Here is a 241,213-nt window from a genome sequence, read left to right on the forward strand (position 1 = left end):
GGCCAAAAGAAAACATATTGTGTTGTTCAGATGCAATGATGTGAACGGTACGAGGATCTTATCTTCCCTTGATAACTGATTGTCTGCATACTAGTCATTCTGCCCGCCATGCTCATACTATCAAAGATATTAAAAATAATTAGGGATCCTACATATATAAATAGCATTTTCACCTCAGCGTAACCTCAACAGCGTAAACAGCAATTTATATCAGAATCTTTAAAAAAATCAATCTTCAACTCTTTTTTTGAGCTAGAAACAATTGGTTGACCAAATCAAACGCTATGGTAGGCCAACTTTGTCCCACGGGCCCCACTTTGGACAGCCCTGATGTACTTCATGCATTTTTTTGTTGTTGACGCCAATTGTTGTCTTATTTTTAGGGACATTTTTTATTACTTCCGGTTTTACTCTTACTCTCTCTGGCTTTACCCATCCATAGAAATCAGAGCGTTGCAGTCGAAATGCATTGTGGTCCATCAACAGCACCACAGCTGTAATCATCTGCTTTACATACAGTTAATCAGCAGGCTGATACTGTTGGTGCATGAACCTGAGAATTATTCTTAAACTACTCAGGAGTCAAAGTGCTACTGATGGATTTGTACATTGGAAACAGTATTTTATTCTATTTAGCACTTACTTATTTCTAGAAAGGCGTCATTATTTAACCGCCCTTATTTTTTATGTGATTTAAAGGTCTTTCATTGGCCTTTAAATACATTCATAGAGTAGAAAAGTCTATATGTTATCAACTTTCTTGGGGGAAGAAAGCGTGGATTAGATAATATACTCACAAAGGATGGTGCTTGAATGTAATACTGAATATTAAATACAGGAAATTGGAGCAAAGTGAGCTTTACATGTCACTATTAGTCAACCCACTTTTTCAGCATGTGTCCAATTAAGGCCATGCCATTCTATGCCAGAGAGAGGGGGAAAAAATAACTGTCATTGAATCTTACACACTAATCCTGTCACAATGTAGTGTTTTAATTTGTTTCAATGTTCTTTTAATTGAATTAAATGCAAAACGTTTCCCAGAATTAACTCACATTATAGGCAATCATGCTGCAGCTCATGCTTGTACATGTCATGTTATCCGAACAGACCACTGCTTAACAGGTATGTTACAATATCACCACCTGGTGGCACTAAACCCTCACGCTTCACTACACAACAACCTTCTTACATATTTATCAGGAAACCCCAAGTATGAAGGACCTCTACGAATGTTATACTCATTTATGAATCAACTTTGCCACTACAAAAGGCTGTTATACTGTGTTAATAGTTCCCTGCTACAGCATGATTGAACTCTTTACAGATCATTCTCAAAACTCAATCATATTCTGTAAAGATAAATTTAATGATTCAATAAATATTTTAAAAAACATAAACTCGATTAGATAGGACAGGAATTTTGCAATCTGTAAACACTTCATACTGCAATACATCACTGCTCAGTACAAAATAATACTGCTTTCTGAAATGTTACAGAGGGTTTCACAAGTATTATCGCATTACATCTTTCATAGTAGGACAGAAAACAGCAATAATATATCCAATTTGAGTATATGTTCAGTGTGAAGTTTAGAATTAGTTTGGGTTTAAATATTTTTAGCAAATAGAGGGAAAACCCTCCAAGAAGATAATCAAGCTTCTATTTAAATATGGAGACAAAAAATACATCATTAGGACCAGTTTATAGCATTTAACACTTGACCAAATGAAGATGCATTTCCCAAAAGAACAATCGGATGTATAAATGGAGCTCACTCATAAGAACCATAAAAACAACCCAACAGTACTTGAAGTAAAATTATTTCCTGCGAGTAGATCAGCATTAGCATCCTCATACCACTTAAATGTCACATAAGTTGAAGCTTAGGTTGTCACTTCAAATCTGTGTATGAGGAGTTAACAGTCTCACAGCAGTACACAGTGAATCTGCTGATTTATAAGACATTAAAGTAAAAACAGGAAATCTCAAAACGCACCAAACCATCGCCTCTATAAATGTGCAATTTTAAGAGATTAAAGGTGCAATATGTAAGAATTGGCCACCTGTTGAATTTATACTCAAAACAAACAAGTGGCTGCATATCACCAGAGTAAATGCTAATTGCTGCTAACTGTAACTGCAGTTAGCTAGTTAGCTCAGTTAGCTTGCAGCTAGCAGTCCAGACAGGGAGCTCAAGAGTGTTGGTGTTTACACCGCCAGCACGGGAGCTTTGGACCCAGATGGGACGGGCTACCTGGTTAGCATGCCAACCTCAGTTTTTACATTCTCTTGACTATTTTTGAATGTTTTCAACTAAAATTCCTACATATTGCACCTTTAAAGAAAATTCTGTCGAAAAAGTTGCCTGCATTAACATTCACTCACTGCATCAACGTCTCTGGTAACCATCCAGAAAGTTTTTAAGCAATAGCAGTAAGTTAACTTAGCACACAGGCCAAAAACAAAACGACCTAACAACATGTACATGAAAACAAATCGGTAAGCTTTTATAGCCAAGGACATCATTAGCCATTTCAAACAAGTCAAAGAACAGAAAATAACAACATAAATCAGGCATCGTGATACATTTCTCCTGGTGAAGAAGGGAAGCAGTACAAAGAAAGCTAAGGCTTGGATACTTTAGTCCATTGGCAGTCTTTTTGAGGGCACTAGTATGTCATCCATGGTCTCTCCAGTTATACACTGGTCTATCAAACTATAGGATACATAATCTGTATACACAGCAAAAACTGGAGAACCCAGCCTGGATTTTTCTCAAACATATAAGCCAAAATGATTCTGTTTGGCTTTTACTATCTTTTTTGGGTTGCTTGAATCTTACCACACAAAAATCAGTTGTGAGGAAATATTACACCAGCTCAGTCTGTTCGTTACAAGTTACAGTACAAAGATCTGTTTTTAGCAACTAATATGAACAGAAATGGGTAAAAAAAAAAAAAAGGGGGGGGGGGGGGTCAACAAAAGTAGCACTTACTAAGATTGGTCATTACATTGTTTTATTTTCCACAGTTTCATTCTTTCCTTGCACTGCATACGTATGCCAAGGCAAGCACCATGTATCAAAATTTCCTTTTTTAAAAATCCACTTTCAACAGTAGTGTGACAGTTATTGCTGTGGCGGTCTACTTGGTTAGGGTTGACATTAGACACAAGTTAGACACATGTTAAAATAAATATTAAAAAGGGAGTGGAACTTAAAGGTGCTACCAACAGGATGTAGTAACTGATATGCTGCTGTCAAAGAAAATGTAAAAGTTAAAAAAGAGACAAAGATGTTTGCAATACAGTTTCATACAGAAAACAATTTCTTGTGATAGAAAGTAGGCCATATGGAACAACTGGTACCTGCATTTAAAAAAAAAAAATCCAAGTATCAGATTGTTCTACTTCAACATCCTACAAGTAGCACCTTTAATTGTCTGACAAGAATCATACAATAATGAGCAGTGCCTTAAATAAAAACAAAGAATCCAGTTTCTCTTATTTACAAGATGTGCCACATAAACAACATAATCACAGAAACCAAAAAACTTGTGCAGGCAGCGGCCAGTTTATACTTCACTTAACATCAGTAACAACCCACCACTGCATGCATTTTGTGGTCAATGAGTTGCTTGTCTTGCCAGTGATCAGTGATTCTCCCACCAGCAGCTGTGTATGAGACTGAGGCAGAGCAACTTGAGTGACAGCTGCACGTTCCTGAGCCGAGGGGAGGGGACGTCGCGATCAGCCAGCTGATGAGGTGCTGAGGTGTTTAGCGCTTTACTCTAGTTTCTTCTGCAGCTTTTTCTGGAAGCAGACGGGCAAGATGGAGAGCACAGCGAGCACACCGAGCACAGCCAGAGAGTTCCAGGACACGGCCTCGCCGGCTGTGGTCAGTTTGTACAGTGTTGTGCCTGCGTTGATCGCTACGAAGGATGGCGGTGCCACTCCTGTGAAGCAGCCAGGTTGAATGCAGGTGAGTCAGTGAACAACTAAATATACCAAACTAAAATACACCAAAAGGGATAGACAGTCTTACCGAGAAAGGTGCCGATGAAGAAAACTCCCAAAGGCACATTGATGACAGGTGAGGTGATGTTGATGAACCAGTTGGGGAGGAAGGGGGTAATCCTCAGGAAGATGATGTAATTGATTAAATGATCTCTATGTTTGTCAACCTGCCAACAAAATGTCACAAGCAGAATGTTTCTGAAGTCATACACACTGCAACAAAATGCTGCAATCCAATAAAACAGCTCGGCAAGAGTTTATAATCATCAGTTTTTATTTTAAGGACTGTGGATTCAACTCCATGGACATTCTTGAAACACAGACACCCATCTCAATCTAGTACTACAGTCCAGGCCAAGACAGCAGCATAAAATTATTTTTTAATTAAAAAAATAGCAACTTTACAATATTATCTTATTTTTGGTTAAAAAAAAAAAAAACTACTTAAGCCTCCAAGTTTTCTTGCAGTGTCAATAAAAACTTGACAACATAAGCTTCACAAAAATACCCAAGCATCATCAAACAGAAAACTGCTGTTACAAAAATACCTTCAGTTCAATTCACAGTACATTATCGGTGAAGGCTTTTACCTGCTGGGACCATTTCTGTGCCCTCTCCGAGAGATATTTGTAGACCATGGGTCTGCCCACCAGATATGACAGCAAATAGCAGAAGGAAGCACCCAGGCCCGAGCACTGCAGATAACAGACAAAAACACATGGTAACTGACTGACACAGAGACAACCACAATCACACAGCTGGAGAAAAGAAAAGGTTGGTTATTTCCAAACATATATCGGGGACTTGCCCCAGACATTGTCATACTCTGAAAATTAAACTGAAAAAATAAAAGCCCAATAATAAAATATAGGCTTTCTAAATAGAAAAAAAAAACAACACATCCAACCACTGTCTTCATCTTCAACCATCTATATGACTAGTCAGTGGTGTAGTGTTATATGTAGACCACATGGTAAGTCATTTCACAGAAGAGGCTGAAGGCTTTGGTGTTTACACACATTAACCACTTCCCTTCCTGGTTGTCGCAACATAAAGCAGCATTATTATAGTGTTTGCCCCTGCCTTTTCGGGGAGCAAGATCCCTCCTCTGTTGCTCCTCCTAAAGTTTCTTTCATTTTTTCCCATTAAACAAATTTTCCTTATTCCAATTGGAGAGGATAATGTATGTGGTACAGAATTCAAAAGCCCCTTGAGGCAAATTTGCAATATTGGCCGACATAAATATAAACTTACATGACTTTACCATCACAGATAGATGCCAGAATTAAATGTTCAATTTTGATTCCACTGAAATTTGCAAGAAGAAAGGCACATTTACGAGGGATAGACCATTCTTGCAAAATAGGGGATGTGTACCTAAATTCTTACATACCTAAGTGTGTCTGTTGGAAACTATTTCCATGCAAAGTTGTTCACTATACAACCTTTGTTTTCAGTGACACATTTCATACTGGCCTTTATTACTCACCAAGCAGACTAAGAAAAGAGCCAATGGGAAAGGGTAAAGATAACCAGACAGGATGCTGAGGAATATAGATCCAGGAATCGCAAATGTTTGGAGGCTGACAAAAACGTCAAGGTAAACGACAATGCAAAAACACGCAGTTATCACACAGACAGACGCAAGTTAAATCAAATATATTAACAACAGTAACATTACATTAAGAGTGTATTTCTCTTTCTGTAGAAAAGTTGAGACATATTTTCCCCTAAAGGCATATATATATTTTCTCAAAGGATACAAAATATATGTTGCGAAGTAGGCCACCAACACTTGGGTGTAATATGTGTCTTTGTATTTGGACAGCACAGTTCCCAAAGCTTTGGCATCATCCATGTCTTTAGGGATCTTGATTTTCTCCATTTCATCACTGCAGAAAAAGGGAATAAAAAATCTTAAGTCAAATATATTTCACACAAACATTTTCTGTTTTTGTTTTCTTCACAATACATCTTCCAATCTCACTTCTATATTACTATATTTACACATGTTCAGAAGGTGAGCGAGCATGTAGGTTGTACTGGAAACGTATGATTTAATTCTTATGAGTCAAACTAAACATTCAGTATGACTGTGAATGATCCCGTTTCTTAAAGAACCCCTTTGATTGGTGGCACGCCCCAGTGGTTAAATGTATTTATTGTTTCAGCAGTTACACACTGCTTATTCGGTCCCAATTACTGTTCAAAATCGCCTCCACCAGTGCAAGAATAGAGATTTTTAAATTTTCACCAGCTGAACCCTAACTGGTACAGTTACATGCAAATAGCAAAAATTGATTGCTCAACAGAATACACAATACATAGACATAGAAATACCGCCCAACACCAGATGCAACCTAAGGTAATGGGAAATGTCACCTCTCCACTATTGGTACATCTCAGTTTCATTTGGTGCCTTACCTGCCTCAGCCAGTCTGCACTAGCTCGACTCAGACTAAGGCTAGCTTCTTTGTTAGGTGAGCTGTTAACTTTAGGATTTACATAAATGGTTTACTTTTTCCAACAACAAGATATTATATACGTTGTCAGGTCGGCTGGCTATCCACTCACACAACAAGAAAGTACCTCAGTTAGATGATTATAAAGAGACATTACCAGGAGAAGAAAAAACAGCTGATATGTAGGCCAAACAGATGCATACAAACAAGAAAATAAAACAATTCTTCAAGAAAAAACTCCTATGAAAAGATGTGAATTTTAAACATGCTTTCGTAAAAATTCATTCATCAGAAATTTTGAGAAAGGGAGTTGCAAAAGCTTCAAGTTACTCTGTAATTATTGTTTTGCAATGATTATTTACAAACACTGCTTAATTTAAGTAGTGTTAAAGGGTGTTTAAACAGCTATTCTCTTTACCTTGGTCAAAACCACAAACAACATAGTGACAGTTTTGTATAAAACTATAACCAAATCCCACCCTGTGCTGCACTTCATGACCATTTTTTATTTGTCTATGAAAAACTGTTTTCTCTTGTAAATCTGTTTTACCACTTATCTGTCTGTGTACTTTTCTGGTCTTGCAGTTACTAAATATGACAATGAAATATATATTCCACTTTGGACGCAGCGGTACTGAATTAATTTTGGTAGTGAAAATAACAGGTCACAGTTTCGTCACTGTAGCTCATACTAAACCAAACACTCCCTAAAAATGTATTTTGATTTTAAATGTGACCTTTAAAACCAATAAAATGTTTTAAACCGATGTATTTGTGAATACATAATGAAGTGTTAATTTACAGGGATAAACACTGTACCCACCCCTATTAACCAAGTTTAATAATCCATAAAACAACTTACTCAGGAAGCTCTGGGAAGTTCCTGTAGACCAGGTACATGACTGAGGCAGCGCAGGTGAAGATGGACACCAGAATCAGCAGAGACATGCGTGCTGAGCCCCCTGCAGTATGATGAGCCTCTGTGGGGACAGAGAACAATGTAATTACACAACTAATGAAGAGGTTACTACAAAAACAGACAAACCAGCTACCGGGGAGCTTTGTGTAATTTGCTTATGAGTTTTGCATCATTTGCTCAAGCCCCTACAGGGAACTGAGTCTCCCCCCTGAGACACACTCTTGCTGTTTCTGAGATGGGCTGTTAAATCATGCTCTCAATAAGCACTTTGTGGAAAGAGACATCTGCAATGTTGGTTAATTTTAGGTGTCAGCTAAAGAATTTGGGATTTATAGATATTTTTCTATGAGCTACAGCACCTTGGAGATAAAACTTTGAGATCCTTACATTGACTGTCATTGTTTTAAATGAGGTAGACAAAATATTAAAAATGCTTCTCAGTATAAAAACTGATACATAATAGATACAGTCCAAACAAAAGGTCTGCAAATGATAAAAACAATATCTAGCTTAAAATCATCGTCCCTATAAAATTTGCTCATCAGGAACCAATAATGTTAAAGCACATTTGTACACTTTAATGTACAAACAACAGTTGTGCAACTGCAATCAGTGACAGGACAAAAAAACCTTATAAAGTGACAGTGATTCATGTGGATGCAATAAGGCAGCAATTATCATTAGGGCTGCGCAATATGGTAAAAACATTGTGATGATTTTGACATATATATTACAACTGTGATACGATATGAGCATTTTCACTAAAAAGCTAGACATTTGGACAAGAAGAAAGACTTAAGTTATGGGGCAAACAGATAGTTTACAATAAAATAAGACTAATTTCACACTGTGGATTGTATGGAGATATGGTGATTTGAGAGGTCAAGCATTTTGTGTTTCTAATTAATGGACTTAATCTGTCTAGTGACAATTTTGTTAGGGGATTTTGTTTATATATACTCTTTCCTATCCACCTCCTTAGATGAAACAGTCATGTCTGTGCATAAGTACTGTTCATTTCAGTGGTTAAATTAAAAAAGGACCTTTAAAGTTCAATATATCCAATCATTAATGTCTAATCTTGATCAGTTTTGTCAGGCATGTCATCAGCAGTGATGAATGTAATTAATTGGATAGGCTCAAGTATTGTATTAAAGTGCAGTTTGAGGTACTTGGACTTCCTATTCATGACATTTTACACTTGTTTCCCCCCTAAATTTCAGAAGGGAACAGCGTATTTGTACTTGTCTACATTTATCTGACAGCTGTAGTTCCTACTTACCTCACAAATCAATATTGTAGCTACATACATAACATCTTAAACAGATAAATTAAGGAATACTGATGGAAATTGATCGAATTAGCTCAAAATACAACAGTGAAATGTTTCTTAGACATTAATGGATCAACAAAAATAACAAGTAACAGTATAAAAATCAAAAGGCATTTGAGCATTGAGTTAATTAGTTACTTTTCCCTTCATAATCTTAACTAGAGGATCTGATTATCAGTCCTTCCCCACCACTGATCATCTGACAGTCTTTGTTGACTAGCTAAACAGCTAACTTATCCAAAAACAGTCAAAGAAGTGAGATTTTGCTCTCGTTGTAACATTCAGGATATTTTAATCACATTCAGTACTTTACTGTCTCTAACTATAAAGGGTTTGGGGTGTATTTTATCTACCTCAACACGAAAGCGTTACGGTGTCATTAGCGTTACTAAGCTAGTCGGCTAGTTTTTAGCTAGCTGGCTGTATTAAAACAAGCAGCCAGCGGCTAACATGAGCTCCTGTCCTGTCCTCAGCACTGGCTTCACGGCAGAAATGACGCTGCCATGTCGTTATATTGCTTCATCTACCTGTGTCGCCAACAAGTATTTGCTTTCCTCTGCTTTGCGTTTAGACGAACAGTTAGCCACCAGGGTAAAAAAAAAACCCACCTTTCAGCACTTGTGGGTCGCTAGCATTAGCCTTCACCTCCTCCTGAGCAGAGGACAGTCCGTCGGTCTCTCGTCTGTCTCTCCGCTTTTTGGCCATTTTTCTGAGATAACGTCGAGGTCAGCTGAGGTACCGGTGGTGTGTGTGTGTGGATCAGCGACAGCCGGCGGGTGGAGAGTGACACCGGTGTGCTGACAGCCTGCTGACACGTTACACAGGTTGACCTTTTACCTCCACAGGCAGCAGGAAACACTGCGCCATCCACAACAGCGCCCCCAGCAGCCGGACTGACGTCAACCACCAGGAGCTGAGCAGAGACGTGTCTGTGTGAGTCAGCGCGTTACATTTCTGGAGTAAAAGCCCTTAAAGGATCTGATACTACACTTACAAGTGATTTCTTTAAGTACAGTTTCGAGGTACTTGTACTTTACTTGAGTATTTCCATTTTCTGCTACTTTATACTTTCAGTCCAATCAGTCGGAGGCACATTTTGTTATTTGATATATTTAGTTACTAGTTACTTTGTAGATTACATCAGAGCTAAAGTAGCACAGTTTTAAGTTAAATTGTTTTATCTGATTTAGTGAGAGTGCTGATTTTGATACTCAGAAGAATGCTATGTATTGGATCAGATAATCAGTCAGGTGGATAATCAGCTGACCCATAGTGAACAGTATATACAGTACATATATATATGTACTCTTACTTGTACTTTCGATACTTAAGTATATTTGTTGCCAGGGAATTACTTTCGTTACTTGAGTTCATTTGATATCAGATGGGCCCGCTTTAAGGCCTTTACTCAAGTACTATTCGTGAGGGTGACTTTCACTTTTACCAAAGTAATATTTTGGCAAGATATCTCTCCTTTAAGTATGACCACTGGGTACTTTTTTACCAGACTGATGTAATGACAGTGTTGTGAGAAGTACCCAAAACTTGAGTAAAAGTAAAGATATTTGGTAAAAGCATAAGTCAGCTGTACAAATAAGGCTTGAGTAAAAGTCTTGTAGTGTTAGATATTAAATGTACTTAAATCAAATGTAATTTTCTGGGAAAATAAATGTACATAAATATAAAAGTACAAGTAAAAGTAAAGTTATATGTATCTTTACATGTATACTGTATATGGGTTGACCAATTACTGTCCTGGCCAATTATCGGATCCGATCTTTAGCATTTTTTTGATTGTTGGAATTCATGTTTATTTGTTTTTTTTATCCAATTAAAGATTAAAATAAATAAATAATCAAAAAATACTTGTAATTTTATTGAAGTAACTGACAAAGTTGTATTGCTACTTTTCCACTGGTAAAATATCTAAATACTTCTTCTACCCAAAGCCATTTTAAGTATGGGATTCAAAATTTTCAAAGACACTGTTTACCAAATCAAAATGTAAACACCCTCAAATAAAACAAAATAATGTGCCATTGTGAGAGACAAAGTGAGTCCAACTGGATTTTAGTTCACCGTGAAGCTCCCTGGGCCTATTGAGGCAACTATTCAGGGAGTAAAGTGGAGGAACGACCAATAATCTTTAAGTATTTGGACAAAGTCCATCTCTGGAAGCTGGGCATTTCATTTTAATTGGTAAGTTTCAGCCACAAATACTGCATGTTTGTAATTCTTTGACAGAGAGTTACAATAAACCATTTAAATTTAAATATATAGATTCACAGTGCCCTTACCTTAATCTTATTTTGTTACTTATTATGTATTCTAAGTTAATTACAATATAATTAATATGTTATTCTCCATTAAAGGTCAGTAAAGTAAATCCTTTGAAAGGATTCAAACATTCTCCAAACTTCTGAAATCAATCTCTACTCGGAGAACAAATTGTTCAGGTGTTTTTTACGGTGACACCTGTCTGACTGAGATGTAAATCAGAAATACTGCTCTTTTCAAACTCATAAATTACATGTGAGCTTTTGTAAGAAAAATACGGTCATAGTTCCTTTTAAAATGAAGAAGGAGGAACCGTCACTTTACTTATAACAGATGCACAGCTGTCTTTGTCATCAGATTTATAAATGCAAGCCAAACAAAAACCATAATAACCTCAGTGTCCAGTGTGCTTACACAGTGATTAGTGATATGTGTGAGAGTTTATGTAATTATTCCTAATGGCAGATTGTCTTTGCATATTCTGCAACATGAAAGACACACTCCAGGCCCATACCACTGTCCTGTCCTCTGAGGTGCTGACAGCAGAGCTCCACTTTTATGCACTGAGCATTTTATACTACACTTGTTTACTATCTGTTCACTTTTGCTGTTGTTTTCTGATGTTCGGTGTGCTGAGATGGATGCACGGTGGAATGAAACGTGTAAAAACAACAAACTACGCAGGCAACCAAGTAGCCAATGCTTGCCACCTTTATGACATAATCTGCCTTAGTTAATCACCTTTATTCTATTAATATGCATTAATCAACAATGGGCCCAACAACAAGCATGACCTGTGACAAAAGGTGTGTAACCCTCAGCTGCTCAATGGTGACAGAAGTCTAAACACTAATTGGTAAACAAAAAAATAATTATAATGTGTAATATTTTCTGATGTAGCTGAAGGTCAGTTTACATCAATAACATTTGGGAAGCACACAGTAATGCCAGTGTAGCACATCACACACATGAAATACTGTTTGAAGTGTGTGAATGTATCTAAAATGTCTGATTATTATAGCTAAAAATTAAATTAGGGAAAATAAACATTTTTTTTCTGAAATGTAGCTAACCAGTAGTGGGGTCACCTTCCCCACATCTTTGAATCTCGTATGAGCACTTTAGTTCAAGTGATGCAGGAAACTACAACTCCCACGGTGTCCATCTTGTCGCCGGAAGTTCGTGTTGCACAAATTTGGCGCTGATCTATCCGGGTACTTCATTCACTGCTTCCTTTCGCGCCGGGTAACCGGAGAGCCGTGCGTCCATGTGCGCAGTGACTGGGAATTGATAGACCTCTGAAATATTAAAATCCGAGCCGTAAACAGAGTTTTCGTCATGGATCCTGAGTCTTTGGTCGAGGCCCTTCGGGGCACGATGGACCCCAATCTGCGGGAGGCCGCGGAAAGACAGCTGAACGAGGTAAAAGTTGAGATTAGCCATTAATTGCGATGGAGGTTGTGGCGCGGTCTCGGATCGGGCCTCAGCCGTTCACAACATCAAGATGGTGCGATCACGCAGACTGGGCTCTGCTGCCGATACCTTGAGATCAACAGCTAAACCCCGCTGATCGATAAATGTAGTGGTTACACCCTCACTCGTATCTACCGTTAGCTTGTCCGCTAGCATTATCTCAATGGCGTTTTTCTAATTTCGATGACACACTCGTGTGCCAGTAAGCAACGTCAACGTGAGCTTCATCTTGAGCCAGCTGTGTCGCTAATGCTAAACAAGCTAACCCTCATAATTGTTAGCTCGTCGCACACAGTTTCGGCATAGTTTTGGCTTATTTCAGGGCTGACACGACACGACAGTAACAAGGCAGGCGTGTTACACAACAAGCGATGCTTGGTGAACGCGGGGCATATGCTAAATTGGGTATTTAACAGCAGGATAGTGATGTTTAGCCATGAGGCTAATATGTGCTAGCTAACTTGGCTACTTGTTGGTTGAGCTGCCATAGTTCTGCTACATAGCTGCTGCTCACGTGTCACTGTGACAAGCCCTGAAACGATGACAATCTTTAATAAAGGGATAAGATTTACAACAGCCGACTTCTCACCGTAGTTTCCAGTTGCCCTACTTAATATATGACCGGTGACTTTATAGCTACGAAGTGAAAAAATATCATAAAATGGAGTTTTACGTTAGCCGACTTCCATGTGAGCTAACGTTAACTAAGTTAGCAGCCCGGTCCTGTTTGGGGCAGCAGCCCGGCTGCGTAGTTTTAAAAAGTTGTCTCCTCATCCAACACTTATGGGTTACATTTAATTTTTAATGGTGTTATTAATCACTAAACTTTGGAGTGTTTACAACTATTATTTTCTAAGCGATACACGCTGTGGAAATGTAATGTCAGACAGAAACGTAATGGCTACAATTGAAACTGAACTGGGCACATTTGACTATAACTTGAGATTGTGGCTTTTTCAGGCCTTCAATCTGTCATTTGACATACGATCGAGGAGAATGAAGTGCCTTACAAAAAAACCTGAAAGCTTTCCTAACCTCTCACCAAAGATGTTTGTAGCTTGATTGTTGGTTGTGGAGATTAAATGCCAGCAGTAATGAGGCCTTTAATTGTTTTGAAGCCCAACTGGTCTGCGTGTGAGACAAATGACATTAGACAGTCAAATCACAATGCCTTCTTCTACATCTGTGCTCCTTAATGGCCCTGGCAGTATATTTAAAGTGGACAGTTGACAAAAACCAAGGCCTGTTTTGTGTTATATATTCAGATGATAGTTATGCAGTCATAGCACATGTGTTCAGTATGATTTGCCCCCATACAGTAACCCCTCCTCCATGTTTATTTTTTGCCATTGCAAGGGGATTGTGTTTTTTTTTGTTTTTTTTTAACACCCACATATGCATTGATAGTGATGTCTTGCTTGAATGGCAAAGCTGAGAGGGAGAGTGTTCTTGGAGTTGAGTTTAGAGGGAAAAAAATCCTGTCTTCTGGAGGAGGATGGAGTAAATCTGTTTCTAAATACAGTGCTTTGCTTAGTCATAAACTCTGACTTGGTTTTTTATGGAAAATGGCCAGATGAAATTTGACTAAGGCTTAAGAAAATGCTTAAATACATTTAGGGAAATATGTTGACACATACCAGCATGATGTTTGAAATCAGCTGTTTATTTATTACTGACCATCCAGATGCCAACATCGGATTTATCAGTTGGTCATCTCCATAATTTGTCACCATTACAAGTTCACAGGGATCAACCTAATGCAGCTGTAGTCGTGGAGGAGCAATAACCCAGAAATATATGGGTTGTAAACTGCTGATCCAAACATTGGCTTGGATTTGTAATGCCAAGAAGACGGCACTGCTGTGTATCCCAGCTGGTTGATGTGACCATCCGTGTTTATCAGGATATTTAATTGAACACCTCGGTGATGTCGTATCCACTACCTTTGTCCTTTTTTGTTTTGTAAACATAATACAAAAATGCAAGCACGAAATAATTCATCAGTTTTAAAAAGGTGACAATGCAATAACCGATTTTATTGTTAGTCACCTAGCAACTGTGTTTGCATGCCAAACCATGTGTACTCAACTTACCGTGTCAAAAATACAACACCCCCAAGCTCCTTTTGATGGCAGTATATTTACCAAGTAACCTAAAGCCACTGTAATAGTCTCCGTACAATACAAAAGCACATCACAGTAGTGCACCATTAACAGCTTGAAGTAGGTTTTATGCAAAATGGTATGAAACCAACTTCATGCAAGATGGTATGAACCGTCCGAGATGTGAAATGTTTCAGTGTTTATAACCGATTACTTTGTTGTTTTCAATTTTGATTCACAGGGTCACACCCAGGTAAACTTTGTGTCCACTCTGCTGCGTGTCACCATGTCTGATCAGCTGGATTTGCCTGTCAGGCAAGCAGGTGAGTCTACACTCTGACATGTTAATAAAAGATGTTATGTTGAGCGGGACGGAATGTATAACATGTGATTTTTAATATTAAATATTCTATGAAAAAATTACTCGGAAAAAAAAGATGGAGTCCCTGCAGTCTGCTGACAGCCTAAGGAGCCAGACCTGCACGTCCTTACAGTCAAATGATTGGTGTCATCCTGGTTTGGTGAATACAAAAGCTGAGGTGGAGATTAAAAACAAACCGGTTAGGTGTTTATAGGAAAACGTAAACACAGAAAATAGAAGTTATTCTCCTACATGGTCCAAAGGCAATTACACTGATTTGCTCACATTTCAACACATTTAACAGTGGGTTAAAGAGGTAAGTACATTTTTTGCCTTCTTAAAAACTTTTCTGTCTTTGAACCCTTGTAGACGGTGAATAAAAACAAAACAAACAAAAAAATTAAAATCATGTTGTTTTCCTCTGAAACTGCAATAAACATCAACACCAGTGACAACATGTTTGGCTCTTTAGTCTACACTGTGTGGTTCTGCCTAGGTGCAGCAGGTTGGTGCCATGAACACTACTTCTTCTTCTCTGTGTTTATTGGTGGATGAAAAACTGACATTCAAGGTGCAAACAGCCACCGATAAATAGCCGGCAATCTAAATTTCCTTATCACGTATCCATATTTTGGATAAGACATGAATATGCCATCAGGTTTGCTCTCAGATTGAGAATGAGATTCAATCTCCAAATAAAAACCTCAAATTCCTGTGAATTCTTTTTTTTTTTTTAGTACAACACTAACCCTTGAGCGTACAAAAATTAACACTAGCTTAAGAAATTGAATTGTCATCTTCTATTTTCAAAACACGATGTTATGATACACAATCCATGCCTCCCCCTCCCTGTATCAACCAGAGCCACATAAGGATACCAAAACACTCTCTGTGCGACTTACCCCTTCATCCTGCATCTGACTCCAATTTTGTCAGATTGCATTATATGACAAATGGACTAGATATTCTCCATGACCCCAAGTTAAACAGGTCACTTATATAATAGTTTCAAAAAAGATAATGTAGCGATGATACATGATTCACACTAGTGTTTTTGTGAGGCTAAAGTGCCACACTGAAGTGCAGTGGACACGTGGAGTTGGTTAAATATAGCTTGTTTTGCTTTAGTCAAATGCTGCACTGTGAGGAAGGTGCCCATGGTGGGAATAAAAAAATCAATGTTCAAAGTTACAATCTTGACCAGAGTTGTTGGAAAAAGTACACAGATAGCATCTGAATCATTGTGTGTCCACCTCCCCAAGTATTCATCATAACTGTCCCAGCAAATTAAGCCGTTATTGGAGCTGTGCTTTAGTGCAATAAATTACTTTTCCAGCTGTAGGAAAAATGTCTGACAGGGTTAAGAGCAGAATAGAGGAGGAGCAGCTCCTCCAGACTGCACAGAAGCTGTCGGAATAATATCACAAGTGAAGCTCAAACGTAGTACATCGACTGAATTTGTTGTATTGGCACTCAGTCAATCACTCGGGATTGTTATTCATTAAGCTTCTGTCTGGGTTGGTGTTGGTAGGCAGCCCAACATGAAAAAGGCTGTCGCTTTTTGTGGAAACGGTCTCTTTGCTTCTTTTATGATCATTTTATTTGATTGACAGTAATTACATAATTTTCAGTGAATAGATTGATCAAACGCATTAATATTTGTTTTATAACAGACAGTCTCTGGACAGTGTCGTTGAATGTGGGTTTGAGTTGTATTTGATTCAGTATTGGCAGCTTGTTCAGTATGTGGTGAGTTTTTGAGATGTCTCCTTCTGAGATTTCTTGCTGCCAACAGACTCTAAAGACGGTAACTTCAGTTTTGTGTTTGGTGGTCAAAGTGTTGAAAAATGACTCAGCTGCTAGACATCGACACGTTGCTCTTGAGTTTTTTTTTAAAAGTCACGTCATTTTTGCTTTGAGGACCATTAATGAAGTTTCATCTTGGAACAGCATAGTTGTACCTCCTTGGTGTCGCTAGTCATATTTCTAGTATTTAACTCCAGATCATCTTAATTTTGTAAGTGGATCACATAAAAGCTTTCAGATAACATTTACAAAATAATATTTTACTTGACAAAAAATCTTTAGGAAGCAACATTTAATCAAGCACATCCCTACATATGTGTATGCTTATTTCATGATTTAAGCTTGCAGCCTTTTTCATTTACAATAAGTAATTTTCCTCTTCTCCATGAATCAAACTGGTGACAGATTCTTAGTGGCTTTCCAGCGTTAGGCGGTCGTGTAGTTCGGTGGTCATAGGCAGAGGGGAGGGGGGTTTAATGCTCTGTCAGCATTGATAGGCTGGATTATGATTGCCTCGCCAGCGGTGTAGACATTTGTGTCAGCAGTCTGACGTCCGCCTCCCAGCCCTCACTCCTCCGCGCCCTCAGATGCCTCTCCCCTGTGAGCCACAGAACTCAGAACGGGGCCCCACAATGTAGATGTGAACCCAGCTGACACCCTTGTGCCACATTCAAAACTACTGAACTGCAGATGGAAGAATTGATTCCTGCAGCTTCGGCTTTAGGTGGTTCTGAATTTACACCGCTGTGTTGTACACAGTCAGAATGACTTTAATACAGTCTGTACCATGAGTGCACAAACTGAGGGTTGCATGAGGTTGTACACTTTCGTTTTAAAACCATACATAGTGGTTTAGTTACTTTGATACTCCTCTATAAAGCAGCTTGAGGTGAGCTAATTGTTTTCTAATGCGCAACAAAGTTTGTGGAGTTTTTTCAGGGGGTGATTATTATGAATTTAATATGAATGTCACATTTCTAATAAATATAAATGTCACAAACTTGTGTTTTTCATAACTGTCATTTTTGCCAATTAAACATCTCAAACAGAAATTGGCAGTTTTTTTTATCTTGAACAAATCAACTGAATCTCAATTTTGCTTTTATGTGAGATGCACATCACATGGCAGTCACACAAATGGCTGCTCGGTCATGTGACTTTCTCCTCCTATCGCTTGGTGGTTATTTAAAAGCTATTTGACTAAATACTAGTGTTCAGAGGTATGGTCACAAATGCTGAAAGATCCACTTGTTCCCTCTATCTGTCTAGGTGTGATTTACCTTAAGAACATGATAACTCAGCACTGGAGTGATGGAGACGGTTCAGGCACAGAGACACCTGTCAATAACATCCCCGATGAGGACAGGCAGTTCATTCGAGACAACATAGTGGAGGCCATCATCCACTCCCCCGAGCGCATCAGGTAACCACACAGCCTGCTGGCGGAGTTCAGTCAGGAGATTTTTAGACCGCCCAATCTATAACTGCCTTTTTTAAACTCATCAGGGTCCAGTTGACAACGTGTATCCACCACATGATCAAGCACGACTACCCTGGCAAGTGGACGACCATCGTGGACAAGATTGGCTTCTACCTGCAGTCAGACAACAGTGCAGGATGGCTGGGCATCTTGCTCTGCCTTTACCAGCTTGTCAAAAACTATGAGTGAGTCAGAGTTCTCGATCTTCACCTTTATATTGTGTTGAACATTGTGGCTGATGTGTAACCTGTGTGTGTGATACAGATATAAGAAACCAGAAGAGCGTCAGCCTCTGGTGGCCGCCATGCACATCTTCATGCCCATGCTAAAGGAACGCTTCATCCAGCTGCTCCCCGATCACTCCAGTGATTCTGTCCTCATTCAGAAACAGATCTTCAAAATCCTCTACGCCCTCTTCCAGGTAATCTGGCAGCACCTGACATTTTATCTCTTTGGGTTTGAATGGATTCACTTTATTACTTTGTTTTAAGACTAAAAACATGATAATGATAACCTTCACAGTATTTTTAAAACTTTCAAAACAAATTACTCTTAAAGTTTTGCTCAACGAAAGTTGAAAAGGCAAAACTAGTATTGGAAAATAAGTTTTGATTTGCTCACTGAAATCAGTATTTTACTCTAAAATTGATAATAGGGCGGCAGCCAACAACTATTTTCATTATTTTTTAATCTGCAGATTATTTTCCTAATTAATCAGTGAGTCGTTTAGTCTATAAAATATAAAAGTCTCAAAAAATTGTGGACAATGCTCATCACAATTTCCCAGAGCCCAAAGAGACGTCTTCAAATTGCTTCTCTTGTCGAACCAACAGTCCAAAACCCAAAGACTCTTAACATCAAAAATGTTAACAAAGAAAAGCAACAAATCATTATATTTAAGAAGCTGGACCCAGCTAATTTCTGTTGATCAGTTAATCAACTAATCCTCTGCAGCTCTAATCTATAATGCCCATTTTTTGCTACATATGTGCTCAGATTAGAAAAAGGAAAAACTAACTCTTGTGTTTCTCCACAGTACAACCTTCCTCTGGAGCTCATCAACAGACAGAACCTGACAGAATGGATGGAGATCCTGAAGACAGTAGTGGACAGAGATGTTCCTCCAGTAAGGAGATGAATAAATGCATATAACACTAATATGGCCACTCACTGCTTACAAAAGCTCTTGACAAGTGGAGTGTACAAACCTTGTCTTTTGTTTGTTTAGGAGACAATGCAGATAGATGAAGATGAGCGGCCTGAGCTGCCATGGTGGAAGTGCAAGAAGTGGGCCCTTCATATTTTGGCTCGGCTGTTTGAGAGGTAAAAATCTAATAACTGTTTCTTTAACTTCTTCGATAAATCGTATAAACATGTTTAACAAAAACACTCACTATATAAAACTGTCTTTGCAGATATGGAAGCCCAGGCAACACAACCAAAGAGTACACAGAGTTTGCTGACCTTTTCCTCAAGGAATACGCAGTTCCTGCTCAGCAGGTAAGAACTTCACAAGGTGTAATGTCAGCAGCAGCTCTCCAGTCGGTCTGTTTAAAAATAAAAGGTTTTTTTTGTACATTTGTCTACTAGGTGCTGCTGAAAGTCTTATACCAGTACAAGGAAAAGCAATATGTGGCTCCCAGAGTACTCCAACAGACACTGAACTACATCAACCAGGGCATAGCACATGCTCTGACGTGGAGAAACCTCAAACCACACATCCAGGTATAAATACAACACGTCTGAATATCCAGGAAACATTTCACGATATTGTATATGGCAAGTCTCGGATGCAACTTCAGCAAACAGATGAAAGACACAATAATATGTCAGTCTGTTCCCTCCTCCCTGATTGTGACTTCTCGTTTTGTTTTTAAGGGCATCATTCAGGATGTGGTGTTCCCCCTCATGTGTTACACAGACAGTGACGAGGAACTGTGGCAGGAGGATCCATACGAGTATATCCGCATGAAGTTTGGTAAGCAGAGGAAGTTGGTGCCTGTCATCCAAAAGGAATCCCGTGAGTCAGTGATGACTAAACATTAATCTGATCTCTGCTGTCCCCTTTAGACGTGTTTGAGGACTTCATCTCTCCAACAACAGCAGCCCAGACGCTCCTCTTCACTGCCTGCAACAAAAGAAAAGAGGTGGGTTGAAATTATTTGGTGCTTTATTTCCTCAGAACTTGGAAAATATTTTGCATCTGCCCCCACAATTCATATTTAATGAGGCCTAATCCAGTTTGTTGTTCTTGCTCTGTTTAGGTGCTGCAAAAGACTATGGGCTTCTGCTACCAGATTCTCACTGATCCTGCCTCTGACCCCAGGAAAAAGGATGGTGCCCTCCACATGATAGGCTCTTTGGCTGAAATCCTGCTGAAGGTAAACAGCTCTCAGTGAAATAACTCCTTGACAGTTCATCTTTTCTGCATGCAGATTAAAAAACATGATTCCCTCTGAGCAAAATCTGGTGTTGAACTTTTGTGTCATGGTGCACTGAATAGGATTTTCATCACACCTTCCTGTTTTATACCATGACTGCCCTCATGAGCATTTGGTTGTAAATTATGCTGTCTAACTGGGGCAAGAAATGATTTTGCAGAAGTTGGTTTAGCTGTGGGCTTTTAGAGATGGTGAAACTATTGTGCCTACTTGGCTGTTGTTTTGTTGAAATCATTTAAATATTGCATAGCTGTGGACCAAATATTCAGGTGCTGATACTGCAGTGTTGTAATTAACCATATTATCTAGATTCGGTCTGAGCAGCTTCTTGCCAGAAGTTATCAAACAAGTTATAGATTATTTTTTGTTAAACTTAAAGGATAAGTGTTGTGAATTGTGTTTGACTGTCTTGTGAAACTTTTTTTTTTCTCTACACAGAAAAAAATTTATAAGGACCAGATGGAGTTCATGCTGCAGAATCACGTCTTCCCCCTATTCCGCAGTGAACTGGGCTACATGAGAGCCAGGGTAAGTGATAATTTCCAAACAAGCAGACCAATGAGTCGTGTTAACATTACTTTAAATTAACCCAAGCTTGTTGTATTGTCACACTTCTTTGCTTTATAGGTAATTTAATGAGTTCTCTCACATTTTCTCCACCTCTGTTTTCACACAGGCTTGCTGGGTGCTGCATTACTTCTGTGAGGTGAAGTTCAAAAGTGACCAGAACCTGCAGACAGCCCTCGAGCTGACCCGCCTTTGTCTAATCAATGATAACGAGATGCCAGTTAAGGTGGAGGCTGCTATTGCCCTGCAGGTTCTCATCAGCAACCAGGAGAAAGGTGAGCGAGTAAAGTCATTAAGCTCATTGATTTAAAAAAAATAAAATAAAATAAAAATCTCTGTATTTTCTGTGTGTGTCTAAATGATCTTGTGTGTTTTGATCTTTAGCCAAAGAATACATCACCCCCTTCATCCGGCCAGTGATGCAGGCACTCCTGCACATTGTCAGGGAGACAGAGAATGATGACCTCACCAATGTCATACAGAAGATGATCTGTGAATATAGTGAGGAGGTCACTCCAATAGCAGTGGAGATGACACAGCACTTGGTAAGTGCATGTCATCGTTTCACATGATACGATCATCAAGCGGCCAAATACTCCCCCCTAAGGCTGCAGAGCTGCAAAAGAAACATAAATATCTCAGTCATTGATATAAAAAACTAGCCGTTCTACTTGCACAACACCCAGGCTTCATTCAGATGCAGCACAGACAACGAGAGATGAAAGTTACTCACAGATCAATCAAAAAGACCCTAAAGAATATATTTTTTTGAATTTATTCCAAACAAAAGGCAATATTCTTAACTGCTTACATGGCTAATGAAAATGAATATTCATTTTCCATATTTCCATTACATGCAGCTTTGCATACTTGGATTAACAAACACAACCTCCTTCTGTCATTTGTTCAGACACCTTTTTGAAAAACGTCAGCATTGCAGTATTGCATAAATGAGCCTTAATTATGAATATCCAAGCGAAATATTCTGTTTACATGGTACGAATGAAATTCAGATATTGTCATATTTGGAAAAATAGTGCAATTTTAATGTGCATGTAAATGTGTTTGGTGTCAGGATGCATTTGCTTTTCTTCTCTTTAGCCATCAGAATTTAGTAAAAGCTCTTTACAGTTTGGCCGTTTATTTGCCATGTTAAAATACTGATCGCAGACGTCAAATGTTTGCGACTGAGACAGTGATGAGCTCAGTGTACGGAGATGTCACATGTATCACCCCTGTTACTTTTAAGAGGGCTACCATCAAATTTTGTTGATTTGACCTGTTTCCTGTATTTAATGTGGAAAGAAAGAATCAGACTGATGGTTTGAGTACTTGAAGTCCACAGACACAATCATAACAGTGTCTTTGTTCTCTCTTTGGCAGGCTATGACGTTCAACCAGGTGATTCAGACGGGGCCCGATGAGGAGGGAGGAGATGACAAGGCTGTGACAGCTATGGGCATCCTCAACACTATTGACACATTGCTAAGTGTGGTGGAGGACCACAAAGAGGTTAGCAGCATAGCCACTAAGCATGCTTGCCCCACACACATACACACTCACTCTGCCGGCTGATCACTCATCTCGGCGCCACTTCATCTGCAGAAGCAGCTCTGGTCTGCTGTAGCGTTCCTGCCAACACACTTGAGCCACCCACCAACTCCTGGGAACACGCTCTGTTCTCACCATGTTCAAAATGACTCAGAGGCTGAGGCAGACGCTAGAAATAGTGCCGGGGCACGCTGCCACCATGTCTGCCGAAACATAGGACTGCGGGTGCTCGAAGCCAAGAAGCCATTAGATTTGACCGAGCATTGCTTTACACTGAGGGTTTTTGATTGCATAACAGTTCAGTAGCTGAGGATCGTCTGTGTACGTCACCATGCTGCCAAGAATGAGAAATATATTTGTATTTGACCAGGGAACTGTAACCTGTTCAGTTGGTGTAGACGCATTAGAGGACAGGTGACTCATCAGGAACAAGAAAAAAACATTAATGATGAAGAAGTGCTTATCCTCATCACTCGTAATTTGATTAAATAATCATTTGCTAATTATCTAAAATCATAGAAAAAATGGGACATTAGCACAATTTTTCTGACATTTTACTTCTTTAAAATTATATTATTTTGGCTCCATTTTAATTTCTCAGCAACATAGTGTGTATAGAACACCAAGTAAGTACTTGACAAATAGGCAAAATAGGAGACATTGTTATAAGACACATTTCAAATTGTTGCACTTTGCGCCTTGTATTAGATGATACGACACAATATTTGTAGTATTATCACGTTAACACAGCTTTGATCATGACAGCTTTATCACCCAAAAGTCATTATATTGATTAACTCATTACTTTAACCTTCATGTTTCAGATCACCCAGCAGCTGGAGGGCATCTGTCTGCAGGTGATTGGCACCGTGCTGCAGCAACATGTACTGGGTAAGCAGGACAGGTTCTTCCACATTCCACCTGCATGTTGAACTAGAGCAGTCTGCTTGCCTCAGAGGTGACCTATTGATAATAAACATATTATATATACCGCCAATGACTCACCTTTCTCTTTTTTTCTTTTCTCAGAGTTCTATGAGGAGATCCTGTCCTTGGCTCACAGTCTGACCTGCCAGCAGGTGTCACCACAGATGTGGCAGCTCCTTCCACTGGTGTACGAAGTCTTTCAGCAGGATGGATTTGACTACTTCACAGGTATGTGCTTGGACTTACATGAGAATGCTTGGTTGTTTTGATATGCACATGAACTCGAGTCCAGGAAGAAAAAGTGGGGATTTGTTTTGCTTTAAATTCAACTGTGTGAAAGTAAACGTTTTTCTGTTTCAGACATGATGCCTCTTCTCCACAACTACGTCACAGTCGACACAGATACTCTGCTATCTGACACCAAATACCTGGAGATCATCTATAGCATGTGCAAGAAGGTAAAATAATGCAATTAATGATGCATGATGTAAAAGACAAATTATTTGTTGTAACTGGGAGGTTTACCTGACTTTTTCACTTTACACAGGTCCTGACAGGTGATCCAGGCGAGGACCCAGAGTGCCATGCGGCCAAGCTCCTGGAGGTGATCATTCTGCAGTGCAAAGGGCGTGGTATTGACCAGGTCAGTATCCAAAAACAAATGTACATCTCAAAATGGTAGCTCAAGACTACAGAGAAGCTAAACATTGTGAGAAATTACATAGTTTTCCATTCAGTAATCAATGTACTGTACTGTTCAGGGTGTGAGAGGAGGAGGGGAGATTCCCCTTTAAGGTGTAAGGGTCACAAGGTCGTATATTCAGTCCTGAAATTAAAACAATTTAAATGTAATATTCATAATAAACACTTGCTCTATTGAAGATGGATTTGCTGTATGTTGCAGGTTGTGCCGTTGTTTGTGGCTGCTGCGTTGGAGCGTTTGACGCGGGAGGTGAAGACCAGCGAGCTGAGGACTATGTGCCTGCAGGTGGCCATCGCTGCACTTTACTACAGCCCCCCTCTTCTCCTCAACACTTTGGAGAACCTACGCTTCCCAAACAACACTGAGCCTATTACTAACCACTTCATAACCCAGTGGCTCAAAGATGTTGACTGCTTCCTTGGGTAAGAGTGAAATTAGCATTACAGAATACCTGCTCCTGACTGCTATATCTCACAATAAATGCATTGAGCCTGTTTTTAATGTAAGAAAGTGATGCTAACTGTTTGTTCTTGCTCTCAGCCTCCACGACAGGAAGATGTGCATTCTCGGACTCTGTGCTCTCATTGACCTTGAGCACAGGCCTCAGGCTGTCAACCAAGTGGCCGGCCAACTTCTTCCCGCAGCCATCCTACTCTTCAATGGCCTCAAAAGGGCGTACGCCTGTCGGGCAGAGCATGAGAATGACGAAGATGACGATGATGAAGATGGAGAGGAGGACGACGAAAACGGTAAGACACAAGTGTTTGATGTACTGTGTGTTGCATCAGCTGAGGTGTCTATTAAGTGAAGTTAAAATGTAACCTCTGTGTATCAAAGTAGCTGAGCTTGGCAGCGACGAGGACGACATCGACGAGGAGGGCCAGGAGTACCTGGAGATGCTGGCAAAGCAGGCAGGAGAGGACGGAGATGATGAAGACTGGGAGGAGGACGACGCTGAGGAGACGGCACTCGAGGGCTACACTACAGCTGTAGATGATGAAGACAACTTAGTGGACGAGTATCAGATCTTCAAAGCCATACTACAGAGTAAGACGATGAGCTGTCGATCGCTCTCTTGTGAATCAAATTTAAATGGTTCAGTTAAACAAATGTTGTGCAACGGTTGCTAATCTGACTTCATTGTGATGCAGATATCCAGACCCGTGACCCAGCATGGTACCAGGCACTAACACAGGCCCTTGATGAAGACCAGGGCAAACACCTTCAGGACATTGGAACACTTGCAGATCAGAGACGGGCAGCACACGGTGAGCACCAGCTGAGACTCTACCCCAATTTTCCAATTAAACTCTGATGTCGCTCTTCAGACTGACAATAAAGCTATTTTTTTTACATGCTATACCCTGTTTTTTGTTATTAATGACTTTCATTTATGCATTTACTTGGGCTTAAAATACGGCAAGTATTGATAGCCTGTACCCAATTATTGTACATTGAAATCTGCTGCCCTTGTGTCTTCTTCAGGCAACAAAGGATGAGTCTGGGAAGATTAAATGATGATGAAAAAATAACATTTTCACCCCCAAAAGAAAATAAGTAATTGAATAATAAAATTTGGATAAACTATGGAGCTTTTTGACTGGGAACCTTTTTTATGGGTGTAATTGAAGATGGTTGCACACTCGTAGCTACGATGCAAAATAATACCTCAATAAATGACCAAGTTTGTCATGAAAGTCTTCTGTACATGAACAAAACATTGATGTGTGTTCCTCCACCGTCTCATCTTAAGAACCATTTGTTATGGCATGTTGTTTTTGTTTTTTTTTCCCTCCATCGCTGTGCCCTCATTTCCCATTTTCACTTTTATTGTTGACTAAAAATAAAGCTGTAAATGCCTAAAAAGTGTAAATCTCACTGGGGGCACAGTAGACAACTGTGTATCAAAATCTGGTGTGATCTGGACATTGTAGCCAACCATGCAAGCCTTCAACTCCTGAGCTGAGAACAGCAGAGCCGAGGGGGAAAGAACGAGAGAGGAGTGTAGGTTGGTTACACTGTTTTCATTTCTGGTCCATTGATAGGCTAAGAAGTTTTAACAAAAAAAAAACTGTTCTTTTCTTAAAATTGTGTTTTGTTATTTGACCCAAATATTCCACTAAACGGAAAATAGCCCAGCACATCTCACTGGTGGAAAGGTTTGAAAAGAGTTGTTTAAACAATTGTTTGAAAAGAATGAACGAATGAATGAAGCCTGAATCCATCGAACCAGAAATGCAAAAATTGTTCCCAGAACACGATGTGGGTCCATCTTGAAAATTGTATGAACAGGCAAGCATCATTATCCACAACTAATGATGCAGGACAGGGATTTAAAAGCCATTCTTCAAGTAGCATTAATTTTGTTGGTGGTCTTGCACCAGGGATGTAGTGAGTGAAGCTTCAGGAAACAACTTTTATTGAAATTTGTGATTTTTAAAGTACTATTCCTTGTTATCTTATTACAGAATCCAAGATGATCGAGAAACACGGCGGTTACAAGTTCACAGCGCCAGTGGTGCCATCTACTTTCAACTTCGGAGGCACTGCTCCGGGAATGAATTGAGTCATCCGTTCTACTTTTTATTACTCTGTGACTGATTGTAGTGAAGTGAAAAAAAAGCTTGTGTTGTTCCCTTAAGTAGTGGTTCCAGAACTGGTTCTTCTCAGTCATTCTTCAATCTGTCTAATGGGGAAATAGCACCAGAAGATGTGGGAAAGCAACCAAAATGCAACCAATGGCTGGGGAAAACAAACCAAGAACTTGAGCACGATGCAAGAGAAGAAGCTCTGAACAACGTTGTCTCCTGGAGCCCAGTGTGGACGGGATACCATGACGGCAACTCTTTCGTTTTTTTCCCACTTCAACAAAATTGGGGGATTAACAGTTAGAAATTGATAATGGGACTTAATATTTCATTATCACTGTTGTGGCCAAACGGCCGTAATATGGTTATACCTCTGGTAGTGGTGATATCTACGTTATTTTCTGCATAAACAAACACTCATGTTTATGTACATACAAGCCAAGGTTATTGATTTTTCAAGTAGCCTTGAAAAAACAACCAGAGGCATTTGTAAGGTGTTAACAGCTGTATTCATATGTAGCATATTGGATACTTCATAGCACTATGTGATGCCTGATCTCTGTAAATTAATGACTAGCACTTTCATATTGTTCAGGTCTCTAGCCTTCTGTATCAGACTGCAAATTTTTTAAATTGAAGACTATTTAAAAATGAAAACAGCTGTAACTTTGTTACTTTGCAAGCGACTTCTGTAACGGCTGGTTGTCACACATCTGGTTACAGAGTGGATCGGTGGGCAACTCGGAAACATTATTGATTTCAGGAAAAAAGAGAATGCTCTTGGTGTTCAGTATGGCTACAGGACATGTGTTTTTGAGCACTGAAAGTACAATTGAATACATCATTGAAGCATGTACAATTGGACTTGTCGTGAAGGTCTCAAGCTTTTGGTTGGTGTATGGATGAACCATCTATATATACAACAACATATTAAAAAAAAAAAAGCTAAGGGAATTCATGAACTCGACTGCTTCCTTTATAAAGGCACACTTTTCCTGTTTTATGAATTTATTTTAAGTATTTGTTTAATGAGCTCCACTTTTTGATGTTTGTGTGTTTGACATTGTCATATACTGTATTTGTACACACCTGGTCAGAGGACTTGGCCCTGCACACAGCAGCTCTGAAGCAAAAATCAAATCAATGAATTGCTGGGACATCTGGGTGACATTGTCATCAAGTCAGAGACAAGAAGCCTGGATGTGTTGTCCAGTTAACTGTAGAAAGATAAAATCGGTACTTGATACAACAGTGCAGAGGCATTTTAACATTAGGTAAAGCACAGGGCTAAATATTAGAATTGAGTGCCATAGCTTTCCATTAACCTGTGTCAGGGTCCTGGTATTGTACACAGTCTGACTGTGCCATCGTTAATGTTGGTAACACCTGTGCTTTACCTACTACGACAAGTCAAAATGTCTGCTGTGAAAAAATCCTAGTACCAGGCTGTTTGGGGAATATCCACCTCTAACACACAATATCAGCTGACATGATGGCTTAAGTGTTACTTAACGCAAGCTTTAGGCATGGCTCCATGTCATTATATGGTTTTAAAACCTTCCTTGTTTCAGTATTGTTCTTATGTTTTGAACAGCTCTCAGGTAATTTGTTCAATCACTTTTCCACATTATTGTATTATAGAGAAACTGCACACATTGCATAAAGAACGGGAGAAACGTGGTTAAAAGAGGCCTGCCAGTTCACGAGTTTAAGGGGCCCCAAAAAATGCTCAACTGTGGTTAATAAGGGTCAAATTCAGTTTCCTACCTGTCAGATTTACTTGTTAAATTACAATAAGATGTTAAGGGGCTTTTGAAGGGTCAGTGACTAAAAGTCAATGATGAAATGTAACTAAGTTAATTTACTTAAGTACTGTATTAAGTACAGTGGAGTATTTCCATTTTCTGCTTCTTTATACTACACTCTACCACATTTTGTAGGCAAATATTGTACTTTTTACTCATTTATTTGATAAGTTACTTTCTTTGAAGATTGCATTCTGCATCAAAATAACACATTTTCAATTAATGACAACCTATAGTGTATAGTATATAAATAGATGTAAATATACGTATAATTTATTTGTAATTTTGATAATGAAGCCAGATTTTTTAAGATGTAAGGGGTGATTTTTACTTTAACCAAAGTAATGTTTTATTATCATTATTTACTTTTACTTTTTAAAAGTAAATATTGTTCTGCAACACTGGTAATAGTTCTATTTCATCATTGCTGCATGCTACAACTATGCAACTACAAGTAGGATGTACTGAGTACATTTACTCAAGTACTGTACTTAAGTACATATTTGAAGTACTTGTACTTGAGTCTTTTCTTTTCATTCCACTCTACTTCCACTTCATCACATTTCATATGGGAAATGTACTCTTTACTCCACTACATTTATCTGACAGCTTTAGTTACTTTACAGTTGAATATTTTGCATGCAAAACACATTTAAAGCCTATAAAATATGTTTTGTTATATAAAAACAACTACCCAACAGTATGGACAAGTAGCTGAAATCATCAGTCGATTGAGAGAATTTGTTAACTAGTTGTATTAAATGTAAGGATTTACTATAACTTAACTTCATCATCCTTTCATAATTTTGAGGTTTGGACACTGAAGACATTTCTCACCCAAACCAAATAATTGATTAATCCATAATGAAAACAGTCCTGATGTGCAGTCCTCTGCAAATTAGCTCGTTAGTTTAGTACTTAAAGTACATTATCCTGATTACTCTTACACGGGCCTGACTCTAGTGGCTGATGAGAAAACTTTGTGGTTTTGGCAGCCAGTTCAGAAGAGTACAAATAAAGTGAAGTAAACGTTGTGTGGCGCTGTCATCACACTCGTCCCTGCTGCGCCACCGACATCTCGCCTGCACGTCAATGTTTGAGAGGCAGAGAAAGTGACCCACTAACACCCAGCAGACAGACGGACGGACACAGACGGACGGACAGGTCCTCCTGGTGCGGCGGAGACAAGATGTGGCTTCGAGAGGAACTTTTGAAATCCATATGGCACGCATTCACAGCGCTGGACGTGGATCAACGTGGGAAAGTTTCCAAATCTCAGTTAAAGGTGCGTTTCACTTCTCTTTTCTGTGTTGTTGAGGGGTCCAGTCGCCATCGTCAGGACCAAAGTCTCGGTACCGACAGGAACAAAGTCTCGGTACCGACGTGTCGCACGTTCACGTTACTTTTCATCTCTACCGTTACGTTTGTATGTATGGAACGTTGGCGGTTGACGTTCGAAGTAACGGCTACTTACGTACACCTCGTGAAGGTATCTTGTTTTCTTCTCGTCATGTGACATTTTTGTGTACTCGTGTGATTAAAAACACGACTAAACTCCAGTTTACAGGGTTAGTTACCTTTTATAAGTGGTGGAAAGTGGGTACATTTACTCAAGTGCAATGCTGAAGGCACTGGCACTTTACCAAGCTAGCTTATTTCCACTTTGTGCTACTTATGCTCAGTGTGACGTACAGCAATGTGCAGTTTACATACGCATGTAAAGAACATGTACAGGTACATCTAAAAAAAAATGAGAATATCATGGAAAAGTTCATAAGTGAAACATTCATATATTCTAGATTCATTACACATGAAGTGAAATATTTCAAGCCTTTTTTGTGTTAATTTTGATGATTAGTGCTTACAGCTCATGAAAAGTTACTAAACTAAAGGTTTAGGCACTGTGGGCAGCTGCCAAGTCCTGCTGGAAAAGGAAACCAGCATCTCCATACAGTATGGAGATGCTGGTTTCCTTTCCCAGCAGCAGTAGTAACTGGTTTGCTGACCCATGGTATTACTGTGCTTGATTGGCCAACCAACTCGCCTGACCTGAACCCCATACAAAATCTGTGGGGTATGGTCAAGAGGAAGACGAGAGGCAGCAGACCCAACAATACAGCCGAGCTGAAGGCCACTATCAAAGCAACCTGGGCTTCCACAACACCTCAGCAGTGCCACAGGCTGATCGCCTCCACGCCATGCCACATTGATGCACTAATTTCTGCAAAAGGAGCCCCGACCAATTATTGAGTGCATAAATGAACATACTTTTCAGAAGGTCAACATATCTGTGTTACAAAGTCCTTATATAATATTCTAATATTTTGAGATACTGTATTTTTGATTTTCATGAGCTTTAAACCGGGATCATCAAAATTAAAACAAAAAAGGCTTAAACATTTCGCTTTATGTGTAATGAATCTAGAATATATGAAACATCATGGCAGTCTTCAGTTACAATGATTTCTACAGCTCTCATTTTTCTGTGATCGAATAAGTGGAACAAAAGCTACTTTGTCACAAAAATCATTCATGTAGTTTGGTTCAGTAATTAATTTATTATAGGTCTTCTGTAAATATAACCAGATCTGCTGGGTCAAAAATATACATACAGTATTTCTCATATTTGGTTTTGTGTCCCTTGGCCATTATCACCTCAGTTAGGAGCTTTTGATAGCCACCCTCAAGCTTCTGGTAGTACTCTGGCCGAATTTTTAACCACTCCTTTTGACAGAATCAGTGAATTAAACAAACCTTGGACTTGTTTCTTCAGCGCAGTCCACATGTTCTCGATGGGGTTTCAAGTCAGGACTTTGGGAAGGCTATTCCAAAACCTCAATTCTAGCCTGATTGATCCGTTCCTTCACCACTTTTGATGTGTGTTTGGGATCGCTGTCCCATTGGAACACCCAACTGCACCCAAGACCCAATCTTCTGCTGATGATTTTAGGTTTTCATGAAGAATTTGGAGATAATCCTCCTTCTTCATTATTCCATTTACTTTCTTTAGAGAACCAGATCCACTTGCAAAAACAGCCCCACAGCATAATACTACCACCACCATGCTTGACAGTAGGTATGGTGTTCTTGGGGTTAAAGGCCTCCCCTTCTCACCTCCAAACATATTGCTGGTCAGACTACAGATTTGTCCTCCAGAAGGTTTTTTCTTTGTCCATGTGATCAGCAGCAAACTTCTGTCAAGCTTTAAGGTGCTGTGTCTGGAGCAAGGGCTTCTTTCTTGCACAGCAGCCTCTCAGCTCATGTTAATGCAAAACACACTTGACTGTGGACACTGACACCTGTCTTTCAGCATTTTCTAATTCATTGCAGACTTGCTTTTTGGTGGTTTTTGGTTGATTCTTGACCATCCTGACCAATTTTCTCTCAGCAGCAGGTGATAATTTGTGTTTTCTTCCTGATCGTGGCAGTGACACAACTGTGCCATGCACTTTATACTTACAAACAGGTGTTTGTTCAGTTGATCTTGGGACCTGTCACTGCTTTGAAATGCTCCAAGTGACTTTCCTGACTTGTTCAAATCAATAATGGGCTCTTTCAGATCAGTGCTGAGCTCCTTAGACTTTCCTATTGTATCGTTTGTGGTTGAGTCTAGTGGGTGTATCAAGCAAGCCCTATTACAATGGGCCCAGAAAAGTCACAAGCTGTTATCAGTAATAATCACTCAGAAGTTGTTAAGAGGCCATGCTACAAAGAAAATTGGACTGACACGACTTTCTACATCATCAAAATAGATTCTTCAAGTTGATGTATGTATATGTTTGACCCAGCAGATTTGGTCACATTTTCAGAAGGCTTATAATAAGTTAATTACCGAACCAAACATGAATGTTTTTTGTGACATAGTAGTATGTGTTCCACTCATTCCATCACAGAAAAATGAAATAAGAGTTGTAGAAATCATTGTAACTGCAGACTGCCATGAGATACATGCTCTATAAAAGTGTGTGTAAACTTTCCACCATGACTGGAACTGGAGCTAAGTATTTAGCTGGTCAAGTAGGCCTACTGTATTTCAGTACAGATTTGAGGTAAGTAAGTTACTTTACCTGAGTCTTTTCTTTTTTTTACCCCACTTTCTACTTCTACTCCATTACATTTATGAGTGAAATGTACTAACTTAGCTACATTTGTCTGACTGTTTTAGTTACTAGTTAGCTAGTTTACACATTTTGGCACCCAAAGCACATTAAGAGCTTACAAAGTTTTTCCATTTTATGCAGTTTTCTTCTTCTGCTTAACGACATCTCAGAGACAAGGAGCCTATTGTACTTTTTACTCCACTACATTATTAGTTACCTTCCACATTATAATGTTTCTCCCCAGTATTACTCCCCACAGTTCCTAGACCTCCCAGGAGACATAACAACACCCTTCCTACCAGTTAAAACCATGAACCTCTAACTGTGTTGATTGTGAATGTTTGTGACAAACTGATGGATTATGTACTGAGAAAATTCTTCGACTTCTTAAACTAGTTAAATAAACTACTTGGACTCTTGACTTGGATTAGATGGAAAATGTCTGAAACTGAAAACAGGGCTGTGTTTCTAATGTCACGAAAAGATATATGTGGTTCAATGCCACAAACATGGATAATCTCATAGAATATGATGCATTGCTGTGATAAAAACGCTCAACAGTAAATATGGTTTGCTGATAATTCTAATTTATCTTTTCCTAATGTAATATTTGAATGCAGGATGTTTATTGGTTGCGACTATTCGTATATTGTTGTATTGGTACACAAGTATTTACTACAATCATAGCACAATGTACTATGTACTGTAGAGTTGCCAGTATCTTGTATTCCCCATGTCAGATCCTCTGATTTATCCACCATTTATTCATTTATGTTGTTGCTTATTTGTGTTTTCCTGGTATATCAACCCTCATTGTAGGGAGTTTAAAAAGGCAAAAGTTTAGTCCACTTCTGTTGTAGTCACAGATTGAAAAACCTGTTACAGGATGCTTAACTGAGGCAGAGGCGTGAAATAAGTGGTGTTTTTTGTGTTACAGCCTGGGCTTGAGTTTGTTTCCCTGCTGGGTGTGATGTCTGTGTGCCCAGTCTCACAAAGACACAGTCTGACTTCAAGGATCCTGCAGGGTTTTTCATCTCTCACATATGCTCTCTCAATACTGCAGAGTGGCCAGGAAAACACTAAAAGTCCCTATTTTTGGAGATGTATTTATGGTCTTTATGTCACTGCAATGGCCAGTTGAAAGCTAATTGTCCACCATCTACAGTTTCTACAACCATCCTTTGGACTGTTATAGGAAACCGTTTGCGAAGGAAAAAAAGAAAGCTCATCTTCAAGAACAGAAACAATGCTTGGCTAGTGATGCTTGTAAAAGTCAGTGAGAGGACTTTGCATGTGCGGTAAAGAAAAATGAGAACCGTGATAATGATCTTTAGCTTCATCTATAACTGTATAGTAATGTGTCCTGAGTGTCCTTTATCTGCCTTGCTGATGTATTTTAATTAAACATTCATATTGTTGTTCTTTAGGTGCTGTCTCACAGCCTGTGCACAGTGATGAAGGTCCCTCATGACCCTGTGGCCCTTGAAGAGCATTTCAAAGATGACGATAAAGGGCCTCTGTCCGACCAGGGCTACATGCCGTACCTCAACAGGTTCATTCTTGACAAGGTGGGGACAACAGGCTCAAACAGTTGTAGGAGGATGGAAGAGTCTTGTGTCTTGAATCCACTTAATACTCCACTATAATTTGACAAAATAATAACTAGGGCTGGGTATCATTTGACATTTCTTTATGCTAGTGCCAAAATCATGCTGATATTGAATATATTACACTATATTGTGTTCTCAATATCTTTGTTCTGCTCTCACCATGCATGTAAGTTCATAAAGCTATGCACACACAGAGCTGGGCTCAGAGCTCACCTGGGATAACCTTGCCCCCCTTTTCAAACACACACCATTAACCTATGCCCTGGGTTTCACATTGGTATGTTTTAGCCCCGTGTTAAGTCAATTTTCAGGGGATAAACTTGCAATCTTGGACCTAAAATTGGGTTAGCCTACTTTGTAACACTGTGTGAAAGCTTTCTCAGCCTGGGGCTCACAGCTCTCTAAGAATCCTTTTAGCTCTGGGCTAAGTGCAGTGTTCAAAGCCCGATTGTCTCTCACGCCAGAAAGAGTCAATATTGATTTGATTTTTGCATTAGCAACACATTAACCTTTGCCAGCTAGCATAAGGGATGGGTTGGTTAGCAGTGAACTGATTGCAGGGAAACTAAATCACAAGTCAACTGTCGTGAAAACATCTAATAAAAAAGCTCCTATATGTAATCTACAACAATGATATTTTGGGATTAGATGAAAGATACCTGTCTACAGTTGACAAAATGTTCAGCTGAACAAGGGTTCGAGTTTTAATCTGAGCTTTGTGTAGCTCTCTAAATCAGGCTTAATAATGTTCGGGGTCTTCACCAGCAGTTGCATTTGTTTGGCAGCATGGTAGCTAGTTCATACTACTGCTTTCTATTCAATATATTTGATATATATATATAAGATATTATTGGCTGTTGATGCATGTAGTGGCTTTTTCCTTCAGATGGGTTAATTGCACATTTGCAGTTTAGGCAATTTAAACAGGCATAGTTTGTGTAATATTCTACTGGACCCCATGGGTGGCTTTGTGGTGAAGTGCAGTCTTTGTCACTGTGAAATAATGTTTGCTGGAAATGTGTTAGCGAATCCAACAGATATATGATTTTACTGCTTTCATGGGAGCTCAGAGACCTCCTTATGTGTGCTCAGCTCCCACTGGCTCCCACATAACTCGAACCCTGAACTGAACCAAATGCTGTTGTGATACAGTCACAGTTTTCTCCCAAAGCTTTTTTTGTTCTCTAACAAAAGGAGCCGAAATTCTAAATTATTAAATGTTGACCAAACAAAGGCAGCTGTACAAGGACTTTGTATAAATAACTTTCAGTCGGGAGCTGTCTGATCAGAGAATAGCTAAAAAATATTAGAAATCTGACCAGACATTCAATGGCAGTTTTTGGGACTTGACGGCTCTCTATATATGATGTGAGAAAAACATTTGCGTCAGTACAAATATGTAATAACCTTTCAAACCTAGCCTTAGTTATGCCAAAGCTCATGTTTATGCTAAATGCTGCACTTTGCCATAACCAGCTCTCAAAGGCTTATTAAAATTAACAAAAAACAAACTGTTACAGTTACACAAACAACAGAAATAGAACAAACCACCAACACACACTTCTTCTCCTGGAAACTCGATGACACAGATTCGTCTGACCAATCACGACCTGGTCTGGTCTGTAGAAGAGGAAATGGCTCAAACCACTTCTACTCAGAGTAACAGCGTTTTGTCTATTATTTATTCATCGGTTGCGTTATAAAAGTATCGTAACTTGTAGATAAATGAGCTACCTGTTTTTGGTTTTTTTTTTGCATTCTTTGCAAAATAGTGTAAAAAAAAACAGGCAGTTCATACAGCTTAGTGAGCGAAGTGTGATCAGTGCAAACACATCTGTTGAAGTGTTGCAACACTAACTCCTATGTCATTCAGTAAACTGCTTGAGTTTCACTCTTTGCACTTGGAAGCTGTTTTCTTGCCTTTCTCTTGTAGGCTCTGACTTGAATGAAAATTAGGCATTTAATTACATCAGGTTTGTACCTCACATCCTGCAGACTCGAGGTTTTGAAAGGAGACAAACACCAGTATTTGAGTATAAAGGCAGCAGCCACAATGCTTTCATGAAAAACGTGTGTTCTCTGATCACATCCTGGTTTAAAATCTCAAGTTTGGGCAATTTAGGACTTTATTTTCTTGTTTTTCTGCTCAAAACAAATTCAAAAAGGAAAAGTTTGACATTTTGTAAAGCATTTGTAAACACACTGCGCTCACTGGTGCTGACCAGTTTGACTTTGACTCCAACTGAATGCTGCGTTTTTTTCCCAGGTACGGGAGGAGTTTGATGTGCTGGAGTTCAACAAGATGTGCTGGACTCTGTGTTACAGGAAAAATATCTGCACTAAACATCTACTCATCTCAGATGACGATGCGTTCAAAGTCTGGTGCATTTTCAACTTTCTGTCAGAAGAGAAATATCCACTCGTCATCATTACTGAAGAGGTGAGGAAGCTCTCCTACAACTGCAAGTAAAGTAAACTAAACATCCTAACAAAGAGTAGGTATATTTCCTGACATCCCCCCCTAAGCTCCTTTCCCGGTCCTTCTCCCTAGATTGAGTACTTCCTGCGAAAGCTGCTGGAGGCCATGGGAAGCGGATTCAGTGAGGAGAAGTTTGCAGATTACAAGCTGCAGCTAAACAAAAAGAAGAACTGCCTGACTGCCTGGGAGCTGATTGAACTGGTGGGGATGGGTTACTTCAGCAAGGGCATGAACCACCAGACCCTGTCTATGGGCATCACGGAAGTCTTTCAGGAACTCATTCTGGATGTACTCAAGCAGGTTAGACAACACATTAATCTCACATGTAATGTGTATTCCCTTAGTTGAAAGAAAATGGTGCACATTAATCTAAGTCTCCTTCATTTGTTACAGCACACTCACAGCAGTATGCTTAACATCAGCAATCCGTTCTTATTTAACTTTTTGTTGCTTTTCAGTTTGTGGCCTTCATCAGGGTCATCCAAGGCCACGAGCCGAAGCGCGTTGGTCTTGTAATAAAGTTGTTCTATAAAGTGCTGCTGGAGCTTTTTGACCTTTTGTGACTTTTACTTCTCCATACACCTTGGGAGTAGGTGAAGTTGTTTCAGGAACCCCTACAGCTCGACAGCTACTGTATGTACAGCACAGGCTCCCCTAACCCAGATATAAGAACATGTGTCAAACAAGGAAGAAACTATAGAAAAAAGGAACTTTATTATATTGGCTATAAAATAATCATGAGCCCTGATGAAGACCTGGATCATTTTTTTCCATAACTTGTTCTTTTTAGCATATCATGGTGATAAGGTCAATAATTGGGTGTCTCAGGTGTCTTCGTCTATCTCCACACTGTGTTTTGAAGGGCTACATCATGAAAAAAGGCCACAAAAGGAAGAACTGGACCGAGCGCTGGTTTGTCCTTCGACCCAACTCAGTGTCGTACTACGTCAGTGAGGATCTTGTGGAGAAGAAAGGAGACATCATTCTGGACCGGAGCTGCTGTGTGGAGGTTAACAGTCCAGCTGTGTAGATTTATTTATGTTAGGAAATGTTGTTTTCTATGTATAGTGTGTAATATTTAATATTAAAATAATTCTGTTGGGCTGTATTAACTGAATAATTTGAAGTTATTATGAGTAAATGTTCTTGTTTTGTACGTTAAGTATAATGTGAATGAAAATGCCATTTTCTCTCCTGCAGTCTCTGCCCGACAAAGAAGGAAAGAAATGCCTGTTTATTATCAAGTGCACTGATAAAAGCTTTGAGATCAGTGCATCAGATAAAAAGAAGAAGCAGGAATGGATTCAAGGTACTGAGTTAGTAACTTTCCATTGCTCTGTAACTTCCTCATCATCATCGAGAGTCTTGTCATCTTTGTCATATTTTTTGAAGTGTCATAGTTAATGTCTCAACAGTGCAACTATACTCCGATTGTTTTGGAGGTAAATCAGTCTGTGATTCCCCCTCTCACCCCATCTGCAGCTATTCAAACGTGCATCCAACTGCTGAGGTTGGGGCTGCTGTCTCCACACCGTGAGGCTCGGCTGAGGCGCAGGGAGCTCCGGCAGAGGCAGCAGGTGGAGGAGGAGGACCTGGCAGTGAGGATGAAGCAGCTCCAGTTGGCCAATGAAAACAAACAGAGACAGCTGGAGACTATGAGGAGGGTACTGCTCCTTATTTGATACTTAAAACTTAAAAACAGACTTCGAGGAGGAGGCTATTGCACCTTGTTGGGTCGATTTTTTTCCATTTTCTCTGGTATTTTATGATTAATTTTATTAAAAAGAAGGAAGAAGAAACATTTTGAGGGGATATAGTGCTTCGTTTTGGGCCGATCAGTGTCCTAAATGTTCTATTTTATAAAAATAACAATGCAATCTAATAGAACAACACTGCAAACTACTGCTTTATAAATGTACAGAGAGCACATGGAGAGGAAAGAGTTGAATCACTATGACACAGTCTTAAAATCTGAACATATTAAGATGGAAAAGTAGTACTAATTGTTGGGTGGTAGAGAATGTTTCAGCCATCTTTTTTTCCCTTCTAATTGTTTAAAATAATCCTAAAGATGAGCCAGAACGCTGATCTATCTCATTCATGACCTGAGGGTTGGTGTAACTCCATTACAGGAAGGAAAGTCCACTTCCCTACTTTTTCTCAGAGTTAAGGCTTAAAATAACTGTAATACACAACTGATATGAAAACACACTGATGCAGCAGAACACTCACAATAAAAAGGGAAGTAAAACCTACTATGCAAACGGGTGTATTTATCAGTCGGGAGCACCTGCGTCAAGTGCAGGGCTAGACATATGGTGTTGTTTCAGAGCTGTAGCTGAATATTAATGGCTTCTCACTTCCCTTTTACCCTGCCAGATGTTTGTTTTTGTTTTTTTCAAATGTCAAATGGCCAATTATTAATCATGTGGGAAGTAACATTACAATCTTTGAATGCTTCAAAGTTATGCTAAATACACCCTGGTGTTACTCAGTAAAATATTTTATAAAAGATGCAAGAATAGTAAAAAGTTACGACTTTTACTCTTTATTATCTGACCTCATTAACCACCTTAAGTTTCTTTATTAAGACATATTTGTTTTATAAAGGTTTTTTTTCCTCGTAGCCGGATGCGGCCTCCAGTCAAGCAGAAAGGTAACACCTCTTTCCTCTTTTGTGCTTCACAGAAAATGGAAGAGGCTGCGGGCAGAGCAGCGATAGAAGAGCAAAGGAGGAAGAAGACTCAGGAGGACCTGCAGGATCGCTACAGACTGGACCTGGAGAGAGAGAAAATGGTAACCACTGTGTCTCAGTCTGCTTGCCACAACCCTGCTCCTCAGTCCTGATCATGTGGGCTGATGAGTGTTGACATGGCACATGTGGGGACACAAGGTCTTACCAAAAGTTCTTCACAAAAAATTATGAATCTGGACTTTTTCATTTTTCGTTTTTTTGGCTCCGTCCTTCCAGGAAACACAAGTTAAAAAGAAGTTAAAATGATACATCCCATGACGTTGAGTCATCTTTTGTCTAAGTGTGATTTATGAATCATCGCCTTACTTCAGTAAAATGTCTTAAAAGGATGATTTCACCCAAAAATGAATATTCAGTCATTATGTACTCGCCCCCATGCTCATGGAAAGGTGGGTGAAATTTCGTAGTCTAAAAAAACCTTTCTGAAGCTTCACGGCAAAACAGCGTTGCAGCATTCACCTCAACAACTGAAGTAGTTGAGAACTTTTTGAGGAGTCTTTTAAAATGTAAAGAAACAACTGAAAAAAATATAAAATGGCCCCATACAGCTAAGAGAAGAAGAATTTGAATAGATATAATTTGCACCCTCTTTTAAGCACAAATCTTCACTATAGCTGCGAAGCTAAAAGCGTTCATCTCGTCTAAAGTGCTGGCATGAGGGTGAGTAAATAAGGACTAAATTTTCATTTTTGGGGTAAATTGATCCTTTCAGAAAAATATTATTGTTTGCTCAAGTGAGATTGAATCGTTGGCAGCAACACATATGCTAAGTGGTATGTAATTAAAGCTAAAATAGAGCAAATGTTACATTACAGTATGGAATGTAAAGATTTACATTAATTTGTAGATTATTACTGGGTTCAGTTGCCTGGTGCGAAAGAATGTGCATCATTATGTTATGTGTGTGTCTGTGCGGCCTTCTTCAGGTGCGTCAGCAGATGGAGGAGCAGGTGGCTCAGAAGTCCAGTGAACTGGAGCAGTACCTGCAGCGCGTCCGGGAGCTGGAGGACATGTACCACCGGCTGGAGGAGGCCTTAGAGGACGAGAGGCAGGCCAAGCAGGATGAGGAGGCCATGCGCAAGCTGCAGGCCAGGTCTCAGACACACACACACACTGACATATTGCACAGTAGACACAGTCATATGAAGACCTGAATGATATTATGCAAATTAGTTTAACAGATATACAGTCTTTTTTAAGATGTTGATACTTTATATCACCACAGATCTGTTGACTTATCTCATTTTTGGAGCTGCAGTTAGTGCTTGTGATCCACTGGATTTTCTGTAGCAAGAATATTATAGTTAAAGACATTTTAAGCATCATTTCTGTGTTTTTCATCACAGGCTGCTGGAGGAGGAGGCAGCCAAGAGGGCAGAGCTGGAGCAGATCCACCTGCAGCAGCAGAGGGCGCTGTCTCAGACCGAGGCTGAGAAGCAGGAGCTGGTGGCCGAGCGTCTGGCCAAGGAGAGAGACCTTCAGGCAGCCATGCAGCAGCTGGATAGACTGGAGAGGGAGCGGCACGGAGCGCTGGAGCAGTACGAGGTCAGGTCACACATGTGGAGGTTTACACTGAGACTCTAGGAATCTACTGTGAGTGTGGAAACTGTCCTCTCGCATCAGAAAAATACTTCTGATCTTTTCTCCCATTTAGCAGAAGGCACTGTTCTTGTACCTGGTAATCAGACTACTCTTCTCTACCCACAAGCATGTTTGTTTTATGTTTCACATTTCTTTAATCCATTAAAGTCATGACTCGTCAAGTAAGAAGCAATCACTCACAGTTAGTCACATCGGCAGCTGCTCCCCCTGCTGGATGATTTGTGTCAAAATATCCTCCATCTCATTTATCTCCTCTCAGCTGACATCTACTCAGCGTTCATATGATCTCATTCCATCTGTCACTTCCCTCACTCTCTCTTTGTCTTGTTCAGGAGGTGTCCAGGAAGCTTGAACGAGCAGCAAACAAGACAAAGACGTGGAAGGACAAGGTGGCCAAACATGAGGGGCTGGTGCGTCTCATCCAGCCAGGTAGAAAAATTGATTGTTGCTCCTTAATAACTGCTGGTTAATTTTTAAATTAACAACATTTAGGTCGTGGGCGTTGTTTTTTTCTATGTGTTTTTGAAAGATTTTTACAATGTAGTGTTCCCAAATTTGAATTAATGCTGTACTTATAAAGATATCTGCCCTCAAGCAGTTCCTTCCTTGGGTTATAATTCTCCTGTTTTTCCTCAAGATTTAAGAACATTTTTCCACACATTTATTCCCTTTTAGTTTACACAACCTGTTTCTGGCACTGTACCGGCTGTAGTCTACTGTACTGTTGTGCCTCGCCCCCACAGTGAGTGAGAAACGGGCAGAGAAATGAAGAAGAGAAAGTAATACTCAAGCAAATTACAGAAGTCTTGGAAAGAAGAATTCCTGTTTTAAATGCCTCATAACAACCTCTCAACCAGAGAGTAAATCACAGAACCGGGAAAAAAAATCTCTATAAAATATGACGCCAGTTTCACCAAAATCAGTGATAGTGGTAGTCAGTGCTGTTTGTAATATACTGTACCCCTCGGCCCCAGTATGATGAGTGATTAGTCTGTAATCCCTCCCTTCTCTTATAACTGGGTCTTTTAGGTAATAAAGAACCTCAGAGGATCACTAACTGGGGTCCGGCTTCATTCACCGACGCTGAGCTGGATCTGAGGAAGAAGCGGTGGCAGGAGAGGAAGAACCAGGGGGCTCAGGCTCAGTGAACAGATGGATCACACGCTGATGAGGAAGACTCTGATTGTAATTAACGTCGGAGCCCAAACTGTTACATTCAGAGCCGGAAGAGGTCTGATAACATGAACTCACTGAGGCACAAGAAACGGTTTACCTGATTAAACTGATTCTTTTTTGAAAGATCAGCTGAGATTAACTGCATGTCATCAGTTTCTACGATAACAAAATGTAAAGGATTAAAAATTCACAGTAGTTTGACAAAATAATCCTCAGTAAAGTTCTGCTTTCTAGCTTTTTTTTTTTAGCTTCTGGTCTTCAGCAGCAGAAGCCGTTTGCTGAAGATCTGAACTGTCTTTATGACAAGCAAACATGTGGTTAAGAGCACCTTTCAGATAGCCAGTAAGTGGACCTTGAGTTGAGATTACTCTAAAAAACTAATGATTCTCATTTTTTTTGTTTGGTTAAACTTTTTTTGTTTTTTTTATTTCAGTCTGTACTTTCTGTTTTTAAGTTTTAGTTTAACTACTTTGCCGTTTTTTCATGTTTTTTTGACATAAACTTGTTGTGATGTAAACTAGAGAACAATATGGAGCTTTTTACTGACATCCAGCAGGGTCTAACAGTAGAAACATTTTCAACTCTAGCTTGGTTTTCTTCGCTAAAGTTGAGTGAATTGTTAATGTCGTCACTGAGATGATAAAAAGAACAATAAAACATTGTGTATTTTTTATGAATGTGGATGGCTCGTTTCATTTCGGGTGTGCTCTTAACATGTCTGTGTGTGTTCGACTAGTCTGTCTTGTGATCATGATGAAGAGTGTCCACCAGGTGTCACCACAGGAACAGGATCCCCTGTTAGGTGTAAACTGAGCCGGTGCGCTGGTCCTACAGGAGCATGTGGCTGCTTCCAGAAAGACAAACACGGGCAAGAAAAAGTGCATTCTTAGTTCATCTCTAAACACTTTCCAACGCTCCTATCATGTTGGTGCCATTCAACCACAAACCTGTTTGTTCCCCCTGCAGACGTGAATCTCAAACAGGTCAACTATACAGAATTTGACTTATTCAGAAATCTAAAAAATTGTCTAACGTGACTGGACATAGTTGATAGTTCATTTCATGTTTTTCAAAAAGCATTGAAGTACCTGTAGGGATGCACCGATCTGATTTGCCCGATGGATATCGGTGCCGATACTCACCTGGTGAAGCAGATCAGATATCAGCCACGACATGGCCGTTTCACATTTAAATAGGCCTACAGTTTCTTCAAATATGTCATCATAAAATTAAGTGTTTCTACGTGGGCTGCTCATTATTTCAACAACAACAACATTATGACAAAGCTCCAGTTGTCTGAAAAGGCCCTACTGGTTTGAAATCCCATTTGTCCGACGGCCATTTATCATGAAATGCCCCTTTCTCTGAAAATACACGCTCTTACTTGTTTTTCTGCAAATAACTGCCTTACTTGTCTCTTACTGATTCGGCGTCATTGTTTTCATTATAAGCTTCAGGGTTAGAAGGTTAGTTAGATGCTATGTATGTTTTAGCAGAATGCGGGTGGGGAAATAACCAAGAGAGTGTGTGGAGATTTGAAGCAATGTGCATTTTCCAGGAATGGCATGGCAGTGTTTTCACTATTGGTAACATTCATGCAGTAACAGTGTGCTGCTAAATAAAGTTTTCAGTGCCCAGCCTTCCCTGACTTCACGTTACTGTACATAAAAGGTCCCATCCAGTGTGGCATACAGATTTTAAATGTGGGACCACTGGTAATCAGCTTGATACTCGCTATTGACAAACAATCACCAACTGAGTTGAGGTATCAGAATCTGTATCGTGAGAAGAAAAGTTGGATCGTTGCCTTCTTATTTCCCTGCCTGTTTCTCCGACAGGTCTTCATGCGTTGTACGATATTAGTTATGACAAAACAAGGTGATTCACACTTTGTGCAGCATGCGTCTCGGTGTCAAAACATGAGTTGGTGCAACAAAGGACGCCTGTTCTTACACGTACACCTCACCTTTGTCTTCTTCACCTTCACGTTTGAGAGGAAAAACACAAAAAAAACACTGTAACTGGATGAAACTATCAACTGTGGGTACTTGTTTGTCTCGTGTCTGCACAATGAGCCTCTTTGCTGTCTCAACCCACCTGAATCTGTCCCTTCTTTAAGAGCTGAAAGGAAAGAGATAGTTCATGTTGAGTTCAGAGTTGTCAGAGGCGGAGATGAGAACGTGCATTCATACACTGATCCAACAGTCAGCACAGTGCAGATCTCTTTATACCGGCGGGCTGCTGATAAGATCAGATATAGAGACAGATTGCCCAAATCCATGAGCTAATACTGTAACCAGGAATGAGGTTTACCACCAAAACAGATCATGTCATCCACATAGCTTCTCCTTTTATGGACGTCTTTGTTCTTTAAGTGGGGCACCAAGACACTGTGTTAGATGAAATACAGAAATATTCAAAAAGAGAAGAATAAACAGCTCATGAGTTAAAAAAAAAAAATTAAATCAGTTTGTTCTTTAGTCAGTTTGACAAACAATACAAACACAGCTGAGCAAATACGCTAGTGCCTCAATTTAGGGTATAAACATTGTTAAAAAGCTTAGATTCTTGAAAAGCAAACCATTTCAAGAAAGGAAAATGTCATTAAACAGCAATACAGAGTGACCTAAGAAGGCTGCCGACCTGTGAACTATTGACTGACACCTCATTTGACCAGTTAGGAGCTTATATGCCCGCCCCGTGGCCTGCAACAGCCAACATGGGATTTCATAGACGGGAGACCCACTCCTTTTTCCATCCCCTCTCTACTGAGCCACTCACACGCCAGCCTCCGGATGACTGAGGCATCATGTAGCCAATGAGATTTCAAATCTGTCAATATATAATTTAAATGGGTTTTTAAGCACTAAACTAGGAAATTATGCAAGATTATGTAATTTTATGCCATTTTCATATACCCCAATACTTGTTTTTGACTATTTTATACGTATAAAGTGTAAATAAAGAAATAAAGATTCCATAATGAGTTTAATGCTCCTGTTACTGAATAAATAAATAAATAATTTACTGTCTTCAAACTCCTATAGCTCAATGACAGAAGCACTAACAGAGCTTTAACCTTTCAAAAGTGAGTGAGTTCTCCGAATGGTTCAACAACAGCTTCGAATTTACTTTGTGCTGGACTCAGACAGACGTTTTAAGATAATTTTACAAGCATTTCCAGGAATGGTTACAGGTTCAATCTGGTGATAAATAGTTTGATAATTAGATTTGCTTTTCACATTTCTTCCATTAGAGATATTTATATCTCTGAATCTGAGAAAAATGTGAACGCCTTTTTTTCAGACTATTCTCAGAATTGTGAGTCTCTAATCTCTGTGGCTAACTTGCACAAGCCCCTGGCATACCAAAAATAAGGATGTCTCATAGCTGTCTCACCCTCGCCCCCATGTGACCGAAAAGCACTCTAATGCCCAGAACCAATTCATCTGATTCCCATCCAAAATGTCCTCATCGAAACTGATTTGAAACAGGAACATTTTTTGGGATCGTCTGCTGGTGAAAAAATGTCTGGCAGATGCCTGTTTTCTGGGTTAGATGACTTCCCACAGTGACCTCACAGCCCTGAGCGTTTCACATGGTTGAATGGACTCTGGGTTTAGCTGTGCAGAGAAGCTGCGGGTCACTCACACTGGCAAGTGAAAAACATCAGGGCCTCAGACAAATAACTCGAAGCGGGCCGAGGAAACGCCGAACCCCCCCACGACATTCCCTTAAAGCGATAAATCAAGTGTGTAATTGTGCTTTTCTACTCATGGATGATCGGGCGGTATCCGGATAAGATCATCTGGAGCTCCGTTGATTCACACATTTGATGATTTCCCAACTAGACCCCCATGTGCTGCAGGCAGCTGACATCATCCTGATTTCTAGGGTGGGACGGGATGATGTGCGTCGAGTATATGAGATCAGTGTTTGGAGCTGTTGCGATGAATTTTGGAGCAGGTGCCCCCTGAGGGGCCCCAGGTCATGTGGCCCCTCTGCAGTGAATCAGCTTTCACATTGCCCACGTTGCAGAGGCACCCAGGACGTGGAAACTTCTGCACAGCCTGCATTCATACAACCACAGGGCTACATGGATAATAGGATTTGGAGGACCAATAAAGTAAATCAGTATCGTCTGTCACTTGAGTATTTTTGAGGCCTGTGTAAAGGTCGATCAGCTTATCTTTCTGTATTTACTGCAGCTGTGACTCTACATGAAGAGTTCAGGACCCAAAACTAACAGAAACGTGCAATCTTGAATTTACAGACTGCTTCTGATTCATCTCTTTATGTGAGAGCAGCGTGCTTTCAGCCAACTAAGACTTACCACAGTAAACTCAGCAGTTAACCAAGATCCATTGCTGTTCTGAGGGATAATGTGTGCTTTTATCAGTAATTTCAGAGAAGACATCACTCATGGGGGCAGTTATATAGTCCAACTTACGTCAGGGTAACGCAAAACTGAACATCTTTCATCTCAGAACACTTTATCACAGCAAACTTGCATGAATCTGGATCCAGTCAGAGGAATGCAGTTATGATTGAGTGAAATGGCTCTCGAGTAAGACTGCCATTCCTGCCTGAGGAGGAAATTATTCCTATCATGCCATTCCTCACAATCCTGCTGGATAACTTCCGCTTCATCCCTCTGTTCCTGGGCAGGGGTCCTAATCTCCGTACCCAAAGCAAGAGGCTAAATATGGAGAGGACTGCCAGAGGCTCTGCCCAGATGTTTGCCTGCTGCAGCTCTGCACCTGCTGCCAGTACGAGCCAGCTGGGAGATCGAACTGATCGTCCTCCCAACCCCTCCCTCCACTAAAAAGCCCCCTCTGCTCTTCTTCTGACCCTCAGCTTTCTCTCAGAGACAAACCTTTCTGTGACCACAGGAGTCACGTTCAGAGCCGCCACCCAGGCGCCTCAGACTCAGAGCTGGGGCTCCTGCCCAGTCCCATATTCAGTGCTGGCAACCGAGACACCCATCATCATCTTCTCCAGGCCCTGTTGTTGGCTCCAAGCAAAAAAAACACGAGTTGCAGCAGTGTCTGATTACCTTTCATTGACAGAAAATCTTTAATAGAGACGGTGTGTTTGTAAGAGGCCAGAAAAACATGGCAATTACAAATGGTCTAAGTTTCCTTCCTGTATCCTGTGACGAGACGACGAGTCTACAGCGGGGGGCCCAAACTTTTAACCTTGGAGGAACAAAACTGAAAAAGAATGGTGCCAACACCCACTGTTGTACTAACGTTGTATCCAACGTTCCCCTAACTGACTGACATCCTGCGTTGAGTGTCACTCAACCTGCTGGAAATGTAAAATAATTAATGATTAGGAATCAAATATACTGGAAGAGCACTGTTACCTCACAAAAAATAAAAACAAAAAAGCACAAACAGCCATTTCTATGATCATTTTCTTTCACCAGTCACATTGAACTGTATGTCGGGCGAACACGCCATACTAGTGGCAATGGAACAACAGCACTTTGGGCTCAATGCTAATGTCACCATGCTACTCACTTAGCTTAGCTTGTTAGCATATGGCACTGAACACCAAGTACAGCTGAAGCTGATGGGAATGCCATTAGTTTTTTTTGCAGGTATTTGGATGAAACAAATCTAATTTGGACATTCTGATGGCGCCAGATGAAACAATAAAGGATCACCAAATGAATCACAATTCTTCCTTAAAGAACAGGAAATATCTACCACATGTTGTTATTGAGACATGTCACTGATTAACACACTGATAGCTACCATGTTCTGTCAGTTAGCTGACTACCCTCCAAATCAGGTGCCTCAAAGAGGCAGTCATTTACAGAGCAGTATTTTGAAGCGGGGTTCAGGGGTCCTCGTTAGGAAAATCTGAGATTTAGATACTTTAGACTTTTGTATGTATTAAATATCCACAAAATCTACTGAACAGCAAATCAACTTGAGCCGTGTTTGAAAAGACCATCCTGTGATGGGATCACACCAGACAAGTCGCAAATCAACATGTTCATGCTCCGACCCATTTTTTAATGTTCTGGAAAAGAAAAAAAAAGTTCTGTGTGGAACTGAGAGAAAGTTTTTTTTAGTTTTTTTTTTAATTCAGTAGAAACATTTTTTACAGGTCTTTACAGAAGTCATTACCCTAAATAATTACATGAGTATTCAGTACTCATAGGTTGAACTACAGCCACTTTCAAACTCGGTCTAGATTTTGATCTCAGCTACACACCTTTAAAATGTCATGACTGCAGGAAAATTAATTGGGTCAAAAGGGCATGAAGTTGTTGTTGCTGTAGAACAACTACACAACTATGTCAAAACATTTATGCATTGTGATTAAATGAAGAGATCTCGAGTACGTTTCAAGAGTCTTCTTATAGGTTCTCTTACTGTTGGTAATGATTGTAAATAAATAACTGGAATGAGCAACAATAATTACACACTTCTAAATTGCAGTAGCTTAGCTCGCAAATGATCCACTAATGCATCAGTAATAATGTGAAATAATAAAACTATCAATAGGATCAATGGCGTACTTTCACATTCTGGTATTTCTACTTTTACTAAAGAATCGGACAACTTCAGCAGCACAATTAATGAGGAAAACGTTCGATATTCACAGGAAACACAAACAGATAATTTCAAGTATGTTTGGTTTATTTCCAAAAAATTAGTGTCACCACAAAACATGGTACAAAGATACAGTAACAAAAAAAAAAAAAACGCCTCCGACATCTTTGAATAGTTTCATTTGTTTTCTTTTTTAATGAAACTGTATAGGGTTGCACAAACAGAACAGACGAGACGAGGATCTCTGAAAACCACAACGTCCTACACGATATATCCATTTACTTCTTTTTTAAAAGCCCTTAAAAGACACAGAGCCTGCCAGAGCAATGCTTCATCACAAACAGGGAACAGGCCACTCAGGTTTTTTTTTTTTTTGCACCAGTTACGACACATTAAAAAAAATGACTTGTTGGTCACATTAGGCTGAAGGTTAGAAAAGTATACTCATGTTCAGTACATACAGTATATAAAATGAAATGTCACACGGGTATTTACAGAAACACATGAAGCCACCACACAGACACAGTTACACTTTTAATAAAAAATAATAATAATTTACATTACAAGAGACAAACGTGTTATCCAGAAGTCAACAAACATTCAACAAAATAGAGAAAACGTCGCTTATTTAAATAGAAAAAACATGTCAGGTAAATCTTTTGAACTCACTGTGCAAATTCTTCTTATTTAAACTGTCGAGGAAACGTTGTATGTACATTGTAAAGTAATGCCTTTAGCCTCGCCGTCTGCATCTGTTAGAAAATCTATATCTGATAAGGAGTGCATACTTTAGAGCGAAGTGCAAACAAATTGCTTTCTCGTGTTGTGCATTAAATCTCTGAGTTTTTGGCGGTTCATACGTTTCTTTAAGCAGCAATAACCTCTCCTCGTAGTAAAATATCTGATAGAAATTCTTTTATAGGCTATTTTCTAGTTTTAGGCTAAAATTGAACCCACAGTTTGAATGGCCAGTGATATTGCTTTGATCTATTTACAGCTTAAGTAGGATAACATTTCCTTGGTAGTGCAGTCCCCTAGAACATCAGCTTATCTTCGCTTCTTCCCTGTTGGAGGCACGGAGGAGGGAGCTGACAGCAGAGACGAGTGTTCGACTGAAGCAGAGTGACGACAGCCTGATCGGCCGCTAAGTAACAGGCGGAGAGGATTCATCCTCCGACACCAGGCACTTTGTTCACTGTGGTCCACGAATTTAAGACATCTGAAAGCCGAGTCGAGCTCATGTCACGTCTCTGCTCTCAACCACCTGACGCCACCTCTAACGTCCACGCTGTCATCTCAGTCTCTGAGGTTTCGCAGCTCAGGCGTCAGAGATGCAGTTCTGGATCTTGTCTATCCACAGCTGAGCGCTGGGAGCGTCTGAGGCGCAGAAGTTGTAGACTCGCTTGCTGGTCTTCAGCTGGAGAAGATATCAGACAACGAGGGTTAAATGAGGAGGACGGACACACACTTCAATGTGCAACAAAATACAACAACAGGTCACTGTCCTGGGGGGAAAACGTAAGCACGTTAGAAATAAATTGTGGGGCTTTTAATGATGTATTTTATGTCGTAGAACAAAACATTTAAATATCTTAAGCCTGTGGTAACCACAGACATAATTTCAGGCATTTAACCGAAAACCAGTTAAAAAAACTCAGACTTTGAGATGAGGGAACTGAATGTGCAAAAATGCTAAGTGATTTCCCGGTTTTAGGACTACAAACTACACTGCCCCATAGCAGCAGTAAACACCTCAGTAAAACAGGACCAAACATAAAAACATAACCCAAAGTGGTAATGTTGCGGTTTTAAAGGAATTACACCACATTTCACATGCAAGTTAAGAGATATCAGTCACTAAATACATTTTCAGGATGCTTTTTTTAAAAGCAAAACAACTCTTAACAATATTAAAAAATGTGGCAGCAGTTTCACTACTCAAAACTGATTCTGTACTTTCACTCATACATGAGCATGTGAGAGCAGACTGATGTACTCACGTCAAAGAAAGCCTTTTCACTGATGTGTTTGGGAGCTCCTATAGTCGGGGCGGCGATCACCACCGACTCCACCTCGGCCAGATCGATGTGGCCTCTGCAGTTTGTGTCCTCCCCGGTGTCGTAGTACCTCAGCTGTGAAGACATGAACGTTAAACCTGCAGCCTGTCTGTCACTCAGGTGAAGGTTTCAGTGTGTCTTAAACTCGCTCACCTGATGTTTTGTGATGTCCAAGACAAACCAGCGAGGCTTCCAGCCTTTCAGCAGCGCTCCACGTTTGTACAGGATCCCCTCGTAGGACCTGGGAAATAAAGGTGCATTCACACTGGATGTTATGTCTCTGCACCTTTTGAGTTACATGAACAATATTCCTCATCATCTCTATTATTTTTCTACTTTTTATTCTTGATCAGAATCAGGTGGAGCTTATCTCTGCATCTGTTGCAAAGAAAGCAGAAGAACAACACAAAGTCCGACAGGCCTGTTTCACCATATGTACACCATGTACGCTATGTTTGGACATTGTGTTCCAGTTATGTAAAGAGGCCAAAACTGGGTATATATATCTTCCTTCAAGGGTCTCTTGTAGATCCCTGCTCTCATATTTCAGCTTTCTCAAAAGCTGTGGAACCCATTTACATCTAAAGCACCATGTTTGAATGATCAGCCTCGACCCGTCAGCAACTTGTCAAGAAGCTTCAACGCAGACGTGACAAGTTCTGACTTTTTATGTCCACAAAGACAAAAACAGAGCAAATTATGTGAGTTATCAGTAACACTAATATCACTGTATTTAAGGACAATAAAGGAGAGAAATTTAGTGTTACTGACTATTTAGCAGAAACAGTGAGTTTTACAATATGATTTATGGACAACATGACAAGCAGATACAATGGACTAATGGTTGAAAGCTTCACAACACTTTATTGAACATTGAGTGTTTCTGACCCATTTCATCTGTTAAAACTTTCGTCTGTCAAACCATGAAGAGGAAATAAGAAACGATTCGCATAAAAGTCGATTTTATTCATTATTTGTCCATCTCGGAGGAAAATATCCAGATATTGGAGCCAAGAGACTGTACTTTAACCTCGCAGTAATTGTAAAATTACACACCCAGTGTGAGTTTAACAGAGTACAGACAATCCTCACAAACATGACACACAGCATACCACAGCGCTGACTCATCTTCCAAAACTGGACCGGCCCCTCTGCAGCAGCTTTAAGAGAATCATATGTGAATATTTGTTCCGGCGCTCAGGAAGTTCACGACCCACCTGTTCTCCTCGCTCTTGGGGGTGAATTGGTTGTAAAGTGTTGCAGCGCGGCGGTTGATCCCGTTGGCCGTGGTGGTGCTGCGGTCTTCGCCCAGCCCGCCGTCTGGCAGGTGCAGCATGGAGCGACGCTGGAAGGCCTGCAGGCCGGACGTGGGAATGAGGCCTGAGAGTGTCACCGACTGTTTACGGAGCTGCGAACACACAAGATACCATCGTCTGAGTGGGAAAAATACATGCAATAGAACAGTTTTACAACATGAGGTACGTGACATGTCATCACTATTCCTTTGGGACGCACATTTCCTTCTTGCGCGAGGTCTTCCTGAATGCTGATCCGGACTCTATCCAGAGTCGTCTGCCATTTCTCAGGGGCCTGGTGCAGCTCGCCCTCCAGCTTCTCGATGTCCTGCAGCCGACAAAGATGACAAATGTGACACACGACACAAAAACAAACAGGATAAAACTTCAAATCAAAGTAACAAACTTCTTACAGCGAGCAGCTTGGTGATGGCATCAGGCTGGGCGCGGCTCACGCTGCTGTAACACGGCCACACGATCCTCCTTTTACTGTTGGAGAGGGTGTCCACTTCCTCTGAGCTGTCCGACCTCACAGCCATCGTCCTCCAGTCGTAACACGGCCCCGTGGACAGAGTCTCGTCCATGAAGAAGTCCCATTTGTTCAGGCTGGGGATGCTGATAGAGGGCTTCAGGACCGCCTACAATACAGAATCATTTTAATAAGGATCAGATGTAAGCTGATGGTGTCTATTGTGTAAATTACAGTGAAAAAGGGTTAAATATTGTGCAATAATGTGAAATTAAAGTGTGCCAGGTGCATTTCCAACAAGCTTAATCCACCCCAAGGCTCTACAGAGAGCCCCTAGAAGGTCAGCATTGTGGCTGAGGGCAAATGAGTCCTCAAAATACAGAAACAGGATCCTCTCATTGATTTGTACATCGCTGTGATGTGAGAGGAAACATCAGAGATCATCAACATCGAGCAAACAATTCTGAAACCAATAGCAAGGAACTTCACTGTCAGGAAACTGGAAGAACACGGAGGCATTCCTAAACGATCAGAAAATAAAATAACTGTAATCACACGATAAAGGAAAAAACTCCAGAGACTAAACGTGATCCCCTGATTCTTCAACTCTAACTTGATCATACATGAAGTAAAAAATGCCCTTTGGATTCTTTACTGAACAATGAAAAATAGACGAAATCAAAACAGCAGTAATTGTACGACAGCTCCTCTGTCTTATGCCAGATCAGCCAACTGATTTCTCTGAAACACCACCAGACATCTCAGTCTTTAGTCAGCCGCATGGTAGATTTTATCTGCTGTAGCTAATTAATGATAATAAAATAGAAATTATTAATAACCTGGTGTGACAAACGGCAAAACAAAGATTTTGTGTGCCTTCTACACGCCTTTCTACACTCTATCTCACTGGGTCACATGAACCCAGACATGTAGTTCGCACCAACACTCAATATTTGATCAATACTTGAAGATTAATCAGGAGCTGATTTTTGTTCCGTCAATATGTAACAGTAATGTTAGCTATACCCTGGTAACAGCTGTGACAGACACTGACTGGTAATTTGGGTTGAGGTGGAAGAAGTCGTAAGATGTTTAAACTTTAGTACCGTGGTGCAGAAATAATATAAAGTGATGCTTAAATACAAGTGTTTAATTTAAATATAGTTAAAATACCAGAGCAAAAAGTATTTATTATGTAGAATGTTCAATTTCAATATTTACCTCTGAAATATAGTAGTACAAGTTTGTCAAAGCATAAAAATACAACTTCAAAAGTAAAGAACCTCAACATTATACTTAAGTACAGTACTTTTGTAGATGTACTTATTTTCCACCACTGAATTTGTCAGTGATACCTGAAGTAAAAAACACAAGTAGCCATTATAGGTAAAGTTCTGGCTTGACAATGATTGTTCATACCACACATGAACAACGTTCATGTTCATAATCACAGCCAAAAGACTGGTTTCGTACATTAAGAGTTCATTTTTTATCTTTTAGTATAAATAACAGCACAGTAGAAAAATTAGCAGTCAAAACGAGTTCAACCAGACGACCGCTCCTCCGTGTGAGAGCTGCATGAATCAGCTGTAAGCAGTCGGACCGAAACACTCACATCGCTCTCTGAGGGGCTGTACAGGTAGTTGAAGAAGATGGGACTCCTCCTGTGCATCCTGTTGATGCAATCCCAGATACAGATGCCTCTGCGGGCCTGCTTATCACCTTTATCCTCGAACAACAAGCCTGGAAGAAGCAAAGAGGAGAAGCTGTTGAGCTGCACAGAAAAGCTGTAATTCAACAAAAAGCTTTCCTATATTATAGGATTTAAGAGGAGGTTTGGCTGGATAGCTGGGTTCAAATCCAGCATCACTTATCAATAATGAGCCCAAACATAAACAGGAAAATATTTGGTGAGTATTTTTTTTTTGCTGTTGGTTCAGTGAAGGAAACATCGTTTATGAGCTGCATTCAATTTTGGGAACTCTTTACTTTTTGTTACTTAAACTGACATTTTAAAAGAAATGAGATAACTTAGATTAAGTGCTTATTTTGGCACAGTAATCGTTCTAAAATGTGCCTGGTTATATAAACGTAGTGCAGCATTTCCTCAGTATAAAAAGAGGTCATTATATAAAACAATCCCCCCTGGATTAAAGTGGAGGACACTGACCATGCTCCAAGCGCTCATAGTCTGAGTCCAACAGGAAGTTCTTGAAGCGGTTAGAGATGTGATGATAGGCCAGGAACTTCAGATAATACTGATTAAACTCAAACTCCAGAGGATGTTGCTCCAAAATCTGCAGAGACATGAAAAGATGGATGAAGACAGTCGGAGAGAGAGAGAAGGTCAGAGTGTGTGTGGTTGACAGCTGGATCGTGTCCTCATGACCAAATGACTGATCAGAAACAGGAAAGAGCCTCTCCTGTTCTTGTGGGGGCAAAGGTCAGTGGTATCATCACCGCCAGACACAATCCCGACTGAGCCAGCAGGACTGCAGCTCCATTGTTCCCGTCCAGTGGTGTGAGGATCCAACGACAGAGAAGTGTTGAATATTTGAGGCCACCTGGGTCTATTGGCAAAAACAACAGCTGTTTTGGAGATGAGGCACTTCTATTTTCAGCTCTAGTCCGAACCCCCCCACCACCCCTGTTTATAGCTCTCCAGACCCCAGGACCCCCGCCAAACCGTCTTAGCTGCCAGGCCTACAGTTTCAAAAGACAAATGCAGAAACTATGTGTTGATGTAAGTGTATGGGAGTGGATCTGCGGGACCCCAGGGGACACAAAAAAACCCACGAAAATTCTCTGCAGTTAGCATTTCAGAGCGGACACAGCTCTCTGGACCTCAGCTGTACAAGTTTCATTCATGACTCCCCCACCCTCAGTGAAATCCTGAAGCAGACCCAAACCCTTCCCAGAGACTCTCAATCCCCAAAACTGCAATTTTCCACATGCGGCTCTAAACACGCACTGCAATGTGAAGAGATGCTGAAACACGCGAGCACAGGCAGCTCAGCGCTGAGCACTGGGTTCACAGACCATCTGGGCAGCAGCCTCCCTGCAAACTCTCTGGTGCAATACGCTGTCGAAATTACACATCCAGTGTCGGGAAGTGCAAAACTAAACCAAATGTATAGATAATGACAGCTGAATTTCACGCCTTCTTCGCTCTCTCGTCTGTATGCTTTTGAGGAATGTGATGACTTCATGAAGACGGCATGAGAAGTGTTTAGCCATGGAGGGAAAGTGGAGGGAAGTCACGTAGCGGGAGGGCAGAGTTGCTCGACTGCACAGAGCACCTGTGACAGTGTAAAACCTCACCTGGTGCACACAGTCCAGGAACTGCAGGAAGATGGGTGTGAAGCCGCTGCCCTGGCTGCTGGGACTCAGGTTGCTCCGCTGGCTGAACTTGTGGCCGAACGACAGCCACTCTTTCTCCAGCAGCACCTGAAAACCCTCCAGAGTCCGGTAGAAAGGATCGCTCAGCAGCTGCACCAGAGACACCACCTGCAGAGAGAAGAGAAGAAGGAGATTCCTCACAGCTCAATTCAGTCAATTAAAAATACTGTTCCTCCAGGAAAAGAGCACTGGCTCGATATTGTTCAGGAAATGTATTGATGAAAAAGTTGTGACCTACATTTTGAGAATTAAAGAAAAATGTTTTTGTTTTCATTTACATTAAACAAGACAGTGAACAACTAACCTGACCAATGACAACTTCTTGTCTGATGTTGTATTTGTGCTACTGTCACGTTTCTAGATTTGAAAACCCAATTAAAACATTGATATGAAGATTCTTGGAAAACTGATTTTTGGGAAGCAGTTCTGATAATGAGTTTAAACGCACAACAGGTCATTTTTGCCACCCAGTCAAAACAACAACACTAAAGGGATTTCGATAACGTTGTGAAGTAGCGTGGGATCATGGGAGTTGTTCTTTACAATAGTAAACAACAGACTGGCTAGCAGGTTTGCCGACTTCTTTCTTCACTCTCGTAACCCCCTCGCACCGTACAAAAAACCTGCCAACATCTGGCTTTTGTCTTTAATGTGAATTGACACCGCAGTAGTCAGGGGTGTTCATTGGCTCCAGCTCAGATCAGCTGCGGTGGAAGCACAATGCCTCTGGAGGACGCGCTAATTTTCAGGCGCGATGCTATGAATGTACTGCCTTGTTAATACTCTTCAATCCATCTCTGTTCCAGCAGCGTTCGGACATCGTTCAGTCTGTGCTGAATTTGAAAGAAAGACTGAAGTAAAAGATGTTATAAAATTCAGAATGTTATAAAGACTTTTTTTAAAAACGAGATTAATATCTTATCACACACACACATAAAAACAAACAAGCAAACAAGCAAGAAAACGCGAGGCAAAATCGTCTTCTGGAAACAGGAAAGGCGCATATTTTTAGCGGGTTAACCTACGTTTTAAAAAACTGCATATACACACTAATTTTGGTGCTAAAGGGGGTATGCTGCCATTGACAGGCGACAAAATGAAACGCACCCTTATCTTGAATAAAATTACAGATTTCTCTGGGTTTGAACCATTTAAAAAAGACATTTTTGGCAGAAATGTAATACATTTTATCTACGATCTACCACTAAAGGACGAGGACACGTCACCACCACTGTGCAGAGTCGTTTCAGTTTGTCGTGCATGATTATGATTCAGCACACATTGCTTTATAGCCCTTGAAAAGCTGAACATAACGATCCAACGATGACCCATCTTCCAGCAGAACGTTACACTGATCATCTGCTGTCAATTACATTTATATAACATTGCAGAAATTGTCTTCAGGCACACTTGAGCTCACTCTGCAAAACACCAGTTGAGAACCACTTGTCTACACATGCAGATCGCTTGGCCTGCTTCCCTGCCCGTGTCTCCTCCAACACAAGTAATGAGCCCTGACGCGTGTGGAATGGGCGAGAAAAACAGTTCATGGCTTCCCCACAGGGTTTAAAAGAACATCCACCCCTGAGTGGTAGAGAAAGCCCCCTGCAACCCCGGCACTAGAATAAGCTCCACAGATTATTGTGAGACAACAACAGACAGGGGAGTGGATTTAAGAAAGAAGCACGGCATGAGAGAGGAGAGTGGAGGCAGAGACAGAGGATGAGAAACAGAAAACAGGGTTTAGAAAGACAGCCAGGATGGTTCTGCATCCTGTCTGCTGGGTGTCTATGGACCGTGGACAGAGGCAGGAGAGCCGGAGCATATGGAGCCCATTTGCTTGTACGGGCTGAGCACGACCTGGCGTGATGAAGCCGGTGGCCCGTGGAGAGAGATGCTCCGGGCTGAACACGTGCCTGGCATAAGGGATCCACAAAGTGTGCTTTTAAACAGCAGCCCAGGGTTTTACAAATCCTGTAAACACATTTGAAAGACACGCGCTTGCAACACAAACATGTGCGCCTAAAAAAAACAAAAAAAAACAGGTCAACGTGGAAAATATGAGCTCAGAGAGCAAACATGCGATGGAACGCTGAATTCAACTGCAAATGGATACTGACAACTGATCAGGATCTAATCTGATCTTTTGTTTACATGCTTTAAAATCAAAACCATGAAGTTTCGTGACTGAAATCAGAACAAATCAGTGACGTAAGGCGTTTTTATTATCTCGCTCTGCGTGATCGGTTCACCAGTGACAGAACGGATTAGAAGATGAGCAGGGCAGGACCATTCAAAACAGCAGTTCGGGTGTCTGTGGAAAATACATTAAAATGTTGTTGTCAACATCTAAAAATCACATTTAATTACTACATTTAGTTATTTCTACATTCAATCTCAATATTTGACACTGGTCACCTGTTGAGCATGGTCAGGGCTGTCAGTGAGCATCAGTGGCTCGAGTTGGAGGCTTTTTGGCCGATTCAGCATGTAGAATCTGTGGCGGCTCGTTGAGAGAAATCACTCTGATTGGCTGTTCAGGTAAGCGGATCAGTGCATGAGAAGAGAAACGGAAAAAGAAAGGGAAAGCCCCCTGAGCCTGTCGCTGTTTTATCTATGATTTTACCCATTTAGCACGTTTCCCCCTTATTTTTCTCCTCTGCCTCTTCACCAGCGCAACCTTTTATCAGACATATTTTCGATTAGAAGCGGCTATATTACTGAGAGTGGTGTTAAAAATGCTGCAATGCCATATCGACGGTATATATACTGAGGTATTTCCTTTCATGCAGATGCAGAATGTATGAGCTTGTTGGCCGCCGGCTGTGGTCTTTGCGGTATGTTAAAGTGAAGCTTTCTCCGACGATGCAATATAACAGTTGGCCTGACGTAGGTGCAGTCCATCAGTGTGTCTTCACAGCACCTCGATAATGGTGAGAACTATGGTGAGAGATCTCTGCCACGTTTTTCTGTAATCTATGGCTGCGATAAATAGCTACATTTTTATGAACAAGCTAAAGGAAAACCTGTCTGTAGGTAGCCTAATTGTTTATCTTAGTTTGATAGAAATCTTGAAATTTCATTTTAGACAATAAAGGTTATTGTTTAACGGTAAATTAACCGGCTTACAATACGTATCTTTGAGGTATAATTGCAAAGGATGTGTGTATATCAGCAATATATCACATTACTTACTCCCTGATATTGGTATAGACCCCAACAGTCGAGTATCATCCAGGCTCAATGATTTATTTTACTGATATTTTAGATTCGTTTCCAGTGAGATGTTAGTGAATGTTTGCACTTTACTGTGTTGCTCTGGAAACAATATGTAGTTATGTTTAAAGTATGAGTCAATTTAATTTGAATTCATTTTTTTATTATAATTAAAGAAACCCAACTGATGAAAAAGAACCTGTAAGAGTATTGATAAATAACTGGGCCAATAAGATTATGGATTAGACAAAGATAAAATCCTAACAATGTGATGTCTGTCTCTTATTGATCTGAGTATATTTAATATAATTTCCTATTTATTTAAGAATTCAGAGGCCTCTGTCACATGGTTTTCACCATAAATGTGTTTACATCCCTGGGGCAGCTCTCTGAACAGTTTCAGTACAGTGACACCAACAGTCAAACTAAACAGATGTCTATAAACAAAGCACTCTTTATCTGATGTACTCAGGTTGCACCTGGATCCTATTTACATCTTTTTGGTTTTAATAATGTATTTTTTTTTTTTCTTTTTACCTTTGTTGGGCTTTTTAAATGTGTTGGTTTCATTGTGGAGTTGCTCTTGTGTGCTCATTTTTAACATAAAAAATAATGATAAAAAAACGTTGATAAAGGTTAATGGACAAAAACTGATTCTTACAATTCGATCTTGCACCAATGGGCAAGTTATGCTTTCATTAAAATGTGGCACAGGGCTCAAGCTGACTTGTTAAGTTTAGAAAAATGCGAGGTGAATCAGTGCATCCTCCATTACATATATTCAAGAAGATGAGACAGAATCACAAAACTAATTGAGTGCCAGGAACTCTGATACATCATGGAACCCGTCATGCTGCTTCCCACGGGTTGGTACTTTGTTTTAATGAATTAATGTGGTTGTTTTTATTCCCTGTGGTGTGAAATGTAACAAAGACCCCCAGCTGGACTCGTACCAGGAAAGTTGTGGTTTCAAACACTTAACTTCCTCTTTCTTGTTCCTTTGTTTATGGGCTTTCAGGTGCAGAGGCGGCATGATGGGAATTATGCGTCTCCTCCATTCTCCGTCATTTACAGCACCAAGTTGTCTTTTGTCTTTATTAAGATTTTCCACTTCTGCCAAGTGTAAAACCTGAAGTATTTTGTTAGATTTTTTCTTTGTTTTAATTTCCTGTATTACCCTTCAGGCGTTTTTAAACACCTACCTAAATATTGCAGAAAAACAGGCTAATGGAAACTTAAAGAGGTCATCCTGTGCTAATTTTCAGGTTCATACGTTTATTTGGGGGTCCTAGTAGGATAGGTTTACATATTTTAATTTAAAAAAGAAACACATTATTTTTCTCATATGGTGCATTGCTGCAGCATCCCTTTTCACACTGTTTTAGCTACGGAGTGAAACATCTTGCCTCTGTTCAATCTTTGGTGAGAGTTGCACATGTGCATTACTTAACGGGCAGGTTGTAGCCAATCAGAGGCAGAGTAGGGTGGGTCATGCTGAGCAAGGTAGTGTGATCTAAAATAACGCCTCTACAGCAGTAGCAACTGTATGTCTGCTGACTGACTGGAGTGTAAATATTTTATAATAAATATATATAAAAAATATATATTTATATAACGGCTGTTACATAGTGACACACGTAGGTTACGGAAGTAAAGGCTCGACTCCGAACCAGGCATCTCAGGTAGTGCAGAAGCAGTGTTTCTGTGGGAGAGGCTTTTTCACTTTGCAGACCTTTTACATGTACAAAAAATGCTCTGTAACATAATAAAGGAAAGGAAAAACCCAAAAAGCATAATATGACCTCTTTAAAGACCCATGTTTAACCTCTATTCAACCTCATCTTCACATTTGTAATCTGCCATTTATTTACATATGCATTTATGCATTTTTCTCACTTGTGTTGTAATGTCCCAGCCGTCCTCCAGACTGAGGAGAACAGATGAGCCGCTGTCCAGAAGCTCCACCAGAATCAGTGCCAGCTGCAGAATCTTGTGAAGCTGTGGGAGATCAACATATGTGCATGTGAACACATGTACACACATAGGCACACACACACAATTATTCCTCCCTGTAAGTACATTACCATGTTTGGGTTACTGGTAAATTACTTTCTGAGCACTGCTTGTTGGCTGTGAAGGGTTTCCCACAGAGAATACTGTTGGACAGTCTACGATATGTTCAATGTAAGGACAAAGGCTGCAGGGGGTCAATCAGATAACCAGCATGATAAGAGCTCTGCTGCTGTCCCATCGATGTGAATCTGGTTCCCTTGGGAAAATGGCTTCAGAGTGGATTTATTCATTATGTGAATCTGATACACAGGATGAGCAGTAAGAGCTGACTGCTGGGTCGTTCTCACACAGTCTTTAGAGTCTGACTCTGAGATATTTGTAAAAAAAAAAACAGGGTTGTTTGTGTGTTTGTGTACCTGCAGCAGCCATTCAGAGTCCTCCATGGCTTTGAGGAAGGAGTCCTCCGAGTCGGACGAGGTGGCACTGGGAGCGCAGGCTCTCAGCAGCTTTTTAAAAGAGGCTTTTACCTGCCGCGTGTCTGCAAAGTCCACCGGCACCAGTTCACAGTTCAGAGAGGAGTCCACTCTGAGGCCCTGTCAAAAGAAAGAGCAGTGTGAGAAGCTGTGCCATGGCATTGTTTACCAACACCTCATTAGTAAATGACTAAGACTTGTATAACCGCTTATTTTCAAGCCTGTCTTTCATTAATCACTTACATAACTAATCAGTTGAGGGAGCACTGCTGAGATCTCTGATGCTGCTTTGGCAGATAAAAGATCTTCAGTGCAACTTAGTGTTCGTTGTGCTAGACAAGTCTGAGTTGTACAGATGTAAGAACTGTCACTCTGCTCGACACCACTTCAATCAGACAAAAGTGTTTCAGTGACAAAAAAAATGTAATTTTTTGCATTGTGTTTTTATTGAAAACGATATAAAAACTAGAATGGCACTCAGAGTGCATACCTCTGCCAAGGTTTAACATTATAAAAAATAAATGAGAAAAAATTGCTGGTTACATCCCTTTATCTATAACAAACACAACTTCATTTCTGTACATCAGAATGTGCACTTGAAAGTTGAATATACACTCGGCATTGGCAACTATTATGTACAAATGTACGATCTTTTGTAGTTCAATCGAAAATCTGTGCCATTAATCCTACTTTTACAAAGTTTACAATGTTCAACTTTTGGAGAAGTTGTCTGAAATGTGTCAATTAAATGAGGTCAAAGATCAAGGTGGTGTTGTACTGAAATACTTTATATCCAGATGTGTTTCATTTTTTTTTTTTGTCCTTTCCATTTAAAGCACATGGTAGGACGGAATATTAGAAAACACCTCTGAATATAATGCAGATATATTTCACCAAGTATGACCTTGGTGCTAAAACTAATTTAACTAACATTGCTATGACAGTGTCAACAAAAACTCAATACTAAAGGCATCAGAAAAGCAGACTTTATGGCAGTTGTGATGGATTATTTGTACAGGTATACCTGATAAAGTGGCCACTGAGTGTACATTTCAAACAACATGCTCCAATAATTCATACGGTAACAAAATGTCCTCTCAGCTGCCAGAGGGGAGCTTTCATTTCTTTCTCACCCTTAAATGGGACTTTTCTCCAAAGACGTAGAAGGCAGCTTGCTGTTTCAGGAGCTGAGCCTGCAGACTGTTGCTACCTGCAGGGGGCGCCAGATCCTTCCCTGCCAGTCTGGAGCCCACGTCTACTGTCGCTGGGTGATGGCCGAGTCTGCTGCTGGAGCGCAGGCTAGCCCACATGCCTGCAAACACACAGACACAAACAAAAGTCACACACGCAGGAGCTGGCCAGTTCGAAACGCCACTGATGTACACATGCTGTCAAACAAACTAAGACTGAATGATGAAAAAGACACGACATGCGAACAGGGTTTACATGCACAGCAGTACAACAGAGATTATGTAAAAACCTTCATTCTTTCAGTCCACCAACAAAGCAGTGGCCTCGGCGGATCAGATGTGTGGAGATATTAGAAGCAGAAGTTGTCGGAATTTTCTAAGCAAGTCAACAAGTCTAGAAGCCATTTCCCTGAAAACCAACATGCAATACCTTCCAAACAGCATGAATCACTATCAGGAAGGACATGATTTTTCACAGTAATCATTTTCAGTTGCATTTGCATGGCTGTCAAAATGCTACTAATGTCAGCTTCTGAAGTTATACAAGAGCCTTTGTCCAAATAACATTACATTCAGATGTCTAAGAATCCTTGCGGGTCACAACTTAAAGCACAAGTTCATCCAAAAATAAAAATTCAGTCATTGTCTTGCCATGTCGTAGTCCACAAAACATTTCTGGAGCTTCACAGCAAAACAGATGTGCAGTATTTTTATAAACAACTGAAGTGGATGGGGGATTGTTTTAAAAAGTAAAAAACAACAGCAGGAAAATAAACTGGCTCTTTACAGCCCTCATTTACACCCCGAGTGAATATTTCAGCTTTACAAAAAGGGTGTAAATAACATCTTTTCAAATCAATTTGGGATCTTGGGGCGTCTGGAGGCTTGGATGACATGAGACGAGCTGTATGGAGCCGTTTTATGTTTTTCCCCCCCGGTTGTTTATTTACTTTTTAAACAAGTCCCCATCTTCTTCAGTTGTTTAGGAAAAAGCTGCAACACTGTGTTTCTGTGAAGATCCAGAAATGTTTTGTGGACTAAGAAACTTCACCTGACTTTCCATCAGCATGGCGGTGAGTAGATAATGACTGCTTTTCATATTTGGGTGAACATATCCTTTAAGTTTATACTGAAAGTTTGAAAGCTGCTGTTGACGTTTTTCAAAGATACAATCAATAACTGTTTACATCTGATGCTTGCAAGTCCTGTTCAGACCTGATATGAGATATACAGTCATCACACACAATATTATATGATTTTTATTTCATATTAACTGAATCCTTTCCCTTTGAGTCACATTTACAGAATACTCAAGCAGTGTGCATTACTCTACAGGACCAGAGGGGCCTCATTTTTGTGTGATTCATGACTCGTCTGCCATGACAAACAGCTTCCTTTCCTCTTCAGTCTGGACCCGGCTCTTACCGGACCACAATCAGCTCTGCTGAGCCAACACATTAACAATGGATGAGGCCACATTAGAGTCGCCACTTTGGTTTGTGAAAAACCACAGCTCCCAGCAGAGCAGCCACAAAGTCAGCGATGATTAGTACTATGTCTCACAAGGTCTTTGTAAGGGGTTTGAAGCGCAGTGCACTGGCGTACGTGACCTGGTTAGTAAGCAGGTTACAGCGAGGGGAAGAAGGATGAAGCTTTGGAGGATGCGTTAGAAATGGAGCGCTTGGGGTGAAAGAGACAGTTTGACTATACCTTGATGGTTGACTCTCTCCTTACTGGCAGGTTTTTGGTTTGAGTGAGTGAATAGTTTATCTCTGTACTCAAGAACTGGTTTGTACAGGAGGTAGAGAGAGAAGATGAGGGCAGGGAGAGGGGCATGAAAAAAAAAAGTCAACATTATACGGACATCACCACCTCCTACCCTGCTAACCATTTCTGACCACAGAAGATCAGTCATGCAAATGCAGAGTTAGGGTCCATGTCCACATAACGTTTCTGACTCGAGGGCATATGCGGCTGAAAAAAACGTTGCACCCAGTGTCCTTTTACAGAACTCCTCGTCTTTTTTGTGCGGCTTCTCCGAGCGCCTTGTGTTGAAAATCTAACAACTTTTCAGAAAGGGGTCGTCACAATCACTCTTTTTCAGGCAACCAATTACATTTTAGATCAGGCTGGACTCATAAAAGAAACATAAAAGCCCATTTGTTGGAGCAGATCAGCTGGTGAATGTTGTGCTTTTATCACCCTACACATTGTAAGCTTGCAGCGTTTTTTTCTCTTACCCCACAAGCACCTCAAGCCAACTGTCAGCGCTTTTCTGCTGGGAAGAAACGTTATGTGGAGACGGGCCCTCACAGCTGAGGGTCAAAGATTGGACTGGTTCACATGAAGTGACAGAATGAAAAATTTATTTTTTAAATGATCAAAGAGAATGATTGTCACAGCATGCATGAATGTTTGTCCATTGTTATGATTGATGGTGTGAAGACAGAGCCAGATTTACAAAGTGTTTAGTGCCAGTTTATCAGGCACAGATGTGACAAATACAGCTCTGGAAAAATGTGACGTCTGTATCAAACAGGTGCACCAGACTGAGGCCACAGTTTGTCATTTGTTCTCTCTTTAGGCGGAGACATGTTAACAGAGGCTGACAGTGTATTCCAAAGGATTTACGGGGGTCAAGTAGGGTTGTGATGAGAAAAATTCAAAGGTGTTTTAACTTACTTTTACAGAAGAGAGAGCAACACTGAACTAGCTACCTAGAGAGGTCCACTGTATTACCGAACTAACTCAAATAGTTAATGTCTGCACTCTTCTGAGTAGATTTTTTATGACTTCTTTTACCTCAGCAGCAGGCAGAGACAGCGTCAGTACAGCTGATGTTGCAATAGATTACTCTCTCTCTGTTGGGGTATTTGAAGCATCTTATGTCACTTCATCTTTTCATTTCTAACAAAGTTTGTTTAATGTCTCCAACTGAGTTATTAATATGATTCAAAATGAATAAACAATATTTTTCAGATGGAGTGGGACTGCTGTCACTGGCTAAAATAAATGTTTTGGAATCAAAATCAACAATATCACATATTTTCTGACCTTAGTAATCTAGGATAAATAACACATCATTTGCGCCACTTTCCGAGTAAATCTGGCTCAAAATGTAACTCCTGCTTCCAAGGGGGTGAAGGATGTTTCAGTGATAATCCCCCACTCATTCTGACTGGACTGTGTGGATAAAAAATGGGAACAAACTCTCCATGTATTCTAAATAATCATAAGTGATGTGTCTTCCTTTTCAGTTAGCTAGAAAGATGCTGAGTCAGTTTAAGAAATGCTTTTACCTTTCACCTTCATCTGACACAGTGACTTACACTGCTGACATGCACCAACACCAAACACAACAACTGGATGAGACAAGACACTCAGTACTGATGGTACTGAGTTCACATTCCAGTCAACACAGTCATGATGACGTGTCGTCTTAACAGGCAAAACTTTTTTATCTGTGATTTTACATTTACAGTAAAGATCATTGCAGAACACAGCAGGTCACAAGGGAAAGGTTCACATGGAAGCAAGTTACTGAGATAAAAAAAACCCTTCAACTTTAGATAATTAATAGATGTATAACAAAATGTGCAGTACACACATGTACACATTTAACATTACATATAACAAATTCAAACATTCACTTTGGGTACAAAAGCTCAAATTACGTTTACAGTTTATGACTTTTATCTGTCCCACTGCTGTATTTTGTTGTATTTAGTGGCTATTACTTCAGTACTTACAACAAATATTGTATCTCCATGATATCAATATTGTAATATCACAAATATTAGGTTTATGTTTGCTCACATTCAGGCATCACATTCATGGTATTATAACATCAAAAAATAATCTGAAGTCTGCATCTTCAGCTTTTGATTTAGTGTAGATTAAATGTTATTTTTGGATATATATTAACAAATTAATACCACCATTAACATTTAAAACATACTTTGAACATTGAGTATTGTTGGCCTAAAACAGAGATGCCCAAACTTTTTTATTATTTTCTCGCCACTGTCGTCAAGTGCTTGCTCATGGGGGGGATGTTGGGTCTCAAGGAGTATGGTTTAGACCTGCTCAATTTGGAAAGTGTCATGAGATGACTTTTGTTGTGAATTGGCGCTGTACAAATAAAGATTGATTGATTGTATTGGATTGTTAGGATGCATCCCAAGTTAATCCTAAATGATCAAGAATAACTTCACTGACTGACTGAAGGGTCACTTAAAAAAAAAAAAAATAGTGATGCTTAACATGTAAAGAGCATTTGACCTCACAAAAAATAAAACAATATTATCTTTTTTAAATATTTTTTTCACTAGAAACTGGCCAAAACTGGAAATTGGCCAAAGTGAACCTTGTGGCAGACCAGCTTTAGCCCGCAGGCATCACCTTGGACAACCCCCCACCTAAAGGCTATGGCTCACACATTCTCAGAAATACATGCAACATTCACAGTAATATCATGCAATATCCTCTGAATGAAAGACATTCTTGCCCCGGATAGTTGCACACTTTTGCCTTCAGGAGTTCTTATCGAAAAGTGTGTTATTTTAGTGCCTTATCAGGCTGTGATGACACTTTTGCTCGTATTTCTAAAATGTTGGCCAATTTGTTTTATGATAAGATATGATAAGATAAGAATATGTGACCCTGGTGGACAAAGGAGAGAGGGGCAGAGAATCTGGAAAACCAGGTGTTATTATCCAATGTGTGATCAAATGTGTATTTTGATTTTCCTTCAGTGACTCGATGATGCTAAAACACTCACAGGTCTGGTGTTTCATATTTCATCCTGCAGCAGGAAGACACATGAGGAGAAAACAAGAGGAAAACACTCACCTCCTCTGGTAAAGCTGTTTGAGAATGGGATGTCTAAATGGACAGGAGTCATCTTTGGTATCCTGGATGTCCTCCTGTCACTGCCTGAAGACAAAACATTCACATAACACACAGGAAGTTACAACGAGGGTCAGATTAGGAAACAGGTTCAGGAAGGTGTTTTTTCATACAGTTTTGCGCCAAATCATGAACGAAACCAGACGACGTGCACTCCCTACATCTAGAAGTGGAAACAAAACCGATCACAATGATAAGTTCGGCCTTTTGGCTCCATTTTGACTTATTGAAAACTGCAGAATTGAAATCCAAGAGCCCTTAATCTCATTTGAGCACTTTAAACACAAGAAATATGACCCATCTGCATGTGTGTGTATGTATGCGAGCATCCTGGACACAGCTTGAGTCCAGTGCATGTGTATGTTTTCCAGTGTGCTCAGGATACAGGCAGGAGGGGGTGAAGTCGGAGGAGATGGATGAGCTTGGCAGTGACCCCCAGGTTGTCTTGTGATTCTTACATAACCTTTTATTGTAGAAATTTCCTTCCAAATATCAGATAAAGTATTTCTCCCACACAGTCCATTTCTCACACACACACACACTTATACACAAACACACACAAAGATAAGTAGGTGAAAAATAACCGCTGACCAGAGCAAACAGAGAAGGGAAGAGGGATGAGAGAAAAAACAGAGCTGGTCCGAACAAAAATAATTCTGCATAATGCAAATCTGCAGTTTTTCTCTTTATCAGAAGAAATGAACTCTACGTGGCCTCTTGTCCTTACAAACAAACTGAGGTTTTTCCCACGGCGGAGCCCAAGACCATCACACAGCAAATTCAGGTCAGTTGGGAGCACAGGCAGCAAGGTGACGTAGCTTTGGTGTGAGGGAACTCAATGCCCACAGTCAGCCACTGCTTATTGCCTCCCTACATGCTTCTCCAATCAAACAGTTAAGTAATTATAATAAGTTTGGAGAAGATGGCACGCTACTCAGTCACGCATGCTGCTGACCGAACGTCCTCTCTCCTTAAAATTCTTGGCATTAATGTTAAAACGCTTGTAAGTTTGTTTATTTGCTTTATATATTCTTTCTTTCTCGTCTTTTATTCATTGATGCTGCTGCTTGGCTTTTTATTCCTTTTCCTTCTCTAAGTCCAAAAAATAATTATATTAAGTTATGGTCAGGGAAATGCTGTTATCTGATATGAGAGTTATTATATTTTACAACTTTTCACATAAAAGTAAATACTGTTTGTGTCTACATCCTTAAATCCATCGTTTAAGGTAACTGTGTCCAAGCAATCAATGCTACCATAAAATTTGAGCTCAACGTTGAGTATGAGAGGATTTAGAAACTAAAATGCTGATGGTGTTTGGCAGTTTTATTATTTTAGGAACAGTTAGGAACATAGTTTATCTTTTGTCCAACATAATTTGAAGGGGGCTTTTCCTACTTAACCAAATTCGCATTAAATATGTCATTGTCGTTGAAATTTACATGATACAAACTAGTAAATATGGTAACTTCTATATGACGTGAAAACAGCACATGGTCACATGAGTTAGGGGTCAAAGTATGTGTACATACTTGAGAGGCTCATGTGAGGGTAACAAAGCCTTCTGCTCTGTCTTGTTTTAAAAGACCTTTCTCATGCCTGACACTTTGACTTGTAAAATACAGGAGATAACATAGATGGCAGCATTTCATTCAGGTGCTCCAGTTTCAGCTGCTACTGTGAATGCTGGTTCAATGGTATGGTTTAGCTGGACACTCACCCATTATGAGTCCTTCAATAAAATGTGTACTTTACCTGTTTTGATAAGCCAAACTTTCTTGTTGCTTACTGCATTATCTGAGCTCTAAAGACTCACCAAATAAGCATCACCAAATAAATAAAAATAAAATCTGGACATTATGATCAATGTTGCAGCATACCTGGTGAGAGGCCTATGAGGGAGCGGTTGGACAGGGTGTTGTTTCCGTTCATTTTGAAGTAGATGGGGATGGAGTTGAGGATGGCTTGCAGGTACTTCTCTTGTTCAAGACTACTGGATGAATCTGAGGACGAGGCAGGAGCTAAAGGCAGATCACAACATTTAATTAACATGACCGTCATTTAAAAATCAGTTTAAATTGCACGCCACATTTCAAAGGAAAAGCTGCACAAGTGGTTGAGATAAACTTCAAAGCTACAAACAAAATAAGCTAGATAACGTTAGCTAGGTATTCCAGAAATATAGAACGACTGTGCAGCTGTCAAACTAAAACTCCAAGCTGCTGTGAATGCACACCTGTTGAGGAGGGATTCTGCGACTTGAACAGTCCCACCACACTCTTGCCGTGGAAGCCTCCTGAGCGGAGCAGCACTGCTTTCGTGCGAGGATGTTTCCAACACACGACGGGCAGACGGTTGTGCCTGTAGCAGCGGGCCACTTTGTGTAAACTGCTGTCCTGTACTGACTGAGGAACCACCAACAGCCCTGGGTAACTAAGGGAGAGACAACATAAATCATCAAACACAAAAGTATTGAGAAAAAACCATTAAAAAAACACTGCAAAGCAAACTCTTCACACACTTGTAGCAAAATAAAAAGGGCTGCGGCTGAATAAATGGTCTGTTACAGCAAAGATCTGAGTGGGATAACGACTGTATTCGTCACAGCATGTGTGTTTTTGTACAACAGGATGAATTTGAATCGACTTGTCTCCATGAAAAGTCAAATTTCTGTCTGCCAGGTCAGGGAGGACTCCCTACTGGCTTTTTGAGATACTGGGGCTTACAAAGCTTCCGGCAGGGATACAAATCCTGAAAACAAATATCCTCAGTGCTGCTGTGCTGCGATTAGAGGAATCAGCACGGATCAGCAGGTTTCTGGACAACACTGAAAGTATCCAGACTGTGAGGAGTGTACCTGCGGCAGAGGGAGTAGAGTCTGTTCACGGCTGTGATCCTGAACTGCTCGCCTGACTTGGAGCGAGATGAGCTGGCAGTGATGGTGCCCAGGCCCAGACGCTGGTAGTCACGGAAACAGGACTGCTCCACCAGCTGCTCCATGGTGGACTTCTCTGAGGCTCGCAAGGTGCTGCTGGGCGGCGGCTCCCCATCGTCTGATACTGAAACACACACAAACACACACACATATACCAAGGTCAATTAAGTTTTTAACCCGTTGAACTCTGAAAAAGAGAAACGTTCATATCCCTAAAATCTGAAAAACCTGAAATAAAGGATTATTTAGGATTGCATTTACTATGCAAAAACAATTACTGTTGTAGTTATTATATTTTTTAACTCAAATCTTTTTAAAAGGGATCACGTAAACAGCGATCCCCGGTGGCTAGTCGAGAGCTGCCCGCGGAAGGTCAGTTTATGTGTTTTTAAATCTTTTACTTTATCCTTTGTTCCCTTTCTGCCTCATTAATCTCACTTGAAATGTCATCATCTTCGTGCCAGGTCATTCTGCTGCCTCTGTCGTTCTTCTTCAGTGTGGTCTGGCTGCCACGGCCCATGGTGATCTTTCCGGCCCTCTTTGCTCCCTTGACAATAGTTTTGGACAGTGTTCTGTGAGGAATGCAAAGCAGATAGCAGCATAAGTTACTGTGTACAGTTTCAGAATAAAAAAAGAAGGATTTGGAGAAGCAAACTGCAATAACCACAAACCTGAAGCCAGTGTTCCTTTCTTTTTGCTTTGGAAGGATGAGTTGAGGTGCCGTTTGTCCAGCTGCAAAAGCAAAGGAGGTGAAGATGGACTGGGGGTAGCGGATCCTCTGGAGGTGTTTTCTGAAGATCTCCACCATCTCTGAGCTCACCTCCTCATCAAAAGCCACCTTTATCAACTGTAAGAGATAGAAGTGAAACGGATTATTTAAGGACACAAGCAACTAGTCAGATACAACATCTTGAAAAGCAGGAAGAATCTCAATGGGTCAGAGATGTCTGTTTGTCACTGCTCCTGTTTTACCCCCGAACAGTTCTGCAGCTTCTACATCTAAAAGATAGATTGGTAAAACAGCTGACGTAAGGTTTCCAATGCACACACACATTCCAGTAAGGAAGCACAACAAAACTAAAGAGATGTCTACCTAGGCCAAGTGACCTATTCTGCCACAAAATGGCGACTTTCATCATCTGTGTTAGTAAAAAGATAGGAATGAACCATAAAAACTTTTACAGCAGTACATCTAAAGACTAAAAACACATGCTTGGCTGACAATTGCTTTTCTCTTTGATTCTTAGAAACAAGAACATATTATGAAACCAGACAGCAGGGTTTCTAAAATCTGTGCCACACTCATTGTAATGTCAAGTGTTGATGCCAGAATCACACATGATGCTTCATGCTACATCATTACTGCTATGAGTTGGTTACAATAGAGGTTGTTTTGTATTTGATCTAAAGTCTCAGAAGAGCTAAAACACACTGCATCATGCTGCTTTAGTGTTTACCTGGAATGATGCAGAGCGGAGCTGCAGGCCTTCCTGCATGTTCTGCTGCAGCTGGTTCTGGATGCTGATCTTTTTCTCTTTGGTCAGCGTGGACACTGGGAAAGCTCTGATCACTGCCTGCTCCCCCACTGGACACATGCAGGGACAAAGATCAGCATCAGATTACTGAGAAGATACATCAAACATCAGGTGACTGACAAAACACACTGGACCACCTGCTATTAACTTATTTTTGTATTACGTTTTCACCATTTTATGCTTGCGTTAGATAGTTAACAGTAGAGAACAGAATGGGGAGTGACATACAACAAAGATCCCTAGATGGATGCTGACCGGAGATGTTTCAGTTTATGTTGTATGTTAATCCCTTGACCACCAGGTTGCCACACCAGCTAATAACTTAAATGGTTTAGAAAGATCATTACAGTGATGAAGAGTATGGTCTACCAGGGTAAAGTCAGCTGCTTTGAGAAGGCACTCTTAGATTGTTATTGTTAACTTAATTCACAATAACATGTCATTTATTGAATAAAAAAATCAAATTTACTATGACAACACTGAAAAAAAACTGTGGTTTATTTACCCAGAGGATCATGGGGGATGCCTTTGAAAACAATGCGGTATGTGGTGAGGAAAAGGGCTCCCTCTGCTGGCAGGATGTGTGGGCCCCCCAGGAGGCCCCCAGTGGCCTCCTCCCTGCCGTCGGGGTCCAGAAGCACTCGCAACCCCTCTGACACGAACTCCTCTCCGGGAAGCAGCGCTGGACGCAGAATCTTAGGCTGACAGGAAAAGAAAAGAATAACACATTACACTCAAGGACAGACGCACAAACTGTACCTGTCTATGAACACTGCCAGTAAAATGAAAAAAAAAAAAAACAAAACCAAAAGAAAAAACCTTCATGTCAGTGCGTCAGATTTAATAAAAGCCAGGAAATCAATTAATCATTGTAATGTCAAATCACAGCACCACATGACCTCAATGGACATATTTTAGCTTCACATGCACGTCAACATGTCATTAAAAACACACATCTTGCAAGCACATAAAGCGTTTGATGGCATTCTGAAAAACAAACTGGCCTACAAAAACAAATTTGTACTCTCTGTGGAGACCAATCTCAACCGTCCAAGCAAAACTCACGATCTGTTTTTCAAGTAAAAACTGTTTCTGTTTATCTAATTTACATAACTAAGTAATCACTGGTTTTCACTTTATATTTTTAAAATTTATCCATATGGACACCAACTGACATTAATCATTTTTATTTGTAGAAAAAGGCTTACTAACTCAATTCCTTACAGTTTTTTTTCCCATAAGGGCAGAAACTTGAACTTCACTTGAAAGTTACATCCAAAATGAAGCATGTATATGTACTGCCTTTATTGTACTTACTATTTGAAATCATTTTAGAATAATGATATAACAGTAGCCTTTTAATTTGTATTATTGTCTGCAATCACACTGAGATGTTGAGTTCCAAAGAGTTTCTCTCGTCTATGAAGCATTTTGGTACTTTTTATTTTCTGTGTGGGTTTGGAATCAGTTTCTGGTAAAAACCCCCAAAGAAGAAGTTAATGTTGCTTCTAAAGAAAGAAGAACAGAAATACACTACCATGGTGTTGACTGCATTTCGGTGTTTTCTTAATGCAAGTGGTAATTAACAACATCCCAGAAACAAACACCATATGACCACAGTTTCCACCTTATGACCTGTAACTAACAACAGTCAGGTCTGCACCCTGTGTTGCTTCAGCTCCTTCTGGCTTCCACAGCCAGTAAAGAAACACTCAGTTGTTCCACTGTCACAAATATGAACGAGGAGGGACATTAGATCATTCGCAGCATTTCTCATTAAGGCCACAGCCAACCTGGGGGAGTTAAGTCTGGCCAGGAGATTATCAGAATTTCTTGAATTCGTTCTTGAATGGACAGCGAGACCAAGAGAGTCCCTCTGCACCTCATTACTGCTGCGAGCTCTGCTTCTTATTCAAGCTGCACCTTAAAAGTGTTCATTGTTTTTCTTCTTAATGTCATTGCTACCATTACTACTACTACTCTGACTTGTCATGAATCCACAGTCAGTGTTGTTTAGTACTTTTTGGCATGCTGCTTGCAGCTAGAAGTCCAGGATGGAAGCTTTATCCAACACATTAACGTGTGAGAAGTTAGCCTGAAAGTATGGCAGACAATCTGCCGAGACGGCTCACCACGGGCTCCAGGTTGCTCCCCAGGCAGCGCTGGCATGGTGTTTGTCTGTGTGTGTGAGCGTTTGCAAGAGCATGAGCAAAAGAGGAATTACCAAGAGCTGGCAGACATATAGCACAGCAGGGTCCAAAAGACCAACTAATAAAATCTGAAAGCTTGGTGATGACCTGAAAACACTGGATCAGACCGGCACTCTGCATACAAGCTGCAAACCAGACTAAACTGAAAATGTGGCGATAACTTAGAATGGGCATAGCGCTTTGAAATGAGTATACATTCATTATGAAGTATTATGACGTGCAATTCTGTATTTTTCTCAGGTATCACAGTCAAAGTCCTGATGTCACTTCAGGGTAAGCCGCTGTTGCACTAGCTTCAATAATTTAATATAATCTCTTATTAAGTTTCTTTTATCATCACGTTTCAGTAAAAGTGAAAAATGCGCCTTATGTTTAGAATCCATATTCAAAAATAAAATAATATCTATTTTACCTAGCACTTGCTATTCATGAGTTTACAAGCTAACAAGTTAAATAAAAAAAATACTCCTGGGTTATTATTCGATTGTTACTGGAACTATCTGTCATTCATTCAATGCTCTCAATTTTTTCTGTAATAAAATGTTTTCACAAACATCAAGGTCAGGAATGCCCAAACTTTTTTGCTTGGAGGGTCACAGCTGAATATTAATTATGGACCACGGGCCTAAAGCAAAAACCTATTGTATTTGTATTGATAAGATGCAAAATAGTAATACAGTATATTGAAGCCCTGAGAGGCAAATGAGAAAAAAAAAGATTCTGATGATTAATTTGAATTAATTAATTAATTAAAAATAAATTTTAATCTCAGTGTGATCTAAATTGTTTTCTCTCTTGTGTTTATGACTCAAGGACAGGTGAAAAAATGTTTTGCCAGGATAATATTTCACAGTTCTCTAAATTCCTTTTTATTTTATTTGCCTCTCAGGGCTTCCGTAGTACTGGTGATTTAGTTCCCCAAATCAAACTGACTTCCTGCACTGTCTGTCACTCTGACAGCCGTGCTCAGACTATCAAAAATGAAAAATACTTAGAGATCCTACATATTTAAAGATAATTTTTACCCTACAAAAAGACTACGGCAGGTGAGAGCTGGTGACATTTAACTTGTGGCTGTCTCTGGATTTTTAGAAAAGTTGTTGAACAGAAATAAATAATAACATTTTTTGGTTTTTTAGTTATTATCACTGTCTATAGACAATTGGAGTAATCAACAAGACATACAATCAATCAAAGTTAGGTTGTATGACTGAATTTGTAATCATTTTGTATTAAGTGTTAAGTGATATATGTGTTATAAAAAGGAAATGTTGAATTAGGTTGTCTTTTTTCTGGGACAAAATCTGGAAATTGTGTGTTCACTTGAGCTTAAATATTTAGAATAGTATTAGAAGTATATATATATTTAGTTAGAGAGATTTTAAAAAGTCACATAAAAAGCATATTTTACCGTATTGTACTTAAGTTCCAGCAGCCAATTGTAGAGCAACACTCACCTTCTGAATGGGAGGTAACCTCCTGCTCTCCCGGTGAACTGCCTCTAGAGCCTCCATCTGCATAGCTACGATGCCTGTGGGTCACAAGCTGGGGTCAGTTACCATATGTACACACACCAGTGCAGACACAGAGCTGGTACAGAGAAACACATGTTTATCCACACGGTCTTACAACCTGAGTGTGTATTTACAGATTTTAAGGCCATTTAACATGTCAGAAGTTAATCAGCTCAGCGGCCTCTGTTGCTATTGGCCCGAGCTGAGAATACACACATCCAAGGGTTACTCTGTATAAAGCTGAGGGAATTAGGACAGCGGCAGACTGTGAATGAACACTGTGAGCGCTCTACCTGGGATCATGCTGTGCAGGCTCTTGATGTGTTCCTGGGTTACTCCGCTCTCCGTGCACACCTTGTCGATGAAGCGAGCTACGAACCTGACCACAGAGTTGGCCACGTCGCTGTTCTCTGAGTCCTCAAACCCGCTTTCTGTGTCAAAGCTCTCTGCGACACTACCAGCAATGCTGTAAACCACACATGATGACAAAATGAAAATGAGAAAGGTCGATCCACCGTATCCAGGAGGTGATCTGATCTGAGAGCTGAGAGTTGTGTATTGACAGATTTGTATTTGAGGATGCACTGTGATAAAGAGCAGGGAGAGTGAGAGTGATATGCAGCCTGGCATGAGCAAAGTGTTGATGCCTGCATCAATTGCTCAGACTCAATCAGCCAAAACGAATGTTTCACAAGAGACGGTGACGCAACCTCCCTTCTGCAATCTCAAAGAGAGAGTGATCAGATCCAAATGTCCTCTGTGAGAAACAAACAAGTCCGGCGCAAAAACGAAAGAAAAATTTCCACAGACACAAATTCCTGGCTGCAGCAGAATAAAATGGAAACATTGTGTTCTTGTGAATTTTTTTGGGGAATTCAATGTGCAATTTGGCGCAAACAGTGTAATAAAAGCTCAATTACTGCTGATGACAAAAATTTAAATATTGACATTTTGTTTCTTTGTCTAAGCCTGAAATTTGGAACAAGATCTTTTTTGGCTGCTTTCTTTTCAATTCCAAGAAAAGACATACGCGGGGGATCTTCCTAGATTCATCCCACTCTGCACGGGAAATCACTTCCACTGCTATTTTGTTTGGTTTGGGTGAGTACAGTGTAGCCCCATTAAAGACACCCCGAGGGTTTTAAGCTTCCCAACAGAAGTAAATGAGGCTCACTCTGTTTTGTTCAGTAGCAATGTAAGCCCAAAGGATGAATGTGGGCCGGAAATAGGACAGCTTCTCTGTTCCATTTGGCTAAATAGGAAGGTATCATGTAGACTGTGAGTTTCCCCACATCCACCCACATACTTATCATCACCTTATTAAGAGAACTACACATACTCCCAAATCATGAAACCTTAACTTGAGGTTTTCCTCCAGTTAAGAATGATCGTTCTACCTTACAAATACTGAACAAGACAAAAGTGCATTCTGGTATTCTGTGTATGATCTTAGTGGATAGTAAAGACACATACAGTAGAAGACAGTAAACAGCAGTTAATTACATCCTTTCTCTACTCTCCTGACCTGTTGGTGACGATGCTATTGCTGCCGCTCTCCCAGTCAGCGACAGGCTGGTTGCGCAGCAGCTTGTTCTTGCTCGTGTCCAAAGGAACGAGCAAGTAAACCATGAGGCTGGCGTAGTGAATGGCCTGGCTGAAAACAGTGCTCTCCTCATTCTTCACCAGCTCGTGCTGCTTCTCCTTGCTCAGGCTGGGCCATGCACGCAGCTGCTCTGCTGCCAGGTCCATGGCTGTCTGCTCCTCACCTCTTTCCACCTCAGGTGTAGGGACTGCATCCTGGAGAGGTCAGAGCAAACACATGGAGCTTGACAACACGTTTGTATGAATTCAGTGAGAATGGCAGCTATTACAAAGCTGGCATATTTGCTCAAAAAATGACTCATTATTATTAACATTATGTAATTAAATCTTTGAATTCTAATGCAAGTTAAGAACAGTGGGGTTAAACAGACTTTTACATAAATCCTACAACAATGTAAACTTATACTGATCAGTAATCCTGTCTTACCTTTAGTCTGGCAGTGATGGCCCCTTTCTCCTCTGGGGTATTAAGATACAGGGCTCTGATCTGACTCTGGACCTCACTGTAGAAAGTGGCTTCCCAGAACTGCTGGTTGGTCCAGATGGGATGGTCCTGAATGCAGGTGTAGGCAAACTGGTTCACCCCGGCTGCCAGTTTCTGCAAAACAAAATGTAGTTCCATAGAGTAAAGACAATGTACAGAAGCAACATTAAACTATACTTTTGAGTGGAAGTCTGTGTGAGGCTCTTTTTCTTTGCAGGATATCAGACCAACACTGCACACTCGTCAAGATGTGCCAGCTCATATCTGCCAGCAGCGATGACACATGTTGGCCTTGTAACATTTTTAATCTCACAAATCGAGATTTATGAACCACCTTTAGAGAATGTGAACTGAAAATGAGTGTTTGAAATGCCAGTATTAAAAAAAAGCGGGGATGTAAAAGTGGAAAAAACATTGTAATTCGCATCCCTGTTTCTCTGATACTTTATATCATCTCCCATAGCAACAGACAGAAACCAGATGTTGGATTGTCAGTCTCCAGAACAACAGTGACGGTGTTATTGTTTACAGGTCAGATTTCGAATGAACAGCAATTTCTTTCATGTTACTGGCATTAAAATAAAATTTATGTATTGACAACACAAGTAGACTAAACAGAGAGAGTGAATTAAAACTTACACTCGTAACCTCGTCAACTCCGGTCAGTACAAACACATGCTACATGGCCAAACTTGGCTCAATACCACAGAACTTTATTTTAAATCCGAGTGGGAGTCCAAAAGTTTCCTGGAATACCAAATAAGCAGGGCTAAATTTTAGGGAAATATGTATAAATTTTGATTGTGAGTGCCTCTCAAAAAAGGTGGCCAAAATTTTGGTGAGAAGTGGGAAAACAAAAAACAAGTCAGCCATGGGATTTAAAGTGAAATAAATCATTCCTTGTGAGTCGTAACTTTTTATCAGATAACAGCCCCTGATGGAGCAGCAGACCACCCCTCTTAGCGCGGGCTGAAGAGTAAAGCACCTGCTGCTTGCAAAAACATAGACAATGGGGAACATACAGTACTCAGCCAAAAGCTGGTCCATACTGTATAATACCCATGGTTAACACAGAGCAGTGCTGGAGAACAATATCACACCACAAATAACATGCTCTCAACAGAATGACGGCCACAAACCAACATACACCAACCGTCCAACTCCCTGCACGGTCTGAGGGCCACGTGTATGGCTTGAGCCTGTTATTTGATTAGCTTCTGATTTCTCTCCCCTGAGCCTGACACAACACAGTGGTTTCCATTATCACTTCATAGTTTGCCTTTGAAGGGTGAGAACTGAGACCGTAATTACAAGAGACAGAACCAAAACAGCTCCATTCCCAGTGTGATGGGCCAGAAGCCAAGAGAGAGCAGGACAGACGGTGAACAGAGAGCTAATGCCCATACTGCAGTTAACAGGCAGGTCCCTTTTTGAGTCTTGTTTTTGGTTCAAGGGAGGTCTTCATTATGATATCTTTTATATCATATATCTGATTTTGTTATATTTACAACACAATTGATTTACAGTTACAAAGTATTGGTCTTTAACGGGCAAATGTCCGATGATTTTAGTAAAAATGTACCTAAAGAGGAAGAAATGTAAGTAAAACATCTTGAAAAGCAAAAATGCACACTAACATGTTATTACACAACTGCTGAAGGGGTGTCCTGCTGCTCTTCTAATATTAGATTACAAAAATGAAACCACTTTTTTGGGAAATGTGACACCGCTGAGTTCAGCAGATTTTTACGAGTTTTCAGAGTGTTTAAAGATAGAGCCTTGGATATCCTTCTGGCTAATGGCAGAGGCCAACGAGAAACGGATACAAAAGATCTCAATTAAGGAAAAACATGTGAAACAATAGTCTGAGGCTTAAACACAGAACACACAGGGGGGGCACTTTTTTAAATGAATAAACCAGAACTTAATAATTTCTCTTTAAACATATTGTTAGTACTCTCTGGTGGATAAATTATGTGATTGAGATACTCAATCTTAACAGTCACATAATGATAGACTAAGAGCAGAAACGTGTTGTCAATCTATACAGTTTAAACTACTTTGCCTCCAATCCTCCTCTCCTTCTATCTGAATCACTCATAGATTTCACCTGACGCACACAAGTTGTGACCCAGAGTGCAGCCTTGCACTAGATCTTTAAGGCAACATTAGGATAACATTAATGGGAGCTTGTTTAGATTAACTGTTCCCTCCATAAATAGAGACGATTACACAAACTTTGCTATCAGAGGAATCAAGCAGTATATGTGAATTAGGCCAAAGATGAAAGGACGATGACAAATCTGCTGTGGATAGAAATGCTTTGAAGAGAGGCTGCGATGTGACCAACCCTGGCACTGCTCAAGCTAACAGACTTACAGTATGTGAAATACACATACGCAAAAGTGTTGACCTCATTAAAACCGTTTCAAGATGTATTTGCAAAATTTCATTGGTAGAAAAGAAAGGAGATATAATTTAATCTTTTAATTGGTCTTACTGCTAATCTATTTATCCATCCCGTTGCTAATTCCTGCAGCTTTACATTTAAACAATGTGAATTTTACTTTGTCGTAACCATTTATTCCTTCTTTAATGCCAACTCCTAGCTTTCTTCAACGATTTTAATGGTGCCAACTGTATTGTATGTCTGTATCTCGGCACAATTTTGTTTTCCAAGGATTTAAAGCTATAATATGCAGGAATTCTGCATGAAAATGTCTTAAACAACTAGATCGTTGTATATTTTGTTGAGCTGTGTTACTTACATTATCCCAAATGTTTCCCACAATGTTCAAACCCAGATAAATCTACAACTTCACTAAAACGCTAATGGTGCCTTTCTTATGGTCGCCTGTTGATCCTTCCATTGTCTGGAAGTTCGCAACAAGGCAAAACTTAATGTGACTAAAACTTTGAAAACACAACCTTACTCATAAACATTTGTGCCTGAGTCACGTCCGATAGATTTTCATCAGCAATGGTGGTTGTTTTGGTTGTTAATGGTGTGTTCACTACCACCAAAGCCAGTTAAACAGCACGTTTATTTGTGTTTATTCGCGTTACTTGCACCAAACAGCCACATTACTTTACCATAAATAAAGCTAAGGTTAGAGAGCAACAGCACACATTGAGGGTGTGTGTCTGTGCGTTTGAATTCAGCTCAATCAATAAGCTCTGCACTCACCCGTAGGGCTGCACAATTGTTTGCAAAATGATCAAAATCACAATATGACTATGTGCAATATAGAAATCGCAAGAACTGCAATTATTTTATAAAGGAAAAATGTGCCACAAAACAGTGTTTTAATAAAATTTTGTAGTGCTGCAGAGATGCTCTGGCCTATAAAGCTTGTTCTCCAGATGTAATAAAACATGTTTGTTTGGCAGAGACCGAGAGAAATGGCACATCATCATGATTTTTAGGATAGTTTTTCAAAGAATGGTAATATCACTTTTTGACCATATCGTGCAGCCCTACTCACTAGAGACTCTAGTTCTCACTCTCCTTTCTCCCCCCCCATCTCCTCTCTGTAACGTGCACCTGCTGTGCCTGGCCCTCTACACACAACAATCTGCCAATGTCTTTTGTTGGTTTGATAAAGAGCTCCCTAGCAGCAGAAGTGACATGTTGACGTTTAAAGATGGAGGTGAATCAAACACGGCGATAAATAAGTAGCCATGAGTAGCAGAAGTGAAGCCCTTTCGAAAGAAATGTAATACCTCTCTGTCACAGCAGTGTGTTATGCATCTTGCAGCAGATGTTGTGTGTGTGTGCGTGTGTGTTTGTGTAGGAGGGTTGTTGGGGTCTCTCTGTGATTTGTCTATGCTGTCTATACTCAGCCTGGCTGTTCTTTTTTGACTTGTCAGATATGTGTAGGTCATTTTGACCGAGGTCATCTCTTCCTAATATGATGATAACACAAGCGTAAAGAGACATCCTAGACAGATGGCCAAGGAGGAGGACAGGGAAGCAGAGGAGAGAGGAGAGGAAAAGGGAGGAGGAAAGGAGAGTAAGAAGTGAAGATGAAGGGGAAGGGAGGGAGTATACCACTATCAGGCCCATCTGGCCGTGTGACTAGTGAAGAGGAGGAATGTAGACAGGGTTGCGGGAGAAAGGGTGAAAAACAAGCAGACAAACCACAAGGGGAGACAGAAAGGAGAAATGCTGTGTTCAGGTCGGAGGAATGAAGCTATCTGGATTTGGGATCTTGTTTTGAACTCTGGGACATGATCCCTAGGTTCACAATATGATGGACTGTGGCCTCCAAACATCGGCCATACAGCATCACACATGTCAACTGTGTCTCTGAGACTGAGAGATGGTGCATGTGTCACTGAGGGGAGTGTACACTTGTATGCAGACGCTGTGTCTGATATGTCACCAGCCTTGGGGCAGCAATGTTATTTACAAGTGTTTTGGAAGAATTCAGAGCATTCTTGAATTGTAGATACAAAAACAGTCATTATTTCTGGACGAGTCCTCTGTGGGAATGCATTCCTGACCCATACACAATCCATCTCCGCATTTCTGCAAGTCTACATGAGTCAGTGTATGCTGAGGAAGACTACTCGCATCCTGAAACCATAAAAACTCCCTATTCAAGTCGAACAATGTATTTATAGTGTTCAGCCACGTAAAACAAACACTGCAAAACATGCTGAAAGTCAGACTAATAAACAAACCCATCATGGTATCCATAGGCCGTAACTGTGTAAAAACACAACGTACAAATAACATAAATGTTCCTCAACAAAGTAAACACAGATACGGTAAGTGAAGAGCTGTGCAGCTCTGAGATACACAGGGGTCACGCAATACGTCATTTTCCTTGCAGGACATGGTGCAGAGCGGTTTGACGGAGCGAGCTGCCAAATCCCCCCCGTGCATAAACTATGGCTGAAAGAATGCTAACAGTCAAGTGTTCTTGTTGTGCAAGTCATCCAGAACTGGGTTTTTCACTGGCTGCTTTTTCACTCACTCTGGTGACACATTCAAATGTGAGAAGAAACATCATGTTGGACTGCAAAGGGCAGAATAACAACAGACCCAGGCGTCAATGACACCTGTTCATCTCCTGATAAACTCACCACTCACTAGATAATGAATGCCAGAGGAACTGTCTGCAGATTAGAGAATGACAACAAAATATAAAACCTAGCCTCTAACAAAGGCCCACTGTGCAAAGGTTGTGTGGTATTTAGATAAACTTTACCTACACAGGCCTAACGTCACTGTCCGTGCACTATGTAGGCCAAAAACATATTTTGCAAATCAGTTCTACCTTCCTTCTGTCTGGAATATGAACAAACCTCTAGCGAATACAGCCCCATAAGTGCCTCAGTTTGAGCAAAACATTCAAGAAGGGTCATGCTGAGGGCAAGCCAAAAGAATGGGAGAAGTAAAATAACATGAACATAGAATGTGGGTCAATAGCATTAAGCTGTTGTCAAAATATTGCCAGCAATAAAACTAAACACTGTCTGTCTCCATCCAGCCGATTCTGGGAGCAGATGGTTGCAGCGAGAGGGACCTTCCCACGTTCCCTGACCTGGAGACTTCAGGGCTATTGGGATGGTACCACTGTGAGCTTGCCAAAGTTTGGCCAAGAATACCAAACAGGGACTTGACCAACGTCAGACTCCTGAACTTGAGTCTTTTAATGTGTCGTGCCTGAGACAATTTTTTGGCATGCCATACAAGTAAAAAAACACAAAAGCATGGATTACTTATGAAAACTTGCACATTAGGTGCAAAATATGCACTACTGATTAAAATATGTTTTCTGGGAATGCCCTTCTGTATTCAATCTTTGGTCTAAGGCGGCTTAATGTGTTTAAAATATTCTGAACTTCCCAATCCCTTTGGTTCAATGATTATTATAGCAAATCTAACTACCCCCAAAAAGACGATAACACACTCATGGTTCTCCCCCAAGCCTCCATCGATAAAAGAGTGATTGAATGGTTATTGCTCGGGATATTGCTCTCATAGAACGATCATTAGCTGTAATCCCAAAAGCACAGCTTGGGATATCATCAGTTGGTCTCTTTCGAACCCACACTTCCTTGCACAGATATAATGTGTCACTTTGTTAGACTGTACTCCAACTAACAAACATTTAATTTACTCTATAATGTTTGTTTTTATCTTTTATTTTCTTTTGTCCTGTCTGTTCTTTCAAAATGTATTTATTTTCTTTGGCAAGGCAATGGCGGCTTGTATATAGTTTTGTGTCACATGTTTGTATGTACAAGAATCATCGTCTATGTTATATCATGTGACAAAGAGTTCATAAATATGTAGGAGATACTTTAACACTACCACATCTGACTCAAACAAAGAAAAGCAGAAACTAATTTATCTCCAAATTAATTAATATCGAAAAGTTTTGTCGAACATGAAAGAACCTCCTGTGCTTCTTAGACTGGTTCAAGATTTACGTCAACACACCGTTAAAGTGGGTCAGTGCAGGGCGGGTCAATGATTTGATTCACAGTAAAAACAACTTTGGACTTGTAAAAACTACTAGGAAACTGATCTGAAGGTTTTTCCATGTAGCAGAGCTTTCTTTACACAATGGAACAATGGCACTGCAACATCATATTTTAATGCCATCAAACCACTTCTTAAGTAGTACACAACAAAGTATGTGCATTTAGCGTTGTAAACACTACAGGCGTCACTCTCAATATCCTACTGATTTCTTCTGGGGTGAAAAAACACTACTCAGTTACTCATGTATTCTTTTCAATGACTTTCACAGCCTTGTCTGGTTAGTTTCAAGGACTGGTTAATCATCTACTGTATAAAGTATTTCCAACTGTTTGTAGAACACATAGCTACTGTAATGTATATGCAATGGATGAGAGAGCATGCTCACAGTCTCGCAGAGGTCGTTATATAAGTATCATGTTCGTATATCTTCTGAAAGCTGAGACGATACATTGTGGTGTATTTTAAAAGGTCTGTAAAAACAGCTCCAACTCCAACTGTCTGCTGTCTGAACTCATTATGTTATGTATGCTGAAGGCACATATTAGTTTCATTTATGCTGCCAAACGTCTAAGGCCCATTTTGTCATAATCAAATTAGCAAATGGAAGAAAAATGGATCAATTGGGATAATTCAGCGCCATGTATGCCTCTCGATCAACACCCACGATGACAGCTGCTGGGATGCTCCATTACCAGCTTTGTTTTTCTCACATTTTCACTGCATGATCCTCATGCCATTAAACCAGAGATTACAGAATCATTCTGGCAGATTCCCGCCTGACCTCACTTCACTTTTCACCCTTTGGGTGAGGCAGAGCTCAAACATGTCCCCAGTTCCAATCATCTAGAATACCAAGGAAAAATCTGTTGCTTTCTCAAATTATTACTCTTTCTAATTACGCGTCAGCGCCAGACTTGGAATCGTCTGTCATCTTCTAACCTAAAAAGCTGCAAAACACTCCATTGTGTAATAATTAGGACTAAGTCATGAATATTCTTATGAAACAGTATTTCCCTTGAAGTGGTATAATCTTGTCACATGGCTTAAAAAGGACACACAGCTAAGAAACAGTGGTGTTATTAATTAATTTGTGATACTGGTGGCCTTGAAGAGAAACAAGAAAAACATCACACACAGGACTTATCGAGGGAGTTACATCAGCCTGTGGCATGTGAACCGGCTGAGTCATGTGGCGGTAGAGAGCAGGCCAGGTCCCAGTCCAGCCCATTAGGGTATGGCACTGGTACCCGACAAAAAGCCACTGTGAACAGTTGTGTCTGTCCCCATAGCAACGTCCAAGCTGTGGGGACATAGTTGTGGTGCATGATGCGGATCCCCTGTGTTGATAATGTGGTATGGAAGCCAAAGGCTGTGGCATGTCCTCTGGATTTTGCTATGGAGGGGTTTAACATGCTGATCTGTGGATGTACATGCTCAGGGATCAGCAAAGGTCAAAGGTTGAGAAAGATGTCCTTCCTCTGGCTATTCCCTTCAGTTTAGTGTCCATTAAAGCCAGAGGGTGGAACATAAATACATCTCCTTTCTTTCTGCTTGTCTTGAAAGAATTGGGAGAACGATATGTTCTGTGCCAGACATTTCTCAGTTCAAATATACAATTGTGAGAGCCCTTCATTGGACAAACTATGCAATGGTTTATAAATCTATCTTTGGCAATTTTTGTACTGACCTTTCTTGTTACATTTTCGGTCGACATGTACCCCAATACTGACGTATCTACATGACGTTAATGATGGCTGACATTTAGGCACGGCGAGTTTAATTGCTATCAGTCTAATCTCACTTCAAAGTAGATATATTATCAGAAATACTGATAACACTACTTCTGTTGTTTCACTGAAGAAATTCTGAGAAAACCGTCCACTGTGGATTTACGAAACAGAAATTGCTTTGAAGTGATAAATTACTTTGACATGGTTTAACAGGCATGCACAAAGCGAAGAAACACTGACATTATTGATTAATTTTCCGACACTGGTGGCCTTGAAGAGAAAAAACAAAAAACATAACTTCAGACTTATCCAGGGAGTTACATCATGTGGCATGTGAACCGGCTGAGTCACTGAGGCTGTTCAGACCTGATATCAACATGCTTTCTGAGTGATCCGATTGCAAGCGGACAGATCTAAGTACAGGTGTGAACACCTCCAAGACACATTGAGGACACATTTGAGATCCAATCACTCAGACCACATTCGAAGGTGGTCTGGGCCGCATCTGACGACATTCTTTTAGCAGTGTGTACAGACATGTGGCTTGGGCCACACTGAAGGACCACCTACTCAACTGACGTCCTCCACAAAAGAAGCAGCCACAACAATCACAATGGATTCAACTCTGTCTGATTTCTATTTCTATTCCTCTTTCAACTAACCATTGAACTAGTAACCACAATATCACCAGACTTCTTTATAAATCACATGATTTTAAGAGTTGCTGTGTGAGGAGAAACTTAAACTTTGCTAAAATATATTCTAAATTATTGGTGCCCTCTTGTAAATTTGGCATTAAATACAATACATTAAGATGTTTTTTGCTTGTAAAAAGTGTCAGTTTGTCACGCCATCACTGCACCAGCCTGTGTCTTTTCATGTGTAAAGTGCGCCCTGTCTGCTTCCATGTCCAAAGGGTGTCGCTCCTCCCAACAGCTTTTTAAACGCACTATTTCAACTGATTTTACCAGTTACAGAAGATTTATTAAAGAATATAACAAATTGAAGGTAAACATATGTAACTTTACAAATACAATTAACATTTACTTATAAAGGCCACTTATTTTGATGCCTGAGGAGAAAGTCCCCAGACTCCCTTAAGAAAATACAAAATTCTGAGATTTTTTGCGTTAGAAGACACTTTATAAACTTTGTGAAACGCTGTCTACAAAAAATTCTAAACAATTTGAGCGTACTTGTTAATTCGGCAAACGTAACACATCAAGATATTTCATTTTAAACATCGTATCGGTTTGTTCCAGTGATGTACAGGTATATCTGCATATAGAGCGGGGCAGTGAGATCCGATCCGTGTTCACTGTGGATAGTTTTCACTGCGTCCAGCACGGACCAGTCAGTATGAAGTGTGGACTAATAGCTGTTCTCCTCCTGGACACTGCTGGGGTGCCCTTGAGCAAGGCACCAAACCCCTATTTGCTGTGAGGTGCCTGGCTACATGGCATTCCCCTCATTCTGAGGGGATTTATTAATAAATTCATTTATTGGTCCTGTGTGTGCATGTGTGTTCATTTTGGGTCTCAGTGTGTTTATGATGAATAACTAGGATATTGTTACACTTTTTTTTTTTTTTCAATTTTGTTTCAAATGTATTTGTCAAAAATAAAATAAAATCGTATATGCATGGCTAGAAACCACTTAGGATAAAAGAGAGATATCTATATAGATTTTGGGTTTTTTGAAGCTCCACTGACACTGTACACAAAAGAGAAGCCTTACAATGAGCCCACACACATCTTCCTCTGTAATTAGTGTCCTTACCCTGTAAAAGGCTGTTGACAGGGGCAGCAGTGCAGCAGCCACCGTGTACTCCTCGGAGCTGGAGCAGTCCTGTGGGTCAAACAAACATGAGAGAAGTGAGGGCAGGACACAGCAGGAGACATGTTACACAGTTCTGTGAACATCTTTTTTCACTGAGGCACAAGTTTCCAACAGAGAGGTCACACACACCGGGGCAAGAAGGGAAACTCGGCTAAAGAAATTTGACCATGTTGTTAGTGTATTACTGCATCTATTCTGATGGCGTATGCATCGCTAAGAAATGAGACAAAACTTTGTGTCTTTCAGTACATGAGTGATACACGGTTTTAAAATGTGTAATGCAGAGATGTGATATAGGTGGAACAATGGGGGCAAAGATCTCTAACGTAACAGCAAACGTAACTTCCTGTTACATAAAGACACTCTGTCCTATTGAATGTCAGGCAATGCAAACCCCCCCCCACCCCAAAAAAACCCCAAACTCTCATCTATTTGAACATATGCTTTCAATAGCCTTATGTAATCTCTGCTTTGCAACAATAAGTCAGAGCATTCCAGTCTTCAATTTATTGGTAATTTTGATGATTTACATTCTTGAACTAGATTAAAAGTAAATCGCAACATGTTGCACAAAATCAAGTTGTTTCGGCCATAAAATGCTGCATCCATTTATCAAGAAGTAACAGTTAGCCAGTGAGAAAATGTCATTCTCTTTCCTTCTTTGTTTTTTAGATTAGCAAATAGTTGAAAACATTCCCTTTTTGACTTTTACACACCATGCCAGAGTGTCTTTGTATTTGGGATTGTTTTGGGTCAAAGGGGCGGTACTTAATGGGGCTTTCAAGAGCATAGTGTTCAGATGAATAGTACATTAAGAGGCTTACAGAGGGGGACTCAGGGCCACAAAACAAAACTTCTTCTTCTTGCAGAGATCACAGGGAACGATGAGAACAGGAGAATAAGAGAAAAGGATGCGAGTTGGACTCAAAAGTACTTAATTCACAGGAAATTGGTACTTATCTCTAGTAAGCTTTGTTGGGATTTATTTGTTGAACGCTGTAAATGAGAATGGCCAGAGGAAACTTGATTTAAGACCATGTACAAACAACAGGACTGGTTCTGACCTGGTGCCTCACCTCATAACCCTCAGTGGGACTGTGGTTTTTTTTAAACGCATTTAGCTTTAAGTTCATGAATACATTTTCCAACATCCTAACAGAGTCTTTAATTTTGCCAGTATAGATAAGGATAAGAATGCTACACTTTCTGATAGTAGTCTGAAGTGGGGGCCTCTGTTACCACCATCCCTCCAAAAGAAAGAAAAAAAAATAGACACACACACACACACACACACACACACACACACACACACACACACACACACACACACACACACACACACACACACACACACACACACACACAAGAATGTAGAGACAGGAGAAAATGTAAAACACAAGTTTCACAGCCACACATAAAAGGCTGGCCCCCCGTCGACTGAGCAACATTCTTTCTGTTTTATTTTTCTTGTCGCAAGTGTTTTTCTTTGCAGTTACTTGGGCTGCGGTAAAATGTTCCAGCTTGGAGCGGCACCAAAGCATTGTTTACCGTCATTCTTAACAATGCGGCAGTTCACAGGAGTTCATGGACCCCAGTCATAACAGCACAACAAGTGGAAACGCACAGGCAGAGAAGTGCGAATAATTAACAAACCAACATACTTCAGACAAAAAGAACAGAACAGAATCTTATGATGAAAGACATGTTGAGCTCTGAAAAAGCCACGTGCTGTAGATCAGGGGAGCCCAAACAGTTTTTCTTTGGAGGGTTAGGTGGGCAAAAGAAAACACATATTGTATTATACTAAGTATTGTATAATTTAGATGCAATAAGGCAAAAAGCTTCCTCAACTGGCTCACTTCCAGTTTTGTGTCACTGCCCACCGAGCTCAGATTATGAAAAATAATAAATAACTAAAATGGCACTCATTAGAGTGTATACCTTCGCCAAGACCCAACAGTCCCCTTAAATTCAATCAAGCCGAATCCAAAAATCACATAAAACATATTTAAACTGCTACATAAGGATTTTTTATTTTGATCCGCATTTGTCACCTAAATATGCCTGATTTTTTTTCACCAAGATCCATCCATTATTCCGTGGCAAATTAATAAAAATGTTGAAAAATCTTGCAATATTAAAGAAAGTGAGAAAACTTTTCTGGATTCGTCCCTTTATCCAAACAACAACAAATGGTAATGGGGTCTGTTCTGGGCTGAGACCCATCCTCCAGCCAAGTTTCAAGGAAATCTGTACAGTAGTTTTTTTTGTGTAATCCTTCTGACAAACAAACCACTTAACGGACACGAGGAAAACATAGGATAGGAAAAAATAACCCTTGGCAGAGGTAATTAGGAAACCTGAATATTTAAAGAGCATTTTATCCCCCAAAAATAAAACAGCAGAATCAGTCATATTCTATTAATAATTATTATTAAAATTATTCGCTAAAACATCTGGTGGGCCAACTTTGACTCCCAGGCCCCACTTTGGGCAGCCACAGTGAAAACATCACAGTCTTTGTTGCTTCAACACGTCCTATCTTATATAAAGTAGACATTATCAGGTCTACTTAAGCCACACTCATTATCTCCTACAAACCTTCACCTTTATCTCCTGTAAGCAGACACAGAGGCGAAGTGACACAAGGTGAGCAGATAGCAGCGAAATCTACAGCAGGTCTGAGCTCTGACTGATTGAAAAGTGAAACCTGAGGAGGAGCAGCATCATATGAGGAACTTGACAAAGGCAAGGGTATTGCATTTAGGACTAAATCATTGTCATTGAGCTGAATAGATCCACATGGTGCAGGGTGGGGGATTTATGTTTGTTGTTTAATATTTGGTATTTCAGGAATGGACGGGGTTGTGTATACCCACATTTCTGTTTGCAAGGACACCCTGCCGTCTTCCTTTCCTCCTATTATTTACTTTATGTCTCATCATTTTCCCCCTCGAAGCTGCAGGAGCTGTGATAGCTACGATGACTAACACAGCTATTCTGTCTCAGACACGTATACCGCGAGGAAAAACAAGAATGCTGAGCATGTGACAGAAACGCTGGAGGATGTGAACAAACAGCAACTTCCTGTGAGTTCAACAGAAGTTAGCACTTTCCAGGAAAGCTGCGAGATGAACTGACACTTATGGCATGCTTTTATGAGACTTTCGTGCCTACCGACATACAAGACATTCTTAACTCAGAGGCTTTTGTTGTTAATTGTGACTTGAATCATTAATAGTATGAGGAATAAGTTACATAGTTGACCTCTGTGCTGTCCAGATGAGCAACAAACAAAGATTGCATAGCGTAAGCATGAAATCTGATTAATGCAGATGTTTACCTGGCCATACTGGTGAGCATCCTCGAGAAACAGTTATCTGAACATGGGAATGACACCCAGTGCTGATTCCCAGTGACCATGTTAAGCAAGGCAGTCCATCAAGGCCACTAAGGCAGATGGGGGCCATGTTCTCACAGCAAGAGACTAATTTATAATCCAAATAATGTAAAACTGTGATGAAGTCATCTATTTGCTATTAAAGGAGATGTTCAAAGTGATTAAAGTGCAGCAGGCAGCCTTTTTGGCTCCATGTGGGGGACGCAGGGTACAGACTCAGCTGGTAGGCCCTCCAGTTCTTCGGCAGTCTGTGATTCAGACAGGACGTCAGATTAAGTGCCTCGTACTTTCCAACAACATCTGCGTGTAACGTGTGCTCTTGCACGCTGTTCCACATCAGACGGTCAAGCTCACGATCATGCGGAACTCATGGACTCCGTGCGGCTGCGGCCGCTTCCCATGGACCTCCCGTCCTAATCCCCTCTCACAGTAAACTGCCATTCAGAGTGTGTTTTTGAGCACCATCATGAGGCCCTGGGCCATGAGAGAGCAGAGCACAGAGGGCTCATAATCCTATCTGACAGGAAATGGTTGGGATGCCAGGATACATCCACAGCAGGACTCATTCCCCCACATGGCTTGCGCAACGTTCAACTTCTAAAAGCCTTCAGCACTGACTGACCAGTTCACACAAACACTCACAAACAAGTAAATGTGCAATTAACCCAAATACCTGAATGAGGGTCGTTACTGTGTGTGATTCATGGAACAGAAACAGCACAGATAAGGATTACAACAGATGTTTAAACAGGAAAAAGCGTCATTGTAAACTTTTATCGGACGTCGACTCATTCCTGAGGATGTATCAACATTCTTTTTATGCATTACAGCAAAAATGTAAATAAAGAAAAACAAAGAACTGACACGGTACAGCACACCTGATTTGAATGTCTTCACCTTTGACCTACTGTACATTTTTGAATCACACATCGTTCCCCTGCAAATCTTTCAAAGGAAAACACTGATTGCAACCAGGTGAAACAACTGTCATTTAGCCTGAAGTCAACAGTTAAACAATAACTGTTGTTACCGGCCTCATAATGATGATGTCATTGCGAATCAATGTGTCACATCAACATGTATGCCAGCAATCCTAATGAGGCAACATGTTGTCATCGTACAAAGAGCAAGCAACATTTTTTAGAGCACAAGTCACTTTGGTCTTGCTGGGCTCGGAAGGACCTTTAACATGCATGCATACACACACACACACACACACACACACACACACACACACACACACTAAATATCATTTTGGGGTTCTTACGTGGCTGGGCGTTGCAAGAAAGCAGCGTGCAGAATATGAAAGTAATTACTGGCCCGGCAATTTATTATTTATATTCGTTTCACAGCTCATCTGAGACGAATCCCTCACAACCAAGTGGAGACCAAGAAATGAAAGCCAGGAACAAACTCCTGGCCCCCATCTTGAAACCAGAGAAGAAATGACAAACAATTTGCAGTAAAATCTAAACAAACAAACAAACAAACAAACAACAAGCCAGAAGAGAAGGCTTGTGACATCTTATCCCATATTAAAGTTAATAAAACTGAACTACACATCAAATCGCTTGGCCATGTGTGTAATTTTTAGTTGTTTCCCCTTGTGTGTGGCTGTGGAACATTGGCTTTTAAGCAGCATGTCAGAGGGCAGCAAGGGAGACAAATTAGTCTCTAAAACTCACTTAAATATAAATATATAGTTATAACATAGATAATATGATTTTAGATGGATGATATTAGTCTTGATATAAGTTAGGTGAGACATTTATTTTACTGTATATCGTATTATTATGAACAGATTAAATCAAAATAGTGGAAAATGTCCTTGACAAAATAAGGACTGCAGAATTATGACCAGAATCACACATTTTATATTCATTTCAGAGGTTTGTATTGTTCGCTTCTTGTTAAAGCTCATTTTATGTCTAACATTGGATCACTTAAAAAAACAACAACAACAATAAAAAAAAAGATCTCACTCATCTGTGAGACAAAAGCGAACACATCAGGATCTTATTTTAACACACACAAAGAAAAGATGCACAGGCTGTCTGGCTATCAGCTGTGCCCACGATCATGGGACATTGAAACAGTAAACCTTTTCATCAATTTACCCTTAATTATAAGTCAAGTCTCGACTAGAAGAGGGCATGCAAGAGATGGTGGTATTATCTACACATTGTTCCACTTTTTGGCCTTTCAACAAATGTGCGTCACTGACAATATGCTGTGGAAGCGAAGAGTTCATCTCTGCTCCTGGAAATCTGGACATTCATTTGTCAGGATAGAAAGGATTGTGTAACAAGCTTCTCTTTTCACCTCATCCTGTATACGTGGACATACATAACTGAGTAATCAGTATTCTTGCTCATGTAGACACTATTTTTGCCAAATTCATCAATGCTGCACTTGGCCTCATTTTGTTCCGTTGCATAATTGTGGAGCAAATGACACGTCAAATGACCTTGCCTGTCCCTGGGCCCAAGCAGATGGTGGGATTAATTGGCTTTCTATCATTTGTGGGAAAACAAGAATGACTGGAATCTAAAGTCACTCCATAAAAGCTGCACTCTGTGAGGACTGCTTAAAATTATTAAAGTCCCTGTAAAGGCCCGATTCAAGGCAGTAAAACATGAGGAACTACCAATAAAGACCCGGCTGCTCGAGTTGAGTGAAGCCTCACTGACTCTTTATGAGCTGCACAAAAACACATTACTTACTCACTTTGACAAGTAGCCGAGGCATGAGGGCACCAGGAAGAGACAAACATATTATCTGATAAACAATGAGCAGCATCGCCGGGACTCAAAGTTACAACATGCTGCCAGAGTGTTATACACAACGATAAACTTCAAAATACAGAAAGAAGTTGAAGAGGAAGGACTGGCTTGTACTATATATGTGCATGTGTACTGCTGTCCCAAGTACACACTGCTTATACTGAATCTTAACCAATTATATCTCATAAAATAAGGAATTTAGGTTACAGTGCAAAAACATTTACATCTGGCCTGTAACGTTTGACATCAGTTCTAGATATAGAAATTTGAAGAAGAAAAATATTTTTCATAAATACTTTTGTTTATTGTCTCATTGTTTGTTTGTGATTGATAAGGTCAACTCTTAACATCAGTTTTGGTCAAATCTGTTGAGAAGACCGAAGAGAAAAATGACTTTGTTGACATTTACCAGCTAAGAATTTTTCATTGAGTTGATCTTTCAACAATAATCATATTATATTTTTATCTGAGGAACAACACAATAAGTCTGAGATTCACATTCAGTTTTGTTAAGATCACTTCACCACAATGGTTTAGATCAAATACCAGTTTGGAGCAGAATAACAAAAAAAGGTAAAAAATATATAGAAATAGTGCCAGTCAGCCTTCGCTTTCCTTTGAGATTTCACACCCGGTTGAAGACAAAACAGAATTGTGAAAGAAACGTTTATGGGAAACCAGTCAAAATGCTGACAGTGTCATTATTCAGTAGCCATTCAATTGTGCAATCAATATCTACTCCATAATGATATGTAACGCAAAAAATGCAACATCAACAAGAACAAAGAAAGAGGGACAGTATGATTGAACATTTCCCATCAGTTGACTGTACAGATCCTCTAGAGGGGTAAATGGGTGTCTGTGACATGTTAGCATGACAATCTGTTATGTGGCTTACCTGGAGGGCACAGTTCATCATACGAATGATGTAGTCGAACTGTTGGTGGTCCATTATGGCGCGGTTCTGCTGAACGTGTAGACTCAGTTCCTCTGTCAGACATTGACGAGCGGCTTTGCCTTTCAGTGCGCGCAGTGCTGCTGGCAGCGACTGTCAGGACGAAGAGAAACAGAAGAAGTATTTTTATATAAAGTGAGGTTGATTTCAAAGAGAGTTTGTGATTGTTCAAAAAATCTTTGCATCTTGAGATTTTTCAGGCTTTTTGAGAAAGCAGACCCTTGTTTCATGAAATATTTATTACATATAATATGTAATAAGGAGCAATTTGATTTTGTTATGCATTCTGTGCCTACAGCAACACTATGTACCAACACAGTACTTTCACTACTTAATGGTGTTCACAATGACAATTTGGCAGCAAATAATTTACAGCCTCACGGGGGGTTCAGAGGATGCAAGTTATGCATTCTTACATATGCACAGAGATGCAGGCTTGGATTATATAACTCCCATATGAAGCCAGAGGGATACATAAAGTAACTGGCAGCCATCCCATTTGAAACACAGTGATGCATACTGGGCAGAATGTTCACCTACGTCCTCACATACATGGGGCCACAATGAAGGAAAATTAGAACTGACATCTTTGTGTAGTGTGGATGCTTGTAGAGGCAAACACAAGAGGCAGGAACATGGATTATAGTTATTAACATTGATTCAGATAGTATCTGTTACAGGCCCATCTATTTCTGTGTTGGAGTCCCTGTGTGCCAGCTGCGAGACATTAACGTGATGAAGGTGAGGACAGATCTACAGCTCAACAAAGGGCAGATGCCTTCAGTTAATGAGCTCGTCTAAAGGCTGATTAGCTCCCCTGGTGAAAGACATTGTGCAATACCTTTTCAGTCTCCAGGGTCTTGTTGTCAAAGATGAAGGAAATGCAGCCTCGCACCACCTCCAGTCTGCGAGCGCTGTTAAACACGGAGCCACTCTTACCCATAATGGACACTAGAATAGCAGAGAAAGACAGAACAACTGAGGAATCACTGCAGGATACAACAACAGCTGCTGCAAAAGTCAGAACTTTATCACATGTCAAAGATGTGTTCTGCAGATAAGAGTTACTGTATGTTAAATCTGCCACTGTCACAGAGATTTAACATCGACGCAGTATTTTTGTACATTACGGCTGATTAAAGTTGGCCATACCGACGGGTGGTCCGGCAGGTACAACACATTTCCTCTCAAGTCGTGTGGACGGTGGTACACTGCTGTGTTTTGCCACACCCTCTTGCAGCAACTTCTCCACCTTTTCATCATCCAGCAGGGGGAAGGGTACCTGGTGCACCCTCAGGTGGGATCCCTCTGATGGCCGAGGCACTTTCTGGAATGCCATGTGGGGGTTTGGGTTCTCCTACAGAACACACACGAGGGATAATAAGATACTCAGCTGTATATACAGTGGATACACAGCAAAACACATGTGGAGCATGCTAAAATGAGGATGTCTGTGCTATATGGTACAATCACAGTCCAACAAAGATGGAAATATCAGCATGAAGTCTTACATTTCTGTATAGTTGCTCAGAGAGTTCCCTGATGTGCTTCTGCAGCTTGGCAGGGCTGACCTCTTCTTCCTTAAAACTGTCAATGTCTAAGGCCACCAGCTAGAAAACACACAAACACACAACAAGTGAGCTTATTATACAGATCGGGTATCGTCATTTTAGTGTATAAAATGATGGTGTATGAACTTCTCCACTTACAGCTTTAAAGTTAAGGGTAATAAAGTTCAGTTTTAAGTGGAGCGTCATGCTACAGTACCTCATCAAAGAGATCGCAGGCTCGGTAAGGCGGACCCCTCTCTGAGACGAAGCCAGCGAAGGCCATGCCATCCAAAACCTTGGTCAGAAAATCATTCTCGATGAGGCCCCGCTGGCCGAGGAAGGCAGTCTGGATAATGTCAGAATTAGAGCAGTTACAACCCCACACAGATGGGAGCAATGTAATCTTGTACATATGGACATAGTGCGGAATGAAAAACAAGCAGAGCGACCACAGCCATTTTTAGAATAGCATTAAAAAACCTTAAAAAAAAATAAAATAAATCTCTGCAAGGGGCCCTGAGACCAGCATCTTTTATTGTTGAAATCATGGATAAGTCCTTCAGCATGTACAAAAGGGGGAATAAATCTTGTTTTAAATGACTACATGCAAATGAATCTAATTTACTTTACACATAATTATTTGTGCTTGTGGGTAGAAGAGATAAAACACAGTTCAGTCAAGCCTTCCCCACTCAGCAATTCCAGGCAAATAAGCAGAGCGTTTGTTTATAATGTGATCCATGTGGGGTACTTTGAGGATGATGTGCTGAGGGGTTACCACGGAGACACCACAGACACGAACAAACAAAATCCCCGGCGCAAAACAAAAATGTAAACCTAATACGTTTCATATGGCTCATTGCCGGGCTTTGCCCAAGGTTACGGGATTGTGTCCGGAGCTTGCATAAACAAAAGGATAGCATCACGGAAGAGTCATGGAGCCTCTACAACACATTACAACAACACAAATACACACTCTATGAACCCCTGACAGGTTTATCTGTTCTTACATGTAATTCCACCCTCACTGCTGGACTCCAGCTAAAAACAGTTTTGGCAGATTAAAAGAACAAAATGATTGCTGAGGAGTTTAATCTTAGGTTACCATATTGGAAAATAAGGTTTTTTTTGCAAAATTTGAATTCCAGCACTGGAAATTTCCATTATGTCGTTATCTCACCTTGTGAAAATGAATAACGGGTTCAGAATGGATGCGGATGAGCTGCAAGCAAGACCTGTAGCCCTGGAAGAGTTGTGCAAACAGCCTGAGAAAGACAGCTCTCACCTCCTTGTCCTGGAACACACACACACCATCATGACTCATCAAACAGCAATGCCACTAATGCAGCCTGATAAGTTAATTATGCAACACACTTGTTATTTGTCTTTAGGGTAATGGGTTACCGTCAGTTAGTGCCCTCACTCCAACGCTAAACTTTTAGCGATAAGAGATTTTGTCTGATGAGGGCAATCATGTCCTCCTCATGTGGGAGGAGGAGGTCGTCACTCCTTACAATGAGACAGCCTGAGGGTCATGAATGAATGGACGACATGTGATAGTGGGGCTGACTTACCAACAACTTGAGGTTGGAGGGTGCAGTGCGAGGCGGAGGGAACGCGTTGTCTGCTATCTCCAGATCTGGGTGCAAAACCTACAAGGAATACATTTATCTCCAGGTGATTTATTGGTTTTCATGCAGCCGATGCTCTTATCTACATCGACTTTGAATAAGTGCAACAACAACAGAAGTAAACATTCCTCAAGCATGATGAGTAAACAGATAAAACAGCATACCATAAAAAGTGTCACATGATTTAATTAAGTAAAGTAAGAACATAAATTTTACAAGGAAGTTTGTGCACAACAATCCAAAACACACTTAACAAGAACCTTATGTGTGTTTGTCTTTGTGAAAGATGGACTGACAAACAAGGAGGACATGCTGTGATTTGTCCATTTGGTGTTAATTGTCATCATATTATCATTATCTAAATAATCGAGTTGCAGTGTCTGTGGCATCACAGATAGGACACACATCTTGTTTCAGTGAACATTCAATTCAAACTAAATCAAGAAATTATTGTCCTTTATTGAGCAAGACAGCTTTTTCAAGTCATGTTATCCTGAGAGGATTTTAATTGCAATGGCGTGATAAAATCTCATATTGTCCCATCCATAAGTGCATGTGTGTGTGTGTGTGTGTGTGTGTGTGTTCATACTTACAAGAGACAGGGCTGTCTGGGTTTGGTGTAACACCGGTTCAGGGAGCACAGACAAGTGGATACACTCAGGAATCTTTATTGTTCCTCCATCCAGGTCAGCAATAATAACATCCAACTGGTGAACACACATAAAACACACTGACAGGTCAGGTGGTTTGATTGCAGCTGGAGGGAGTACTGTGCGTAACAACAGGCATGTCTGACGAGGTTCAGCCGAAACCAGCTAAACAAACATCATGTTGAAGTGCAGATTACTTAATCTTCATGCGTAAAAACTTCCTGACAACAAAAGGGCCTGTTAAATTTAAACTCTCCAGGTCAGCAGAGAGAACAAATCCTTAAATGCCACAACCATCCTCACTTTGAGGTCATCAAAATAAACTCTAAAAGAGTCCATTATTTGTTACTGATTTACAGGTGTTGGAAAGCTTTTAACAATTTATGATATACAGTATGTTCTGCAAGTAAGTAAGACAGATTACTGGGTGCCACATCTGCACTCACCAGATCCTGGATTTCACTCTGAAACATGGAGTGCACTCCGATGATGAAGGGAGTGGGTGAGCTCAACACCTCCAGCAGCCGCGAGGGCAGAATAGGGATGTATGGGTAACTGAAAACACAAGAGGACATTAAAAGTGAATACACATAATATGTACAATGAAATGGGGATGACAGATGTGGAAGAATTACACAATAAGTGGACATCTGAGAGCCTAAAATACACATCCCTGCAGGGAAGTGATGCGATTGAGTGTAAGCTATTATGAAACTCAAATGAGTAAACTCTCATTAAGTGGTAAAAGAGCAGATAAAAGATAGAAACTGCATGAGGTATTCACGGGATCTTCATAAATTTAGCAACAGCGTCATTTACAAGCCTTGGGATTTTTTTTTACAGCATCATCATGTACCAAAACTCATCTACCAAATCTACCATCTACTGGCATGGACAAAGTGTAAAATGAGACAGACTCAAAAATCAGGAAATGATTGTCAAACAGGAAGATGGATTTCATTTCACTACAACAGTGAAACTATAATCTCATTCTTTTAAGCTACTTGCTGTATCTAAAGCAGCCTTTTAGGACAAGAAAATAATTATTTAATTAACATATGTATGTATCATATCGGCCTCCTGTAACACTCATCAAGACCAGGATTTTGTGCCATTCGTTTGTTACTAATGGAAGGCTTGTTTTGCACATAAAGCACATGAATTTTGAAACTGCAGAGGAATTTTTTGTGAGTTATAGTAATAATATTTCGGTAAGACAGGAAAATGAACCATTAGGGGTATTTACTTATTCTAATTCTTCTCATTATTATTATTATTATTATTATTATTAATAGTATTTGCCTGTGATGTCATTGCACAGCAGATCAAGGAAACAAGAGACACTGTGAGCAAATACTCAAGACACTGGGGCATCTAGATTAGGAGTGGATTTAAGCAATACTACATGAGAGGGTGGGCTTTAACATCTTTTGTGGCATGACAGTGCTGCGGTCAGGACACATTCAGCTACTACATCTGCAAACTTGTCATGAATTAACCTAGCTAGTAACGCTGGCACCCCGTGCACCGGCACATTAAAGACATTAAAGTTGATCATAACAATTATTCTAATAAATGATACTTTAACAGCTGATAGAAATAGCCAATCACACCACTTGGTCGGAAATACTTGTTGTATAATGTACATTAGGTGGAGGGTTGATGGTTCAATCCCCAGCTACATGCCACATAATTTAGTGATTTGGGCAAGATACTGAACATTAGAGGACATAAACAGTTTGCTTCCACTGATGTGTGAATGGGTGAATGAGAGGGGCACTGTACTTTCTCCAGCTCAGTAACAAAGACCCAATTCCAACACATTTCATCAAACTGTTCTCTTTCTATTTCTTGACCTCTCTTCTTTGTCTTTCTTTTCTTCGCTTTTGTTTCAGATGTTCATCACCCCTCAAACAGAATCTGTTATGAAGCTATTATCACACTCATAACAACACATGCATGTTGTCATTGATATATCCTCCTCCTTTTTCAAGGAGGACATTTTGACATATCACAGAAGGGGGATACAAGGTCCTGATAGTATGCATGCAGGCTCACTGTCGCAGATTAAATACAACAGAGCCATTTTTAATGTTATGAGTAACATCTGTGCTCTTTCTACAATGCCAGGCCAAAATGTCTACTGTGAAAAAGGCCTGTCTTCTTCTTGTACGTATGTTACATTTTTCCTGCTTCTGTTTATTCACCTGTTGTGTTGTGTTATCTTTTGCCTCACCAGACACAGGACTTCTGGTCATGTGTGGCTTTGAAGTAATTTCTAAAAAATTCTACACCACAGAAAATAATAACTTCTCCTAAAACTCCCTCTGAGGATAGTTTCACAAGATGGATAATAATGATTGCATGTGTTCTAAAAAGAGAAGTCAGTTACTGCACACGAGAAAGGGAGTTTTATGAGAAGTGAACTCTAAAAGTGAGTGGAAAAATTTAAAGTTACTATATCTGCAAGGTTAAACAAGGTCATTTTGTGCGATCTTAAAGTGGAATCTTATCAGACAGATACGCTTATTCCTACAATGTTAATCATCAGCCGAATCACAAGGTAGGGAAGTCATGACACCAGCCACTGTGTGAGTGGAAAATCACATGAGACTCTGTCCTGCCACTGGCTTCCAACACACACTTACCTGTATTTAAGGGGAAACATGAGGGCTTCCAAGGCGCGACATGCCTCACCGAGCCTCTGGTAACTAGTGGAGTGGAACAAAACCTTGTGTTCTGTCAGAACCGCACAGAACAGGCTCAGAACATTTTGGATTCCTGGATTGAGAAAACAACAGAGGATGAAATGAATGAGGTATTTGTTGGAATGTGACGGCCATATTGTTCCAGATCATTCATCAAACATTCGTGGCTCTTTGTGGACACATATCAGAACACACAATATTCATCTGGGAGTTCTGTTCAGATCCATAACAGCTTCAAGACCGATTACTGCAATTCAAAACATGCAATATTCTGTAGAATGTTGGCAGCGTTATGCAGCAACCATACCAATGCTACTTAAAGACTGGGTGGCAATGTTTGTGCACTTGTGTACTGATCTCACTTTGAAGATCCAGGAGGATGAGCTGTGTCGGTGAGGGAAAAGCCTGCAAGTACTTTGGTAACTCAATTTATTTCAGAAGAGAGCATTACGTTGTCTGCATAGGCTGCTGCTGCCTCACACTGAATAAACTGATTATGTGAATTATGTCTCTACAGTGTGTCTTTGTCATTGCTTGGTGACTTGTCTGTGTTTTCCACTGCATGGGGCAAACACATGTAGGTAGTAGGACTGGAGCATTATGTAATAAATTTAGAGCAAAAAGAGCAGTTTATGTGTTTAAGTAAACTGCTGCAAATTGTTTTTGCTATAAAATTGTTCCGACTTCTTTAAGGGTAATGCTACTTATTTCACACGTACAGTAGTACCCCCCCAAGACCTTTACACACACTTTGATGTGTACCTTTAAATCACAGGTTTTTTTTGTTTTTTGTTTTTTTGTGTATTTACTACTAAGTGCAGTTGCCAAAGGCTGTTGCCAAACAACAACTGCAATAATATCAGTTAGAATCACTTCACATAAACTGCTCTTTGAAGATGTGCAACCTGCCGGCTCGTGAGGACAAAAACAAAACATTTCGAAGGAAATGGTTAAAAGTTGATCTTAAACACGAATACAAAAATCTGTGGAAAAACAAAAGGAAATGACACACTCTCATACAGTATAAATAATATTTCAAATACCGATCTGACAATCAGGAAGAATTCTAAGTTTACAGTTCCTGTTATTGTTTCCTATCGAGCAACTGACAGACCAATTCATCACACATTGTGAGTGATAAAGAGAGAGGAACACTGGCAGACATGTATCCGCGCCACTGGGGGCGCTGAGTCTGGATGTTTGGCTGCCTGAGTCGAGCACTTCAGTGGTAAACAGGAAACTAAACACCAGCCTCAACAAAATCAAACCAAATGGCTCCAGTTTTTTCATCTTTTATAAACATAGTAGGTCCAAATGCTGTGATGTTATTTTTGGTAGCACTGCTTTCTATTAAGAGCATGCCTCCGGTTTTACAATCACACCTCAGATTCAGGTGTTTACTTATCTCATGGATATAGCGACATACTTCCGAGCCCTAAATAAGAAGTGACAGAACAACCCCCGGACAACAGAAGAGACAAAAGCAACAAACAACAAACAACAGGGCTGTTGATGGCCGGTTTTATCTGACCCCGGGAGGGATGTACTTCCTTTGCAGAGTGACATGTTTAACACACATTCCTCCATGGTGACTTCGGTGACCTGTGCACACAGAGCAATGTGCTGCTGATCTTCCTGCCTGAACAGCTACTAGCCAGTCCTCATATGGACATGAGGATGACCTAATGAGGGAGACGATGCACTTGTTCTCTCTGCTTGTGTGTAGCTGATCAGCTGACTTGTGATATTTACCCTCCTGTCAGCATGCAGAGCAGTCAGTTGTAAGGACGGAAGAATGAACCTCTAACTGTGAGTCACTTTCACTCTGTATGCCATGAAGACTCACATTCAGAGGTTCCTGCATACAGTACATCTGTCTTGCTACACAATCAAACACAAATATTATATTAAGAGATAAAGGGGCTCTTTGTATTAATTTGCAGCAATTTACACGTATTAATCACTTTTTTATTTGCCATATGTGAGTGGATGTAACACGACATAGAAAATTAGACCTTCCCCATCTCTCTATTGTTTTTATAAGCATGTTGATGATTTATTCAAGTTGTTTAATGCTGCTGGACTGTCAAATTCTTCGTGAAGCATGCGGCTAAATGCACATTCTCCAAGTGCCTCGTCTCAGTGCCTCTCTCCGCTCCGCTAACAGAGAGCAACAGCAGCTAAATTGAGTTTAGAAATGGAGTCCACTAAGATAAACTAACAACGTGCTTCCAGCTCAACACAGAAGTTCCACAGAGCCTCTTTAATCAAAGCGCGATTAAAGGAAAAGCCAATTGTTTTACAATTTGCTACATATAGCTACAACGGTCCTGCTGGTCCTACTGTACATTAACCTCTGCAGAATGTATAAATGGATGTAAGAATACAATCAATGTAAAAGAAATATAACATTTTGGGGATTAAAATTGCTCACTTTCTTGCCAGTTAAATGTTAAATGAAAAGACTGATATCACCGTCAAGTCCGTACACCCAATATATGGCTTAAAGCCAGAAGGTGGTTAGGGGAACACAGCTAGCCTGGGTCTGTCCAAAGGTAAAATAAAAAAAAATAATAAAGTAAGAAACATCTGCCTAACAGCACAAGTTTATTCATTAACATGGTATGTCTTGTTTGTTTAATCTGTGCACAAGTGTAATAAAGACAGGCTGTTCTGTTTCCCTTCACTTTAAGTCTTAACGCTAAGCTAAGTTAACCACTTCCTGGCTGGAGCCTTATATTTAGCATACAGACATGAGAGTGGTAATGATTGCCTGAGCTAACACCTGGAAAGTGATGGTTGCAGCACTAAAGCACTTTATACTTATTACATGACTTTAAGATTCATAATTTTAACATTTAACAGTGATGTCACATATTGAGCACCTTTCCAACACACTTTACTGTGGCCCTGTGCCTGCTTTAACTGATTCAAGGAAACAGGCTTATAAAGAATGACAGTGGCACTGTCTCGGTATTATATCAAGATTGTTTTGTTTTATGTATCCAGATTGGCTACAAATGCATAAATTCCACATAACCCTGATCACATGTGTATCGTGCAAGTCACCCCCCATGTGCATGTTCATCACTATGTCCAAACAAACAGATGGCGTGAATACACTCAGGAAATAAAATCCACTCTGTTTTCAAGCACATTCTTCTAATCAAATGAGGCCGAATGAGGAAAAACTTTCCATTACAAATCAAATTTCAGGTGAAAGATATTTAATTTCACTCTCAGCTCTTACAGATGTACGCCTAGGGTTACAAAAACTGAACTAATCTGATTCTTCTTCAGTGACTGAAAAGGCTAAAAATATATTGTGCAATAGCTCAGTTCATGATTTATTACAAGCCGTGATTTCTGAAGGCTGACGAAAGTGAAAGGCACACTCCCTTAACACAGTTGAACTACTATATGAGTCATGGTGAATCAGGCATAGAGTATCTTTAACAAAGCACGTATTGCCTGTGTTAATCGTTTTACAATCATTTTGAGCAAACATGGCAACGTGAAACCAGCAAACTGCATCAAATCTTCATCATGTGCTCGTTGTAGCCCACACAAACTTACAGAAACACTGATGGGAAAAAGCAAAAACCACCATAATCTGGCCTCAGACACATTTACTGTAGAATTAACTCAAGTTCTCAATGGTTCATTGCAAAAGTCTTCTGACTGTACAAGTGCTACAGTGCTGTAGTTTACCACCATGTGATTAGCAAAGTAGAACTGAGCCTCTAAAAATCTGAAAAGGATCAGGACTGAATGAATGTAAAATGTGGTTAAGCTGCTAATGATGAATAATGCCAGTAATATGATTAAGACAGATGTTCTTTTAGTGCTCGCTGTCAGATTGTAACAACCAACAATCAAAAACGTTTTAAAACCTAAATGGGATATTTCGTAAACGTGACAACCTGCAGCAGGAAACGGTTGTTCATTCAAAAAATCCTACGGCAGGATGTTAATAACAAATAAATGACACAACACAGAGTCACTAACAAGTCACAATCTGACTCATTATGTCACTTCCTGTCTTATGATTACTAGTTAGTAGTTATCAAAGTAACTGGACCCACCCAGCTGCTGGAAGAGCAGAGCAACACTTTTGCATGTGACAGGCAGCGTGTCATTCAGAGGCGTCTGGATGAGCTGCCGGTCTCCTGCTCCCAGGCTAAACAGCTTCTGTAAAGAAAAACGAAAAGCACTAAAGGTCAGAAAAACAGTCATGGAAAATTTCTACTGCCATCGTGTCTACAGGGCCAAGCAGTGATGCAACTGAAAGTCATCCATTAATATTTATAGCCCAATGTACTGCGACTGTATCGCATAAAGGAGACAAGCTTTTCATTGCAGCTGCAGGGCCACTTGTGTGACTTTGCGTGTCATAAAGCAAGGAAAACCTCAAATTACACATTCCCCAAAATATAACTGGTACAACTGTGTCAATATCCTTTAAAAAGATCCTTTCATTAAAAAAATATGATAAAAACCTTCTACCACAGTGTGGATCTGCTGCTGAAATGTGCATTTAGTCGAGTCAAACTGGTGATATTCTTTAGAATGTTTTGTGATTCACATTATGTGGTACTGAGACATGAAAAAAGGTTTGTAGAGACCTTTAAGATGTCAAAATTGAATCAGTCAAATAAAAAATCAAAGGTATTGCAGGGTCTCCATTCATACAATTCTTGACATACTTGTATGCTTAACTAAGTGTCGTTTTGACAAACGAGTCTGTTCCACTGCCGAGGTTCTGCCTAAAGGCAGACTCAAGGACTCAGGATGTGAAGCGGCGTCTTGCTCGGGAACAGGCCAAATTCTTTCCTTGTATAGCCATCTATTAAAACAAAATCTGATTTGGGATTTGGATTTTGGATCTGATGAGGATTTATCCTCAGTGGCAGTGGTAAACTTAATATATATTTCGAGTATTATTAAGACTTGAGTTGGCACAGTTTCATTTTTTAAGGTGTAAGTCAGTAATCTACATTGCCTGATTCACTGCATTTATAATATATAAGTATCTAAACACATTGACATTCTAAATATATATTCCCCTAAACTGTTATAAACACAGTTTACGAGCTCGGCTGTCTTCTACACTCGTCTGGGCTGAGGCATTTTGCTCAGAGTAACATGATGGAAAAAAAATGACGAATATGTATTAGAAAATTACTGCCTGTGGCTGGACAACAATCTCTGGCACCATCTGAACACGACATTCCTGATTGGCTGCACAGCTGACATAAATCATTTAATTAGCTGCACTATTGAGCCTCAGCGATCACCTCAAGAAACAATCACCGCCAAACGGTAAAAAAAAACACACAAAAAGGATCGACAAGAATCTTTTCCAGTCTGGTCTGAATCTGTAAGGAACAGGCCAGTAGAAGAAAAGCGAGATGTCTTGTAGACTGTGGTACTTTGTGTGTGGTTTGCCTCAGTTAAGACGTACCTGGGATCCACCAGCAACAGGAACCTGGAATGTAAAGAGGTTGGCCACCAGACTTTCTAAAGGGAAACTCAGGCTGTCAATGTACACTGTGTAGATGAGACCCAAGCACCCCTGAAAGGACAAAATGTGAAATTCAAGTAAGACATTACACACAGACACATACAGAGGATAACTACACAGTCATCAATACTGCAGCTCATGGTCAAACAGGCGACCCTTTAGTTTACAAATATCTGAAGGGGCATCATTTCAGTTTAGGATGACATTTAGGATTTTTAGTTTCATAGAAACGTGTTTCCTAAGAATTTAGCTATTACAGAACCATCCGAGAGAATTTCCTTGGTTAAGAAAACCTAAGTTAGGATGGCATAGATCCTATGCTAAATTAAAAATAACCACTGTTGTTAGTTCTGTATAACAATGACAATGAAAATGGAGAACAACATGAACACTTAAATATTATCAAGTTGGATTTAAGGCTACTCAAGCCATAACTGTTGGAGAAAGCTAACGTTGATGTTAGACAGTTGGAGAGGATAACATTGTTGTTAGCCTGCCTGAGAGGCTGATGTTAGCCTGTTAGCTTAAAATTTCCAGGCCCATGTATTACTGGATTTAAATCCTCTCCTCCATGACACGATTAATGCCTCTGACTCATTGTAGGTGAAATTGAACGCCCATGTTTTCTTGTCCATTAAAGCAAGCTAGCTAGCCAGTGACAAGCGAAGTGACACACTTGTTGTCATGGATACAGGCAGCCTTGTGTACATTTTAAACACAGACACAGGCATGAGAGGACAAATGTTGACTGAAGAATTAAGCTTTCAGTTCCATTTAGGATTTCTTAAGATAGAATAGGACGTGTAAGTCAGGATAGGACACAGCCACGAGTTAATGAATTGCTTCTGTAATAGAAATATAAGATTTTTCCCACCTTCAAAATTATTGTTATGATAGGTCAAAAATTTGGGACCTTTTTTGTGTAATGAGGCCACTGGGCTAAAAAGTAATAATGACTTTACTTTCAATTATTCTGACACATATGGTAAAGTATGATAGCACTGTTTATTCTAATAGCACCTGCATACCTGTAGGAACACACAAACCTATTAACAGGAACAGCAAGGCTGACCGTGAGCCTGTAAAAGCTTTGATCAACTCAGTCTGTAATGAAAACATCAGAGGTGCTTGTGCTTCTTTGTCTCATTTACTTAACTTGAGTGTGTGCTTACACTTAAGGGCCTATTTTGCAGACAGTACAAAGTAGATTAACGTCATCTCAGACCTGCAAGATGAAAGCACTGATCTGACAAATATTCTGAGTATTCCATCTGAACAAGACAGAAAATATTTTTTAATCAAGATTTAATCATATGGTGTCTTATTACCCGGAATATTTCGGGATAATCCAGCCTGGACACGAGAATGAGACTTTTTGGTGCAAACACTTGAGCTGGCTGGATCAGGCCATCCTCCTCAGCCTCCTCATCTTCATCTCCATCAGCCTCAATACTCTTTGATCCCTGCAACATAAAAAAAAGAAGCTATTTCAGTCAAAGAGTTCAACACAGTGCCATGGACTACAGATCTTGAACTGTACTGCAGAGCATGCCAACTCTGCTGAGCTCCTTGTTTAGCTTGCAAATACATCATGTGCCTCAAACATTGCACGGGACATGTCTGGCATGTATTATATATCATATGTGTTATTCTCCAAAAATAACTGATGTACCCCAACATAAACAGTGGTAATGTACAGTACAATACTGAGTTATGCATACTGAAATTTAGTTTGTTTATGTAAGTTTATGGATGGACACTCCATTTTCCCATTTTCACTTGAGGGGTGCATCAGAAAAACGGCTTGAAAGTCAAACTAGTTCCTCCTAGGAAACGAAAATAGCCAAGATAAAACTCTTGCATCAGACAAAGTCATCGCTTCAGCCCCCAAAAATCTTAAAAATCCTCCTTTGACTCCAGAGAGGAGATACACTTTAATGAATGTTTGGACTATTAATCATCTCCTTTCCCAATCTGTCCCAATTCAGCACAGCTGCTCATCCCACTGGAGCCATTATATGAACACAACAGATTTACTAAAATTACGACGGTTAATAAAAGATCTCGCCTACAAAGACACAGAATCATATGAGTGGATTCCCTTAGAGAAGAGCCAAAATGAGTTCAGAAGATTAATGTTGTTTTCCTCCCAGAGTCACTGGGAGGTAAAACATCAGAGACAATAGTGACAATACCAGTGCTGTGTGAATTTTTATTGTTGATCACAAGATGTCTTGAACCACGAGAGCCTGATGAATACCGGATTTTTGGGACCACTGCCAATACAGTGATTATGAAAAATCCAGTATCGATATATCTGCCGATAGTCTTCTATACAGAGAATAAATACGTAAACACGCGATTTTTGTAATGATCCCTTGAATTACTTTATCATACATCATACACAAAGTTATTTAATGGAGGCAGGATATTTTACAATTTAACAAAAAAATGTATTTTCCAAAATCAGTTTGCTGAAACAGTAAGCTGCATCTATTGTTGCATTTTATTCTGTAAAAAATAAAGGTTCCATATCAGCACGTATTAGCCAACATATATGCTGCTACCAATATATTTGTGATAGGCCAATGTCAGCCACTATTACTGGCTCTATAAACCACTTCTGACTTTGTTGAATATAGCACAACTGTTGTATGTACACATGACAAAAAAACAAACAAACAAAAGACCATCAAAGAGTTTCCGATTTTTGGTACATTGGTACTCTAAAGCTCGTAATTGTGAACAAAAATACAACCAGAAACAAAGGATGACCTGAAAACCCTAAATAACCACAGAAAAGAATAACAACTGTCCTGTTTCAGTGAACTGAATTAAGACAGTGACAAAAGTCTGACACACTTTACTGAAAGTCAAATAAAATTTATACAATAAAGTGCCACAATCAAACATGTTATCTACCTCTTTCCAAAATCATGACAAGCTTGTTGTACAGGCAGCGGCCTCAATCTGGTTCTAATCGTCTCTATCGTGGATCCACGAGCCCTATCAGGACACTGATACACCAACTTCATTCCTAAGTAAAGCCCTTATCACAATCTGGTATATTTCTCCAGGCAGTAAAAACATGCCATAAGTGCTTCAGTACCTCGGGACCAACGAGTATGGGATCAAATTATCCCATTCAGATGGAGGTCACATTTCACCGTTATTGTAAGGATTTACTTAAATTATTAGACAAAATACATTCCTCTGCCGCCTGTCTGGACTCTCCCTGGAATCCAACTGACTAGATAAGGATGAGAGTAAAGATTGTTAAAACACCCTCACGTTTCAAGAAGATCTTCAGTCCTACACACTGAATCCAGGAATGTGTGTTTATTATGCAGGAACATGATGTCTGGACGGGGCCAAATATAGCCTCAATCTAATAATGAACTGACAAAAAAGGTAAGGCGGTGTTTTGTTTGAGGAGTCTATCAAATTCAAAAGTTTATAGGTTCAGGCTTCACAATACAGTGTGTAATATACACAATGCAGCCATGTGTCTGTTTTCTTGGCATACACACACAAACGTATCAAATGCAGAAAGCTATTTTTGACATGAGTATATAACTAAAATGGAAGGAATTTCTGTCTGCCTTTCCTTCGATTTTCTTGTTAATCTGTCATTCAATCGACTTAACACTTGGCAGGTGCATTGCTGAGGAACCAAGGTAGTCCAGTGTTGAGTGAGAAGAAGTTACATGAGTGGCTCTCAAGAAAGCAGGATATATCGTAGGCCAAGCAATACGCATGTTTCAAGCGGGTACTGCATTACACTGGCTAGAAAGCTATTTCTCAACTTCCACTTCATAAACCATGATATATCTCATTTTCTGAAATTGGGAAGTTCACAAGAAAGTACCTAAAGCAACTGAAACTGAAAGCTTTGTTTAGGGTCAGGTTGTTAATCAGTCTAGCTTTTACAACCTAAATAAACAATGAAGTAAGAAATCGAGACAGTGAGAGCAAAGTTTAAATTCTGACTGTCCAGACATGATTAGATTGTGTTTTTGTCACTGGTCGTATGATTACCCACCTCACAAAATGAATGAGGTGAAATGAAATAAATGTAGGTACATAAATCAGAGTGCACAGTGTACCATGTGGAAGTCACTGTCTAGTAAATATCTGGCACAATTTGTGATTAACCTGATTCAACAAATGCACTTAAAAATAGTTTCTCTACTAGGGACGGGGTGATACAACATTTTATCACGGATTGCGATAAACAACAATCAGTTGATCGTGGTGAATTGTCATGATTGGCACATAAATATCCTCACATAAATGACTTGAAAAAGCTGTCTAGCTCTCTCATGTACAGTCCTATAATGGTTTCATGATTTTTTTTAAATTGCCCATGGCTGAAGACTTGGCTTGTACATTGTATCCCCCACAAAAACAAGTTAAATCGCACATGTGTAAATACTACAGAGAACGATGAACGACAGGGACATACCACCATTTATTTATCCGTTATTTGTACAGGAAGACCTTATGATTTATGAATACTTATTTCATATTCTTTGATCGTTTCTTTTTTTTTTACTGTCCTAACTGTGATGACGAAATGTAAGGTTAAAGTGAAAATGCGCCCAGTTGTTCAAAAAGAGGAACGTTGTGGTGTTATGGTGGGACACACAACAAGCTGAAATGCTAACGTAATGAGAAAAAGATGCACTACTACTACAGTCTTGATGCGAGTGTCCACGAAACATTTCCGTCACATTTCTCGTACACGACTGCATTTCGAATTTAACTCGAAAAATGTTTTGCCGATCGAACTGGAATGTCTGATGACTTCTTTCCACATGGGAAAGGATGTGAAGTCACAGTGGGCAGAGAGACAGGAGTCATTTAAGGCCTCTAACAAAGTGAAGCACAGTGAAACAATTAGTTTGGTATTCTGTGGGCTGTTGGCAGGGGGAAGACATTAACAAGATCATTCATAAGTATAATAATGATGCCGTCCAAACAAATCTATTGCAATCAATAATTTATGAGGGCTTAAACATATGTGCCATGACCACTAATCTGAAATCAAACACAATCTTGTATGCATGAGTAAATCAGATGAAATGTTTTGTAGGAGAGGCACAGGTCCATCCTCTCCTCTATAACAGCATCCCTCAGCCAGCTCACAACTAACTAGGTTGGATCCAGGCTGGCCTTTGTTTTCTACTAATGCCTAAAAGACATCTCGCACACTACTGATATTTCAGTTGGTCTTTGGCACGTTTTTAATTTGCGCCAAATACCACAAAACAAAACAATAAGACTGCAATGGAAAACAGAAACCTAAGAACCTTTGCATCACCCCCGGAGACATCGTGATGACTTCTAACAGTCATGAGAGAGCCACAAAGATGAAGATGACTGTGACGCTTATCACGAGATGCACGAAACTGACTGAGGAGCCAAATAAGGAAGACGTGAAGCCTGTTATAAGGCTGTTATATATATATATATATATATCTATATCTATATCTATATATATATATATATATATATATATATATATATATATATATATAAAATATATATAAATATTGTGGGAGAAATTGTTATTAATTTAATTTTGAGTTCAGACAAGGACAGGATGGGAGACATCAGCTCGTCACACCCCCATGCTTGCAGGATCACATTTGAGCACGTCATTCTTCTTGTTTTATAGTCCAGCAGAGGCAAAGACTCCTCCCTTCCGATACTGATTTTGACATGACTTACAATGGCAAAGGTAGAAGCTTTGAAGCTCCTAAGCATTTGGATCAGTCTCACAAAATAACTCTAGCACAGTGGCTCAGTGGCTCCACTGTTGTTTCCTAGGGCTCAGTCCTGCGCTCAGTTTATTTGTATGTTTTTGTGGGTTTTCACATGGTTCTCCCATTTACTTTGACAGTCCTAAAACAAGTGTAAAGTAGAGGGATTGGAGACTTGTTGACTGTATTTTCTGTGTTATCCCTTTAATAGACACAAATGAATTAATGCCTGGTTGAAAACGACACAAAAAGTGCTAAAAAGTTTGTGTGTGTGCCTGTGTGTTGCAGTCTTACCTGCAGATTGACCTCAGCCTCGAAGAAAGTGAGGCAGGAGCAGTAGTGTCGGTCTGAATCGATATCTGTCAGCACCACGGTGAAGAAGGTGGGTGCTTTCCTGTCCCTGGACAGCCTCCAACCTCCAGGCTGGCAGAACTGAAAAGAAAATCAGTGCAATACGATTTCATGAGAATATCATAGTGGATAATTCACAAAGCATGGACACTGTGTAACAGAGACTGAGGCAACATCATACACTCCAGAGAAGACACACTGAGTGCTAGGGGTGCTCCGATCAGGGTTTTTGGAACCGATCACCGATCACCGATTTTTGAAATCAGTATCGACGATAACGATCCCGATACCGATACCAGAGCCTCTATTTTGAATTTGAAGCTTGCTTTTTATAGTGTAGCATTAATTATCAAGTTATTTAATTAGGTTACCCTTGAACCTGTATACAAAGCATTATTAAATTAAAGACATGAGGGTATCATGAATTGACTCTTTTATTTGCAGGAATTTGCAACATTGTACATAGTTGAGGCTCAGCTCAAGACTGTATGCTCCTAAAAAATGAAACAGCTCTACGTACACCACCATGTGAACATTACACTCTATAGAAACTGTAATACATGTAGTTGCCTTCCAGTAAAAAAATAACACACACATATATATATATTGGTAACAACAACTTTTCTTTCTTTCTTCCTTTCTGGGGAAAACAACTGGGCTTATTAGATAGAACAGGGCATTTATCAGTTTGCTCCTTGTAAATATATAAACATTAAAGGAAATAGCCAAATAAATAAAGTCACACAGTCCTTGTAAAAAAAATAAAAAGAAATAGCCAGATAAATAAATAAAGTCAGACAGCCCTCACAATTCACCTGCAATTAACAAACAGACAACCAAAAAGTGCAGAACAAGTGTAGCAAAATACAGTAACAATTATTGTACCTAATACAATAATGTACCTTTTAATGAGGTAGCTTTTTATGAGCTGAGAGAGAGAAAGAGAGGTGTCTAGAGTTCAGACAGACAATGTTTTATTATTTCCTTTGCTTTCCTTTGCAAGCAGCATCACTGGCAGATTTACTTTGAGAAAGATGAGCATCTCTGCATTTTTTGCAGTGAGCTTATTCCTCTTTTCATCTATAATGTTTCCCGCTGCACTAAATAGTCTTTCACTATCAACACTTGTGCACGGTGCACAGAGATAAGCTCGTGCAGCTTGTGCAAGCGATGGAAAGCGGCTTCTATTGTCCTGCCAAAAAGTAAGTGGTGTTCTGTTTTGTGGGATGACTGCCTCAGTTAAGTAGAGATTCATCTGTGCTGATGATGGGTTGCCCGAGTCAACACCATCATGTTGTTCACTGTCATCCAGTAGTTCTGCATACATAGCATGCAAGGAGCCATCTCTTGGTACCTTTTCTGGTGGCTCAGAACCCTTTGCCTCACCACTGTGCTCCTCTTGTGGTCCAGCAGCATCAGTCAGACTCAGAACATGAGAGAGAAGCCCACGGATCTTTTGCTTAAGTTCATCTGAGAAATATCTGTCCTTGTACCTATTTATTAACAAGAGAAACAAAGAAAAGACAAAAAATTAATTGATCCATTTTATGTATGTTGTCATAGGTTACTATGCTATGCTGACAAGTTGTGACAACCATACTACATTATTGCCATTATAAAGTTTTTCATTCACTTTAGCCAAAGCTAGATATGCATCTGAGTTGGAGAGCCTACTAGTGTTGTCAGAATAGTCTCATTTTTAATTATAAGTCTGAATGTAAAGTTTTAAGTTCAACACGAATGTACCTTCTCTCCCTCCCCCCGTGTCTATCTCAAACGCGCGCACATACTGACCCTGTCCCCCCCCCCCCCCCCCTCCTCCTCCTCCTCCACCCACACACACACCGACAAAATTTATGAATGATGTACTCACCTCGGATCGAGGACTGTAGCAATGGTGTACAGTGGCTCGGATTCAATATCACTGAATCTCCTCTCTAGTGCGTCCAGCAATGTCGCTTTGGAGGTTTTCACTCCTTGATCAGTGTCCGCTGTTTTCCGCAGTAGACGACGTAGAGCCCGGGTGGCTGGTATCACATCTGCTGCAGAGGCAGATGATGAGCTGATTTGATTTGTAAGCTCTTCAAAAGGGGCGAGCAGGGAAATCATGTTTTCAACTAGTTTCCATTGACTAGCGGTTAACATGGCAGGTAAATCGTAATCTGCTCCATAAGTGCAAAGTGCACGTTTCTCTTCTAAAAGGCTTCGCAGCATATACAGAGTACTGTTCCACCGAGTTGGGACATCCTGCTGTAACCTTTTGGGATCCTGGCCCAGCTGTTTCTGGATAGTTTGAAGTCGAGAGTAGGCAAGCTGGCTGTGTTTAAAATGACCAACAATGCGTCGTCCAATTGCAATTATGTCACCAATGCTCCGCTGAGACAAAACCCCCTCTTGTACAACAAGCTGGAGTGTGTGCGACATGCACGGCAGGCTTGGCAAATGTGCATCCTTCATTGCCTTTTCCATGTTTCTGGCATTATCGCGTAGGATAACGTGTACTTTCTCCATCGGTATTCCCCATGCTTGGTACATGTCTCTGAACGCACCTGCAATGGCCTCTGCGGTGTGTGATCCAGCGAATTCTCTGGAGTGAAGCACCACTTTTTTGAGCTCGAAGTCCTCATTTATAAACTGCGCGGTCAGGCTCAGCATGGACATAGGAGAGACACTTGAACTCCAAATGTCACTCGTGAAGCTGACTGATGTCACGTTACTCATGAGTGTTTTAATGTGGTCATACACTGTGTTGTATATTTCTGGCAGGCATACATCTGTAAAATATTTACGTCCTTGATGAACATAACGTGGATCCAGGTGGTTCACCAGGCGCTTAAACCCGACGTCGTCCACAACAGACAGAGGCTGATGGTCCAGGCATATGAACTCCATTATTTTTGAGTTTATTTCCTTTTGTTTCTTGCTGTCTTTTCCATATGGCTCTCCTCGCTGCAAAGTCTGTTCAATTGACAGCTGCGCGAGACTCGACTTGGGCTTGCAGGTAGCTTGCAGTCTGTCCCCTTCTGCCTTTTCAGAGGCCAACATGGTGTACTCGTTATATTCTTTTGCATGGCAGACTTTTAAATGCCGTATTAAGTTTGTAGTGTTGAAATTGCGCGTCTTATCTCCTCCGCGACTGATTCCCTTTGAGCAGACACAGCAAACAGCAAATTTAATGTCCTTTTCTGACACTTTGTAAAACTTCCAAACCGGTGACGCCATCTTAACTCTTCATCTGTAATTGTCTCGCGGTAATTGTGTTGCGCGGGTACTGCGTCACATCGGCTCTTTTGATCGGTGAAAATTAAAAATCCGGTCACTTCCGATACCAGGTATATCGACCGATGCCGATCGGGTTGCCGATCGATCGGAGCACCCCTACTGAGTGCTGTTAGTCATTTAGGCTTGAATCCTTTCAGAAACTACATTCTGAGTGTGTTTAAAGAGAATTTGATATTAACACTGAAGTGTCCCCTGAAACTTTCTTCTGGTAACTCATTCAAACCTTAAATGAACAGGGCATCAGCATATCACTGTAGCCAGTCTAATGCCCCCATAGAGAGCATAGACAGGATGTCCTGCTGCACTGCAGCAATTACATCAGCTCATCAGAGCGGGAAGTGACATGTTCAGTATTTAGTTTCCTGAGAATCATCAGCGAAGGTGCAAGGCCAAACTGCCCGAGTTCATTAACTGTCTGATCATAAACAGCAACATCGTAAATTAGATTAATGGAAAATTCCCATGAATTAAGCAACATACGAAGTGATTGAATTGATCCCAGCGGATTGAATTAAGGCTAAAACAGATTTATTTTCCTGCTTTCAGAATTTTTTTTTTTAATGCGTCACCACTTAAGAAAACAATACATGTTAGAAAGGTTAGAAACAGATCTCTCTCGTAGTAACACTGTTTATATTTTGATTGTCTGGATTAAAGATTCAGTCTAAGATTTGGACATACGTGAGTAAAGCATACTTGAGTTGTGAAGCATTCTGATTCTCCAGGGGGAAGTCCTGTCTTCCAAAAACTTCCTGGAACAACCAATTATTTATATTTCCAAGCGCTCTTGTTTAGCGGGGATTTAAGAATCACACAAATCAACAATTTGTGATGCGTGACAAAACAGAGCCATTTTTAGCAAATTGCAGACTCTGAGCCCCAGAAAGACTGTTACTATAATAAAAAGCATCTCAAACAGGTTTTAGTTCTCAGAACAAGAATGTGAGTAACGACCCAGCCTGACACAAAACATCTGCAAAGTGTGGCAAAAAAACAAGCTTTTTCTTATACAGTGTTTTGTTTGACAGATAATGTTCATCAGTAAACACGATAACAACAAGAAAGATTTGATTAAATTTGATAAGTTATTATTTGAGAGACAAGCCTTGGGGCAAGTAAGAGCGCAGAGGGACAAAATATGGGAGGCAGGAGGGCATTTGGTCAGAGAGACGACTGTTTGTGTCTGCTCTCTCTCTGTTTTTGCTGGAGGCCCAACTGGCTCTGGCCCTGAACACGGTGTTTAGACTGCTCCTCAGGGGTTACGCAGGGGATCACCGGACACATGGAGGAAGAGAGGAGACTGGATAGAGGGAGAGGTGGGTGAGGGCAAAAACAGATGGATTGATGGACAGATGGATCTGTGTACAGCCAAAGACAAATATACTAGCAAAAGAAAAAGATGAGGAGTAGAGACAGAGGAAGAGAGAGGAAGGAGCTGATGAAGAGAAAGAATAAATGGAGAATAAGGAAGGCAGAGAGGAAAAGGGAGGAGGGGGGACTTGGCTTGTTCAACCTGGAGGTTTGGATCAGGATGCTACCATCTACCAGCAGATACAATAGCTTGCAGGAAATCTGTTAAACCTGCTTTGTTGTGAGGTGTGTGTGTGTGTCCAGACAGGACTCAAGGACAGTGCAGATAAGTGTGATCCTGTCCTGAACTATTCCAACTATGCCATTCATTGTTGTCAAAAAGAGATAAACACCTTTGGGACTGCATAGCTCAGAAGATCACAGAAGATAAAACATCCTGTGTGTGTGTGTGCGCGCGCGTGTGTGTGCGTGTGTGTGTGTGTGCATGTACGACTGTATGCATGTGTCAGAGGAACCAACTATAAGGGAGCACGTGGTAAGATGATTAATCGACTTCCCCAATGTTAAATCAGTGTTTCCTCAAAGTCGTTATCTTGCCTGTAGGTCTGCAGAGAGACACTCAAGTGCTGGCGAGGGTTCAGAGACACTTTGGGGAGTTCAGTATTTTGTACACTTCACTTTATTCTGGGACCACTGCGTCCAGACAGACTGCTGACATCATTTACATACCAACTTATAGCTGTCTAACAAAAAGATGAATGATTCGCTAGTTTAAATGATGTAGCTGGATCTAAAAAGGACAAAGGTTCAATCAAATCAACAAAAGTCAGTCAATGCTGATTCCATGTTTCCCATCTGCATTTTTTATTATAACATGTGGTACATTACTGAGGCCTTCAACATATTTTCGTACAACATTATTTGCTCATAATGCTCATTAGGAGTTTTAGTGTCTCCAACAACTGAGCATGCATCCTGCATAAAGATGTTTATATGTGCTGTTTGTTTGTAAACTGACTATCTGAAACAGGTGTCTTGATGATTTCAGAATCGGCCCTGCTTTTCTGCAACTTTTGCTAAAGCAGGGAAACCACTGCAGGGCTGCAACGCTTTGTTGTTTTGTTGCAAATGTTGTTTAACATTTCAGAATGTAACTATGCACCACCGTGTGTAAACAGAGAAAATATGCATACGCTATTTGTTTAAAACGGCCAACTTGAAAAATTATGTCAGCTGCTATTCTGTCAAAAACAGAGTGTAGTGTGGTTATAAACACACAGCTACATTTCTGAGGCTCGTTCTAGTACGCAGAGTAAAGTTAAAGAAAGATTAAGAAAAGACATTTGCGCTGTGTTAAATTACTGCTAATGCAAACCAAACATTTCCTTCTGCCGCAGCTTCACATTAAAAGCATTTAACTGGCAAAACACAAGTTGTCACAGCAAATGCAATTTGCCAGTGAGTTTAGCACTTACAGCTATTGTCCATCAGAAAGGCGGCTACAAAACAATGAACATTTTCAGCACTTTTTGCAGAAAATGACCTTGAACCACAGTGAGCTGTTAAATGAAGATCTGCAGGCAACAGGCTGCACACCTTCTACTTCTCAGCAAGGTAACCAACTCCATTTTCCTCCTCCTATCAGAGTTCCCTATTAGCTTTGTGTTTAAATCAAATAGGTGCTGTAGCATTTCGCTTTGACAACAAATCCTTTGCCATCTTCTTGTCGGTCAACACGTGATGGGTGTGATCTGATTCCTGCTACTCTGTGCTGCGACAATGCTGCTGCTTAAGAGAAGACACCCTCAGTTTGTAATTGTAGCATCCATCGTCCGACTAAGTGAGTGATTGATAACAGTGGTTCGAACAGAATGGCTGTGGACCTCTGCACAGCGTCTCTCTCTCTCTGTAAAGCATGTGAGATTGACAGTAGATGGCAGGGGTAGAGCGAGGGCAGTCTCTCGGACAGAAAAAAAACAAAAAACAAGTATAAAATGCCAAAATGGATCGCCAAATACAATTGTGCAGCCGTTAATATAGATGGGCGCCCTGCCCAAGTAAAGTTTATGTGTGGAAAACACAGGAGAAAAATAAGGCAAAAAGACACTGGGGGCAGTGGGCAAGTAATGTAATGGGTGTATACCCAACCATCATGTAACACCGGTATCACCGACTATCACGGCAAGTCTACTGTGTGTATTTATGTCCTCCTGTGCTACATACTGCAACCAGTGAATGACGCTGGACAGATTTCCAAGTAGCAGCAGAGCCGAGGGAACAAGTGAAAGCACTGACTGACGGGAATCAGATGCAAGCTTTATGGTACATTCAGCAATAGCATGACACAGAAATCCAGTGCAGTGCCAACAGGTGCAAAGGTCAACACGTAGGAAACTTAGCCCTTTTGAAGCACACATACTGTACACCCACGCGCGCACACACACACACACAAACACACATACACAGCAGAGAGAAAGGACATCTCCTATTCCCAAATTAGACCTCAGTCAAGTGACAAAGGGACACACTTCTTGTATTAATGTCAAAGCCGAGTAAACTGCTGCCCTCAGGCTAAACCCTCTGCATCACATCATGTGCTGCAGCCTGGTATGACCGACTCCCACCCAACTGCTCTGTTCACCTATTCAGCCAGTGACACTGGATCTGCAGTCTGACCTGCTAAGCATCGTCACAGCCGAGTGCTTGAAGAGCAGCACCAATAAAGAAAAAAAAAAACACAGACACAGAGGCTTAGCCTGATCAGGACAGGGCCGCATTCTTATACTGTGACGAGGCATTAATGCCTGGCCAGTCTGGCTTGCGAAGGCCAGATATAACCGGGGTGGCAGCCATTACTAAAGATGACTCAAGACAAAGAGATAGAGAAGATGGTGGTCAGCTTTGTCTTTTTCTGGTATGACGCAGCTGAAACATGACCGTAAAAACATGTTTTTTACTGTGTATATAATGACCCCAACATTTGAGAGTCCTGTACTTGCACTTGAGGAAATGCAAACAGACTCTGAAGGGTCATAAAACCTTTAAAGTGGAGTTCCCGTCACCACAAATGAGCTCAATCCCGCAAATCCTTTTGGAGTGGGACTTATTTCATAATTTGGGTGAGTTACAACTCAAATGAATTCAGGCACCGTAGTTTTTTCAATGTTTTCTCTCCACAGCAATAAAATGTGCATAGACCAAGCCCCAAATCTGACCATCAGCAAGAATGACTTAAACTATCCAGCCTCCCCTAACTTCAAGGAACAACATTCTGTTGCATGGAGATAAAATAAGTAAATATGGCTGCCAGACAGTCTCATATCATAGAGCAGGTATTACTGAAAGGAAAACATGAAAAATATTCTAAATCCATCTATAACCATCCAAACTTGTAGAGGGAGTCTGAATATAGTTACTGCCAAGACAATGCGGTCTTGAAAACTTAGCAGCAGATGTGCACTACAGTACACAGTACACTTCCATCATCCTCTTGTTCTTCCCCCTATTCATGAGGAAGAATTGCATGCTAGGAAGACACAATGGCGGAAAGTGAAGTGCAAGGTGTCAGGGGCCAGAGAGGGAGGTCAATGGCGTGCTGCCTGTCCAGAACTCCTGCTTTATCAGGTCTGCAGGATGAGCAACCGACAAAACAACCAGAGACGGCTGCTCCAGCCGAGCGGTTTGGCACACAAACACGCATGACCCCCCGCTTCAACAATCTCCTCAGTGTGATGAACACAAGACGCAAAACTGTCAACAAAATGACCATAATAGCACTGCTATCCAAATACTATTTAGTGGTTGCAGTGAGTAAATGAAACTGCGCCAAAGTTTAACTCCATTTCATAGCACTCCGCTGAGGTGGCATCTCCCTTCCACTTCCATTCCTAAACTCCTCTTCCCTGCTGTCACCAACACTCCTGGTTTCCCTTTGCTGATCTGTTATGCAATACCAGACGCATATGGTTCACTTTAGAGATAGATATTTTTAGATGACCATGATGGACCACAGTAATTCGAAAGAAATGTCTAGTCAGGCAAGACAGGAAGACTCATGTAGCAAATATTGCAACCTATACTGTACACAAAATTTCAAGCTTCATGAATGCCATATGTGTAGGAAACGATACACCAGAAAAGGAACCTACTACAAGATGTATTTTTAGTGCAAATGTAAAGGGTTTTTTTGTTCGCCACAACAAGAACAAGATCATAAGGACAACTCTGCCGAACCCCCATTTCCCTAAAATCCCTTGGGAAGATTTGTTCACTCCAGGGCGAATACTTGGGTTTATTTCAAAACACAGCATAAATTAAAAACATACGGCCAGTTCACCACATGCGACTTGAAAACAGAAATGCATAAAGAGGCAAATAAAAAGGAACCTCAGAGAATCAGACATTGCTAAACTTAAATCAATCCACTGTCAAAATTAATTCATCCCGCTCTCTCAACCTGGTTCCTCAAACTAAACCTGAAGCGTCTGTGTGATGTTCATGGTTGCCATGAGGGTCCCAAACATTGATTTGACTTATTATGTTTCCGTCTTGTCAAAAGTAGGTTAACAAACACCATATCTTCCGAGCATAAATGGGTTGAATCAGAGTTCAGGAACCAATCTGCTGTGAAATATAGTCAACAGTACAAAAATACCCTTTCCGAATCCAAGGACAAGCCATGGATTTTCCCGGCACTGTTTGATAGCAGGCTCTAGTGGTAAAACTGATATGAAAAACACTTGAATAGAATGAAAAACAATCATAATCCAATAAATTCTTCCATTGCTGTGGTGAAATCTGTCAAAACTGAAGGGAGTAGACCGGTAAAATGAACAAAGTAAACCTTACGACATTATAGTTTGAGGAGGACCTCTTCAGTCATGTATCAGCATGCCTGCTTATACAAGTGGGTTAGTTTTTTTTTAACAAGATTAAAGGTATGTCAAACACCTAAAATGACTTGCACAATTCATGTCAGGTGTCTTATATTGAACAGAAATTTGGCTGGACAATACAGTTTGCTTTGCAATGTTAACCATTACGAATTGAACTCAAGTACTGGTTGATAAGTGACAATGATACTGGGCACAGCACATGTTATGTTACACATGGATAAGCAGGCTTCGTAAGCTATTGTACACTTGGTACAAAATAAAGAATTCACATCAGTGGCCAGCGAGGTGTAAAACAGTTACAGGCAGTGTGTGATTTATCTCCACTTCCACATGTGCAAAATCATAACAGACACCAACAGACCATAAAAAACCTTTTCTGATTCTGCCTTTTGGCAGTCATGGTGAAAAACATTAACATGACTGTCCTAGTTGGGTTCTATCTGATCGTCTCCTCAGCACTTTAGATGACGCGGAAGTGAAGGATCACGACTATTAGTGTAGGTAGTTTTACTGAGTATTTACCACAGCTGGCTTCACATAAATGTCTGTGAAACAAACGGTTAGGCTTTATCAGAAAGTGATGGTGTCGGGAAGGATAACTGACTTACCACTGGAATAACTGACTTACACTATGACAGAAGTGACTCTCACTAATATACAGACCTTTTCTCAGTCATTTATGTCGAGAATACAGCAGGCAGATGGAGGTGCTACAGAATCAAGGGGTAGACTGACTATTTTTAGTCCTTGACCTAAGCGCAAACTATAGATTTAACCTGCCGTCAATGATCTCTGTTCTCGTGCCTCTCCTAATAGCTAGTCTCTGGCAAGTAGCTGAGTTGTGTCTGATTTAACTTTGCCCTTTCGCTCTACCAAGAACCATGATGTCTCCCTGGGACCTGCTACAGGGTCACATCTGGCCTCCAAACATCGACCGCCTGCAGCTGGGCATTTGGCTTTCCAGCACTTTACCTACATCTGCTCGACTGTGACCAGGCTGTGGATCTATACTTATGTATCGAGCATAGCACAAGAAGAGGCACCTAAACTTGTGTTCTGGCTGAACACAGTGTCCCAGGTCAGATCTGTGGGGGAATAGCGGAGTGCATTCAGTGTCTGTTTGATAGTACCAGTGGCATCGCCGAAGCTGGACATTTTAAAATCGCACACAGTGGCCTTAAGCTCAGCTATTAAGTGGAAAAATTGGGTAAGGGAAACAAAAATCTGGAAAAACAGGGGTTGACATTCTTCCCTCCACCAGAAGTTTAGTAAATGCAATATTGTTGGGTCAGATTTTTTTTGTGCATGTACTATATGTATGTATTTTTGGGAATTCAATCACCATATCATGTTTTTCGATTTGTTGGTTGGTTTGTCAACAGAAATACAAGAAAAACACTGAACTGATTTCCAGGAAACTTGGATGGGTCTCAGCCCAGAACAGATCCCATTAACTTTTGATGTGGATCGGGATAAAGGGACAATTTCAGGAACTATTTCTCACTTTTATCACTATTGCGAGATAGCGTCTTTTTCAACATTTTTGTTAATTTCATAGGGAAATCTGGCCTATTCAGGTGGCTGGTCTCAATGAGTGAGTGCAAAAGGGGGCTGTTGGGCCTTAGGAGTATTTTTGGGAATTTGTCCATTATTATCAGCAACACATTGCTACAACCTTTGTTTTTACCTACCAGCTGACAATAGGTAAACATGGTTGTTTTTTTTATTTCATCTGTAAAAAGTAAACAAGATACATCAAAACACATGCCTGAGCACATGGAGTGATGAATGAAAGAGCAGGGTAAACAGCTTTGTCCTGAGGTTGTAGATCAGTACAATGGCTGTCCTGCGTCAGACTTCTGAGCCCCGGCCTTTACAGCACAGTAAGATAATGGCTGATAATGACCTGGCTGTGGAACAGGTGCTTCCTCCACTGCCTTGTGGGGGCCTTGGTGAAGCTCCAGTATTCACTATAAGCCTTAATCTCACTTCTGCCCACATAAGCTCAGTTCAAACCACAACAAGTTTTGTTCCTCTCTTATGAAGTTACACAAAGTGAATCTGTGCAGTACGTGTCAGTCAGATGAGAATCTATGAACACTAAGTTGTATCATAGAAGATGTTTGCCAACAAAGGCATTTGTCACATAAAGCCTCAGAAACAAGTTTCTTAAATAGTAAGTAAATGGGGAAAACACTTAACACATAAAATGAAATGAAGCTACAAATGCATAGCTTTTGTAGTGTTATGGATGGAGTGAGGGCAGACTCTAGGAGAATACCTGAGGGTATGACTAAAAACCCAGAAACCAGCCTGTGTAGACCATGCTGTTCCTTTAACCCAAAGACACTAACAGGGTTTGACAAGCGAGCAACACTGCCATCCCCACACTCGTAGTAGTATGGGTAAAAAAGTCAATGAATAACCACAATGTAATGTATTACTGCACCATGTTATTACGCTGTCTGACTATTTTTCAGGACTTTCAAACATCCAGCCCAGTCAACACCAGTGCTTCTTTCCAGGTAAAACTCAGCGAGTTCTGTAACCATGCTTTATGTCCACAATGCAACACAATGGGGAACTATTACAATAAAAGTTGTTGGCAAGTCCTACTGTAGAAGCTCAACACTGAGGAGAACACCAGCAACTGGACATCTGAGAGTACTGAAAGATCTCTCATGGCAAGAGCAAAGGTTCAGGTTTCGAGGTAAATGTCTTCGACAGAGATTTAATATATGAAAGCAATGAGCACGTTGAAGTATGCAGGTGTAAGAATCCAAGTTATGTGCCCTGCCACTGGCCCTGGTGTCAGCAGCAGTCCGTATTTTTACTGGCAACAGTGGCATTCAGTAGCCAGTTAGAGGGGTGTCTGGAACCAGCCAGCTCTTTAGATGGGAGGGAGGAAATTTAGAGGGTGTCACAAAACTTCCTGTGGTCTTGGACCTGTTCACCTGTCTACTGGCACCAGTTCACAACTACATTTTTGTGCCAAGCTCCTGGCTGGCGATAAGTGACAGAGTTGGTCACTTATTATTGTTCCTTTTTGTGTTAATTTGTAAAGCTGAGACTTGGGTCTATCAGGAAATAACATTTCTGTTAAGTGTATAACACAGAATAAAAAGGGAAGAAACACTTCATTACTATACCAACTACATTTATAAACAATAACCGACAGCTTCTACTGTATCTCATCTCGAAGTTTGAATATTTGCACTCTCCAGTGTACTGTGGCTTCATTTCATCCTGTGTATTCCCATTTCCTGATGAACTCATAGTGCTTTTCACCATGGAAAGTCCTGCTTGCTTGATAGCTCCAGCTTTGTTTCCTGATGTGTTTAGCTTCACTGGCACACGAAGCATTGATTACTCATGTGTGGATCTTCCTGACAAACACATGATTCCATCCCCACCCCCACCCCCCGGCTGGAACGGCATCCTGCTATCTGGAATGCACTGTTTAGTTTTTCGCTCATAGTTTCACAAACATCATAAGACCGACGTGCAGCGCGACATGTCAAATTATGGTCACTTGAGTCAATCCATCAAGTCACACAATTAGGCTGCAGTCTTTCATCTGTTTGTGGTTTGGCACAGAGCCTAAAACTGACTAACCAAGGCTGCTGGTTATGAACAATGCAGTTAAGCTTTGTCATGATTCACTTGTCCAACCTGCTGAGAGAACAAGGCCAGATGAATGACTCAATGCTGCAATAAGGGAGGTTCTTTACTCAAGTTAACTAAACCTGAACTGAAGCCCAGATGCTCAGGTCACACTGGAGTCAGTTCAAGAAGTATTCATCAACCTTCATCAACATGCTTCAAGAAGTACTCTTTCTCTGAGACAATAGGTTTAAAAAAAAGGTTCTTATTGAAAATTCTATTATAAATTCACTGTTCGTACGCCAGGCCAGCCGTCAAATCAACTAAACAAATGACACCAGCCGGTTACAACTTTTCAGGATAATTCGAGCATCCTTCAGGGAAGTGCGAGCCACGTTCCTCATTACAGCAGGGAATTGGGGGAAAAGGGAGGAGTTGAAGAAGTCAAAGTTCTACACAAGAGATATGAGACAAATGTTTACAGTCTGGTCAAGTCAGGTCAAATTCCTTCATCGGAGGAAGTTGAGCCCCGGAGGAAATTTTTAAAATGTCATGTCTACACATTTTTGTCAGAGGAAAACAAGTGAGGGTGTAATAGGCATTACGTAAACAGTACCTGTGTCTGTTGTGATGCAGGAAGCCTTTGCAAGTACAGTATATTCAATTTTATGTACTGCAGGCAAACAATGCCTACTACAAACTGAGAAATGTGGAATAACAGAACACAGTGTACAATAATTTTACTCTAAATAATCCTGACTTCTCTCTGTTAACAGCTAGCCTTGGATTAGCCTACTGGAAGAGTATATGTGACTTACTTCTGACTGATGAATGTGAACTCAAAGCCTGACTCATTTAATGGTGCCCCTCCCCGGGTGCCGAAAAACACCTAGTACACTTTCATAACTTGATTAAACTTGTGAACCTGATTAACACATGATAAGTCAAAGGGTTGCAGCCCTTCTTCCAGAGTCAAAAGGTATTCGAACTTGAAAAGAGACATCAAATCCAGTCTTAGCAGCCTAGTCTTTCTACTGATAGCAGTTTCTCCAATGTCAAAATCCATGAAGTATAGTTTTTTGTGGGGTGCCCCAGTAGCTCAGTTGGTAAAGCGTGCGACCGACGTACAGAGGCTCTGTCCTTGCCTGCAGCAGCCCAGGGTTCAAGTCTGACCCATGGCCATTTGCTGCATGTCATCCCCCCTCTCTCTCATCCCATTTCCTGTCATCGCTCAAGCTATCCTGTCGATAAAGCCATGAAAAGGCAAAAAAAGAAGAAGAAAGTAGTTCTTTTAAAAAAAAGTTGTTGTTTTTTTTTGCTTTGCCGTATCAATACTTTTCTTTAATGTATTTTCCATTGCAAGTACAACTTTTTTCACAAAAACTAAAATACCCAATGATGACACCTCTGAATAGCGTAACTTATCCTGAAAAATGTGAGACATCTGAAGAAGATTCATATCATGATTAAAATGATAGATTGTAGAGAAGCATAGTGCCTGTGTTGTCACTCTCATTTAGGAGGACTGTTTTGAAGACTGGTTACTGGTTTACCACTGAACACCATCTTGGCAGTTCAGGGCAATTCAAATCTGGGCAAAGAGCGGAGAAGTCTCAGTGGAGCTGTGGAGGGATGAGAAAGAACCACCCAGTCTTAGTGTGGTTCTCTTGGGTATCTGGCAAACTCACTCAAAACATGTGAAGGGATTGAAGAATCTGGTGACCAGAGTGGAGTTGCATTTTAAGGGACAGTGTCTAAATTAGCAATGGGACAAAAAAACAAATGACCGGCGTGGTATGCGGTCAGAGCAACAAGACTGCTTGCCTAACTGATTGAGTGGAACAGAAAACCCACACCACAAACTGTGTGTTGGACTGGACCAGTACAGGATTACTATTGTTCAGTGCTGCAGCATCTCGCCCACAGCTGCAACATGGGAGACGAGCGATAGAGCAGTCTGAACATCAGGCTAAACCTCCCACTGTTGTTAATGTCAAACACCTAAGGCTAAATGCTACAAGCCTTCAAAGGTGAGGACAGGTCACTTTGAAACTTTGAAAACAAACTAAGAAGTACGTCAAGGAGGGACGACGTGAGACAAATGGACAGTCAAAGTCAAATGTTTCAGCTCAGAGTTTGGAGTTCAAAGAAGTCAATCTCAAAGTGCTGACGAAGGCTTTTCTCAAAAATGTTTGACCGAAAAAAAACACATTAATTCATACGAGCATTCATTAATTGATTAACTCGAGACATTTTAACTAAAACTATAAATCAATTAATTATTCGGATTATTAAAAGTAAAAAATAAAATAAAAAATGCTCATGCCCATGAAATGTTCCCAGAGCCCAAGAAGAGCTTTTGAAGTTTCAGTTTTGGCCCTCCGAGGGAAAAAGTTTGGGCACCGCAGATTTAAATCGTTATGATTGTCAAAACTGATTGGCTAAATGTTTCAGTTAAAGCAAATTCCCAGAAAACCTTTACTTTGACCTTCATGCTGAAATGCACAGCCCTGAACTTGGCTTAAAGCGGTTTCTGACATTAGAATAGTTTCCCCATTTTTAACTCCCAGTATGGACAGAGGTCCTGTATGCCGTGCCTTAGATAGTAGTCATTACCACATTAGCAGAGCTGACCAAGGCTGATTGAGCTGCAGCAACTCAAATCAAATTTTCCAAAAAGTAATGATTCAAAAGCTACGTTATCAGAGGAGACATTTTCTTTTCCTGCTGGGAAACATGACTACAGTGGAGACAGCAGGGGTGATTCTGCTGACAGATAGTTGTCTGCAGGCTACATGTAATGGACTGACCCTCATGTTCAACACTGAACTTTGTGATGCTTTGGAATGTGTTTGACCTCTCGGGCATTGTTGTCAAGACATCTCTCTTCACCCAACACACACACACACACACTATATACAGACCTGAAGGCCAAGCTAAGCATAAACATAAACAGCTATCCATTTCCATTCAGTGTATGTTGTCATGTTCAGTGGATGGTAATTTCCATTTCAGTTTAAGGATTACGTGCTGTTTCAGAAACCTCACAGCCCTCATTTTTCACAATCAAACTAATATTGTGTGGTCAAATTATGTGAACAATGAGGCTATCTTTAAAGGGCTATGCTTTTGACATTATGTAACTGTTAAAATCTAACTTCACTATAGGCCTGCACGATATGAGGAAAATCTGCGATGTGCGATAACACTGTTCAATATTGCGATGACGATATAACTTGCGATAAATAAACAAATATTGAAGTTTGCATATTATTAACTATACAGTTAATAAAAGTGTTTCCGCATTAATAGGTACACTGCTAACATAGACCCCAAACATTGAATAGCCAATGTCCACTGAATAGTGAAGAATTAAATAAATAAATTATTTCGAACATGCTTTTATTGAACAAACTGCACATGAATACCCAACCAATTAAGCAGAACTTTAATTTAAATAAGACATTATAACTATATGAAATTAAAGTTTAATTTCCCCTGCTCCCTTTAAACTATTTTCTTGTAAACTCAACCAAAACATCTCTTACCATGCAGAGTTGAAATAAATAAAACATCCAGGGGGAAACAACTTAAATAATTAGATAAATATAAATTAAACATGGCACTTTAAATTAACTGTAATGTCTCTCATCACAATCATCAAGGCCCCTTGACTCTGCCTAACAAGGTGCAGAGATCTGTAGTATGAGGGACAAAACTGAAATAGAGTAGGGCCAGCCCACTAAATCAAGAGAAAATAAAATCAGGAAAAAATATCTACCCGTTAGGGCAAGTTACAACCTTAGTTATTCCCTTAACACAAGTTCTTGGCCAAGAAAACCAGCATGTTAACTTTGTTAGGTTGTTACCACATTCCCAGATGTGCTGATGTGCTCACACAGTACCTGTCATTGTAACACGTTGTAACAGTCAGTTATTTAATGTAGTGGCACTAGGTGGCGCCTCCTTTTGTTTAGTGGGTAATGTAACCTGTACGATGAAGAAGAGCAGGTGTACTTCCGCTCCTCCTCGGAAACCCCCACATGTTGCCTGCCGTCTCTTGAGTAACCAGAGCAACCGCACTAAAGTGGACCATCACCTTCCCCTTCACCAGCCCACGTTACACCGTCTTCTCTCCTGAATCCAAAATAAGTTCATATAGCAGAAGTGCTGTTTCTTTTCACCACAAGGCCTTCGTCGACCATTTTCATAGCTTTTTTCTCCTCCCTCACCCATCATAACCTGGCAATCACCACCAAACTGATGCCGATTAATTTTGTCAGGGTAGCTAATGGCTAGCTGGGGCTTCATCTGATTGGCCCTTGTAAACAGGGCTCCGTCTGATAGGCTAAATGTTAGCATGCTCATGGCGCATGTAAACAAAATGATTTTTCTTATTCATCGCGTGTCAGGCAGTCTTTTGCGATGTGTTTATCGCACATGTTCATATCGCGATGACGATGAAAATTCGATTTATCGGGCAGCCCTACTTCACTATAAACAATAAGAGACTTATCTGATAGACCCAAGGCAAAAAAATGTTTTGCTAAATATAATGCAATGGAGAACAAAACTTAACAAAAAGTAAAAAAAAAAAATAATTGCATTAATACTGTAGTCTTTGGTTGACTGACTTTACAGTAACATCTGTGCATTTTATGGGGTTTAACAAAGTTTTTGAGGGGATAAAGCCAGCTTGAACACGATCGGGCCAATCTGTTTTAAAATACTAACCTAATTAGTTTTATGTACCTCACTTGTTACATCCAAACAGCATTTAACAAAAACCTTCCTGACATAAATTGAAGGCATATTGCTTCCACTGTGTTAAAATACAAGGCATGAAGGTTTGATTTAGGTGAACGTAGTGGTAAAAATTTATAGCTCAGTTTGCTGGCAAGCATTGTGACCTTCAAAAGCAGGTTTGGATAAGGCCTCTGTTACTCCAAACACTCACCAACAGTTGGATTAGCTAGGCTTAATGTTCATCTGGTTGTCTTACAATGTAGACTTTATACCTGTAATTAATACAGCCCATTAAACACAAAAGAAAACAGTGCCTGCTAGAGGTTGAATTGTCTGAGAGAAACAAGTACACATGAGGGAGAAAGACATAACTAACACATCACACAAATCTACATTTGATGCCAATATGTCACCCACCAGCAGCGGATGTTATGAACATTCGCATACTCCAAGCTTTAAACAAAGGGTGCTTATAATTAAACAAGCAAGCTCACAAGCAATTAAACAGTGAACACCAAAGTAATTCCAGGCATTCTTTTAACATTTGTGAGGCACATTTTCATTTCTTTGCTCTAACAAAATATAGTCACCATCCCAATTTAAAACGTGATTGTTTTTCTAAATTAATCTGAGCATGACAAGCGTGACAGCCACCTCACTCATTGGTGAGCCATTTGCAGTTTGGCTGCAAAGCTAGTGACTCGAGCTTTAAAACTTGCACTGTAAGGTAATGCGGGCAGCTGAGGCAGATGCTACTGACCTTGAAATTAAAAATAAAACTCTACTTATAACAGCAGCAAATGACATTGCCATATTCCTTCTGTATATAATTGGCTAGCATTAGCATGATGGCACACATGAACATGGACAAGTTACAGTCAGTGTGTGTGATAGAAGAGGCACTAGGCGAAGGCTCTTTGCACTTACTGTGCATCGTTTGATCTCAGTTCATGTCAAATTCTGTGAAACTGACATCACAATGCACTGAATAAATTATTCCTTCACTTTGCCTTTTTAGGTATTTAGTCTTCTTCAGTTAGACAGATAACGTGACGTATCATTAGATGATTGTCTTGCAATGTATCGCTTATCACATGGCTGTATCGTGATACTATCATTATCTTGGACAACGTATTGTCAACCGTATCATTTTGTGAGTTACTCTGTGATTCTCACCCAGGTATCTGCATAAATATTGTCCGTGATGTGCCGATATCAAAACTTTTTCTTTTTACAGAGTATAATGCAGAAAAAAGATGCTTGGGGGAATGTTAAATTGTTAAATGGTTAAATTCACGGTGAAGGTCACTGTTTCTGTGCACTGATGTCATCTTTGGACAGTAATGTTTATTATTAATCTGTAAAATATCCTGCATCCAATACATATGAATCTTTGTAATTATTGTTTCAGAACCACATTTGAAGGATGATTGGAAAAAAAATTCTGTGTGTATATATTACAAAAGAATATCAATATAGGCTCATATCAGAATATGTTCAGTCGGTAAGAAGAAAATATTATTCCTGTTTTGTTTGTAATGACTAATACATTTTGAGGAATTCTTTCAGAAAAATGGTGGTGTTTACACGTTAAAAACATTGTATGTGGCCGTACTACTACCTCCAGAACGTCTGTCCGTTTACAGTACACCTAGAGGACTTGATACAGGGGGGCGAGGTGATGGAAATGTACTAGGTGAGCATCGTGCTGACCTCCATCCCCAGAACTGTCTCATCTATAACAGATGAGCGGTTAAGCTGGTTCCTATCATCATCACTTGCCTGAAAAGATTAGAAACACATTTCTCCTAGCACAAGTTGTAAACGCTTTTTCTTGGTGCATTCCTCATCTGTGGTTATTTAGTTTGCTGGGGGCCTGTTGTGACCGCAAAATGCTTTTCGTGCTCAGCTTCATCCACTGCTCTCTACAGATGTGTTTCTTAGTGTTTGTAAATGAGTCATTTTCTTTTTCATGGAGTAGAGAAAATCTGCAAATAATAATGGTTTACATACCAGCCCAAAACACAGCCAAAATGCAAATTGCTTAGTGGGTCTGTTAAAAACTATGGTGTATCTTCATTAAAGCTTCAAAGTTGGAATTTCAGTCATTTGGCTCTTGACCAAAGTTTGTCACACTACATAGTAGGAAACAATCCCCTCTTTCCTGTCCCTGCTGACTCCTCTGAATGCTTTTTCAAAGAGAAAACTGAAGATGTCAACATATGAATCTTATTCAGTACGTTATCCAATATTCTTTACTATATTTGTACATATACTCGTCTCTAAGAAGAACATAATCTGTCTCAGTTTCAGCAAATATGTGGTGTATTTGCCAAAAAGGACTAAAAAAAAAAAGGTCTAGCATTGAATGCATCCTCTTGTTTCAGCTCCAGCTTACTGCCTTCAATGAGAAACATCATGCCTTATGCTTTCTTTGCACACCGGGGACTGCAGTACGTCTCAATTTCAGTCCAGGCTGACACATAATGAAGAAGCATTGGGGGATCACTTCAGCGAGATGGAATACAAAAAATTCACACACACCCACATAGGCACTAAAAAAATGGTATGCAGGTCCTCAATGACATCTGGAAACAGTAAGCTAATAGATTTAGCTAAACTTGTGGCTCTGTTTCTATATTTAAACTCTTTTATAGCATGACAGGGTACTTGAGGGATGATGATGAGAGAATAGACTTACTCTAGTTCATCCCTCAGAGTCACTGGGAGGTTAAAGACCAATGCTAGGGTTTCAGCCTCATATCAACCAAAAATTCAACTTCCAAAATTCTACTTGACCCTTTGTCTGGACAGGACATACCATCATTTTAAATCTTTTTATAGTTTCACCAGTCGTTTGTTGAGCACTATGCTTCGCTGTATGACGCACCACTTCTCGTTTTTAAGCAATAACTCACAGCAAGACACCCGAGATGGCCACCAACAGACTCCATGAGTTACACAGGAAGACGCCTGCATGCCATTTAAACCGCCCACTCACAATATGTCTATTTGTGCTGGAATAACAGCCTCACTTGCCCTCAATTGCCTTATAAATACCATTTGATAAACAAGAGTCATGGTATGATAGCATCTCTTTGACCAGGTCTGCACAGAGCCAAAGATTTCAGCTGCAGCCATGATAACTCTTGGCTATCATTTACATTCACATCGTTTTTGTCATATCAGGCAAACAAAACAATTCACTATTCATCCGGAATGACTTATTTCAAACCCAAGTTCCCAATCTTAAACTTATAAATCTGCAAATACTACCAGATTATATTTGCCTTTCTTCTAAAAGATCCTGTCACAGTGAAAAAAGCATGACCTCATCCAAGATGCTGAAGAAAGCCTCATGTTTAGATTGGCTCTCTCCATTTATCTTGGCTTACTTATCTGACCCATATTATGCAACTTGTTGGTCTCTACACCACTTACTGCAAAGATTCAATTGGCTCAAGTTGTGATCTGTGATCCCATCTGACCTCCACCAAACACAAAACATATTTTCAACTTACAACATGCGACATTTCTTTGGGCACAGCGTTCCCAATCACTGACATCACTGGATCCTTTGAACCTACCATTTAAACATGCCTAACAAAAAGGTGCATAGCTGCTCCCTTCAGTTTTTATTAAATGCACAGAAAGGTAGATATTAACCTAAATAACTAAAGAAAAGAAAAAAGTAGTGGCCACATTCAAACACATGCATATCATAAATGTGCGCAATTGATCAGGCATAATTTTAACAATGATACCAAAATATAAAGTATTTATTTTAATAGTTTTTTACACCTGTGACTATTTATGGTGGCACAGTTAATTAGTAGCAATTTAAAAACTGGACAAGGAAATCTTTCATCTACCCACCCAATGCAGCTGAGTTGCAACAACCAGACCCAGATTGGCTTGCTGACAATGCTTAAACTCATCTTGAGCTTTGAATAGAAAAGAAATACTATCAAGCAACCTTGAACTTGTATGTGCAATTCATAGTCTTGTATCGAAGAGAACAGAAAGTGCTGCGTAGTCCTTTGAAAGGATGAAGTACTGTGTTGTGTTCTTGATTCATTTTGCTGTTTTCTCTCCTTGTTCAACTGCCAAAATCATTCTGCTTAGTCATTAAAAACTTATCTGCATTGGCCAATATAAATGAACAAAAAACAGATATACCCCAGGCACTGATGTCCTGTGCAGTATGATACTGTTGACTGCTAATGTTGCCCTAGAGATTGACAGTTTTTCCCAGTCCTGATAAGCAAATATTTGTCCATCCATTGCATTGTCCATTTAAGGAAAACAGACCCCCTGTCGCAGACCCGTTCAAGGGCCAGAGAGGGAACAGACTAAGAGCAGCAACTAGTCATATTCCTGAAGAGGACTGACAGCAATGGGAACCAGATAACAGGCTGGACATGATGAAAAAAAAGGATTCTGAGGAAAGAGGTTTCCCAATTAGTGAATGTGGAAAGGGTTTTTGAGTAAACAATCATTATGAATTTATCTGAAACAGGAAATGCCAACATCTGCTGCACAAGCTCCAAAGGGCAAATGTGTTTTTTTTAAACATGAAAGTCTCTTGGGGTATTATCTGTCATTTTGTGACACTGAAAATGCTTTCATTTTTATGGGACAAAAACGTCTTACTTTACAGGGAAGAAAATCATTTTTAACCATCAAATCCGGAAGATGGAAGGACGAGGACAATCACTAACAAGAAAAACACTGTACAACTTGTGCCATCACACATTAACTATGCCAGAGATGCTCTCCTGTCATGAACTATGCAATTGTTGGTATGTACAGGCCTCAGTGTGCAAAGGCCTCAGTCACCATAATGATGCAACCATTCAGACACCCTTCTATCAATTATACTCAGAGTTTCATAACTGATTTTTACTGGTCATCAAATCATGCAAACTAAAAGAAGAAGAAAGCAACACTTTACAAGCTGCTTCAATAAATATTTGCATTGTATTGTATGTGTATGCTGAAGCACAACAGATTTTTGACATTATTTGACAATAGTCTCCACGCATTACATTTGTCTCTGTCCAAACACTATTTAAAAAAAACTGAGGACAGTTGCAAATATGTGATTTATTAAAATCTTCTTGGTGGTTACTCAATCATTGATGGATCATTATTTTTTAACAACAATTATTTAATAACAGGAAGTAGTTATATTTGTATTGGATGAAAAAAAAAGCTGCAATACTGTAAGGTAAAGACAGAGTTTGGTGCTCTGAGACAGTCTGAATCCTACTAAAGCATATCCAACATGTTCCAACCATATTTTCATTAAAAAGCATTTTAAGATAAGATTATATTTTATTGATCCCCCAAAGGATGTATTTGGGTTAATGTTTCATGTTAGTCGCTCCCAGCAGACACACTGTTTTTTAGTTTCGGTGCACATTTGTGTTCCTGTGTTTCACTCTGGTGAGTGTGCCAGGTAATACAGCTCTGTTCCATTTGAGTTTATAGGAGGCTGTTATCACTCACCATCTCCACCCCTTGAGGAAAAGCCGTTCCATCCCAATCCTTCTTGGGGAATCTTTGAATGATCTTTCCACATCCCTCCCCTGAACCTGCGGATAAAAAGGCATGAAAATCAGTACAGAGGAATGAGAGAAATATCACCAATCTTAAGTGAGCCAATGGTCGTACACCATGTATGACTGGCTGACATGGTTGAAAAAAATTTCACAATTTCAATATTAAAATAACACATTGGTCAATTTAAACTGTTAAACTAAGTCAATGGTGTTGATTATACTCGAGTTTTGTTTTTCTGTCAGATTAATTCCGATTTGCAGTCAAAGACGTGGCAAAAGAAAGCACGTTATGGTCAAATTTATTAGGTTTGACTCAACATGTCAACATCACAGAAGCAAACAAAGAGAGGAATCAACAGAAAAAAATAAAGATTAATAAAATGTTAGTAGAGTGTATAAAAAATGTCAGAATGAACTCCATGCAGCAAAAATAGAGGTCCTGAGCAACAGCATAACTGTGTATCTCATCCTTTTTCTTTAAACACCCACAAAGCAAACAGGGTGCATGTAGAAACAGCCTGGGTTTTCACCACAGCCTACCTACAGGTTTCCTAATTGCTCCTCCCTTTAAAAAGGTCATCTTTATACTTCCAAGAAGCTGCTTCACTTGGCCTGAGTCTATTTTCAAAAAAGGTACTAGGAAGCAGGAAAGTTCTGAGAAAGCAATAAATTCATATTTAGTTGTAAATAGGAACTGTGAAATAGTTAAAACAGGAAAAAAAAAACCTAAATATGTTGACAGAGCAAAATAAAATTGAAAGTGACACTGGAACTTGAAATAAACTGAACTGAAGCTGAGTGCATCTATTAATGAAGAAGAAGTTACAGTCATCTGAGCTGCTTACTGGAATATTCAATGGAAATTCAACCAGCTGCAGTGTTGTTTGCTTGCTTGCAAGTTTTGAAAAAAACAAACAAAAAAAAGGTAAAAACATGAAGAATGCTTGCTAATTCTTGTAATCCCCGCAGTCACCACTGGTAAGATCCCAGGTGGATTAACATCAAACATCTGACTCAGCAAACCAATTAGACATTACTACATGTATATACACACACATAGTTAAGGTCGTTCAAACCAAATCATTGTGTTTAATTTGACCCTTGTTGCCATTTGCAGCTAATCAACATTAGGAATTTTACAGAGTCAGAGCAAATTCTGTATATTTTGGCCGTAACAATCACATAAAAACTCCTGGTTAGACTCTGGTGGGACTGATTAAATCAAGATGTTTCAGGAGGAATGTAGTACAAAGTGAGAGATATGTAACCTAAACTGCTATCACAACGAAGCTCACAGGAGTGAGAGGGCCAATAATTTTTTAGTGATAACACTGTGGCAAGCAAAATCAAGAAGCACACGGGGAAACGTCTTCGTTCTTCACCGTTCAATCACAAAACCCAGCCTTGACCTGAGCTAAAACTGCAACTTTGACCTCATGCTGCACCTATAACTACTGTTTCTTGATAAAACTTTGATTACTGCAATGTCTGTATCTTAATTGTTTCAATAAGACCAAATGAAAACTCAAACCTGTTCTGTTCACTGGCTCAAGGCAGTGTATTTATAGATATTTTCCATATGTACATTGTCCATTCAAATCTCCATAACAAATGTTCATAATTAATCTGTAATGCACACTAACCAAGTTGCCAAAATACGTCACCAAGCTAGAGTGTGTAACTTTATTAGCTTTTTGAATACAAAGTCTTAAGTGTTGGTGATAGATGTACAACACCACACAAAGACTTATTCACTTACAGTATGTAGTTAGAGCTGAGAGAGACAGCTGGATGCTGATCTATAGCAGGTGTGGTGAACTTTCATTCAGCCACACAGATTTGCGAGGTTGATCATCGAAAGCTTTACAAGTGAAAAAACTCCCTCATAGATTTCCCAAAGGGCCCCATATGGTTAGGTCTTGCAAAACTCTGAGACCTAAATTGCATGTAATAATTCATGTCAACATGAGTGCAAACAAAACACAATATGTATTTAGGAGTTGATGCATGACTGCAACATTCTTATTTAGCAATCTGGAAAGCTAATAAATGGACATTTTATCTAATTTAAGAAAAATTTCCCTCATTTAACGTGCCAAAAACAGCATTTTAAGGTCTGTTTCACAATATGCACTTTGTCACACTGCGTTGTCTGACCCCATGACTTCATCGCAACGTTATTTTAAACTCTTTGTCACTCTTTGACAGTTAAGAACACACTTTCTATTTTACAGCCAAGGGAAATTGGTCTCCTATCAAGAGAGTAAGACAAAGGAATTGAATAAATGCAGCCTTTCTCCTAGGAATTTATTTGACTAATACTGATGATTCAACCTGTATGGACATTTTGTTTACACAATCAATAAAGGCCAAATTCCTAATTGAAAGCATTCGGGCTAAATGCTAGCTTTGTTGAAGAGTCGCATATGCTGCAGACTGTGTCAGCTTCTTAGCCTCTCAATCATCGGTTTATATCAAACAACATACTTAGATATATTTGAAGTTTACACAGATTTCACAACCTGAAAAAAAGCAAACCAGTTCAACAGCAGTCGGATTCATAAAGTAAAAAACCTTGACAGAGAAACAAGTTTTGATGTCAGCATTGGTTAGCACCAAAACCATGTCAAAATGCTTAGGTTGGTCAGAGAAATCAAAAGCAGCATATCGGTATGTAGCATATGCAACATAATTTTTAAGCAACAAGTTTGGCTCAATGCAATAAAACAGGGGAAAAAAAACACAGAATACGAAAAAAATGGGATACTGGGACACCAATTATGCTAAATCAGAGGGTGTAAGGACACAGGGAACCGCACAGTATAGCATGGATAGCATTGTGCATTCCCCACTGCTGGTAGAGAGAGCAAACAAACCATTAGCAGCAACTGTCAGGATAGACTAAGAGGCCAGCGGTTTCTTGACATACAAATGAACCACGTTATGGCCCTTTGGGAGAGTTTTATGTGTGGGTACCTCTGTTGTAGCTGTGCTACCGGCTCGCCTACAGTAATACCCCTTTCACACTGGACAGAAAACACACAAACAAAGATAAACATCTGGCTTTAATCTATAATGTAAATGGGTACAATCTGCATTAATTCTCATGTCAAATGACCCTGCAGTAGTCACAGGTGTTTACTGGTGGTGGATAGAAACATGACACCCGGGTGGACATGCTAATTTTACCCCCTTTTCTGAAGCAGCACAAAGTTTAGGACGCTGTCTTGTTCACACACATCTTCTGGATGCAGTCTGATGAGGTATATGATCTACTGCTTTCCACTGTTTGGGCGCGTTCTTGATGACGAATATAAGACACATAAGAACAAAATCAGAAAGGCAAACTTGACCACTGGCAATGGAAAGGAGTGAAGCGCTAGCTAGCAGCTCTTACCATTTCTTTTTTGGGAATTTAGCCATTTTAATGCAATGGCTGCTCTCCTTATGTGCAAAATAAGTAACTCCCCGACACTATTTTGCAGGGGTTGCTGCATCCTGGTTTCAGCGCCACCCACCCACCTACAGTTGTGATTGATTTAAAGAAATACAAACAAGCCAGAGTGTTTTTCCCATATACCAGAATGGGAATTGTTGTGTGGCGTTGTATCCATTTTGTCATTCAGTGCCTTTCAGCAGTTCTATCTCAACTCAGGCAAATGCCATGACACAGCAAAGTACTTAGCAGACTGCTTATGAAGCCCCTATGTCACAGTTCGGCCATAGGTCAGATACCATGCACAAGGCAGACGAATTGCTTCAACACACAGGAGAGTGAACCACTACACATCATCATAATGACACAAGGTCCTCAGCGGCATGCTGCAGCCCTCCTGCACTAAATGCCTCAAGCCTGCTGTCAACAACGTCTTGAAACCTAGACCTAATCAATCACAATGAGGCTCTCAGGCCTGAGTGGGGACAGGGTTTTTGGTTGGGGAGTGTGTGTGTGTTTGTTTGAAATGAAGGGAGCTCAATGATGGTTATACTTTAATCGTTGTTCACTTGCAGAGGTGAGTAGAGCATGTTCAGACACTGCACGGAGACTGGTGCTAGTAGAACACCAGTCTGTCAGACCGTTACGTGTCTTCAGGTCTTTACAGCTCCTTTAATTGAACTCACATGCTTTAAGTGCTCCAAGTTCAAATTTTCAACCACGGATGAAAATAAATGACAGAATTCCTCACATTCCACGGGGCTGAACTCTTGTATTAAAACAAGCCGTGCTTTCAAATACTACCCCCCTGACAACTATAAAGAACCCCATCAGTGAGGATAATAGAACCCAGGCCTGAAAAGGAACATGCTAATTTGAACATCCGCTGGAAAAAGGCGAGGGGGGTGAAGTTCAAAATCAAGTTTATCTATATACTTTTTGGCAGAAGCTATTTAAACAACAAGAACAGAACCTGTCCAAGCCCACGGCACGCGTGTGCATGTTTAAGAGCATGGCTCATTTCCAGCTTGATTCAGCACAAACTGTGTGTGGTACAGCTAGACATTATGACCTTTAAACAACTTGCTAATGTTTTACAGCTTTCTGATGAAATAGGATATATATCTACGTATTTAAGTTTTTCCCTGAAACAGCTCAAGGGACTTATTTATCAGGAACGATAAATGTAGAATAACGGGTCTGTAATAAATGCCATTAGAGACTTGCAGAGTCCAGTGCAAACATTGGGCCTCTTTTATGAAACTTTTGTGAGCACGGACTTTATCTTAATTGGCACGTCCACAAAAATGACTGTGAGCTGTTGTGGGATTCATCAGTTTTCTTTTTAACAAAATAAGAAAACAAAAATTTATGAGGACCACTCGTAAAGTGATACCACGAAACCCACAAATTCTTACTGAGGTTTGTGGCAAGTTCTAGGACATGAAACAGCTTATAAAACACACCACTGGGAAATATTTGTCAGATATAAAACAGTCCAACTGCATTAGTTTTCACACTTTTTAGTGATCTGTTCGATATTAGATGATGGCATATGGCAACAATGCAACAATGCAAAAAGCTTGCTGCCGTGATCCATTTCTGTTTTACATTTAGAATAATTATATGATAAAGAATAGGGCTGCACGTAATGGTCAAAAAGTGATATTTTGCGATTATTTTGACAGATATTGCGATTGTGATATAATTCATGGTTATTATAGATGATTAAATTTCACAATTTTCATTGTCATTGAAAAACTAGTAAAATCATGATGATGTGGCATTTCGCCTGGTCTCGGCCAAACAAACATGTTTTATTACATCTGGAAAACAAGCTTTGTAGGCCAGAGCATCTCTGCAGCACTACAAAATTTCATTAAAACACTGTTTTGTGACACATTTTACATTTATAGAATAATTGCAGTTCTTGCAATTTGGATATTGCACTTAGTCATATTGCGATTTCAATTATTTTGTGATCAATTGTTTCAGCCCTGATATAAAATAATATGCATCAAACCAAGCCTCTTTAGGGCTGTCATGGCAGCTAGTCACACATCCTGTTTGTCACGCTTTGATAAGATAATTTGACTGTGTTGTCATTGTCCAATGCTCCCGCCCATTCGAATGCACTTACACAAAGTACATATATGCAGCAGAGCTGAGTGTCTCTGACAGAAGATGTGTTTATATCTAACTGTCAAGCAAAACTGATGCAAACTTTTGAAATGTCGCAAAAAAGAAGATTGTGTGCATACCTATGCACTGGTTTCAACGAATAAACTAGGCCATCTACGAGTGAATGTGGGATGGGAATATCGCTGAAAGAGGACACAGCTTCCTCTCTCGGGGTAAACAGCTGATCAGTTATCCGACTGAAATGTTCGCTACGTAAGAACTAAGAACTTATTCGGAAAAGGTTCATTAGCCTAACTCTTAAAAAGAAAATAAATAAAATAAAAAAATTTTCCCTTCCTTAATTTCCCTAAAATAAAGTTTCTTGCTTGTTTGAAGTGGTTATTGCCTTTTTTTTTTTTTAAAAATGGTACCGTTCCATCAACTTCTTCTAACACGATATTTCAAATTAACTATAAAAACATGTTAATGGAAACAAGGCTTTAGAAAGAGTGGTGATACAGTAGAGCCCTGGAAACACAGTCAAGCCCCCCGCACATATCAAGTATTGGTAATTAACAGGCTAACTTTTAAGGGACAACAAAAACTTTATATTGGCTATAAAGGCTATAATGATTCAGTGGGTTGAGGATGATTCCCTGTCTGTTCAATTGTGGAAATCTCTGATATCTGATGTTCTAAAGAGATGACTTCTCCCATGGATATACTATCTCAACTTGTCTTAAAAAACAACAAGTCGGAGAAATCCTGAATCTCCTATGAATTAAATGCAGATTGGCATGAAGTTAAGTGGCTGAGCTGATGGGTACTCTGATGACTCGCTGAATGCTGCCTGTTGCTCCCTGGACCTACTATGCAAGTACTGATTTGATGTTGTTTTCTTTTTGAAAATCAAATCAATAAAAATAATGTAAACAAAAAACAAAAAACAATACTGCAGTGACAATTGTTTAGTTTTTGAGATGGCGCCAGCTGATAAACATGATACTGACTTATCAGTGGATCTCTATAAAAGCTATAAGTCAATAACAAAATGAAGTTTACATTTTTCATAAATTTGGAAAGGTTTTTGAAATTTTTTTGCAAAGACATTCCAAATTTAACATTCCCTGTCTGGGACTTGAGCCATTACAGCAAGTCAGCACACACACACACAAATATCTGCCTTCACTTAGCACTTAGAAAGATTGAATGTCCCTAATAATTTATCACCGAGTTGCGTGATTTAGCAGAGTCTGAACAACAAGTGAAAAACCACAGAGGAAGAGTTGTTAGTCTTTCTTGATTAGAGCAGATGTTTCTCCTCTTGGAAAAAAAAAGCTGCATTCGTCTTTCTGATTTATCTTACTGCTGTAACTGTTGATCAAATCAGCCAAATGCTTATTTTACCATGTATAGACAGGCCACCAGTGGACTCAGGAACCAGTTTACATAGCATTCACGTCAGCATCTAACCTGATTTTGGCCAAGCCACGCACAGCCTGTCTTAACCCTGATTCACTTTGACTTATTGTGTGGGTGATGTAGTTGCACTCCCTCTCTTTCTCTCTATACTGTTACTCTCTCAGCCAGAGAAACTCTCAGATAAAATAATTTGGACTGAGTTATTTAATGTGAATCAGTACTGTCTTACCAATTTAATTCAACTGGTAAACTGCTCCATTGTGTGAATCTAGTTTTGTTAGACATTGTACATCCAGATGAGTGGAATGTAGTGAGAAAATGTAGCTATATGCTAGTAAAATTACCACAGATAATGTGTTATTTCCTCATCTTTTATTCCAATTCAATTCACGGTGTATGAAGTAGCTCCATTTGGTATCATTACCTCAGTCCCACGCCCTGCTTTTTCGCTTGAGGACTGACCTGTTTCAAATTCACAGATTATCACTGACCTGTACAGTAGTACAGAATCAGTATGTAAATTCTAAATTGGACCCTGAAAGGTCATTGATGAGACATAGGAAAGCCCCGTTTTCTTTTTCTCAAGGGTGACCATCATCAGGAAACTAAACTGGATGTTCTGGATATGCAAAGGAATAGGCTGTGGTGGTGTTTGCATGGCAAAAGGGTATCAGAGATAAGCCACCTGATGATGTCACAAATATAAAATTCAGGAAGCTTTCCAGATGCCAGCGACAGCTGCAGGGCAGGAAAAATATGTAAAAAGATAGACACTGGCTGAAGGTCATGCCCAGGTCAAAGTGTTGGGAGATGTCAGCCCAGAGAGGAGCTTCAAAAATGTAACTACCACACACGCAGTTTCTTCAGCCTTCCCTTTGCTGACGCACATAAATACGCAGAATTGTTTTCCATAGAGAAAAATTAATTATTCAAATTTTGACATTTCACAGACCTGTGGCTCTCGAGCGGGTTTCCATCAGGACCCAAAGTGGAAATCGCTGTGATCAACTTTAATGTGTTTGAATAAACTAATCAATCATCTTTTCATCACATTCTCTTTCCCTCAGCTCAAGAAAAACAAAAGAAGTGCTGCTCACTCGTACCAATGCCACATTCATCACTCAGTCATTCAGGGGTTTGAAACCTTCTGTAGCAACTGTGCACATGGTGGCTGACAGTTCTTCCAAAAACACAGATCTCTCTTTTCCAACTTTCAGCAAACAATTAGATGCAATTCATTTTACAGCCTCTGGTTACATCTGTTGATATACTTGATACATTCATCCTTTTCAGACTAGTCTGAGTTCAGAATAATGTCTGTGTTAAACACATCCAGGCTGGGTTCATTTTAGTTCAATACTGTATCATGACACAGTCATTCAATCTTATCAGATTAAGGAAAGCATGCTTCAGAGACAGCAATGACCTCATGTTTTATAGCATTTTTGTTTATTTTCCAACTGTATTCTATTTCCTATGTCATATTTTATTCACTCTCAAAATATTAAGACTAAAATGCTTCCTGACATGAACTTTAGCATAATTTGCATTGCTGTAGAAATCACAAAGCTCTGATTGTATAACACCTTATCAACAGAGTGGGAGCAGTGCAACAGTAGCCAGTGGAGTTTCCCCACAAATCAGTTTGAAACTCTACAACAGAGAGGAAGGAACTCCTCCATTGTGGTCAGGATGCCTCTCACCACAAAGTCTGAATCCAAACGAGAAGCTGCCAAATGGGGAGTTAAAAAGAAAACAATCAGTGGAGGCAGCAGATCCAAGATGTAAAATAGAGGCAAAACAATCCCACATCATAAAAACATTCATGGGACACCTTAGTTAACCGCAAGCAGCCTGTTGGTGTTGAAATAATACAAGGACTGACGTTCGCAATCAACGGCTGTTGTTATTCTACTGCAGTTTCAGAGCACATACTAAAAATGGTAGATATTGGAAGTATACATGCAACAAAATCAAGATTAGCATTGTTTTCTGAGTTATGGATTGATTGATTGATTGATCTACTATCGAGCAAGCCACCATTTCAACATGTGTTTATGTTGCCGCTGATAAGACAAAACATACTACAAGACTTCACTTGAATAACTAACGATTAAGAAAACCAACCACAACACATGGCAGCACTTCATTTTCTGGCATTTTACGACATGAAATCAACATCTCCAGCTGTTGGAAGAGCAATTCTTTAAAGTAAGTGTATCCAAACAAAATTTAGTTTATGGCATTATTTAGCCAAATGTAATACTTACTAAGTCAACACATGGCTTTTAGCCATCACTTTAAGCATAAACAAACAGCTGTCAAATATACTCTTGGACTGATTATGAAGAGTTTAAGCTTTGTTGAACATTTTTTACGCAACACATTTTTAGACAAGATTATAGACAATAGAAAGGTTATAAATATAAATTGAAGCCTCTTGAAGCCGCTTCGTGGCAACTGATCAGAATGTTGTTCAATATTCTGATCATGTGAAATATTCATGGATTTTAAACCAAGTTTTAGTTATGAGAAATGTGTCATTTTATTTAAACTCAGCATATTAAGGAGCATACACTTCACATATTCTGCAATTGCTGGGAAGAACGTGAAGAACCCCATATTTCATCTCGTGTTGCAATCAGAAAATTCTGCAAAGAAAAGCACAATATTTCATGTGGTCAGTAACATGCAGCTAAACTGTGCAGGCATTCCCTGAAATGAGGAGACCATTGTTGAAGCACAGAAGCCAGCCCAAAGCCAACAGTTGTGTGATCGTTAGTCAAACAGTACTTGAAGCTAATCAAAACGATTCGGTCAATGAAACTATGAACCCTAGCTGTTGCAGACCAACACAAGCTTGAAAACCACTTTATAGCACAGGATGAAAGACAGGAAATGGTCTAATGACAAAGTTAAGCGTATAAGTTTAGAGAAACAACCATCAAGACAAACCACAGATACGCCAACATAGGCTACTGCCATAATGTTTCCAGCAAGACGAAATACGTAATCAAAAATAGCAGACAAAAACATGAACCTCTCAGAGGTTCAAATGCTGGTTTTGTTGTTTAAAGAAAAGGGTTTTTTTCTTCTTTTTTTTTTTGTTGCCAAAGCACTTTCCTTGTGGGTGTGTCAAGAGAGCCAGCACAAAAACAAACACTCTTTGAGAAGTTGTAACAGAAAGTCAATTCATCAAAGTTTCAGAGTATAAAACCCAGCATTGAGTCATTCTTGGGATTGAAAGTACGCTTTAAAGGCATGGATGAGTTTGAGTCATGCAATGCCACAGTGCAAGCTGATTGAGAAACTAAACCTTGGATACTTGCATCTCTACAGATACATATCTCACGACACATGGCTCCATCACTAAGTCAAATGATATCTGCAGATGGAGGCATTTTGTTCTTGAACATTTGGAAGTGTTGTTTTGTTATTTTGCAGGATTATTCTACTATTTTCTGGACTGGACTCAGGGAATTGCTTATGTAACATAAGCAATTCCCCGAGTCCAGACCAGAAAATCCAGACCGTAAAGTCACACAGGGTAGATATTGAGTACCGTGTCTGTGAAACACATTCCAAAAGCAGTTTGATTCAATAAAGAGTGATGATATCCATCCAATAATCTGTTTGAGAAAAGCAGCTGGGCAGATTCCTCTTCTTCACTTGGCAAATTACAATTTATGGTGAACAGCACGCCAGGCCGTACGCAAAGTCTTGCCAATAAAGAGAAACGGCGCCCTACAGTGAAAGGAAAATACAGAATATAGAGCAAGTTCAATACAGAACTGAACTGAACCGGTGTTTTCACATTCCAACATTATTCATGAAAATAATTCCTCGGTCTGTGGCTCATGACACTGCCCCCCAGGGAAGCAGGCTCTGGTCCGACTTCTTTTTCTAACAGAGAAATCTGCCTCTCAGGTCATGTTCCCTTTTATCATACTCACCACTGCATATTCTCTCATATTTTCACATATCTGAAACAAGGCACTTACAACTGTGATAGATTTTAAAGGTCAACAATGAAGTGTAGAATTAGAAGTTGCCCTACTTTCTTTTTTTCCTGTTTGTTCTAAATCACTTCAGTCTGCTGCACCAAGCTCAATGATTTGACCATTAGTTATGTGCTTTTCAATAAAATCTTCTAAATAGGTCACCTGTCTCACAATGAAAATATTACAAGTGTTCTTGCTGGAGACACATAACCTGGATTTATATCTATTCTCAGGGGGCAAATGTCTTCGTGAAGAAAATACCAACATAAGCAAGTTAATGAAACTGGGCCATGCAACTGTAAGGTAACAAACTGAATGTAGTGACTATCTTAACTGTATAGTATTGCAACTTCAAGCCTAATGGACTATATCTCCCTCTTTTCCTTCCTCCTCACTGCCCTGTGTCACCCAGAGGAGCATCATCACCACTAATACTCACTGTTACTTCTAGTGGAACACATCCTGCTTTAAAAGTTGCTTTCTTTTTATTCCAAAGGTTATTTTACATCAAAAACTAGAACTTAAGTTTATCAAAAGGTATAGATTCAGAATTGACACATCTGGTTTAGTTTAACAGTGTAACTCTGATTCACTACACATTGGAGCCGAGCCCATTCCTCAACAGATTGCATGCTTAGCGTTATTTCCAACTGATCCATCCATAGTAATCTAACAATGAGAATTGGGTCAGGCCAGTGGAGCAAAATCCAGCCCAGCGCAGGAGGCTGGGTGCTGACCCACGTAGAGATCCCTGGTTTGAATTAACAAGCAAGGTGACGGGAAAAATCTGTTGTCTAGACGACCTGCTGCACGTTTACTGTGACCAGACTGGCCTCTATTAGCCAACTTCAGTACAGGGAAAAGCACTGCTCTGATGAACAGTTCAGAGAAATAAACAGCCATCACTTTTCCCTTCTGTATTTCAAATGATTTTCCAGAGGAGAGAGATCACTCCCACTCACTAACAAGGGCATCTCTGCAGGGCTCCAGCCCAAACCAGCAATTGATACGCTACATTAACCTCAGCAAAACATAATAAAAGCAGACAAATACAATTCAATAAGAAGCGTGGGGATCATTTTTGTCCTGCAGAAAGGCTTACATGTGGATGAGACATAAGCCTGTCACAGCGCCCTAATCGACCACAATCTAAGATGGCAGACTTTTATTGCTTGCTCTCTCCACAATTAACTTTATCATCATCATCATCAGCAGCAGCCAGTGGAGGAAAAAAAAAAGAAACTAAACTCATGGTCCCTGTGTTTCCTTGTGGTGAGACTGTCTGAATGTGAATCCATTCAGACATTCTGGTGACGCCAGGAACATTTTGTCCCTGGAGCACAAAAAATTAGTTTGTCAGTTGGCGCTGGGGTGCACAGAGTTGATGAAAGACAGTGTTTACCTATTGTGCATAGCAAGCTATGGCGACTAAGAGGATTCAGCTGCTCTGGCCCCTCTTTGACACACATGTTGCTGGAGGGATGCCACTGAAAGAGGCTAGGAACTTCATCTTCTTTTACCCCCCTTAAGGCAGATTTGCTGATTATTTCTTACTTTCTCCAAGCTGCTCACTGAGCAACACTTCTCACTGGATGGATGAGCGGTGGTTTGAGCTATTTACTGGACAAAGCACAATTTGGGAACATGGGAAAAATTAGAAATGTGAGGAATTCAACATCCGGGCAATGCCAAAAGATGTATCTGTTAATGCTTAGAGATGTGTGCAGAGCTGGATGAAAAGCATGTGAGGCTGGACCTGAGACATGAGCATGGGGAGGTCTGTGTCCCACTACAGAACAACAGAGGAGAGGGGGAAAAGGAGGGAAGAGGATCCGGCTGAGCACAACAAGGACTGCCTTCCCTCTGCAGCTGGATAACGTTACGCCCATCATGAAAAAGTTGAGCGCTCTTCCGGCAAAAACAAATATAAGACAACAAATCATTGACAGGTGCTGCGGAGAGTAAAAATAGACCCAAAACACAGCGTGCAGAACAGGCGAGCAAGCAAGACCACCGCTATCGACCATTGCGCAATAAAAACACCAAACATGGATGCAAACACTGCCGACCAATAACCAACACTGACCTCGCTAGAGATACAAACACCGATATGATAAAGGAGGAGCGAGATTTGCGCTCATGTGAGCTTTTGTGGGCATTATTAAGCAAGTGTGTCCCATTAGCGGGCAGTGAACGCAGCCCTGACAGGAGCACAGTCAACAGGGACAGGATGTGACAGATTTTTGAATCCGTGGAAAAGTTTCGATTGATCCCGGTCAAATAGCTCAGCGCTTCTCGTGTAAACATGAGGATCAGACTTGCCATCAGGCGTGAGATTACTATCTAAACACATGCCCGCCCGATGAGTGTAAGTCTTAGCCCGGTTAGTGTGAAAACGGAAAGTGTTTCCCAGCTCCGCCTGGTAGCCGTGTGGCTAGCGTGAAGCTAAGCGCAAAGCTATGTAGCATCAACATCATCACACAGTGACTGACGGCCTGGACACAAACCTCAGCCCCCGCAGCTCGATCTGCGAGCCGCCCCGCCCGACAAACTTACCGGCTTTCTCCTGATCGTATCCCACGACAATGAAATAGTCAGCAAATCTAGCCATGTCTGCTGCTTTTCCCGATATATACCAACACAATTCAGCATTTTTCCTTCTTCCAAAGCACAGCCATGTTTGACAGAAGGAGTGTCACTGCGCTTGCGTGCAGGAGCGGGAGACATCCATGGGCGTGGGCCCTTCAGTTTACAAATACAGCTCTGTGTCCCCAACAGAGCCTCTTTTAGGCTCTGAAGCAGGGGGTCCCCACCTTTTTACACCACGAAAAGCCAAGGAAACAGCCGTCACACCGCAATAACACTATATTTTACTGTAACTGAGGGAAATATGTTGATAACCGCAGTGGGGAAACTACCTGGTAAATGGAAAAGATGGAAAAATTACATTTTTGGATTTCCCTGGGGGCTTTCCCAGAGCTCCTGGAGGTCTACACTCCAATTTGGAAATACCTACTCGAGACTACTGTCTAGGATGACTAAAAAACACGCACGGAAATAGAAATAAACGTATGAAATAGTAGAATATTTGCATCCTTGTTCAATTCATAAGATATAAGACCACAACGTTAAACTGGCAAAAGACCTTTTTTTTTGCTTCAATGTACGGTAATGAAATAAATGCTGTTTGCACAATGTAATGGCTATAGATTAATGAAACCATTAGTGTTTAGATCCCCTTTCACTATGCAATTTTGTCTGTCAGCGGCACGAAATCTCTCAGGAAAGTAAGGTTAAAACTGCCGATCCAGTCAAGTTGGCAACCTGGCACCATTTCTGACTGCTTTCACATCTCTGTTACAGATTAAATGATTGAAAAAAATTCACATGTTGTCCTGTGTTGTTGTTATTTGGCTCTCTAAGGAAAATGGAAATGCTAGGGGGTGGGGAAGTTGTCTGTTACCACTTTAAATAATAATACAATAATAATGCTAATTTGATGATCTCAGGGACACTTCAGTCCAGTAAATATTTGTTACCCTGTGGGGCCACACACAAGTCTTCAACTTTAACTGCAAATCACCCACCAGTCAAGTCAAGTTTGTCACGAGCACAAAGGAATTTTAGTAATATTAAAAAATCAACAAAAACTCAGAAAGCCAAGATTTATTTTTCCCCTGAACATGACGCAGCTGCCCCAATTGCAACATTAAAATCATCACATATTTGTATTTAATCCAATTTCACTTAATGCTTCAATTTTGTGGTCAGTGCAAAATAAAATAATTTGTGGTTTTAGAGTTGCTCTACTAAGCTGAACATGGTTGTTATTTGACACATGGTGTGATGGAGCGGTCCAACTCATGTGGTTAGAGCTAAATATTGACTATTTATGGAAATGGGAAGCGCTGTCACGCGGAATAGCGCATGGAAATCAGTACTTTGCTTAATGTGTGTGAGGGGAACACACAAACCGCCGCCATTCTCAACAATAACAGGAACACAGCGGGAACTTTCCCCTGTGTTCTCTCTCACTTTTTATCTTTCTTTTCAATGTCACTTTAATTTATTGTTGATTTCTGTCTTTTCCTTTCTTTCTCTCTCTTTTTCCATCCCACTTATTGTTTCTAGTTGCTAATAAAAGGAAGATGAAGACAGAGGTTGTCAAAGAGTTGAACCTGAGCCAACCAGTGAAGAAATACAGAGTGATTGTCTGCATAGTGTTTATCATTACACAAGAATGTTAGGAAAGTCATGGGACCTCGAATAACACAAATTTCCAGGTAACAGGTTCAATTTACCATTATAGTAATTATGAATCATCTTTCAAATTGACGCCTTCGGGGGTTGACACCCTTTGCTTCCTGGCACACACGAGATTAGTTGCTCAGGTTTCCTGCCGCCCGTACCTGCTCACACGTAGAGTGTAAGGTCGTATAAAAACTCTGTCACCCCACGACAGCAAGGACAAGCAAAAGATTGCTATATAAGGAGCCAGAAAGCAACAGCAGAATTCTGTTGTCATGATTGCACAATCTCCTGTTATAAACTCTGGTAAAGGGATTACTTGTCTGCCAAAGGCAATTATCGTTACAAAGTGGTTACAAAACATTTGCTGGTTTACAGCACATGTGTTTGACATTTATGTATTTTTTTCGGTTTAAGATATGACAGCATGTGTGGAACGAGGTCACATAAGATATAAATAAACTCTGGAAGGTTCTGTGTAAAAACAACATGATATGAATTTTAGGATGTCAATACGCAAGTGTGGAATGTCAAGTGATAAGTGTGCCGAAAGTTATGTTGAAAGGCACCGTTTTCCCCCTTCAATGAAACTGAAAATCAAAAGTGAAAGCATTACATAGACCCATGCTATCAATCTAATTGACACCATATCTTGTGGAAATTTCAGCACTGGAATTTCTTCAATGATAAAATTAAATGGTTTACCTCGGGTATTTACAGTATTTCATAAACTGATTGTACAGTAAGGGCAGATGATTTAAATGTTTTTGTAATCACATTGGGTTTCTGAGGTGTGGATCATCTAAGACACAGACATACATCTACATAAGCTGTTGGTCAGTCGGATGAAGGCTGTGTTGCTGCCCAAAGTATTATTTCTGGAGGCATATTCTGTGTACATTTTCCCTCAGGGGCTTATAAACCCCACTGACAGGGCTATGGTTTGGAGCCTTAAAGAATAAACAGTTTTTCAGTGCTCTTATTTGTTGTTATTTAGCTTTAACATAGACACACATGGACATGGTGTGGTCGTGTAAAACGTGCTGCATGCAGGTTCGGAGTGACTCACTGTGCTGGCCACCCCGGGAAGTCAAATAATGCGAGGGGCTGATATCCTCTGAGAGGCGAAGGCAGACTTAATGGCTCTTCCTTTATCACCTAATAGATTCCTTTGGATGCATTCCTAAGGCAAAGAGTGAAGTAATTTATAACAGCAACAAATCAGCACAATTATTTTAAAAAATGTTCTAAGCTAATATTGCTCATACGTCATAGATTGTTGTTCAAGTTCATTTTCAGACTCCAGATTTATTTTTAGATAATTGTAAAATTCCATTTCACATTTATCCAAATATCCAAATAAATTACGAGTCCCGAGTCAAATATTTGCCTTGCACAAACAAATACATGGGGTATATTGTGTTTACAGTCGGGCATACTTACATATTTAATCAGTTACTCAATGCTTGTTTCTTTCCAAATCTCAAATTCATCACCCCGTGTACTTCAAGCTGACATGGAACTTCACTGTGTCAGGGAGTGCCCTGAAAAGCAGACTGTAGAAACATTCCTTAAATTTATTTTATACAATTAGCCCATTGGACTGAAAGGAACGTTAACAAAAACTATATCTAACTGACCTTACAGTTCAAATGTAACAAGATGAATGTTTAAACCATTTCTTTAGTGACCATTTAGATTTATAACAGCCCCCTAAAGAAAGCAGTCGGCTGAGATGAACATATTGTTCTCTTGCTGGTACAGTGAGTGCAGTATTTGACTTACGTAACTCCATTACCTTTGATTTGTTGCCATTATATACACAAACTGAAACGTAATAAACAACATTTTATGATAAACTTAATTCTTTTTTGACACATCATTTACACAGAGCTCATAAGTTTATGTTTAACTCAGTGAAACAATGAAACAGGATACAGCAGCCTGCACTTCACTTATCCCGTGTGCTCTCTAACACTATTTTTCTTTACCAGTTTAATTTTTCATTTCCATTCTTTATCTTTTTATTTTTTTGCGTTGCTGTACTACATGAGCTGCAGCGCAGCACTGTAATGCACTGGATGGGGTGGGGGAAAAGGATGAGAGACTGTGTGTGTCAGTCAATGAGCCCCTCCCACCTCCTGTATAAAGGCTCCCTGTCTGGTGTGTAGGAGCTATTAGCAGAGTGACACAGCTGCCTTACAGAACCAGTGGCAATCTCAAGAAACCTGTGGAGTACTCTTTCACAACTGAATCTACAAGAAGAGACTTTCTTATCAGCCTGAAATATCCAAGAATTACAGGTATGTACACTTTCTTTTAGAGGAGATATTGTTGTGTTCTGCTCTGCTCCCAGCTGATGGCTTTATCCTTGCTTTTTTTGAGGTCAGGACACAAGTATAGTGGCAAGGACAGGTTATCTGTCTGGTTATATAAGCAGTTCAGCTCTTAATTTGTGCATCTGTGAGGGAATTGCCTTCAAGGTGTCAAGCATCAGGCAGTACATCATATTTGCTTATCAAGTGCAATTAATTTAGCTATGGTTAGTTCTATTTACTGAGTTGAGTAGCAGTTTGGTTTTTGTTTGACTTTTGAGCTGAGCCTATTTTGGACCCCTCATTGGTAGACTGTCCTTCGCATTACTGGCCAGGGGCCCAAAGCATGGTTGTAGGTTTACTTAACCGGCCAAAATGTGACCTTAGCTTAACATTTTAAATAAATGAATGATAAGTGCAAATAAGTTGGCTTTTGGACTCTTGTGTAAGCAAGCACCAGTGTGGCACCTATGTGAATACTTTATGAAGGAGTTACATGCATAGAGGGACAGTAGGAAATTCAGGCAGTTAAACATTGCTTTATATCATGAATATATAATTAACAAATGCTCTCTCTACTCTCCGCAGGAGGCAAAATGAAATTGATCTTCCAGTCCTTCCTCTATTGCTGTCTGCTGGCAACAGTAGCACACTGTGTGGAACTTGAAGTAAATCCGGAGTTGAAAAAAAGGTGAGTCATCTGAGGAGTAATTCATTCAATAAATAAAGTGTTTTAATCTGATTTAAGACATAACAGTCTGTCAAGCATGTGGCAGCAGTTATCCCGCCTACTGAATTACCTTCCTAAAGCTGACAGACTTTTCTCCCTTCCTCTTCCAGGCTAAGCATATGGCTAGGGAGCAGATTGAGACGGGATCTTGACAGCGTATCAGTAGAGAAGACAGAAGAGTCGGAGCACTTTGTCAGACCAGATGATATCAGGGATACTTTGCTGCCACATTCCAGGTAAGACACTAACCATGCAACATCTACAAACTGTTATTTAAACATCTTTTGATTGTCATGAAAATGTAAGCAGAGAATACTCAACCCTTCACAACTGAACAGCATGGATTAATGTCCTCTTGTCTCTCCCTCTGTCCTCCAGCACTGACATTAATGTCCGAACCAAGAGGTCTAAAAACTCATCCAACCAGTCAAGAAGACAAGGTTGTTCGCTGGGCACCTGCACAGTGCACGATCTGGCACACCGCCTGCACATACTCAATAACAAGTTGAAGATCGGGAGTGCCCCTGTTGACAAGATCAGCCCACAGGGATACGGCCGGAGGCGTCGATCTCTTCCAGCACACAGAGTCACACTGAGGCTAGAGCAGGGCAGGCTGAGGCCCGCGTGGAGCGTAACTGACTCGCAAGTTCACAAGCTGGAGGCTCTCCTCAGACGGACATGAGCAGGACTTTGCAAGAGGAGCTGAGAACAAAAGCGAGGGAGTTGCTCAGAGTTAGTGTCCTCTCTGCTCTGTTCTAAAATTCTCCACATGCCTCAGACTCTGGCCAAGTACTCTCCAGCACATTTTTTCCAGGCATGAGGACTGAGTCAGAGCAAGATTGGCTGCAGTGAGTTTCTCAAAAAGGCTGAGCCGTGCAGCTTAGCGATGTTGAGCGTGCAAACAACTGCAGCTGGCTTACAGACACTGGATGGCACGGCGTGGAGCAAACAGGTGCTGCTCTCTGCTTGGTAGAGCGAAATGAAGTGTGCTAATACCTGGCCAATAAGTGGACACATCCTCTGGCTTAAAGAGGGAACTCACTTCTAACATTCTGGGACTTTACACATTTCTTCCTCAAGGCCAAGACTTTGATAAGTGCTATCCTCTAAGGATTATACCACCATGTTCCAAACTGTCAGTACTTGTCTGCACTTTTCCATTTGGACTTAAAGTCAAATGAATCATCAGGAAAAGACATCTTCATCACAATGCCAAACAGGAAGATACTCTACAGAGCTCTGAAGCTCTCAGTTTATATCAAGTTTTGGACACTGTATAAGGGAAAATGCCTTAGATTCTGTGAGATATGTGCCAGTCCACAATGGACTGAAATATACTTGAAATTGTTATTGTTTGTACAAAAACATGTGCAATCTATATTTGTTTTTATTGCAGGTATATGTATATATGAATTCCTTTATTTAAATATTATATAGAGGTTACATTAAAGTACTTATGCAGATAGAACTATTTTTGTACAGGAAGAAATATATATGGGCATTGTAGCTATTTGTCATTATTCTTTTGCAAACTGTGGTAATAGGATATGTTTTATAGGTATATTATATATTTGTAAATGTGCTCTATTTTATTTGTGTCAAAGCAATAACATTGTTATTCAATAAACATTTTGCATACAAAATCTAAATCTTGTCCAGACCTCCTTTGCTCACAGCCCTCATAAATTAAACGTGGCATTCTATTGTCTGGAGTACACCGCTACAGCAAGACACAGAGCACCTGGTCTCTGTTAAGTGATTACAGGGTCTCATTAGAGCCTCCCCTCCTCTTACTACATTCCCCTAGTTATGATGCCCCCCCGTCCCCTAAAAAAAGAAAAGAGGGGTAGACAGGGTGCCAGGCGCATTCCTGCTTGGTTCAGCTCATATTTGTTGGCTCACCCCACACCACAGAGCAGCCCTAAAGCCATCAGAGAAGGCTGAGGCTTTAGCTCCATCTGTATTCAATGGTAGATGGTTGGGACACGAGAAGAGCGATGCGGGGGGTTCCGGTCTAACATTCCTGCGAGAACATCACGAGAACTGCTCCAACAAAATCGCTGATCATGACCTTCACATTCAAGAAGGGGGGTGGGGGGGGTGGGGTGTCCTCTCAGACACTGAACAGCGCTGAGAGGATGCAGACCTCTACTTGACACATTATCACCACTTCTTTCAGACAGAATTCATACTACACCACATACAGTATATATTACAGATTTCTCTTTAGGCTGTGTTCTTTTTATCTCTTTTAACTCAGACCAGTCCCAAAATGCAAAGGATACAACGGTCAACTGCACAGTGATGGGCCATGCCAACTGAGGATAGCTCAGGTATCTTATCTGGTTTTGCTCGTTCCCCAATGCAGACATCCGCAGTGCAATATAAATCTTATCAGAAACATATCATTAATTAACTAAAAGGCACAAAGTCAAAGTAACAAGATCCTTAGAGCAAGATATTTATGGCCACTTGTTTGATGTCTCCTGTACTCTTAACTAGCATGGCTATGAGCTTTTTCTGTAAGCACTAACTGGATATTCACCCTGCTTTTATAAACAATTAAAAGTAAAGTCATACAGGGAATGAAAGATAAACCTGTGAGGGAGTAAAATTATGTACAGCATTTTTTTAAATAAAGCCCATAACACCTCATACTGATTAAAAGTATAATCACTAGAAATAAAAAAAAAACTCAAATAACCCTAACCCTAACCCAATGGCTGGAAAAGGTTTCTGTTTTGGTTTTACTTGAACGGAAAAGCCAATTACAGATGTTCAAAATCTGCAGTATGATTGTGAACAGGTTACACAGAAACAAATGTGAGAGTCACATCTGTAATTGCATGTTCTCTATTGCCATCTAGTGAGATTGGATGGGTAAAACAAACTTTTTTTGTTCCTGGTATGATTGGTTCAGTTAGATCAAACAGTTGAATACTATAAAGGTTTTTGAATTAGAAGCTGGAACAGCGAGAGGTTTTGTTTTACTGCTGCGGTTGCTGAGAACCTTTTCTTTTGCATGGAGAGATTTATACTTAGAATATTATATTGAGCTTATGTTATTACATCAATAAAATATGTGGATTCTAGGGGGGTTCAGTCTCTCGTAAATTGTATTTTTGTCTATTCCTGAAGTACAACTCATGGATTAAGTAAATCCACACAATGTACAGAAGCTACAACATGTCCAAACATGTCACGCCACACGTATGACTGAATGGCATGAGTCAATTAACAAATATTGTAAAGAAACTAAAACAAAGTGAATGTGCCATCTAGTGGCTGATTAAATTGTATGTAATGTATTTTTACATTTTGAATGAGAATTTTTTCCCTGCACAAAACCCTCAGAAAAAATACAAATAGCGCTTCTCACCACAGTTAAAGGGATCTAAGAATAGACTGAATGGATCTAGATCTGTTCCATTGAGTGTACTCTCTAACTGTGTGACGGTGTCACTCCTGCAGTAAGCCAATCAACTGCTTACGCCAGAGAGGTGATGATGGCATCAAGAAACTGATCAGCGTAGGTCGGTTGGCAAAAAATAATACCTTCTCTCCTGGACTTATTGCATGCTAAGCTACAGGTCTTTCAGCTACTGACTATATTATTTCAGGACCAGCTCTTCACAGCAGGGTGTTTTCTAAGATGCCTCCACCATTTTAACTTTTGTGCCAACGTGAGCCAAAAAGGACTGTATAGAGCTGATGGAAAATAAACAGTGGAGAGGAGAGGAGAGGAGAGGAGAGGAGAGGAGAGGAGAGGAGAGGAGAGGAGAGGAGAGGAGAGGAGAGGAGAGGAGAGGAGAGGAGAGACAAATAATCAGCCTGACAATACTGCTGTCAATCAAAATGATACAGGTCAAGGGCTAAAAGTCAGGCCTCAACAGCCAACTCTAAAAGCACCCTGATTACCTGAGCTAAGAGGATTGGCCTCATAATCGGAAACACTGTCGGGCTAATTCAGGGACTTTGGGCCCCCTGCTGCTTACGGCCACAACAGTAAATCTGGGTCCTCTTCTAAGGCTTTGTGATGAGTTCATCGCTGCAAGGCTGCTTGTTCTGCTCTGCATACTGTAAGTATCAGAGAGAGTGTTTTGATCTCTACCCTAACACTGATGTTACATAGGGGCACAGACAGCTTGGGGCTTTAGTTTCATTGCAACAGACACAGAATGCATGTGAAAATAGAGACACTTAGGATTGCCATGACGTACAATGGTGATGTAAGTCTAGACGAATGTTCCGTAATTGTCTTAATCTCAGTTGAAGTACTGTAGTTAAAGAGACAAAGGTGATCTAACCAAAAGGACATTCTTACGTTGCTGTTGTTACTCGCCAGTCTGCTCATGTCACACATCTCAGCAGAAAGTCCTGCAAAAAAAAAACATCCACAAGAGGACATGATTAGTCTCAAAGAAAGAAAAGGAAGAAAAAGGGAAAAACATTTATATTTTACATATTGAACTAAATTCCCACTACATTCATTGATACTGCCTGAAATAGTGAAATGACCATGATAGCTGACGTTGGCATTTGTTCAGCTGACGTCCTTGTACTAAGCCACAGCAGTGAAAGAGTTAAGGATGGAGTGATGTGCACTGCAGGGTGGTGGATGAGATATCATATCCTCGAGCCACAACAAGCGCACAGCATGACTTAGATGTTTCTCTGAGGGAACTTGCACACAGTTCAGTCACACTTCAGAGACAACAGAGCCCGAAGAGGTGAGTGGAATTATTTGACATACGACATGGGTTATGACCATCAATTGACAATGGGAGTCAAGTTTTGTTTATATAGCTGAATATTACAAATCACAAATTTGCCTCGAGGGGCTTTACAATCTGTACAGCATTAGACACCCTCCACTCTCGTTTCTTCTAAGGAAAAAACTCCCCAAAAACCCTTTAACATGGGAACAATCAAAGACTAAAACTTCCTCCTCCTCATCTTTTTATGTCTTCAAATTTACATTAAAAATGACTGGTTTATAGCTGTATACTCTATAGTTTTGCTATACTGTATGTGAAACTTAGTAACTGGTTTATATCCATATCCAAACCCATTTATCAGTGCAAAAAAAGAGAAAGTATGCATCTAGACGTAGTGGAAATGTATCTGACAAGTATTAGAGAATAGCTGTAAGGGAGGCTGCTTTGTATTCACGGGTGAATGCACTTCCTTCGCTTTTATCTTTCCTCTTCTCCAGGCCCTGGCCACTGGGAAAGATGAGAAGAGGAGACACGCCTCTTTTAAAGCAGCAGTCAAGTCCTTGCTTGGGAAAGAGTGAGCGTCTTCACTTTCCCTCTGTCATCACTATCTCTAATGTACTGTACAAGTCTTTCTCTTGTGGGGTTGACCTCACTCTCAGATTTGACTTTGACAAAGAGCCAACTTGGGGGCATAGCCAATACCAGCAGTGACGTGTCTGAGAAAAGCCACAAAAAGACAAGATAAAGACAGTAGAATATAGCGAGCTGGGTATGAGATAGGGCTATTAGTGGAGGAGTAATGGCCTCAAGAAGTCTCCTCTGGGAGTTTCACAGTGAAATAATGAATGACGATCCATATTCTCCAAAGTGGCTGTGGAGATGATAGAGGGTCAACTCCACATTTCCTGTACATTTAGGAGTGCACACACATACATTAGCACAGTCCACAGTAAGCACCATGTAGATACTCCCCACATTAGTGTCTAATTATGCCTTCTAGAGATCTGCACCAACACTATTTATCATCCATGTGATCTGATGTTACTTAAACCAGATACAGATCAATAAGAGCAAAGCTCCTGTGATGCTGACTAAAATATTTTATCCGCTGTGTAATTGGGATGTTGATTTGAGGAGTCCTTAATATAGACATAAAGGCCTTTTTATCATGTAGGGAGTGACTAATGACCACCTTGATGCTATTTTTTTTTCAAAATGTCATCACGTTCCGAATATTGAATCAATCTCGTGATTTTTTTTTTTTAGATCCATTCTATAAATGTGAACAGTGCAGAAAAGACCCATCAATATGAGTTTAAAGTAACACAAGGATTACAGAAGATAAAACAATAAATGAGTTGTACCTCTGAAATGAGGCATGCAGTAATGCAGTTTCTGTTGACTCCCTGCTATATTGCTGTTATAATTCAAGGCACCTGTATATCACAAACAGATCTAATGATGCAATACTGGTTGGTGAGCAGAATTGTTGAAGCTGTATTCACAGTCAACAATTCCCCAAATTGATTTAGGGGAATATTCTCTGTCAAATTTGTCACTGCTTGTCCATCTTTCAAAGCTTATCAAGGTTCATTCCCTGGTAAGAGTAGGCTAAGCAAGGCCATTATTTATTCTGCTGGTTAAACAGCACCAGAACCGTACAGTATGAATATTATTTTTTACCACAATCACTATTGACAGAAAGGATCAGTCTGGGGTGATCAGACTGTTATAAATAGCTGGGCAGTGACAAGTAAGACATAAAAATATAATGCAGTATGCAGCCCTGCATCATATATAGTTAAATGGGAGATGAGTCAGTTGTATTTGCTATCACACAAATCAGAGTGGTAATCTGAGAGTGTAAGGTACTTGAATGTCTTCTGAGGGCAATTATTTGTTTCTAGAGTGATTTTGTCAGGAAAAAACAGTATTTTCAGAGGAACAGGGGCTAAACCATGGTCAGAACCCAGACGAAAACAAATGCTTGGATTGTTCTCAGACGGTCTGCCTGCCTGCCTGGGGGTACTTAAGAAAACTGAGCAGCTTGTGACTTACTGACTGAAAAGGACAACTGCGACGACTGCCCTTTGTGTGATGCCTCATTACGAAAGAAGAGGCATCAATGTGTGCACACTGTATATAAGTGTAAGAGTGAGCAACAGAGTGCTTGCATGTTTGTGTCTGAGAGAGACAGAAAGAGAGAGAGATAAATAGAGCAGTAGACAGCAGGCTCTGTCCAATCTGAGTGAGGCCCTCTCTTTGTTGACAGCCAGTTTTGACATATTCTCAGGATTAGTAGCTCTGTCAACATGATGCCACTGGCTCCTTAAAATAGAGAGAGATAGCCAGTCAGGAAAACAAAACTGTAGTTGTGTGCCACCGTAGACTCGTACATTGACTTGAGTCTGACCCACGTAGATGCAGACAGAGTACCACTGAATCTATACAGTGCTTCACTGCGTCCAACTTGAGATGACAACATCTCCAGATATGGCTATGAACGGCACTGAAGGTAAGTGCAGAACTGAAGGATGGGATCTACACATGAAATAATAGGCAAAATGGCTGAAATCAAGTTACAACATAGGCTATTCATTGCATCACTCTGCTATAACTCAAGGCACATGGGCATCAGAGAGGAGGCTGCCTGGGTTTGGTCAACAGCAAAATTGGACTGCACGCGTGGGGGACACGAGTCTCCCCTGGGTGTTGGATCTCTCTGCCAAATGACCTAATTTCTATATATTCATGAAAGAGTTTGCAAAAAACCTATTACATATTATTTCTTTAAGAATCATGAGGAAATTTTGACTTTGATACATCTAAATGAATGGTTAAATCAATAAAACAAAAATTGTAACTACTAATACAAGACTTGAGAGTTTTATTGTTTTTAAATTATATGTCAAAGATTCAACGTTTTTTGTAGCCACGTCATGTTCTTGACCAAGTTGTCATGGTAACAGTGAAACTCTGTTAAAAGTGATAGAAAGGAGAAATTTAGACCGACATGTGCTTGGAAATCGTTGATAGTTTCATTATTTTGCTAATTAAAGCCTGTGCTAAGAAACAAAACAAGATTTTATACAGTGTAAGCTTAAACAGCCGTCAAGACTATTAAATTAACTTACCATTAGTCACCTCGGCAGGATGAGAACGTCAAAGTAAAGTCCGCAGGTCAGTAACGTTAGCTAGCTACAACAAAAGCATGAGTTTTAGCGTAATGTTAACGTTTTGTAAATTGAACCTTATGGTAGCTGGTATGTTGGTTTAAAACAAGCAAACCTAACTATACCTACTGTAACTAACTGTTCTGAAACACCAACACGTTGCCTTTGACGATAAGGATAAAATTGCCATTACCATTATCTTAATTAGGCTAGCTACGTCTAACGTTAGCCGCGGATTGATTTTAAGAAGGCGTGGTTAGGTTCTATCAACCTATCAATATTTGAATATGGAATGAGTTGTTTGTTGGTTGCTTGCTGTTTCTGGGTGATCTTGTTGTTGTTGTTGTTGTTGTTGTTGTTGTTGTTGTTGTTGTTGTTGTTGTTGTTGTTGTTGTTGTTGTTGTTGCTGCTGCTGCTGCTGCTGCTCCTGCTGCTGGTTGTTTGTTTGTTTTGTTTTTTCAAGGATATTGTAAGTGGTTAGCTAGTTCTTGTTCCTGTTCAGTTGTGTGTGTTTGTGTGTGTGTGTGTGTGTGTGTTTGTGTGTGCACCTGCATGTATGAAAAAGTGAGGAAAAAGAAATAAAGGGTATTTATCAGGGCTGGTCTGTATGGCCTTAAAATAATATCACGATATTTTAGGCTGTTTCACAATAGACGATATATATCTGGATATTTGAAATGTCCTCAAAAGCACTTCATGGAGAGCTGAAGTCACGCCCATTCTGGTTTCCTACATGGGACCTAATTTCAGAAAAACTTTGTATGGTATTGAATGGAGAGAGACAAATAGATTTTTTGATCCCATCTGAATTGTGACTCACACATATGATGTTTGTCAATTTAAAAGATAATTTTTCATCCTGAGAAAGTCACGGTTTGTCATGAAAATAATTAACTATAAGACTAATTATAAAGACTACACGGCCAACACTTGCATAAGTGAATAACGTAAACATTGTTGAGTTGGTCCTGTATATTAGCAGCCTGCAGAACTGACAAACTACACATTCACATAACTGTAGTTGTCAATATGGCCAAATTTATTGTGACTGTCCAGGTGACTTTCTTGACTTGAAAAATCATCTTTTAAATTCACAAACATCATATGTGTAGTTGACAACCAATGTGGTTCACAACCAGACAAAGTTTTTCTGAAATAAGGTCCCATGAGGTCCACTGGAAGGGGCGTGACCTCAGCTCCCTAGAAATGCTAGAATAGAGCAACAAAATCAAATATCACAATATTTTTGATTAAATACGTTAATATCGCTACTGCAACAATATTGTAGGGATGACTATTGGTACTTTAACAAAGCATTAACCCAATCAGTAGTATTAGAACAAGTAGAACAGTCATCACTTCACTGTAATGCAGCCTTTAAAACCAGGAAAGGACAACACCTTTGCTATAACGGGCTATAACAATATCCAAAATCTCAGACTGTATATAATCTAGTCTAGTTGATATTTATCATAATAATACGAAATGATTTCAGGGTGTATGAGAGGAAGGTTAATAATTCATAAGGCCATCATCTCCAGATCAATGCAGCTTTATGTGCCTATCCCTTTCCACAGTCTGCATGTGGTGCCATAAAGCTCCACAGCAGTGGTGATGCACACAGCTGTTGTCAGAATAGTGTTGTGTGTCCGGAATGATAAGCTTCCTGGAAGCACCCTGGCAGAGCGGAAAATTGGCTTGTATGACACCATGCGGCGTGGCCTTTCTCTGTTGTTGCTTTAACTCACGAGTAACCATAACTGCATCCTGTAATACTAAGGATATCAGCAAGACACTGTCAGTTCACCCAGGTTATCTCCTTGCAGAAATAGACAGTTGTATGTTTGACATAGCGGCTGTGTGGAGTGTATCCAGGATTAGACACTGGAGTAAAAATAAGGCTATACTGTTGATAAGGGCTAAAATATAATAACTGACATAGTTTTTATTAAGTGACAATAAAGTAACATGTCAAGAATAGCTCAGGAGGATTCCTATAAAGGCGACTGACACAGGTTATTTTTAAATGGTATTGTACTGGGGCACGCTTCACTAGTAAAGTTTAGTATGATGGTAATCCAATGGATATTCCACAGGATTAGCTATTGTTTCCATCACAGCCTCCTATTGCAGCCAGTTGCAAAATACTTTATTAATAGCACCTTTCAAAAAAATAGTGACTTGTTTCTTTACATAGATGACATTTGAAAAGAAAGATAGCAAAGAATGAAAAAGTACAAGTAAAGACAGCTAACAGGAACACGAGATAACAAAAAAAGCAAATTAAGGACAAAAACAACAAAGCAAGATAACTGAGTAAACAGAATAAATGTGTGACTGTGAAAATGAACTGGGAGCGGATGAACTGTAACTAGTATAAGATGGGTATTACGTGACTGCATTACATTGACAACCTGACGGAGTTGTGTACTGGTTTATTTGTGGGACCTCAAGAGGTGATTTTTATGGGTTTTGTTTGGAATTGTGTTTAAGAGTCAGTCTGCAGGGCATGAACAACTACAGCAACTTAATGTCATTTGAGCCAACATGAGAAATTCACAGAGCTGTCCAGGTGGTGATGCTGTTAGCTCTTGAATTTACTGCACCCAAACCCTTACACAGGTAGATTTGCTTGTTTACAAAACAGCAGAAACTAGTCGGAGCGAGTAAAGCTCTAACAAGGAGGGCAGGACCTCTTTGTATCCTGTAAATACTGTACATGTCACTGTCGCCAGTCATTTTACTGCCGCTTCTACCTTCTTGCAGATATGCCTCGCCAATTTCCAAAGGTAACTCTGAGTGAGGCAGAGGAGGAGACACAATTGCTAGCAGAGAAGGCATACGCATCAGCGCTAAAGGAAGAAGACCACAAGGATGCCTTATCAATGTTCACCGTGCCTGAGGACTGTCCAATTGGCCTGCAACAAGCCAAGGAACATGAACTGCTTAAGGAGCTGGCAGAGCAACAATCAGAGGAGAGTGCCAAGAGGTAGGTGTAAATGAAAAAAAACATAGTTAACAATTGTATCATGGCTTGGAGTGAAGTTTTGTTTGCTGATATTAATTGTGTTGGGATTTTTGCAGGAAGAAAAGTTTGAAGATGATTCGTTCCCAGTCGATGTCTCTGCAGATCCCATTGAATGCAGACTGGACACGGTCAGTGGCAGTTACACCATTCCTGTCTCCCAGCTCCACCTGCTCATCACTGCCAGAAACCTGCCCTGATTACCAGAGGGTCACTATTAGTGGTGATTACTGTGCTGGAGTAAGTACTGTAAACAGGAGAATTTACAGGTGTTAATCAGAGTTAAAGAAATTAATGCTTTGACAGCTTTACTTATTGTATTTATTGATAGTTCCCAACTTATTATTGTACACAGGATGTTGAAAAAGCTTAAATAAGAAAACACTTAAGATTATTGTATGTGTCATGTCTGTTCCCCATTCAGATCACAGTGGAGGACTACGAACAGGCAGCTAAAAGTCTCTTTAAGGCTTTGCTTATTCGTGAGAAATACTCAAAGCTAGCCTATCAAAGATTTTGCAGAACCACGGCCCAGTTCCTCCGCAGTGCTCAGAACATGAGATGGAGTGAAGAAGATGAAGTTCTACCAGGTCTGAAGGTCTTGTGATTTTTTTTTAAAGTATCTCTCACTGATGATGGTTTCCTGTTCATATGTGAATGCTGTGGTCCACCAGATATGTGCCCGCATCCAAAAGATGGGGAAGATCCCTACAGCATGGAAAACATCCCTGAGAACTTGAACTATGAACTGAAGATGAAGGATGGGATAGTGCATGTGTATGATAATGCAGAGGCTCTGAGAGAAAACCGGCCCCACGACCTTCCTTACCCAGACTTAGAGACCTTTGCCATAGATCTCAGTCACGTGCTTGCAATGATTGCAGATGGACCCACGTAAGTTGCCAAAACAAAAAACATGCTACAGCTACAGTATGCTGGTTCAACACACTGCTTTGGTATAACCGGTTGTTGCCACTAAGCAGTACTTATATACTTACTAAACTGAGGTCCGCTCTAATTTTCAGGAAGACCTACTGTCACAGACGACTGAATTTCTTGAGCTCGAAGTTCTACCTCCATGAGATGCTCAATGAGATGGCTGAGCTAAAGGAACTAAAGAGTGTGCCTCACAGAGATTTCTACAATGTTAGAAAGGTTAGATCTCCATCTACAGGTGTTATAAAGAGTGTATAATCCAATCTTGTATCCCAAAGATTGTTTTGGTGAAAACATCTCAGTACATGCTGTCTTCCTTAATTTTAACTAATAAAAGAAAAAAAGGTAAGAAAAGCCATGTGTGCACTTGTTAAACATAGAAGTTGCTTCTTCCCCTCAGATCGACACACATATTCATGCGGCTGCCTGCATGTCTCAGAAACACCTGCTGACCTTCATCCAGAAAACATACAAGACTGATGCTGACCGTGTGGTGCTGGAAAAGGCGGGACAAAAGATGACTCTCCAGCAGGTTTTCCACAACCTCAATAAGGACCCCTATGACCTCACTGTGGACTCTCTGGATGTACATGCTGTAAGAAAAGCAGGAAAGGCCACCATATTTTAGCATTAGGCTTATTTTGTTTTTCTGTGTTCATTTTAAATATGTTGGAATGGGGAGGAAAATTAATACGTTTTGTGAATTACATTATTACTACATTATGGAACATAATAATAATTGGAATGGATAGGAATCTCTCTGCAACTTGCAATTCCCTCACTCCCTCTGCCTTTAATTTGTGGCACTTAATGTTCCTAAATACCAGTTCACTAATATGCTTTCTAATGTATAAACTGTCCAGGGGAGACACACCTTCCACCGGTTTGATAAGTTCAATTCGAAGTATAACCCAGTGGGAGCCAGTGAACTTCGAGAAATCTTCCTGAAAACAGACAACATCATTAATGGAGACTATTTTGCTCGCATCATCAAGGTATCAGATCGTGTGATGATACATTTCAAGTCTGAACTGATGCGGACACAGTTAAGCACACTCTACTTCTCACCTTCAACAGGAAGTGGCCCATGACCTGGAGGAGAGTAAGTACCAGCACGCAGAGCCTCGCCTTTCCATCTATGGACGCTCTCCAGATGAGTGGGACAGTCTGTCTAAGTGGTTCATTCACCACAAACTGCACTCTCCAAACATGAGATGGATGATTCAAGTGCCCAGGATATAGTGAGTGCTACGGCCTGAAGAAACCCTCAAGCTTCTAATTTAAAAGCAATTTTCAAAATGTGAAATTGTGAAATTTACTTAAAATATAACACAATGTTTAATTGTGTTTCAGTGACATTTTCAAGTCAAAGAAGCTGGTACCTAATTTTGCCAAGATGCTGGAGAACATATTCCTTCCTCTGTTTGAGGCCACCGTCAACCCACAGAAGCACAAAGAACTTCACGTTTTCCTCAAATATGTAAGATTTTTTAGGGTTCATCATGCCAAAATGTACAGAACAATAGCTCACCAAAATAGTGATTAATTTCCTCAAGTTTCTCATGGATATTACCTATTCAATGCTATTGATTATTGATGAGGTAACACCTCACTTGAACATCTCCTCTTTATCATTTAAATCCAGTATAATGTGAAAAATGTTTCATAGTAGAAGCAATAACTGTTGACAAATACTGTACATTAATAAACACTTTTAAATGGCCTTATAACTGCTTACACATTGCTACTTTATAGAGCATTGTAAACAATTTAGTAAATGTTTATGTTGTGTTTATAAATACTAAACATGTAATTCAAGGGCATGAATTGTTAATAATATTTGTTACGTTATTACCCTTGGTACCTGCCGGGGATTCATAAAGCTGTCCCAGTTGTAAATGACTTGTTTTCTTTGTGTGAGTGCAGGTGTCAGGCTTTGACAGCGTGGATGATGAGTCCAAACACAGCGATCACATGTTCTCCTTCAGGAGCCCAAAGCCAGAACAGTGGACTACGGATGACAACCCTCCCTACAGCTACTACCTCTTCCACATGTATGCAAACATCATGGTCCTCAACAACCTCAGAAAGTAAGAGCTGATGGCTTATTATATTGTTATATAATAATTATTATTATATGATATTATTATATATTATATTATTCTGTCTTCATAACACACACTAATATTTGAAAACAGGGTGCTTTTCTGTGAGAATGACGGAGAACATTTTTGACTTTACACCTGGTTCTGCAGGTCCAGCACTCAGTGTACAGTTTACTTTGTAGAGCTGCCAGGGAAGATTGATTGATTAATCATAGGAAAGTAAGAACCTTACAAATACTGAAGTACTGAGCACTCACAGATAATGAGAGTAATTTGGACATTTCAACACACAGCATGCAGCCGCTATCTATTAATACTATCAACACAGAGATGAACAAAATAAGACACTGTTCCATAATTTGCTCATATATTGATCGAATGGTTTGTCATGTCCTTTTGTGTCGTCTGTAGAGAGCTTGGACTGAGCACCTTCCAGTTCCGTCCCCATTGTGGAGAAGCTGGATCAATCACTCATTTGGTCTCTGCCTTTCTCACATCGGACAACATCTCACATGGACTCAACCTGAAGAAGGTATCTCAGATGTGTTGACAGGCTCATTTCTGACTGACTATTAAAGTGTGGAATTCAGATGCTGCCTGCAGGGCTAGGAGGGATAACACAGTGCTCCTGCTGAGCCAAAAATCAATAATATGGCTATACTTTATGCTTGTTGTCCCTGTTCAAAATGGATTATAGTAAACTGAAATAGTTTATAGTCACAGTGTGAGAACACAGTGGAGCAGCATAATCGACACTCAAATGAACTCCTCTTCCTTCTGACTGTTTTGAAGTCTTGTGTCAAAAAGTCCCTGTGGATTTCTCACTTTTAGCGCTGTGGTTCATCACAGAACAGCTGAAAATAGGGGAACTGTACGTGAGAGAGAGGAAGTTTTGAGTTTCATGTGGATAGACGATATGTTCTGAAAACAGAGACAAGGAAAGAGTCCTAAAGATAGAGAAAATGATGACTTGCTGATATTAGTTTATAACCCAAATTGTGCAGTTATACTGTATTCAAGCAATTTGGTTTAATGAGATAGCAAGAGGGTTATTTGGTTTTTGCTTGTTTATATCTGTCTTATTTATTTTAATAACAGTCAATGTGGAGAAAGGCCTAAAGATTGTAATATAAGCTCCGGTAAGGGGACCAGGAGCAAAATGTAATGTTTTAGGCCCCCCAGTTTAGTACCTGTGAGTCCTTGTGTAGCCAGTAGGAGCTGCTGGAAGATACAGATAGCATGTGATCAGCTGAAATGGCTTTAGGAGACATAGTGATTTACATGTGCATCAAACAGTCACTGAGCTATTTGTCTACCTTTGTGTGCTGTCTGTGTGTGTGTACCATATGTGTTGCCAGAGCAGTACTTATTTTTCTTCGTGTTTCCTCAGAGCCCTGTGCTGCAGTACCTGTACTACCTGGCCCAGGTGCCAATTGCCATGTCTCCACTCAGCAACAACAGCTTGTTCCTGGAATACTCCAAAAATCCTCTCAGAGAGTTCCTGCACAAAGGCCTGTGTGTGTCCCTGTCCACCGACGACCCCATGCAGTTCCACTACACCAAGGTAAACACAAACAACTACACAGAATATAGTAGGCTGCACTTCAGTATGACATGATCCTAGTTTGAATGACCGTACCAAACATACTATTGCAGTTTATTTTAGATGGATTTTGTTCTGCAGGGTAAATAATTCACATCCATTATTTGTGTGTGCTGATTGTAGGAACCCCTGATGGAAGAGTACGCCATCGCAGCTCAGCTGTGGAAGCTCAGCACCTGTGATGTATGTGAGATAGCCAGAAACAGTGTGCTGCAAAGTGGACTGTCTCACCAGGTACAGACAGTGACATGTTCACTCCTCCTTTATCACACCAGGCATGGCTTCATCTCCATCCAATATGTCTCGCAACAATTATTTTATTGTTTGTTTACAGGATAAGAGGCACTTCTTGGGTGTGAGCTATCAGAAAGATGGACCCGAAGGGAACGATATCCGTCGCACCAACGTCGCCCAGATCCGCATGGCCTACCGACACGAGACACTGTGCAATGAACTTAGCTTCATAGTCGACGCAGTAAAGTCTGAAGCTTTGAGTGAATAAAATGGAGCTCCCAGTAGACAGAATCCAAGCATGCTGAACTCTCAATAACCACAGTTTACCTTTATTTTGAAAAGTGCTGGTGGGTGACTGTGATGAGTCAATGAAAACTATAATGTCAGCTTAGTTGGTCACAAGTTGATAACAAAGGATTACTGAATGACTGATGGCACTTTGGCTGCTGTGGAGGGTCAGACGTTCACATGCTTGTCATTACACAATCCCGCTATGTATAAACAACTGTACCTTACACTCCATTTTGTAACGGGGGTATGTCATAAACTTGAAGTTTTTCAGTTACTGTATACACTGTACATCGGACAGAAGAACACTTACGGTTGAGAGAGCTTGACACAATGTTAGTTCAGAACAGTCTGATAAGAGATTAATGATGTCCGGGACATTCCCTCTGTCTCTCCCATAAGACGTTTCAGTGAGTTTTTGGAGAGATACCCATAAATTGAAAAATCTGGGATATAAGGACACAAGAACTTTTTAAAGTGCTGTGAAGTGAAACTGTCCTAGAAACAACGCATTTACATGTATGTTCATTATCTGAGGCAGCAAACAGTATGTTAAAAGAATAAAAAGTCTTCAGGCATCACAATGATTGTAATGTAAACATCGCCATCTAGTGGCAAAACTGCATCATTTAATAACATCAGATGACTGAATATACAGTACTTACAAATACATAAAAAAATAAATGCACTTTAAGGCCATTTTATAACAGAAAAAACAAGGCACACAAAAAGGAACATATTTCTGTCCTTAAAGATAATAATACACAGTAGTTGTCCACAGAGTTCTTAAAAATATCTCAAAAGTTTAACTTTCACTGTCGTCCACTTGTATCCTCTCATCTTCCTGAGCGTCTGTCTTGGTTTCGTTGATACTCTTCACGCACGTCCACTCTTCTGTCTGGATGAACTCTTCCTGCGGCTTCATGTCAACACTCAGAGCGCGACTCCCTCGACTATGTACAGAGAGAAAGAAAAATCATGCTATACACTTAAGATGTAACAATAATGAAAGATTATGTATAGTATTTTCACATGGAAAGCCACTTACATTTTTATGTATGCAATTACTATGATTGCAATAAGAAGAAGGGCACACGCTGAGGTGATTAGAATAGCTTTTCCTGGAATAAAAACACGAAAGGAAAAATACATTAGTCAAATAAAACGAAAATTACATCCTCACTCATTATTAGTATTTTGTAGTTGTAACTTTAACACGTTGAGCTGTATTATATGTACAGTATGAACTGAATATGACAAAAATGTCCTCCACAGCATTAACTCTGTTGTAAGCAAAATTTTCATACCTCCAGAAGAGGCTTGTGCACTGCCAGTAAAACGGGCCGGTTCTGCCTCATTCTCCATGGTTTCAGGAGTTGAGGAGGAAGAAGGAAGATGGGAGGAGGAAGACGTAGAGTGGAGGTTCCGGGTGGAGTTTGCTGCCTCAGAGTGAGACTGAGTTTGCCTCGAGGAATCTCTGCTGCTCAAAGGGCTGGCAGTTGTTGTATCCTTCAATTGTGTCGCAGCATCTGTGTGTATACATGAAGGCCATGAGAGATTAGATTAGTGCTATTTAAAGTGCATGCTATTTGATAAATGTATGTTTGTATCATTCACATAATTTTAACTTCTTTTTTTTCCTGAAGGAAAGATTGTATCTGCCTCCCATTGTCTCACAGATACATCTGTGTAGACATAGTGTTGGAACATATTAAAAGGACATTTTCAAATGGGTTTCTGTACGCAAAGGTAGATATTTAGTTATATACTGTATTTAGTTAAGAAATACTGTAAAATAAACATAACTCTTAAACAAATCTTTTTTATGTACTCGTCAATTTCAGTCAAACATTTTTTCATAAATTTGGGAGCAAAGTAGTTTTCCACAATAAAATACAACTGAATACAACCTCAGTCCTAATGTATATGCAATAGAGTCTTAGCACAGCCTTTATCAGGAGTATTCATTCACATTAATCTGAGTAAATACCTTCTGATGTACATCAAATTTCAACAGATTGTTTTGTTTAAAGAACAAAAAGCCGGGGCATGCACCACCTAACTGATTTGTGAACTAATGTGTAGCAAAGAACATCATACCTGATTCATTGAAGCAAAACACATCAAACTTATTTTTAACAGATGCTCGCCATGTCACCAAGCCTGTCTGGTTTTGGCCACAATTAGAAATGGCCTTTCTGCGGGGGATGACTGCAAAATGCTCATCAATCCACCCAAACCTGAACAAAACAAAACAAAACAAAACATAACATTAGGCACTTTTCATTAAACTCCACTGAGATGACTGAGGAGATCTTGTGCTTTTTTCACTTGTCTTACCTGCATGTCTCGAAACCTCTAGTGAGAGCTTCTTTTACTTGTGCTTTTGAGGCAATGTTCACTCCGAGGGACAAGCAGAGCCTCCGAGCTTCAGAGGCATTGAAGGCATACTGAGGCTGGTTGAGGTTATTTAAGTAGGTAACCTGGAAGACTCCAGCAATACTTTTGTTCGCTGCTGGAAAAACTGGAAACAGCAGATAAGACATTCACAGATTTAGGTTTACTGTTTACTTGTAGATGCAGTAAATAATTTAAAATCAAACAACAAATTCTAGTTTTAGGCAAAGAAAAATAAAAATAAATATCAAAACAACTGGAATCACCTACCTCTGATGTGGCTTGTGTCAATATCTTTGTCACAGATGACCAGAGTAATTGACAACACCGATATGATGCAAAGCCAGATCATATTCATGACTGCTGAGAGTAGAGACAGACGAATGGTGGGAGTGACAAAGTGCTGCACGCTTTATGTGCCTGCGAGCCAAATGACCGGGTTAAATAGAGGTGATTCTGTTCATCGGGGCGTGTGGACTCTGTCATTGCCAGAAAGTAAAGGAAAAGGAAGAGGGAAGTACTGCTCACAGGTCACATCAAGATCCATCATATGTTCTGGGAGCAGGGCCCATGAGAAAAAGAGATAAAACTATTATGTCAGCAGAAGATCGAGCCACAGAAATGGAAGGCCAAATGCACTGAATTCAATTTCCCGGAATAGTAAAATGATGACTCAAACAGAAATGTTCTTAAGGTTATAATATGTAACATTTCTGCATGAAAATCTCTTAAACCTAACAAGGCCTCTGTTATATATCTTCCTGAGCTGTGTACTTACATTATCCCAAATGTTTCAAACAATGTTAAAGCCCAGAGAAACTGTGTGTTTCACTTGGTCGCCAGGGTCAAAACGTTTGGAAGGAAGTCGGTGAATGTGTCTGAACATAACGTGAATAAAAGTTTAAGACGTTACCTTGTCTGTGAAAATTTCGACCTGAGTCACGAAGAAAGATTTCATCAGCAATGGTGGTTGTTTTACAATGAAGACGATAACTCCCATGATCCCACACTACTCTTTAAAAGGGCCTTTTTGTTCCTTGAGATCTGTTTGACTCCCTGACGAGGCTTGAGGTTGAAAAGCATTAGTTTGTTTTAAAAGGAGACCTACTCTGCTATTTTCTTTTTTCTTTTCCTTCAGTGTTTTATAAATGTTCGTTTGTATGCAAAAGATCTTGAAAGATAAAAAGGTCACAGTCCGCACCCACAGAAAACACTGCTCCTGAAACGCCTCGTCATTCTGTGACTTTCTGACATCACACTACGTCACCATGTCACACATCTGCAAAATTTATACCAAGCAGCTAGTTTGGCACGTACAAATTGATTTAGCACCGCTGCTCTGTTGTTGTTAGTGGTGCTGGCTCAGGCGTTTGTGAGCTGACCAATCAGAGGAGACCGGGTATTTTGGAGAAGGGCCTTAAAGAGACAGGAGCTAAAACGGAGCAGTATGAGAAAACTGATGTGTTTTTTGAGCACTAAAGCATGTCAACATATTCTGATAGTAATCCAAAATAAAATTTGAACCTGAAAATGAGCATTATATGTCTCCTTTAAGGTCTAACATGACCATGTCAGTACAATAAAGGTATTTTAATAGTTTAAAAGAGAGTGCCTTGGAGTTTTTCTTGTGATTTTTGTGTTTTGTTGTGACTGATAAACCTCTCAGACGTCACATACTGTGTTAAAAAGTGCTTTTCAGTTACGTACATAAGCGATACAATTAGTCTACACTACTTTTGTTGGATTTAAGTGAATCACAGCTCGTATTACTCGAAAAAAATCTGTTAAAAAACGTAAAACTTAAAAGAAATGACATTACATGATAGTGTCCTCATTGAGTGATTTGCACAGTTACTAACCTCTGAGACTGGGCACTCTGTCCAAATGATTTCCTCCCATGGGGCCTTACTCAATCATGAACTTTCTTATGATCTCTGGTATCCTCTGATGAGCGTTTGGCACACGACGACATCCCACTTCCACAAAAACATCTCTGCCCAAACCCTGACAGCAGGAAATGACGCATAGAGTGCTGACGAACATGCAGCCGTGTTTTTGGCAGATGTTAGGTGTCAATGAGGTGAGTCGGCAGAATAATTTACAATCTGGAGTTATGGAAAAGGACAAGTATCTCAGTCCTCTTAAGGGCGGGATTTGTGTGTCTATGGGGTCACATCAAGACTGGGGAACTTATATTACACGACACTAAATGGTTTCCTGCGTTAATTATGCTACTCCACTGAGAATATGATGATGTTTTGATGTGTTGGAAAGCAACAACAGGAATGTTGGGGAACAAAAAAATATGATTGCCATTGGTTTATTTCACTGCCTACAGTAGGTACTGTGACTGGTTTCCCCTGCTGCAATGTCACATGAGGATAAGAGTCTAACTTATCATTGCTACCCTTCAGTTTTGGTTCTGATACACAAATTAGTCATAAGTTATTAATTAGAGAGCTTTAGAGATGCGAGATGGTGGGTAGATTTTGTTATCTTTGGACAGAGCCAGGCTAGCTGTTTTCCTGCTTCAGTCTTTGTGCTAAGCTAAGCTAACAAAGCTGTATGTACTTCATATAAATGTGATAGTCGTATCACATAAGCAAATAAATGTATTTTTGCGAAAACCATTCCTTCTGAGCAATTATAAAGATAAAAAAAAAAAGATTTCAGTATGATCTTGTGGAGGAATTTTACCTGGATATTCAGAAGAAAAGTGATATCTCTGGTTCTGCTGTATCAATTTTGATCATTTGTTTTTAAACTGTCCCTAATGAGTCCAGCAGTGTTATAGGAGTTATCTAATGCTAGACCAGTGGACTGCGTTTCAAAACCAGCTGCTTACATTACCCACAATGCAACTAAGCCTTTAGAAGGTGATTATACGTCAATGTTGTGCTCACACTTTGTTTCTGCCCCTCAGTGGTTCAAAAAGTGCATGTTAGAAGAAGCTTGGTTGCGCCTTATTTCCCTCAATGGAATTGACTACTGTATGTTTTCAGGCACCTTTATTTAAAGGTGAAGTGGCAGAGCATAAAATCCACAGAGAACAAACAACACAGGTAGGCACACATGTGCAAAGAAGATAAAAATATAGGCCTCATACAGTCTAAACAGTGCTCTCATACAAGAAGAAAATCTCTCAGTGCTCTGAAGACACAATCCAAAATGGCACAAACTAGAACCATCAACTGCAAAATATTGCACTTAAGGGACTACTTTGGAATGTGCTCATACTTTAAAGGCTTTAAATATACATTATAGATATAAAACAACAAATAAACACATTCCTTTATTCTCTATATCTTTAAATATGACTTCAAAATATCTCAGAGGCTTTGCTATCTACTGGACCTGAGAGATTATACTTTAACATTAGAGTGTAGATAAATATACACTTTTTCTATTGTGGCATTCAATGGAAAGTGCCATATTCATTATCAAACAGTACCCAAACTAGAACCTATCATTATGTATGCATCTAATTTAAATATATACTTCAACACACTATATAATTGGTCCCTAAACAGAAATTATATTGTTTCTCTTGTTGCAGCAAACAATCTGTCAATTTTTCAGTCCAAACAAAGTTATAACTTAATTCTATTAAAGGCAGCGTCATCCATAAAGCCTCCCAAAACGCCTTTGGCCCTCCAGAGTTGGGGTCATGGATTCAAGTGAGTCTGAGTGTGGTGATATGGTAAACTGACAGAGACAGAGGACGACTGCCGCCTCTGTTATTCTGTTCTGGGGTTCTTTGGTTGTGCTGCTACACTTCGTCCAAAGATCTTCTTTATCTCCCCTCGCACACAGTCCTTCTCTGCTTACGTGTCCTCACGTCTGTTGTAGTAGTCACTGAAGAATGTGAAAATACTGATAACCAGACACATCACCACAAACAGCGTCAGGGCGAACCAGAGTACTCGCCGGCTCTGGTAGATCTTGGGAAAAAAACGACCCACAAGAACCAGGACCTCCTCCATCCTCCTGTGAAGACAATGACCTCATACAGTAAAGATCTGATGGCTCATTGCAGTCAACAGCTTTATATGTTAATTCAAATGCAATGACAGGAGTTTCTTTACAGTAAACTTCACTGGGAAATTAGTAATTATAAATTAATATGCATAATTAATATATATATATTTTTGAAAAGGTTTCATATCGGACAAAATATACGTAGATACTGATATATCTGTGATAGGCCAATATCAGCCAGTAATACTGGCCAACCAATATATCATCCGGCCCTGATTTGTACTTCAATGCAGCAGACTAAAAGCTTTCTATGTACCATAAGGAGTCAGGGACGTTTCATATTATTGCGTTATGTATGGAACTTGAAGACTGGTCATTTGGTCTGTTCACATCAATGCTACCAGAGAAAAGCATACACAACACGCTGCTGTACATTTCTTCAGTTTACCTGCTCGTCTTTATCTTCTTTCCACTCTCTTCGTCTTTATTTTTCAAATCCAGGAATTTCTCTGCAGTGTTTTCCTCTCCGTGCTTCTCTTCCATGAGCACTTTACTTTGCTTCATTCCCTCTTGCAAGCTGCATTGGAAATGTTTAGATTCTCAGGATATGCAGTGATAAAAATGCACGAAATACTGATGTCTCATCATCAGGCAGTAACTAAGAATGTGGAATTTATTGTGGAACTTTTTGTGATCACTGTAAACGTCTCAAAGTCTCTGTATACTTAACATTATATACATGAGGAAAAACTCACTTGTACAACCACAACATAACTGATGGGACCCATAAATGTGGTAATTTATGATGAGCAACATGTTCATCATGAAGTATGTGTTTGTGTGACGGCCTCACCCTTTATTATACGCCTCCTCCTCGATCTTTGCTTTGAGCTCGGCTCTGATCTCGGCTCTGATCTCCTCTAAGTTGACTGAGGGTTTGGCTGGCTCACTTTCCTGCTCCGACACACTCTTTCCACTGCATTGTTTCAGATGGGAAAGAACAGTCAGCCTTGGACACCACCACATCACAACACTGTTGCCTTGTCTCAGAATGGACAACTGCAGCTCTGGCGGTGTGCATTACCGACACCATCACAGGCACGGCGAGTACGAACAGAAAGAAATGGAGCTGGCACTTTGCACATTTGTTATGGCTATTCTCGTCTCCTCACAGAACATCTCGCTCAGACACTTGAGAGCTCCACTCACTTTATAACCAGATATGATTGGAGCCTTGTGCCTGGACTTTGTCAAACCCTTGCACAAATGTTTAGATTACGACCCAGGATAGAACTGCAGAGGGTTTGATTATTTTTTATGCTTTCAGGGTTATTTTGACCTCGCTGGGGCTTTTTCTGCTCTGTGAGGCACATCCTGAAGGTCACACAAACAAGCCAAAAGGTCCCTCTGCAGCACAAAATGCTTTTGATAAGAAGGATTACAAGCTCAGGCTTGTCTTGGCCCATTGTTTCAAGAACTGTTTGGTGACCTTGGAAATCAAGGAATGGCATGTGTACATGCTGTACATGCAGTCGTGCGTGAGTATGTGTGCGTACACAAAACATACCATTCTGCTGCTGGTTGCGCTGCCTCTGTGGGAGTGTTGCTTTTCACATCGTTCGCTTCACACTAGAGAGAAGAGAAGTGAATATTGTTGAAGAATAGTATGGCTTTCTAACAATAATACACAACTAACAGGCGGGATAGAAGTATTCCCACCCTTTACTTAAAGCAACATGATGTCACTTTTTTTTTTAACTTAAAATAACAACTTCTGAGTCATTTTGATGATACAGTGTCTTGTAATAGGGTAAATGGTGTCTCTTGGGGGGCGCCAAATCACACAATATGGCAATTTCTACATAATGTTGGTTTAAGTAAAACTACAGACTTAGTCATGTTATGGGCTCAATGTATGTATCAAAAGTAAGCACTTATTTTACAATCAAATGACCCCTGTGACTATTACATTGTTAAATATGACGCTATGAGATGCATCGATGTGTGAACTGCACTTTACTGTTGGGGCTGGTGCAGAGGAGCTAGTTTTAACTACTTTATATACAGATTTGTTTAAAAAGTCAGCAACACAATTTTGCATTCGTATTTTGGAAATTTCCCTGATTTGTGGCTCATCACAGAAGTTTAGAGGAAATGTCTCTTAACCTACCTGAATTATGACAAGAGACCCCAACTTGACCCTGCTTTTTGTAGACTGTATTTCAAAACCTCAGATAAACTCTCGGATAAATGTAGTTGATTAAAAAGCAGAACATTTCCTTCTGAAAGCAGTGGGGTAAGTGGTTTAATAATGTAACTTGGGAACACTCAAGTAAAGTACACAAACCTCAAATATGTACTTAAGAACAGTACTGGAGTAAATGTAATTAGTTACTTGCCACCACTGACACTTAATATAGATATGACCTCAAGCAGAATTTCTTATTTATAACCAGTAAATTACACCAAACACTATTTATCCATTTTGAAATAAAAACCAATGTTTCTAACCCCAGTGTAAGTACGTCTTATTCAGCAATCTGAGTGAGTGGGTGTCACTTCATTAAATGCTTGATGTGTCATCCTGCATCATTTCCCGACAGGACAGGAAAACCTACCAGGACAGGAAGAGCGGCACCAGTGACAGGTCCCGTGTTGGGTCCCGTGGTGGGGCTCTGGCCTGGGACTGGGCCAGGGCCGGCTGTGGCTGGAGTCTGACCCGGGATGTTCAGTAGGTTAAACTTAGGCACCACCGCTACGCTCACCCTACGTCTGGGTAGAGCCTAGAGAGGAGACAGAACATGAAACAGTGTCAGTGCTGAGAATGAACCAAAAGGTTGAAGTTTGAAGCGCTTTGAGTATAATGGCTAAACAACTATACTTAAAACGTAAGCTGACATGGTGAAATGGCAAAAACATTATATCTGCATGTTAGCATGCTGACTGTGACATTTACATTGAAGTACAACCTTATAAAGCTGCTAGCATGGCAAAAAAACAAACAAAAGAAAAACAGCTAATTATTTAAGTTTACCTTTCCAAGTGTGAGCGACATTGATCTCGATGGCCGTGGAACTCCATCATCTTTGTGATATCAGACAAAGACACACAGATAACAGCATTATGTAAAGACAGAAACCATCAATTTCTTTCTTTATCGTTCCCAAAGCTGCAGTGAAGCTGTGTAGGAACACAGTGTTAGGATACTTACTGTAAGTTACAGTGGAAAGTTTATTTTGACAGAGCACAGCAGCACTGATGCTAAAAAAGGTGCACGCTTTATCAAACCCTTGCATGGATAAATAAAGTTTCAAAATATTTTCCATCTACAAGCATTAAACCTTTTGTAGTGGAAAAATGTCAGATCCAGTTGGCTGAGTTTCTCTCTGTGTTTTCTGGTGCTTTATCTGAACGAGGTCTCCAGTGTCGTCTTACCTCCAGTGTCTACAGACCCCCCATAACAGCGATTTGAATTCTGGTTGGCCAGCTTCTTAAACTCCATCAGCTCTGCGTGGTCCTTCTCATATGTCCTCTTCAGATTTTCTACGTATTGCATCATGACCTCAGTGGCCTTGTTCATACGTTTCTCCTGTTGAACAAAGAAAAGTCAGTCAATGTAAGCCTGCAGAGGAGTTTGAACAAATGGTTCTTTGAGGTAGGGGCTGTGAAAAAAGGTGAAAACAGAAATAATCAACTGTTTCACTCAGAAAAATATAACTGTCCAATATACATTTCACTTATCCCATGACCTCACTACTATTAAGTTAAAATATAGGTTTTTAAAGCTGAATTAATGTTTTTTTGGCCACTAGGGGGCAGACAAGCTACATAGCAAGCTGAAAAACACACACTCCTGACTTTTTTAGCTACGTAACTGCCTACTAACTCATCCAATAGAAACAGATCAATTTATCATCATATTAGCACCGAATTCTCCGCCTTCATATGAAAAGAGTCCCAATACTAACTGGCGTATTACCTCCGCCAAGGAGGTTATATTTTCATCAGGGTTGAAGAGATTTCTATGAAATTTGGCTGGAGGATGGTTCCCGGCCCAGAATAGACCCCATTAACTTTCGGTGTGCAAGGGACATTTCATCAGGGAATAATCAGGCGTATTTAGGTGGCTGGTATCTGTGAGTGAGTACAAATGGGGACTGTTGGGCCTTGGTGGAGGTATGTGCTCCACCAAGTGCCATTCTAGTTCTTTGTTCATGTTATGGTCTCCCCAACTCCTGAGAAAAATATCTGGCTCTTTCAGCTAGTTGTTAAGTTTGTATGTCTGCTGCAGTGTGCTTATCAGGTGTTTGCTGAAAAAATGCCTGCTAGAAACAGGGATGATGAGAGCTGTGAGAATGAACCACGCGATAAAATGTGTACTGAAACCAAAACAATGAGCTAAAAGTGTCTAAAATTCTCCATAAAGCTGCAACATATGGTGATGGCTCTTTGGTTCATCCCTACAAGCAACCTCCTAAAGGGACTTCTAGTCATCTGAACTGGATCAAAAACGACATGCTATTAGAGGTGACTGTGCAACTGATAGAGCCTTATCATTAGAGTGTTATTGGCAGCAGTACAAAGTAGAGACAGAAAAGGGTCATGATTCTTCTTTATAAATAGCTGAAGACCTTTGTACTGTGAAAACGGTAAATATGCTCTTTGACTGATGTGTGCTTTGGCCGGCAGGAGGTCAGCCATGACATCAGATAAAAATCATTTGTAAAATGCTGGCATCCTGGAGAAGACAGTATATTCCAAACAATAAGATACAGTATATAGTTCTTTCTCTTTATCTGCCCTCAACTGTCCTGCATCTGCGCTCTCTTAGTGTGTTTACACTAACTGCACCTGTCGAACTGCTCCGACTATCTCTGCTCTGCTGGAGAGCCGTGTGGCCAGTCGGTGCAGCACCGCCACGGTCTCGATGAGGCGCTGGTAGGCCTCACGCTGCTCCAGGTTCTGCCACTGTGGTGAAGTCATCTGCAAGAAACACAACAACATGGTGCTACAACTCTCTCAGGAACACAAAGTGTACATCACTGTCCCTTTTGTACCTGGGATTGGACTCTTACAAGATAAATATTTACTGTGGGACACTTCCAGGAAACATTAAGCAGATAAATGAGTACTAAAGAGCCGGAGGGAGCTCTTCTTTTCTAGTGAGTTGATCTAATATCAGTTGCTGTTTTCGAGGACTGACCTTCAGTGCTCCTTTGAACTCCTCGAGTTCTTTCTCTGTGTCTTCCTCAGTCAGGTTCCTCTCTCTCTCTGCCTGTTTGAGCCGCATCTCCAGTGTGTAGTTGTCGTTGCGAAAGGCCAGTGACAGCTGGACAAATGCATTCTGTTGGGAGGAAGTCACTGCAATATAACACTCAGAATGGCACATTGAACAGCACATTAACTAGAGATAAGGTGCTGGTGATGGCAACACGCCAACTTAGTGGAATAAATTCATAGAAAACTCTCCCACAGAACAGCACACACACATACACAAGGAAGTGTGGTTGATTACATCGTACTAAAATCCTTTTTCATTGGTGAACGTGTGAGGGAGAACCGAGCATCCCTGAGAGCAGCATGGGGACAAGCTGTGATTCTGACATTTGACCTGATGATGTTTTGCTGCCCTGATCAAAGCCAGTCAACACAGTTTTCCAACATACACGGCCCACAGCTGAGAGGAAATATACGACCTCTGACTGTCCTGATGCAGACGCATCCCCGAGGGAGCAGCGAGAGGGGCCGCAGCCAGAGCCTGACAGCGTCACTAGTGTTTGCATTTTCTCCACAGGAAATCACTCTGACTCTCTTCGGTCTGATCAGGAACAGAAAACACTTTCCTGTTGACAGAGCAGCGCCAAATCCAGGCAGCAGATTTTTATGACGGTGTAATTAACTACTGTAACATAATGGGTTTGTATCAACACAGGGCTACACGTGTTCAGCAGCGAGTGGAACAAAACATCTGGCTGCACCGTGTGAAACAGTTTGGACACAGTTTACTGCTCAGAGTAAACAGATTACTGTTGGTGGTCAGTGTTGATACCCACTGCAAGATTAATTACTGTGGAGCGTTTTAAAAGTGGAAATGAGAATATGAAATTGAATATATTTTGTTTGGGAAACAAAAAATGGCACAAAGTAGCCTAAATAGCTGTAATGACTGATTTTGAATAAATCAAGTCTCTTATTACTGTTTAGCCTTTTATATACAAGCACAGTGACTTTTGATATGTTAAATAGTTTGACATATTTGGAAATATTGTGATTTTTGCTTTCTTGTTGAGAGTTAGATGAGAGGATCGATACCACTCTCATGTCTGTACAGTAAATATGAAGCTGCTGCCAGCAGCAAGTTAGCTTAGCTTAGCATACAGACTGGAAACAGTTAGTCTTGCTCTGTCCCAAGGTAACAAAATCCACCTATTAACACTTCTGAAGCTCATTTAGTAACACATTATATCTCACTTGATTAGTCTGTACAAATGAATAAAAAGTTGTGGTTTTGGAGGAGGCTATGTCATTAACATGCTATATGTCACTTTTTTCAATCTGTACAAAAATCAGTCAGGCAGAGACTCAAAGAAATTCTTTGTACAGATTGTTGTTTTTACACTTATGTTTTTGTATGGATTAAACAAACAATACATTACATGTTAATTAGTGACATTGACAAGTACTAGTATGTGGATTTTGGCATGTGGTACAGACATGAGAGGGGTATCGACCTTCTCATCAAACTCTCAATAAAAAGCAGGAATTATAATATTTCCCAATATTTCAAACTATTTAACATATCATCATTTAAACTGACAAGTACAAGCAGAGAACCACATGAAAACAACTGTGGCATGCATGGCCAAAATAGTGAAGTTTCAATCCTTCATCATGAATGGGAATAACTGATGTTTTTCCTGATTTTATTTTGTTATTTTTAGAATAAAAAAATGCGTGATAACCGTGTACAGATCAGATACCAACCTCAACTTCTTTTTCAGTGAGTGGTGGTGCACTGGAATGAAATCAAAGAGGAACTGTTAGTATGGTAAGTAATGTCAATGAAGTATTTGTACACAGTAAAATTAAGATGCAAGGAGGGTTATTTTTGAGTGATTAAGGAAAAATAAAGAAAAAAAGGTAACAGTTAACTTAAGCAGCAGTTAGTTTGATACACACCAGCCTGGCAGACCTCGGTGGAGTTTGAGTTTTCTCAGCATCACATCTGAAATGTTTGGCATGGCGTCAGACTTCTCCTTCGCCTCCTCACGACTGGCTGAGTTTGTAGAGGGTAGAGGGCCTGCAGACAGATCGCTGCATAAATCATGCATGCAGAAACACCTTTTTCCAGAGAAGTTTTAATACATGTTTCAAGTAATTCAAAACAAGTTTTAAGTCAAGACTCAAGTGCTTCTGTGTGTAAAACAAGACGCCTTTAAAGGGACTATGTAACTTTTCCTAAACTACAGAACTACAGAATAATAATAATAATAAATATTGAAATGGTAGCACAAGATAAGAAGAGTCACTAAGTCAGTGAACTCATTCAGTAAGTTCAGTAAGTTACTGTACATAGTAAAAATAACCTAGTTTGCTAATGTTAGCCATCTTAAGCTACCAGTCATACCAGACCAAGCTCAGCTTTAGCATCAAATGCACTGAAGTCCAAGTCCAAGTCCAAGTCCTGATTTTTGTGACCTAAGTTTGACTCCAAGTCCAAGTCTAAAGTCTCCAGCTCTCTCTCTCTTTCCAAAACAAAACACAAAACACAAAAATAATTTCCTCATTTCATCTCCCACAGGTGGTCTTCTCAATCATGCCACCTGCTGCTGGAACATGAAAACAACATTTATTTCTCTGTGATGAGATTGCCAGCAAACGGATGACACAGAGGAAAATAACAAAAGCAAATCATCATCATAATTTTCTGACTGGAACAGATTTTCCCTGAGATTCAGGAAGTGCACACACCCTTGGCGACAGTGCTGACTGCACCTCTGAGAGCACTCTGTCTTACATGGACAAGAGGGCAAACAAGGACTGTTACCTTTTTCCTGTTCAGCAGCTTCACTCAAGTCTGGCAACTTGGATCCCAATATGCTTTGGTTACGCATCAGCTTGTGCTCCTGTGTAAACAAACGCACACACGTAAGAACAAAACATTTTACAAAAAGAGTAAACTGCTAATGACAGTGACATGTAATCTTCTGAACCAATTATTTACCTCTTTGAGTTTAGACAGTTTATTTAGACTCCCTGGCTGAGCAGGGAGGTCTTTGTACCCTGAAGACTTGAAGACAGAATCCCTGGGCTTGTCTGAGAGGGTTTCCTCTGGTGTAGGAGGGAAATTTGGGGCTCCATTTCTAGAATTAAGGCCGCCTACAGCATCCCAGGAAACAGCCCTCATTAGTGGAGGGAAGGCCCCAATCGTCTTGATCTCTGCTGTACAGGGGGCCTGTTGGGTAGGGGGTCGGGGGACGGGCTTGGCCACCCCTGTAGCTGGGGCCTGGTTGGGGTTTCGGCCTGGACTGGCTCCCTCGTCCCCTTTAGTGACTGCTGGAGGACTCTTGGGTAGAGCAGGGTCACAGTTCTCCTTCTGAACAGCAAAACGTGGTGTTAGAGTCCCAGAGGACACTTTCCTCTTCTCTGTGGGCTTCCAATCCATCAACAGCCTGTTGCCCTGAAGTTAGCAAGATATGAACTATCATTAATGCCTTTACCATCCCTGTTGTGTTAATAAACCTGCAGTGTTTGAGGTCCAGCTCTGTATTTGTATTGATAAAGAATGTAGTAAACTCCTGCACACTGTCAAAACAAAAGGCTCTGTGTGGCTGCACTTAGGCATACCAGTGTTTTGAGCTAAATGCTAACAGTAGCATGGCAACATGCTGTACAGCATACAGCTGAGGATGATGGGAATGTCATGAGTGTGTCAGGCATGTTGTTGTATACCAAAGTACTGGACAAATTAAATCAACAAAGATCATCAGTCATTCCAATTAATGTTAAAGGGAATGTGAACCAAATTTCTTGGAAATTCATCCAATAGTTGTCGACATAGTATTTTACTGAAAACCACAAATGTCAGCCTCATGGTGGCACTAGAGGAAAAGTTAGTAGGACTGAATCTCTGGGGACCATGACTATCTCTACGAAAGTTTTTGCAGCTCCACCCTGAAGACTTTTCTCAGGACAAGTGATAAGTTGCTGAGTTTATACACAAGTAAAGAAGAGGTCAATTAACATTTTTGCAGCTTGTGGCTCAAGTATCAAGACGTTTAATTCCCGACAAGGGAAACCCTCCCTCCCCCTCAAAACGTAGGGTTGACAGAGTTCAGGGGTTGACTATGTTTTAAGCTCGATTTCTCTGTCATACAAACCTCTCTATCAGGTGTACATGAGATAATATTAAAGGGCTGCTGCAACTTAATCCTTCGGTGCAACTCTAACCATCAAAGTTACGTCCACTGAAAGTGCTTGTTTTTTTTGCCACTTTCAAGCTGAGGTTGTTTTTGTTGTGTTGAGGTTGTGTCTGACAACATTTCGGAAACGATCCCTACAGAGATAGAGCTTTTCGTTCAATAATAAGATCAGTTTTGTTGTCAAAAACACAAGTCTCATTCAAGGAGAAGTCTCGTTCTGAAACCACACGAGATGTGAGTTGTTGAAAGAGATGCAGTGAGTGAATCTGTTAATCTGACCTCCTGATCCTGAGTCTTTAAGTCATCTCGCACTGAAGGAACCTCCAGAAGCTACAAGAGAGGACAACACAGCAGATTTTATTTTGTTAATAAGTATTACTTAGACCAATAAGTATTGAGTGTTTGATTAGATTAAAATGAGGCAGGGTTGATTCTTAAATGGTTAGGGCAAGGGGAGGTTTCTGTTCATGGAGACAAAAACTGCTTTATAAGCAAATTAGAGCAGAAAAAACACAATAAAAGGGAAATAAAATGAACACGGCCAGTTTTGAATGGGGGGAAATGAGTATATATATCTGCATTACACCTAAGCCCATCGATGGATGTTGTTTTTAATAACAATTACAGTCATTTCTTTACCTGCCCAACCAACTGAGAACTGACATGGGTCGCCTCTGAGGGTCCTACAGTGAAAAGCAAAAAGACAACCAACAAAATCAAAATTCTCACAAACCAAAAAATAATAGGAAAATAGAAAATAAGGCAGAAAAGTTCTAATTAGAAAGTAAAAAGCTGTTTCTTAATGTGTCCCCAGTCAAACAATGAAGTGCGTTACCAGTTTGAGGAGCCACAGTCAGTGAGCTGCTTCTAGATGAACATGGTGAGGATGACGGAGTTGGAGTTGGAGAAAGACCTGCGGCAAAAAAAACATTGTGAATTCAACCAAATTGACTTAAAACCTAATTGAGTCCAGTGTGACTTCAATCGCCTTTTTAAGTAACAAGCTGAATCCAATTACAAGTATTTGAGTCTACCAGAGCACGCTCAGAAACTTCTTATCAACTCATTCTTAGTTTAATTACACGCTACAGTTTGTACCGTGTTTGTGTCTGTGTATGTGTGTTTGTTCACTACCTGTGGGTGAGTCACCGAGGCTGCCGGTGGAGCGACGGCCGCGGCGCGTCAGGAAGCGGTCGCTGACCTTCTTGGCCTGTTCGAGCAGCTCCAGGTTCTTCTGTCGATCCTCCTCAGAGAGCTGCAGCTCAGGCAGCTGGTCTTTCACCAGGTCGATCACATTACCTGTGCTGTCTGCGAAAGACAACGCATGCATAAACAGGGACGTTACTGACATGGTAATCAGGAAGTGTTTTTGTATTATATATTGTAAATTATTAAGAAATCATCAGGTTATAAGGCCCTGAAAAAATACAGTGTATTTAGGAGATCTTTCGGAAATGTTTAAGCGCAAGAAGGTAAAAAAGTCTTCAGACTGGAGTCACTTGAAGAGATTTAGGAGGGCTTCCTCTGTGTTAAATCTCATCCCAATGAATAATTCACAGATGGATGTCATCCAATAAATCAGCTGATGAGGGTTGGCCAGGTCAAATATATTTTTATCCTCCCTTCTCCGCAGAAACGGGCTACAAGCTAAACAAGAGTAATCAAACCAGCAGAAGCATTCAAGGCATGTGGGAGGACAGATTCATCTCTCAGGACACCGATGACCAAACTTAGTCGAAATGTTGTGAAGCTTCTTGTGTAACTACGCAGCACGAGAGCGATTATTTTCTTTTTATTCATCCTTTCTGGAAAGATAGATGTTTCAATGAAATTAATCAAAGCTGTTTGGTGAAGTAGGCACTTCAAAAGAAAGTATCCACTCAGAAACAGCTTAAAACAACTGTTCAATTATAGAAAAACACTCCAGAGGAAAATCTAGGACTCCAAGTTGGTGCTGGACGAAAGTAAATGTTGCTCATGATAACATCAAATAGTTCTCATAGTGTTGTGGTTATCTTTAGATAATTACAGCTGCAGTGTGCGTGTGTGTGCGCAGGGTTTACCCACCGACTGTTGTGATGGGTCCTCCTGATGAGTTTCTGGCCAGGCGAGCTCGGGGACTGTGTGGCCTGAGAGAGGAAACAGTAATGATTCAGACACACTGTCCTTGTTCACAACCAAAAAAAGAAGAAAACTATTTCAGTGTTTGAGATGGTGGACGATTACCTGGCCTGCTCGAGGGGTCGTCCATCTTGTTGGACAATATTGGCCTGCTGGGGGTAGACGATGGTGGGGGCAGTCATGATGACAGCTCGACTTTCACTTGGTGTAGACTGAGAAAAAAACACGAGAAAATAAAAGAGTCAAAGTTACAGCAAGACTGCAACAAACTAGCATAGCTGTAAAATATATGCTTTCTTTCATTTAACTGATATGGATGCACAGAAGGAATCGAACTGGAAAACATTTACTGAATATTAAGTCTGTAAACACAGCTGGAATGACTCATTATTAGGCTCTGGATTAAAATTGAATAATGGGCGCCCATGGACCTCCTGCTTTATCTGACTCTCTGTGAATATTGTACGTATTGTGTTTTCATAGCACTGTTTCTCTGCTGCATGGGCAGCTGTTTTCAGTGAAAAAGCTCTACAAACCCACTGTACACTATCTGCTCAGCACCAATCAGCAGACAGACACAGTTAGTGATGGAGCATTTAGCAGCTAAAGAGCCAGATATTTCCATTAGGAGTTGGTAGAGACCAAAATCAGAGCTAAAAGGGAGTTGATATTGGATTTACATTTGCCAGGTGGCCAAAGACCTGATTCTTAATACATGATAATTTTGCTCCTTTCCTACTGGATGTGAGGAAAAGCACCTGTTTCATGACATTAACACTAGATCAAGTAAAAGACGATATGTCAGAAAATAGCAATTGCAGGTTTTAGTATTCATCAGGTAAAGAACAAATGACACGTTACACATGACAATTTCATTATATTTTGTGTGCTGGAAACCAACCAGTACTCCTGCTGCTGGAACAAAACCCAACAGCAGGTTTGGTGTGTCCGTTCCTGGTATTTTGCTGAAACTCAACTTTATTCAGGAAATTAATCATGTAAGCACAATATCAACTGACAGGATAAAGGTATCAAAACTAGATTTTGACAAAAAGCTCCTTAATAAAACGGCCAATTCATACGTTAGAAACCCAGTTTATATTTGAGACAGTGGTGCATGTTCCCTAACAAAGTAGCATTATAACCGATGACCACAGTCAGTGAAGCTGGCTGCTATCGGGCCACTAAAGGTAATAGGCTTTGGGGGGCAGTCACCCTGACCAATAGTAGCTCAAAGCTGGGTCTCTTGGCAGTCTTTGCGCCTAGGTGTGAAGGCTGGGGAATTCTGGGGAACTGAGTTCAGTTCAGAGTCCATTTTGAAATCCACTATGGACAACTTCATCTGTGGGTCCCAATAATAGTCTCAACAGGTTAACTGCAGCTGTGAGGAAAATGCTGAGGACGTTTTCAGCAGCAACTTTGTGCCCTACAACGTCAAGTCGTTTAGGATCAGTCATTTGTGAGAACTAGAGGCACAAAAGAGTGAATTTAAATATCCCCAAGAGAAAATGAGCAAGAGCAAATCAATAATCAGGTTTAGACAAATGTCCCAATAATTTTGTTTTGCATAAAGTTTGAGGATCACAAACCATAGATTAAAAAAAAAAAAAAAAAGGTCAGCATCGCAGCATCAGGGGCTGACACATCTCATTCTTCTAGTCTCATGTCTAGGTCAAGCTGAAAAAAACGCTATATTTCAGCACAATAGCGTCCTTCATTCGTCTTCTTTAAGACCTCACACCTCCAGTTTGTAAAGCAGGCTCTTTGTCCAGAGCCAAAGAACGCATTATTCAACTATTTCCGCAGGCTAAATTGTACTCTTAGTGACGAGTAAACTGAACTTAAGGTATCCAAAAATTCCTGTTTCATAAAATCCTAAAACCGACCATCAAAGGCAAGAATGCACATAAAACAGACTGAAGTCAAACGCTAATTCCCTGAGAGCTCTTCTCAGAGTTTATCTTTGCATTAGACTCCTTTTAAAAAGTTTCCCTCTGATAGTGATGCTGGAGAAAGGCCACGTCAGTGCTGTAATAAAGGTGGATATTTTTATAGTGTTGGCATATGCTCTGATGATTAGATTACAGCTTCATTACATTCTGCAGAGAAGTCTTATCTAGTCTGTGACTTAATGAGAGCCTGCAGCGGAAGATGATGTTCTCTGAGGTTTAACACTTTACTGTCTGCAGGATGTTTGGTTTATATTCTTCATATTGTTTTGATATGCTGAAACTGATATCTCTAAACTTGAGGATGCTCATGATTTAAAGGGTCAGTTCACACAAATGATAAAAAGATTTAATTTCCATTTACTCCTACTGGTATCAAGCAAATAGTTTTGGTTTTGAGATATCAATCTCTTAAATGCTGCTGCCAGCACAATAGGAATGGATAGATTTCGTGAGATAGGTGCTAAAAGCATCTAAAAATTACTTTTAAGAAATTCAATTTCATTCAAAAGTTTTCCCTGGAACCAATTTCAACAGAATATACTGTCTCAAATAATTTGGCGGTGAGGTTTGTGAGTTATAAAGTAATAACTGGGATAGTGTTTTCTCAAAAGACACATTTGTATTGAGTTTTTTGAAATGCAATTTTTCAGAGCACAAACAAAATTGCATTCAGCTCCATTATAGTGTGATGACAACTAGAGTTGCAGACGTGGATACCTCAACAAAAAAACCAACATAAACTTGCAGATAGTTTAGAGTCCCATAATGTCGAAAGTGAGATTTCCTGTCTTTTTTGATCATAAAGCAGGTCTTGGTGCTGTATACAGTAAATACTGTGAAAGTATAAAAACACAGCCCATTTTCAGAAACTCCGCCTTCAAACGAGCCTATTATGAGGTTGTGATGTCACAACTGTACAGTCACCGCCCTCAGCCACACGTATGGTTACAAAAACACCAGCAGAGCTGAATTGGAAATAGGGTGGGCGGTGCCAGCTCAGGCCTGTGCGAGCTGACCAATCAGAGCAGACTGGGTTTTTCACGAAGGGCCTGAGCACGGTTACTTCTTGTACATACTTCATCACATCGTACCACGGTCTCAGCACAATGAAGAACAACACAGACTTTGTTGTGGCTTATTTTGTGTTGTTTTGGTCATAGACAGCCCTCTCATATTCCTGGATTTCTTGATTATGCGAATCAGCGTTGCACACCCGTGCTTGTGCTGGTACATGGGCAACCGTACCGTTACAAAGCACACCTCTTCAAATCGTGCCAGGACCAAGAAAGTGTAGTTCAGATGTAATTTGGATGAAATGACCCTTTAAATCTGAACAAAGTAGGACTTGCTCCTGCTGGGGCTGCCAAAGCTCTCAGATCCTATTAGAACCAATCTGGTATTCTCAAAAAAATATCAAAAGAACCAAGCATTAAAGATATTTTGTTTTTAAAACTTGCAGTCAGGTCAGTTTTTATTTATTCAGCTCAAAGCCACAAATCACAAATTGTTCTCAAGGGGCTCCAAGTCTCCAACCTGAACTGATATCAGTGAGTTCAACCTCAGCAGTGGCTCTGCTGTGGATGATTTACTGTGATAGAAACGTAAAATGACCTTCAAAGACTCATAAAACATTCAGGATTCAGTGGAATTACAGATTAACTTGTAAACATTTTGTAGGAAACCACTAAAATACAAGTACAGATCCAAAAAAAGTAAAATATTTATCAAACCAAATCCCAATATGGTATCTTAAAGTTATCCAAATGCTTCTCCTGCTGAACTGAAAGCATTTTGAAGGCAAAGAAGACCCCTTTTGTGTGGGAGCAGACTTTAGCAGCAACACTGGTGAACTTCCTCACCAGAGTCAAATCGATTATCCAGCGTCGGTTTTTACAGCCTCACATGCTTTAGCAAAGAGTGTGCACTCACTGTACTGGGAGAGCTGGAGGAACTGTCCAGATCCTCGGGGGAGTCCTCCTCTTCCTCGGGCAACGTTGGCATGGCGGGGGGCAGCGAGGGGCGCGAGCGGGTGTGTGGGAAAATAAAAAGTCTCTCAGCAGCACAGGGGGCGTCACAGGACTCCTCGAAGATATGATCACTGTGTTCAGGAGGAGACCACTGCTGCAAGAGCTCCTCCTTCTCCTGGAGCTACAAGATCACGAAGACACAAATACATGTACGTTATGCAATTAGATTAGTAAATAATGAGGGAAACTCTTTTTTATTGAACCACCATATTAGCTGCTGATCTTGTTTTCTGAGAAAATGATTTGCTCATGAATGGAGATATTATGAAGGAAGTCTTTCTCTGGCTAACCACAGCTAAAAAAAGATGGCAGTGGAACTCATTAAACCATCACACCATAAGCAAATCCAAGGATATCATCACTCTCCACGTCCTTGGCAGAGCCGTATTTAAGCAGAATTTCCCCGCAGGCTGTTACATCAGAAACAAAAACTATTGAAACTGAATTTTCCGATGAGTCAGTTATATGGCTTTAGAAATCTGTCAAGAGGAAGAGTCATTTCCAGTATGAATACAAGGTAAACATCGATGGAAACATGAAACATTTGATCAGCTACGTCATCAATAAGGTGCAGTCGGCGACACTTCACTTTGAGGTAAAAGAAATAAAACTTGTACACCTGTGGACTGACAGGTGCGTAGGAGAAGACCAAGACCAAGATCCTACCCTCTCACTGAAGTTACACAGTGCAGAAACAAGTGATAGAGACGCCATTCACCCAATTACAAGACACTGTACCATCAACATGATTTGAAGCTGTTATTTTAAGGTAAAAAAGTTACATGCTGCTTTAAACATCACAAAACATTTTCACCCAAATGACCTTTACAACATACAGGTTCACTGTGTGTATTCTACAACATGTGGGATGCTGTTTTCTCTTGTCTTAAGAGCTGAAGTTGGCAGCAACTTTACTTCTGGCTTTCACAAACTGGACTGGACACAGGCGTTCTTGTGTTGAACATTTCTGAAGTCAAAGTGAGGGTGATGCTGAGAAAGGAAGGGTTTTTTTTTGAGGGACTGCTGCTGCTAAAACACCTCGACTCAAACACCTTGGTCATCTCGATCTGCCACGCAATCACAGCAACACAGGCAACAATCAGACGTCCTGCTGTTTCACCAATCTACAGGTGGCGCTAACACACCAAGAAACATCGTCAACAATTTGTTTTGCGACTGTTTAATGAGGAGCGAAATGCATTCAGCACCTTTGTTAGACCTGAAGGATGCACACTGTGTGTTTTGGTGAGAAACACTAAATATTAATGTAACTTTTGTTTGTTTACAAGAAAGCACCTCAGGGCACCTTTAAGTTTGTGAATATATTTATTTAATCTTTCTTAATCTTATGAATAGTGACCTGAGACGTAATCAATTTTTCATTTTTTATCAGCAATCAGAATTCTCTGCTTTAAGAAATGAGCAATCGAAAACACAAGTAAATAGCCTTCGTGACTAAGCCTGTGAAGCCAAAGTTAAACTCTTCCCACACATTGACTTTCGTCGGGCAGTTATCGTTTTGACCAGACACAAACTGACTGGGATGCACTGGGTTGTTAAAAAACATTCAGTGTAAGTTGCTCTCACGGAGGCAGAGCTCCTGAGGGACAGTGTAAAACAAACAGAGGGCCTCGTCCATAAATTATGAGAGGAACAAACACATAAGTGCTCGCTCTGTGGAACAAGCACGGAAGACGACTGAGAGGAGAAATCGTTACTCTACACTAAATGTTTGTTTCATCTCGAGCTAATCAACGGTGGGAATTGTTACAAGACAGATCAAACTATGAGCGTGTTAAGTTGACGGCAGACAACACGATGCAGCTTTTGGCTTTGAGGAAAAAGAAAATAACTCGTCCATCACAGCAACAGAGGAAACTACACAAACACGTTCCTCAAATAGAGGCTGGTGATGATCAGGAGCGCTAATTTGAGCCAAAGTCGGGAGAGTGGACACATTTGTGGAGCATCAGCTGGGTGGATTGTAAACATTTGAGCAATATGAACTCATGATATGGTCCATATGTAAGAATTTTAGTTCTGTATCCTGTTGAAGAGGTATCTACTGAAGTTAGCATGCTCACCAGCTTGTCCTGGCCTGTCCTGGTCCAAAGCTCCTGTGCTAGTGGTGTAGGCAGCTACACTTCCCTGGTGCTCCGAGCTCACAGTCGGGACTACTAGCTCCATTGCTACCTGAGCTAACTAGCGCTAACTCTGGTGAAATACTGCCCCCTAGTTGTTCTAATTATGAATTTGACAGGTGGCCAATTCTTACATATTGCACCTTTAAATAATTATGATATAAATGTCTGTTAATGCTGTTTTATTTTTGTGAGAAAAAATGCTCTTTAAATAAAAAGCATCCCTACATTTTTTTCATTTTCAGAATTCGAGAGCGGTGGGCAGAGCGACACTTTACAGTCAGTTGGGATCCTCGTACTATTTTGCTTCTTAAAAGTGCAGCTCAATAGGTGTTTGCTTTTTTGCCCAGACCCCGCCGTTAAGTTTCAGTTTTTTAAAATGTCTTAAAACAACTAGACTTTGTTGTGTACTTGCATTATCCTAGATGTTTCCAACAATGTTTAAACTCTGTGGTAATGGGGTGTTTCATTTGGTGGCCTGTCACTATAACTTCAGAGAAAACATCTAATGAAACATCAGAGAGTGAGAAAGCTAGCCGGCGACAAGACTAAGCATAACATGAATAAAACTTGAATACATGACCTGATCCATGAACTTTTCTGCCTGACTTAAACCTGTTTTTTTAACAACACCCATGATCCCACGTCTCAGGATCCTGGGAGTTTGTCTTCATTGTTTTGATTGATGGCCCCTGAGAGCCAGAAATGATATACTGTGTGTTTAAAAAACACTTTTATTATTCAATTAGAAAACTGACTAACTGTTTCAGCTCTAAGTCGTTTCAGCTGATGTTTACCTGCAGCTGTTAACTGGCTGCACTAAACCAAAGAGAAACAGGACCTAATGTATTTAAATATTTTCTGAAGCATTGTTTGAACTTACAGCTCTTCCTATTTTAGTAGCAAATTCATGCAAATGTAAACACAGAGCAGATTTAACCCTCTGAAGGACAAACTGTCAGGGGGTTAGCACTGGATGCTAATGTAGTCTCCATTTGTTTGGTCTCACCAAAAATAGACAGCTTTTCATATGCATGATGACCGGCGCAGGTGCCTGTCGTCACTGATGAATGAGGCGTGTAGGCGGGTGAAAGGTGTGATGAATTATTGGTTATTTCAGAGGTATGGCATGCACTTTTACGCAGGACAAATCCTCGGTGAATTCAGGGCCAGAATATGCAGTGTGCTGTTCAATGTCATCACAAACATGACAAGCTTCTGGGAACATATAGGGACAGAGAGGTTGTGAGTCACTGGGGAGGAAATGGGTTGTTTAACTGACTCCCAGTGAGCTGCGAGGATATTTCCTGACTACAAGTTGACTGTCATACAGGAGAAAATTCACTGCTCTTTCTCAGCAGAGGTTTAACCGCACTGCTGTTGAGCTGTGTTATCATTTAAGAGATACTGAACGCGTGTCTTTTAAGCTGAATCACTGTACTATCTGATCCCGTATGAACTGTCTTGTCAGTCTGCTTCTCCTCTTCTTATTTATGTATTCAGAGCTGCAGAGATCAGCTTTGAGGTGCAAATATAAATATGAGAGTGAGTCAGTGGATGTTTCTAACATGATCGTGATTAATTGCGCTTGGAGTTCAGGGAGGCTTTGGTAACAAACACCTGCATTTTTACGTGACAGACTAAACATTAATCTCAGTTTCTTTCTAGAAGTGGGAAGCAACAAAGTACAAATACTTTGTTACTGTACTTTTACTGATTTTTCAGGTATCTGTACTTTACTTGAGTATTCATTTTCCTCACAACTTTTGACTTTTACTCTCTACATTTCAACACAACTATCTGTACTTTCTACTCCTCACATTTTAGAAAACAGGCTCGTTAAGCATTTAAGGGGAATTATTGATTTTTTTCAACACCACAAAACTAATTTCAGCCTCTCAGCGCATATCACGCACGGCACACGTAGCGAGACAAAACGACGTAAAAGACGTAACAGGACAGCAACAGACAGAGTGGGAGAGTCTCCCTGCAGCCCTCAGCCTGCATTTTCTCATTTTCTCAACTATTCGCTCTGCTCGGGACACTTTACCAACCCAAAACTTTTATATTTGACGTTCTGGGAATGAGACTCAACTCATTCTGATGATACCTTTGAATTATATTAATATGACGTGAGGTTCAGTTAGCTTTGCACAGAAATGGCTGGTAGAAATGTCCTTCAGCAGGATACTTTTTACTTTTATACTTTGAGTACATTTCAGAGCCTGTACTTTATTACTTTTACTTGAGTAAAGAAGTTAAGTCAGTACTTCTACTTTCACCAGACTCCTTTTAACACAAGTATCTGTACTTCTACTTGAGTAAACAATGTGTGCACTCCTTTTTATGTAGCCATTTTCTATTATTCTACTTTTTCCACAGCTGTAGCTGTTGTTTCTTTCTGCCAAATAAGAAGAGGAATAATTAGACAAATAAATCACTGAGAGTTTGCATGATGACAAAGTGCTGACAGAGGCAGAAAAACTATCGCCTCTTGAAAAATGACACAGGCCAAACAAAGATGCCATCCTGCCCTGCGGGAGGCTTGTCGGTGCAGATAGTCTCCCCGGCCGACCATGAGACTGAGATAAATATTGCAGTGTAATTGAATCACACAGATTATTTCCTGTGGGGGGAGACGAGGACAGAACATACAAGCCTGAACATAGACTTCCCACAAAGACATGTACAGTCTTCTTACAGTACACTCACTTCCTCTAAAGAAAAACATTTCTGTTATAAAATTAGCTCCTCATTGCAGCCGGGCCTACAGACGCTCTTTCCTCAGAGGGAGACGAGGGGACCGGCACCCTCCTCCCCTCCTCTGTTACATAAGCCCGCTCCCTGTTGCCAGATTTGTTTAAAATTTGGTTGTGTGAAGCACAGAGTGCAGGGCCAGCAGAGGAAGTGGTTGCTACACAGACCAATAATCTGAGATAACAGAGCAGAGGAAGTGTGTGACATGGACGGACAGAGAGATGTAGAAACAGGTGAGGGAGTACATGAATCCTTAAGTTTTAAAAAATGCATCGAGAAGGAGAAAAGATGACGGACACAAACACCAGGTTATGTAAACTCACCCCGACAGTTAGAACAGTCCAAAACAGTCCAAAAAAAGTCCAAACGCGCACCTTCTTGCACAAGTTTGACACAGCTGCAGAGACAGAGGCTGCATGTGTCCACCTAAACGCATCACCCACTGAGACCTCACAAGCCGATCATGTGAACCTGTCCACAGAGAGCACGCACATTACCTGAGTCCGCCACTAGCGCCGTAGAGAAACACACACAGGCTGATCTCTCCAACTCCAGCCCGACTTCCCACAGTCAAACTGTCACTCTCAGCCTTTTCCCTCAGAAAACTCCTCTATCCTCGGGGCTTCTCCTTCCTTCTCCCGTCCCCTCTGTTCCCTGTCTTTTTTCAGCAGCAGCCTCTCTTTCACTCCTGGGAGCTTTGACCATTTAAGGAGAAGGGCTCTGTATGCCTCTTTGGGCTGCTGTGGAGTGTGTGTCTATGAGTGTGTGTGTGTGTGTGCTGCTGCTCCACTGATCATCCCTCAACTAAAACCTGAAGAAAGTTATAAAAGTATGTTATTTTTTCCTGCAGGGTCTGTTTTGTTTCTCTAATCACACTGTGGGAGCGGCAGGAGACGATGTTGCGTGTGTTGTTGTGTGCAGGTTTGTGAGAGATTGATAGATAGATAGACTGTGTGCGCCTGATCTGTGTTTACTCTGCAGCCCAAGAGGAATCCACGCATCCACTTCCGAGCTCTTGAAGTTCATTATTGTTTGCTAAACCGCGTTGTCAAACCTTGCACCGTTCTTGCTGCTTTTATAACGGTTACAGATTTAGGTTTTAAGTGCTGCGACAATCCTGAGTTTGGTGGAAAAACAGAGCACAGCAGTCACATTGTTCGGAGGAACACAGCTGACATTCACAGCGAGTCACAGCATCACAGTTTGAATTAACGTGAGCTGATGATATTAAGTGCTCCAGTAAAAGAAGTTGTTCATCAAAGGAGCAATTTGTACAAAAAGTCAGATGTCTTATTCGATTCAAATGAAGTTAACATCGTTTGTGCTGATTGTGTTGCTGCACGCATAGTTACGAGTAAAAGCTCTGCCTTCAAAGTTTTACCTCAGTGACAGTCAAGTATTATGATCAAACTTTACTTAAATTACTTTATATATTTAATTTACTTCCATTATAGACAGCCTTGCTCTTTCTTATATCAGTGACCTTATAACCCCTTATTATTAGACCAGTTGCTGTTATCATTAGCCAGGGCGAGGCTTCGGGCAGGAGGCGGTGGGGCTTTTGCCACAAGGGCTCCACAACTGTGGAATAATCTTCCTTTGAGAATCAGGCGAGCTACCTCAGTGTCTTCCTTTTAAAAAAATCTAATAAAATGGCTTTTAATTAGTGTATTTTCCTGTTTATGCTCTTATTCATTTGTTTTTTCCCGGATTTTTCTGTCTTTGATTCATGTTTTTATTATATTTTATTTCCCTCTTTCATTTAATTCTTCTTCTTCTCTTACGTTTTTATGTTTTTGAAAAGTGCTCTATAAATAAAGCCTACTGTCATTATTATGATTATTATATATATATATATAACCCCAGTTTAAAATGCTGGTTTTAACATATACATATCATCATGTCACTCACAATATAAATCCTACAGGCTGAACATAATCTATATGTATACATGTGTATATATAGCAAATAATGTACACGATCCTTCCAACCCAAGTCTGCATATTTATCCAGTATTCACTTCCTTTCACTACTTCTGCTGCTTCATTGCACTACATGTACCGTTTATAACACACAGGCACAGCTGACTCGCACACAGACTTTTATGGTGATCTTAATGTATATACACCTACTGTGTTTTCACATGCTATTGTGCCGTACAGTCTGCACCGTTCATCATTCTTTATTCTTTTACATTCTTTACCTTATTTGTTCCGAGCTGACTGTCTATTCCTGTGTAAGTACGCTGAGAGCAATGTAAAACTGGAGCTAAAATCTTTGTATGTGTACACGTACAAGGCCAATAAAGCCGATCCTAACTCTGGTCCTCTTCATACTGATGCATGTCAGTTGACGTCAGCTGCTCATTCAAACCAGGGTTTCAAACATTACTGTGGCTTTATATTTGCTTGCGTTTGTTTTTTACTGTCTTTTAAATATGATTTTAACATTTCTTATCTTATTTTTAACACCTTTCTACGTCCCTGTAAAGCACTGTGAATCGCCTTGTGTCTGACGGTGCTGCAGACCGAATCACCGTGACGTTGTGGTAACAACAGTTGCGTCCGGGTAGAAAACTTGCCATTGTTTTGCATTGCGGAGATACGTGAAATCGGCAAACTTGTTTCTTTGTGCTGTCATTTTCAGCCGTAACTGTAATGTGTAAAGATATATAGTGAAACAAGGTGGTCTGACCGATTTGACTTTTCTACTGTGCTTATTTCACGTATTTTAAGCTCATTAGTCTGTGGCCCGACAGGGAAATCAGGTCTCCATCCTAACGTTAGTGAAAATGATGTCATCAACAAGACATGACAGCATCAAACACGCATTTTAGATTAATTAGATGATGCAGTGGGGGCGCCCCGGCTCCAGTAGCTTTGTCCTCGCTGCAGCAGCAGCCTAAGGCTTGAGTCCGCCCTGTGGCCCTTTGCTGCATGTCACCCCCCCCCCATCCCGTTTCTGTCACCTCTCAATGCTGTCAATCCTATCAATGAAGCCATGACAAGGCGAATATATACTGTATATATATATATATATATATATATGTATATAAAAAAGAAAAAAATTAGATGATGCAGGATTTTTCTACCTAGAAGTTCCTCCTCCAAAGGGTCACAAACTAAATCTGAGAAGTTGTGAGATAGTTAACAAGTTGTGAGATAGTTAACAACAGATAGTTAAAAGTACTGATTCAAGTGTTTGCTCCACTTTTAAATACTGGATCATTTAACCTCTTGAGCCTTCAGCTGTTTTGTTGTTGTTGTACATTTCAAAGGAAATCTCTCTTTGATGGAACTGCTGACAACAAATTCATCACTTTATTATGAACGGGACTATCCTACATGACTAGTTTAACATCGTATTGTATCTATTGTATTTTAGAAGCTTATTTTTTGTGTTTTTATTGTGAAATCATCTGCAAAGGGCAACACTTCACCTTCAGCATTTATAGGTAGTATGTATAAAGGGTTTATAACACACTTTGATGAAGTTGTGAGCAGATACGTGTTTAATCATCAGTTACAATATAGTTAAAATATATTTGTAATGATGTAAACTGTCTTTATAGGAAATGTGATAATTTTTGCTTAATGCTGTACATTAATAAACATTTTAAATGTCCTCACAACTACATTAAGGTATGTATAAACCATTTATTAAATGTCTGTAATGTTAAGTATCACCCTAAACACTAACTAGTATCTATAACTCTCAAAGTAAAATCCCTCTCTGAACTGTAAAAGTAAAGTAAATATTCAAACAAAATACAAAAACCTCAGAATTGTAAGTGAGAACAACTTGAGCTGATGTAAAATAGTTATAATCCACCTCTGCTCAAACCACAAACTCAAACTGCACTTTATCTTTACGTTGGCAAGCTCAACAGAAAGTGTTAATCAGCATAGCCTCTCAAAAAATAACATTTCTGACGAGCCGGTTCAAAAAACAGACAAGATACACAAACACACAGCACATTATACGAGCAGCCCTGCCTCTACATACAGAAATAACATTATATTTTACTGCAGTAGAGCAGGAGGGAGTCTTCTTACCTTGCTGCAGCCACCTCGTCCTGAGCCACCTGTTGGAGCCAGAGCACAGACAGACAAGACAGTGAACACAGCTGATTTGCATTTAACAGGAAAGCATGTGCAATGCAAATGTGATGAGACGGTTAAAAAAAGAAAAGTCAGAGTGTGCGTGTGAGAGAAGCAGAAAGAGGAAACACACAGGGGAAATAAATTAAGTTTTGTGTCCTACGAGGTTGCTGGCAGCGTGATGTCAATTTGATTGGTTTGAACTACTGTAACTCTTGTTTCAGGAAGTATCTCACCCTGCCGCCCTCCTCCTCCTCTATAGCTAGGGGCAACAATAACCTGGCAACCATTTCTGGTACACGAGGTGCTTGATCCACTGGTTGAAAGCTCTCGGCCCCAAGTAAAGGCTATTGTGTCGTCTGCGTTAGGTGCTCTCAGGAAAAGGTCGGTAATATTGTGATACCAAGCAAAGGGCTTAACACCAGTGACTCACTGACATTTAAGTAGAGCTGAACACTTTAAAGGTCAATACAGAGGGAATAACTACAAATGCACCATGAGATATCAGAGGACGCATGTAATAAAAACAATACTTAAAGGTCCAGTGCGTACGATTTAGGGACATTTAGGCATTTATAATCATCAGAAACTAGGAATCGTTCTGTTTTTATATCTACAGAGGAAGCAAAGCGCTCTTTGTAGTCTTTAATAGAGCTAGATGGTGGACGCAAAGATGGTACACATTCGGCCATTGAGATTTGCTCGCCTGGAGATAAATACGCTAAAAATGTTTTCTTGCTTTCGGGTTTACTTCCTGGTTATGTGGCGCACTGAATACGTGCAGCAGTTTAAATCCCTTTACTGCGATAAAGGTTTAACAAATATAAAACCTCCATTAATCAAAAACAACTTGAGTAACGCAGCATTTCACTGACAGATTTTACTTTATGTCATTACGCAAATCATTGAGTACTTGATGTACTGTAGAAGCTTGTACATACTGTAGGAATGTGATGGTAGAAATGTCCACACAGATACGTCTGTTTTTCTCTTCAGGTCACAGCCTCTTTTTTCTCTTTCCTAGAAGCATTTAATTCACATTCCAGCTCAAGTGATTTTGGTATTTCTACCTTTGTCTTATTTGTAAATTCACCATCAAAGAGCACTTTGTTTAGAGCCACCGCACAGAGAGAGAGAGAGAGAGAGCATTAGAGACCCACATTTCTAAATTATTTACATTCAGTCTCCACTGGATCTTCATTCATCACACAACCTTGTTGAAAACAGCAACATAAAACCTTAAAAACAGGTTTTATTCCTGTAACGTTACAGTGATATGCCCAAATGTGATTTAATATCTTATATTAATGTTTTATTAGTTAAAGGAAGATAAGGGAGGAATACAAAATAGCCTTAAAAGCCTTAATGGAGGCAGATTGCTCTCTAACAGCATCAAAAACACAAAAGCACCAGTGTGTGTACTGCAGCACTGATGGACAAAACTCAGTGGTTATTATTGTTAGTAATGACATTTTTCTTCATAGGTTTATGTAGTAGCTTTTATTCATTGCTCTCTGGATGGGAATGTCAGCTGCTAGGTCCACCACTTTAGTTCAGACTGAAATATCTCAACAACTATGAGGTGGATTGCCTTTAAATTTTGTACAGACATTCATGGTCCCCAGAGGGTGAATCCTACTGAGGTTGACATTTGTGTTTATATTGAGACAATAGCTGGCAAATGTTAGAGTGCTAAGGCGCTACACACAGATAATAATGGCAAAAATGCAAAACAAAGATAATAAATTCCGCATTTCAAATATCTTACCTGCTTAACATCGGCATGTTAATGATGTAATTGTGCGCATGTTAGCATTCTTAGCATTTAGCTCAAAGCACCACAGAGTCGCTAGCATGGCTGTAAAAATGTAGCCTATCATTTTTGCTTGTTCTGCGACAGTTTATTCGACCATTGTGATGTTTTCAAATGCCGTTAGGCCTAAAGTATGTAATGTTAGTGTGCTAACATATTAAATTAAGATGATAAATACAGCACTGTAAAAAATCAGCATGTTCTTAATGTCATTTTAATGTCTTTGCATGTTAGCATGGCAAAGTTAGCATTTAGCTCAACGCACCACAGACCCGCTAGCCTGACTGCAGACTGCTTAGTTTAGGACTGTGTCTGTATGTGTCATACAACCTTACTTGTTTGTCCTGTTACATTTTTGTAGCCTGTCGTGATGTGTTCTCATGTGTATCGCGATAAAGTTCTGATAATCAAATGCCATTATATCTTATAATGTTAGCATGCTAAAACGCTAAACAAAGATGATGAATACTGTGCTGTAAAAATCAAACCTGCTTAGCATCAACATGTTAGCGATGTCATAGTGAGAATGTTAGCATTTAACTAAGAGCTGCTAGCATGGCTGTAGACTCTTAGTTTTATGTATGACTGCATGCATGTGTCATGTATACTCAATGCTTGCTTACTCTGCTACAGTTTTTTAGTCCCTTCTTATGTTTTGCATTGTCTGTTGCATGTTTGTGAGGTCAATGTGAGCATATTAGCATGCTGACATTAGCAATTAGCTCACAGCCCCACAGAGCTGCTAGCATGGCTGTAGACTGTTAAGTTTATGACTGTGTGTGTGTGTGTGTGTGTCTTGGGAACAGGGGTTTGCCATGCGACCTTAGTGTTTGTTTGTCCTAATACGTTTCTGTAGCCTGTTTTGTCTTGTCTGTTGTAGTGAAGTTATGATTATCAAATGCCATTGTATGCATCTGTTTTATAACAGCTTTTATTATGTTTCTTTGATGCTGTATCCTGAAATATGTGCTTTGCTGTTGCCTCTTTTCTTGTTTAACATCAACGTGTCCAGTGATTGCAGATGAAGCCTTTTGGTTAAATCTGGCACTTTTGAAATCACACTGATTTTGGTTAATATGTGCTGCCTCTGATAAATACATTTAAAAAGTACAGTATTGTTGAGAAAATGCTAACATTCAGCTTGTCGAAATTTGATTGGTTCAAATAAGATGAAACCTTCCTCGTATTAACAATGACTGCATTCAAATCATGAGGTGCTGTAACATTAAACTGGCAGGGCACATGTCACATTTATGCCCAACATAAAATGTTGATTGTTCATCCTTCTGCAGCTTTGAACGCAGCTTCATTTGGTAAGCAAAACAAAAAGTCCACGCCTACACTGGACGAACTTTAGACAGAGGGCTATAAAATAAACATAGAGATGATTATTGTCTGTTCATTTAAAATACAATGCTCCCCACTGAGGCCACACACTGTTTCTCAGCAACCTCACCATGTTTCAAACCCTCCTCCACTCCATTGTTTCTCTCCACAGAGAAACAATTAAATATAAGACTTGGCCCTCTGAGCCATCAGGAAGAATTTGGAAGTATTTGCAAGGACTTTTCCTGAAGGAATCAAAGGAAAGTGATCCTCTGGCCAAAAACTTATTGCAACATGATTAGTATCTGAAAATATGTGATGAAATGGCTACATCCAGCAGCTTCGAGGAACAGGGGTTTGCAGAACGATAATGACGATTTTGTTTCCCTTTCCCTGAGGGGAGAGGTGCCTAAAATGTAACGTGTCCCAGTTGTAACATGCACTCTTTCACTATCATGACGTCACCATGTCGGCATTTAGCAAGTGCAATACTAAACATCCCTGAGAAATATCAACAGGAATCATCCACTCTGCAGGGAATGGCGGCGGAAAAAACAGTTTAGCGAAAGCTTACTAAAAATTAAGACCCAAGGGTGTTTTTAAAAAGATACATTTGTGTTTGTGGGCTATATTGTGGAGCTAAAACCCACAAAGTTGTCTATCTATGTCACAAGTCTTTTTTATGTCATGCATGCTAGTCCTAGTCAGTAAGTAACGGCAAGACATGGGCATAACCAGCGGAAAGTATTACATTATTTAAGTTTAAAAAAATCTTGTAAAAAATGAACAATGTTACACTCCCCTCGTTTCCTTACTTTAAAGGAAAAATTTGACATCTTGAGAAATACACTTATTTGCTGTCTTGTTAAAAGACGAGTAGATTGGTACCATTCTCATGTTAATATGGTAGGTGGTAATGGTATGGTAGGTATGGTTGTACGGCAGCTGTTAGCTTAGCTTAGCGCAAAAGACTGGAAACGGGGAAACAGCTAGCATGGCTTTGTGTGGAAGTAAAACAAATCTGCCTACCAGCACATCTAAGGATTAAATAAGTTATATTTAAGTTATTTAATGAGTACAAAAAACTAAGTGTAAAAACAACATGCTGTAGGTAGTTGAGTTTTTTGTGTTTTTGTTGTGTGTATTACACAAACAAGATATAATGTGGTAATTAGGGGGATTCAGAGGTGTTGGTAGGTGGGTTTTTTGTAAAATCACTCCTGTATTGCAGCTAAAAGCCTGCATTGTGTACTTTGTGAGCACGAATCTCAGAATCAGATTTCTCAATGTCTTTACATAAACTTGCTCATAGCACTTGAGAACCATTAAGACGTAAATGTAAAGTGGGCTGACCCACAGGCACTGAGAACAGGAAACTCACACTCACTGGTTTAGCCCTTTCAATTGAAAAAAGTCTGACAAAGTATAAAAGTTTTGTCAATTAAAATGGGCTGTAGCTAAAAATACTTCACCCTGTCTCTGTTTACATAAAAAAAAGAAGAAAATCATTCAGACCTCCCTTAATTCTCCCCATGGCCCTCTTTGATAGATAACATACCCTCCCTCAGAGCTTACTCTCTCTTCCTCCTCACTGTACCAGCTGTTGTGTGCAATGTAAATATCTGCTGGGCCTATTTTCAGACATCCTCAGGGATTACCATCAGAGAAGGAAGTAGCTTTAATTCATCAGTGTCTCACGGAGTACCCTCAACCACGATAACACTGATGCTGTATTTCTGTCATGCAGACCATCATACCATTCATGGGTAGCTGTGGAGGCTCGCTGACTTCTGGGATTACAGGAGGTGGAGGAGGACTCTCCGTTCTGTCTCCGTCTTCAGGCTCCACATTGGACTCGTCTGTACAGCCTGTGGCATCTGTTCCTGGATCAGCTGGCAGACTGGGACCTGAAGACTGATTATGAGAAACTACAAATCAACTTCATGTGTAGAATTTATATCATGTAAAATAAGTCCACACCGATGGAAGCTCCTCTCTTCCACAGAAAACTCTGCTCCTAAAATGCCTCGTCAGTGGTCTCGCCTTCAATTCTGTGACTTCATGACATCACACTACGTCACCATGTCACACATTTGAATAATTTTTGCCCAGTTGGCACATAGGAATTAATTTAGCACTGCTGATCTGTTGTTGTTAGCTGGCTCAGGTGTGTATGAGCTGACCAATCAGAGCAGACTGAGTATTTGGGAGGTGGGGCCTTAAAGAGACAGGAGCTAACACAGAGCTTTTTAGACAGAGGGGGAATAAAATGCTGCTGCAATGGACAGTGTTAGAAAACTGCTATGTTTTTTTTTTTTGTTTTTTTTTTGTTAGCATTAAAGCATGTAAACCTATTCTAGTAGTAACCCAAAATAAAATTATGAACCTGAAAATGAGCATAATATCTCTCTTTTAATAAAGTACTATTACTAAAATTATACATTTAAGTCTTATTTGATTTAGGTTGAAAGTCCAGTGATGACGAGTGAAGCTATAAACTTTTAAATGTCAGGATAACGATGTTACAGCCTTATGGCAAAAATAGACACACACACACACACACACACACGGCACCCCCATGAGGGGTCATCAGATGCCTCTGCGGGGTCATGAGATGAAAACAGCGCAGGAAATAGAAAATCTAATTCTGCAACAATATTAGTTATGTTTACTTTTTGGGATATTTTTCTAGTCTTTGCTATCTTCTTTCAAAAAAGTTATACTTCTTCAAGACAAAAAATTAAAAAAGAAACAAAAAAACAAAAAATGACTTAACTACTACAACTTAACCTTGTATCTACGGGTCACAGGTGAAAAAGTTTTGGTACTTCTGCCGTAAAAGTTTACATGTTCATGTGGTCCGAGAGAGGATTTTATGCAAATATTTAAAGTTTTTTTTAATGCTTTACAAATGCAATATCATCAAGTGCATGAAGTCTAAAAGATTTGCTAAGTGTATTCACACACTCTTTCACTCTTTTTTTTTATTATCAAGTTTTGCAGCACAGAGACGAGCAGTGTCTCAACAGTGACAGTAATGTCAGAACCTCAAGTTAAAATCTTTAATACCAGCATGATTTATTCTGGCAGTTTTTGTTCCCACAGGAGTGTTATGACCTCTACAAGACAAAATAAATCCCTGATTATAAAAACATCTCCATGCAGCAGTTCCCTGGTGTTCATGTTGTAAAATACTGACTGGACGAGTCTGGACACCCGATGGCAATCATATGATTTTATAATATGCTGGCGCTTCTTCACATTATTTTACAGAATATTTAGTTAATTCAGATTATATATCCAACATGTCCAGACACTGACTTCAGCAGAGCAACATACACATAAAGTTACATCACTTTAACCAATGTAACCTTCTGAAATCAGAATCATTAAAAACAAGTATATCACTTGTTACTCTGTAGCAAAGCAAACACTGAATTTAAACACAAACCTGAGGAGGAGCTTCTTCTGTGACTCCGGCCTCCAGAACATTCAGCTGCTCGTCAGTGTCGGCGGCTCGGTCCAGAGCCTTCTCCACCCTCAGGGTGATGCTCTCCATCCTCACCCTCACCTGGCTCACCCTCCGCTCGCTCTCTCGCACCAGCTCGGCGGTCTCCAGGGCGCTGTTGACCATCGCCTCCATCCTTCTGAGGGTCGTCAGAAGGCCGTCCGCGGTCACCTGAAAGTGGGATTGCTCCTGCTCTGAGGCTGCTCCACCTGTGACCTCCGTGGCCACTGCTGCATCCCTCTGATCCTTCACCACCTTCTCCACAGCTCTGTCTGGCTCTCCTCTCTCAGTGTTGGTTCCCCTGTCGATATGAAGAACTCTACTGCTGTTCTTCTGCTCTGCGACACACTCCTGTGCAGATCTCAGAGAGGCTTGCAGGTGACGGACCTGCTCTCTCATATCACTGACCGTCTGCTCTGCCTGCTGGAGCTTTGCTTGTGTCTCAGAGAGCTCCTGGACCGAATAGGTTTCTTTCGTCCGTGCCTTAGCGCCCTCTACACTGCGGGCTTTCCACCAGTTCACCACAGCCACCTTCTTGGCCTCCTGGATCTGACTCTGACTCCCGGTCTGGCTTTTCTTTTGCTCCAAGGCTCTGCACCGCTCCTCCACCTTCTCCCCTTTCTCCTCCCACACACACTTGTGCAGCTCCAGCTCCTGCAGCCTGAAACCACCACCACCACAGCTTTATAAACATCTCCTTTACACACTGTTATGTCTGTAGTTACCAAGGGGTACTAAAACTGCACTTAGCCCCGATAGACCCTAACACACAGAGGACAGTAACTCATGTGGGTTGCATAACGGAGATGCCCATAAACACACTGTCATATCCAGACACCCCTTTTATTAGCCTGAGGAAGCTTCTCAGAACAGAGACCAACATCAACCAAATCCAGTTTGTTACCATAACAGGAAAAAGGGAGGTAAAAAACTCACATACACATTGACAAGCTGCTGCTTGATGCGTGCCTGTTGCTGCTGGCGGTGAGGAAAAGGCCTCTCTTGTGTTTCTACTGGAGCAGAGTCCTGCGTCTAAGAGATAAGACAGATTTAAACACATACATGTTACTACATGCCACAGGTATCCTCTGTTGAGTGTCCCCTCTCTGCTCACCCTCTCAGGATACTTATTGTGCAGAAGAAGAGCTATTTCTGCAGACTTGATCCTGTGGATGATGCTCTGAATATCATCGCTGTGTGTGTGCAGGGATGGGAGGCTGATGTCGTCCAGACCTCTGTGATGCTGCTGCAGACCAAGAGAGCGACATGAAACAGAAAACCACCACCATGAAAACATAAACTGTTGCTCCCGAGTGTTTCCTACCTGCTGCATATCCTGCATCTCGCTCTGCAGAGAGCGGTGGTTCGGAGGATCTCGACTGTAGAGACTCTGAGGACTGATGCAGTGTCTGTCGTACCTGCCGGGGACAGACAGACGAGATGAAGCTTCAACCTTCAACTATTTGGGAAAATTCATACACAATATTGTTGAGATATTCTATAAATCATAATGTCACTCTGCTCATAAGCTTGCAGTTATTTTTCTTTTTTTGATAAAGCCCAGGTAGATGCTTGAGATGCCTCTTGAGCTTGTGCTTACACAAGTCCCATTTATTAAAATTACCTGAGGAGAACCTGGTGTGAATGTTCCTGTAACCTCATCAGGTCTGACTGCAGGCCCTACAACAGCAGAGCAGAGTTAATTCATGTCTTTATTTTTCTGTTTATTTGACAGGGACAATACATCTAATCAAAATGCAACCAGCGCAATGTATACAGGATTTCTAGGCACGGCTTATTTGCAGTCCTCGTCCCTTGTTAGGCTAATGTGTGAAATAACAACCAAATGTACATTTAAAACCATTTAAATCAAATCTGATTGACTATTTTAGTTTAGTTCTGCCCACTTCCTGTACATTAATGGTGTACTCGTTCATCCCTATTTGAAATGATTAATGGTGTTATCACATTGAACATGATGTAACCTATCTGCACTACTCTATATTAAGTATGACATGTCAAATAGGAGTGTGTAAATCAAACCTCGATCATGTTGTGATTCTCCACATGAGAGCTCTTCATCTTATCCATGAGAATGTCTTTCTGTACGGGAACATTCGAGACACGAGGTAAAATAAAAACATCCAACTGACCATTTTTTCCTGATCAAATCGCGTAGATAGACCAACCTTTGTGATTTCTCCGTCTTTCAGCGCCAACATAACCAGAGTTTTCTCGAGTTCGGCCTGCGAACATTAGGATGTTTAACTCTCAGTTCAAACTCCTAATATAGAGACAAACACAAGTGTGTGTTTGAATTATGGATCTGTTCCTACCCTCAACTCAGCGTTGGCTTTTCTCAGTTTGTTGATGCTGTCTTCAGAACAGGTCCTTTCAAAGGTAAGTTTTTCATTCTGCGCAGACACAAATGTTTTACAAGAACAGAACATCAACTTTTTCGAAAATTTGGACTTACATTTAAGATCTACATTACCTTGTCTTCAAGCCTCCTAATGTGACCCTTCAGGCATTCAACCTCATTGCTCTGGTGATAAAAAAAGATTCAAACCTAAATATTTGCCATAAAAAATACATAAATACTTAGACGGTAGCTTCACAGGTGGGCTGCTAAGTTTGTGCTGTACCAGTTTGGTGCAGCTGGTCTGAGTGCGACCTGCTCTCTCCTGGGCCTCTTTAGACGCCCGACGGGTCTCCTCCAGTTCTTCTGTCAGGGATCTGCTTCTTGCTGCTGACCGCTGAGCACTGCACACAACCAAAAACACATAAGATCTTATTGTTTTAGTCAGCAGAGGATCCACCTTTATTCAGCCAAGAAAGAACAAGTGATCAATATAAATGTATAAAAGAATGAGGGTTGAGCCACATTATCTGAGCTGCTCGAGTGCAGTTTTCTACAACAACGAAAACCTTCTCTAAGATTTAGTGAGTGTTATAGGCAGTCTGGTCTGGTTTCAATAGCCTCATAGCCACAAAAGATGCATAAGTCACTCTATGAATGTATAAATGTTACTACTGAAGAAGAATTTAAATATGAAAGAAAGTCTATGACATGATTTATGGTCCATTTGACAACTTTGTAGTGTATCACAGGTTCAGAAAATACAGATCATGTGACTCACATTTAAGTTGTAGATATGTTAGTTTCTGTATTAAAGAAACACATTAAAGTGTGTTTACAGGTCTTGGGGAGTACTTCTGCATATGTGAAAAAAGTAGTTCAAAGCCTTTTGTGGCTCCACAGGAAGCTGTGTGTAATCTGATAAACTGCCTCCAGTGATGTCACTCAGTGGCTAAGTTGCATTGTGGGTAATGTAGGCACCACGTTTTGAAAAGAAAGAAGAATGTGTGAAATGAAAAGACAATATCTCTGATTCTGCTGTATCGATTTGGATCATTTGTTTTGAATGAGTCCAACAGTGTTATAGAAATGCAGTGTTAGACCAGTGGACTGCTTTTCAGAAACTGGTGCCTAAATTACCCACAATACAACTTAGCCACTGAGTGACCCCAAGACCTGTTTAAATAAAAATTAAGTAAATTGTTCCCATGCTTTCCACAGGTAAAATAAACATGTATCTTTTTAGTTTACTTCTGCTTCAACACAATTTTCCCAGTCAGTCTTAATGTGCATAAGCTAGATTGGACAATGCCTTTTCACTCTTTATAATTCAAGCTTCTTACGTAGATAATATTATTTTTAAATGTAGCTAAAAAGTGCCACTTATAAGGGATCTGATTCAGGCTGCAAATTTTGCAAGTCCATATTTTAAACATATTTCAGTCCGTATTTGCACATTTAGAATCTGCTTATTAAGTATTTGGGATCTCTGATGAATGACATCTTATACTCTGTGTTAAATTTTGATTTTGTGTTGGAAGAAACTGAAATTAAATGAGATAACGAAGTGCCTTTGTATAGTACACATGGCTTAGATGAGGAAGACAGTAGTTAAACCTCCACCTGGCCAGCTTTGCTCTCAGCTCGGTGATCTCCAGAGTAAGCTGCAGGTTCGTGTCCTCACACTGAGCCACCGTCCTCAGCAGGCTGCTGTTCTGCTCGCTCAGCTTGCGGTGAGCGTGCTTCAGGTCAGCCACGGTGCCTAACAGCTCTTTCCCATCACTGAGGCCAAACAAACAGTTAGTGGTGAAGTGTGACAACACACAGTGATAACGGGAGGTAAACACGCACAGTTATTAAAGGAGTGACACTGACCAGGAACACTGGTGGCTGTCTGAGGACGCAGCTTTGCTTTGAGAACCTGAGAAATCCAAACCTGAAAGATAAAAAGGTTCAGTGAATTGTCTTCTGATGTGATTAAGATACAATTTCTCAGAAGTCTGAACAAAACAGTGGCAGCCTACCTTTTACAGGCAGTCTAGAAGAGTCTGGCCAAGATAAATGACTGCCATCCACATCGGTGCTGAAACACAAGAACAGTCTCATAGAAAACGATGATTTATAAAAGACTTAATCAGCAACACATTAGCTGGACACAAAAAAAATTTAACTGTGTTTGCAAAATGATTAAAAATTGAATATCATGCCTATCCGCAGCCCTACATGACATCCACAACGTTGTAGTTTTGTCTCACCTGTCCTGGCTGCACTGTGCGATCCACTGCCTCATGGTGGAGTGGAAAGTCTCTCTGCCCACATGTGGGTCCTGACAGTCAGGGTCGAGCAGCCATCGCAGGGAAGCCAGCCGGTCCTGCTCCGGACTCTGAGCCGTCATGGTCTGCAGGTACTGAAGGATGGTGGAGGCCAACACCTCTCCTGAAAGACGAGAGAGACGCAGGAACAATGACTCTGCTTCAGATGATTATTTGAACCTGTTTTGTTGAAATCAACATCAGTCCGTGTACCTGTGCTGGAAGTGTTACATGTGTTATACATGATGTCAAGCAGTTCATGTTCAGAGAATCCTCCTGTGTCTTTGCTGACGTCATCCCTCGTTTCACAGTCGGGTGGCTCCCACACTGAACATGTAGAGATGAAGAAAAGTTAAAGTACGTTGATAAACTAGAAGTATACTGTACATCTAAAGCAAATAAAACATTTGTCTTGTCTTTGATCAAATAAAAAGGAACTGCAACACTTACCATCATTTCCATCAGACATTGTGCTTGTTTCTCCTGAATCCCCCGGACTGTCACATTCTTATATGACCTGATAGTTTAATAAACATGAAATATATCCTTTCTATAATCTATTATGTTTAAAAGGTACAACTCAAAGTAGAAATATGACAAAACTCATAGTCTGTGTATCATTTTAATATATTAAAATCAATAAATATCTAATATGAAATTAAATGTCTATGATTTAAACAGAAACAGGGCTACTTAGAACATATTTTCTTTGTCATCGTGCAGTGAGGTAGAAAAATAAAGAGTTTATTAACTCATAAGCAATAATAATGACAATACATGTTTTGAAGTGGAAGCACACAATAGCTCAATCAAATGTCGTACCTACTAAATTTCCAATACAAAAATATCAATTCTGTATGTGTTGAATATACAGGTATGACAATATTGTGCACAATAAGATTATAAGGTAATGAATTTAATTGTCTTATAGTTACATACTCATCAAATATCACTTAAAAAAGAGAAATAAGTTATTAAAAAATAAATAAAATACTTACTTCTCAATCCAGTCCAGTCCTCTGTAAAGAAAAAAAAAACAAGGGTTTCAAATGATAAATCAGGAGCTTTATGTTTCCATTACCATTTCTCCAACCTTCCTCTGATTCCCTGTGATGGTTGCACAAGAAGTCTTCAAGATGCTCTTATGCTTGTTTTAACTGCTTCACATCAAAACCAGCTGACACCCCCCAGCCCACCTCTCCCCCACCTTCCTCCCCCATCCCACTCCTGCCAAAACGCTGCCCTTAATGGGTGTCAATTTAAATTCACCAGGTTCACATATCAAATTCACGGTCTGCCAGGCATTTCCTCCACTATTTGAACTTTGAAGTCAGAAAATGTAAGAAGCCAATTTCATTATTTTCAGACAATTAAAAAATAATAATACTGATATTACAAATGAAACTGGATTTTCTTCATAATTGTCTGACTTTCATCTGCGTGTTTAGTTCCGTTTGTAAATAAACTATTACTGAATCGCATTAGCTGAGTGAAAACCCACTGAGAGTATTCCTGGAGAGGCTAAATATATTTGAATGCAGATATCCACTGTGTGTTTTCTTCAGGGAGCATCGGGTGTTCAACTTCAGGTGGAACGCTTCCAAGATCATGATCTCGCCGGACACAATTTCCGTTGCACCGTACGTCTATTTGTTTCCTATCGGAAGCATGAAGTAGCTACCAACAGACAGCGGGCTTAAACACTTTTTAAAAATATTTTTACAAATCTAACTTCAAGTGGATTTTTCGTCCGCCAAGATGTCTCGGGGCTCTATCGAGATCCCGTTGCGGGACACGGATGAGGTAAAAGTCGTCTAATTAGTAAACTTGATTTATTGTGGATGTTTGGCTGAGTGAACCTCGCTGCGCTGCTGCTAGCCGTGTATGCTAACTCCAGCTAGCATCAGCTAATGTTCAACACAGCGACGTATCTAATGTAAAGACCGTGTGAGAAGATATTTGCAAGTCGACACGAAACGTAAACGCTATCAAGAACGTTTGGAGCAAACGATATTAAAGTGCTAACGTTAGTAAAATTACCATTATGAATGTGTAAAGAAATATGAGCTCAGACATTGATTCAAGTTATTAGGTCAGTTATTGTTTTGTTTTCCATCAATAACGCTTGACAAAGCTGCCCACGTTGAATGCAACTTTACTTAAAGAACTTTAAATTTAAATCCACATCTTATTATATATTATGTTTCAGCTACAGCAGCATCGGTGACAATCTTAGCTTTCTACTGCAACTTAAGAAAGCATCAAAAGTAGTGTACCTGGACCTTGACTAATGATGGCAGTAGTGCGTCTTTTACAGTATATTTTAATTTTATATCATCATCGATATACACTAAGCTGCCAGGCTGAAGTTTGTGGTGCTGCTGAGTTGTGTTGCTTCGTACACAGAGGTGATTTTAATATTTAGGCTGCTCTTATTGATGTAACCAGGCTGGACAAATTGTGAGAAACACCTCTCAGTACAACAATACAATTCAACTGCAATACAATTCAACTCCAAATGACCATAGGTGAATTAACATCCCCCCGCTGAGTGTTACAATCTTTATGAGGGTAGGATTTGTTGCAGCAGTGCTGCATAATTTAAGGTATGTGTACCTAATTAACTAATGATTGAGTGAATAGTATGATATTGTATATTTTTTGTAAAAAAACATGGAAAAGCTATGAATAGATACAATACAGAGACAGGAATATCAGTTTTATGGCTAATTCAGTAAATTGAATACTTTACAAAACATAGTACTCGGTTGAGTTGATGCAAAAGTCACCCAAAAATCCAGTAATGACAATAAAAGCAGTAACATCACCCACAGTGGCCTAATATACCTCGAGACATTGCAGACTAAGGGATAACTAACATAGTATGAATGATATTGTAAAAGCTATTGCTATCACATTCTGGTGAACGACTAACTTCTCTGATATTCAAAAGGAGGTTTGTACTTGGACTAGTTGACGAGTCTGAAAGTAAGAAAACAGTCAAAACTGGGCAAAATGTATTGAATAAAAAAATACTGAGCATTTTACATCTTAAGCACAACAGTTAACCAGCATCCATTAGAAGTAAATGCTTGTTTTTTATACAGCAACATAGCGCGAGGAGGACGTGACAATTCACTGTAGTACAAATTATGCCAGTATGAAATTTAAATCTGTACATTAATCAAACAATAATGATACAGGTATTTCTGGTGCTGACTAGTGATGTCAGTAACGTTTAATCGACTCTTCAACTAATCGCACACATCCCTAATTCATAACAATCTGAAATGATACATGAGTCTTTTTCAGATGTTGGTGCTTAACGACTTGAACAAACTGTATCTTGTAGGTTATCGAGCTCGACTTTGACCAGCTGCCAGAAGGAGACGAGGTCATCAGTATCCTGAAACAGGAACATACACAGTTGCACATATGGATCGCTTTGGCGGTGAGTCAGTGGACCTACAGTACCACACACAGTTTAATTGTTAATTTTAGTCCATTTGCCAGTTGTGACAGTTTGCACTCTGTCTTTTTCAGTTGGAGTACTACAAGCAGGGCAAAACAGAGGATTTTGTCAAGCTTTTAGAGGCAGCTCGTATTGATGGAAACCTCGACTACAGAGACCACGAGAAAGACCAGATGACCTGTCTGGACACATTAGCAGCTTACTATGTCCAGCAAGCACGTAAAGAGAAAAACAAAGATGCCAAGAAAGAGCTCATCACACAGGCCACGCTGCTCTACACCATGGCAGACAAAATCATCATGTACGATCAGGTAAGAATAAAGTCTGTCTTGGCCTGTGATGATGAGAGACAATTTCAATGGCTCCACTGATGATGTTATAAATATAAATATCACATACTTCTGACTCACTCAGAACCATTTGCTGGGAAGAGCCTGTTTCTGCCTGCTGGAAGGAGACAAGATGGACCAGGCCGACGCTCAGTTCCACTTTGTACTCAATCAGTCCACCAACAACATCCCTGCTTTGCTTGGCAAGATGAATTAAAAAATAACATATTATTCTTCACTTCTGTGGTTGATTGGCTGAAATAATGACACATTTTCATTCGACAGGTAAGGCCTGCATCTCCTTCAATAAAAAGGATTACAGAGGAGCGCTGGCTTATTACAAAAAGGCTCTACGTACAAACCCCGGCTGCCCAGGTAAACATCGTCAACACAGAACGCTGTAGTAATACTACAGTATTATTACTATTTACTAGTAAGTAAGTAAATACAGTTTACATACTTACTACTACTGGAGTCTGATCGACACAAGATATTAATATATGAGAATAAAAAACCTGGTTATGATAATCTGCCAATAGTCTTTTTAACAGACAAATCGAATCAAACTTCTTGGACAGACATCCCTCAATTTCCTTTTTAAATGAACCTTCATGATTAAATAGGACAGTATAAATGAAAATATCAATAACTTTTGCGGTAAATTACTGTAAAATATTACAAATAACCAAAAGGACAAACGATTAATTTGAGCTACATATATAGGAAATGGGAAACATGCAGCTTGAATTAACTATATTTTCATCACCTATTGATTAATTTTCATTGGATTATTCTGCCAATAAGTACTACCATTAATTTATTACCATTAAATTTGAAAATGCTCATTATAATTTCCCTCAGCCCAAATTGACATCAAGTAAAGTCCCAGAGACTCCTCATAAATCACAAAGAAAGACGGCAAATACAGCAAATAATCAAAATAGTTGGAAACTACTCTTCTTTCGATCGATTAATCAACTAATCGTTATAGCTCTATCAATATGCAGTGTAATTAAATGGAGAAAAGCAGCAAATACTTACTTTTAAGAATTTCTGGGAGTTCTGTTTTATGATTGGCATAAATTATCAAATTTATTGCTGAGTGATTTTGCTGTCACTTGACAAAGTGATGATTGCTTTTGCTGTTGGAAAATCTAGATGAAGTTGCAGCTGGTAGAACATTAATGGACTCTCATCACTTTTATCATATTTAACAACATTGATGCTCACACCCTCTTATCAGTCAAAAGTAAATATTGACCCATGTATCAACCAGGCTCTGTCTGTAGCTCCTGTCATTGTTGCATTGCTTATACAGAGGCATGTTCCAGATTATTCCTCATCTATTTTTTGTCTTGTTGTTGTGTGTCTGTCTAGCTGAGGTACGGCTGGGAATGGGCCACTGTTTCGTCAAGCTCAACAAGCTGGAGAAGGCTCGTTTGGCTTTTGGTCGAGCCCTTGAGCTGAATTCAAAGTGTGTGGGAGCTCTTGTTGGTTTGGCAGTTTTAGAGCTCAACAACAAGGAGGCAGACTCCATCAAGAACGGTGTGCAGCTGCTGTCGCGGGCCTACACCATTGACCCCAGCAACCCAATGGTGCTCAACCACCTCGCCAACCACTTCTTCTTCAAAAAGGTCTGCCGTCACTGCAACACTAACCCAAATCTAAACCAGAGTGTTAGTCAACTATTACCCACACGTGCCTGTTTTCTGTTTACTATCAGGATTACAGTAAAGTGCAGCATCTGGCCCTCCACGCTTTCCATAACACAGAAGTCGAGGCCATGCAGGCTGAGAGCTGCTACCAGTTAGCTCGCTCATTTCACGTGCAGGTAAGATCTTAACTGATCCTGAGGCAGGGCACTGTTTGTGTCATCGCTTTACATCTCTGATAAGTCTGTTCTCCTTCTTCTCTCCAGGAGGACTACGACCAAGCGTTTCAGTATTACTACCAGGCCACTCAGTTCGCCTCGTCCACCTTTGTGTTGCCCTTCTTTGGCCTGGGACAGATGTATGTGTATCGACGAGACAAGGAGAACGCAGCACAGTGCTTCGAGAAGGTTTTAAAGGCCTACCCCAACAACTACGAAACTATGAAAATTCTTGGGTCTCTCTACGCAACATCTGACGATCAGGAAAAGAGGGACATTGCTAAAGTAGGCACCCTGCACGGATTATTTCCTCACAGGCTCGTTAAGATGTTTGCTCGTCTGATTACACTTGTGCTGCAAAAATTATCTAGAGTAAAAGATTGAATGATCATATCTGACTACATGTCACTGTCTTTGTTCCCTAGGGTCATTTGAAGAAGGTGACAGAGCAGTACCCAGATGATGTGGAGGCGTGGATCGAGCTGGCTCAGATCCTGGAGCAGACCGACATTCAAGGAGCACTGTCGGCGTACGGCACAGCCACCCGCATCCTGCAGGAGAAAGTGCAGGCCGATGTCCCCCCTGAGATCCTCAACAACCTGGGCGCTCTTCACTTCAGACTGGGCAACCTTGGAGAGGCCAAGGTAGCTATCAATATACATTAGAGCTTATTTAATTTTTTTCTATGATCATGACGGTTTGCAGGACACTTAATATTTAGTATAAACAATGTCTTCTTGTCCACAGAAATACTTTCTTGCATCTCTGGAGAGGGCCAAAGCTGAAGGAGAGCATGACGAGCATTACTACAATGCCATTTCTGTCACCACGTCCTACAATCTGGCCCGCCTGTACGAGGCAATGTGCGAATTCCATGAAGCTGAGAAACTCTACAAAAACATCCTGAGGGAGCATCCCAACTACGTGGACTGTAAGTGTGCAACATCATACAAGCAAGAGCAAGAAGAAAAACGTTGGTATTCTGTAACAAATTACTCTAATTTTTGACCTTCAGGTTATTTGCGTCTTGGAGCGATGGCTCGTGACAAAGGAAACTTCTATGAAGCTTCTGATTGGTTCAAAGAGGCCCTGCAGATTAATCAGGTACGTTGTCTCCTGTTGTAGTGTCAATATTTTAACAGTGGAGAGAGAAACTCTGGCCAACACTGTCTAATCTATTGTCCTCTGTTTGGTGCAGGATCACCCAGACGCCTGGTCTCTGATAGGAAACCTTCACTTGGCCAAACAGGAATGGGGACCCGGCCAGAAGAAGTTTGAGCGTATTCTGAAGCAGCCGTCCACACAGAACGACACCTACTCCATGCTGGCTCTGGGTAACGTGTGGCTGCAGACTCTGCACCAGCCCACCAGAGACCGGGAAAAGGTTCAGTCAGATGTTATTTAAATTTTTAATGTTATGTCGAAGTTGTTAATATCTAACGTTGAAGTACTTTGGTGAATGCTTTGCTAAATAATTACAGTGATTCACACTACACTACATGCAGTTGTTTTTTTGTTCTTCGGCAAGTGTCAATTCTCTCACTTAAACAGTGCGGTTTTAGAAAGGCAACACACACGATCTGAGGTAAAATTATATTATAAATCAAAAAGATTTGTTGATTTGTTGTAAAAGGTGCCGAGTATTGTATGTGCAACTTTAGAATGAAAACCAATATACAAGCTCCCTCAGTCTGATCATGTCCACTTGTGTCAAAAATACAATTTAATGTAAAATTTGACTCTGTTCTGGCAAAATGCAACAGTTTAAATCCCAACACAGTACAGTATTCATCTTTTACTAACTTCTCAGGATTTCCTTGAACGAAAATGGTAAGATGATATTTCTGAGTTGAATATTTTCTCAAAAACCTCTTACTAACTAACACAATAGGCTTAAAATTAGTCATTAGACTAATTTTTGATGTTAGTGTGAAACCCTGACTTGAGTGTGTGTGTGTGAAGAGAAATGGTAGATCTTTAAATGGAGTAAGGATGTTTTTGTGTTTACAGGAAAAGAGACACCAGGATCGAGCCCTGGCGATATACAAACAAGTCCTGCGAAATGACTCCAAGAACCTCTACGCTGCCAATGGCATCGGTGTGTAGAGCTTTTTTTAATAATTCTTTGTATTCCTGCTACTGTATATGTATGATGTATTAAACATAAACGTCTTGTGTCCAGGTGCCGTCCTGGCCCACAAGGGCTACTTCAGAGAGGCTCGAGATGTGTTTGCGCAGGTGAGGGAGGCCACAGCAGACATCAGTGACGTCTGGCTGAACCTGGCTCACATCTATGTGGAACAGAAGCAGTACATCAGCGCTGTGCAGATGGTAAGGGCCCCAGCTAGGATCACCTATCAAACTGATTATCTTTCTTCATGTTTGTTGAGTATTTTAATCTGCTCCACAGTATGAGAACTGCCTGAAGAAATTTTACAAATACCAGAACACTGAGGTGCTGCTGTACCTCGCAAGGGCGCTTTTCAAATGTGGGAAACTCCAAGAGTGCAAGCAGATGCTGCTGAAGGTAATGTGGAGCAAAAATGAAAGGCTTTTACTTTACGCAGCTATCTGAAAGGAGTCTAACCTTGCCTTTCTAATGTATTCCCCAACAAGGCCCGTCATGTGGCGCCCAGCGACACGGTGCTGATGTTCAACGTGGCTCTGGTGCTGCAGAGACTGGCCACTCTCGTGCTCAAAGATGAGAAGAGCAACTTGAAGGCTGTGCTTAGCGCCGTCAAAGAGCTTGAACTGGCTCACAGGTAAGTGCCATTACACTTAATTTATGTCTCCTCCTCCTACCCCCAGTCCGATCCTCTGGCTGCCCTGTGCCTATTCCTCAAATTTCATCTCCTTCCTCCTCTTCACACAGGTATTTCAGCTACCTCAGCAAGGCCGGAGACAAGATGAGGTTTGACCTCGCTCTCGCTGCTTCCGAGGCCAGGTCAGTCTGAATTAATTTTCACCAGAGATTAATACACACTGGATTTTAATATTTATTTATTAGGTTTTAACTTTAACGAGTCAGAAATACATTGTAACAATAAATGAAATAGTCAGTGATGTAAAACCAACATCCCCCTCCCTAAGGACAGAAACACAAACACGGTCACAACATTATATAAAAGACATGTTGGACAAGATGGCATTGTACAGTAGATTGACATAACAGTAGCACTGGCACTTCCTAGAAACGAGTCACATGTCACCCAAGTTTCCAAAGCTTCTCCAAGAATGTAAGAAAGCAATTCCAAACTTGAATTGATTGATTTCAAATGATCGTATATGTTATCTGTCAAGGACAATGCTTGCAGAAAGCTCTTTAATGTCATCAGATCGTTCACGCTGCACAACTTTCTACCTCGTTGTCAGGAGTCTTACGGTCGTTGTCGTTTTCACACATGACCGATCAGTAATGGGGTAACACACACAATCAAAGATCACACACGTGAGACATGACACGGGAATTATGTGGTCCAAACAGTCCAAGTTGATTTTGCACTGGTTTGCAGCAAAAACACAGGAAGAAAAATAAAATAATATAGGTGAGAGGATGGATTAGGATGCACGAAGGTATTATTTTTGTGCTGAAAACGTATGACTGCCTGTGGTTCAACAAGGATTCACGTTTACATGCTGTGTTGCACCCGGTTCATACGAATGGATGCATGATTAGACTGGGTTCAGAGAGGAAAGGAGAGGAGGGTCTGCTCTCATTGGCTGTGCCTCGTACCAGGCTTCCTGACCTGTCAGCGACTCAACCAGATATTTAACCTGCTAGATATCCAGCAGACGTCGGTGACGCGCAGGCGAGCTGTCCCCGAACAGTTCACATACACCGACTGTTATTAACGGGAGTGTGCGCTTAATCCAACTCGATCTGGGCCTTTTTGAGGGCAAGTTCCCAAAAAAGGTCTGTGACGGCAAGATCAGGGCTAAAAGCCGGTAATGTTAATTTAGCTTTAGCCATCGAACAACAGACAACAGGGCTTTTTACATCTTTCCAGCAAAGACCGATTTAACATCTTGCTTGTAATAGACAAAAATCAGTCATTTTCTTCTCTTTGCTGTTTAACGTGAAATCCTCTGGTTACAAATTAGGAATACAAATACAAAGAGCAACCGGGGACTGGATTTAAGATCATTTGACAGATGCATTTAATTTGTTTTCAGCTGTTAAAATAAAGACACCAATTCTTCCATCCATATTGGCCTCGAACTGTATGTTTTTTAAAAAAGTTACATTTTGCAGACATTAAGAGATTTTCTTTATTTTGCGTCATACTTAAATTGAAAAAACCTTAATGTCACAATCAGCCCTGGCCCCTAAAGTAGTTGTATTTTAAAGCTAATATCAGCATATACTAATAGCTTCTCTATGTTTGATTTTATTGTCTTACATGGAGCTCGTGCTGGAGTTGTGTTCATTTAGTGCATGTTGTAATATATTTGAGGGGTTTGGGTGTGTTGTGGGGTTGCAGGCAGTGCTCTGACCTGCTGAGTCAGGCTCAGTACCACGTGGCGAGAGCCAGAAAGCAGGATGAGGAGGAGAAGGAGCTTCGGGCCAAACAAGAACAGGAGAGGGACCTGCTGCGTCAGCAGTTGATGAAAGAACAGGTACTACTCGTTTCCAAAGGCTTTTGGAACCTTTTATACTCACTATAACTAGTTTTTTTTGGCTACAATCAAGTGCTTCTCATTAATTGGTTGGCTTGTCACCCTCGAACGTAGGAAGAAAAGCGGAGCAGAGAGGTGGAGGAACAGAAGAAGCTCCTGGAGCAGAGAGCATTGTACGTGGAGAAGACCAAGAACCTGCTCACCTTCGCCGAGGGATCAAAGGAAATGGCCAAAGAGAAGAAGAAGGGAGGCGGTGGAGGAGGACGTGTGAGTGTTGGCACCGATAGAAATCTCATGAGCAGATTCAGACACTGAGCAGAAACTGTAGGGAATTCAGTGTGGATAACGTACTCCTTTTTTTCCCCTTCATCTTTAAAGCGTAAGAAAGGAGCTGACATGGATGAGTTTGTTAATGATGACTCCGATGAGGACCTGCCAATGAAGAAGAAGAAGAAGAGAAGAGGGGGCAGCGGCAGCGAGCAGGAAGAGGGTGAGGACGGAGAGAAGAAGTCACGCAAGAAGAGGAGGAGGTGAGTCTGCTGCACTGTACTGTAGTTAATTTTGACTGTTACACAAGGCACACAAGACACTCAGAGCACATGTCCTGCTTTTTCAGACCTACTAAAGGAGGAGATGACAGTGATGATGAGGAAGGAGGATCACGGCCCAAGAAGCAGCGTAAACCCAAAGAACGCAAGAAGTTTGAAAAGGTCCTTTGAGTCTTCTGTTCTCTTGTCGTGACTCATGTTCTGGAAATCCTTATGAAAATTGTTTTCATGCCTAATTTCTGTTAATGTCTTCTAATTTTTAGCCTCAGCCTGAGCGTCTGCCACCTTCTCTCAAAGGAAAGATCAAGTCTAAGGCCATCATCTCTTCCTCTGACTCCTCTTCAGATGAGGATGGACTGAAAATAGCTGAAGACAGGTAAAAGCATAAACTATAAATTGCGTGCAATGTGTGAAAATTAAAAGTGGATTCGTACAACATTAAATTAACGCGTGCACTTTCTCACTCAGACAACAAAGAGACAGCGGGTCAGGATCTGAGGAGGAGGGCGGCGGCCACAGGAAGCGCATTGCGTCCGACAGCGAGTCAGATGGTGGAAGGAACCGCTCTGGCAGCGAAGCAGGCAGCCCTCGTCGCTCTGCAGGCTCGGACGATGACGACTCCGGCAGCGACCGTCCAGTTAAGAAGAGGAGGGTGCAGCGACAGTCTGACTCGGAGCAGTCGGACAACGAAAGCAAGAGGAGTCGGTCAGGATCGGACGATGAGTCCCGGCCTGGTTCGCCCGCCGCAGCGTCTGACCGAGGATCAGACCGAGGATCAGACCGGGGATCTGAACGGGGCTCAGAACGGGGCTCAGACAACGAGGGCTCCCCACGGCGCTCTGACAACGGCTCTGAACCTGAAGCCTCCAACAACGATGATGACAGCGATTAAATCTTCAAATGTTCCTCACAGACTCGTCCCCTTTAATGCTGAGAAAACTCTCCACATCTGCATTTTTATTTTCTAGTAAAAGCAGGAGTTTCTGTCCACATCATATCTTTGAATTAGCCTAGAAAAGTTTTTTTGTGACAGAGCATTATGGTGTATTCCTCACGTCTTGTGTCTTTTCAGAGATGCTGTGTTTTGTTAATGACAAAGGTGTCAACTTTTTCTGATGAGGGTCAGAGAATGACCCAAAAATGAGTCCTTGCCTCAAAATTTCAAATAAAAACAAGGAATTGTGTAAGACGTGGACCCTCTGCTTCTGTATTATACTGTTATTCTCCTGTGTCTATTCTTTTACCTTTTGTGGAAGTAAAGAGTTGCTTTTAAGATGTGAATGTGCCGTTTCATTACATATACCTCAGCAACGAACTTAAAATTTCCTTAACCCAGGACAGTTTGATAATTTGTTAAAACTGCAAATATCTGATCCTTGAGTTGAAATGTATAGATTCAAGTTTGCAACCAGCTGAAAATTGGCTCTGAAGAAATTTAAAACAAATTGTTTGCATCCCTTAAATGTGGATTTCATCAAAAATAGGATCAATGATATTGATCCAAGAAGTCATTTTCCTCTTAACCAAAATCTTTAGATGTCAGTACATAAACAGGATGTTATGCAGTAAAAGATCATTTCTGTCCCATGTGACCAAGTTTATGAGCTCCATGTCTGCACTTATTTGGAGCCAAGCCGCTATGACAAATATAAGAACCTTTATGTACAATGTGCTCTAGTTCTTGCTAGATACATTGGAGATGTGTTCAGCATAACCCAACACAGCTTTGGATTTGAGGAACATGGGTAGTAAAATTCAGTTTTCATATGGTTGTGTGATACCTGAAGGAAAATGATCAACTTATGATTTAACCCAAGTTTTCAAGATCAGCAAATAAAAACCATGCCCATGTGTAAAAAGAAAAAAAAAATCCTCAGGACAATAAAATGATTTGTTAAACTTTATTCAAGGTTGATCTGTAGTTGTACACTCAACTTCCTGTGCTGACACTCCAAAAGAAGGTTTAAGTGTACACGCACAGTGCATTCTTTATAATTTCATGAAGATAAAAAGACCATTTAAAAACTTGACAAATATGGCAAACCGACGTAAAATTTTCCACACATGGTGGTGAACGACTGTAGCACAGGAAACTAAGCTTTGGCTGTCTCAAAGTTAAAATCGAGACATTCAAGTATAGTCCGAGATACATTAGAGGTATATCCATATGAATTGATAAATTAAAAAAAGGCCACACAGAGTTATTCCTAACAGCACAAGCGTTTTGTACATAAAAAAAAAAAGCTCTTGATTTGTTAAAATAACAGTGGGTAACTGGAATCACACTGTGCAAACAAAAAACCATTGCTGTTAGACATCATCAAATCCAGATTGTTATGAATTTTCAGACAAAATGGTCTGCTATCAAGCACAAGGAAACCATTATTAAATCAAGGAAGCTAAAACTGCAACTTAGGATTGTTTCTACAAATCAAAGAAAGTGTATTTTACTATTGCAACGACTCATGGTGTTGAGCAAAGTGCATCTAAAAACTGATTAACAAAAGCAGATAAAAATGAGAAAAGACTCTTTGCAATGTCGGAGGCTTTTCTCTTTTGTAAACAGTTTTTAAGTTAATAGTTATGGCAGCACGTGGTGACTCCGACCAGATGTAAAAGGTGATAAATGGGTCAGGTTCTGGTGCTGGTAATTTCCTGCACATTACCTACTGTTAAAAGAAAACATTTCCCAAGATGATTGAAATGTATAAAACATCTGCTGTAGGACATCAAAGAAGGTTGAAAATCAGAAAGAAAAGCATAAATACAATAAAGATGGTGGTGAGGCTGGCTTGATCTGGTAAAACATTTCATAGCGGAATGAATTGTAACAGTGGTTGGAGGAAATAAACAAGACTAGAGGGGAGGAGTTGAGAGGCAAGGGCATGAAGACAAAAAAAAAGAAAAAAAAAGAAAAAAGAAATTGTATAAAGTAAAAAATAAATCTTTCATTGCATCCTGATAACACATGGCTTTGGCCTGTTCCTCAGTAATCTTCATCTTCAGACTCCTCTTCCTCTGCAGTCTCCAGCCAGGTCAGCCACTGGTTCACCTGTGCCATCAACACAATATCTCCATTAGGCAAAGTTATCTTTTCCTGAAGCAATCAGCTGAGTAAAACATGAATGGGCATCAGATGGCCATATCCTGTTTTGGGGCATTTTTCCTGCCTTTATTTGTTAGAACAGCTTAAGAGTGTGACCACAAGGAATCATTGCAGCCTCATTTTTATAACCCTGTACACATGATCAGAACAGTAACAGGGGCTGGACTCTGAAATCTCAGTCGCCACCAATTTCTGTACCAACAAAAGGATGGCCAGACACTGACCAGACACTGAGAAAAGGTGTTTACATGCCACAGAATTTGGTTTTATGAGTATTCCAGCTAGCACATCCACTTGTCTAAAACAAAGGATATGAGGTTTACATGCACTCGTCTGGAATACTCAAAAAACCTGATCATAACCAGGCTACTAGTGAGCACATAAACATGTAAAGCTGCTGTTCTGTCGGTAGCTGAAAAACTGTACCAACAAAAAATAATCTCAGGCAGTGGACATAAAATTACCTGAAATAATGCTTTCCCCTTCCCTGGATACTCTTGGTTGACATCTTCTTTCCATGAAAGGAAGCCTTCTTCTTCGATTATTTCCATGTCATAAAAGTTTACAAAGTAGCGAAGCAACATGCCTGAAAACAGAGGAGCAAATATCAAGCTTCTGCACCAACACCTTCCCTCACTCACTCAGACCAACAGTGTTACACTTAACAAGTGTGCGTACGTACCTTTGGGGAAACCCTTCGTGCTGCAGTGGACCTGCAGGGCGTACATGGCACTGACTTGCAGGTCGATGTGATCGTGCAGGAACTTCTGCATCACTGGCTTGAAAGACAGCAGAAGTTGCTTCTCCTCATCCAGCTGCTCTTTACTGGGTGATGCATGCTGCTCTTCATCATCGTCAGGGTTGATCTCATAAGCAATGTACTGCAGGAAACTGGCAGACAAGAAGATGATCAAATTATTGTAAAGTACTTGAAGACTCTACTTCCAAGATATTTTTTTTTAAAATCAAAGATTGATTTCATTGGAAACATGGTCCACTGCTGTACCTGGTCATGAGGATGTTGACAAAGCCCTTGTCAGTGTGGAGTTTAGGGGAGATGTTGTCTTTGATCCACTTGTAGATGGACTGTGGAGAGGGATCTACTTTGATCTGTTTCAGCAGCTCCTTTTCCAGTTTCATGAGTGGGAACAAAAAGCTGAGACCTTTCCCCTCGAGAATCTCCAGCATCCTGTCTTTGTTCTGGTCGCATTCTATGAGAGGATAAAAAAAAATAAAAATAAAAATCCCCATCAGTACAAATAAAAGACTCACATTTGGAAAATAACATGTGGTCAGAGCATGTTTACACGTACCAGGTAGCATCTTCAGCATGTTGACCTTGCTCTGCTGGAACAGGTCACCCAGCCACTCACGATCCTTCAGTTTGACCATCTGCTGCAGACAGAGCAGGAACAGTGGGAAATGTGCACCATTCTCCAGCGGATGGGCCAAATCGGTGATGCTGACCAGGTCTACAATGATGGCGCGAGCTGCAAACTGTGCCAGGTAGGACTTAACCAGCGGGATTTCTTCCTCGATCTTAGGACACTGGTCCAGAACACCCAAAAAGGCCTATCAAATACAAACATAATGGTTAGTGCTGAACTACCGCTTCACATTCAGATGGTAAAAGGTTTTTTACATTCCGATTAATTTAAACAATTTGAAGGTTACAACACTGACCTGCATTAGATTTTCTCCAGTGACAATGCCCTCGGTGCAGAGTGCATGGACCAGGGTGCTTGCATGTTCTTTGTCCTCATCTGAACGATCAAGGGAATAGACCACAATCTTGTTCAGCATCTCGGACAAGAAGTGCTTTGGAGCCTTCATCTCCCTCACAGCATTCACTGCCTCATCGATGTTCTTGCTGTTCAGGTAATCTGCCACCAATGTCTCCTGAAGAGGAAATGACAGTCAGATTTAGTATGCTAGACATACAGTATAACGTGGATAAAAGGAAGCACACAGTGAGAAACGTACGGTCATTTTCTGCAACTCTTCCTTTGTGGGAGGAGCTTTTTTAGTTGACTTGGCAGGTTTTTCCTGAATAGGAGGAGGGTTGATTTTCAGGCCAAGCTGTGGAGACTAAAAAAAGAAAGCCAAATGAGTATATGTTCACTGGGACTACCACATCAGTTCAACAGATATGTTTATAATGTAAAGAATGTTACCTGTCCTAGCGGTGAACCTTGGGCAGGAATCATTGTCATCTGTGGCTTCTGCACTTGTTTTTTATTCAAGATGAAGGACTGTGCTGGCCTCAGACTGACCTAAAGGGATGAAGACAGCCAACAGGATCGATTTAAATGGAGCCCAGCCTACTCCCAACATAAAGACGCAACAAGAACAAACATGATCTTAGTTTATGAATGCAAGTGGTCGTACCTCATCAGCATTGAGCTTCCCTTTCTTGCTGAAACGTGGAGCCATATCCTTGGACTGCATCTGCATCTGCATCTGCGCTGAGTGATTCTGTTTATGGCTGAAAACTGGTGAATTCTGCCCCTTTGAAAAGAGATTTCACAGATTTATAGTGAGGAACACTGACTTCCTAGATTCACTAAAACAAAAAGGACAAAGAAACATACACTGTAGATGTGCTGTACATACCTGGCTTGGTTTTATGTATGGTTTGCTTCCTGCTTCAAACTGAGGCTGGTGTGAACCGTTGCCGTTAACAGTATGGCCATTGTAGTGCGGGGTTGTGCGATGACGTCCCATGGTTGGGGAATAGTGGTCCTGAATGACCCCTGGACCTGTACCTATGCTGATTCCTACCAAAAACAAGACAGCAAACATTAAAAACATTGATAGAGGAGGTTTGCTTGATTGATACATCAAGGTGATGGCGTATTGCTCACATACCAGGCATTTGTCCAAACATATCAGCCAGTCCACCAAGAGGTTCCCTGTCAAACTTGATCTTCGTTGGCAGAAAGGAGTTCTCCATGAAGAAGTCATTCCTCATTGCATCGGATGAAGGTGGAATAAAAACACCCAAATCCTGCAACACACAATCAGATTGTAAGGATAAAAAGGTAAATATTTGATATCATGAATCATTCTAAAAACAGACAATTCATCTCCAAAGTAGACCTGGTAGACTAACCTTTACTGCATCCTGACGAACTTGGTTGATCGTCTTCGGTCCGTTGTCAACGTGAGCTTTACGAGGCGACCAGTGGTTCGCCCGCAGCTCCACTGTATTCTGCAGCAGGAAACGAATCCTTGCTGGCAGCTCCTTGTTGATCGTTAAGGACTGCATGCGGCCAAAGTACTGATCCATCAAAGACTGGAATGAGAATGTACTCGTTAGTAAATGGAACAAAGATTTTAGGCAACACTGTCATTTGGTTGTTTTCCCCACATACTCACCCTAGCCTTTGCGTGATCAAGTTTAGGTCCCACTGTTTTCATTATCTGACAGAGGCATTCCAAATCTTCACCCATATCCTTGAGTTGGACTCTCTTCTTCTTATCCAACAGCTTTAAAAGAAATGAAGTTAAAAATTAAGGTATCTTAGGACAACTTCCAGGATGTTGTCAGACCGGCAGCTTAATCTACATGTTAAGAAAACAAATTAGGTTCATGATAACACCTTACTATGTAAAAAATATTGTTCAACAAAACTTACTGTTTTGATGCACTTATGAAGGATAGATTCGTGGATAAGGTTGAGTTTGCCAAGTTCACCAATGAATTTGATGTTGCCCAGCATCTTGATCTTTGCAATAGCACGCTGCTCCTCCTCATCAGAGGTGAGTGGGGCGTCATCTTTGTCGAAGACTACAGAAGAAACAAAAAAGGAATTTTGAAAATAATTATTAATTTAATACAAGACCAAATGTGTTTTGTAACTCGTCATATGTATCAAATGTAATTTACTTACGTTCAACATTTCTGGCACGGTTCTCAAATTCATCTTGAAGCTTGGAAATCAGAAGCCGTCTGAAGGTCTGTAAAACAAATTTGTTCAAAATCCAAACGGATAATACCAGAAAGTAGTAATTCAAGAACATATTTAAATCTTACTGTCAAAAACAACTTACAGTATTCTGCTTTTGTGTTGCTGGATTTTCTGATGTTGGCTCTTCAAAGTTTGGTGCATCCTCTGCCAAGCGTAGACATAGTTGAGCGTATAACTGGCTATACTTGGGCTCTTCAAGGGCTTTGTCAACAATCTTAGGTGAAAGAAATAAAAAATAAATTAAGTGCCAATTTCCATAAAGTTACAATACGTGTACATGAAGACAGTTAAAGAGAATACTCACCAACAAGATGATTCCTTTTAAGACAAGTTTTGACTCTATGCCAACGTTGAGGAGCTCCAGGCATAGTTTGTCAAACTTCTCAGGTGTCAGCTTATTAAGTATGCTGAAGAGGAGACAACATAGCAATAACACCATCAATTCAACTAATCTTCAGTGGCATATTCAGGTCCTATCTTACAATGTCAATAATATTACACTACCATTTTTATGATCAGTGTAACTGAAGTAAAAATGGATTGAAGTGAAGACTTACCCTCTCACTTTCCTGAAGATTGCATCCTTGTGCCCTTTCTCGTTGTAGGAGTTTGCATCTCTTCTAATGCGTCGAGAAGGTACCCATCTCTGAACGCCAGGACCTGGGGTTTTCCCCAGGAACTCGCTGTAATAAACACAAAACGGAGATAATGTTATAATACAGGAAAACAAAACCTTATCGCAGTTATCTAGCCCTGATATCTATGGTGCTCAAAATACAAAGACCCTGCCACAACTTACAGCAATGCCACTAAACTAACACTAAAATCTGTTGATAATCAAATGAGCATGAGGGAAAAGGTTGTAGTCACATTGCCAGGGTGTGACACAATCAGCTGCTCTACTGTTACGCAGTCCTTCAGATGTAAAACTGCCTTGACATGTTTGTTTCGCATTTTTTGAGCGTGAAGGTTTGCCGTGAGAGATTAACTGACTTACAATGGGCTGTACATTTCAGCCACAAACTGCAAATATGTTGTTCCTACCATAATTTACATAATTAAACATGACTTTTGGTGTATGTTTGATCATCTGAGAAAAGCAGTTACAATGAAAACACCCCTTGAGCTTGCATGCTACCAGCTCATGTATCAATATTGACATTGGCAACACCTGAACCCCTGCCAATGAGGTAGAAGGTCATGAAATTTCAAAGTAAAAGCTGTCAAGTATTTTTCCAAATGAGAAGCTACATCCCTACAGGAAACCACCACCCTGTCATGGCATCAAGCCATATACCAGTATATTCAGGGGCAAAGAAGCCATTTATTAAAGACACCCTTTTCCCCCAGAGGTGCTGATGTAAAATAATAATACGTGGGAATGCACATAAAGCCCAATTTCGATGTGTATTTATTATGTAACTGGGACTAGTGTCTGGGTGCTGCATGTGAAAGGAAAAGTTGAAAAATCACCTGTTGCAGACAGTCTTGGGATAGTGCTGAGGTGCACCCCCACCTCCTCCCCCTACGCTGTGATACAATAAAAAAAAAAAAGAAAAAAGGTTTTAACTTAAGATAAGGAAATGTGATCCTAAGGCTTTGTGTGAGGTAGTGGCAAGGGTTTCAGTATAAAAAGGTGACAGGGCAGTGAAATACCTGAAACGAGAAGGACCCCCTGGTGCAACGACACTCTCCACTTTGGCGGCTTGACAAAGAATATCTGTAAAGAAAGATGTACTGGGAGAAGGACAGGAAAGAGCGACCTGAAAGTAGAGACACACAGAGAAACACATTAGTTAGCTGACAGCTAATGACTTTTAAATGGAAACTAACACACATTGGAGTGCCATCAAGCACATTACAACGAGGCCACAATAGTATCTGACACACTGGGTTTTTATTTATAGTAAGTGTTCAGAGATTTCAGCCAAACTGTTGAGCACATGAGCGCCTACACGTGTCCGTACAAGTGGATGTGAAACTGAACAGTGCTAACGTTAGCTAGCTTAGCACAGTGAAGCTAGCGCATTACGATGGCGATGTTGTGTCGACGTCTGTTTCCCAATCGCTTTGTTTCTCATAACCTCAACCCAACCATTCAACCCTCTTCTGGGACTCCCAACAATAAATGATCGCTAACACAGGTTACCTTTACACAATCTAAACTTGACTTAAATCACGGAGGATAGCGCTAACAGTTAGCTACAGGAAATGCTGTACGATATGTCGACACAAGTCGACCTAGATAATTACATCAAGGCACATGTAGCCAACATGGGCCTTGATGTAATTATCCAGATCTGATCTTTAAGTAATCCTTAATCATTTGGATTCAGGAACGCTTCTCAGTGCAGTAGGCAGTACCTGGTTTCTAATCATACCCCTGAATTACACAATTTACGGGAAAAAAGCTCGAAGGCCGTTTGTTGAAAACCTTTGTTCCGCCAATGTTAAATCGTTTTCTATAACTCAACGAAATCGGTATTAATTTGGATATGAAATTACTTTGATATAAGCCAAGAAGAAAATCCCATCAGCTGATTTTATGAGGTCTTTGTTCAGACACCGGATGTCCACTCACAGCGACATCTTGAGGGGTTTTGTTATGTAGGCCGCCGGTAAGCTAACGGCTAACAAGCTGTAAACAACTCTTGGACAACAAATTCCGGTTTTTCTGACCGTTAAAACCAGTTCGGCCGCACTGCAATGACAACGATGTCAAGTTGACTTGAAAATCCACATATTTATATAAAATCCACATCATTATCCTTAGACGAACTTGGTACCAGACCGGTTAGTTAACAGTTAACCTAGTTAGCTTACGTTAGCAGGGCGAGGAAAACAGCGACATGTCTTACCTTTACAAAAGGAACGTCAGCTTAGTTGTTGTCTTGACAACAAAGATATAAAAAAAATAAAGAAAGAGTAGAAAAGAGCTCAAAAGTCGTGTTAGACCCTTAAAGGTTTGATTATATTGTTAAAAACACGACGACGGAGCGGTGCTAGGTACCGGCCGGCTTCTCTGAAGAAAGACTGCTGACTGTTCACCGACGTCATGCGGAAGCCGCTTTTTGTGTGGGGGCTGCCGGAGACGTCATCATCCCACCCTGCCGACGTCACTTACAAAAAAACACCTCATGGACATTTCGCAATCTGCCTTCATCTGAATAACATGTCAGGTATCCTGTCCAGAGGGCTTATTCGGCCCTGTTTTATGTGGAGATGAGCTGGGACAAACCGAGGATTACTGATCACCTAAAATTAATGTGTGTATTAATTGATTTTTTTGACAATTGACCAGCTTTTTGTTTGACTGTGTACACATTTCTCACAGTTGGATACAGAGGGATGTATGGAAACTCATTTATGCCAGGTAAATAAATATATTAATGTTGAATTACATTTTTGACATGATGAGATGATAATTCAAAAATGTTTTACTTTATAACTCATAACATTAATTTTTGGTTTCACAATTTTGACTTTCATCTCATAATTTGAATCCAGAATGATGAGAAACTGAGTTAAAAATGTCTCATAACTCTGACTTACTATCTTATACATTTGACTTGGTGCCTCATAGAGCTGGGTAATATATTGATATGTTATCATTGTGATGTAGATTTTGGATATTGTTATATCGTGATATAACATGAGTGTTGTCTTTTCTGGTTTTAAAGGTGGCATTACAGTAAAGTGATGTAACTTTCTGAACTTGTTACTTGTTCTGACATTTATCTTTACCCACTTAGTCATTATAGCCACATTACTGATCTGAAACATCTCATTATGTTAATATAAGAGTAATAGTCATCCCTATAATACATTGATGTATTTGGTCAAAAATATTGGGATATTTGATGTTGTTGCCCACTTCTAGCATTTATGAAGGGCTTTTGAGGAGATTTCAAATATCAAGATATATATTTTGTATCGTGATATCGCCTAAAGATATCGCAATATTATTTTATGGCCATATGGCCCAGCCCTAGGATCTCAAAATGGATTTTTTCCTCACATGTACATTTTAAACTTTTATTTAGTATCTCATAATTTCAAATCATAATTATCTAATAGTTATCTCAAAATTGTATAATCCCATGATTTTGTCTTTCATCTCATAATTTTTACCTACCGTGAGGATTTGTGTTTTTGCCAAATTTTGTTCCTGGTGGAAATTATCTTCCATACGAAAGACACCTCCATCACGGCAGAACAAGACTGCCTGGATTGTAAATTCACCAGGGTTACCCTATCGATCCTCCCAGGGACACTCAATTTTCATGCCCTTGTCTACAGTGAAGTCCGAGCACAGGGTTAGCTACAGGGCATCAACCCTGGAGCCAGTAGAGATTAAGTGTTTTTACTCAAGGATGCCACAGGAGGAGGATCGATTGCTGTTGACAGAGGACTCAAAACCTTTCCAGTCGAGAAACAACTAGAGTCTGTCACCCTAATGGCTGCCTGAATGTTTTATGAGGCAGCGAGGAGTTGACTTTAAAAGCTACTGGACATCCGTACATAATCAAACCATTTACATTTACTGAGTTTAGCCACATGGACTTACAGGCTGATTTTACACTCATCGTTTCTGTCCACTGGTGTAAGAGTAAGACATCTCAACACACACTGGCCATTTTGCATGAAGTAGTGGTTCCCAGTGGATTCCCATAATGCTTTTAATGACTTCCTTGACCTTTTAAAAAACTAATGAAAAAAATTTCCACAAAATTTGCATGGAATATTCATGGGCTCCAGAGGATGAATTGTAATGTTTATGTGGATCACCTGACCTTTTCTGTAGCACCAGCATTAAGACAAAATGTCAACCTATTTCCCCTCCTTTCAGACTCTGTGTTCAAATCTTAATCTTATGCAGCCTGCACTTGTTGAACACAGTTTTTTTTTTAGACTGGAGTTAAAGGTGTGGGGTGTAACAGTTTCACAAGAAGTTCTGTCCTGTGTGTTATTGAGAATTCAACACCCATGTCATTGTTCACGTTGATTTGGCAAGATGAGTCACTTCCTCCATCTGCAGGGAAATGACTGCTGGGTGATACCAGACTGGTGACGCCTCCTCGGCTCATGTTACACTGCACCGCCCCTTATGCAAGATAAGATGCAAGATAATTCAGATAAGACATATCTAAAGAGCTTGGCAAAGTTTGTTTTCTGGAAAGTATGAACTTTTACAGCACCGATGAGTAATTGGAGAGCAAAGTTAATATAAAGTCTACACAGTGAATGAAAACAAGTTGACAGAGTTTGTCAGGGCTTTTCCCCCTGGCTTGTTGTGACATGGTTAAACCTGTACAGCCAGTGTGTCTGGGACTCTTTGTACTGACATTATGTTTGGTGGATAACAGCCATGTGCTGAACAAAATCTAGGCTTGTCTTACTCAGTGATTTCCTTTTTTCCAAGAAGATGGATACCACTCTGTTTGTCTCTTGAATGTAACACTGTAAGAATCTGCTGTCTATTCACTTGTATCTGAAAAGTGAATCCTTGTCGGTGTTCTTATTGACACACTGTAATATACCTAATCCCATCACTTTCAAAGATGTTTGTTTCATCATGTGTGTCTTTTTTTCCCCCCAATTTGTTGAGGGACCGTTAGACACGCCGGCACTCATTTGCTGCTTCACTCCTGAGGCGCATCAATCATTCATCAAAAGCTAAATGAAGCCAGTTGTCTGACAGTAAACACTCCACTCCAAGTTAATTAAGCCCAGTGTGCCCATAAAGTCAGCTAAGGCTAGTTTTGCACTCGAGGAAAAAACAGAGCAGTTGAAGCGAATATCGTTTCATCACAGCGGTTTGATTTGTTTTCTTTTTGATGTCGGCCTCGCTCATCTAATGATGGTGTTTGAACCTCGCTCTGGACCTTTAGTATTCAGTAGAAAGAAGCTGGATGCAAACTATATTTTGACATTTCTGTCATAATACTAATGTATGTGAGACCTTAAATGTGTTGTTCAGTAAATTGGTAACATGTTTACATTTAGGCTTATTTTTCTTTTTCGTGTTTTTAAAGGTCCGATACCAATAAGGGAAGACAGACTTACTGTACCTATTTAAAAGCCAGTTAAATGTAAAGCTGATTCAAAACAGTTAAAGTAGATGGGGACTACAAACATAAAAAAAACCCAGAAAAAACATAAAATGTCTCTAGACAGCTCATTTGGTGAAATCCAAGACTCTGGAAGCTCCAAGATCCCCGACTGATTTGAAAAGACAGCATTTACACCCTTTTTAAGCTGAAATCTTCAAATCGGCCTCTTAGCTAACTGTTAACATGCACCCTAGCTTGACTGGGTGTCAAGGGTGTAAATAACGTCTTTTCGAACAATTTATGCTCTAGGGCTTACGCAGAATGAGCTGTACAGAGCCATTTCATGTTTTTCTTCTTCAGTTGAAGAAGGCGTCAACAAAAGGGAAAAATGCTGCAATGCCGCATTGTTGTGAAGCTACAGAAACATTTTTCGGACTACGAAATTTAAACCCACTTTCCATCAGGCTGAGTAGACAGTGATTGAATTTCCATTTTTTGGCAGGCTTATCCTTTAAGGAATAGTGGGCATCTGCACTACAGTGGTTGGAGGCAAGCTTAAATTTTAAGACTGATGCTTTAACCAAGATAAAATGCAGGTGTATTCCTAAAATGTAGCATGCATGTCTTCTTCCTGCTTTGACAGTGTCGAGCAGTGTTAATGTTAATGTTAATGTTAATGTGCTCTCAGGAAGTGACTTTGACTGAAAAACAAGATTTTATAGGGTCTGTCTTGAAAGTCTTGACCTTGGAAACACGAGCTGATGTCCTCCAGTCATTTCCAGCTGTGCATCTGTTCGGGGAGATTGTGTGATGTGATAGAAAGCTCCAGGACAGCGACTGAGTGGACCTTGTGCTGTTTCTTTCAATCTTTTGACTTTGAATGTTAGAGTGATTTCTTTTTATCAGCATGTTCGAACACATGAATGACAAATTAAAAGTTTTTTTAAATTAATAAATAATCAACTCAGTCAGCTGCAGTTACACCTCAAAGTGAATGTGAATGTGCACCCAAAGTCCCTTGAGTAAAACATTTTAACTTGATTGAGTGTCACTCTTTCAGATAACAGATATGCCCCCATTGTGTCATTAAAACCCAAACTCCATGCCATGTAGTCCACTTCATGATGACATGTGAGAGACAGATCTGATGAGGTAGTCTATAGTAATTTAAGTTCAAAGGAACACTGTATTCTGCATAATTAGGAAATAATGAATCATGCAACAAGCTTGAGTTGGGGGTGCTGATGAATGTGTCGACCAAAGACCTGCAGGAAAGCAATGACAAAAATACAGAATTACTGTGTTTCTTGCCAGAAGCACAACAGTAACAGAGTGATAAAACTGTGGCCTTTGTGCTCAACCTGAGGGAGAAAAACCACGAGGACAAGTCTGGAATTTTCAAAAAGGCAGAAGAGTCTGATGAAATGAAAATGAAGTCTGTAAGCTGTGAGACAAAGGACTCTGTCAAATGAGAGGAAGCAGCATCCATCTCGGATGAGCTTTACCTTCGAGTATCATCAGGGACTGAGTGTTTTATATAAAGAGAGGAAACGACGAGTGGAGCCAAGTACAGATGAACTCATCAGTTGAACCTCCCTCATAGTGCCAAAGATGTAAAACCAGGCGGGTAATGACATGAGAATATGTAAAATCCACCCCAAACCTACAAACCTCCAGTGCCACTAAATACATACAAATGTAAGTGCGTTAAAGCGTTTTGTAATTATTGTATATTCAAGATACACTATGTAGTTTTCGGCAAGAAATTCAAACAAAATCTCTTTGTTTTTTATGACTGAATGAACAAACTGACCTTAGACGACAACATCATTTCATACTGTTTTACTTTGTTTATATGTGGCAGACCCTGCCACCTTACTAGCTTCAAACAGTGTTCTGGGGATGTTATTGTCCTCTGAGAACAGCTTGTTTATTCATTTGTGTGAAGGTAAATATTTCTGAATTTGTATTCTTACCTCATTAATATTGTAAATATTTGAATTACTTCACCAAAACTACATAGTGCCCCTTTAATGTTTTTATCCTGGGTTTGAGAATGATTCAGTGGAAGCTGGTAAATCACCCAATTTTCCACAAAGTAATGCAAAGAGAATACATCTGTCATACGGTTTTGAGACACTCTATTATCGAGGACTCAAATATAATTACAAGGAGTAAATTAGGAATTTAATTTTAGCCATCACAGAAGAATAGAAACCATTGTGAGAGCCTTTTTAAGAAATATTGTGTGGCTTAGAGTTAATTAAAGTTGGTCTTTGGAGAAAAGCTTGACAGTATATTTCCATTTTTCAAGCCTAAGCAGAGCAAATGTTGAACAATTTATATAAAATAACGAATGAGCTGCACTTCAAACTCATTTGAGTTAGCACATTGTGAAGCCAGTAGATGGTGCTACAGTGCTTCCTGTCACTTTCTGTAGGAGGCATTAGTAGCGTTTATTGCACTGAGTTTAAAAAAATCATTGATGATATGCAGAATGTATGCAAGTACATGTTACTAATGACAATCCTTTTATATACAGTAAGTGCCAAGTTAAAGGGTGATTCCACTAATTATACGCATTAAAATGTGATTACAGGTATTGGAGAATAGTATCGCATATGTGAAAAAAGTAGTATAAAGCTATTTGTTTTTAAACTGTCCATAATGAGTCCAACGGTGTTATTTATGGACTGCTTCTAAAACCTGGTGCCTTCATTACCCACGATGCGACTGAGTGACATCACTGGAGGTGAATCTCCACACAGCTTCCTCTGGAGCCACAAAAGGCTTGAAACAACTTTCTTCACATATGCAGTCAAACTCGCCAAGACCTGTAAACAAACTTTAATGAGTAAAATTAATGGAGTCACCATTTAAATATTCATTCAAAGTCATTTTAAATTAGGAAATTATAACCATGCATAAGTTGTTATAATGTTATGGTCATCAACTTTAATTCAGTCCAAACACAATAATGGATTTCTTTTTTGTGGACCAGCTTAGTTTTGTTTCATTGCTTCTGTGAAATTGATTGAGACACACACACACACACACGCATTAAAACACACACACAAATGCAAACCCACATATCTGTGAAGGTCTGACCGCTCAGAGTAAAAATCCATCTTATATATATATCTATGAAAAAACAGCTGCATGTGGTTGTAGATTCATATCATTTCTCACACAGTGTGCATGTATGAGCACAAGAACATTTCAGGAACATGCAACCACTTATGATTATTCGAGCTCTGTGAACTGAACATGAAATCATCAAATAAGGAATTGGGACAGCAGGAAAAAATCCTCTTATGAATACAAATTGAATTGACTGAAGTCTCAGCATACAGAACATGATTCACATTAAGAACAACCATAGCTCGGCTATATTTTCCTCTCTGTTCTCATCAGGCAGGTTTATCCAGGACATGCCTTTCCTTTATTACATGAGACTTTCCAAGCTTGGCATCTAATTGGCTCTTATTT

At 40.2% G+C, this 241,213-nt stretch overlaps 11 protein-coding genes and 1 long non-coding RNA gene across 18 annotated transcripts; 5 read left to right on the forward strand and 7 right to left on the reverse strand.

Moving 5' to 3' along the window:
* Positions 1–1,345: 1,345 nt before the first annotated feature.
* Positions 1,346–9,533, reverse strand: tmem41b (transmembrane protein 41B). The gene is made up of 7 exons (XM_073465232.1): positions 9,341–9,533; positions 7,343–7,460; positions 5,782–5,910; positions 5,508–5,601; positions 4,609–4,713; positions 4,047–4,185; positions 1,346–3,957 (listed from the first exon to the last, which is right to left on the reverse strand). Exons 1-7 carry the CDS (start codon positions 9,435–9,437, stop codon positions 3,788–3,790), a joined length of 852 nt encoding a protein of 283 aa, XP_073321333.1. The 5' UTR covers positions 9,438–9,533; the 3' UTR covers positions 1,346–3,787.
* Positions 9,534–12,230: 2,697 nt separating this feature from the next.
* Positions 12,231–27,962, forward strand: ipo7 (importin 7). Of its 3 annotated transcripts, none has more exons than XM_073463960.1 (25): positions 12,231–12,431; positions 14,826–14,907; positions 18,021–18,174; positions 18,258–18,416; positions 18,496–18,652; positions 19,268–19,357; positions 19,460–19,554; positions 19,647–19,731; positions 19,822–19,956; positions 20,110–20,209; positions 20,302–20,378; positions 20,496–20,612; positions 21,111–21,200; positions 21,349–21,514; positions 21,624–21,784; positions 22,623–22,751; positions 23,615–23,681; positions 23,820–23,945; positions 24,078–24,175; positions 24,265–24,360; positions 24,622–24,842; positions 24,961–25,169; positions 25,261–25,467; positions 25,572–25,688; positions 26,889–27,962. In XM_073463960.1, the coding sequence occupies exons 1-25, from the start codon at positions 12,348–12,350 to the stop codon at positions 26,984–26,986; spliced, it is 3,120 nt and encodes a 1,039-aa protein (XP_073320061.1). In that variant the 5' UTR covers positions 12,231–12,347; the 3' UTR covers positions 26,987–27,962. The 3 variants fall into 3 exon arrangements, with proteins under 3 accessions (XP_073320061.1, XP_073320063.1, XP_073320060.1); XM_073463962.1 differs by lacking the exon at positions 26,889–27,962 and adding an exon at positions 25,906–26,011 and having other exon boundaries at positions 12,239–12,431; positions 25,258–25,467; XM_073463959.1 differs by having other exon boundaries at positions 12,243–12,431; positions 25,258–25,467; positions 26,889–27,061.
* A 1,960-nt stretch (positions 27,963–29,922) lies between these two features.
* On the forward strand, positions 29,923–43,212 carry LOC140995157 (switch-associated protein 70-like). The gene is made up of 12 exons (XM_073465102.1): positions 29,923–30,098; positions 34,341–34,481; positions 36,790–36,963; positions 37,075–37,302; positions 37,865–38,011; positions 38,203–38,311; positions 38,485–38,666; positions 39,691–39,798; positions 40,684–40,850; positions 41,104–41,302; positions 41,692–41,788; positions 42,389–43,212. Exons 1-12 carry the CDS (start codon positions 30,003–30,005, stop codon positions 42,505–42,507), a joined length of 1,767 nt encoding a protein of 588 aa, XP_073321203.1. The 5' UTR covers positions 29,923–30,002; the 3' UTR covers positions 42,508–43,212.
* Positions 43,213–49,170: 5,958 nt separating this feature from the next.
* Positions 49,171–150,859, reverse strand: sbf2 (SET binding factor 2). 2 transcript variants are annotated; one of them, XM_073465123.1, is made up of 42 exons: positions 150,727–150,859; positions 137,138–137,223; positions 113,733–113,870; positions 109,002–109,136; positions 107,614–107,724; positions 106,235–106,340; positions 102,090–102,222; positions 99,888–99,996; positions 99,385–99,498; positions 98,735–98,812; positions 98,341–98,454; positions 97,378–97,506; positions 97,122–97,220; positions 96,763–96,967; positions 96,452–96,561; positions 95,554–95,703; positions 88,413–88,481; positions 78,348–78,518; positions 77,844–78,115; positions 76,612–76,784; positions 76,262–76,335; positions 73,100–73,295; positions 72,517–72,644; positions 71,731–71,906; positions 71,498–71,631; positions 70,982–71,183; positions 70,361–70,557; positions 70,005–70,145; positions 68,068–68,151; positions 64,927–65,001; positions 63,160–63,338; positions 61,970–62,146; positions 61,437–61,538; positions 56,247–56,432; positions 55,096–55,222; positions 54,541–54,668; positions 52,870–53,094; positions 52,677–52,784; positions 52,379–52,569; positions 51,315–51,402; positions 51,105–51,236; positions 49,171–50,521 (listed from the first exon to the last, which is right to left on the reverse strand). In XM_073465123.1, the coding sequence occupies exons 1-42, from the start codon at positions 150,779–150,781 to the stop codon at positions 50,423–50,425; spliced, it is 5,706 nt and encodes a 1,901-aa protein (XP_073321224.1). In that variant the 5' UTR covers positions 150,782–150,859; the 3' UTR covers positions 49,171–50,422. The 2 variants fall into 2 exon arrangements, with proteins under 2 accessions (XP_073321224.1, XP_073321225.1); XM_073465124.1 differs by lacking the exon at positions 64,927–65,001.
* Positions 114,206–117,106, reverse strand: LOC140994954 (zinc finger BED domain-containing protein 4-like). Its single transcript, XM_073464815.1, has 2 exons — positions 115,663–117,106; positions 114,206–115,282 (listed from the first exon to the last, which is right to left on the reverse strand). The coding sequence occupies exons 1-2, from the start codon at positions 117,009–117,011 to the stop codon at positions 114,748–114,750; spliced, it is 1,884 nt and encodes a 627-aa protein (XP_073320916.1). The 5' UTR covers positions 117,012–117,106; the 3' UTR covers positions 114,206–114,747.
* A 2,637-nt stretch (positions 150,860–153,496) lies between the features above and the next one.
* Positions 153,497–155,802, reverse strand: LOC140995173 (uncharacterized). Its single transcript, XR_012178759.1, has 3 exons — positions 155,785–155,802; positions 153,862–153,974; positions 153,497–153,601 (listed from the first exon to the last, which is right to left on the reverse strand). It is a non-coding gene; the product is annotated as an uncharacterized lncRNA (long non-coding RNA).
* On the forward strand, positions 154,616–157,112 carry adma (adrenomedullin a). The gene is made up of 4 exons (XM_073465125.1): positions 154,616–154,721; positions 155,322–155,424; positions 155,574–155,699; positions 155,842–157,112. Exons 2-4 carry the CDS (start codon positions 155,330–155,332, stop codon positions 156,143–156,145), a joined length of 525 nt encoding a protein of 174 aa, XP_073321226.1. The 5' UTR covers positions 154,616–154,721; positions 155,322–155,329; the 3' UTR covers positions 156,146–157,112.
* Positions 157,113–160,697: 3,585 nt separating this feature from the next.
* ampd3a (adenosine monophosphate deaminase 3a) lies at positions 160,698–171,601 on the forward strand. 3 transcript variants are annotated; one of them, XM_073465132.1, is made up of 16 exons: positions 160,698–160,755; positions 166,121–166,343; positions 166,439–166,474; positions 166,544–166,619; positions 166,804–166,969; positions 167,054–167,273; positions 167,405–167,534; positions 167,716–167,910; positions 168,179–168,310; positions 168,393–168,556; positions 168,669–168,795; positions 169,242–169,405; positions 169,832–169,952; positions 170,811–170,984; positions 171,147–171,257; positions 171,358–171,601. In XM_073465132.1, the coding sequence occupies exons 1-16, from the start codon at positions 160,698–160,700 to the stop codon at positions 171,523–171,525; spliced, it is 2,265 nt and encodes a 754-aa protein (XP_073321233.1). In that variant the 3' UTR covers positions 171,526–171,601. The 3 variants fall into 3 exon arrangements, with proteins under 3 accessions (XP_073321233.1, XP_073321231.1, XP_073321232.1); XM_073465130.1 differs by having other exon boundaries at positions 166,439–166,619; XM_073465131.1 differs by lacking the exon at positions 160,698–160,755 and adding an exon at positions 162,675–162,696 and having other exon boundaries at positions 166,439–166,619.
* A 531-nt stretch (positions 171,602–172,132) lies between these two features.
* On the reverse strand, positions 172,133–174,340 carry lyve1a (lymphatic vessel endothelial hyaluronic receptor 1a). Its single transcript, XM_073465133.1, has 6 exons — positions 174,213–174,340; positions 173,886–174,069; positions 173,646–173,785; positions 172,853–173,074; positions 172,594–172,666; positions 172,133–172,498 (listed from the first exon to the last, which is right to left on the reverse strand). The coding sequence occupies exons 1-6, from the start codon at positions 174,298–174,300 to the stop codon at positions 172,351–172,353; spliced, it is 855 nt and encodes a 284-aa protein (XP_073321234.1). The 5' UTR covers positions 174,301–174,340; the 3' UTR covers positions 172,133–172,350.
* Positions 174,341–176,933: 2,593 nt separating this feature from the next.
* mrvi1 (murine retrovirus integration site 1 homolog) lies at positions 176,934–198,930 on the reverse strand. The gene is made up of 21 exons (XM_073464497.1): positions 198,838–198,930; positions 193,345–193,563; positions 189,569–189,675; positions 189,410–189,471; positions 188,477–188,650; positions 188,178–188,255; positions 187,982–188,025; positions 187,622–187,672; positions 186,145–186,600; positions 185,968–186,046; positions 185,100–185,220; positions 184,905–184,935; positions 183,124–183,264; positions 182,772–182,903; positions 181,356–181,509; positions 180,955–181,004; positions 180,539–180,703; positions 179,488–179,549; positions 178,774–178,896; positions 178,369–178,497; positions 176,934–177,929 (listed from the first exon to the last, which is right to left on the reverse strand). Exons 2-21 carry the CDS (start codon positions 193,414–193,416, stop codon positions 177,767–177,769), a joined length of 2,394 nt encoding a protein of 797 aa, XP_073320598.1. The 5' UTR covers positions 193,417–193,563; positions 198,838–198,930; the 3' UTR covers positions 176,934–177,766.
* A 16,475-nt stretch (positions 198,931–215,405) lies between these two features.
* Positions 215,406–225,781, forward strand: ctr9 (CTR9 homolog, Paf1/RNA polymerase II complex component). Its single transcript, XM_073464416.1, has 23 exons — positions 215,406–215,561; positions 217,111–217,209; positions 217,302–217,541; positions 217,645–217,762; positions 217,845–217,934; positions 218,937–219,193; positions 219,283–219,390; positions 219,478–219,714; positions 219,855–220,073; positions 220,177–220,360; positions 220,445–220,533; positions 220,628–220,813; positions 221,440–221,527; positions 221,612–221,760; positions 221,840–221,956; positions 222,046–222,191; positions 222,302–222,373; positions 223,911–224,046; positions 224,161–224,313; positions 224,425–224,576; positions 224,663–224,756; positions 224,858–224,970; positions 225,063–225,781. Exons 1-23 carry the CDS (start codon positions 215,517–215,519, stop codon positions 225,484–225,486), a joined length of 3,516 nt encoding a protein of 1,171 aa, XP_073320517.1. The 5' UTR covers positions 215,406–215,516; the 3' UTR covers positions 225,487–225,781.
* Positions 225,782–226,481: 700 nt separating this feature from the next.
* Positions 226,482–234,737, reverse strand: eif4g2a (eukaryotic translation initiation factor 4, gamma 2a). Of its 2 annotated transcripts, XM_073463988.1 has the most exons (21): positions 234,530–234,737; positions 233,328–233,434; positions 233,145–233,201; positions 232,229–232,354; positions 231,976–232,078; positions 231,754–231,885; positions 231,594–231,660; positions 231,339–231,490; positions 231,079–231,189; positions 230,813–230,995; positions 230,569–230,707; positions 230,314–230,477; positions 230,089–230,208; positions 229,875–229,973; positions 229,684–229,788; positions 229,384–229,599; positions 229,014–229,272; positions 228,707–228,911; positions 228,383–228,591; positions 228,165–228,286; positions 226,482–227,646 (listed from the first exon to the last, which is right to left on the reverse strand). In XM_073463988.1, exons 8-21 carry the CDS (start codon positions 231,420–231,422, stop codon positions 227,581–227,583), a joined length of 2,082 nt encoding a protein of 693 aa, XP_073320089.1. In that variant the 5' UTR covers positions 231,423–231,490; positions 231,594–231,660; positions 231,754–231,885; positions 231,976–232,078; positions 232,229–232,354; positions 233,145–233,201; positions 233,328–233,434; positions 234,530–234,737; the 3' UTR covers positions 226,482–227,580. The 2 variants fall into 2 exon arrangements, with proteins under 2 accessions (XP_073320089.1, XP_073320090.1); XM_073463989.1 differs by lacking the exons at positions 233,145–233,201; positions 234,530–234,737 and having other exon boundaries at positions 233,328–233,433.
* Positions 234,738–241,213: the final 6,476 nt, after the last annotated feature.

Source organism: Pagrus major, chromosome 4 (genome assembly GCF_040436345.1).
Source record: "Pagrus major chromosome 4, Pma_NU_1.0".
NCBI classification, from domain to species: domain Eukaryota; kingdom Metazoa; phylum Chordata; class Actinopteri; order Spariformes; family Sparidae; genus Pagrus; species Pagrus major.

Bases quoted from the DNA above. Each gene is read 5' to 3' on its own strand.
- ampd3a (XM_073465130.1), top strand. From the start codon at position 160,698: ATGAGAAGAGGAGACACGCCTCTTTTAAAGCAGCAGTCAAGTCCTTGC. The intron at 167,535-167,715 runs GTTAGATCTCCA...TCTTCCCCTCAG, and splicing joins ATTTCTACAATGTTAGAAAG to ATCGACACACATATTCATGC. The intron at 170,985-171,146 runs GTAAACACAAAC...TGCTGATTGTAG, and splicing joins TGCAGTTCCACTACACCAAG to GAACCCCTGATGGAAGAGTA.
- lyve1a (XM_073465133.1), bottom strand. From the start codon at position 174,300: ATGAATATGATCTGGCTTTGCATCATATCGGTGTTGTCAATTACTCTG. The intron at 174,070-174,212 runs GTAGGTGATTCC...TGCTGTTTCCAG, and splicing joins TGACACAAGCCACATCAGAG to TTTTTCCAGCAGCGAACAAA. The intron at 172,499-172,593 runs GTAAGTGGCTTT...CTCTGTACATAG, and splicing joins GTAATTGCATACATAAAAAT to TCGAGGGAGTCGCGCTCTGA.
- LOC140995157 (XM_073465102.1), top strand. From the start codon at position 30,003: ATGTGGCTTCGAGAGGAACTTTTGAAATCCATATGGCACGCATTCACA. The intron at 38,667-39,690 runs GTACTGCTCCTT...TGTGCTTCACAG, and splicing joins AGCTGGAGACTATGAGGAGG to AAAATGGAAGAGGCTGCGGG. The intron at 41,303-41,691 runs GTCAGGTCACAC...TGTCTTGTTCAG, and splicing joins GAGCGCTGGAGCAGTACGAG to GAGGTGTCCAGGAAGCTTGA.
- eif4g2a (XM_073463988.1), bottom strand. From the start codon at position 231,422: ATGCTGGGCAACATCAAATTCATTGGTGAACTTGGCAAACTCAACCTT. The intron at 229,600-229,683 runs GTACGTTTCTCA...TTTCCTCTTCAG, and splicing joins AAGAGTTGCAGAAAATGACC to GAGACATTGGTGGCAGATTA. The intron at 228,592-228,706 runs GTACAGCAGTGG...CTTGTCTGCCAG, and splicing joins GTCAACATCCTCATGACCAG to TTTCCTGCAGTACATTGCTT.
- ctr9 (XM_073464416.1), top strand. From the start codon at position 215,517: ATGTCTCGGGGCTCTATCGAGATCCCGTTGCGGGACACGGATGAG. The intron at 220,534-220,627 runs GTACGTTGTCTC...TGTTTGGTGCAG, and splicing joins AGGCCCTGCAGATTAATCAG to GATCACCCAGACGCCTGGTC. The intron at 220,814-221,439 runs GTTCAGTCAGAT...TTGTGTTTACAG, and splicing joins CCACCAGAGACCGGGAAAAG to GAAAAGAGACACCAGGATCG.
- adma (XM_073465125.1), top strand. From the start codon at position 155,330: ATGAAATTGATCTTCCAGTCCTTCCTCTATTGCTGTCTGCTGGCAACA. The intron at 155,425-155,573 runs GTGAGTCATCTG...TTCCTCTTCCAG, and splicing joins AATCCGGAGTTGAAAAAAAG to GCTAAGCATATGGCTAGGGA. The intron at 155,700-155,841 runs GTAAGACACTAA...TCTGTCCTCCAG, and splicing joins ACTTTGCTGCCACATTCCAG to CACTGACATTAATGTCCGAA.
- mrvi1 (XM_073464497.1), bottom strand. From the start codon at position 193,416: ATGCCAACGTTGCCCGAGGAAGAGGAGGACTCCCCCGAGGATCTGGAC. The intron at 183,265-184,904 runs GTTGGTATCTGA...TCCTCCCAACAG, and splicing joins TCACTGAAAAAGAAGTTGAG to AATGCATTTGTCCAGCTGTC. The intron at 181,005-181,355 runs GTAAGACGACAC...GATATCACAAAG, and splicing joins GGGGTCTGTAGACACTGGAG to ATGATGGAGTTCCACGGCCA.
- LOC140994954 (XM_073464815.1), bottom strand. From the start codon at position 117,011: ATGGCGTCACCGGTTTGGAAGTTTTACAAAGTGTCAGAAAAGGACATT. The intron at 115,283-115,662 runs GTGAGTACATCA...GTTAATAAATAG, and splicing joins GCTACAGTCCTCGATCCGAG to GTACAAGGACAGATATTTCT.
- tmem41b (XM_073465232.1), bottom strand. From the start codon at position 9,437: ATGGCCAAAAAGCGGAGAGACAGACGAGAGACCGACGGACTGTCCTCT. The intron at 5,602-5,781 runs GTATCCTTTGAG...CGTTTTTGTCAG, and splicing joins TACTTCGCAACATATATTTT to CCTCCAAACATTTGCGATTC. The intron at 4,714-5,507 runs GTGAGTAATAAA...TGTTATCTGCAG, and splicing joins CTCTTTTCTTAGTCTGCTTG to TGCTCGGGCCTGGGTGCTTC.
- sbf2 (XM_073465123.1), bottom strand. From the start codon at position 150,781: ATGGCTAGATTTGCTGACTATTTCATTGTCGTGGGATACGATCAGGAG. The intron at 76,785-77,843 runs GTCAGGAGAGTA...TGTGGTTTACAG, and splicing joins AATAGCATCGTCACCAACAG to CATTGCTGGTAGTGTCGCAG. The intron at 52,785-52,869 runs GTAAGAAGTTTG...TGTCGGCTGCAG, and splicing joins CCATCACCAAGCTGCTCGCT to GACATCGAGAAGCTGGAGGG.
- ipo7 (XM_073463959.1), top strand. From the start codon at position 12,348: ATGGATCCTGAGTCTTTGGTCGAGGCCCTTCGGGGCACGATGGACCCC. The intron at 21,785-22,622 runs GTAAGTGCATGT...TCTCTTTGGCAG, and splicing joins TGGAGATGACACAGCACTTG to GCTATGACGTTCAACCAGGT. The intron at 25,468-25,571 runs GTAAGACGATGA...ATTGTGATGCAG, and splicing joins CTTCAAAGCCATACTACAGA to ATATCCAGACCCGTGACCCA.